We start from the raw sequence: 253,527 nt of genomic DNA on the forward strand, positions 1-253,527 counted from the left end.
GCTTGCTTCCTGCTCCCCAAAAGCAGTTTTCAAAACTACACGCCTTTTCACACAGGACTAGCTACATAAACTGGAGTACCTAGAACAAAATGAGAATGTGGGCCCCTTGCTTAAACATTATTAGGAATTTCAAAGGACTTCCCTGGTGGTCTAGTGGTTACTTACAACTCTGTGCTTCCACTGCAGGGAGCCCAGGATCCATCCCTGATCAGAGAACTGAGATCCCACATGCCCTGCAATGTGGCTGGGGGCGGGGAGGGGGGGATAGGAAGCAATTCAAGAAGTGATGGCAGACTGCTAAGCCAAGCTCAGAGTCCTTCTGAATTAGCGGTCTTGAGTGACTGTGCAGGTTACACCTCCAAGAAGCTGGCTCTGCTCTCAAACATTCTTAAGTTAGTGTATAAATACATATATATAACTTTAAGCAGTGGCAAAAGATGTGATTTTAGTATCCTGCATACTTGCTTTAAAAATATTTTCTTCCTGGGACTTCCCTGGTGGTTCAGTGGTTAAGACTCTGTCTCGCCAATCCTGCCGACTATGCCAATTGTCTTGCTGTATCTCACTGTGTACACGGTTCGTTGAACCCATGGTAGGTAAAGCATGAGTGGGGAAGCTGGAAGAAAACTCAAGGAGCCATAGGAACTGCAGACATGTTTATTCTCTCCAGATTGGCACAGCAGCCGTAGCAGCATCAGACATGCTGCAATCTGCATTCTCATGCTTGACGCAGTGGACACAACCATAACACGACCCTACCACCATAACACAGCCATAAGGTAGCTGCAAGGGCTTTTTCAGGTGGAATTTATGTGTGCTTACAGAACAAAAGTAGCTTGTGGCCAAGGGAGTATCTTGTGAGGCACATGCGCAGTGCTATAAGTGATCTTAGCTGTTACATAATCATTATTTACAAAACAGGGGCGAGAGCGAGAAGGCGTGGGGTGAGAGAGCCTGACCACCACCATCTGGGCTGATTTGCTGTTTCCCTACAGACTCTGTGCTCCCAATGCAAAGGATGCAGGTTTGATACCCGGCTGGGGAAGACTCCCATATGCCATATGGGGCAGTCAAAAAATAAAAAAAGGAAGAAAAAATTTTTTCTTTCAGTTCTCAGAGCAGTATAATAAGTTAATTCAATGTATGAGAAAGATCTGTCATGACTATTCATCGATGTTGAATGAATAAACAAACTGTGGTACTTCTATACAAGGGAGTACTACTTAGTATTAAGAAGGAATGAGCTATGGGTACATGCTACAACATGGATAATTTGCAAAATAATTATGCTGAGGGAAAGAGGTCAAACAAAACAAAGTGTATGCTATATGAAAATGCAAAACACGCATTAGAGACACATCGTGGTTGCCTGGGGAGAGGGAAGGAGTGGGAGGGAAAGATTACAGTTAGGTGGAGCCATGTGGCTGAAATCTCCCCAACAGAATAAGGGAAAGTGATATATAGTCATTAATGGGTATTGCTCATAAAAACAGCCCATGCAACCGTTGTTCTACCTTCTTTCCCATCCTCTCATTGAATGGAGAGAACCTAGATGAGGGCAGAGCCACAAGACAGAGAGAGTAGACCCCTAAACGACAGTGTGAAGCAAAGTCCCCTTCATCCAGCATTGGACTGTGACATGAACAAGAACCAAGTTATTAGTTCTTGACATGTTGGAGTCGGTTGTTACAGCAGTTAGCCAACACTCACTAATACAGAGTCTAATGTAAGCTCCCTGCCAGGAGATAGCAAGCTGGTTCCCTCAAAGTAAGGTTCTGCCTGGGGGCTCAGACTGGTTCCCCAAGGCTTGCAAATTGGGCTCAGCACTGAGAGTAGGTCAGCTGAGGGAGGGAGCATTTCGTAATACTCGGCCAGTTTGCTCATAAACCCATTGAGCCAGTCCTGATATGGCTAGGGAAGGAGCCAAACTGCCCACCAACCTGCTAAGAAGTTCTTCTGTAGTAAGACCCTTTGGTGACTATTCATCTGGCATACAAATAACCCTAAGCTCTGAAGCCATTCTGGGCAGTTTATCCACATTTATCTTCCTCAAAACTTCTCATCACTAAGCCTTTAGTCTGGTTCCTTTCAAGTCCCTGACCAACAGACCATACCATTAACCAATGGCCAGGAATCAGTGCATCTTCACTTTGGGGCCTCTGGGCACACTTCCCTTTTCTAGGTCCCTCAGGCCTTCTCGGAGGAAGACTAGAAGACCCTAGCAATCCACTTTAGCAGGAGCCAAAATAATGTACAAAGCCATTTATAAACAAGGCTTTAGGTTTTTCTTCCTTAATCAACCCATCACAAACAACTCTTTAGGAGCAGAATATCAGTTGCAGAAGAGGAAACAACTTGCTCAGGCAACTTACTTGTGCCTTTAAAGGCTGCGGGATCTCAGCCATATATGTCATGTCCTCTTCATGAAGGAGTGAGGCCTGGTCATCCCTAGTTCTATATCTAGGTAGATCAGATACCACAGTAGCTCAGGTCATGTGGTCACCTGCTGTGCCATGATCAGGCATCCAATTTCTACAGACTCCTGGAGCAAGGCAGAAGATGTTTCTCAAAAGGAAAATAACTGTTGCAGGAGGTCATAACTTTGCTCCAAAATCCAATGCCCAAACATAATAGGTCAAAGGCAGAACCATCTCCCCTACAGCCTGATCCAGTAAGAAAACCATCTCTACTTGTATGGCCCCCCTTAAAGTTGATAGTTTTCAAGTGATCCAGTAATAGGTAAAAATAATATACCTAAATTTGGTATATTTTATACTGAAGTCTAAAGCTAAAGAAATCCACAAAGTAGTATACCTCTTTTTAATGGTCAGGAGTGTGGTGTTCAGCAACTTGTCCTTTATTTGGCGCAGAATATTACAATACACCCCAGAACCCGAGATAGTTCACTGAGTAGACAGACCCTATGTATTTATGGGATTTGTTATCTGCCCTCCGGCACACATTTGTGTGCTTACCAAATTATCTAGGGTATCCGCCACTTCCTGTTCTCAAGCTCCATCTGGATACTGTCATCAATATCGCAGTACATTAGCCTGATATCCCCTGGAATGGTGATCTGGTCAAAAATTCCTGTAAACTGAGTATATCCAGACAGTGACACACCCCTGAAGCGAGACAGTAAAGGTCTATTGCTGTCCCTGCTGCTGCTACTGCTGCTGCTGAGTCACCTCAGTAGTATCCAACTCTGTGCGACCCCATAGACATCAGCCCATCATGCTGCCCCTGAGAGAGGAATACAAACTATTCCCGAGCTTTGGTATGGAGTAAAAAGCATTGACCTGACCTATCACTGTGGGCCAACAACTGTGCTGGTTTGCTCCAAGAATGACTACTCTGAAAAAGTCCCTCAGTCGGGTTCCCTACCAAAATGAGTTTATCATAATGCTCAATCATTTTTTTTTTAAGTCCTACCACTTTATTGCTACCAACCCATCTCCCTCCACCCTCGTGTACACATGCTCAGTCATGTAACCCCATGGACTGCAGCCCGCCAGGCTCCTCTGTCCATGGACTTTTCCAGGCAAGAATACTGGAGTGGGCTGCCATTTCCTTCTCCATCGATCAGTTTTTAAGACCATCTATCTTCTCTGTTGAAGTATGAATGGATAAAGAAAATGTGATATAGACAGACAGATGTCTGTATATATATAAAGAAATATATAAGTATATGCTATATATATATGAGTATATATATAAGGAATATACAAAAAGTATATATAATAAATATAAAAGAATATTATTTGGCCTTAAAAAAAGAATAGAATTCTGCCATTTGCACATGTATGAAACTTGAAAGACATTTTAAATGAAACAAGCCAGTCACAAAAAGACAAACACTGCATGATCTCACTTACATGTGGAATACTTTTTTTAAAAAAAGCTAAACTCATAGGGCTTCCCTGGTGGCTCAGTGGTAAAGAATCTGCCTGCTAATGCAAGAGTCAGGGGTTAAATCCCTGGTCTTCGAAGATCGCACATGCCTCGGAGCAACTAAGCCCTTGTGCTACAACCATTGAGCCTGTGCTCTAGAGTCCAGGAGCTGCAACTACTGAAGCCTGCACGCTGGAGAGCCGGTGCTCTGGAACAAGAGAAGCCACTGCAATGAGACGCTCACACAGCAGCGAAGACCCAGCACAGCCAAATAAATAAACAAATATTTTTTTAAAAAGCTAAACTCATTAAAAAGAGAGTAGAACAATGGTTACCAGACGCAGCAGTGTAGGGAAAAGGGAAAGGTTTTTTGTGTTTTTTTTAAAGCAGAATGCTGGTTGCCAAGGGCTGTAAGGATAGGAGAATGGGACCTTATTTAATGAGTATAGAGTTTCAGTTTAGCAAGAAAAGAGTTTTGGCGATGGAGGGTGGTGATGGCTGCACAATCATTTGAGTGTATTTAATACAAATGAACTGTACACTTAAAAATGGTTAACACAGTTAAGTTTTATGTAACACATATTTTACCACAATGAAAATAAATGGAGAAAAAATGCCATCTATCTTCCGTTCTGGCCAAACTGAAGAGTTAATGTTGATATAGTGGGAATCACCCTGAATCTTTCAAATCTTTGACGGTGGTGCTAATCCCTATAACGGACATGAAGTATTATTTTTTCATTCCGTAGTTAGGGAGAGCTCCAGGGCCTTCCATTTAGCCCTTCTCAAAATAGCCCTTACTCCCTGAGTCAGGCCAATGTCAAAATTGTGCCCTTGATGGAACAACAGCAGCTCTACATATAACCACCATAAGGTTTCAGGATACCAAATAACCACCATAAGGTTTCAGGATACCACTGACCCTTGCATGAGAAAAGTTGCACTCAAAGCTATTTTTTAAAAATTTGTTCTACGTGCATGTCACATATTCAAAAAAGAGTAAATATTCCATTTTTAACAATTAAATACATAATCATTACACTTTTTAAATGTTCTTTTGTGTATCACTCAGAATCCTCTCACATACACATATACTTTTTTGAAAACACTGACCCAGTATGTGCCCCAGTCATCTCATCTTCATCTTGGCCAGTGTGAATAAATATTGTAGGACTTGTAATTGTGTATTTCAGAGTCCACTCTTCCCACCAGGCTGAGGAGCTGAGCCTCCCTGCCCCAAGCACCAAACGCTGGACTCCCCGTGGACCATACACTGAAAATAAGCATCTAGACAATCCCTTCGCCCCATTCAGCACAGGCTGTCCACAAGCCCATGAGTTCTGGCTGGCTGATGCTGAGCAACCGTTTCACCTTTTGTAGCCCCCGTTTTCTCCGCTGCAAAATAGAAGCTCTCGCACCTGTCAGGTCGTGCAGGTACGAGAAGTCAAGTCACGGCTGTGAAAGTAGCGGAGCACTACAGAAATTATTAACATTACTAACATTCACTCATCCATTTAACAGCCAGTTTTGAAGCGCCCAGGGCCGTGCAGCACGGTTACAACAGCGCACACCCACTCCTTGCGCACGTCTCATCCCCGGAATCCCGAAATGAGGAGGGCGTTTCCTCACCAGGTTTACTCTCCGGCGGAACTCCGGGTAGTGACCTTATGCAAAATGGCGCAGGCGGCCTCGGGGGCTAGTGCGGCGGCGCGGACTCCGCGTGCCCTCTGACCTGCTGGCAGCGGCGGAGGGGGAGCCGGGCGCCGCCATATTGGCTGTTGTCCTGTGTGGGGAGCGGCGGTGGCGGTGCGAGTGGAGCAAGGGAGCGGCGCGAGAAGCAGCATGACTCGGAGGCGGAGCAGGCCGAGCGGCGGCGCGGGCCGGCGCGAGCGGGCGCGGGCCACGGGGCCGCAGAAGCCCCAGGCGCCGGAGCCCCCACCGCCGCCGAGCCTGGAAGCGGGAGCGGGTGCAGGGCCCCCGGAGGCGCCGGCGGAGCCCTACCGCGACGGCCCCAGGGAGGAGGACGAGCCCAAGCTGGCGCCCGGCCCCCAGGTAGGAGCGAGCGAGGCGAGTCTGGCTGCTCGGGTGCTTTTATCTCCCCGGAATGGCGCTGGGACGGGCTTGGGGATGGACCATCCCCGGCTGGGACCAGAACCTTAACCCTCAGGGCCAGGGCTGAGGCTTTCTCCCCCAAGGCGGGAGTGAGCCTGGACCCTTTGGTCCAAAGCCGAGGCACGGCCCGTCCGGTTCTGAGTGAGACCAGCCTCCCTGCCCTCTCCCGCCGGCTCTGGGATACATTCTGGTCGCACACCCACTAGAACCGCTCTCCACTCTTAAGGCCACAGCTTAGCTCTGTGCCCTTCACCTTCCCTGGGCCCACCTGCTCCCCTCCCACCCACCCACAGGCCACGTCGGGGCTCTGGGGCCTGGAAAGCTGCAGCCTGTTCCCTCTCCACCCCCTCGGGAGCAGCTCCACCTCTTCCCTTCGCTGCTCCCTCAGCAGCTGTGCCCCCAGCATCTGTCTCCCGGGCGCCCTCCCCCTCACCCCCCGCCTTGCCCAGCTGAGCAGTGGAAGCAGACAGCCAGGCTGCCTAGAAGACTTATTTGGTGGGGCTTCTGACTGAGTTGGAAACCCAGCAAAGCCTGCTCTTTCTCCCCGCTACACCCTCGACCTACGGGGCAGCCCACCCAGATCCTCAGATCCCTGGGTTTGGCAAATCCTGCTGAAAGTGAGCAGTAGGAGGACTCTCCAAGGCTTCCAGCTTGCCACCTGGAAGAAGGTCACTTTCTTTTGAGCAAAGGAGATAATAGGAGGTACCCTGCCAGTGTTCACTGTGACGCTGGGGTGGCATGAGCCACAGTTGCTCTGGGAGGGTTGTGGCACCTGGGGCTGGGTGGCTCGCCCTAAGCTTGCTCTGACAAAAGAGTTTTGAGTTGGTTTTTTGGATGAGTCTGCCGAGGAAGGCAGGCTCCTGCAGGAGTCTTGGAGGGTCGGATGCAGCGCCGGATGAGGATGAGGCGTGGCGGAAGATGCGTTTGGCTCTGCAGACACTGCATCGGGCAGCAGGGGACTCTGGGAGGCTGGTGCAGCCAGAAGGCATGGCTCTTGACAGCCTTCTAGTAGAATCTCTGGAATTGTGCATGTGAGTGGGGATGCTGTTTGGGGTACCATTCCCAGAAAGCCTTTCCTGACCTCCCCAGCTGTGTGAGGTGCCCCCTCTGTCCCACAGCCCCCATGCTCTCCTCTGGTAGCACTCCCTGTTCTACAGTGACATAGTCTGTTGATGTGTCTGTTCCCCCCACTGAACTGTGAACTCCGCAGGGCCGCAAATCATGCCGTCTGGCTCCAGCCCTCCACACCTAGCCCTGGGCCTTGCTGACACAGAGTAGGAATAATTAGGTGAATGAGAGAGAATGAATCCTTTGAGAACCTGAAATTACTGTAACCCAGTTTTTATACTGTCTCCTTTGTATCTTAGATCATAGTAAGATATTTAATTAATGAAGATGTCACCACTTAGTGTGAGAAGCGCCCCCTTCATCCCTATCCCCTACCCTGGGCTGAGACTGTTTCCAAAGGACTCCTCAAGTTGAGAACACAAGTTGGACCCCACCCTTGCCTAGTCTAACTTCCCACCCTGAAGCTGTTTCCCCCTCTAGCCTCCTCTGGACCCCTGGGAGTGCTGTTCTCCCGAAGAGGAAGGTAGGGGAAGGGAGGGTCAGGGAGCTGTTGTCTTCTCTGGTTTACCATTCGGGTTCCCCTGCCACTTAACCAGCCTGTAGTATTCATGGCGAGAAAGTTTGGTTGATGGCATAACCATTCAGCTTTTATTTAGGTCGCAGTTTTAACATGATAGATTCCTACCTACTCCACTGCTTGACCTTTCAGTTCATTCATTCATTCATGCTAGGCATTTTACATACCTTCCCACCACCCCGTGTTCTCCTCAGCATTTAGCGTGAATGTGATGAGTTAACCATTGATATAATTATTCGTCTGCTTTTGTTTTGTAAACTCCTGAGAGTGTAGGAACCAAGTCAGTCACTATTGTACCACTAAGCCTGGTGATTGATAAATTCTAATGAATGAAGATATAAATACTATTAATCCCATTTTTCAGATGAAGAAACGGAAACTCAGAGAAACTAAACATTTGCCCAAATAACTCCTACTATAGGTACACCTACCACCACCCCATAAAGTACCTTCTTGTGTACTGTGGGGTATTTAGCAAGACTTTTTTTTTAAACTCTAGCTGTAATAGGTGAAACAAATGGACAAACTTCTGATTGAGCCCCATTTTTGCTGGGGAAGGGGGTTCTGGATGCCAGAAGCAGGCCTTTGTGCCTTGGTGAAAAGCACCTGCTGAAAGAATTGGGATCAGTCCTTGCTCTGCCCGCAGGCATACCTTTGGCGAGGACCTCTGGCTCCCACCACCACTTAGTCCCCTGTCTTAAGTACTTAGAGTGGGTAAGTAAGGTGAAAGTCAATGTCGAATGCCACACTGAAGCCAAAGCTGGAGAATGGGATCACTTTCAGTCCACACACAGGGTTTAATGCCCCAAGTCACATGTTTTATTTCTTTTTTTGTTTTCATTTGAGTCAGTATTTTTAAAAATCAATTTCCCACAAAACTGGATTTGTGCCATCTGCTGCTAAAAATCTGGTGCTGCTAGGCCCACATTTCCAGAAGGTAGTCATCTGCAGTCTCTGGGAAGTGTCTGCCCTCTTCATCATATGAAAGACACCTGATCTGTGCCAGTCCCTGGGCTAGCTGGAATACAGAAGTGAATCAACTGTGGACCCTCTTCACAAGGGGCTCATTTGGTCTAGAAAACATGTACATAGTAGTCATGGTAAGGCTAGAAGAGCATTGCTTTCTCTGAGTTAAGGCTCATAGGCCTCTCTGGTTCCATCCAATCTCCTTTGCTTGACCTTGAACTTAATTGGAATCCCAAAAGCCCTTTCTTCTAATTGTTTAGGCCCCTAAACAACATTGATATATTCACTAAAAACCCAAATCCTTGTTTGTTTGGGTTTTTCCCCCCACGAGAAGACTAAAACAGTTGTAGCCGCCTTAGTGAAGGGTGGGGGGTCGGCGGGGGGGGGGCGACGAATTACAAAGCAGTTGAAGGAGGCAGAGAGACATAGTATTTAATCTTACAGACTTGGGGTGAACTTCCTGCTCAGTCCCCTAGCTCTAGGCATGTCTATTCCCATCTTTAAGACTCTATACAGCTTCACAAGAGAATGTGGAGCAACCCACAAGGCATCTAGTGCTCCTCATGCCAGAGCTAGAATTGGATGTGGCATGTGGCAGGAGCCATTTGGCCACCCAAAGCCTGAGTGTTCTCACCTGCCAACTCCGCTGGCTATTCCTAGTTCTCTTGGACCACTCAGCTGGTAGTCCAGGTGCACACACACTCAGTAAACCCCCAGGAGACTCGCTAGACTGTAGACTGGCATTGGTAGGGGTTGAGTGCATCCTGTCCTTCCCGTCTCTCCTCTGCAGCTTCCCTTCCCGTCTCTCCTCTGCAGCTTCCCATGGGACTTTGCCCAGCCTAGTTTAAAGGAACTCTAGAGACCTGGCTCTACCACTGCTCAGAGTTAAACCTACTCCCTCATGGGACAGGAGCAGATGACAGTCAGTATCTTTATTAAAATCATCTCATTATATTTAATCCACTCAGCAAGTATTAATAACCTCTGTGCCAAGGCCTTTATTCAGAGCACACAGATGAATGAGATAATCCCTGTACCCTGACACTTCCCCCTTAAAATCACTGCCCACCTAGCCATTTTAAATGCAGGTAGGAGGAGATAATGCTGAGTAGAGATCCCTGTCACCTCTGGTCCTTTGTAAACCAGTAGGGCTTCACCATGTAGAAATGCCGAAAGACCTTTGAAGATTAAAACTTAATTCCTAAAATTGTAAATTTCCTTAAAATTTCCCAGAACTAAGTTTAATATATGTTAGATGTACTATTAATATCCTAACACCTTCACTTACTAAGCCTAGAATCTTGTGAGCTTGGGCTATGTTTTTAATTCATTTCTGGAGTATTTATTGCACATTGTCCTTATGTGCTCAATGAGTGGCTCTTAAACTATAATAAAAGAAAAGTTAGGTTTCTGGCACCTTATTCTTACTGCCTGCACTGCTAGGCCAGGCTGGCAGTCACTCATTCATTTAGGCCCATTACACACGCACTATGCCCAGCCTTCCTTTCACCTAACCTGGTGTTCACTTATTCTACCAACACTAATAGACTCCTGATCTATGCTGGGTCCTGGGCTAGCTGGTAATATAGAAGTGAATCAGACATGGTCTCTGCCCACAGGGGCTCATGGTCTAAAGAACATGCATGTAATAATTACAGTTAAGCTAGAGGAGCATCACTTCCTCTAAGCTGAGTCAAATTCTAGTTCCTGGTACACACCTTGAGAAGTGTTTCAGCCTTTTGTTTGGCTTTCTGTGTATAAAATGACAGTGATACTGGACTCAGACTAGGGTTCAACAGGCACTGCGTGTCAAGCACTGAACACATGTAGTAGCTATGATTAGTATAGATGCTTTGTTTTGAGGATGCACAGATTTAATAGCCTAGAAAAGGCTTCTTGGAGCTGAGGCTTCAAGGTCAAGTAGAAAGTCCTCCAGAGAAGGTCAGGCAAAGCATCTGGGCAAAGCAAGCAGCGTAGACAAAGATCCAGAGTCCAGAACTGCCCAACTCTTGGAGAGTGGTGAGAAGTCTGATAGGAGAGTTTAGTAGGTTTGGGCTTTATCCTGTAGGCTATGAGGTGTCAACAAAAGATGTGGAAAAGTGAATGAGAGTGTGGGAGGAAGTAATTTTCAGTAGAAGAAGCAACTGTGATTGCTTGATTCTACCTCTCTCTCACCCCAGCCTAACTAATGATCAGATCCCCTGTGCCTTGCTAGACCCTATCCCAGACCTAGAGTCTCTAGATCTGGAGACCAGGAACCTGTTCTTAAATTGCCCTAGATGATTTCTGATGTGTGGCTGGGTCTGGGAACTATTTAACTGAGGGTGCCATGGGGATCTCTGTAGAGGCCTAGAGTATTCTTTAAAGAATGGAGCTTCCTGGGGAAGGAGAGAGCTTTTCCCTAAGCAGAAGAAGAAGCAGCCTTAGTTTTTAAAGAAAAAAAAAAAAAGCAAACTTTTTCAGGTTCGCCATTTGTCCATATTCTCCAACTGCTAATCTTTCTTTGTGTATCAAAACACGTGCTGCCATCTCTGCTGAACAACTGGGATGCAGTGACTCATGGGAGACAGGCCCTGCCCTTGAAAAGCTCACAGTGCTATGGAGAAGACAGATTTTGACAATCGGGGTACACGTGATAACCTCTGTTCAGGAGACATGTAAAAAAAGTGTTAGGGCATCCCCTAACACAGAGCAAAGCACAGTTTATTTAGCCTGTAGACTTAGGAGAATGTAATACCCAAACTGAGCCTCAATAGGGAGAGGCAGAGAGGACAGTGTGAGTGGAGATACGCTTTATGAATTGGGGAAAGGGAATGAATATTGTGGAAAGGAGTGGTTCATGGTTCTTCGTGGCAGAATATGCAGAGCAGAAAAGAACTGAGGAGAAGAATGCTTGTGTCCTCGGGAGGACCCTGTGTTTGCACCTTTCAGTTCTGTGCCCATGTTCCCACCCTCATCCTTCCAAGTGCAAGATGGATGAACATGGTGCTGTCCTATAGGCCACCTCTCCTTTATTCCCTCCCCAAGACTCTTAGCTACCCAGCTCCCTTCATGGTTTCTCCCGCCATTCTGAAGTGAGTAGATATAGAGTAATTAAGGCAGAAAGAAGGGCCTGGAAAATATTGAAGGTTCTTATTGTGAAGTTGCAGCCAGAGAACATGGGCTGGGGGGTTAGAGGCCTTGAAGGTCATCTGTCTAGTCTTCTGTCCAGTGCTTCAAGTCATAACTTTGGATTGGGCAAGTCTCACTTAGTAAGTTTCCCTGTCATTTCTTCCAGGACAGAAGAGGAAAGAAACTAACGGGTATTGAGCACCTACTGTGTGCCAGGCCCAGGCCAGGTACTTTACATAATTTATTTCCTTCTGTCCTCACGACTCTGTGAAGTATGGTTTTATTCTCATTTCATAAATGAGGAAATTGAGGCTCAAAGAAATTCAGTAATCATCCAAGATCATACTGAAAATGGCAAAACTTGGATTTGAACTCAACAGTCTGTCTTCAAAGGTCATTCTCTTCCACCCGTGAGAACTCCGTTGCCATTACAGAGTCATAAGGTTTGCCTGAGGTTCCAGGTAAATAAGCAGGAGCTTAGGCCTTCCCATGACTGATTGCACCCAGGAAACAGGTTCAACAGGTGAACTAGCTTTCGCAGGTAGAGGGCCACTGGGGTCAGAGAGACTCACTGCTCTATCCCTGACTCAGCCTGTACAGCCAGAGAGAATTCTCCACAGACTGACTTTATGTTGTGAAACTACCGTCCTATCTCCTGGAGGGACCTGAGCCAACAGCCTGAGTGGGAGTTTGGGTGAAAATTCAGGGCGCAGAGGTGTGGTTGTATTGGCTCCCTAAGAATTAACTACACCTCTGATGGCCAGCATTAGAATGGTCTGAAATTCTTAGCACTGATGCCTTTCCATTGGTGACCTGGAGTGACGCAGCCATTTCTTTTCAGCATAGTATGTTGGGCTAGTTGGGCTATGTTTTAGTTCCTATCCTTTGTGTAGAGCATCTGAGACATAAGCCAGATGGCTTAAACATTCCTTCATTTATTCAGTGAATGCCTGCTATGTGCCAGGCCCAAGCCCAGCCTAGTTCCTGGACTCATTTAAATGGCCAGGGTCCACTCCCTGCCCCCAAAGAGCTCCCATTCTACAGGGGTTTGGGAGTGGGCAGAGGATATGTGTCTATGGTACAATACGATAGACGCTATACTAAAGGAATTCTGCTTAGCCTGGTCCAGCAAAAGCTTCATCAACCTTTGACCAAGATCTTAGGGGATGAGTAGGAATTTCCTGAGGAGCAAAGCTGAGGTTTGATGGGGCATGGTGTATCTGAGGGATAATACAAATAGAACCTATGGCTCAGGGTGTTAAGTGTGGAAATGGAATATGGAGAGATCAGCTGGGGCCATGTTATGAATGCCGCACGCCAAAGAGTGTCATAGTGAGAGTAGTGAGCTCCACCCAGAAGGAGCCTAGAGATGAAAAGAGACCAAGGTAGGAAAGAGGAGGTAAACAAAAGAAATCCTCAGACTGGATAGATCAGTGAGAAGGCACGTTATCAGCTTAACCTTAAGGAGAGAATCCCACGGTCCTAATTGGTTGTTTTAAATTTATATTTATTATTTTGTTTATGGATTGTAATTGTATATTATTTTAATACGTGTTCCTGCCTGATTCTCCAAAATGAATATGAGGCATCCTGGTAGTTTGGGAGCATTGACAGCCCGAGCATGAACCTGCCTGCTTTTACGCGTGTGTTAAGGCAGGAACTCTTGTTTCCCAGCACCTAGCACAATGGTTGGCACCAGGTAGAGGCTCTGAGAATGTTTGTTGAATGAGGGAATGAATGGGTGAACGGAAGAGTGAGTGGTCATGACTGGGCTGACTAAGTTTTTCTAGGCTGGGGAACTAATCACTTTCTCTGCTTTTGGAAGGGAATTTTAACTGTTGCCCTCTGCCTGCCTCGGTGACAAGGAGGCTTTTGGAGTTGGGCCATTTCTGAATAGAATTTAGAAACTGTCCCAGGGCTCCTGGGTAGATACAGCACTGTGTCTTGGGGGAATCCTCTATAAACATACACTAACTCTTGGGAATAAAAGGATCCCATGAAAGAAATGAGAGCAGGTTTGGTTTTGGAAATTAGATCCAGCTTCAAGAGCAGTCCTTGATAGCCATCTGGCCTAGTGACACGTAATTCCCAAACTGTGGCCAGAAAGGCTGTGGTGCAGCTTTTTCTCATGACCCCAAATGGCTCTTGAGGTACACCGTGAACTGCTCTGTGATTGCGAATGGTCACTGTTGCTGACAGCACACCCACTGGCTGACAGGCACTCTTAGATACTGTACATCAGCTGTTCTCAAAGGGTTTGGTCTTGGGACCCTTTTACATTTCCAAAAATTTTTGAGGACCCAGAAGGGCTTTGTTGGTTAAACTATTGAAATTTACCAAATTAAGTATTAAATTTGAGAAAGTTTAAAAATAATTTGGTCACTCATTTCAGAATAACAGTATTAGATTTATCTATCATATTAACATAAATAACAATTTTTAAATTAGAGATAACAGTTTTCCCAAAAAGTGAGAAAAATGGTCTTGTTTTCACTTTTGCAAATTTATGTCTATCTTAATAGAAAAAGTTTAGATTCTCTTACATGCTTCTGGGGCTTCCCAGGTGGTGCCCATGTAAAGAATCCACTTGCTAATGCAGGAGATATAAGGGACGTGGGTTCAATCCCTGGATCAGGCAGATCCCCTGGAGAAGGAAACAGCAACCCACTCCAGTATTTCTTGCCTGGAAAATTCCATGGCTAGAAAAGCCTGGTGGGCTACAGTCCATGGGATCGCAAAGAGTCGGACACAGCTGAGTATGTACACACACATGTGCTTCTGTATTCAGTCTGTTGGCAGTACATTATTTTGATGGAATTATGTTTTTTAAAAAAAATCAACTTCACACAGATACATAGTTGGAAAAGAGAAAGGTATTTTGATAGCTTTTCAGATGATTTGTTGGTATTATTCTTTGCAATATGGAATCTGAGAACATACCAATAAAGTCTTTATACTCATTTACGTTAAAATCTGTTGGTTCATCTAACACTTTGGGTGGACTTTATACCAGTGCATGACTCTGTGGCATCATGCTTTGATCATTTGGAAAAATAGGTTCACTGAGTTACATAGATCTTCCAGATGTTTTCCTGTTTCATTTTATAATATCAAAAAATAACATTTGTTAATATCACCATCAATTTCATCATAAAGTCTTTTAAGTATTGGGAAGCTGTCAAGCTCATGGTTGTGGATGCAACTTTTTCAAAATTCTAATTTTCGTCTAAAACTTGAATTTTTATCATTGACCACAAATACAGAATAGTTTTCCTTGGGGGTGATAGGCTTGTTTTGTTCATTTTCTGAGAAATGTCTGCCAATACCCAAGTTTGAATAACCATAGTTTGTCAGTTAGTCATTCTTTGAAGTAAAAATGCTCCGTGAAAAATTGGCTTTCCCTTTCTTTGACTTTATCTCTTTTTTCCCAGGAAAAACTAGAAAGTCCTAGCATAATGCTCTCAGACAAAAACAGAAAAGTCTTGGGCCTGGTCAGATGAGGGCTCAGGTACTAGTTTTAATGGGTGTGCATGGCAGCCCCCTGGGCTGGGAGTGGCCACAGTCTAGGGTCTTGGCTCCTTGAGAACTCTAGGGATGTGCCTATAGTACAAATACCCTGTGTGAGTAACTCCACACGTCCAGAGATTTGGGGTTTGCCCAGAGAATGAAGCAGAACTATCTTGGAGCTTTTTTAGCAGATCCCAAATCTAGAGAACCGCTAGAACCTTTCCATTCACTCCTCCATCTTTTACCTAAGGCTAAACTGGAATCTGGAGAGGCTCTGAATTTAACCTGAGGTAAGAAGGAATAATTAGCTGCTGCCCAGGGTCGCTGGGTTGAAGTATCAGTTCCAACAGCCTTTCTGATGAAGAAACGTGGTTGGAATTTTCATTCATTCGGTAAACATGTATTGATCATGTTCTTCATGTGAGATTACTGTAAAATTGTGCTAGCTGCTAAAAAGTACAGCTTGAGAGCAGCTAGTTGAAAGCCTGAATTGACTACAGGGCATACAAGGTCACGATTTCCAATAATTTGGAAAGTGGCAGGAGATTGCAGTCAAAGGGAACTATAAACCAAGAGCTTTTCTGCCAAAGCAAAAATTTGATAGTATTAACTGTATATAATATCTCCAGGGCTTGGGATTCTCAACACCCTCTGGCAATTAAAGTAGAGATGAAAATGTCAGAGAGAACAGTCCACAGGCTCCACTGGGAATTTTACCCAGAGGTAGGCACCAAGGCTTAGAGTTAGCGTTGAGGATGGCCCCCTAAAACTTCCTGGGCCTAGAAATAAAGAATCCAATATACCAAACTCAAGACAGCTAGTTTCCAGTGTAGACTTACTTAAGAACAGACCAAAAAAAATAAAGACCAGCCCAGGAGCCTAGATAATAGATTGAGCACATCCTGTATGGATCCTTTGAGCTAAGTGCTTTGCGTCTCTAATGTCACTTAATCCTCTGGGCAACCTTATGCAACATAGGTGGTATCATCCCTGCTTCAGTTTGTACTTAATTAGCTTCCCAGGCCTTGTGTTTCTTCCTTTAACTAGAAAGACAGCCTGCCCTGTAAATTCACTTCCTTTGATGGCTAATCTTATTTATCATGTGTACTATTTCAGCTCTAGGGAAAGTCATGTTATTTCCATTAATAAGCAGTCTCATAATCCCTGAGGAATACAGTCTTCCAGCCATCTTCCACTGTTCCACACTTGCGATTGGAACCATTTGGTTGGAGGTCCAGGGTGGGAAGACGACCTTTTTCTATGGGAAACAACAATTTCAAGCCATGTCTCACCAAACTGCCTGCCAGGTGTATTACCATGGGGATACTTAACAAGTCTGACTTGGCCACTGGATGCCCAGCTGAGCCCATGCCCTGTGCTGTACCATGAGGGGTCCAGACAAGAATCAGACCTGGTACTTGCCCTCTAGGAGCACGACCTAGTAGAAGGGACAGAAGATACAGGTAAATAAGTTAAGTAGAAGGCACAAATCTTGTCACCAAGGCCCAATGTGCTGTGGGGGTATGGAAATGGGAAAGAGAGGTGAATTGTAAGAGGGAATCTCTAGGAAAGCTTTGGTGAGATTGGATCTAGGCTGGGCTTTAAGCCCTGCTCATCTACCTATTGGTAAAGGTGGGGAGGTAGAGGGGTTTAGGCAGAGGATCCCCTTTAGCAAAGGTGTGACTTAGGAGAGCACAAGAAGTATTTGGGGAACTTAAGGAGTTCCTTAGTGGAGTGAGGACAGGGATTAAGACGCCTGAATGTCACCTTCACTTCATTATATATGAGAGACTCTCATTCTCATAAAACACAGTGACTGTATATTCTATGTTTTCAACCCTAGTCCCGATTTTAAATATTTTTCCTATTGCTCCCATCATGTTCATAGTTAGTGCCATCTGTTGAGTAGCATATATGCCTGGCACTGGGCTAGGTGCTTTATCACAGTGCTCACAGCCAACTCTACAGGTCAGAACTTAACCCCATTTTATAGATGAGGAGGCACAGAATAAATAGAACTTGCCCAACATTATACAGTTGGTAAGTGATGGAGGCCCAGGATTAATGCCAAAGCCAGTATTGTTTCTTCTACACCCCAGCACCTCCCACAAGTATTTTAGCATCAAGTACAGTCACACAGGTCATATATTTACCTTATAAGAATTGTTTCACTTTTAAAAGAAAACAGCAAATAACACTACACATTGTCATTTACATTGTACATTTGCGTTCTTGGTTGTTCCTATAAAACCATATATACTGTACTTTACAGGCCACACATTAAAAATTTCAAGAATTATTTTACTCACCCAAGATTTTTGTCTTCTGTAATAACTCTAGAACCTAACACTGGAAAATGAAGCTCCCTTGTAGTAAAATTGCACATCCTGGTGTTTGCCTAAAAAATACAGTCACTTTACTCTTTCTCACAGGGAAAAGGACTTGGGCATTGGTCTCACCTCCTCCTCCTGGAGTTATTAATACTATGGCATCTTGTAGCTATGGAAAGTTTCCTGGGTGCATGTCTCCTTTTCCTTAACTTCTCTATCAGCCTTTCACCCTTACCATGAGATACTCACCACAAATGGGTTCTAGAATGCAATTTTCTTGTGTAGCTGCCACTAAGCAGCTGACTTGCTCACTGAACTGTCCTCTTGGCACAGACTTTAGGCAGCATCTCACGTGAGTTCCATATGTAAGATTTCTCTCTCTTTCTCTCTGATATTCTTTCCCAAGGTCCTTGTAATTCCCCACATGTTTCAGTATGCTACTGGTGGCGCTAGTGATAACGAATCTCCCTGCCAGTACGGGAGATGCAGGAGACCCAAGAGATGTGGTTCAATCCCTGGGTCAGGAAGATCTCCTAGAGGAGGAAATGGCAACCCACTCCAGTATTCTTGCCTGGAAAATTCCATGGACAGAGGAGCCTGGTGGGCTACAGTCCATGGGGTCGCACAGAGTCGGACACGACTGAGTGGCTGAGCACCCATGCACAGGCTCAAACACGCATGCTTCTGATGCTGCTGTGTGTTTTCTTTCTTTTTCTAGAAACCAGGGACCCAGGTCAGTGTAATTGTAACATTACAAATTTAAGGATACCCTGATGCCAACTTATTGTGAGAAGGTGATTTTATTTGAAAAAGATGACCCATTTATTTTATTGGTAGGATGAAAGTGATACTTGTATTATTCCTTTGCTTAGGTCTCTGCAAATATGTCTTGCCTAGTGGTGGGTAAGTTTGGAAGTTATATCAGTTAACTATTATGTGCAACAAACCACCCCAAAACTTAGTGGCTTAAAACAATACCATTTATTATTTGTCATGAGTCTCTCGGTTGACTGGGTGTTTCTGCTGATTGGGGCCTACTTGGCTGATCTCAGGAATCCTCATGTATCTGATCTACTGGCCAGTCAGCTGGGAAGACTCAGATTTACCCACAGGCCTCTCACATCCCTCCAGCAGCTAGCCTGGTCATGCTTATGTGGCATGGCAGAGGTGCAGGAGCGAGCAAGTCCAGCCATGCAAGGGAGCAAGTAGAAATGCATACACACTTTTCAAGCTCATGCTGGTAGCATGTTTGCTGACATTCCGTTGGCCAAAGAAAGTGATCTGACTGTCAGAGTGAGAACGGACTGCAGTGCAAAGTTGCAGGATATAGGAAAGCCATTGATGGGGTCATTAGACACAATCAGTCTCTCAAGTCACTACCCCTCAGTGTGACAGAAAACCTATAGACTTATATTTCTAGGTCAGGTTTGTCCTAGAAGGAAAAGGAAAAAAATAATAGCAATAATGGCTGTATGCTGGGACTGTACTATGGACATGCACAGGGCTAGGCACTTGCCTTGTTTATGCACCCCCTCATAACAGCTCTGCGCAGTAGGTAGGAAAGCAGAAGTTTAATAACTTGCTCAAGGTCACCCAGCTCATGTGTGGTCAAGGAGGGATTAGAACTCATGTCAGTCTGACACCTGAAACCCAGTGGTTTTTCACCACACCTCCCTGCCTCTCAGAAGCCCCTGGGTCTGCCTTACCCTCCAGCTGGAGACGTTGGGGCGCTAGGGCATTTGAGCATGAGCTTTGGAGTCAGCCTCACTGGGGTTCAAATCCTATAGGGTTCAACCACTCACTAACTCTGTAACCTTGGGCAACTTATTTGACTTCTTGAAATGTTTCTTCTTTAAAAAAATAAATAAATAAATAAAAAGATGAGAATAATAACACATTTTGCAGAGCTGTTTACAAGGACTAAAATTGGGTAAATAAAGTGCCTAACCCAGTGCCTGGCACATAATAAGTGATGTCATCAGTATTGTTAATATTGTTTCTAAGCAGAGCCTTTCCCCTTCTGGGAAACCCTGTTTCTGTCTGTTGGACAGGTTCCCCCTACCACCAGCCAGTCTGTGCAGACTTGCTGCCTGCTGTGTCACCGGGAACGCAAAGGCTGGGAAGAAGGCCCTTCCCAGAACGGACTGGTGTTGCAGGGTGAGAAGCTGCCCCCTGACTTCATGCCAAAGCTCGTCAAGAATCTCCTAGGCGAGATGCCTCTGTGGGTCTGCCAGAGTTGCCGAAAGAGCATGGAGGAAGATGAAAGGCAGACAGGTCGAGAACATGCAGTGGCGGTAGGTAACCGCTGAGAAGGGGTCCCCGAATGCAGGAGCGCTGCCTGCCCAGAGAAGTCAGGCTGTTGAGCTGTGGCTGCCTTGTGCTCAAGTGGCTGTCCTCAGGTAGCACCTCCGCCCAGGTGCCAAAGAGGCTGCACCTATGCAGCATTAGCAGCTTGTGGCCCACATTTGGGGGAAGAAAAGAGAGGTTTCAGGCAGCCCACCAGCCCCCAAGGACAGTGCACCGTGTGATGGCCGGCTTGGAGGCACTGGTAGATCGAGATCCTGACCCTCCCTGTGACTGTGCTGCCTTCAGCTCTGTGGCAGCTCAAAAACCAACCAGTGTGACATGGAAGGCAAAGGTCAGTTTGAGGGTCTGCAATGCCTCTGTTAGAAGGCTTCCAAGATGCCCGGGAGCCATCTAACTGCCATCTCCTGAATCACAGAGGTCAGACTCCTCATTTCTCATTCCCCTCAGTCCCTCTCTGTAACCCAGAATCAGTTCAGCTTCGGGATTCCTGACTTAAAGACCTTTTTCCTCTCCTTGGCAGCTCTCAGGACTCCCCAAAGGCCACAGTTGACAGACAGTCTCTGCCACTACCAGAATCTTTCATCACATCCACATATTTCACTTCATGGGGAGCATCACAGCCCCTCTTGGCAAAGGCCTGGCCCATGTTTGCCCTTGCACCTGGAGTTGTGGGAACTGTGCCATGGCATGGGGACCTGGAGGAGGAGGTGCCCCTGGGGAAGCCAAGGCAGCAGCGGGTCAGCCCTGATGTTTACTGTTTTACCATGAGCCTTTTTCTCCCCCAGATCTCCTTGTCACACACATCCTGCAAATCACAGTCTTGTGGGGGTGATTCTCATTCCTCTTCGTCCTCCTCTTCGTCGTCCTCTTCCTCATCCTCCTCCTGCCACGGGAACTCAGGGGACTGGGATCCTAGTTCGTTCCTGTCAGCACATAAGCTCTCGGGCCTCTGGAACTCCCCGCACTCCAGCGGGGCCCTGCCAGGTGGCTCGCTCGGGAGCCCTCCTACAATCCCTGGTGAGTCTCCAAGCTCAGAAGAGAGCGCTCTCCATAAATGGAGAGAGTTGTGTTTTCCTAACCATTTTGTTCAAACAAATCAGATCGGTTATTAAATAAAAGTGGAGCTGTTCTGGTGGAAGCCAAGTAGGGAATCTAGCCCTTGACTATCTTGGTAGAAATCCTTTCCCCAAAACTCTGAACTTGAAAAATACTGCTGGCATTGGCTCTGATAACTGTTCCCATTGGATCCAAGAGGGGACCTGGTAAGCATTGGCTGAAGAGAAAGTAAAGTCTGCAAGGGCCTTGAAGGAATTAGGACTCAGATCACCTGACTGCTGCAGCAGCACAGAGGGCCTGGGTGTCTCCTCTTCTCTATCCAAGGGATGGGCGCTTTTATAAAAGCACTGCCGTTCCATCTGCAGTTGGCAGTGTGAGCTGCATTGATTATTAGCCAGTTATGCAGCTGTGTAAGCCTTTTTTAGACCTTGGGATAATGCTTAGCAACCTAAAGAAAAAATCTTGAGTTATTGCTGTACTTTGTAAATATGAATTACTGTCTACTTTTAAATGGAGGACCTGAGTTCTTCAAAGGGGTGCTACCCCCAGAACTGTGAGTGGAGCGATACATAATTCCAGTTACTTTGGTGCATGAATCAGAGAGAGTCATCAAAGTGCTTTCCCACTTGTCCTCTGAAATTTGGGGCCACCCGAAAGTCTGGCATATCCTGGCTGCCTTGATGCACGTGGCCCAGAAGCAGAGCCTTGTCAGACAGGTTCTACAAAAGCACTCAGAGATAGAACATACAACCCCTGTTTATGCCCAGCAGAGGTTTTATGACCTTGCATGGGGCTGGCCTTCCTGGTGCCTTCTCCCTCAGGCCTGGCCATCTTCAGCCTGTCCAGCTGCTGCCTGCAGAGAAATCTCTCCAGCCCAAGGTACTGCTAGGCTTTTCCAAAAGCTCATGGGTCCACCATGCTGAGAGACTGTGCCCAGGCATGTTGCCTCTGGTCACAGTAAGCAGGCTGCTGCAGCAGTGAGCCCTTGGGCCTCCTTCCCAGGATCTGGGCTCCCACTCTGACACCTCTCTCCCCCATCCACCCACAGGTGAGGTTTTCCCCATCTCGGAGCACCACCGGCACTCAGACCTCACTGCTCCACCTAACAGCCCCACCGGCCACCACCCCCAGCCAGCGCCGCTGATCCCATCTCACCCCGGATCCTTTGGCTCACCACCCCACCCGCACCTGCTGCCCACCACCCCAGCAGTGCATTTCCCTGCCCAGGTTTCAGAATGCCCTGTTGCTGTGGCTGCTGCCCCCCACACCCCAGGGCCATGTCAGAGCCCCCACCTTCCCTCCACCAGCATGCCGCTCCTGAAGATGCCTCCTCCATTCTCGGGTTGCAGCCACCCCTGTAGTGGTCACTGCAGCGGGCACTGCAGCGGGCCCCTCCTCCCACCACCCAGCTCTCAGCAGCTCCCTAGCACGCACAGGTGAGTGGCACAAAGAGCAAACTCCCTGACAACTTGAACTTAAGAGTTTGGGGGAAACTTTGGGGTGAAAATTAAAGGGTATACTCTGTTTATGTTTTTTCTATAGTTTTTCCAGATATGAAAGAAATATGTTTGTTTTTTTAAAAACTTGGGAAAATTTATAAATGTATAAAAATTTTAAATACATAAAAAAAGAAAAAAATTCCTGGCAACCTAAAGATAAACTTTAGCACAACAGCATATTTTCTTTTTTTGATGTTTCTCTATATCCATAACAAAATGAGGTCCACATCCTGTATCATTTTCGTTTGGTTACTTTTTAACATTATACCATCATCATTTCCCTAGTTAAAATTCTTCAAAAACTTTGTCAGTGGCCACATGTTTTATTATACAGCTGTGGCATAATTTATTTTATCATTACCTATTCCTGGATATTCAGGCATTTGTAGATTTTTTTGTAGACTGTAATAAGCATCCTTGCACCTAAATGTCAGGAGTTCTGTCCTTAAAGTAGATTCCTAGAATTAACTCTTAAGTACTGAGAAAGTTTGTTTTAATATATATTTGAAAGATACAGTTTTTTGGAGAAGATCTGTCTTTTTATAAGTCAGTTGTGTGTTGATGATGTGTTTCTATTTGCCCACTCTAAAATCCCACCACCCCGATACAGCACTCCTAGCAGTGTTCTCTTGAGTAGCTTTCCCGTGTGGTAGTGGTGGTGTCCGTGTGGTTTTTCGTCGTCCAGTTTCACTTAGCGCTGTTAGGTTCCCACATGGCTTCTGAACCTCAGCTTTCGGCTGGGAAATGCTTCGCTCTTCTCCAGTTGCTGAACATTTAGGTCATCCCAACATTTAACATTATAAATAATGTCTCTTAACGGTGTCTTTGCCTAAAGCTTTTCACTCTTTTGGATTTTTCTCCTTGGAATAGATCTCTCAGGGTGAAAAGTTCTCAGTTTAAAAGATATGAGGGATTTTTTGCTTTTATTTTATTGAGAAGGACTCTTAATACATATTGATAAATTGCTTTCCAAAGGGGTCTCCAAATTGATGTAACCACCAGTATTAAAGCACTAGGAATTTTTAACTGTGCTAATATAGTAGATGAATAATGGTCAGTTGGGGTTAAGCTTCTCTAAGCACTTTCTTATTTTGCACCACCCAATATGCAGGATCTTAGTTCCCAACCTGGGACTGAATCCATGCCCCTTGTAGTGGAAGTGTGAAGTCTTAACCACTGGGCCACCAGGAAAAGTCCTCTAAGCATTTTGATAATGATTCCTGCCCCAGGGAACCTCCTTAGCTGCTCCTTGCCCCGCCCTTCCTCCTGGCTCTCTCTGGCTTCAGCCCTGGAGCACTCCCACTGCTGATGGCCAACCCAGGACTCTGACTCCTCTAGCGTGAATTCTGGGACCTTTCAGACCTGTCTCTTCCTTACCCTGGGAAATTAGTCCATATTACAGGATGCTTCCTGAAATCCAGAGGCAGAGCAGTGCAGTGGGAGGGTGAGTCCTAGCTGCTCCTTGGGCAAGACAGTGAAGCACCCTGAGCCTCAGTCTCTTCTGTTGCAGCGTGGGGATGGCAAAACATGTTTTGCAGGATTTGGGGGATTGTTAGAAATAATTTGCTGTATACAATACCTGGCACAAACAGTAGCTCAAAATATGGCCCACAAGGCACATTTGCTTTCCTAACCTCAAGACACCATGGCTAAGGCAGCTCTGTGCAGTGGTGCGATCTCAATCAGAAGGACCTTTGAGCATGATCCACTGTCACTTCCACTGTCAGGGGCCCAGATTCAATCCTGGTCAGGGAACTAAGATCCCAGAAGCCACACGGTGTGGCCAAAAACAAAACCATAGTGTCAGGGTGAGGGGAACCAATAGAGAATGAAAGGACATTGACCTCCTTTAGATGTTCCAAGGAACCATCAGCCCACTAATCTGTTCAGACACCTACTTCCTGAGCACTTACTGTGTATAGGCTTGTGATGGTACACACTGGGACCCAAAAATAGAAGTGGCATAGTCCGTATCTTCAGGGAATGCACACTCTGGTCTGGAAGACAGATGGTAAACAGACCGTCACTGTAGTGTGTGATAGAGGAATACTTGGTGTCCTCAGAGTCCAGAAGGCTCACATGGTAGACGTGGGGAGGGGAGGCACGGGGAACTTTCCAGAACAGTGCCATTGAGGGGGGCCCTGAGGAACAGCGAGGTTTGCCTTGTTCTTACAAGGGGCTCATTCTGTCTGTCTGCCTTGGTCTTTGTGGGATGAGGCAGATGAAGGCGATGGTGCGGCTGCTCCCCAGGCTCCTCACAGCATGCTCCTGCCCTGCCTTTCCTCACCTTTGGGCCTGTCTTTTCTCCCAATTCAGCAGGGACCCTGGGTGCAAGGGGCACAAGTTTACCCACAGTGGCCTGACGTGCCAGCTTCCCCAGCCATGCGAGGCAGACGAGGGGCTGGGCGAGGAAGAGGACAGCAGCTCGGAGCGTAGCTCCTGCACCTCATCCTCCACCCACCAGCGAGATGGGAAGTTCTGTGACTGCTGCTACTGTGAGTTCTTCGGCCACAATGCGGTGAGTGAGCCTTCCCAGGCCAGAGCAGGCTGGGGGCCAGCCGAGGGGAGCCAGGGGAACACCTTGCTCTTCCCAGGGCCCCCCTTGCTCATGGAGCTAATAATTGTGCTTGGACCCTGTGAGTCCTCACCAGCGTCTGCTTGCTAGATCCTCACGGCATATGGGTGAGATAGAGATTTTTCAACAATTTGCTACCTTTGCTCTTCTCATGGTTTCTCTTAAGATTGACTTTTTTTCCTTAGGCAAAAAGAAAGGAAGTGGCAGAGGAAAGCTATGACTCTGATGAGTATGTATACGTAACGTGCGTAATCACAGAGAAGTGAAGGCTTGTGCGTGAGGAAGGCAGTGGAGGCCAAGGCTCTCAGTCCTCAGTGTGGGAGCCAGCCACGGGACAGGCAGTGAGCACAGATGGCACCAGGAAGGAGGCTCAGAGCAGAGTTCAGGCTGTCTCTGGACAGGGGGAGAAAGCAGTTCAGAAGTCTCATAGGGTGAAGAGGAAAGGGCTTCTGGCTAGGGGAAAGCAGTTGAGGACAGAAGAAATTCAAGCAGTTATGTTGCTGGTCACCTTTGAGCTAGAAGTTGTTATCCTCATTTTAGAGATGACAAAATCGAGGCTCACAAAGACTCAGTGAACCTGCCCAAGGTCATACAGCTTCCGAGTGACGAAGCCTGGGCTCAGACCTGCGCTCCTGGCTCCCAAGTCAGCGTGCTCGCAGCACTGCTGCATACCTCCCACTCCTCCGCCCCCTGCTGCCTTGGCTCCGAGCCTGCCTGAGGGTGAAGCCATTTGGCCTCTGTGGCTGTGGTAGAAAGAACAGTTGTCTTGCTTCTCACCACATGCTTGGTGCCCGCGGGTGGGAGTGCTCCGGGCTTCCCAGGCCCAGGGTGTAACGTCAGCACCTCCCCTCCCCCAGCCACCCGCTGCCCCGACGAGTCGGAATTATACCGAGATCCGAGAGAAGCTTCGCTCAAGGCTGACCAGGCGCAAAGAGGAGCTGCCCATGAAGGGGGGCGCCCTGGGCGGGATCCCTGGGGAGCCCGCCGTGGACCATCGAGATGTGGATGAGCTGCTGGAATTCATCAACAGCACGGAGCCCAAAGTCCCCAACAGCGCCAGGGCTGCCAAGCGGGCCCGGCACAAGCTGAAAAAGAAGGTGGGTGTGGGGGGAGCACAGCTCTACCACCTCTTTTCCCCCGAGGAATCCCTCACCCCCAACCCCCAGGACTTCTCGGGCGTGAATAGTACTGGCTGCCAAAGGCCTTGGCAGGGCTCTCTTCCCTGAGAAGGTCTGAATGAGTTTGGGAGGCATCGGGGTAAGGGAGCCAGGGGACCAGTGATTGGAGGAAAACAAGTCCTGGCGTCAGAAGCCGCTTGCTGGATTCCTCAAATCTTAGGACTTGCTTCAGTCAGTCAGTCATATGTTCATTCAGCAAACACTTCTGCAAATACTTGGAGCCAAATATGATGCAGTTAGGTTCTTACCCTAGAAAAGCTTTGTCCAGTGGAGAAACAACACTGGACAAGCACATTAGTGTGCAACAAGTGCTGGGGTGAGGGAAGCCCCCATCCTGCCTGAGGCACTGGAAATGGCTGGACCCCCAGGCTGCCCAGGGAGCCGTGTTGTAGAGAGTGAGTACAGATTCATCAGGAGGACCCTCCTGGCAACGGGCATAGCACATCCACAGCAGTTTTTTAAGTCAGAGCTCACACCCAGGAGAAGGCAGACAAATAGAAGTGAGAGAATGTACTGCTCAAGAGCTCTGACTTGATCCTACAGCTGAGGGGGGCTCACCCAAGGGCTTTAATCACACAATGCACTCACCAGATGTGCTTCCCAAGATGACTGTGTAGCAATATGGAAGGTAGCCTGAAGGAGTGATACTCCGGGCCAGAGAACCAAGAGCCAGGGGAGAGGTGATTGATAATGGGCCTGGAGCAGTTTTCAGAGGAGGCAGGTGATCTCTTGATTACAGGACAAGGAGATGATAGAGTCAGGGATACCTCCTAGGAGTTTGCCAGGGTGGCTGGCAGGATGGGATACCTTAGTGAGCACAGGTGGAATTGGCAGAAGACAGGGAATTCAGTTGGGTCACAGTGACTCGGAGATTCTCATGAGAGGTCTGAGTGGAGATGGCGATGTGGGGCTGGGAGTTGCTGGCATGGAGATGTAATTGAAGCCATGGGAATGACCCATCCTGAGGACTGAGTGAACTCCTCCCAGAAGGCCGAGGACAGAACCAGGGGAACTGTTCCTGGCAGCCCTGCCACCAGGCAAGCAGCAGAGCTTGATGGCTCGTCCCCTGCCACCTCATTACCTCTTAGCCTGCCTGCCCCCAACTGTGTCTGCACAGTTCCACACTCGGGAGCTCAGCAGCTGAAGAGAATGGGTTTGACAGCCAGCTAGCTCCAGGTCCTGGGTGGTCAAACAGCCCTGGTGCTCTGGAAAACAGCAGTGCTTCTCCATCTTTTTCCAGCCCAAAGGACAAATCAGGACCCCTTCCCTGCACCTGAAGTAGTAAACCAAAGGGTCTCAACCACTGCCTTCAGAAAATGGTCGGCATTTGCTGTCTCCCTGCCAGCTTTGCCTGGCCAGGAGTGTGCAGTGGGCAGAAGTGGTCTCTCTGGCCTTTCCTGGCCTCCCAAGGCTGTGGTTCCCAGTTAGGTCCCAGGGAACACACTCACCGTTCCCAGGCCTGGTATGTTTTTCATAAATTTCTGCCTGGATATCCTTTCTCCTCAACCTCTGCCCCCTCCTTTTCCTTCTAAAAACCTCCTCCCAAGCCCAGTTCAGATGTTTCCTCCTCCGCAGTCTTCCTCGGTGACATCCAGTGTGCTGTGGCTGCACCTCGCATGTCTCTCTGGTCTGCCATTTATCACTCTCTGCTCGCAGTTCAGAAACTGCCTGCACACTCCCACCTGCTCCACCCAGGACAGAGGCCAGGATACAACACAGAGTAGGCAGTTCTGATGTCCTGTAACTATCGATCATGTCATTATCTGTTTATACATCAGCCTCCTCCACAGTACCCCTCCGTCACCTCCCAGGCTTAACTACAACCCCCAAAAACACAGCTTCCACCACGAGAGCCATCTACCTACTGCCCACCTGGGGAGACAGATAAAGCTGGGTATTTTTCTGTTCCCTCATACCATTTCTGGACCCTGACTCTTTAATGTCCTAACCCTTGCTCCGTTGAAACCGACCCTGGGTCTGTCATCTGTAACCTCCCATCACTACTTCTCTTCATCCACTGAAGACTGTCACCTGTCTTCCTTCTTTTCTCAGACCAGTTGAGATCCCTTGAGTATCATTCATTCACTCTCCTACCAATCCTCTCAGTTCCTCATTGTCCTTCCATTATACCCACTTAGAAAAACCACAGTCCTGGCTTCAGCCCGAGCCTGCCTCTCTCCTACACCTTGAGGAAGGTGCTAGATTGAATCTGCCTTTGGCACCCCGGCCAAATGGTCTCCCACCTGCCTGAGCCCCCACTTTGCTGTTCTCTAGTCTTCTGACTCCTCATCATTTCCATTCACCCCAGCCCCTTTGTTAGACCTCCATTCTGCTCCAGCTGCCAGACTCTCCCCACTCCCACCTTACTTTTTGGCAGATAACTCACTTCCTGTTTCAACAAGGATTAAAAACCAGTGGAGAGGCACTGTCCTGCAGAGTTCCTTCTTGCATGAAGGAGGAGTTAGTCCTTTTCCTACCTAAAGCCTGTGCTGTCCTTCCTGCCTCCTCTGTCTAATACCACTTCCTGCTGGGTGGCTCCAGCCTCTCACTGTGCCCAGTACTCTGTTTTTTGAAAGCAAACTGTCATTTGAGTGTACAGCCTCTTTTAACCACCCTGGTCTCGTTCCTGACCACACAAAAATGTCATCTGCATTTACTCCTGTCAGCTCACTGCAGATTGTCTTCTACCTCCACTCCTCCATAGAGCCACTAGTGACTTCTTTGTTGCCAAATCATTTTCTCCTGTTCCATCTTCTTTTCCACTAGGCAGCATCTCACCCTTTGTTCTCTTTTTCAAACACTGTTTTCTTTGGCCCCTCCAACCTTATTCAGGTGGGGGCAGGGAAGGGGAAAGGGGAGGCCACATTCTCTACATTTCTCACTTCCTCTCTGCCCTCTGTCCTGTCTCCTTTGTGAGCACCTCTTCCTCTGCCTGGCCCTCCCCCTTCAAGACAGCTGCCTGGGAGAGAGCCATCTAGATAGTGTTTCCTCCCAGGTCATTATGTCTCCGTTTCCCCCTGCGCTTCACAGTAACATATCCTACCACTGGTGGGTACCTCCTCACAGACATTCTACAGGTACCCAAACTCAGCGTATCCCAAACTGAGCTTGTCACCTTTCTCCGAAAGAGCCCACTCTTGCTTCTCCGTTGTCTGTCTAGTTAATAGCACCACCATTCACCCAGTTGCCTCAACCAGAACCCCAGATGCCATCTGGGGAGGACCGCATCATGGTGATGGAGAGCAGCAGGCCTTGCAATTGGACCAGTTTGAACCCGGCTCTGCTGTACTTGCTGTATGACCTTGGGCAAATCACTTAACCTCTAAGCCTCAGTTTCTTCCTCCATAAAATGAGAATAACGTAGAACCTAATTCATGGCTTTCGCAAGAATGAAATGGAGTGATGCACAGAAAGTTTGGGCAGAGTGAACAGAGTAGTTGCTGCAGAAACAGTAGTGATGGTTTGATGAGTTTTCCTGACTCATCTTGTTCTCTCCACCACCCGTCACCGAACAGTCCTGGTCATGTGACACCCTCCAGTAGCTCACACCATCCACTTCTTTCCACCCTACTGACACTGTTTAAAAAGCCTTCAGTGACTGAACATTGCCTATAGGCGCAAATCTAGGATCAGATATGGCCTGTGGGGCTCTTGAGGATCTAGCCCCTGCTTAGGTTGCCAACTTCATCTCTCAGTCTGCCCCTGTGGCTTTCCTGCCCACTCTACTCCACCCAAAAGAGATCTGTGCTCTAGCTGTCCTTCTAAGTATTTGCATTCCCTAAATATTCTACATTTTCCCATTTCCCAGCCTTTCTTCTACTTTTTGTCTAGAATATGTTTGTCTCACACTTCCCAGGATAATCCCACTTACCCTTCAGTGCTCAGTGAGATACTGCCTCCTCTGGGAAGCACCTCCTGATGGCCCAGTCTGGGTCCCCAGAGCACCCCGTGCTTTTTCCCCTGTTGCTTTTCACACTGTCACTCAGAATTAAACAGCCTGTTTGCACATCCATCTCCCTCAGCAGACTCAAGTCAGTGAACAGAGACTGTCTATGCACAGCTGAGTTCCCAGAGCCCAGCCCAGTGCCTCATATAAGAGTCACAGGTCAAGAAGTGATTGTCAAATGATACTTAAAAACATGAAGATCACCCCTGGGTATGCTGTCCTGACTCACCACTTAACTAGCATGTAATCTTGGGTCAGTTCCTTAACTCTTTCCAGTCAAGTTTCCTCATCTATAAACTGAGGATAATGACACAGCAAGGGCAGTTGTGGGGATTAAATGAGGCAACGTGGGAAGGTACCAGGCTTATGGTACATAGCAAAAATGTGTGGTTCCATGCTTTTTCCTTCTCTCATTACAAAACTATACACGATTCCACATCATTCCCTCTACACCAGTTGTTTCACACTTGTATAGCAGAAGTCCTTTCTGCAATTGAAACTGTCCTCAGGCCCTCAATTCCTAACAAATGAAAGCAGAGCTGTTCTGACACAGAGGAAGAGCAGAGTGAAGGGCCTTCCGGTTCTTTGTCCATCACCATGGCCTCAGCTCTGCCTGTAGCCTTGAACTCCACGGCTTACAGCTGCTCCAGACCTGAGTTCCTTTCTCACCTGAGCACCACTGTGCCAGGGCACAGCCTGATTATTGCCCAGGGAAGGGGACACACACCCACTGAGGTGTCCTCATGGTGATCTGTGACATATATAGGTTGGTTGGTTTTCTCCCAAATTTATAAATGGAGATCGTAAGGTTCAGGGAGAGTAAGTGATTTGTCCAAGGTCCCACAGTTGTGGTCCTAGTCAGCTATAGAACCAGCCTGTTAAAAAGATGAGAGAATAAATGTATGCCCCCTGGGGCAGAGGGTCACCCTCTTAAGTTGACATTGTGGTGGCAAGCCCTCTTCTCACATAACTTTTCCTGTTCCTCCCCCTCCATTCCCAAATCAGCTGTAAACAGGTGAGATAGTGAAGTCATCTGGCCCCTAGCACATCACTACCACCTCATTCCCATTGGCTTTTGAAAACTGTCTCCTGTCTCCCTCTAAAGACCTCCTCAACCTGCTGGTGCCTTGAGGCTGGGGCAGAGCTGGTGCCAGAGGTTAGGGGTGGGGTGACTCAGAGCCCACAGACTTGCTTTCACTCTCCCGATCTGACTGTCAATGCTGAGTGGCAGAGTCCAGCCTTCCTCAGCCTCCTGGTCCTCACCTGGGCAAAGGGGCTGCTTTTATCTCTTGCTGTGGGGCCTCTTGTCTGCCACTGGGCATGCTTTAGGTGTGCCTTTGATTCCTTGAGGCCAACTAAGCAGTGAGTGGCCTTCCTGTGGGAACTTGGCCCTCTCCAATAGCACCCATAGGCAGCCTCAGGAGGGCACACACATTTCCCAGCCACCCAGAACAGTCTGATCTACCATGGTATCTCACAGCCCCACATCTTCCTTCTTGGAAGACCTACATGTTGTCATGGCTTTTTTTCTCCTGCCACCTGCAGAATTGAAGAGAATGCCTCCATAATACTAATCTTCCTTACACATATCCCCACTTTGGTCTTCACTCCAGAATTACTGTCCTCATTTTGCAGATGAGTCCACTGCTACTCAGCAAGTGAGTAAATTGCTTAAGCTTATGCCTGGGAGGGAGATCCTATAACCCTTTTAGGCCCTAGGACTGATTCTAGGGCCCTGGACAAACAAGATGTAAAAACCCTACCCTCTGTTGGTGTAAATGCCTCCATCCCCACACATGTACCTGTTGGATTGCATTTCATCCTTGTTATTGTAGGGTGAGCAGGCCAGGATTGCCAGGCCCTGCTTCTAGCCAGTTAGTGGCAAAGCTGGGCTGGAAGCAGACGTGTTGGGTATCATACTGTGCCTGGCAGCTGCCAAGCCCCTGCTGAAACTGCCTCTTGTCTTGGCAGGAGAAGGAGAAGGCCCAGTTGGCAGCGGAAGCTCTGAAGCAAGCAAATCGTAGTGTTTCTGGAAGCCGGGAGCTGAGGCCTGCCAGGGAGAGTCTTTTGGGGTGGCCCGACCGGGAGCTGGATCGGGTCAACAGCTTTCTGAACAGCCGTCTACAGGAGATCAAGAACACTGTCAAGGACTCCATCTGTGCCAGCTTCAGTATGTGTGAGCTCAGCGTGGACAGCAATGGCTTCTCTAAGGAAGGGGCCACTGAGCCAAAACCTCAGAGTCTAGCCCCCTCAAACCCCAGTGGCTCCTCAGAACAAAGGCCTGACATTAACCTTGACCTGTCCCCTTTGACTTTGGGCTCTCCTCAGAACCACATGTTGCAAGCTCCAGGAGAGCCAGCCCCACCATGGGCAGAAATGAGAAGTCCCCACCCACCATGGACAGAAGTGAAGGGCCCCCCTCCTGGTATCCCTGAGAATGGGCTAGTGAGGAGGCTCAACACTGTGCCCAACCTGTCCCGGATGATCTGGGTCAAGACACCCAAGCCAGGTAACCCTGGCTCTGAGGAGCCAAGCATAAAGGAGGCCCCTGGTTGCAAGCAGGAGCTGTCTGAGCCTGTGGCCTCAGGTGGGAAGCCACGGAAGGGCAGGAGACAGGGTAGTCAGGCCAAGAAGAACGAGGTGAGCCCAGCTTCCCAGCCCCCAGCCTGCCTTGAGACTCCCAGTGCCAAGGGCCAGGCCCCTAGCCCCAAGCAGCCAAGCAAGGCCCCAGAGCCTCCCAGAGTGGACAGCGGTGCTGAAGCTGGAGAAGGGAGCCAGGGGGCCCGACCAGGACCAGGCTGGGCTGACAGCCCCAAAGCTGACAAGGAGAAGGGCAGCTCCTGGCGAAACTGGCCAGGTGAAGCCAAGGCACGGCCTCTGGAGCAGGAGTCTGGACACCCCCCAGGCCCAGCAAGGCCGCAGAGCTTGCAACAGGGCAAGGGCCGCAGCCGCCGGAGCCGCAACAAGCAGGAGAAGTCCGCCGCCTCCTTGGGTGAGTGCACCAGGAACTGACTGACTGATCGGCCCCCACCCAGCCAGGCCACGGGGTGGAGGGCAGCCCTTACCTGTGAGCAGCAGTGCCCCAGGAGCATGACCCAGAGGCTGCTGTGAGCACTGAGCCCTCCTGGCTATGTCTTCCTAGACGATGTGTTCCTGCCCAAGGACATGGATGGGGTGGAGATGGATGAGACTGACCGGGAGGTGGAGTACTTCAAGAGGTAGGTGTGAGGCTGCCTGCTCTCCCACTCATCTCCCCCGCCCCAGGTAGGGACACAGGTAGCCAGGATGGATCATCTGGGAAGGTGCAAGGGACTGGGAGCAGGAGGGATGTCAGGCCCCAAGAACAAGGGCTTTCTCCAGTTTTATTCACCTGCATTTCTCTGCTCTTGCCTGGGTTGAGTTTTGGGGGCAGTCTTATCTAGGTTGGAGGAGAAAGCCATATACATACAATCCAGTGATAAGAGCTATTAGAGGAGTAAAGACATGGGGCTAGAGCCTAGGAATGGCGAAGCTGAAGGATGGGGTGGCCAGGGCAGCCCTCCCCAAAGAGGTGGTAACCAGACTGAAACCTGAGGAATAGGAATCAGTGGGCCAGGCAAAATGAAAAGGGTTTGAGGGCAGGAGAAATACATCATCCTGGGAGAAACAGAAGGCATCCCAGTTTAGCTAGAGTAAAATCCAGGGTGAGGAGGCTGGCTGTATGCTAAGGCAGGTCACTCTGTTCACACACTGCCCCTTAGGCGTGTGGGTACCTCACCCGGACAGCCCCTTACTGTTAGACCGAAACACCTGGGTCCGAGGGGTTGTACAGAGCTGACCTGGTTTCCCTAGTGGCCAGGGCTCACAGGTCTGGAAGCAGGTCCAGTGGGGAGAAGAGAGAACTTCTGGATTGTGCCCCCACCCCACCCCCTGCCTGGGCATCTCCCAAACCCAACAGGTTCTGTCTGGATTCTGCAAAGCAGACGCGTCAGAAAGTTGCTGTGAATTGGACCAACTTCAGCCTCAAGAAAACCACTCCCAGCACAGCTCAGTGAGGTATCGAGACCCCTCAAGTGTTTTGTGCACCCCTTCCTCCCATGCTCTGCCACCTTTTGTGCCACTGCCAGGCCATTTCATGCTCTGGAGCACAGGGAGTTGGACTAGGTGCTTTGGCGGCCCCATCTCCTCTCCTGAGGGCCCTCCTGTCAGGCCCTTCCAACACTGCCATCCCCTGGGGTGTCGCTGCCAGGCCTCTAGCTTCCCTCACCAGCTGCCTGCCAAAGTGCCCAGGGGGCCATGGGCCTTAGAGGGCGGCCCCCACCCTGACATTATTGGCCTCTGGGTTGAATCTCATTGGCCTGGCCTGGCTCCTCCATGCAGGCTACCAAGGTGCTTCCCAGCTGAAGCCACGCAAAATGGACCCAGCCCCAAGAGAACAGTGAAAGGGCAGTCCCGCTAGACCAAGGCCTTGGAGGTCATTTAGGCGTAGAGGCTAGGTCGGCCCTCTTCCTCAAACAGGATGGGTTCCATGAGGAAACCGGTACTGAAGCTCCCTCCTGGAAGAAGAGCCTGGCCCCCAGCTGGGCTCTGGTCTCCCCTCCCAGCCACCTGCATAGGTCTTTTTATCTGAAATATTGACATATCAGATGTTGTTCCAGGCTAAAAACAGAAAACTGAGAAGGCAGTGGGCTGGGAACCCCCAGGGCATAAGAGAAGACTGACTGGCAGGCCTTTGTCCTGGGCTTGGGGCTTAATAGCTGTAGAGTGCCATAGTTCACCCTCAGATGTGTGCCCGTGGCCGGGCCTCTTCAGGCTGGCAAGCATACAGCTGCCTTTGAGGCAGTAGGGAGCTGGGGCAGGTGGGCTGAGCTCACCCCTCAGGAGAATGTCCTCTCTTGTCTCTTCCTCCTTTTCCCAGTGCCAGGGCAGCAGACTTCTTGGACCCTTGACTGAGTCCCTGAGTCCCCTTTTGAGTCAGGATCCTTGACACTAGTCTCTGCTTCCCGGGGGCAGCCTTCAGGGCTGGGCTCCCTGTAGGCTGGTCACGTTGGCACTAACCCAGGGTCAGGGCAGTCATCGGGCTCGCCTCAGCTCTGCTGCTCTGTGGGCCTGGGCTCCCTGGTCCTTTGGCATGGTATGTCCGCACCCCCCAGGAGCTGCTGCCAGGGTCAGGGTGCCATCCTGCCTTTCTTCACCACCTCCACAGGAGCCAGGGGCTACCAGAACCCCAGGCACCTTCATCTGTTGCCCCTTTTGAGAGAAAACAAGTCACACTGCCTCCCCCAGCCCAGTGCCTCTGTTACGTAGGAAACCTCATCCATCTAAACCCCATCCATCCACCAGCCATCTTCTCTCCCTCCCTCTTGACTGGTCTCTTTCTCAAGACGGGGGTGCTCCCCACCAATAAATGCCCTCCAACTCTGACCTTCTCCACCCTTCTCGTAGCCTTGCTTGTGAGCCCGAGTGTTGAGGGAGCACTGCTGGTGCAGGCTGGGGGCCAGGCACCTGGAGCCTGAGGCAGGAGTCAGCACAGCTGACCTCTCCACGGTCAGCGGGAGAGGCCGGGCTCCTCCTCCACCCTCGCCTACAGCGGGGGGCTCTGCGTTCCTCTAGTGTTGTCCTCAAGTCCTTGAGATTGAGGATGATGTTCAATGGGGTGGGGGTTCTGTCTTAACCTTCGTCCTCTGCTGGAGGTGATGGGGAAAGTCTGTTCACTGCTTTCAGCCCAGCGGACAGAAATAGCAGGCAACTGTTCCTGCCTCCATGGGGACCTGTGGAGACTCGGAGCCAGCACAGGGAGGCTGCCTTGGGGCTATTTCTCACCATGTGGCTGTACTCTTCTGTTTTCTCAGCCCCTGCCAGAACCAGCTTCTTAAGGGTGTCCTGAGACCCCAACTGCCAGCCGAAGGTCTACAGTTTTCTCCATCACATCCCCACCTACCTGCCCAAGACCCCACTCCCCGGGGCTCCACCATCCTGGACCAACCAAAAGCTGAATAGATGCTGTTCATGCTGGGGCCCCTCAGGACCTCTGCAGAGCCGCTTCCTGGTGCTACGCAGCCCCCACACTCAGAGCCCGGGGGCTGGGCTGGCCTGTGGGCTTGGGGGCTGATGGTACTGCTGGCCCAACACTGCTCTTTTTGTGTTTGGTTGTTTTGTTTTTGTTTTACTTGTTTTTCAATTCTTTACTTTTGATACTGTGAAAATCTTTCCTGCCGAAAGATAAAGCAACATTTGGACACAGAGTCGGTGTGTTGATTGATGGTTTACTCATCTGGGTGGGGCGTGAGGGTGAAGGATGTACTCCGCCGAGGCATTGCAGTCTGCCTTAGTCATTAACCTTCCTAAGCACATGCTACCACAAGAGGTTGGCATCGATTCCACTTAATTCTGTCAGCAATGCTAAGTGGAACTATTAGCCCATTTTATGGATGACGAATTAAAGCCAAGACAGCAAAGAGACTCCACTGAGCTCAGTTTGGCCAACTAGGATCCCAGGTGGTGCAGTGGTAAAGACTCTGCCTGCCGATGCAGGAGACGCAAGAGACTCAGGTTCGATCCCTGGGTCAGGAAGATCCATGGAGTAGGAAGTGGCAACCTGTTCCAGTATTCTTTTTTTTAATCGAAGGATAATTGCTTTACAGACTTTTGTTGTTTTCTGTCAAACAGCGACATGATCCAGCATTCTATAACTGGAAAATTCCATGGATAGAGCAGCCTGGTGGGTTACAGTCCATTGGGTCTCAAAGAGTCAGACATGACGGCACACACACACAGGATTAAAGCGTAGGTCTGTATGACAGTAGCATCTGTGCCATGCCCTCCTGTTAACAGGACGCCAGTGTGGAAACCCGGAGCAACCCCTTCCCCACACTGTGTCTCAGTTTCCCTGCCTCCAAGATGGGTGAGTTGGAGGGGTAGAACTTGGTCTCTGTGCAGCTGATGCGAGAAGCTATCAGGAAGTCTTGAGGCCTTTGTGGATTGTGTGTGTACCTATAGCCTGGATGACAGAAGTTGTCAGGGAAAGTGGGTAAAAGTAAAGGTGGAGTTTTATCAGTTGGATCTGAGTTTACAGTGGGCATGGATGTGTTGCCAAAGTACTTGAGTGTTAAGAATGAACTCTTGTGTAAAGCAAACTACCTCATCCCCTGCTCCCCACCACAGATCTTGTTTGTGAATTCAGATTTTAATGTAACAGTTTTGCCAGAAATGCCTCACACACACTTTTGCCCCAAATCCTCACCTCCAATGCCATTTTCTCTGCTAGAACAGCTCTTAGCTTGTGCTCATGTGGGGAGTGACAATGGCAGCAGCTACACCTTGACTAACAGGTGTCTGTGGAGTGTTGGGACCAGGATCCAAAACCACTCCCTCCTTCCCCACCAGGTTGAACCCTTCCCCACCCTGCAACACACACACACACACACTGGGCTGGCAGGACCACTTCTTCCAAAGAGGTGAAACAGCATTGACCACAGGCTCACAATTCTTGATCCCTTGGCCAGTCCTCAAGGAAGTGTGGCCACTTTTCTCTGAAACCTTTCTCTGTATATTTATTAACCTGTGCTTCTCGCCTTCAACTCTTACACTGGGATCCTGCTCAGCAATTGAATTGTCACAGCTATGAAGAATTCTGCTTCATCTGCAGAGTTGCAGATCTGATCAAGCAGCTGCTTTACCCACAGAAAGTGAAAGTCACTCAGTCATTTCCGACTCTTTCCGACCCCATGGACTATACAGTCCATGGAATTCTCCAGGCCAGAATACTGGAGTGGGTAGCCTTTCCTTTCTCCAGGGGATCTTCCCAACCCAGGTCTCCCACATTGCAGGCAGATTCTTTACCAGCTGAGCCACAAGGGAAGTCCAAGAATACCGGAGTGGGTAGCCTATCCTCCACTGGATCTTCCCGACTCAGGAATTGAACCGGGGTCTCCTGCATTGCAGGTAGACTCTTTACCAACTGAGCTATCAGAGAAGCCCTTTCCCACAGAAAAAGAGCTCTATGAATGGTGTTCAGGGTCGTTCAAGTCTGGCTCCTGCCTCTGGCACACTCCAGCCACACCTGATGACCTGTCTCCAGCTAGGTCTGGCACCCTCAGGGCTTCTGACTTTTGTTCACTTGTTTCCCTCTTCTGAAATAACACTTTCTTACGAATACCACCTAATCCTTCACATTCCAGCTGAGAAGCCACTTTTTTACAGTTTACCCTGTGTGTGTTAGTTGCTCAGTCGTGTCCAACTCTGCGACCCCATGGACTGTAGCCTGACAGGTTCTTCTGTTTACGAAATTCTCCAGGCAAGAATACTGGAGTGGGTTGCCATTTCCTTGCCTTTATGCTAATTCCAAAAGGGATACTTTGTGTGTCTTAGGAGAGTTCTTAAGATCAGTTTATCTCCACCTAATCTCTTTGGGCTTAGATGGTAAAGAATCTGCCTGTAATACAGGAGACCTGGGTTCAATCCCTGGGTCGGGAAGTTCCCCGAAGAAAATGGCAACCCACTCCATATTCTTGCCTGGAGAATTGCACGGACAGAGGAGCGTGGAGGGTTACAGCCCGCGATATTGCAAAGAGGCGGATATGACTGAGCGACTAACACGTTCTCACTGTGCACAATGTCCAGTACACACTCTATCATACAAAGGAAGAAAAAAACAGCACTAACCTATCCTCTTTAAAAGTTGAAATTATCCTGACAGTCAGCCCTGCACATTCATTCTGGGTCTACCTTTCCAGCCTTAACTCTGCATTATCCTATCCTACACAGGCCACATCTCTTTGTTCACTAAGAAACTTGGGCATGGCCAGAACTTAACTCCTGCTAGACCCTCTATCTAGTTGAATGGTTATCAGGCCTGAGTGGTCTGGCTGTCCAGACAGGGCACCTTTCTTTTTGTTTTTAAACTCATGTATGCAGAGTACATCATGAGAAAGCCTGGGCTGGAAGAAGCACAAGCTGGAATCAACATTGCCGGGAGAAATACTAATAACCTCAGATATGCAGATGACACCACCCTTATGGCAGAGAGTGAAGAGGAACTAAAAAGCCTCTTGATGAAAGTGAAAGAGGAGAGTGAAAAAGTTGGTTTAAAGCTTAACATTCAGAAAACTAAGATCATGGCATCTGGTCCCATCACCTCATGGGAAATAGATGGGGAGACAGTGGAAACAGTGTCAGACTTTATTTTTGGGGGCTCCAAAATCACTGCGGATGGTGACTGCAGCCATGAAATTAAAATACGCTTACTCCTTGGAAGGAAAGTTATGACCAACCTAGATAGCATATTAAAAAGCAGAGACATTACTTTGCCAACAAAGGTCCATCTGGTCTAGGCTATGGTTTTTCCAGTGGTCATGTATGGATGTGAGAGTTGGACTGTGAAGAAAGCTGAGTGCCGAAAAATTGATGCTTTGGAACTATGGTGTTGGAGAAGACTCTTGAGAGTCCCTTGGACTGCAAGAAGATCCAACCAGTCCATCCTAAAGGAGATCAGTCCTGGGTGTTCGTTGGAAGGACTGATGCTGAAGCTGAAACTCCAATACTTTGACCACCTGATGCAAAGCGTTGACTCATTGGAAAAGATCCTGATGCTGGGAGGGATTGGGGGCAGGAGGAGAAGGGGAAGACAGAGGATGAGATGGCTGGATGGCATCACCGACTCGGTGGGCATGAGTTTGAGTAAACTCCGGGAGTTGGTGATGGACAGGGAGGCCTGGCGTGCTGCGATTTCATGGAGTCGCAAAGAGTCGGACACGACTGAGTGACTGAACTGAACTGACTGAGACCCTCTATCAGGAAGCCTCTCCCTCTTCTGCTCTCCCAGCAGCTCTGAGATTCCTCACTTCCCTATAACTTCAGATCCAGGTCTCCTCAAAGTCTTCTTTGGTTCCCCAGTTACTCTCGCAGCTCTATTATGGCATTTAGAATGAAAACCGTTTGCGTACATATACAGGCCCTCAGTTTAAAACCACAGTCATCATTTTGTTTATCCCTCGCCACTCTGAACATAGGTGTTTCACACAGATAACACCACCAGTATTCTCACCAGTCAGCGGCAGCGTGTGTGTTGAGTCACTTACTCTGCAAGCCCCATCCTGCCCTGCCTGCCTTGGCCGGTGCGGGTTAATAGGAGCCGGATAGAGTCCAGGCCGGCATCCCAGCTAGCCTGGTCTCTGAGCTCCCCGGCCACGAGAGGACGCAGTGTCCACTAGCGAGGGCGTGCCGAGTGACGTCACGCCCTGGGCGAGGCTGGGCCGCCGGCAGGCCGCCCTCTTTGGGAACGGCGGTTTTCACGCTTCTACCCGGCTCGGTTTGAGCTTTTAGCGCGTGCTCGAAATCCTACAGAGTCACACAATGCCTTGCCTGACGCTTTCGCCCTCAGCCCCGGCAACAGCTGCGTAGCCGCCTACAGTGGGCGGGGACACCGCACCGCACGACCGACGCTTAGGAGAAAATTTGTCCTTCTGCGCGATCCGGCACTCAGAGGTCGTTGCTAGGTGCCGACGTCCGCTTCCTTATATCTGATTGGGTCTCATCATAGGTGGGGCGGAGCTTTACTGTGGTGCGCATGCGTGCAGCAAAGGATGGCGGAATCCGAACCTGAGCGGAAGGTGGGAGAGAGGTTGGGGTCCGCGCGGGTGGAGAGCGAAGGTAAAGGCTGGGGGTCCGGGTCTGACTCGTGTGTGTTTGCAGCGGGCTCGCACCGACGAGGCGACTGCCACAGGAAGCCGCTCCGAGGCAGAGGATGAGGACGACGAGGACTATGTGCCGTACGTGCCGTTGCGACAGCGCCGGCAACTACTGGTGAGGGCCCTGGGTCGCGGGAGGAGTGAGGGCAGGAGATGGTGGTTTAGCGATGCGATGGAGGGTGGCCCTGGGTCCGCGGAGTGAGGTGTCAGTACGCGGGAGCGTGGTCCCCAGGCAGACGAGGAACTGGCAATCTCGTCTGAGGAGTGGGGCAGCTCTGCGCCTCCGAGCACAGGACACTCTCCCAAAAGCCAGGATCCTGACGCAGGTCCCCGGGCCCGATGCCCCACTTTGCGTTGGGCTTGGCTCTGAGGGGCACTGGTGGAACCTCAGCTCCAGAAGCTGCTGCAGCGAAGGCGCAAGGGAGCTGCGGAAGAGGAGCAGCAGGACAGCGGCAGTGAGCCCCGAGGAGATGAGGACGACATCCCGTTGGGTCCTCAATCCAAAGTCAGCCTCTTGGATCAGCACCAGCATCTCAAAGAGAAGGCTGAAGGTGGGCTGGGCAGCAGGCCGGAGGCTCAGCATGGCGCCCGGCTTTGGTGTCTCTCCGACACCTCCTGCTTCTTTTGTCAGCCCGCAAGGAGTCTGCCAAAGAGAAGCAGCTGAAGGAAGAGGAGAAGATCCTAGAGAGTGTGGCCGAAGGTCGAGGTATGACTGTAGCCAGGGCAGAGAGGAGGTGAACTGAGCCTCCTCCCTCAACCCCAGGCATGTTCCATTTCAAGGGGCCTGGCCTCTGGGAAGCAGGAGCCAACCTTGAGCCACATCTGTTTCCTCAGCTTTGATGTCAGTAAAGGAGATGGCTAAGGGAATCACATATGACGATCCAATCAAAACTAGGTACGTCTTTCCTGTCTGCAGTTGGTTCCTCTTACTTGGGATGGTAGGTGGCTGAGACTGGAAGGGACACCCCAAAGCCAGGTGTGCCCAGGGGCTGTCTTGACCCTTGTCACCCACCCACAGTTGGACACCACCCCGTTACGTCCTGAGTATGTCTGAAGAGCGGCATGAACGTGTCCGGAAGAAGTACCACATCTTGGTGGAAGGCGATAGCATCCCACCGCCCATTAAGAGCTTCAAGGAAATGAAATTTCCTGCAGGTACCTGGGAGCCGGAAGCACCAGCACATTATATGCAACAGGCTGTGCTGGGTCTTTTGTTCTGTGCACAGGCTTTCTCTGGTTGGAGCTCGCAGGGGCTACTCTTTGTTGCAATGCACAGGCTTCTCATTGTGGAGCTTCTCTTGTTGTGGAGCATAGGCTCTAGGCACTCAGGCTTCAGTAGTTGCAGCACACAGGCTCAGAAGTTGCGGCGTGCGGGCTTCACTGGTTGTGGCACGCAGGCTCAGTAGTTGTGGCACACAGGCTTTAGTTGTTCCACAGCATGTGGAATCTTCCCACACCAGGGGTCGAACCCGAGTCCCCTGCATCAGCAGGCAGATTTTTATCCACTGTACCCCAGGGAAGTCTGCAGTACCACATTGTGATCATGAAACATGCACCACATTTTGATAGTGAAGCATCTGTGAGGTTGCATCCTAGGCCCCCACCGAAATCCAGAAGCTGCTGCATCAGGTCTAGTCAGTGGAGAAGGAGGAATTCATCTTTATGCTTCTTTTTCAGTCATTCAGCTGTTCATATTTCATAACTTCTGCCATTAGGGAGCTTTGGTGGGCAAGTGATGATGGCCTTAAACAGAACTGGGTGTGAATCCTGCCTCCACTTAGCCTAGAAGCCTTGGACAAGTTTGTGTGTCTGTCTTTCTGTCTGTCTTAGTTTCATCGTTTGTAACGTGAGGGGCATAGTATCAATTTTATAGGCATTAGGGGCCTGTGTCGCTTATCCTGTGAAACACAAAAATGAAGCCAGGTTGTTTTCTGTAGCCATCCTGAGAGGCCTGAAGAAGAAGGGCATCCACCACCCAACACCCATTCAGATCCAGGGAATTCCCACCATGTGAGTGTGAACCTGACAGTCCTGGGGAGGAGCAGTCAGTGGATGAGAAGCAGTCTTTGTTTTCCACCAAGACTGACCCTCCGGCCTCTCTTCTCTCACCAGTCTGTCTGGCCGTGACATGATAGGCATAGCCTTTACCGGTTCAGGCAAGACACTGGTGTTCACTTTGCCTGTCATCATGTTCTGCCTGGAACAAGAGAAAAGGTTACCTTTCTCTAAGCGTGAAGGGCCCTATGGACTCATTATCTGCCCTTCGGTAAGAGAGGCTGGCCTGGAGGGCAGGGTGCAAGAGGGAGGGAGCCACCTTCTGGTGCCAGCCACGGCCCCTGTACCTGCAGCGGGAGCTGGCCCGACAGACCCACGGCATCCTGGAGTACTACTGCCGCCTGCTGCAGGAAGACAGCTCACCGCTCCTGCGCTGCGCCCTCTGCATCGGGGGCATGTCCGTCAAAGAGCAGATGGAGACCATCCGACAGTGAGTCTAAGTAATCCTGCCCCAAGGGTTTCCTCAGAACCCCTTGACACGCCAAAAGACCCTTTGCTTTAGCTACTCAGCAGAGCCTTGCAGAGGCCGCCCATGGGCTCAGCCCTCAAGGAGCCCCCAGTCTAATGGGGAGGTGGGTTGGGACAGAGGAAGGTGCTAAAGTACTCTGGGACCACAGCAGATGGAACAGGGGCATCTGGGAGGTAAGGGAGTCAGGGCATTCCAGGCAGAAGGCAGAGAGGTGGAGGGCCTGGGGTGTCCAGGACGATCAGGTTGTCCAGTGTGATCTATGAAGGAGGCTGAGGCTCTGGGGTGTGGCTGGGCCTGTGCCCTTTACACACAGTGCAGTTCCCGACAGACAGCACATCACTACCTGTCCAGGGTTGCAGACAGGCCAAACCCAGTCCCTGTTTCATAGGCATTGCTAGTCAGGGAAGATGCAACCATGGAAAAGATGAGTTCAGTGTACCAGGAAGGTGATCCCGCTGAGGCCTACAGAGGGAGCTGTGGATGCACAACTGAAACTATCTGAAGATTCAGCCCTCCTAGGGACAGAGGGGTGATCAGGGGACGGGCGTGCGAGGCAGAGGTGACCACATGGCTGGGGTCTAGCAAAGAAGGCTGTAGTGCTCTCCAGGAGAGCCTTGTTCTGTTCAGAGAGCAAGGTGGTGGCAGTGACAAGGAGGGACAAGCAAGGAGAAACAGGAAGGAAACTGGAAGGCAGAACAAGGCGAGCTGCCGGCCTCTAGGTAAGGTCGAGCAGGTGGCTCTGCCTTAGTGTCTCTCCTTGGTCCCCAGTGGTGTGCACATGATGGTGGCCACCCCTGGGCGCCTCATGGATCTGCTGCAGAAGAAGATGGTCAGCCTGGACATCTGTCGTTATCTGGCCCTGGATGAGGCTGACCGCATGATCGACATGGGCTTCGAGGGCGACATCCGCACCATCTTCTCCTACTTCAAGGTGCCCTTCCCCACCTGGCCAGGACGTTCCCCCACCGTTCCCCCCACCACACACACCACATTCAACTCCGAAGGGCCCTGAGGCCCACCCACTGTCCCAGCTGCTCAGCCTCCCTCCCCACCCCGACATGTCCTCTTCTTTCTCAGGGCCAGCGACAGACCCTCCTCTTCAGCGCCACCATGCCCAAGAAGATTCAGAACTTTGCCAAAAGCGCCCTGGTAAAGCCTGTCACGATCAACGTGGGGCGTGCTGGGGCCGCCAGCTTGGATGTCATCCAGGTACCTGCTAGGCAGTCTCGCCTGGGAGGGCGGGGTCTTCCAAGACTCCTGGGAACTGATCAGAGCCGGTGGGTACCAGGGGTTTCATTCACAGCCTTGGCCCTTAGCAGGAAGCCTTCTTATAGTGACCCGCCCTTGGCAAGAGGCTTCTGGTCACCTCCCAGCCAGGACTGGGGACCCATTCTCTGTGGCAGGGCCAGGGCTGGTGAGCCTGTTCTCAGGACCACCTGACCTGATCCCGGTGGTGACAGGAAGTGGAATACGTGAAGGAGGAAGCCAAGATGGTGTACCTGCTTGAGTGCCTGCAGAAGACTCCGCCGCCCGTGAGTGCTGCCAGCCAGGCTGGCCGGGGGCAGCATGCAGGGGGAAGGTCACAGGGGGCACCCAGGAGTCAGCCCCTGTGACCAGAGTTGGCTTTTTCCGGACAGGTGCTCATCTTTGCAGAGAAGAAAGCGGATGTGGACGCCATCCATGAGTACTTGCTGCTCAAGGGAGTGGAGGCTGTTGCCATCCATGGGGGCAAAGGTCAGGGTGGGATGTCCTAGGCAGGGACCCCACTGCCATAGCAGCCCCTCATCTTATCCCTTCCCCACCTGGACAGCCTGCCACTCCTCCCCAGACCACTGCTCTCGCCCTAACAGTTCCTGCCTGACCCTTTCCAGACCAGGAGGAACGGACCAAGGCTATCGAGGCATTCCGGGAGGGCAAGAAGGATGTCCTTGTGGCCACGGATGTAGCCTCCAAGGGCTTGGACTTCCCTGCCATCCAGCACGTCATCAATTATGACATGCCTGAGGAGATCGAGAACTATGGTGGGGTATTTGGGAGGCTGGGGTTGAGGGCTCAGCCCTAGCCCCTGGAGAGGGGGCCACATGCTCTGTTCCCTCTCTCTGCAGTGCACCGTATTGGCCGAACTGGGCGCTCAGGAAACACGGGCATCGCCACCACCTTCATCAACAAGGCCTGTGGTGAGTCTGCCACCGAGGCCACCAAGGCTGTTCCTGGGTCCTCCACCTGTGACCTCTCAGGTTCTGGCTGCAGGGCCCAGGGTTGGACCTGAAGGCTCCCCACTATCCCCACAGATGAGTCAGTGCTGATGGATCTCAAAGCCCTGCTGCTGGAGGCCAAGCAGAAGGTTCCACCCGTCCTGCAAGTCCTGCACTGTGGGGACGAGTCCATGCTGGTCATCGGAGGTGACGCGGGGTGGAAGGACCCTAGTCCAGTGGGGACAGTCGAGAGCCCCATGGAACAAGTGCATGCTGCCCCTTGGTGGACTGGGGGTCTGATGGGGGCGCCCACGGTCTGGGGTATGGAGGCTGGCCCCATCAGCGTGCTGACCATCCCTCCCCTGGTCCCCTATTCCCACAGAAGAGCGTGGCTGCGCCTTCTGTGGGGGCCTGGGCCATCGGATCACGGACTGCCCCAAGCTCGAAGCCATGCAGACGAAGCAGGTTAGCAACATCGGCCGCAAGGACTACCTGGCCCACAGCTCCATGGACTTCTGAGCTGGCTGCCACCCCTCCTTCTTGCAAGGGGCCTCTGTCCCTGGAGCTCCAGCCATCACCACCACCCCCTCCCCCCCGCCAACACACACACACACACACACACACACACACACCTGCCCCGTGGACAAGAAGACAGCAACCTCGGCTCAGCTGGTCTGGGTTGGGCCAGGCTGGACCTGGCTGCCTGCTCGCTGTGCCCCCCAGAATTACTATTTTTGCTCCCCTTTATCCTAGCTGCCATTAAAGCACAAGCCTTTCTGGTCTCAGCCTCTGTGTTTCACCTTGTCTGCCCCGTGCTCCCGGGGCAGGCCTCACCCTCTGACCTCCAGCGCCCCCTCTGAGGTGGGACCTTGGTATCTCCCACCACCACTGCCAAAACCTGCTGGTACTGAGCTGTGGAAGGAGCTGATTGCCTAGGGCCTCCTTTGGAGGCTTAGGGTAAATTTCCTCTATTGTGACTCAGAGAAGGACCACCCCAATAGACCAGAGGGAAATGTTTGGTTGGGGTTTCCGGTCTTTCTGGTTGGCTGTTAGAACCTCCAGCCCTGCCCCAGCCTCCCTCTTCCTGTCAGTGGGTCAAGTTCCCCGGGGCTTCTCCTAAGGCCCTTTGGAGACATCCTGCCTCAGGCCCCTGCCCACACAGGCTCCCAGTAGGGAGGCCTCTGCTGTTTGCCAAGCGGGCAGCAAATGCCATAGGACTGCCACATGCATCCAGGCCACATGCACCCACTGACCCAGCTATGTGCTGGGCTCAGGGCCTAGGTGAGCCAGACAGATGCCCTCTGGGAAGTTCACAAGTGAGTGGGACAGAAGATTCGCCGTGAATAAATGCAGGCCGCAGTCACAGGACTGCTAGCAAATGGGCCAGGATTTCAGCATCTTGCTACGGGTAGAAAGAAAAAAAAGCCCAGGTGGCAGCTCCTCTGTGCCAGGCACTGCCTGTACAAGGCCACATGCTTATCCCAGCAGGACAGCAGTTGTTTGCGTCATGCTTGTCACTTGGTGTGTGGCCTTGGGCAAGTTACTTAATGTTTCTGAGTCTTGATTTCCTCATCGGTGAAATGGCAATGAGAATGCAAAGGACATGGTGTCAGGCTGCTGGGGCCATAACGGGGCCAAAGCCGGGTGAACGAGGCCCTGGATTTCCTGCCTGAGAAGCTGCACAGCCCACATGTGGCCCCCAAACAGTATTTGGCCTGTTGACACATTCCTTCGTAGAAGTGGCACAGGATAAGTGACACGAGGCTGTCTCCAGAATTCAGATTCATAAGCAGAGCTCAGATAACTGGCCTCCAGCAAGGAAAGGCTTAGAAAGAGCCCCAGCAAGAAGCAAAGCTTAAAAAAAAAAAAGCATGTGAGCTCTCCAGGGAACTCGGCAGGGGCGTGCCACCCTCACTCACGTGGCTGGGGCTGTGCTGTGAGGGCTGGGGCCTTTGTGCTCTCAAGATAGTGTGGGGTGGTCCAGGGAGACCTGAAGGAAGAAGGCCAGAGGAAGGAGGCCCAGTGCCCTGAGGAGCACGGTGAGAGGCGCCCTGAAGGCGCCAGGCGTGGCGAGGTGGAGGAGAGAATACTCTTCGAGTGCTGGGCCCAGGAGTCCAAGCTAGACCTGAGGGCACTGGGAGCCAGGCAGCGTTTAGGAAGGGGAGGGATGGGTTGGTTTGGGGATGGCAGAAAGGGCCGGATGGGCCCAGGTGGGGGCCATGGTTCAATGGGAAGATGCCAAGGCTGGCAATAGACAGGAGCTGTGAAATGGAGAGGATCAAGTGATTGTTAGAACTGTTTTCCAGCATAAAGACAGGCCGACCAACTAGGACTCTTGAATGGGAAAGCAAGGAGTTTGCCCATCTGGCTAAAGGTCCTGGGATGGGACCAGGCTGTGGGCATGCCAGGCCCCAGGGTACACAACTGCCCCAGGATGGGGGAGGAGTCAGAGCTCATGACTCGGGAGCCAGCCTGCGGTCAGAGGCTCACACCCAGCTGGCCGGGACAGGCAGGGATCATCTGCCCTCAGGTGGCCTGAGGCCCCTGCCTGGCTCTAGTGGGGTACCTGGAACCCCAGGGGAGAAATGTGGGATGCCCTCCCCAAACCATTCTATCTCTTTTACGGTAGGCAGGGCTCCCCTCCCCCAGGCCTTGCAGCTGCCTCTCTGGACAGAGGGAGGGGGAAGTGGCCAGAAGGGGAAGTGTGAGGAGTTCCCCTCCTGCCCGTCATCAGTCTCCTCAGGTCCTCGGAGTGGCGGCCCTGGGGCCCGGCCGCGGCCATGGAGCCTCTGGAGACCCCCGTCAAGGACGGCATCCTCTACCAGCAGCACATCAAGTTCGGCAAGGTGGGGACCCTGGCTGCCAGGCGGCCGCCTAGGACAGGTGGTGGGCCTCTGCCCCAGACTCGGACAGGTCACTAGGACTGGGAGAAAGCGGGTAGGCATCAGGGTGGGGAATCCAACCTGGGTGTGGAGAAGTTCAGCCTCAGCGAGACCCTGCCTCATTTACAGGTGGGAAGCCAAGAGCAGGGAGCCAGTAATGCCACCCTTGGGGCAGAGCAGAGGTGAGGGACCGGCTAATCCAACAGCCTTCCATCCCATCTCCTAGTGGCACTGTGGCCCCTGAGAGAGCTGGGGGCTGAGCTGGAGGAGCCCCTAAAAGTGGAGCTCCATCCTGCCAAAGAAGGCTCGACTCTTCCCAGGCCTGTCCTGAGATCCCTGGCCCTGCACACCCATAGCTCAGCTGCAGCTGCTGCCCAGGCAGATAAACCGTCTGTTTCCTTTGCTCGGAATTATTTGCATGTTTCCTTCCTTGCCATCATGAGACCGAGGCCTCCCTCCCACCCCAGCCCTTGCCCTAGCCTAACTGACCTTTTCTTTGCAGGTGGTGGGGGCACCGACAAAGCAGGGGTGTCGGGTGGTCTGCTCCAGCCACTAGATATCCAGTAGAAGCCCCAACCTCATGCGGTCTCACAACCTTTTGTTTCTTAAGTATTTTATTGTATTATTTATCTGGCCATGCTGGGTCTCAGTGGTGGCGTGCAGGATGTTTTGCTTGCCACATGTGGGATCCAGTTCCCCGACCAGGGATCAGACCCAGGCCCCTGCATTGGGAGCATGGAGTCCTAGCCGCTGGACCACCAGGGAAGTCCCCCCTCATGACCTTTGAGAGACAAAGCTACTAGTGCTTATGGGGGTCACAGTTGGGAAAGCGTGGGGGTAGATGTGAACCTAGGGCTGACTGACTCCAAATACAGACTATCCCCCTTGCCAGGCCAGCTCTGGCAATGTGTCCTGGGCTTCCCTGGTGGCTCAGACGGTAAAGAATCTGCCTGCAGTGCAGGAGACCCGGGTTCAATCCCTAGGCCAGGAAGATCCCCTGGAGAAGGAAAGGGCAACCCACTCCAGTATTCTTGCCTAGAAAATCCCATGGCCAGAGGAGGCTGGTGGGCTACAGTCCATAGGGTCACAGAGTCAGACACAACTGGGCGACACTTCACTTTCACATGGCCTGAAGAGTAGGGAGGTGGAGTGGCCAGGAGCACTGGCTGACTGGCTTGTGTGGGGTTGAGCTGCAGGTTGAGAACTGCCAGTTGAGGGCCATCTCCCCCATTTTTATCATCTGCAGAAGTGCTGGCGGAAGGTATGGGGTCTACTCTATGCAGGAGGCCCCTCGGGCGTGGCCCGGCTAGAGAGCTGGGAGGTCCGGGATGGTGGCCTGGGGCCAGCAGGTGACAGGTCGGCGGGGCCTGGCCGGCGGGGAGAACGGCGGATCATCCGCCTGGCTGACTGCGTGTCCGTGCTACCGGCTGATGGCGAGAGCTGCCCCCGGGACACTGGTGCCTTCCTGCTCACCACCACGGAGCGAAGCCACCTGCTGGCTGCAGAGCACCGCCAGGCATGGATGGGCCCCATCTGTCAGCTGGCCTTCCCGGTGAGCACAGGGCAGGTGGGTAAGGCATCTAGGGGCGGGCCGGGGAGACCATTTCACCACACCTTGTTCATCCCCATGCTCATCCACGTCCCATCACTCAGCAAGCACCTAGAAGCCTGGGATACAGCCCAGAAGCCCACAGAACAAATCTCAGATGGCCATGCATGCTATGGAGAATATGAGAGGCTGAGTGGGACCATGAATGAGTAGAGGGATGTTAGACAGGATAGTCCAGGAAGGCTTCTCAGGAGAGGACAAATAACCCACCAGGCAAAGATCTGAGAAAAGAGTGTCCTAAACACCAGTCTGAGAAGGCTCCTGAAAAGAGGGAGCAGCGTGGGCAAGGGACCTGAGGCAGGGAAAAGCTTGATGTTCAAGGAGCAGAAAGGCCAGTGTGGCCACAGGGTAAGGAGGGAGAGGGGACCCAGGAGGAGGCAACAGTGGAGAACTTAGTGGGAGCCAACTAAAACTGCCCAGGGCCACTCGTGGAGTCTGGGCTTTTATTCTGAGCAAGAGGGGAAGCCTCTGGGGAGTTGGACCCAGAAACTGAGTGTTTTAAAGCTTTGCAGGGTCTCTGATGGACCAAAAGGAAATGAGTGGCAGTTCCTCAAAAATTAAACAAAGTTAACATATGACCTAGCAATTCTCCTCCTAGGCGTAGACCCAAGAGAACTGAAACAGGTGTTCAAACAAAACTTGCATGAGAATCTTTAGTGCAGCATTGTTCACAGTAGCCCAAAGATGCAAACCACCCACATGTCCATCAACGGATGAATGGATAAACTGAACGTAGTCTATCCATACAACAGAACATTACTTAAAAAAGAATGAAGCACTGGTACACGCTACAACATGGGTGGACACTGGAAACATGCTAAGTCAGAACAGCTAGACACGAAAGGCCACACACTGTGTGATTCCATTTACATGAAATACCCAGAATAGACAAATCCAGAGTTACAGAAAGCAGCTTACGGGTTGCCAGGGCTGAGGAGAGAAGGGAATAGAAAGCAAAGACTTAATGGGTACAGGATTTCCATTTGGAGTAATGAAAAAGTTCTGAATTACATCTCCATCCACTTTAAAATGGTTAAAATGGTCAGTTTTATGTTGTGTATTTTACCACAATTCTTTTGATTTTAAAAAAAAAAAAAGGTAAAAAGGAGCAAAGAGACCAGTGGGAAGCCATTGCATTTGACCCTGGCTATGGTATCTTGGGGCTTCCCTGGTGGCTCTGATGGTAAAGAAGGCAGAAGACCCGGGTTCAATCCCTGGGTTGGGAAGATCCCCAAAGGAGGGCATGGCAACCCTTCTCCAGTATTCTTGCCTGGAGAATCCCACAAACCGAGGAGCCTGGTGGGCTATGGTCCATAGAGTCACAGTCAGACACTGAAGTGACTTAGCGTGGCATGGCACGTGGTATCATGGGCCAAGGTGGTCATGATGGAGATGCTAAGGGTCAGAGCCTGAAGAATGTCGGGGAAGATGGGGAGAGGTCAAAGATGGGAGGAACAGCGGCCATTCACTCGTGGGGCCCACCCTTGAAGCTTCCACCCCTTTACTGCTCCAAGGTGTCAGGCACACAGACAGACTGGCCCAGTCCCTGGCCAACCTCAGGGGCGATGGAGGACATCTTCATGTGTGCCCTTCGCTTTACAGCTCTCAGCACCCTAAAGGGGCAGCCGGTGGGGAAATAGGCTCAGAGTGGGGCCCAGGGCCATGCACTGTGTCACGGGCAGAACGGGGACTGACACTCAGGTCGCTGGGTGCCCCTGCTTGTCACAGACCCCAGGGAAAGGATATGGGAATGGGGAGGAGGGGCGCTAACCTCTGACCTTGTCCCATTCCCTAGGGCACAGGGGAGAGTTCCTCGGGATCTGGGGAGGTGGAGGCTCGGCAGAGGAGCCTAGTCCCCATGGAGGAGAACTCCATCTACTCTTCCTGGCAGGAAGGTGAGTCGCGGAGATTACAGGGGCAGCCTTAGCCCCAGCACAGCCGGGGCGGGAAGCTTTCTGGGACCCCAACCCGGGAGTCTGTGCTTGTGGCCCTCACGGCCGGTGCTTGCAGTGGGCGAGTTCCCGGTGGTGGTGCAGAGGACGGAGGCAGCCACCCGCTGCCAGCTGAAGGGGCCCTACCTCCTGCGGCTGGGACAGGACGCTCTCCAGCTGAGCGAACCGGCCAGCCCGCAGGCGCTCTACACCTGGCCCTACTGCTTCCTGCGAAAGTTCGGCGCCGACAAGGTGAGATGCTGGGCCGCCGTCCCGCTGGTCCCGCAGGGAAGGGTGGCGGGTGGCGCCCGGCCCCTCAAACCGCTGACTCCTCGTGCCGCCCCCTGCCCAGGGCGTGTTCTCCTTTGAAGCCGGCCGCCGCTGCGACTCGGGCGAGGGCCTCTTCGCCTTCAGCAGCGCCCGCGCCCGCGACCTGTGCGGAGCCTTGGCCGCAGCCATCGCCCGCCAGCGGGAGCGGCTCCCGGGGCCCCGGCCCTGCCCTCTGCCGCGGGCCACCTCGCTGCCCTCGCTGGAGCCTCCAGGCGAGCTGCGGGAGGGGCCCCCGCGGCCCGAAGCGCCCGGCTCGCGGAAGATGCGCGCGGCCGAGCCCGGGCCACAGAGTCTGCCGCCGCTGCTGGGCCCCGCGGTCTCCGAGGAGCCGCCGGCATTGCTCTACGCGTCCGTGTGCAAGCGGGCCAGCGGGCCCCCGAGCGCCGCCGCGGAACACCTGTACGAGAACTTGTTCGCGCCCGACGCCAGCTGCCGGGAGCTGGTGCGCGAGGGCCCGGGCGGCGGCAGCCCCCCGGCCAGCCCCATCTACCACAACAGCCAGGACCTGGGCTGGCCCGGCGCGGCCCACGACAGCAGCCTGGAGGCCCAGTACCGGCGGTTGCTGGAGCTGGAGCTGGCGGATAACGGCGACGAGGCGGCGGGGTCTGGCCGCCCCGGCGCGCACTCAGGCTTCAAGGCCAAGCTGGTGACGTTGCTGAGCCGAGAGCGGAAGAAGGGCCCGGCCCCCTGCGACCGGCCCTGAACCACTTGGCGTGGCCGCCCTAGGAGAGGAGGGCGCTCTCCCTGGGACAAGAAGGCAGGGAGGACCACGGACATCTGGGGACGCAACCCTCACACGCACTCCAGCCTGGAGGGACAAGGCGGGAGGCCCCCCCGGTGTATAGTGTACAGATTTGCTGGTAATAAAACCTTTGTAGTTCTCCTCTCTGTCCAGCCTCCTGGCCCACAGCGCTATCTCCTCCCTAAGGGTTTCCCTGGTGGCTCAGATGGTAAAGAATCCACCTGCAATGCCGGATTCCTGGGTTTGATCCCTGGGTCGGGAAGATCCCCTGGAGGAGGGCATGGCCACCCACTCCAGTATCCTTGCGTGGAGAATCCCATGGACAGAGGAGCCTAGCGGGCTACAGTCCATGGGGTGGAAAAGAGTCACACGACTGAGCGACTAAACACAGCAAGGCTCCCGGCAGCGGTATGCCCAGGTCCACACAGATCCTCAAACACAGGTGTTGCAGCAAACGCCAGTGCCCGGTGCTGGGTTCCAGGGACATACGTGACCTAGCGCCAACCTCTGCCACCAGTAGGTTCTGGTCCACTGGAGCAGGCAAGTGGAATGCAGATAATTATGGCTCCATGTGGTCCTTGCAGTGGAAGTGACTCAGACAGTAGTAGGGCAGAGGGAGAAATAAGGCTTGCTGATGGGCGATGTACCCTCTGAATTGAGCGTAAAGGGGAGGCAGGGCTTCCCCAGGCTGGCACTGAGCCCTGGAGCTTTCCACGCTGAAGGTAGGCATGGTGGTTGCAGAGAGCAAGGGAAGAGCATGCACCAGAGGACTCCTAGGGGCTTGAGGTTGAGTTGGCCGCTCATGAGAGAGGCCTGATCATCCTACAAGGAGCTGGGTCTCATCCTCAGTGGAGGGACACAGTCAGACCAGGGAAAGTTGTGTGGAGGCTGATTTTGAGGGACCGGAAAGCCTGAGCTGGGGAGGAGTGGGAGTGGGGGAGAGGCAGGGGGCAGGGACTTCAAAGATGTGCACACCTAACAGTCTCCCCTGAGACTCAAAAATGCACAGACTAAAAAAAAAAAAAAATGCGCAGACACTCCTGGGAAGTCTCTGGCCTCAGTCTCTTCCCTAGCTGTCAAGGATAAAGATCAGATTATACACCAGACATGCATTCATTCGAGTCTCACCAGTGCCTACTTTGTGCCAGGCACTGAGGACCCATGGCCATGTTCATGACAGCCGCAGTACTGTTTTCAAGGAGGCCACATTCCAGAAGGAGATAAGGAGTCTCTTGAAGACTTCATTGCCTGCCTTACTGTCCTCCCCTTACCGCTGCTCCTGTCACCATCCCTGGGTCTCCATGCATACAAGCATCAATGCCCCCGAAGATCCAGCCTCCTGGCCCCTTGAGCTCAGCACCACCTCAGCTGCTCACCCCTTTGACACATCCCGAACTTCATCTTTATGATGGTGACGCTCCATCGTCACTTCACAGTGATGCTGTCTCATTTCAAGTGTCTGCCTCTGGCTACCTGCTCTCCTTCCGGCCCACTTCCTCTAGTGTTGCCTATGTGGCTGCTCGCCCTTCTCACTGACCTGCACTGACCCTTTTCTCATTATCTGCACTACTCCAGTCCGTAATCCCATCCTTGCACTACTTGGATTCTGCCTTCTGCTCCCCTCTCCTTCCATCCTATTTTTGGGGCACAGTCCCCAGCCTCAGGTGAACCCAATTCTCTATGCCACCATATGAGAAATTCCCATAACCAGGCTGACTGCATTCTCTTTAACAATGTGATCTCAAACCTCAAAGAGATAGGCTCTCCTTGCTGCCCAGAGATCCTGCGCCCCACAGTGGCTGCTTTTCTCCTCCCCAAGGCTCTCATAGCTTCTGCTCTCCATCCCCGACCATTCTCACATTTCTACTTAGGAAATGGCAGCCAACAGAAGCGAGCATCCTTGACCTCCCATTGCTTCATCTACAAGAGCAGCTGTATCTGCACCAGTCTCCCTCCTGCCCTACAACGAAGAGTGTCTGCTCCCGTCTCCTCTCACTTCCCCATGGCTTGGCAAATGGAGCCCTACCCTCTCTCCTTGACCTGTTAATTCCATCATCATCATCATCATTTCCAGCCACACACAAATATGCTCTATAATTTCTTTAAAACAAACCTCCCCTCGACCTCTTATTCTCCTTCAGCCACCTCCCCATTTCTCTCTTCCTCTTCACAGAGAAATTCCTCAAAAGAGTTGTTGATTACTCTCATTTCCACTTTCTCACCTCCCCTTCTCCCTTCAACCAAATCCAATCTCCTGGTGGTCTCCACAACTCCATTCCATCGCTCTTATTAGGATCACCAACCTCCTTTTTCCCCAAACAAAAGCAACTTGGACTCTCTTTGTGATCTAGACTCTCCTTACTTCTCAGCAGCATTCCACACCCCTTCTTGGAATGCGGTCTTCACTTGGTTTTCCTCCTCCTTACAGGTCTCTCCTTCCCAGACTCTTCTGTCACCTTCCCTGCCTGAGTTCTGTGCGGAACTTTGGCATCAGACACAGTGTAGTTCAACCCTAGCTGCATACGTAATCACCTATTGTTGTTCAGTTGCTCAGTCATGTCTGATTTTTTTCAACCCCCTGGACTACAACACACCAGGCTTCCCTGTCCTTCACCACCTCCCAAAGTTTGCTCAAACTCATGTCCATTGAGTCGGTGATGCCATCCAACCATCTCATCCTCTATCGACCCCTTCTCCTCCTGCCTTCAATCTTTCCCAGCATCAGGGTCTTTTGCAGTCAAGTTGGCTCTTCGCATCAGGTGGCCAAAAGATTGGAGCTTCAGCTTCAGCATCAATCTTTTCAATGCAAATTCAGGATTTATTTCCTTTAGGATTGACTGGTTTGATCTCCTTGCTGTCCAAAGGACTCTCAAGAGTCTTCAACACCACGGTTTGAAGGCATCAATTCTTTGGCACTCAGCCTTCTGTATGGTCCAGCTTCCACACCTGTACATAACTACTGGAAAAACCATAGCTTTGACTACACAGATCTTTCTTGGCAAAGTAATGTCTCTGCTTTAAAGTAAATGTCTCTGCTGTTTAGGTTGGTCATAGCTTTTCTTCCAAGGAACAAGCATCTTTTAATTTCATGGCTGCAGTCACCATCTGCAGTGATTTTGGAGCCCAAGAAAATAAAGTCTATCACTGTTTCCATTGTTTCCCCATCTATTTGCTATGAAATGATGGGACCAGATGCCATGATCTTAGTTTTCTGAATGTTGAGTTTTAAGCCAACTTTTTCACTCTCCTCTTTCACTTTCATCAAGAGGCTCTTTAGTTCCTCTTCGCTTTCTGCCATAAGGGTGATGTCATCTTCATATCTGAGGTTATTTCTCAGATTTCTCCTGGCAATCTTGATTCCAGCTTGTGTTTCATCCAGCCTGGCATTTTGCATGATGTACCTGCATATAAGTTAAATAAGCAGGGCGACAATATACAGCATTGACGTACTGCTTTCATAATTTGGAACCAGTCCATTGTTCCATGTCTGGCTCTACTGTTGCTTCTTGACCTGCATACAGGTTTCTCGGAGGCAGGTAAGGTGGTCTGGTATTCCCATCTCTTTAGGAATTTTCCACCGTTTGTTGTGATCCACACAGTCAAAGGGTTTAGCATAGTCAATGAAACAGAAGTAGATCTTTTTCTGGAATTCTCTAGCTTTTTCTATGATCCAACAGATGTTGGCAATTTGATCTCTGATTCCTCTGCCTTTTCTAAATCCAGCTTGTACATCTGGAAGTTCTTGGTTCACTTACTGTTGAAGCTTGAAGTAGAGCCTTTTTAAAATGCTGATGCCTCGGCCCATACATATGGTCTCAAATTTCATCTGTCAAGGCAGGCCTTGGGCACCACTTTTTCAGCTCCCCAGATAATTGTAGTATGCACCCAAGGCTGAGAACCACAGTCCTAAGTGAGTCAAGGTGGTCTCCAGATCTCACAGGCCATCTAAATATTGATGACTCCTAATGTATATCTTCAGCATAGATCTCGCCCCTGAGACCCAGATTTAAGATTCCAACTGCACACAAGAGTTCTAGGTGTCTAAAAGGCATCTCCAAATGTAGTGTATGAAGGGAGGTTGTAGGGAGGTGCATTCTGTGCTATCCCATGGTGTTTGTGCCCACACAGGACAAAACCCAGAAAAATGTTGGAAACACTGAGAGGCAGATTTCAGCCCTACTTACAGACAGTCCTCCTGACAGGCAAAGTCTTCCCATGATTGATCAGGCTGCTTGCAACAGAGCAAGCTGAGGCTAGGAGGTGTCAGTGTACCTTCAGCAAGGACCTCTTGGCCCCACAGTGGCAGGTCAGCTCCTGCCACCTCACAGAATGCCAGGACACACTGGAGGTTATCTAGAGAGTCAATATCTTGGCCAGAACTGGAATCCAGGATTCTGGGTCCTTGGTCTGGCATGCTTCTTTTTAAAACTGTCTTCTAATACTTTTATAATTTTACTTGTAAAAGTAGATTTTACTTTATTTTCCCAAATATTTATTTTTACTTATCTATTTGATGGCACTGGTCTTTAGTTGTAGCATGTGGAATCTAGTTCCCTGACCAGGAATCGAACCCAGGCCCCCTGCACTGGGAGCGAGGAGTTTTAGCTACTGGACCACTAGTGAAGTACCATAAAAGTCGATTTTAATCTATATGTGATATATTTTTATATATGGTATGAGGTGGAGCCTTGTTTTTTTAAGACAATAACCAATTGTTCCAACACAATGTACAGAATGGTTTTTCTTTCTATTTTAAGCAATTGAATGTTCTTTTAAAATTTATTTTCAGTGTATATTCATTTTTAAATTGAAGTGTAAAAAAATAAAATAAGTTGAAGTGTAGTTGATTTGATTTATAATGTTTCAACTATACAGCAAAATGATTCAGTTATACATATATACATATGTATGCATACATAAATGTGTTCTTTTTCAAATTCTTTTCCATTATGGGTTATTACAAGATATTGAATATAAATTTCTGTGTTATATGGTAGGTTCTTGTTGCTTTGGCATGCTTTCTTATTACAAATCTAAACCTTTTTGTTTCATGGCAATTTTTCTGGGGTTCCAATCAGGCAGTAGAAGAGAAAGTCTTTGGAAGCATCTAGGGACCTGGCCCTGCAGCTACAGGTATCCTGACCACCAGGGGGCACTGTGACCTAGCCCACGGCCTGTTCCTCCCTACCCAGGGGCTGCCTGTGCAGGGAGTTGGTGGCTCCACCTAGGTCTGAGCCCTGCAGGAACCCAAGGAATGGGATCTCTGGCCCTCCCTGTTGGAGGACTGCCTGGAGCCCCAGGCTGCCACTTCGCCCTTTTCTCATTTACTGTTTCACTTTCTCAATCCTTCCTTCATCTGTTTATTCATATCCGCTGTGTGCAGTCACTGGGGAGACGGTGAACAAGACAGACAAGCCCCTGTTCTCATAGGACTGACTTTCTGATGCAGACAAAGGGCAATGAAGAAACAAACACTTAATATAATGTCAAACGGTGGTAAGTGCTATAGGGAAAAAATAAGGCAGGATAAGGAACTAGTGCAGTATGCAGGTGAGGTGTCAGGGGCTGCTGTTTTAGATAGGATGATCAAGAAAGGAGGAGGCAACATCTGAGCAGAAACCTGAACACAGTGAGAGAGCCTGTTTTGATATCTGGAAGAAAGTGTTTGAAGCAGAAGGAGTCGCAAATACAAAGGCCCTGAGGCAGGAATACCTTTTCTGTGTTGGAGGAACACTGAGGAGGCCAAGTGACTGGAGTGGATGGAGTGAACGAGGAGGGGAGTGACCCAGTTTATTGTGTCATGGTGGATGAAGTTTATTAGTGTCATGTACATCTGAAACACTTTACTTTCAAGTGTGATACCAGCCCACTGGAATGCTAAAAGCTGAGGGTGATTTGATGTGATCTCTGCTTTAGGGGGACTTTGGCTGCTGCATTGAGAGAACTCTGGACTGGGTAAGAGTAGTAGCAGAGAGCTCTATTAGGAGACCGTTAAAATGTCCAGACATGAGAGAAGTTGCAGGGACATACATGGAAGCCAAATGTGGAACAAATTCTGAAGGTGGAATTTGCAGAATCTGAAGTATGAGACAGAAAATAAAGGAAGGAAAACATAACTTTTACTGGACCAGGCAGATGAATAATGCTGCTCTTTAAAAAAATTTTTTTTTTCTTTTTTTACTTTACCAAAGTGAGGAAGGAGTTAGGGAGGTGGAGAAATAGCAAGTTTAAATTGACTGATGCTGAAGCTCCAATACTTTGGCCACCTGATGCGAAGAGCTGACTCATTGCAAAAACACCCTGATACTAGGAGAGATTGAAGGCAGGAGGAGAAGGGGACGACAGAGGATGAGATGGTTGGATGGCATCACCGACTCAATGGACATGAGTTTGAGCAAACTTTGGGAGGTGGTGAAGGACAGGGAAGCCTGATGTGTTGTAGTCCATAGGGTCACAAAGAGTTGGACATGATTGAGCGATTGAACAACAACAGTGATAATCTGAGATACACATCCTAGGTTTGACAGACTGTTGGATATTGGAGTCTGGGTTTGTTGGAGAAGGCCAGATCCGGACATATAAGTTGGGAGTCCTTGGCATATAGGTGTTATTGATAATCACAGAACAGAATGTGGTCCCAGAGAGTGAAAGTAGAGAGGGAAGTGCTGATGGCCATGTTGGAAAGCAAATGAGGAGCTGCGAAAAGAGGTGGAGAAGGAGAATTCAGTAGGGCAGGAGAAAGGATGGTGGAGAAGAAGCAGTCAGTGGGACAGCATGAAGTCACGGAGAAAAGGGAGTGTACCCTGACCAGAGCTGTTTCTAGGTAGGGAAAGAGGAAAGCTGAGAAATCACCATTGGTTGAATAACCTGGAAATCATTAGAGACCTTTTGAAGAGGGAATTAATTCAAAGGACTGGTGGGGACAAGAGCTTGACTGAGTGGGTTCAGGCGAGAATGGGAGGAACAACGGGGAGGAAGGGTGATAGACAACTCCAAGAAATTTTACCCTCAAGGAGAGTAGAATAAAAGAATAAAAGAGAGATTGCTGAAAAGTGATGTGAGATCAAGAGAAAATTTCTTTAAAGATGAGAACTCTTACATCAGTTGATATAGTGAGGGGAATGATGCAGAAGAGGATGAAATATGATAATAGTGGAATGGGGAGAATAGTATCGGCCATGCCCTGAGGCGTGGACATCTATCTGTTCACTCGCAAACTTGGGTCCCTGCTCAGTTTCCCCTGCTGCCTGAGCTAGCCGCCTGGGCTGAGCACTGGGTCAAAGTGGGGACTCTGACACCCTCATTGGGGTCGCTGCCGGCTCTGGAGCGGGTAGCAGGACATAGTCCATCAGGACAGTCAGCACTTAGGTGGGGTCGCTGGGCTGCTGGCCGCTGACTGCAGGGGGTCGGCGGTAGGAATTGGTCAGGATTGAGAAACGATTGGGGCCAGAGCCAAGGGTCCCTCCACCTGTGTCGGTTGTCATTATTTTCTGCCTTCAGTGGAATGTTCTGCAAACTTAGCTTCATGCTCCCCTGTGTCCTCCTCAACTAAGCCCACCTCGAGCCCCCCCCCCCCCTCAAACTCTCTACCAAATCCGTCCGATTTAGAAATTCTGGAGCCACCGATGGCTGTGCCTTACGGCAAACTGTGCCTATCTTCACGACGGCCCTGTGAAGCGAGTATTATTGTCCCATTTTTCCGAGTTGGAAACTAAGGTTCACAAGCCGACTCAGATCCAGATCTGTCTGGTTCCCAAGTAGACTTTCTTTTCGCTCCGCCAGCTGGAGGCGCAAAGAGCCAGGAACGCGGAGGGTTAGGCTCCCAAACTAGGTGTCCAGCAGCCGAGACCCGGCCCAGACTCCGCCCAGGCCCCGCCCCACCAACGCGACGAAGGAGGGCTGTGTCTTAGAGCTCAAAGCGAGATGGGACCTGATGATTGGGTGGGGCGGAAGGATTGGGTGGGGCTTCCCACTGCCCGGGCGACCGCGACTTTGAAGGGGGCGGGGCATCTGGCTCCGCCCCCCTACGCGGGCTCAAAGCGGATGGCAGCGGCGGGGGCGGGGTCAGAACTCGGGCGGCGGATCCCAGCCCGGCTCTTTGGAGCCCGCCGCGGAGCAGCGCCCCGGCGGGGCCCAGGAGGTACTTGCGACAGCGCGGGGCGTCTCGGGCCGGATCAGGTTGGGGGCAGAGGCCTAATGGGGACCACAGAGGGGGCTGGGGGTCGTAGCCAGCTCTGCACGTCCTCCGGTGGGCCGTCGCCCCTACCCCCGCCCCCGCCTTCCTGCGGCGAAGCCGGCTGCGGCGGGGCTGATTGGCGCCTGCGCCGCTTCCTGCGCCTGGGACTCGGCCAGTGCTTGGGGCCCAGACTAGGGCCCGGGGGAAACTGAGTCACGTTGGGACGGTAGCAGTCGTGTGTGGGAGGCAACACCCCCGCAGGGGTGCAGGATAAATCCGCTTCCTGGCCATGCTTTGGAATCCCAGCCCCCACCATTCCCCCCGGGGGCCGCGCCCCCGCCCAGAACCCAGAGCTCCCAGGGGTCCTGCCCTGGCTCTCGGTAGCTCCGACTGGGCTTGGAATGGCTAGGATTCGCTCCAGCCGCCTCCCTCCACCCCTCTCCACCCCTCCCCCTCGCGGCCCAAGCCCCCGTGTTCTCTCCACACAGTGTCAGTTTACACGCCTTATATAGTCCGAGCAGGCTCCAGCCGAGGCCTGCCTGTCGGGACCTGGGGGCGGGGGAGAGGAGCGCCGGCCCTGGACTGGCATTGCTGTCCAGACCAAGGCTCAAGACTGGCTGGGAAGGAGGTCATGCCAGAGTAGTCCTGTGGTCCACTCCTGGATGAGAGGAACCTGAAGACTGGATGCGGGCTCCCTTCACCGCCCCCCTCCCCCACCCCAGTCCTTTAGGGAAGGGGGGTTGCCCCTGTCTTTCCAAAGTGAGTCTGCCAGCTAGCAGTCCAGCCCGACCTAACAGGGTGCCCGCCTACCCTCCCCCTGGGTGTGCTCAGCGTCTGCCAGTGCTTGCCTGGCGCTAGTCCAAGGCTGGTGTCCAGAGTCGGGCCTTCCTGTGCACCCACCATGCATCACTCACCTTTTCTCTCCTCTCAGGAGCAGCACTATGGATTCCTTCAAGGTGGTGCTGGAGGGGCCAGCACCTTGGGGCTTCCGGCTACAGGGGGGCAAGGACTTCAATGTACCTCTCTCCATCTCCCGGGTGAGCCTAGATTGAGGGAAGGGTTCCCCTAGGGGTCTCTGGGTGCGCAGATCTCCAGTGGGTGGCAGGAGGAGTCTGAGCAGGAATGAGACCAGGAGGTGTCCAGGTCCAGAGCTGTGGGCACCTGCCACAAGGACTCCCAACTCGGTAGATACTGGGAAAGGAGCCCTCAGACTTCCACAGCACTGCGCCGCACCTTCTAGGCTCAGGAGTGTGCCCATTCTTCAGGAGGTGAGCCTGAGGTCTCCAAGAAGTGTCTGTAAACTGCTTGAGGAGCAATGCTTGGTGCTCGGCCTCTGGGAGGGCACTCTGACTGCAGGAGCTCACTTCATCCTCATTGCCACCTAAGGGATAGCAACTATCATCCTGTTTATTCAGATGAGATAACTCAAGACTCATTGAAGGGACTCTTTCATCAGTTCCATGGCAAAGCAGGCATGGGGCTTCAAACACAGGGTTGGCCTGCAGTTTTTGTGGGTGGATAAGCTTCTCCCCAGCCCAGGTGAGGACTTTTATCCCATTCACTGGTCCCATTCAGGATGCAGTGCTCTTTGGGTCTCTAGGGCTCTGACTTCCAACTCCTGAGAGCCTGTCCTGGTGGGGGTGGAGCTGGAGGCTGGCTCCTCCCTTGTGGCAGGGGGATTGCCTTATAAGCCCAAGAATGCAGCCCCATGCTGGGATAGCCAACTGGTGGCTGGAGTCTGCAGAGCTAAAGAAGGCTGGCCTAGGCCTGGAACTCTGAACCCCATCAGTGGGCCCCTCAGCCCATCACCAGGCTGTGGCTCTGACTGTGGGATCAGTTGTGGGACACAGGGAACAAAGTATCTGCCCTGAGAGAGTGAGGCCAGCCCTTGGGTTGGTGTCTCTTGACTGTAGTCTGGGGGTCAGGAGAGGGCGGGGACTTCCTGTCCCCATATCCGCTTGTCCAGAGAGGCCCACCCAGGCTCCTGGTCGGCAGGCAGCTATTGGCATGAAGCCCAGGGCAGGCACAGCCTGGAGGGGTCTAGAGAGCCCAGCTCGAGAGGGGCCCAAGGTAGAGTCTGTTGTAGTTGGGCTTGGTGGCCAGGACCTGCAGGCAGTCGCTGTTCCCAGGGACCCTTCCGCGGGGTTTCCTGGAAGCTGCTTTGCCAGCAAGGTAGCTAAGGGCACTGGTCTCCCTACTACATACCCCCAGCCCGTACATAATACTCAAGCCTTGCCAGCCCTGGGAACCCATCCTATACTCCCCTTCCTGGGAAAGTGCTGGTCAGTGTGGCTGGGAGCTTGGCTGACCTCTGAGCCTCAGTTTCTTCATTGGTGGGGATGGGCAACAAAGCAGCCTAAGGGATGGACTTTCAGATGTGGCCTGTTGGGGGCAGTCTGAGCTCGGGCTCTGTTAGCAGCCCCAGCATGTGGGTGGGGCCACCAGCTGAGCCCAGCCCTGGAGTTGGACCTAGGCCCTGGTGGGTGGGAGCGAGGGTGGTCTTTTCTGAGCTGGGCTGGGTCCCCTCCCTCTCTCCTGACCCTAGCATGGAGGAGGAGAGGGAGGGGCTAGGGCTGGCTGTAGGCCCAGGCCTGGGAGATGAGGTAACGTCTGGGACTTGGGGGTTGGGCTGCTCAGTGGAGCCCTCAGGCTGACTCACCCCCTACTCCGTGTAGTGTCCAGCCCCCTGGCTTTTTCTCTCCTTGGTCCCTTGGGCCTGCTTGCTTTTCTCTCCAGACACACCCCACCCCCCATCCCCAGGTCTCTTCTGTTCCTGTCTCCACCTCTGACCACTCCTCTGTCCCTCCTGTGTCCTCCTGTCCTCCCCATCCCAGAGAAGGAAGTAGTTGCCAGTTCCCCATCCCCTTTCTGGGAGCCAACAGCTCCAGCTCAACCGGAGACCCCCACCTCCGTGGGCTTAGCCCACACATCCTGGGAGCCAGCCTGTGTGGGTAGGGAGTGGCCAGACCAGGTTTCCCTTCTACTGACTCACTGTGACCTTGAATAAGTCACTTCCCCTCAAGGGCATCACTTCCCCATGCCTATTATAAGGGGTTGGATTGAACTAGAAGTAAGATAGGGGATCCAAGCCCCAAACCCAGCTTGAGGATCAGATAATCTTTCCATTCAGAGGGCTGTCCTCTGAGCCCCAGCTCTCAACAATTCCCTGGTGGCTCAGATGGTAAAGAATCTGCCTGCAATGCAGGATACCTGGGTTTGATCCCTGGGTTGGGAAGACCCCCCTGGAGAAGGAAATGGCAACCCACTCCAGTATTCTTGCCTGCAGAATTTCATGGACAGAGGAGCTACAGTCCATGAGTTAACAAAGAGTCAGACACAACTGAGGGACTAACACTTTCACTTTACTTTTCTCAACAGAGGTGGCCTAATAGGGTGGAGCCTTAGAGTCAGGGTCCTGGCCGTGCTTCTTGAGTTGCTAGCTAGGCAACTAGAGGCAAGTTACTTAACCTCTCTGTTTTCCCATGTATAACATAGGTATATTCCCAGACTCTCCTCCACAGGATTTTTGGAGGATTCAGTATGTGGTAATACTAGGTACTTGATAAATGTAAACTGCTGTTAGTACTTAGCAAGTAAAGAAGGGGCCACCCAGCTGTCTTACCCTTCTGACTTCCTGAAGCGTGAGGTCGAGCCATCAAACTGAGCTCTCCCTTCTTACCCTAGTTCGATCAGTCTCGGTCTAATCCCTCTGCCACCTCTCTGGAACCTCTTACCTCCTCTCCCTGCCTGAGCTCCTGAGTATCGGCCCACCTGAGGAGCCTTATGGGGTCACAGGCAGCCTGTACTCTGCAAACCTCCCCGACTTGTGAAGTGTGATTCTGCTTCCCAGTACTTCCCCACAAGCCAGCTCAAGGCCAAGCCCGTTGCCAGATGGCCAGGCAGCCCTGTGGGCTTAGACTTATGAACCGCAGTGCTACTTCTGCCTGTGTTGTTGCCACTAGACTAGAGGACTAGGAGGGCCCAGTTGGATTCTTCAGGGTCACCTATATCAAGACCCTGGGAAATACCCACCCTGGGCCTTAAAACTGGTGCTACCTAACCTTGAGAACAATTCTTTCAGCACTTGAGGTCTTCATCAGTATTGGATTCTCTCACACCCTACACAGCCCATTCCACTCTGTTTTCGCCAAAGCCCACCACTTCCCAGAAGTCATCTTCATGGTCTCAGCTCATGCTGCTGGCCGTTCCTTCCAGCCTATTACTCAGTTGCCACGGGAACCAGGGATTCCCAACGTGGAGCGCAAAGGATTGTGGGGAGAGGCTGATGTGGCAGTCGAGGGCTTGGGGTTGACACCCATATTTACAGCCCGTGAAGCCCCCAGCTGACACTCGGCCCTGTTTGGGCACTGATCACTGGGAACCTAGAGGTGATGGGGGGTATTTCTAGTGCTCCAAGGGTCCTGGTGGATCCCTGCAAATGGCACCAAGGCTGGGTGCTAGGAGTGTAAGAGGTGAGTGAGGGCTCGGGAGGAACTTGCCACATGCACAAGCCAGAGGGCAGGTCTGGTGGGTGGAATGACGTGGGCAAGAGGCCAGCAGAGACCTCAGAAGCTTCAGTTAGAGCGGAAACACTTGTGTTTTAGCCTGAAGGTGGCTGCATATTGATGTCAGCAGCTTCTGAACCGTGAGGAGGGTCCTTGGAGGTGAATGAATGTGTAAGCGGAGTGCTTGAGGTGATGGTGAAGCTCAAGCGAGCTCCACCCCCTCTCAGATGGCTTTAGTATCCAACAGTAGTCCAGAAACACGTTGAATGAAGAAACCCCTGGGTTCTGTGAGTGGGGCAGCTGAGGAAAGGCAGGGTTGGCTGCTATTTGCCTGAGTTTGGTCAGCAGAGTCTTGGTCCTCCATGACCCTCCATCTCTCCATAGCTCACCCCTGGGGGTAAAGCTGCACAGGCCGGCGTGGCCGTGGGTGACTGGGTGCTGAGTATTGATGGCGAGAACGCGGGGGGCCTCACACACATCGAAGCCCAGAACAAGATCCGTGCCTGCGGGGAGCGCCTTAGCCTCAGCCTCAGCAGGTAAGCCTGAGCTGAGCAGCCCTGACAGGTGGGCGTGCCCTTGGGCGTGGCCCATCATCAACGCTTCCCCTTCTCTTCTAGAGCTCAGCCGGCTCAGAGCAAACAGCAGAAGGTAGGGGATGGGCTTGGGATATGTGGGCAGCAGGAGGGGTGGGACTGGACATCCAGGCTCACCTGCCCTCCCTGGTGCAACCTTGGACTCCCCCCATCCCTGGCCGGGAGTAGAGGGTGGAGGCCAGAGCTGGGGAGTCTGGGAACTGGGAGTTGGGCCAGGGACTGCCGCACGGTCAGAGCACCATGCATGTCTGCCTGTCGGTCCATCCGTCTGCCTGCCTGCCTCCTTCCCTCTCTCCCGCCGGCCTGTGCTGCAAGCTGCACTAGCCCACCCGCCCTCGGACTGCGTGGGCTGAGATCATTGCTCCCAAATGGGTTCCTTGAAACCTGAGTCTCCCCCTCCCCGGAGCCTCAGGCCAGATGTGTGGGGGTAGGGCTGGAGTACCGCTGGCCTCTTCTTGCCAGGGGACGCCCCACTCTGGCCAGATCCCCGCCTCCTCCCGCCCTGCCCGCCCTCCCCGCTCTGTCTCTGCCCAGGCCCTGGCCCCCGCCGCGGACCCCCCGCGGTACACCTTTGCACCCAGCGCCTCCCTCAACAAGACGGCCCGGCCTTTCGGGGCGAACCCGTCCGCAGACAGCACCCCGCAGCAGAATGGGTACGTCTGTCCTGCCCGTCCACGCTTTGTCTCCACCTCCGCACGCCCGCCGGCTGCCCGCTGCTGCTCTGTCTGTGCTGCGCCCCAGCCTGGCCCGAACCGTGCGACAGCGACCCCTGGTGGCTGGGGCGGGTACTGCAGGCACAGGGATGTGGCTCCTGCCTTGGGCCGGCCCCCCTGGGGGCTGTGAGCAAGGCAGCGCCGCCCCCTACGCGGTGGTCGCCTGGGGTTGGGATTTGATGTTGGCCGACTGAGCCCAGATACTCAGTGCAGCCTTGCCCCTGGCTATTCTGACCCCTTGCCATCTTTCTTCCTCCCCTTGTCTATCTCTTTGTACCTTTATCTGTCCATCTGTCTTATTTCCTTCACAGGTGCAGACCCCTGACAAGTCAGTGAGCCCCCTCTGCCTGTCCCTCTCTTCCTTCCTTTTGGCACTCTGGGTGGTGGCCCCTCCCCACTCTGGCTGCCGTCCTTTAACCTTGATTGCCCTCCTGCCCTCTCACTTCCCTACCCCACCCCTCACCCAGCAGGGCCCTGGCCTTGCCCACCCCTCTTCCCGTCACTCGCCCACCTGTATCAAGTCCGGGGAGGGGCCGCCCCTGCTGCCCGTCCAGGCATGAGGTTCTGAGCCCCACCCTCCCCACAGACAGCCGCTCCGACCGCTGGTCCCAGATGCCAGCAAGCAGCGGCTGATGGAGGACACAGAGGACTGGCGGCCGAGGCCTGGGACAGGCCAGTCCCGTTCCTTCCGCATCCTCGCCCACCTCACGGGCACCGAGTTCAGTAAGTGCCAGCCCAGGGAAGGGCGGACTCCCCTCCTGGTCCCCCAGCCCGGGCCCGGGCTTCCGGCACCCTGTGACCCTCTACCAGGGCTCAGGGCTGGGGTGGCCTTCTGTCTGCTCTTGGTCAATGCCTGCCTCTGCCCTGTCAGTGCAAGACCCGGATGAGGAGCACATGAAGAAATCAAGGTAACAGGACCAGCTCCAGCCCCTCTTTCTCATTTCCGGCCTCTCCCATTCCAGCCCTGTCTGCTCCTGGCCATCCCTAGCCAGGGTTAGCCATTCTCCTTCCTTCCTTCCTTCGGGCCTCCCTCCCTGCCTCCCTTCCATCTCTCCTTCCTTCCACTTCCTCCTCCTTCTCTCTCTACCCCTCAGGGAAAAGTATGTCCTGGAGCTGCAGAGCCCACGCTACACCCGCCTCCGGGACTGGCATCACCAGCGCTCTGCCCATGTGCTCAACGTGCAGTCGTAGCCTGGTCCTCACCGGCCGGCTGCCCTCTCTGCCTCTTTCTTGCTGTTCCTCCGCCCCAGGGCACCTCCCCTTGGCGCCTCCAGCTTCTGCCTACCTCACCCATCCCTTTTCTGCCCCTGGACTGAGCCTCCTGCTGGCCTGGCCCCAGCTGCCCTCCTGGCACAGGGCCCGGCTCCATCTGACACTGCTGCCTTCACTCTTTGCCCCTTCCTGCCAGGTCTGTGCTGGCTTTTTGGGCACGGAAATAAACATTCTCAGCCCTGCTTTCTCTGCCTCTCTTCTCTATCTTCGTGGACTTGGTTTGCATTTGGGGTCGGGGGTGTTAGATGGTTCAGATCCAGTGTGGGCCCTGCCAGTCTGGGTCTCAGTGGGTGGGGGTACCCAGCAAAAGGGGGCTCTGCCAGCAGAGAGACCCTCGTGAACGGCTCCAGAAGCGAGAGCCCTGCTTCACCTCCCAGCCCTGTGCGACAGACCAGCCAGCTGGAACCTGGCCAGGAGAAGTTGCCCTACCCATCCCTGCCCTGGGGGGACCTGGAGTCCTCTGCTCTCCTGCACCCAGGCATCTCTCATGGGGCCAGCAGGACCAAGCTTGGGGGGGTGGGGCCATGCCAGGAGCCTCGGCCGTGCAGGGCCTTGAATGACAGATCTTACAGCCAGGTGCCCAGGATGGAAGCCCCAACCCCAGCCTCAGCTACACCCCAGGAACCCTGGCCTGGTGAGAGAGCGTGGGCTTGGGCTTGGGGAAGGGTGGGTAACTACCAGAGGCATGGGGGGCGGGCCCCTCCAAGCTGCCCCGGGCTCTCCCCGCTGTTCTGCGGTGTCCCCGGGCACCCCCATGGAGCCACTTTTCCTGGCCTTGGCAGGCCCTGCCACCCCCAGTCCCACGAGCCGCCCACCCTGGGCTGTGGACCCTGCATTTGCTGAGCGCTATGCCCCGGACAAGACCAGCACGGTGCTGACCCGACACACGCAGCCAGCCACACCCACGCCTATGCAGAACCGCACCTCCATCGTGCAGGCCGCCGCTGGAGGGGGCCATGGCGGGGGCGGTGGCGGCGACGGCAAGACTCCCGTGTGCCACCAGTGCCACAGGGTCATCCGGTGGGTGGCCCCGTCCCTTCCCACCCCGGTCTTTTCCTGAACTGGAACTCCAGCCCTGGTGTCTTTCCGACCGCTGCTCCTCCCATCTGTCTCCCTACTCATCTCAGCTGCCCCCTGCTCAGCTTTTCTCCAACATTTGCCCTGGTGAAATGGAGGGGGTGCCAACGACACAGCCAAGCTGCAGCCCTAGACTCACTGTTCTCTGGCCAGGAAGGGCCTCCCTGCTCCCAGCCCCCTCTGCCTTTCTCCTTCCTGCTCACTTGGTCTCTCTCTGCTAAGCCTCTTAAGTCCCTCCCTCTCTGCACTGCTCCCCAGGGACCAGCAGTCCCACAGCCCCCAGAATCAGATCTGTGTCAGGCCCCAGAGCCTTCCTAGTTCTCATCCCAGGCTCTGCCCTGCTCTCAACTCCTCTCAGCTCTTAACCTCTGGAAGGCACCCCCTCGTTCAGACATCCCCATTTATCTGGGACGGCCAGGTCCCTCTCCAGGCCAACGGGACGCAGTGGGCACCAGGCTCAGCTCAAGTGCCCACTGGCTTTCAGGGCTCACAGGTACTCCAGGCCTGCTGTCTCCCAGGACACCAACCCCTTGGGTTCAACTTATTAGGCTCAAGTCAGCAGTCCTCACCCAGTGTCACCTTCCTCCCTTTTCTGATGCTTCCCTTCTCCCACACCTCCTGTCATCAAAACAGTGCAGCTTTTTAAAATATTTATTTGGCTGCATCTGATCTTAGTTGCAGCACATGGAATCTTAGTCGCAGTGCATGGGCTCAGTTGCCCTGAGGCATGGGGGGATGTTAGTTCCCCAACTAGGGATTGAACCCGTGTCCCCTGCCTTGGGAGGCAAATTGTTAACCATTGCACCACCAGGGAAGTCCCATAACAGTCAGCTTTGTCTTGCTGTGTGATCTTAGGCAAGTCACCTTTCAAGCCTGTCTCTTCCCTATTTGGAGATGAAGAGAATGAACATTCCCTCCAAGGTTTCATAATAGGTGTGGGGTAAACCCTGTGGGGTGCTGGCCAGGAACCCCGACTTCATTTGCACCCACTCCTGCTCATTGCCCTCGCTTTCCCCTGCAGGGGCCGCTACCTGGTGGCGCTGGGCCACGCATACCACCCTGAGGAGTTTGTGTGCAGCCAGTGTGGGAAGGTTCTGGAAGAGGGTGGCTTCTTCGAGGAGAAGGGGGCCATCTTCTGCCCACCCTGCTACGATGTGCGCTATGCACCCAGTTGTGCCAAGTGCAAGAAGAAGATCACCGGCGTGAGTGGGGCTGGCGGCTGGCGGGGGACTGGGAAGGCAAGCCTGACTCTTCAGCATTGAGGAGTGTTGAGCAGCAACTGGGCTGGGGGGCTGTCCCTGCAGGACCCCGTTGGAACCTTACTAGCCTCACAATCAGGCTACTGTATCGATCTCACTTTACATTAGCCAGGACTGTCTTAACAGGTGACCTAAATCCTAACTTTTAGGGGCTCAAGCAGGAGAGAATTGGCGCCAATAATCAGAAAGGCTGAGGGATGCTAACTTCTGGCCAAGTTGAATGCAGATCCTGAGGTTGTCAGGAGTCTTTTCTGCCACTTGCCTCTGGTTTCATCTGTGTTGGCTTTGATCCCAGCATGCTTTTCCCTAGAAAGCGGCAAAGGTGCTGCTACATCAATGGCTCCAGGGTTAAATCTCCCCAGGTTAGCACCACAGAGAGAAAGAGAGCAGCTCTGTGCCATCGAGTCCCAGTGCTGATGCTCATTGGCCTGGCTGGCTTCACATGCCCATCTCTGAACCAAGCCCTGTGACTCTAGTTGGCCAGGCCCAGGTGACACTCACCCCTGGAACAGGGTCTGGTGACCTTGCCTGAACCATAGGACTGGTTCCTTGAACATAAAACCAGGGTGACATTACCCCAAGGTGAGTGCTAGTCAGGCCAAAACAAGAGATGGCTACTGTGTTAGGATTGCATTCAGCTTCAGTAATAGAAAAAACTCCAGTATAGAGATTGAAACAGAAGGGGTAATGTTTACTTCAGTTGCAAGAATTCCAGGGGTGGAAGAGCAGCTCATGGATGGCTTTAGGCTTTTCCTGTGTTTTAGTTCTGAAATCCTTAGCCTCTAGGCCTTTGTCCTCAAGTTTATGGATGCCAGATGACTGCTCAAGCCCCAGGTTCACATTCTTGTTGCAGGTGGGAATCCGAGGGAAGGAGCAGGAGTCTTCTTTTAATGAGGTTTTGCCTCTTGGCTCTGGAAGAAAAACCAGGAACTTGCATCTTTATCTCAGTTGTTGGAATTGTTATTGTATGGGCACCTGGGCCAGTGAGGGAAGCTGGCAAATCCAGTATTTTAGCTACTGTCCTCTATAAGAGAGGAAGGCAAAAGAGGGGGTTGCGACTGGCTTTTGAGAGGCTAATGCAATCTGCTGCCCTGAATGCGAATGCGTATGAAAAACGGAGTCTCTGAAGATAGGCTTGAAGGACACAGAACTATTGATTTGCAAAGGCAGAAATTTAGGTTCAAAAACTTGTGATTCAAAATCCTATTCTTGGTGATTTCCTGATGGTCCAGTGGCTAAGACTCTGTGCTCCCAATGCAGGGGGCCTGGGTTCGATTCCTGGTCAGGGAACTATATCCCCTGTGCCACAACTAAGACCCCATGCAGCCAAATAAATAAATACATATGTTAAAAACCTATTCTTTAAAAAAAGTCCTGTTCTTCCTACTGAGTCTAAATATGTAGCAGAGCCTGGCCTGGTCTCCTGGAGGGCAACCTAGCTGCCACCTGGAGCTGGGCCTGGGACTTGGGTCAGCACATGTTATGGGCTGAGAGTGATGCCCTGTCTACCATCTCCCATTCATTGTGGACAGTGCCCCACATTGGGAATGCCCTGTGAAAAGACAGGCATGGTCCTGCCCCCAGGAACTCACACAGAGGAAGGGGACTCCAAGAGTGTCGAGGGTGAGCAGCCTAAGGAAGGAGGAGCGTAACAGGCAGGGTGACAAGTTGAGGGGGGTTCAGCTGTGCCTGTGTGGAAGCTGAAGTGCAGAGAGAGGCAGAAACTGCCCAAGGCTACAGAGCATGAGGGCCAAACCGGAGCAGCACCAGGCACTGCGGACTTCCAGCACTCATGCGTCTCCCTATTTTTGGATCCATGGGCAGAGCTTCCGGATGTGGCCAGAGAGCTCTGTGCATGTGTGTGTGCTAAGTCGCTTCAGTCGGGTCTGACTCTGTGACCCTATGGGCTGTAGCCCGCCAGGCTCCTCTGTCCATGGAGACTCTCCAGGCAAGAATACTGAAGTGGGTTGCCATGCCTTCCTCCAGGGGATTTTCCCAACCCAGGGATCGAACCTGCGTCTCTTACATCTCCTGCATTGGCAGGAGGGTTCTTTACCACTAGCACTACCTGGGAAGCCCAGAGAGCTCCGTAGTAATGGTCATATTAGTGATAACTGCCTTGACCACAAGTGACAGAAAAAATAATGACAGCTGTTTCTCACCTAAGGAAGTGGAGAGGTGGGCAGTCTGGGACATGTAGGCAGATCCAGGCTCCTGTCTCTTGTTTCTCCAACATCTTAGCATTGACTTACTTACCACTCATAGTCCAAGATACGTCTTGAGCTTCAGGCAAAATTTCCATGCTCCAGTCGGCTTGCTGTTCAGTTGCTTAGTGGTGTCAAACTCTTTACAACCCCATGGACTGCAGCACGCCAGGTTTTCCTGTCCTTCACTATCTCCCAGAGTTTGCTCAAACTCAGGTCCATTGAGTTGGTGATGCCGTCCAACCATCTCGTCCTCTGTCGTCCGCTTCTCCTCCTGCCTTCAATCTTTCTGAGCATCAGGGTCTTTTCCAATGAGTCAGCTCTTCATATCAGGTGGCCAGAGTACTGGAGCTTCAGCTTTAGCATCAATCCTTCCAATGAATATTCAAGGTTGATTTCCTTTAGGATTGACCGGTTTGATCCCCTTGCAGTCCAAGGGACTCTCAAGAGTCTTCTCCAGCACCACAGCTCAAAAGCATCTATTCTTTAGCGTTCAGCCTTCTTTATGGTCTAATTCTTACACCTGTACATGACTGTTGGAAAACTATAGCTTTGGTTATACAGACCTTTGTCAGGAAAGTGATGTCTCTGCTTTTTATTTTATTTTATTTTTTTACTTTTATTTGCATTTATTTCCTGCGGCATTTATTCCCGGGCCATAAGTTTTTGTCTTTTTCAGTTTCTTCTGGGATATCTTTTTCTTCTGTGCAGCCTCCTCTTCTGGTTTAGGAACAATCTGTTTTTCAGTAAGGATCATCTCGATGTGGCAGGGAGAGCTCGTGTAGGGGTTGATCCGACCGTGAGCTCTGTAAGTCCTGCGCCGCCGTATCCTGGGGGCTTTGTTCACTTGGATGTGCTCAATGACCAGAGAATCTACATCTAAGCCCTTAAGCTCAGCATTACTCTCTGCATTTTTGAGCATGTGTAGTAAAAATTCAGCACTCTTTTTGGGCCACCGACCCTGCGTCCAGCCCCACTGTTTGGCCTGTGCACACCTACCAACTCCACCATTGTAACGACGGAATGGCACACATTGCTTCTTTAAAGTGACGTCTTTCAGATACTTGGTGGCTTTTCGAATATGCATACCCTTTATGGCCTGGGCAGTTTCACGAGTATTCTTAAAGTGAACACGAAGATTTGAACCTCTTGATTTGCATGATTTTGTGGGGTTTTCTGGGTCGAGTGAATAGTGCACCATTTTTAGGGGTCAGCCGCTTACCGGAAAAGCGATGTCTCTGCTTTTTAATATGCTGTCTAAGTTCATCATAGCTTTTCTACCAAGGAACAAGCACCTACCTGTCTTCTAACAAGCACCTGGCTGCCATCACTGTCCACAGTGATTCTGGAGCCCAAGAAATAAAGTCTGTCACTGTTTCCATTTTTTCCCAGTCTATTTGCCATGAGATGGTGGGACTGCATGCCATGATCTTAGTTTTTTGAATGTTGAGTTTTAAGCCAGCTTTTTCATTTTCCTCTTTCTCTTTCATCAAGAGGCTCTTTAATTCCTTCTTGCCTTCTGCCATTAGGGTGGTATCATCTGTATATCTGAGGTTGTTGATATTTCTCTCAGCAAGCTTGATTTCAGCTTGTGATTTATCCAGCCTGGTATTTTGCATCATGTACTCTGCATTTAAGTTAAATAAGCAGGGTGACAATATGCAACCTTGACGTACTTCTTTCCCAATTTTGAGCCAGTCCATTGTTCCATGTATGGTTCTAACTGTCGCTTCTTGACCTGCATACAGATTTCTCAGGAGGCAGGTCAGGTGGTCTGGTATTCCCATCTCTTTAAGAATTTTCCACAGTTTGTTGTGATTCACACAGTCAAAGGCTTTAGCATAGTCAATGAAGCAGAAGCTTTTCTGGAATTTTCTTGCTTTTTCTATGCTCCAACGGATGTTGGCAATTTGATCACTGGTTCCTCTACTTTTCTAATCCACCTTGTACATCTGGAAGTTCTTGGTTCACATACTGTTGAAGCCTAGCTTGAGGGATTTTGAGCATTACCTTGCTAGCGTGTGAAATGAGCACAATTATGTGGTAGTTTGAACATTCTTTGGCATTGCCCTTTGGAATTAGAATGAAAACTGACCTTTTCCAGTCCTCTGGTCACTGCTGCATTTTCCAAATTTGTTGACATATTGAGTGCAGCACGTTAATAGCATCATCTTTTAGGATTTGAAATAGCTCAGCTGGAATTCCATTACCTCCATTAGCTTTGTTCATAGAAATGCTTCCTAAGGCCTACTTGACTATACTCCAGGATGTCTAGCTCTAGGTAAGTGACCACACCGTCATGGTTATCCGAGTCATTAAAACCTTTTTTGTACAGTTTGTATATTCTTGCCACCTCTTCTTAATCTCTTCTGCTTCTGTTAGGTCCTTGCCGTTTCTGTCCTTTATTGTGCCCATCTTCACATGAAATATTCCCTTGCTATCTCTTAATTTTCTTGAAGAGATTTCTAGTCCCATTCTATTGTTTTCCTCTATTTCTTTGCACTGTTCACTTAAGAAGGCTTTCTTATCTCTTCCTGCTAGTCTTTGGAACTCTGCATTCAGTTGGGTGTATTTTTCTCCTTTGCCTTTCATTTCTCTTCTTTTCTCAGCAGGAAATTGGAAAAGGAAGAAGGAGTGGAAGGTTCTTAGGAGCCATCTTTAGAAGATGAGTTCACTTCAGTCGCTCAGTCGTGTCCATCTCTTTGCGACCCCATAGACTACAGCACGCCAGGGAAGGACAGGGAACTGTCCTTCAGCTCCTGGAGCTTGCTCAAACCCATGTCCATCGAGTCGGTGATGCCATCCAACCATCTCATTCTCTGCTGTCCCCTTCTCTTCCTGCCCTCAATCTTTTCCAGCATCAGGGTCTTTTCCAATGAGTCAGTTCTTCGCATCAGGTCACCAAAGTACTGGAGTTTCAGCTTTGGCATCAGTCCTTCCAATGAATATTCAGAACTGATTTCCTTTTGGATTGGGCTGTGGGTGCCATCCAACCCTTCTGCTTCCATCCCATAGCCCAGAACTCAGTCACATGACATTACTGAGCTGCAAGGGAGGCTGGGAAATGTAGTCTGTTTGGTACAGCTGTGTGCCCAGCAAAAAGTGAGGATTCCATCAGTAGACTGGAAGGGGAGAAAGGATGTCATCACAGTTTTGTGTTGTGGGTCATTTTCTATGTGTGGGCATCCAGCTTGACAATTATAGTATGAAGTCAGTTTGATTATTCTCATCTTACAGATGAGGAAATTTTGCCCAAGATTACAGTCATTTCCCCACCAGCCTAATTGATAGCGTGTTGGACTGTTCTATCAGAATGGGCTGGCACCCAGGACCTTTCATTTTTAAATTTTATTTATTTTTGGCTGCACTAAGTCTTCCATTGCTGTGCAGGGTTTTCTCTATTTGCAGCAAGCAGGGGCTACTCTCTAGTTGTGGTGTATGAGCTTCTCATCGAGGTGGCTTCTCTTGTTGCGGAGCACAGGCTCACTAGTAATGGCACACAGGCTTAGGTGGCCCATGGCATGCGGGATCTTCCCTGACCGGGGATTGAACCAGTGTCCCCTGCATTGGCAGGCAGACACTCAACCACTGGACCACCAGGGAAGTCCCCCCAGGACCTTTCTTAAGCTGGCATCTGGATTTGCTTCCCACAGATCAAGGCCCTTATGTTCTGTTCACTGACAGCCCCGCCTGCATTACATCGCACTCTCGTCCTGCCCTGCCCCAGTTCTAGGTGGACAAAGTTATTGCCCAGGCTGCAGCTACAGAGGCAAGGCTGACGGAGCCTGACTAGCTCCTGGGTCCTAGAGTATGCCCAGAGTGAGGTGGTGAGCCCTGCTCCTGCCCCAGCCCAGTGGTTCCACATGTGGCCCAGGGGCACTCAGCTTCCCCTCTTGCAGGGGCTGACAGACCACACCCTCCAGCGGGGTCGGTGGTGGGGTGTGTGCGGGGGGATGGGCAGGAACCTACCTGTCCCAGTTTACCAAGGGCTTCAGGCTCTTAGAGCTCAGAGCATGGGGAAGCACAGGACCATCTGGTTGATTCAGCAGACTTGGAGGGGAGCTCTGGGGGATGGGATGGACACTTTAGAGGGGACGTGTCCTAGTCTGGGGACCCTCTGGAAGACTGTTGTCAAGCCTTACCACTCACCACCAGCCCCCGTCACTCCGGTGCTTCACCGACACAGGCAGCTCCATCTTGCCAGTGCAATGTTACCTTCACCGCAGGGCCTTTGCACGGGCTGTACTCTGCTAGAAATACCCTTTAGCACTCTCTTTACCTCATTCCTTCTCATCTGCGATTCAAATAACACTTCCTCGGGGGCACTTCCCCTGATACCCACCCTTCCCACCTGGCCAGGCTCCGCACTGTTTGCTTACTACCCTCCAATCCTTTTGTCCCATCCCTTCTCCAGTGTGAAATTCATGGGCCGGGACCAGGGCTCTTTTGCTTATGTGTAATGCTGTACCTCATGTATAGGAAGGGCTTCCCTGATGGCTCAGATGGTAAAGAGTCTGCCTGCAATGCATGAGACCTGGGTTTGATCCCTGGGTCAGGAAGATTCCCTGGAGGAGGGCATGACAACCCACTCCAGTATTCTTGCCTGGAGAATTCTATGGACAGAGGAGCCTGGCGGGCTACAGTCCATGGGGTCGCAAAGAGTAGGACGTGACTGAGCGACTAACACACTAACACATGTATAGAAAGTGGTCACTTAATACTCGAAGGAGTGGATGCAAGTGGCCTCTAAGCTGAACTTAATCATCAGTAAGCATTAGCTTGGACAAGGGTCAGGAGAGAATGCTCCAAGCAGAGGGAACAGCTTGTGTCACAAGGCAACACCCGGGGAGGGTGTGAGACGAGGTGGAATTCAGGGCAGGGCCATGTTAGGGGTTCCGGAGATGGGGACTGCTGAGGTCAGATGTGCCTCAGTGTGCTTCCCCTGGGGCAGGGGGAGACAACTGGAGGAGGGGGACGGAACCGCTAGGCCTGGGTTAGGGTGATGGGACGGCAGGGGCAGACAGATGTAGGAAGCTTTGGGCATAAGGTAGACATGGAGAACTGGCTCAGAGACCTGCCTCCCTGCCCACACGCCCACTGGGCCCAGCTCTGGGCTCCCCATGCTCCTGCCGAGACTCTGTCCTGTTGACCCACAGCTAAGTTCCTTCCCCCAGCCCTTGTCTTCTCCTTGCAAAGAGGCAACACCAGGCAATGGGAAGAGCCAACTTTGGAGTGAGCCAGACTTGGGCTTGAAACACATTTCCGTCATCTATTGACTGTGTGATCTGGGACAGATCACTTTCTCTGGACCTTGCTAAAATGGGAGTGGCAGTAACTTCCTGGCCAGGCTGGTTGTGAGGTATATGTGAGAAATGACAGGTTTTTTTTTGGACTGTGCCACACGCCTTGTGGCATTTTAGTTGCCCAACCACGGATTGAACCTGCACCTTCAGCAGTGAGAGTGGTGAATCCGAACAACTGGACCACCGGGGAATTCCCGAGACAGTCTCTGTAGTGGGCGCAGACAGGCCAGCTGAGAGCTAGGTGCTCCCCATACTTAGGTCTTGCTTTGTCCACACTGTCTCTTTCCTTATTATTTTTTTTTAATAGTTTCTACTTAAAACTTATTAATTTTTGGCTGTGCTGGGTCTTCATTGCTGCTCGAGAGCCTCCTCTAGTTGCTATAAGCAGGGGCTACTCTTCGTTGTGGTGCATGGGCCTCTTCCTGTGTCGGTTTCTCTTGCTGCAGAGCAAGGGCTCTGGGGCACAGTCTCAGTAGTTGGAGGTGTATGGGTCTGGCTACCTCTGCAGCAGGTGGAATTTTCCCTGACCAGGGATTGAACCTGTGTCTCCTGCATTGGCAGGTGGATTCTTAACCACTGGACCACCAGGGAAGTCTTTTTTCCAAGACTGGTTTATTTATTTATTTTTGGCTGCTCTGGGTCTTCGCTGCTGCGCACAGGCTTTCTCTAGTTGCGGTGAGTGGGGGCTGCTCTCTGGCTGTGGTGCGCAGGCTTCTTGTTGCGGTTCTTCTCCTGTGGTGGCACGTGGGCTCTAGGGCACACAGGCTTCAGTGGTGGCAGTTTGAGGGCTCAGTAGTTGTGGCGCACAGTCTTGGTTGTCCCTCGGCATATGGGATCTTCCTGGTCCAGGGATCCAACTTGTGTCCTCTGCATTGGCAGGCAGACTCCTAACCAGACCATGAGAGAAGCCTCTGTTTCATTTTTAAGGTAATAGCCAATATTGAAAAATTGGATTTGACTTTAACACCTGGATTTCAACCTGAGCCTTGTAGGCATTCCTGAATGAAAGCGGTCAGCACCACCCCTGCACATGGAACACGTGCTCTCCCATGACACAGTCCCCACCTTGTCCCACTGTGTATGCCACCTGGCCTTGGCAGGCATTGGGTCTGGTACCCCTGGCCTCAGATGTGGGACCATCCTTACGGCAACCCGGCAAAGCTGGGATCAGGCTCCCAGTTCAGCAGTGAAGGAGCCAAGTGTCATGAGGAGGTAAAGCTGTTGGGCAAGCCACCCAGCTAAGATCTGGCTGAACCCACGATCTGACATCCCCTGGGGCTCCACACTGCCTTCTGCCTGCCCCAGGAGTGAGTGCTGCTCACCCGGTTGGCCCCAGGGAGAGCTCAGCCCACCTGTGGCCTCTGCTCTGTCAGGCCTCCAGTAGAGCAGGTTAACTTAGCTCACAAGCACTCATGATGCCTACCCATGGGCCAGGCACTGTTGGGATACACCAGCTAACAGAAACGTTAATAGTTCAAGCCCTCCGGGACCTCATACTAGATCGGGAAGAAGGCGGTGGGGAGCAGACAATAAGCAAGAGACATAAGAGGTAAATTACCTGGTGGTATGCTAGTGTGGGGGGCTTCCCTAATGGCTCAGATGGTAAAGAATCCGCCTGCAATGCAGAGACCCAGGTTCGCATGGGTCAGGAAGATCACCTGGAGAAGGGAATGGCAACCCACTCCAGTATCCTTGCCTGGAGAATTCCATGGACAGAGGAGCCTGGCGGGCTATAGTCCACAGGGTCGCAAAGAGTCAGACATGACTGAGTGGCTAACACACACACACACGTTAGTATGGGAAGAAAGTGCAGGGTTCAAGCTATTGGAAGCATGACTTTGGGAAGCGGGGTTGGCATATGAGCTAATCGTGTCAGCGTGGGCCTCAAGGAGAAGGTGATCTTTGGGCAGAATCTTGAAGGGGGTGAGGGCTGAGCCTAGCACATATCTGGGCCAAGCAGTCCAGGTAGAGGGGGCAGCTGGTAGGAAGCCCTAAGATGGTGTGCCCAGTGCATCAGCCGTGGACAAGAGGTCACATGGGGAGAGCAGAGGGACGGAAGCCAGTCTTGCTGGCCTCTGGGCCTTTCCCCGGGCTTTGCCCTTTGCTCAGAGCAATGCAGACCAGGCAGGGATTCAAGCAGAGGAGAAGCTGGCCGAGCACAGGTTGATATCAGGCTGTCGGGCAGAGGAAGGAGCACAGAAGCCAGTTTTGTGCACTTATCCAGGTCAGAGGTGCCCAAGGCTCACATTCCACATCAGGGAGGCTGTGAGAAGTGGCCAGTATCTGGATGCATCTTGAAGGAGAGCCCGGCCGGATTTCGGAGTGGATCCGAAATAAGGGACAAAGCAAGGAATTTGTCCCATGCAGATGGAGTCACCATCCATTGAGACAGAGACGCTGTGGGAATGTGCAAGGCCTAGCGTGTGGAGATTGGGAGCAGAACTTCAGATGCAGCATAGTGAACAACCACCAGGCTTCCCTCGTAACTCAACTGGCAAAGAATCCTCCTGCAATGCAGGAGATCCCCAGTTCGATTCCTGGGTTGGGAAGATCACCTGGAGAAGAGATAGGCTGCCCACTCCAGTATTCATGGGCTTCCCGGGTGGCTCAGATGGTAAAGAATCCTCCTGCAATGAGGGAGACCTAGGTTCGATCCCTGGGTTGGGACAATCCCCTGGAGGAGGGCGTGGCAACCCACTTCAGTGTTCTTGCCTGGAGAATCCCCATGGACGGAGGAGCCTGGCAGGCTACAGTCCATGGGGTTGCAAAGAGTCAGACATGACTAAGCACAGCACAGCACAGTGGATGCCTCGGGGTTGGAGAGAGAAAGTGGGAGCAGTGGATGTGCAGATAAATCATTTATCTGGAAAGAAAGAGGGTCCCAGCCAGCCTGCCTATGTCCTGGACTCTGGAGAGGAGGGTGCCAAGTGACTGTTGCTTCCTCATAGGAAATCATGCACGCCCTGAAGATGACCTGGCACGTGCATTGCTTCACCTGTGCGGCCTGCAAGACACCCATTCGGAACAGGGCCTTCTATATGGAGGAAGGGGCTCCCTACTGCGAGCGAGGTATGGGCTGGGACAGGTGAGAAGGTGGTGCTGGGTGAGGGGGTGGGGTGTGGGCAGGGGAGAACCCAAGTTCCCCCCCCGCCCGCCCCACTTTTCTTCTCTCTGTGTCTCCAGACTATGAGAAGATGTTTGGCACAAAATGCCGAGGCTGTGACTTCAAGATTGATGCTGGGGACCGCTTCCTGGAGGCGCTGGGCTTCAGCTGGCATGATACGTGCTTCGTGTGCGCAGTAAGTACCCCTCTTCGGACTCAGGCCCTGTCCCCAGAGCCTCGTGTTCTTCACCTGCCTCCCTCCCACCCCTGCCTCTGGGATTCCTAAGAGGATGGGAAGGGCCCTCTCCTGCTTCCCCCACCCCTTGTAACTGCACCTTGGCCGTTCCCAGATATGTCAGATCAACCTGGAAGGAAAGACTTTCTACTCCAAGAAGGACAAGCCCCTTTGCAAGAGCCACGCCTTCTCCCATGTGTGAGCCCCTCCCACTCTTTGCTGCCCACCCCAGCCTAGCCAACCCGAGGGGTTTGCTGATTCTGGAACCATTGCCCCAGATTTCTGGGTAGGGCTAGCAAAAGTTGCCCCGACCCCAACTCCTGGCCTGAGCCTGGGGTCCCCTGGGCCCCACCCCCATCACCTCCCCCCACTCCCTCCACCACCTCCGCACACTGGTGCTGGCCACACCGGCCCCCGCTCACGTCCAGTGCTACAATAAATCTGTCTCCAGCTGCGTCTGGTGTGTGCCTCCCCCTGTGCATCAAGAAAGGTGGGATCTGAGGCCTGTAGCAGGGGTGGAGATTAAATTCTCCAGGGCTGACCATCCTGGTGGTCCCATGATGGGGACAGGGAGGACTCATGGTCAGCAGGAGAAGGCAAAGGGGAATCTCACGTGCTGGGCCCAGGACCCACAGAAGTTGGGGGTGCCTGGTCTGGCTTGGCTTGGCAGTCAGAGAAGAGGAGTTGGAGGGGCATCCTCAGGGGTGTAACGTGGAAAGTGGTACACCCAAGTGAGGGTCCACAGGGGCTGCTGCCATCGTATGCTGCAGGCAAAGAAAGGGGGCTGGAGAAGGCAGCCTCCCAGTTCTGGAAATGCCAGGATGCCTGGAAGTGCCAGGATGAGGAGCTGGGACTGCTTCCTGAGGGCATGGTGGGGAGAGCCAGGCAAGAATGTTCAGATCTGTGTTGTAGAAAGAGCCCCTGGAAGCCATGAGCAGAGCAGAAGGAGGGAGCCTGGGAGGAGGGGCAGGGCTCAGGGGAAGGAAGGCGCAACAAGCCACATGGCAGCGACTGGTCCAGGCCTGGAGCAGAGACGTGGGGGATGAGAGGTGAGAAGAGGAAGGACGGCACCGGAGTATACCAGTCATTCCTCCCGTTGTCTCACGCAGCAACCCTGTGGGGTGTCTGCACGTAGTCTCACCTTATAGATGAAAGCTTAGGAGACCTGACCAGAGCTGCACTGCCCCTGAGCACACGAGCCAGGCCTGAAGCTGGGCACACCGTCCTGAGACTGGCTGGCGCTGAGCGCCACACTCCTGGGATGCCTCTGCAGAGCTCGCCTCTGCTTGCTGCCTCCAACGCTGGAGGCTCTGGCGGTGGCCCCATCTTTCCCTGGGGCCTCCTGCATCCCACTGGTGCCCTCCACTACCCCAAGGGGACTGTCATCAATCCTACTCCAGGCCTGAACTGGAGGGGGACTGAGGAGAGGCCCCAGACTAGACCAGGAGAACATGGTGCGCCCATAGCCACCTGTCCTCCAGGGCTCGCTGGCATGAGGAACTTTATAGCACATCTGAAGTTGTTGGCGTTCTTAGCAGGTACCCAGGCCTGTTCCCTTTAAGAGAAGAGCAGGGCCTCTGTGCCGTGTCTTCTCAAGGACCCCTGGAGCAGGAGTGCGGGACTTTGCGTGTCACTTTCCTGATATCTTACCAGCGTCTAAAACTGCCTAGAACACAGTGGATGCCCAATGAATGTTTGTTGAATGACTGAATGAGGTGCCTACAAGACATTTAGGAGACAAATCCAGGAAGCAACTGAAGATTCGAGTCTAGATACACCTTGGATTAAATTTGGGAGTGAGTTCAGGGCAGTTATCGCAGATATTCATCCTTTATCACAGATGTTCAGAGAGGGGCCCCGGCAGGTCACATGAGTAAAGCAGGTAGGATGTGGTTTTCTTTCAACATAGACATTCCTAGCATATTCAGTGAAGAGTATCTCACTTCCACAAGGAAGTGTACTCTCTCCCTTTTCTCTTGAACCGTGAAGACCTCCCAGTCCATCCTTGGTTTCCATGGATACAAGCCAGCAAGAGCACAAGGGCGGATGGTTAAGTGCTGGTCTGTGGGGAGCCTTCTGGGGGCAGCCGTGTGGGAATGCTGAACTGTGGCCAGACCTGCCAGCTTACCAACAACATCCAGAGATCGACACTTTTATGTGAAATTTGGTTTGTCAATGTTGGCAACTAAGAGATTTTTTAAAATCTTATTTAAAAAAATATATAACGTGGACCAAACCCAGTGTGATGATAGGCCCCAGCCTGGAGAAGATAGGCGAGATGGGGAAGCAGCAGCATCACAGGGCAGGGCAGAGAAAGCAAAAGGAGCCGCCAGAAGTGGAGGACCACAGCCTCTGGAGGGAGGGAGTTTGGGGCAGGGAAGCCCGGGTGGGCAGGAGTGTTTTTAGAAGTGTCAGCCAGGCAGATAAGGCCAAGGAGTCCCCATGGCATTTTGCAACAAGGTGATGTTTGCCATCATATCACTTTTGCTGAGAGCTGGGGCCAGTGCCAGGATTGGAGGAAGAAGGGGAGGGTGTAGAGAGTGAGTCGACGAGAGAGTGTGGACAGCTGTCTTAAAAGGCTTCACTGTGGTGGGCCCTGAGGACCTCTAGCAGCTGTGGTCAGCTGAACTGCCAGGAGGGGTGGAGGAGGCAGCTGGAAGGCCCCTGCCAAGGGGAGGTGGTTGAAGAAGCTGGAGGGCAGATGTAAGGGGAGAGTAAAGGGGAGAGCAGAGAGCTGGGGACTGAAGCTCTGGAAAGCGGAGCTTTTTAGGTGGAAGTCAAGCATGGGGCACTTGCTCTGAACAGCTACCTCTCTGCTGGAAGCACAGAGCAATCGCTTAGATGTCATTTAATCATTAAAACATGCTTAAAAGAGATGTCATTAAAGGCACGTTTCAGAGGAGGGACCTGAAGCTCAGAAAGGGGAAGTGACCTCTCCGGAGCCAGCCAGCGGCCCAGGTCCAGTCCATGCTTCCCAGATTAAAGGCGGAGCTGCTTCCCACTGCACCTCCCAGCTCCCCACCCCTCTCCAGCACTGAGCTGCAGGGATCACTGTGTTCTCAAGTTTCAGGTGCAAGGCTATACAGGTGGAGGCCAAGGGTACTGGGAAATGTCTTTGTACCAGGCACGGGAGGCCATTAGCTCCCCGGGAGTGTGCAGTCCCCCCAGCCGAGGGGGCAGAGCCCTTGGCAGGGGGCTGAGTGGGCAACTGGAGAGACAGCAGGCCAGGGAGGGGCTTTTTCCAGTTCTGAGCGGCTTGCACTCATTTGAAATCAGCAGGGAGACAGGCGGTGGAGAACAGGGTACACAGGCAAGGACTGATGATTCTCGATTCCGGTGCAGCTTTTCTGTGCTGGGCCCCACGTGGGCCTTGGAACACTCACACGGTACACAGGGTCCTGCTACGGGAAGGGAGCTGAGGCCAGGGACTACGGGGCCTAGCCCCATGGCACACACATGGAGCAGCCACGAGGTTGGGATTTGAGCCTGAGTTGGCCTGAATCCAAAGCCAAACCTGAAACTGGAGGAAGAGTTCCTCCCCAGCTAGGACCTAAAGTGGGGCAAGGAAGGGGGTTCTGGGGGCTACTGGTGGGGCAAGAGGCAGCTTTCTGGGAACCTGCAGAGAACTCAGGAGGCTGGGGCCAGCCCTGAATAGCCAAGGAAGGTCCCAGGACCAGCCTAAGTTCTCCCACTCAGGACCTGGGGGCACTAGAAAGTCAACTTTGTTTTCATCCTTGTCTCTTGCCACTAACAAAAATGACTATTACTTGGAGACTGGTCAACTAGGAAGGACTCTCAGCTGCAATTCAAACTAGTCTAAGCAAAAAAGAAGGGTAATTTGTCTCATTTAACTGAAACGGTCAGTGGCTTCAGACACAGCAGGATCCAGTACCCATGGATGTCAGGATGTTTTCAGGAGTCTGAGTCCCCGCCTTCCGCCTTTTCTCAGTTCTGGCTTTAGTCTCAGGCAACTCATCCCATTATCAGCCAAAATGCCCCTCAACCAGCTCTAGGCCCACATCCTGCCAGCTCAGCAGCCCATCAGAGACTATTGATGGTTCCAGCAAAAAGTCCCAGGGCTGATACCCATTGGACTTAATGGGATCATGTGTCCACTTCTGAAGCAGCCACTGGTTCTGACCCACTGGCCTGAATCACATGCTGTTCTCTAGAGCCTGCATTGGAAAATCAACTGGAAGACAGGCAGGGATGGCTGACCATGGATGTCCACTGCACTGGGCAGACATCTCACTCTCCACACTCAGGATCCCTGCCCCCCAGACTCCTTCCCTTGGCCCCACAACTGTAGCCTCAGGAACTACTTCTGACCAAATTCCAGGCCAGGCTAGCCCCTGGATGTAGAAATAGGGGTGCTAGAAGGAGAAGCAGGGAGAGTGTGTGCTATGCTGAAAGGATGCAGGACAGACAGGTTTCTATACGGACTTTCCCACTCTGTGCCTTACAGGGCGAGTCACTGCCCCTCTTTGAGCCTTGGTTCTCCCATTTGTGAAACAGAAATGATAGCCAGCATGTCAATAGCACCTACTATGTGCAGCTGCTGTTTTAAATGCTTTCTAGATACTTACTTCTTAAATCCTCAGCAGACCCTATGATGTGGATACCATCAGTATCATCCCCATTTTACAGCAAGACAAGAAAGGTCAAGCAGAAGAGTCTAAAGTCCCACTGTAGCAAGGTCTGTGCGGCTCAGGAGCAGAGCTAAGTGGTGAAAGTGGCTGGGCCCATGCCAGGGGCAAGATCTGAAAAGTGATGGGAGCATTGTAATGATTAGCGCGAAACTTCTGAAGGTATGCTTGATAGGAACCTGCAAGAGACAGGGTGAGGGCAGAGAAGGCTCCAGGCGCTGAAAAAGTCCTGAAACCTACCTGTCAGCCTTGAAGCCTTATCTGAGAGGTGTGGGGGAGCAACGAGCAGGAAGGTGGGCGTGGGAGGGTGGGGCTGCAAGGAGGAAGGGGAAGGGGTTTTTGCTTTCTAAGCCTTCACCCTGTCACATTTTATCCTCACAACACGTTATCAAAGAGGAAACTTAGGGAAAGCATTTTACTCAAGGTCAGACAGCAAGTGACCAGCCTAGGGACGTGAATCCTTCTTTCTTAGCTTTTCCACTCTGGGGACTGAGAAGCCATTGGACAAGCGTCCCAATGCTGGAGGGGGCAGGGGGCGCAGCTGGGAGAGGGGACAAGCTCAGGATCTTGGGGAGGGAGAGACTTGGAGGGTGATCAGTGCTGGGAGTGGTAGACATAAAAGCCTGGTGGGAGAGCCTCCAAGGAGGCACCCAGCATCCACCCACCATGGCTGAGCATGTGGGTTTCAGGGCTTTGCAGAGGAGGGAGTGATCATTAGTCACCCTGTTCCCACTGGTTGAGGAAACTGAGGACTACAACGGGGCCACTGAATTTGGCAATTTAGGGGTCCCTGGTGACCTCAGCCAGAGAAGTGCCAGAGACCATGTGGGAAGGAGGCAGAGTACAGATAAATTATAGGATGATGATGATGTGAAGGGTGGGCTCCAGGGAATATGAGCAGGGAACCTCCCTGCTCCTCTGAAAATAGAGAAAACTGGGCATGGGGCATATGGGGACTCTCTGCACTATCTTTGTAATTTTTCTGTGAATTTCAAGCTGTTCTAAAATTAAAAGTTTATTTAAAAATATAGATGGCAAAGAGGTAAGAGTGGGTGTGGCTAGAATTTGTAGGTGGCTGGGGGAGGCAGGAATTTGAGAAAGAGAGCCCGCAGGTGCAGGTAGGGCTTCTGTGTTTTGGATGTGAAACTGAGCAGGAGGCTGGGGAGGGGGCTTTGGGATGGGGAAATGAAAGCTGGGAAAAGTCAAAGGAAGCAGGAAGGGACTGAGGCCTGAGATCCCTCGACCTACCTTTCCCAGGCACCCTTCAGCCCCGCTATAGGGTCTTCCTCTCCCCCTAGAATCCCACGGACTCTGCTTGGGCCTTGCCCCAAGTGGGGGCCCTGGAGAAACTGACAGGGCCAGGGGTCCAGGGGTATAGTGCTGAGAATTCCCCAGGTGGGGGCCTGTGGAATCTTTTGAATTTTAAGGGGTTCTTCATACTCTAAAATGCTGGGGTCCACTGCTGGAGATCAATGTGCATACTTCTTTCCTCTTCTTGGTCCAGTTAGTTGGTTACCCAGCTCAGAATTTGGAGGCCCAGCCCCACCACCTCCCAGATTGGACCAGAAAAAGTTTGCTCAGGTTCTGCCACCTCCTCTGGGAAGACAGGGGTGGGAGGCTTTGCAGGTGGTGGTCAAGGCTTCTGAGAGCTGCAGAGGGTTTCAGGAGCCCAGCTTAGGAGCAGAGTTGCTCCAGGAGGCCCTGGCAGTGGTGCACACTTCTCTGCAAGAGACTCCTCTGAGGAGTTTTCTGTGTTCAGAGCTTTGGGAAGTAAAGGTGCCAGGGGACTGGCCCTAGAGAGTCCTTGGAGAAGCCCTGCCCTGGGAGTCTGGGGTTAAATGCTGCTTCCGGAACTCTACTTGGGATTCCTCTAGGAGACCCGAGGCTTGGGAGAGAAGGCAAAGGATTTCCTAGGCTGGCCTCACTGGAGAGGGCTCAGGGGGCAGCTGGTGGGGGAGGGGTGCTCAGGATAGAGCGGGGCGGAGATGAGTTAGAGGTTGGGAATGTCGGAGTAGGAAGCCGAGAATGGTCTAGGAGGCAGGGGTGGAGGAGTGTGGTTGGAACAAAGATCAGAATAAGAACAGCATAGGCTGGAATAAGGGAGGTGCAGCTAGGGATGGGGTCTGACGAATGGGTAGGGGTTTGCGCCAAGCATACGGTTGGGAGTGGGGCTGGTACTAGGAGGGGAAAGAAATGAGGATGGGCTACAGATGGGCCAGGGGTTGGGAATGGAGGGTGGTTTGGACCAGGGATGGGGGTGAGGCTGGGGTGGAGGGAGACAAGTGAAGGACAGAGTGGGCCTGGGCCGGATTGGAATGGAATGGATTTGCGATTGGGACGGAGTTGGGAAGAAGAGGGCTGAAGTTGGGCCTGGATAGGGCTTGGTGAGGTGGGGATGGGGAGAGGGGGATCAAGGCGGGGGGCGGGAACGGAGGCCCTAAGGTTTGTGGCTGGGGACGCCACAGGGGAGAACTGGGACGTGGAAAGAACGAACGGCCCCTGGGTGCGGGTGCGGAGAGGTAGAGCCGCCTGGGCGCGGCGCGCAGGGGCTGGGGGCGAGGGGCGTGAGGGCGCCCCGGGGCAGGCCGGGAAGGGGGGGCGGGCCTCCCCCTGGGCCGGGCCGGGGCGGCGCTAGGACCGAGCGCGCGGAGGGAGCGAGCCGGGCGGAGCCAGCGCCCCCCGCCCCCCGCCGGCCGGCTCCCCTCCCCCGGCCGCTGGCTCGCTCGGCTCGCAACGCTGCAGAGGCTCTGAGGCGGCGGCGCGGCGACTCCGTCTTTCCCTCCCTCCTTCTCCGTCCGTCCGTCCGTGCGTCTGTCCGTTCGGCCTCGGTCCGGCCCGCAGCATGGCCGGCGTGAGCTTCAGTGGCCACCGCCTGGAGCTGCTGGCGGCGTACGAAGAGGTGATTCGGGAGGAGAGCACGGCCGACTGGTGAGCCCCCCGCCCCCGCCCCTCAGCCCCTTTGTCCCCGCGCCGCCGCCGCCGCCGCGCCTTTGTTTCCACCCGGCCCCGCCGCCCCGTAGCCGGGAGGGAGGAGGAGACCCCGAAATGCTGCAGCGGCCCGGGAGGGCCAGGGAGGAGCTGCCTTTGTGCGCGCCGGGGGAGGGGCCGGGCCGGGCCAGGCGGGGCACCCGCGGTCCCCGAGCACCCGGAGGCGGCCCCAGCTGCGCGGTGGGAACGCTGGTGGCTGGACGCAGGCTGGAGAGACGCAGGGTCCAGATGTGTGGCCTGGGGCTTCCTGGCCTTGCAGAACTCCTCCACCCCCTCCTCTTCGCCTTGGGCCCCGGTGGGGGGGACAGGTGTGCACCGGGAGGCCAAGGGCACCTTCTACACCTTTGGGCGGGCGGAGACCGAACCGGCAGAGCCAGAGCTGTCTACCCGGCCCAGCCCAGCCGGCCACCGCACAAAGGAAAAGCTAGGGCGGGGGAGGAGCGGCGCGGAGCGGGCTGGGGGCCGGGGCGCCCCGCCCACCGGGGGGCCTCTCGGAGTTGGGGTGTGATGAAAAGACGTTCGCTGCCATACGGCCACCGCCGCCGAGTGCCTCCTGTTCCCCTCAGGGGTCGAGGAGGCAGGGCTAAGTCTCCTCCCCGAGGCGAAGAGGGTTGCAGGGACTGGGCACCCAGGCTGGGACGTGCCAAAGAAACTGAACTGCCTGCCTAGGGTGCCAAGTGGGGTCCCCGGGAGGGAGCCCCCAGGCGGACCATTGTGGAGAGAGTGGAGGGAGTTTTCTGAGAAGAATGAGGGGTGAGGAGATCCACGGAGCCCCTGGCCTGCTGGCCCAGTGGCGAGGGGCTCTCAGCTACTGCGGGGATGGGGAGGAGCTGGGCTGCCCTCTCTCCCTCTCCAGCTGTTGTCTCCCCCTAGGTGGTGGGTGGCGACGGACCACCTGCTCTGAGGCTGGAGTCCCCAGAGTGGCAGAAAAGCCAAGGGGTTCCACACTGCCCCATCAGGAACCATCATCTCCCCGAAATATTCTTCTCTTGGGGCAAGTGCCCATTCTCTTCCCTAGGCCTTTTCTCCCCTTGGCAAGCAGGAAACACAAAATTGATGTAAGATCTGAGGGGCCACACTTGGGCTGGCCTCACCCTCATGCTGGGAAGATACTGACCTGGGGGCTGGAGGAGGGGACAAGATGGCCAGGCATCCATGCCACAGTACTGCAGCACTGGCGGGCGGCCAGGCCTGGAGGGATGGACGAGGCAGACAAGCAAGCTCTCGTGTCCTGCGGGTCAGTCACAGGAGAGGCCAAGACGGGCTAAGCAGGCAGGCAGCCCACCCTCTGTCCCAGCCCTGTCCCAGGGGGGGGCTGAGATCATGGGAGGAGTTGAGGGCAAGTGGCCGGCTTGGCCTGGTGGAGGAGCTGGCCATGGGATATGGGCCGTGCCTGGAGAGAGGCACAGCCCACCTCAGAATGCTCTTCAGTCTGGGGGTGCTGCCTATCACCACCCCATTTCCCCCCACCTTCCAAAAAGTGGAGCTCCCACAACCACTGCTGGCCCACATCCTGCTCAGCGGAGGCCTGGGCTCCCACCACCCAGCAGCATCCATGTGGCTCAAGCGAGTTATTATTCATCACTGGCGTGCGTCAGCCCCCCCCACCCCACCCCGATCTGGGTTGTGTGTGGGACACTCACAGATGTACACATGCACCCTCGCACATACACACATTTGCTCACTCCCAAGGGCCCAGATAAACATTTGGTATAAAGGATGTGAGAATCATCAGGGACATGAGGGCCCCTAGCACCCAGCATAGAGCCAGGGTACAGTGGGGTCTTCAGACTCAGGAGCAGACTCTGCACTGAGGCTCGAGGAGGGTCTTGGATAAAATCACCGTCTGGGCAAAGGGGGCTTGGCACTGCCCTCCTCTGAATAGGGAGTAAGGGCAGGGGGAGATCACACCCAGGTGGCTTATTCTGGAATAAACTGCTACCTGATGCTGGGAGCAGGGGACCATGGAACTCAGATTGTGCAGTGAGAAGAACTGGTGTTACCCTGGACGTGACCTGACTCACTGTATGACCACACAAGTCCCTGCTCCTGTTGACAAGCAGGAGAGGGATTTGGGCTCAACCATACCCAGGATGCTCAAGGCCCTTTCAGTTCTAATATCCTGAGAGTGTAGTTGTCCTGAGGAATCCACCTGCCCTGCAGCCCCCATCCTCAGCTCAACCCAGAATCTCCCTGGAGCTGCTACATTCCATCTCCCACTCATCCCAGTCCACTTTTTCTGGCTGAGATGGTTGCTAGATGGCAGATACCAACTAGAACTGTTCTGTGCTGTCTTGAAAGTCTGAGTTAAGTGTGCCACCTTCACGAAGCTTACGATTTGGAACGGTGTCTATCTCCAGGGGTTGGAGGTGTAGATTCCTGCCCCTCTCCCCCGCCAAAGATTCCTTTCGGTTTCACCAGCTCCAGCCCACCCGAAGCTCAGGTCACCTCTTAATGAGTTTGAGAAGCACAGGTCTAGTGAGATCCCAGGCAGCTTCAGGTGCCTCTTCCCATCCTTGCTGGGGTGTGGTCAGCACCCCAGGGAGGGAGGTGCAGTGCAGGGCAGGGCTTCCTGGGGAGCTGGCATTGGGTCCCTGAGGGGTTTCAGTCAGGGGTGGGCCTGGGATGGAGAAGCAGATCTGGCCTTCCTGTGAAGGCATGCACACCATGCAAAGGCTCTAGGGTGAGAAATGCCCAGAACTGTGCTGGACATCAGGGAGCCATCCAGTGTGATCCAAGTGTATGGTACGGATTCGGAGGTCTGGCTGGAAAGGCAGGTGGGGTGGAGCTCAGGGATGAAGGCCTGCTGAAATCTTTGAACTTAGCTGTGGTTTTCACCAGGTAAGGGCCAGGGCCGCAGCACAGAAAGGTGACTGAAGGTGGGTAGACAAGGAGCAAAGAGTGGAAGGGGCAGGACACGTGTTCTTGGGAAGAGCCACAGAGAGCCTGGGAGAGTCTGACAAGTCACGCTGGGGAACTGTGACTTTATGGCTAGCGCAGTGTCTGGGAACCAGAGTTGTGGAGTCCTGCCTCAGTTTCCCAGCTGCGGGGTGCAAAGGGGCAGATCCTTCTTCTCTGAGGGCCTTTTGTTTCCCGTGGCAGCTTAGGGCAGCCAGACAGGTGGTGGGACAGCTGTGTGGAGAAGGCAGCTGCCAGGGTTGGGGCCCAGGCAACAGTTGGACGGGGAGTTTCTGGCCCCACAGCCCACCTGTGTCCCTTTTAGGAGGGAGGAGATCCTGAGACGCGGGGAAGGGCTGGGGGCCCATTTGGCAGTGACTTGTGCTGACCTCATGGGGCTGGGCCTAGACCAGGCACTCCTTCCGCCCTCCCTCCCTCCTTTCTCCCTCTTCTCTCCTCCCTCTTTCCTTCCCACCCCTTTCCCTCCCCGCCTCCTTCGTTTTCTCTTCATCCCTTCACGCCCCTCCCTTCCCTTGTCTTCTGTTTCTGCCTCCTCTCCTCGCTCGCTTTCTGTTCTGCATCTCGCTGGTCTCCTCCCTCCTCTCCTCCTAGCACCCTGCCTTGGCAGTCGGGAAAAGGGAGCTTGAGGGAGGGGCTGAGCCTCCTTGCCCCTCCAGCCTTTCTTCCCAGCCCCAAGCCTGTCTTCCTCCAAGTGGGTCCTGGGAAAGAGACATTTCTCTCTTCCCTTGTGTAAAATGGATGTTGAGCCACTCCTACCTGTGGAGAAAAAGCTAGGGAGGAGGAAGGCTGCTGGGTCAGCTCTCTGCCAGAGCTGAGAGGGAAGGAAAGGCCAGCAGTCCCCGGAGACCAGAACCTCAGCTAGGGCAGAGGCAGCCTAGGGCTGGAAGGCCAAAAAAGCGCCGCCGCCCAGAGGCCAGAGTCCAGGCAAGAGTGGCCATGGTGACCTCATCCCCATTTCAGAGAGTCTGAGATTGAGGATGAGGGTGTGTCCCCGGGGTCCTTTGTGTTCAGGAGAATGCAGCTGGGTGGGCTAGTCGTGTGCCAATTGCTGGGTTGCCATGGTTACCAGGGGGATGCCCAGAGCTGAACAGCACCAGGTTCTCTCTCCCTGCCCCCCCTTGTGGTGGGGGGAGGGGCAGTGGGTACCGAGGCACGCGCCAGGTAGGTTCCTGGCAACCACCAATGGGGGATGAGGAGCTGTAGCCAGGGAACGGTAACCAAGGAACCCGTCGCCTTGGAATCTCCATCTCACACCACTGGCTGGGTTGCAGGCTGCTAGGGCCAGGGCTCCGAGGACACAACACATTGGCTTACTGGAAGCGAGCCACTGGCCAGCAATTCCTTCCCCCTTGCCTGCTTTCCACCTGATCCAGGCCTCCCTCCATCAAATCCCAAACTGTCCCCCACTGAGTTCCAGCCTGAAATGGTGCTTAGCTCTGTTGTCATGGTGATAAGGCTTAAGTGCTAGGCTGGAATCCCCCCTCCTGTCCTGCCCCCTCTGTGTCCCTCCTACCCTCCCAGAGCCATCTCCACCCAAAATTGGCTGCCTGGGCCCTGACAGTTCTCCGAGCCACCCCTCCCTCTCCCCAGGGCTCTGTACACATATGAGGATGGCTCAGATGACCTCAAGCTTGCAGCATCAGGAGGTAAGAATTCCAGCCATTCCTTTGTCTTCCTCCCCACCCCCTCCTCCGGTTGTTTTCTTCCCCACCCGTCTGGCTCCAGGCCACTTCAATGCTTGCTTGCCTGCGTCCAGCAGACCATTATTTGTCTGGCAAGTGTCCTTCCTCCAATCATCCCTAAGATCCCCAGGGTGGGGAGGGAGGGAGACTGGTTTCCTGTTTGATTATGAAAAGACAGAGCCAGAGAAGGAGTGTGACTTGCCCAAAGTCACACAGCTAGGCGGGAAGGGGCCTGACAGGGATGGCCTGGATCACCCCACTTTCTCCAGAGCCCAAAAAGGTTTTAATTTACCTCAGTGGGTGCTAGCACCACGTGAGACTTGATGTGTGAAGAACACATCCTCAGTTCTCTAAGGTCCTGGGGGATTAAAAGGCAAAACTCACACCTGCCTGCTGCCTCTTTCACACCAGCACAGAACTCTGGGACTTGTAGATCTCTGGGGGTGTCTGCAGAGCCCACAAGAGGAGTCTTTGCTTTGGATTCCAGACCCTTTGTTGGGGAGGGGTTCAGGAGATTGGGCCTGACAACCGTCCTGATTCCCCCAGATGGGGGCTTGCAGGAGCTCTCCGGCCACTTTGAGAACCAGAGGGTGATGTATGGCTTCTGCAGCGTCAAGGACTCCCAGGCTGCTCTGCCAAAATACGTGCTCATCAACTGGGTATGCACCAGTGGACTGGGGAGGGGAGCTGAGGGCCCCAGAACAGTTCTCCTCCATCCCACTCTACTCACTGATGCTGTGGGAAGAGAGCTCCAGGCTTCAGCCTGCCTCCAACTCTTGTCTTTTCCCTATCCCCCTTTGCTGTGACTTTGCAGGTTGGTGAGGATGTACCTGATGCCCGCAAATGTGCTTGTGCCAGCCATGTGGCTAAGGTGGCCGAGTTCTTCCAGGTGCGCGTGGGGTCAGGGCTCTCGGGGGTTGGCGAGGGCACGAGGACTGGCTGCCTGAACCTGCCGTCTTCCTGCGGCAGGGTGTCGACGTGATCGTGAATGCCAGTAGCGTGGAAGACATCGATGCGGGGGCCATCGGGCAGCGGCTCTCCAATGGGCTGGCTCGGCTCTCCAGCCCTGTGCTGCACCGACTGCGGCTCCGAGAAGACGAGAATGCCGAGCCGGTGGTCAGTGTGCGGGCCCTGCCGAGCGCTCCGCTGGCCAGTCCCCTCTCGGTCCTCCCTGTTTCCTGGGAGGGCAGAGGGGTGCTCCTGAGCACTTGGCCTGTGGGCTACCCTCACACCAGGCCCCTTGACTCTGCAGGGCACCACCTATCAGAAGACTGATGCGGCTGTGGAGATGAAGCGGATTAACCGCGAGCAGTTCTGGGAGCAGGCCAAGGTGCAGACCCCTGCTGTCTGGGTGGCTCCTCTCCTAAAGTCCCTCCTTTCAACAGCAGGGCCCATCCCATGTGCTCCCCACACTGAAAGCCCCTGAATTCACAACCCTGGGTCAGGGATGGGGGTCTGCTGTCTGGGTGGCTCCTCTCCTAAAGTCCCTCCTTTCAACAGCAGGGCCCATCCCATGTGCTCCCCACACTGAAAGCCCCTGAATTCACAACCCTGGGTCAGGGATGGGGGTGGGGTGGGGTAGGGTAGGGTGGGCCACAAGCTCAGGGCCTGCACTGCCTTGGCATGGGGGTACTGCAGAAGGAAGAAGAACTGAGGAAGGAGGAGGAGAGGAAGAAGGCCCTGGATGAGAGACTCAGATTTGAGCAAGAGCGGATGGAGCAGGAGCGGCAGGAGCAAGAGGAGCGGGAGCGCCGATATCGGGAGCGAGAGCAGCAGATTGAGGAACACAGGTGTGCCCGCGGCTCCACCCCCACCTTGGGCCGCGGCCGCACGTCGGCCAGTCCTAAGGGCTCGCCTGCACCTTTCATTCCAGGAGGAAACAACAGACTTTAGAGGCTGAGGAGGCCAAGAGGCGGTTGAAGGAGCAATCTATCTTTGTAAGTTCTTAGCCCACGGTTTCTCTCTACTGGTCAGGGAAGTGGGGATGGTTCCTGAATTACTGGGCCCCTTGGGGGATAGAGTCTTGGGGACAGTGCTGAGCATTCAGGGTACCCCTGCATCAGCATGGCATGTCCTGCCATGTCAGGCCTGACCCCTGATCATGTGGGGTTCTGTCCCCTGGCTGTGGGTAGAGACCTCTTTGGAGAAGTTTATACTCTAGACTGAAAGAGAAAATCTACATTGACCCAAACCCTCACTGACCAGGCTCCTCCTGCCCCCTTCCAGCAGGACTTGAGGGGCTCAAGGTAGATGAGCCGTGCTTCCTGTACTTACTGGGACCTGAAGCCTGGTCCCCATTGTAGTAATGCTCTAGAGCCTCTGAGAGAATCTGGGCTGGTGCTCTGAACATCTGTATACAAGTATGTGGAGTGTCTCCTTTAGGGCAGGCACTTATTCCAGGGGTACTTGGCTGAACCTCCAAACATTGGGATGGCCCTAGGATCATCATGGATTGACCCTTTCACAACCACAGTGGAGACAGATCTTCATGCTTTGAATTGAATTTTACTTTTGGGAAATATCGAAGATCATTCAGTGCTGAGCATGGTACAGTTTGAGACAGGAGGTAGGCAATAGTTGTCTGGACTGAGACTATGGTGGGTAGCTGTTGAGCCATGGGGACTCAAGCAGACTTCAAGGTCACACCCACAGGAGGCTGGGAGGGAGGTGAGGACAGTCCTGCAGGCACTGGCATTAATGGCTATCATAGATCATTCCACTCACATTAGCCCCTAGAGGGTGGAAAGAATGTGTGGGTAGTAAGCTCCAAAGTCATTCATTCAACAAACCTTTGCCACCTCCCATGTGCTGGTGTTGGAAATATGGTGGAGAGCAAGATGAGCAAGGCTCTTTTACAATTAGCTGATGAAATTAACTGCAGCAAAAGCTGCATAACATAAAAGGTACCATCTTTACCGCTTTTAAGTGTGTTGTTCCATGGCGTTAAGTGTATTTATTTTATACAGCTTTAAGTGTATTTATTTTATACAGCTGTCACCACTGTTTATCTCGAGTTTTCTTCATCTTCCCATACTGAACGTTGTATCCATTAAACACTAACTCCCCATTGTCGCCTTTCTCAGCCCCTGGCAACTGCTCTCTGTGTCTGTGATGTGACTAAGTACCTCATATGAGGGGAATCACGCAGTTATTTTACCATTTATGACTGGCTTATTTCACTTAGCATAGCATAGCATAGCATTTCACTTAGCATATGTATACCAGATATTGTTTATCCATTCAGAGCAAGGTCTTTTGGGGGAAAAAAATTTATTTTTATGGAAAATTTCACATACACGCGCACACAAAAAGTAGAAAGAATAGTGAACCTTTGACTTGATCGCTTATCTTCACCAATTACCAATGTTTCAGGCAAAGATTTACAGTGTGATACCATTATTTTACAGTCTCATCTGGCCCTTCAAGTATGGTTCATATGACAGTGACAGTAGGTATTTTAACAGGTCACTGTGGTGACCCTGCAACTTCAGGTCCCCTGAGGAAGGTCCCACACAAGAAACTTTGGAATTTACAACCGTAAAATGCTTTCTTTTGACTTAAGGAGGTACTCTGCTTTCTCCCTTCTGATAAGAATTGCCTTCCTTATGTGAGTTCCCTTTTTGCCTGGGATACTAGGAGTTTTCCTTTATCTGAAGATTCTGAAGCACAGCAGCACCATTGTCCTTTCCAGTTACTGTGTTGATGTCTCTCCTACCCCCAGCTCTTGATTTGTTCTCATGCTTCTCACAGTATTGGTAGTTAAGGCTTTTGTGGTAAGCTGCCTCTGGTCCTTTTTTTGAATGAGGCAGAGGAACCTAGTCCTGTGACACTAGACAGGGGTGGCATAGCAGCAGAGGCTGGTGGGATGTATGTTTTGAGGGAAGGCAAAGAGCTTGACTGGAGTCCCTTGGAAAGTTGGAGGAGACAGCGAGGTCAGAGGAGGAGTTCAGACTTCCTTCTGGGAGACAAGAAGTGGTGGTGAGGGTGACAGCCCTTGAGGCTGTTGGTGCAGTGAGGTCAATTGAGGAAACAGGTGCCATTGAACATCAGGCAGAGCGCTCACACACATACATAAGTTCTCATCCTGTGTCACCCACAGAGGGTGGGGAGATAATCCAGAAACAGGAAATTATGACACAGTGTAATCGGTGTGTGGCTGGAACACCTCATGGGGGCCCAGGGAAGGAAATGACCTGAATAGGCCAAGGGCCCCTTCCCCAGGAGGCTGTGCTGAAGCTGAGGCCGGAAGCAAGAAGAGCTGGACCCAGGGTGGGGGTCAGGCACATGGGCAGAGAGGTTCATTTCCTCTGCCAAGGCCCAGAGTTGGGAAGTTGTATGCATGTTACAGGACCTACAACTCCATTGTGCTGAGGACTTGCTGCCTCTCACAGGGTGTGGGCGAGTCAGGGCAGGAGGGGAGTGTTGGGAGAGATGATGGGCTGGATCAGACAGGGAGAGGGGAGGCCCAACCAAGGACCCCCACCTATCTTTACTCCTGGGGCTGCAGTCCCAAAAGAACGTGGGCATGTGAAGGGCAGTAGGGAGTGGTGGGGACTGGCAAACAGGCCGCTGCACTGCAGTTCTAGTTGAAAGCTGCTTTGGGGCACACAGGCCTGTGTTGCCAGGGCTGCTGGCATTTTCAAGAGAAACTGAAGACCCTGATTTCAGTAAGAAACTTGATTTTTGAGTGAGTGAGTGATAGTTGCTCAGTCTTGTCCGACTGTTTGCTTCCCCGCGGACTGAAGCCCGCCAGGTTCCTTTGTTCATGAAATTCTCCAGGCAAGACTACTGGAGTGGGTTGCTATTTCCTTCTCCAGGGGGTCTTCCGGATCTGGGGATTGAACAGAGGTCTCCTGCATTGCAGGTAGATTCATGATTTTTAAGTGATGGCAATTAATTAAGGTTTTGGAAAGATCCTTTCAGGGTCTATAGAGAAAGAAATAGGGGGAAAGAGCAAGGAGGCAGGGGACTAGTGAAGCCTCAGTCATGATACCAAGATTCAGGCTGCACAGATGGCCAGGTCCTGGGGTAAGAGGTTTGAGAAAAGTTAGCTACAAAGCTGGGAGTGTTCCTGGATGGCCCTGGGTGCCCAGGGGCCTGTCTGGACTGGAGATGAGGCAGCTGAGGACCTTGCAGATGAAAGGTGCTATGGGAATGGTTCATAAAAGTGATTTCTGGTAGTGAAAGAAGTGGGCTGTAAGAAAGCCCAGAGTTCCTGTGGGGGTAGAGTGCTGAGAACACCATCCCTTTGGTTTCCAGGGTGACCAGCGGGATGAGGAGGAAGAGACTCGGATGAAGAAGTCAGAATCAGAGGTAGAGGTGAGCACTGTGGGGGGGACCAGGCATCTGAGTTTGGCCCGGCAGCCTCAATCCGGCCCCGCCTGGCCTGACTCCCCGTGTGCCCCCAGGAGGCAGCAGCCATCATTGCCCAGCGACCTGATAATCCACGGGAGTTCTTTAAGCAGCAGGAAAGAGTCGCATCGGCCTCCGCAGGCAGCTGCGATGTGCCCTCACCCTTCAACCACCGACCAGGTAGTCCCAGCTCCCGCACCCTTACCCAACCCCCACTCCTCAGGTTTTGGTCTTGAGCCTCTTTGGGACCTTCCTCGGAAGGGAAACCTTGCCCAAGGACCCCCTGGAGAAGCCAAGGCCGAGCATCACGTGTGCTTCCACCCACCGCCTCCAGGTGGCAGGGCTGAGAAGGGCTCGAGCAGGGCCTGGTCTGAGCAATGGGTGGTGCTAGAGGCCATGGGGGGCTGAGGGATCCCCCTGGCTGCTGTGAGTGGCCCTGCTGGGATTGAACTTGTCTTATCTGAAGAACTGTAGGTGCATGGGGAGTGGGGCCTCGTCCTGTCCTGAGATTGAGCAGCCTGGAGCTGTACTCCGGGTTCCCTGTTTGGATTCTCCCTGGATGGCTTCCAGCTCTCCTTGAAGCACCTTTCTGCTCCCTGTCTGCTGGCCTGCTTGCCCCTTCTGTGTGCTTGGCTCAAGTGCTAGGGCTCTAGGGGTGGGGCAGGCTGTTCCTGGGTGCGGGCGGCCCAGAGGCTGGGGGGCTGGCTGCATCGTGATGTGTCAGGCTCTCTACTGTGTGTGGCTGTTGCTGGTGGCAGTGGTCTGATGGCTTGAGGCTCTGGTCCAGCTTGGCTGAATGTGCGCCCTGGCTGAAGGCAGCGTGGACATCCAGGGCCGGCCTGGGGGTGGGTGAGGCCTCAGGATGGGGGTGGGGGAGACTGACCCTCTCTTGTCCTCTGTCTCTCTCTCTCTGTCTGTCTCTCTTGGCAGGTCGTCCGTACTGCCCTTTCATAAAGGCATCGGACAGTGGGCCTTCCTCCTCCTCCTCTTCCTCTTCCTCCCCTCCACGGACTCCCTTTCCCTATATCACCTGTCACCGCACCCCAAACCTCTCTTCCTCCCTCCCATGTAGGTAGCAGTCCCAGGCCTCTGCGGGAGGGGGTAAGGAGGGCCCCGCTTCCCAGCAGCCCCCCTGCCCTCCCCAAGCCTGATCGCTGATCTCTGGTGTTTATCCCCAGAGCAGGTACTGCCTGCTTCTTTCCCCTGGCCCTGAAGGGGCACTGGCCCTCCGGGGGCCTGGCTTACAAGGTCTGGAGCTGTGGTCTGGCCCCTGGGGGGCCTGGGGAGCTCCCAGCCCCCACCCAGACTCCAGAGAGGAGGGGCTGGCCAGGCCCCAAGTTGGACAGTCCTGTTTCTATCTGGCTCCTTGGCCCTCACTGATCAGCCTGGGGTTTTCTGTCCCACAGGCAGCCACCTGGACAGCCACCGGAGGATGATACCTACCCCGCTCCCTGCCCGGAGCCCCTCTGACTCTAGCACGGCCTCCACCCCTGTTGCTGAGCAGATCGAGCGGGCCCTGGATGAGGTCACGTCCTCGCAGCCTCCACCACTGCCGCCACCACCCCCAGCAGCCCAAGGTATGTGAGGGGGCCCTAGCCCCTGGACTGGGAACTCCAAGTGGCCACTCTACGGCCCTGAAAGTGGCTGGGGCAGGGACGAGCCCTGGTCAGACCTGCCTTCTCTGGACCTCGGTGTCTCCCTGGAGTGGGGACTGGGCCTTCCTCCCAGGGCTGCTGAGCAGTTTAAAGACTACGGGTACAGGGGCAGCAGGGGCCAGTGGGTGTTAAAAGGCACTCTGCATGGAAGTCTTAGTGGAGGCCTTCTTTCCTGAACTCTTCAGTGGGTAAGCAGGGTACTCTCAGGTGGCTGCCCAGGGCCCGCCTCCTTTCCTGGGAGCTGATCACATGTCTCCTCTGTCTTTTTTTCGACAGAGACCCAGGAGCCCAGCCTCAGCCTGGATAGTGAAGAGACCAGCAAGGAAGCCAGAGCAGCAGCCCCTCAGGCCAGGGCTGGCCCCCTGGAGGAGTCCCCTCAGGCCTCGGAACCTCCCGAGGGCCAAGGCAGCCCCATGGAGGAGAACTTGATGTTCATGGCATCTACAGAGCAGGCAGACCTGGCTGCCGCTCTAGAGCCTGCCGTGGCTGGAGCCTCTGCAGCCGACAGCCCAGCAGCTGATGCCATTGAAACCGACACTGCCGCTGCTGACACTGCTGTTGCTAACACCGTCGCCCCTGCCGCTGCCAGCCTCATTGACCTATGGCCAGGCAATGGGGAAGGGGCCTCTGCACCCCAGGCTGAGCCTCGGGCCCCCACACCACCTTCAGGTGCCGAAGTCTTGCTGGCGGAGGTGCCCCTGCTGGATGAGGTGGCTCAGGAGCCACTGCTGCCAGCAGGAGAAGGCAGTGCCAATCTTCTCAGTTTTGATGAGCTGCCTGAGCCGCCAGCCACCTTCTGTGACCCAGGGGAGGAAGTAGAAGGGGAGCCCCTGGCTGCCCCCCAGGCTCCAACTCTGCCCTCAGCTCTAGAAGAGCTGGATCAGAAGCTGGAGCCAGAGCTGGAACCAGAGCCCCACCTGCTGACCAATGGCGAGACCACCCAGAAGGAGGGGACCCAGGTGGGGCTGGGGCTACCTGATGGGAGGGGAAGTAGTAAGGGCTGGAGCAGGGGGCTGACCCTTGATTCCTCAGGCTTGCAACAGTACCCTGCCACCTTTTTCTGTGACCCACATTGTTGGGGGGAAGCTATTTCATTTCCCCTCCATGGGCCAGCTCTGCTTTTATTCCCAGGGTAGGCATCTGTGTTTCCCTGGCAACCACTGATGGACTCACTGGTTGCTGGGGAAACGAGCTCAGGCCTGGTAGGTCAGCCCTAGTCCTGCTGGGTGGGGCCCAGTGACTTGGAGCTTTTCTCCTGCAGGCCAGTGAGGGGTACTTCAGCCAATCACAGGAGGAGGAGTTTGTCCAATCAGAAGAGCTATGTGCAAAGGCTCCGCCTCCTGTGTTCTACAACAAGCCTCCAGGTAGTGCTGGGATGGATGATGGAGAGGAATTTGGGTGGGGGTGCTGCGTTCAAGTGTGGCCAGGCAGCCCTTCCCCCATACACAGCTGGGACAGCTCGCTGGGGTTGGGATGGACACAGGCATGGATCTGCTGAGCCATCCTAACTCCCTTCCCTTCCCCACATCATAGAAATCGACATCACCTGCTGGGATGCAGACCCAGTACCGGAAGAGGAGGAGGGCTTCGAGGGTGGTGACTAGTCGTGGTGCCTGCCCTTAGGCTGCCCTCGCCAAGGCCGCCCACCTGCCCCGTCTCTGGCCAGATGGTCCACAGTGCCTGCACTCGCAGCAGCTCCGCCTGGCACCCACTCTGGATTCTGGCCCTGGCTGGGAACTTGGCCGCATCCCTACCCACAGGGCCCTACTTTTACAGCTTTTCTCTTTTTTTTTTTTTAAAGTTGATAGGAGACTTGTACAGTTGACTGGTTTTCCTCCCGTTGGTAGTTAAGACGCTGTTGCAAATTCCACCCCCTTCCCACCCGGTCCAGATTGTAGCTCTTAGTCCTTCCTGCTCACTCACCTGGCCGGGGTGGAGGCCTCACCTGGCGTGGGGGGGAAGTTCTGGTGGGAAAATGTTCCCCCCACCTCTTTTCCTAGTTTTCTGTTTCTTGGAAAAAATATCACTTTGTATTCTCTGTCCAGGGCTTCAGATATTTTGCACGAATTTTAAAACATGGCAATAAATGGCTCGTGGGCTCTGGCTCCCTGGGACACCCCTCCCCGCCCTTCTCTTGACCCCTCCCCACCTGGCCCAAAGGAAGAGAAGCAGGCCTAGCTGGGGCCTCTCAGCTTCCCGGCCCTTTCCTGCCCCCTCCTGCTGGGCAGGTCCCAGGCTGGAGGCCCTAGGCGTGATTCAGGTCAGGGCTATGGGTGGCCCCTCTCCACCTCCTCCCTCTTTGCTTGGGTTCCTTTTTCACGTTCAGTAACTGTTTTTTGGAAAGCACAAACTTCTGTAACAGGTCGTGCTCATGTCTGTTAATAAAGAAATCCAGATCCCTTCAGGCCTGCTGCTCCGGGCCTCCAGGGGCTGATCTGTGGTGGGCCGCCTGCCCCGACCCCATTCCCAACTCTTATTACCTCTAAAGCTGTGAGGGCATCCTCACCAAGGCCCCCAAGGAAAGTGGGGTATGAGACTCTCAGGGGAACCAACCAAAGGTTTGGAGCAGGCTGACCTCAGCTTTAGCTCTACAGCTTGTTTTGGGCCGATGAGACCGGCCACACCTGGCCACCAGAACCTTGGCCGCAAGCAGTGGGCGCCCCCTCCGCTTGTACCAAACCAGATCACACACCTTTATTATCCTCAAAATGTAACAAACGGGGTAAGAAATCCCTCCCTCCCGCCCCACCCTCCCACCCCCCCGCAGTCCAAGGGAAGCATTTAAAAAGCCCCGCAATCAGGCCAGGAGTCCGCGGGTGGGGCTCGGGACGCCGGGCGCCCTCTATACGGCTGTAGTCCTCCCGAACAAGGGGATGGAGACCGGCAGGCGCCAAGCTCCGTGCTCCAGTGGCTCTCGGCTGCTTAGCTCTGAGTCGGTCCAGCTGGGGAAGACCCGGCGGCCGCGGTCCGCCTGCAGACAGAGCGCAGGGCAGGGCGGCGCGGGCCGCGGGGCGCTGGGCAGGTGCAGAGCCGACGTGTAGCCCCGATCCAAGAAGAGCGGCTTGTAGCTGGGTGGCGGCTGCTCCTGTTTCTCCGCGCTGTCGCGGCGGCTCAGAAATGGCGTAACGATCTTGCGGTAGAGGCCGCGCGTGTCCGTGAGCACCTCGCTGTAGGGCGGCGGCGGCTCGGCCATCATCACCGCCTCTTCGTAGCACGGTGGCTTGGACATGTCCGATTCCGCTGTGAAGTGGGAAAGCAGTCCGCGGGTGTGAGGCCGACTCAGCCTCCCGCAGAGGCCTCGGCCAGCCCCAGCCCACTCCCTCTAACTAGGTTCGCTGGAGAGGCTTTCCCGTGGAAGCCCCGCAGGAGAGCAGCGAGCCCTCCTCTCTCCGCCTGCCGAGGCCTCGCCCACCCTAATGAGCCCGGCCACCCCCTGGCGCACGCGGTACTTACCTTGGCGGGGGTAGCTCCAGGGCCGGGGCGGCACGGAGAGGTGCGGCGGCGGCGGGTGCGGAAGCGCGTGGTGGTGTGCGTGCGGGTGCGCGTGTGGCTGCGCGGGCCCGTGGTGCAGCAGCGGGTGCACGTGCACGTGCTGGTGGGCGTGCGCCGGCGCCTCAAGACGGCCGCGGTGAGGGGGTGGCGGGGGCGCCAGGCCCGGGGGACTCCCTGCCAGGCTGCCCTCAAGCTCAAGGGGCTCCAGCTCAAGGGCGCGCAGGTTCTGCTCACGCAGCCGCTCCTCCTGGCGCCGTTTGAGGCGGCGGCGCAGGAAGCTGCAAAAGCAGCAGAGTAGGACGATGAGACCCCAGATGAGCCAGAAACCGGCAAAGCACGTGAGGAACGTGTAGGTGCCCTGGGACATAACCATGGCGGCGGCGCGGGCGGCGGGTCCTCGGCTGCTTCACTGGACAATGGGTTCCTCGACGTGGCCCCGGGCCCGCGCCAAGCTCCCAGACGCCGCCAGCGTCACTCGAGGACCCGCGGCCGGGGGCTGCCCGCAGCTGGGCTCAAGTCGTGCGCGCGCCGGCGGGGAGCAGCAGCAGCAGCGGCGCCCGTTCCTTCCCATGGCGCCGGCAGGCGCGCTGGAGGGCCTCACCCGGGACCGCGTGGAACCTGTGGGACAGACAGGGCGCGGTGAAGGCGCGCTGCAGCCCCCAACGACTTCCTTGCCCACGCAGGTGCCCTGCGCATTCCCGGGGAAGCCTCCTCTGCGGAACCCCCGCACTCCGCGGGGGCCCGGTGACGTCACCAGGGATGACGTCACGCCCGAGGTTTCCCCGGTAGGGCTTTCCCGTATCTGAGACCGGGCTGCCGCCACCGCCGCCTCCCATCCGAGGTGATTCCAGGCCGGCCAGCAGGGGGCGGGCGAAGGCCAGGTTCAGCTTCAGTGTTCCTGAGAGATTCTCCATCCGCATCTCGCGGGTGCAGGGTACCCCAGCTCCGAAAGGGCTTCAGTCTGCCCATAGGCAGACACCCAGGGCGCTGAAGGGGAGCCACTGCGCGGTTGCTTTGCGGCGGGGAAAAGGTGGTTCACCTCCTAGGCCCCACGAGCAACCCGCTGGGGCCCAGCTTCAGCCTGTGCATACGCACCTGGTAACGTCTGGCGTCTTAGACCTTGTTCCCGCTCCCAAACCTGGCTGCCCAGAGCTTGGAACATTCCGGCCCGCACCGCGGCCTCCTGGTTGTCTCAGCTCTTGTAGGGGGGATCAGGCGGACGGTTCTTAGTGGCTACTGCGTGCTACCAGCTTGTCTTTGTCTGAGCCGAACATGCCGCCGAGCGTGGGCCGTTCCCTCTTTTCCTTTCCTCTAGGCGCCTCCGCTCGCTGAATCCCATCTCCGTCTCCGCTTCCCGAGCCTCCTACCCATGCGCAGCCCGACTTGGCCCTGCCCTTCTAGCTCCAGGCCGCCATGTCCCTTCCCCCAACTCCTTTCCCTCTCTGCAGAGGGTAGGAAAACTAGCTCAAGTAATTGGTACCGCCTGGGCCCACATCACTTCAGATGGGCACTTCCAGTTCCACTTCCTCTCCACAGTCAGGGTTGAGAGGGGAAGCTTGCATCGTAAGAGGTATGTAGGAGGGGAGCCCTGACTTTGGAGGGACAGTGGCAGGCAACTGTTCACCACCCCCTCAGAACAGGAATGAGCTCTTCTTGAATGCCTCACATCCAAGGCGTTTCACATACAGTAACCTTTTGGGGTAACGAATTATTCCTGTTTTACAGATTTTACACAGTTAGCAGCTGTGTGGATGGCAGGTGATGGTTCTATAATTTGAATCCAAGCCTGGCCACAAAACCCTAGCCTGGGGTGTTAGTGCTGCCTCCTGAGCTATTTTGTGGGTCTCTTTGGACTCCCCGTCCCCCATCCTCAGCATGCCCAGCCAAGGCACACATATATTCAGCTCTGGGCATCACAGTGGGCTTGAGCCCCAAGCTGAGGACCCCACATTAAACTTAGACTGGTCTGAGAGCAAGCTGGGGGGAAGCCAGGCCGCCCAGTATACCCCACACTTCTCCCCAGATGGCTCCTGTCTGACTCCGCGGCTGCTCTGTGCCATGTGCCACTTGGTGCCCATGCCAGTCCCTTTCTCCTGGGCCTCCATTCCAGAACAGACAATGGCAGGAACAATAGCTCCACCCGCCCCCTTCACAACCCCACCATGAGGCTGCCATGGCGACGCAGCCCAGATAAAAACACGATGCTGCCAGTCATTGGGGGTTAATTAAATCTGTTCTCCTTTTCCTGAGCCCACAGGAATTTTCAGGAATGCTCTGAGGAAGCTGGCACTAACTAGGTGCCTCCTTGGCTTGCAGGGCCGGAACAGCTCTGGGTCACAGAAGCACTTCTGGGGCTGGAGGTGATGCAGTTTAGCTGACTCCAACGCCAAGGACTGTCTGCTGTGTGAAGCCTTGTTTTAGAATCCTTCCATGCAGAATAATCTTATGTAATCAATACCACCTTCCTACTGTGGGGGTCATGCCCATCTGATGGACGAGACAGGCTTAGAAAAGGAAATGACTTGCCCAAGGTCACACAGCTAATAAGGCGAAGAGCTAGGATTTAGCCTGACTCTGAATCCAAAGTCTGTGTTGAAACACTTTCCCCTAAATGATGAGTGTGATATTTAAATAAGTATGTGTGAACACTCAGCACAGGAGATTTGGTACCTGTGGGGGCACTGGCCAGGTTGGCCAGCCTGTAGTCAAAATGCACCTTCCTGCACCTTTTCACCAAAACTTGGTGCTTCTGCCGACCAGCCCTCAGTTCAAGAGTGGGAAAAGGCTACAGGGTGAAGGAGAGGTGGAATGGCAGCTCTAGGGTTAATAAGGAACAAAGGACAGGGACTCTGCCCTGAGGGGTCTAGCTCAGCTCGTTGGGCGTTAGGGGGACAGACAGGCCAAACCCAAGACCCGCTGGGTGCCACTGTCGACTCTCTAGTCTACCAAATGGATGTGATCCCCAGCGAGAAGGTGGTGTTGAAGATCATGTTAAGACGTGATCATCAACGTATGATCATGTAAGATCATAGAAGAGGCATAGAACAAGGCCTGACACACAGTAGACAGGCCTTGGTGGGTATTTTTATTTCTATTTAGCTAAATACCAGCCAAGTGACAGAACTATTGCTGAATTGTACAGACTTGGCCACCGTGGTTCTGAGAGAGAAAGTCTGCATACAGTCTCAGCTGAGTTGGCCCTCTGGCCTCACACTGACTCCAGTGCCTAATGTGGAGGGGAGCAATGACAAATGCCTCTGGGGCTGCTGCTTCATCCTGGTGGTCCAGCAGGCCCAGATGGCAGGAATCCTGCCTGAGCCTCCCTCCTGATCTGGAGGGAGTTGCTCAGTAACATCTCATCTAATTCACAGTAGATGCCCACTATATAAATGTCAAGGGATTCATTCAGACTTTTCCAAGGGCTTTTCCTAAGCCAAGTTTCTCAAAGCCTTTCCAAAGTATTATTCCTTTACCCCTTCACGCCTCGTGCATGCTCCTGGCAGGTCTGGAAAGCCCTTCAGATGCAGACCCTCTGCCTGTTGCTTACAGCAGCTCATCTTCTCCATCCCCTGCAGACACATGCCTGGTCCTTAGTAAATACCAACTCCAGCTGTGTGCTGGGAGCAGAGCCTTCAGCCAGGCTTATCCTTAAGACTGCTGTTTTATGCTTTGTTTTCTGTTTGTTTCCTCCTCATTCTCTTTACTTACCTTCTTGTGGGTTATTTAGACATTTTTCAGGGTTCCATCTTGATTTCTTTGTGGAGTTTCCGAGTATATCGCTTTGTAGGGTTTTCTTAGGCCATGCCCTCACTGGGAGCACAGCGGGGGGTGGGACTGAGACCTGGGAAGGGTTATGTTGTCTCAGTTTCCTCATCAGTGGAGAAGAGTGAGCTAATCCATGCAAAGGGCTTAGAGACACCCCAAAACATGAGCACTGCTGCCCACAGTTTCAGAGCTGGGGGTGCAGACGTGTGTGCCCCAGGGCTGGATGCCGCAGAGTTTTCTCTCAGTCACCTTATAAACTAGGTGAGCATTCTGCCCATCTGACAGATAAGAACACTGCTCAGACAGATTAATGGTCTCTGGGGCCTGGTACATTGCTGTGTGTACCTCCCACACTGTTCCTCTGCATAAAGCATTCCAGCACCCTAACCTTAGACCCCAAAGATCTGCTGCTGGGTCTTTTATCTCCGCAAAGAGCCCACCATTTACACCATCTGCCAAGTCCTGTTGTTTTTAGCCCTCAGAGTTATGTGTCTTCATCTGTCCACTTTCTTTTGTCCACCTGTCACTGCTGGCTTGGCCAAGCCACTGTCCTCTCTCACCTGGGCTTCCATGACCATTGCCACCACTTTCTCTGCTTCCACACGGTGCTCCTGCTTGGCCTGCCATTCTCCACACTGCCTGTTTCCCCCAGGCCTTCTATGAACCCAGCTGCAACACGGCCTCACTGCTCTGGCCCCAGCACTTGCTCCTCAGCCTCTCGGTCTCACCTGTCACCTCCCTGGACGTGTCAGTTTCCAGCTCCCTCACTGCCCCCCAGGGCTGGCTGAGAAGTCCAGCAATATTGATCACAGTGTTCTGTAGTCACTTGTGTCCAACACGAGGGCTACGTCTGTCTTCATCATCTGGCATATAGTAGCTCAAAAACCACTTGTTGAAGGAGTAACTGGAGGTGTTCAGTTACCTGTTTGGTCTTTTACCTGTCTGACAAGGAACGTCTCAAAAGCTAGGTCTGCATCTAGTTCATTCCTGGGACATGTTGCCCATTCACCAAAACATCACTGATAACCAAGCTATCACCAGCTCTCAGCCCTCACAGGGAGGTTTATAAACAAGCTGAGGATACATACATCTACGTGAATAAAAGGAAAAGTCTATGTGGAGATTAAGATGTGTACCAGGGGCTCTGAGGTGGAAAGAGGAAAGGGGTTCTGGGTCACAAGAGGAAGCCCTGGACATGAGCCCAGAGCTGCTAGTCCTGTGAAGGAAGAGGAATTCAGGCCAGGGGACAGAGGAGAGAGGGGGGAGAGTGGTGTATAGAATGAGGGTGGGGTAGGAAAGGTGACCACTCACCTGTCCTGCGTGCCCTCCCTGCATATGCCAAGTCCCTTGCTAACCTCTTTACATTCATTGCCTCAGGCAGGAGGGTGCTCAGTCACTCAGTCCAACTCTTTGCAACCCCATGGACTACAGCCTCTGTCCATTGAAATTTCCTCTGTCTATAGGATGTTCCTCTGTCCATAGAATTTTCCAGGCAAGAATACTAAAGTGGGTTGTCATTTCCTACTCCAGGGGATCTTTCCTGGCCCAGGGATCAAATCCGAGTCTCCTGCACTGGCATGCAGATTCTTTACCACTGCATCACCTTGGGAGGTAAAGTTTGCATGCGTGCATGCTAAGTCGCTTCAGTCCAACTCTTTGTGACCCCATGGACTGTAGCCCGTCAGGCTCCTCTGTCTATGGGATTTTCCAGGCAAGAATACTGGAGTCGGTTGCCATTTCCTTCTCCAAGGCAGGAGGGAGATGCTGTCATCCCCACTCTACAGGCAGGGAGCTGGGGCCACTTCAGGCCCACGTGGCCTGTGGGCTTATGAAATCCAGGGAACTGTAGAATCTGGCAGGAAGGTCATTTCAGGGAAGCACTGGTGACATTTTTACACTCCTCTCACACCAAGACAAATGAACTGAAACCAGAGAAAAGTGACAGGAACCGTCCCAGCTGCCACCATCAGGCAGGCATGGAGCTGGCCAGAACCTTATTCCCAGCGAGGCCAAGGTACTGGCTTGACACACTTCACCTGCTGGCATCTCTGTGATCCAACCTCAGCACCAGGCCAGGAACCCAGGGCTTGGGAAACTGCAAATGGGACAAAAGATGGGGGCCCTAAGGCGTTGGTGTCTACTCAGATCTGCCCCTCCAAGGGAGGTGGCCACAGCTTGGGGTGGGGGGGGGTAGGGGGAAAGCAGAGGGGATTATACCCTCCTTTGAGGGGCTGCCTGGTGAACACACAGAGCACTGAGCAGGGAGACCTGGGTTCAAATCCTCCTTCTGCCCAGCTGTGTAAACCCATCCCAGCTATTCCCATGCCTGAACTGAATTTTCTTCACCTATAAGACAGAAATGATGAGACCAGCCTGGCAGTGCCAAGGGAGGAGCAGAATTGATGCGGGATGTGAAAATACTTCAAGACCAGCATACACAGCTGCACTTGACAAACGAAACTGCCAGCACCTTGCAGCCTTAATAGTTCAAATGTGTTAACTGGCCATGGTGCCACATCTACACAAGCCTGGAGGTAGTCCAGCAAAAACTGCCTTCACTTTCTCATGGGTCAGAGGTCTCAGCCTTGTGACTCAGGCTGGACACTGTTTGTGGACATGGTTTGTTGACCCATAATCATTTTTTAAAAAAATATTATGATTAGTTGTCAACATTTAAAAATTAGGAGATTTTTACATAAACGTCTGGATTTTTGGTTCACCTTGAAAATTGGACAACTTGGTCATACCAAGTCCACATTCTGACATGGTGACCTAGACTGCAGCTGATTAGTGCTCTAGTCCACCTGGGTCCTGAAGCCATTTGGGTTTCCAACCCCTGAGCTAGACTGAGCACCCAGGGGCCAGCAGTGCATGGGCCTATTATTGCTAAATTCCTTCTGCTACCGCCAAGGTTACAAGCTGACCAGGCCACAGAGCCCACAAACCAAGGAATGAAGCCTCAGGGATTTCCAGGGGACTGAGGTAGCCCTCACTGCTCAACTTCTACTAGAGAGAGGGAGGGAAGGAGGCAGCCCGGCAGTAGCTGGTCCTATAGAGCATCTGGAGGAGCAAGAATCTGGCTGCTATTGCCAGAAAAAGGAAAGGGGTACCAAGACCTAAAACACAGGGAATATCCTCACTGGAGGAATGTGGAAGAAGGTTAAGAAAGCTCCTCTAGAAGACTCTACAGTTCTTTTCTGCCTGGGTCACAAGAGATGTATGAAGCAATACCACAGCAGAGAGGGGCCATGCCAGTAGAGAAACTAACCTAGCTCCACCACTTACTGATTGCGCAGCCTTGGACAAGTCACTTCACTTCCCTGAGCCTTGGAGTCATCATCTCTAAAGTGGGGATCATAAACTTACCTTGCACAATGTTGTAAGGACTAAGGAGATCATGGATGCAGAGCGCTCAACACAGGTCTCCGACAAAGCAGGAACAGAATGAAAGGAGCCTGTGAGTAATTCCAAAGGCACTCCTGCCTGTGGGAGATTCAGGCCTGACTTAGGACACCACCCATCTAAGGGCATCTTTGCCTCAAATGCCTAGCTAATGGTCACCTGTGATACCCAGGACACCTCCCTGGATGGGAAAGGAGACCCCAGGATGGTTGTGATCACTGGGATATTGGGTCCAAGGCCTGCAGTCGGGGCTGGCATCTGCTGAGTCAGGCCTAGGAGAGCTGGCAGGAGGGCCCTTTCTCTCCCCCAGCAAGCTGCCCACTGAGGGGAGGTTGGGAGGGGAGCCAGAGGTCATTTCCTCTGACTCAGCAGCCATTCTGCCCTCAGAGGAGCTCCCCTGGAGGACAGGGCATCTCCATGTGGCGCTGGCCTGCCTGCTGGCCAACCTGCATGCCACCCAGCACAGTCTGGGCTTTGTGCTCAGACAAGAAAGGGACACTTGTGATCCAGACAATGGGCTGGGTGCTCCCATTTGGCCTGGGCTTCAGCTTCCCTGGATCAGCTGTGTCCTTCGCTCCTGCCTACGCTGCTCCTACCCCTCCCTGGAGAATGTGGCTTGAGAAGAGGAGCAGAGAGACCCACCGTGGGCCCAAGCTACCATTTGGCACATGCTCTGGCCATGAGGAGGAGGGAGGTGAGCATCTTTCCTCTTCCCTGGTAGGGACCGTCGCCTCTCAAGCGCCCAACTCATGGCAGGCCATTTCGCTGGCGGTGGGTGCGGTAGGGTAGGGGGATCGGGGAGGGGGTGGGAGGTTGGTGTGGCGGGGTACGGACCCCGGACCCTTGCCTCCTCCTCCCATGGCAGGCCCAGTGGCTGGGCCGCCCCCACGTTTGCTGCCACCCCAGGAGCCCTGCTGCGACGACTGTAGCCACGTGGGAGCCAGCTCGTGCCCACGGGGCCGATCGCCCCCCACCCCCACCCTCGACGGCTGTGGAGGCAGGCACATCCTGACAGGGCCAGAGGGGCGAAGTTCCCCCCACCGCGAGAGGGAGAGTCCCCCCTCTCCCTGCGCCCCTGGGATGCGGCCCCTCGTGAGGTGGGGGAGGGGGCGTCGCCGCCCTGCAGCCGCGTTGCCGGGGAGCGCAACCCCGTTGCTGTGGCAACCGTTTCCAAGCGAACTGGCGGCGGCTCGCGCCCCGCTCCTCGGCTCACTGGCGCCCTCCCTCCCTCCGCTGTGGGCTGGGGGAGGGGCTGGCCGAGGCGGGGGTCCGAGGCGGCGACCCGGGGCCAGGGAGCGGAGGCGCCCGCGGGGAGGGGCTCAGCCCCGGGACCATCTTTTGCCTGCGCTCCGGACCCGATCGGCCCGCCGCCGCTGTACTCACGGGCCCAGGCATCCTCCTTGAGCTCTTCCTCCTGGCTCAGGGCGAGCGGCGCCGGCCCCGCGGATACAGCCCCAGACCCGGGGGAGGCGGCGGCCCCAGGGAGCTGACTGTGGCAGCGAAGGCGGCTCCGAGCGCTGGGCTGGAGCCGCGGGGCGCGCGCACGGGCGCGTACACGGCGCGTACCGAGTCCGGCGTGCGCGCGCGCGGCAGCCAGCAGAGTGCCCCCCACCCCCGTCCCTCGCTGCCGAGGAGGCTGTCCCGGGAGCGAAAGGCGGAGGACCCGAAACCCACCTGCCGCATCCGAGACTCAGCAGGAAGGGCGCCAGGCTCACCCTGCACAGGGAATGCTCACCCCACGCCACACAACTGGCAACAGGCTGTCTGGACCTGGCACACGCTGGCAGACCCCGTGCAGGCCCTCGTCCGCCGAACACACAGTATGCTGAGACAAGCAGCTGAGATGGAATACCCTGACACACACACAGTCACACACACACAGCTGAGATGGAGAACCCTCTCTCTCTCACACACACACACACACACACACAGCTCAACGCGGAGAGCACACACGTGTCCTGGCCCCGGTCACGTCCTGACAGGCACCGCACACACCACACGCATTGGGCAGGAGTTGGAGCAGGCGGGCACCCCACTGAATCTCCAACTTATAAATACATGGTCCACTCCCAACTCACATCAGTCCTTCCAGTGAATCAAGCCTGAATTTGCATTGAAAGGACTGATGCTGAAGCTGAAGCTCCAATCCTTTGGCCACCTGATGGGAAAAGCCGACTCATTGGAAAAGACCTTGATGCTGGGAAAGATTGAAGGCAGGGGAAGGGGACAACAGATGAGAGCTTGGATGGCATCACTGACTCAATGGACATGAGTGAGCAAACTCAGGGAGATGATGAAGGACAAGGAAGCCTGGTGTGCTGCAGTCCACAGGGTCGCAGAGTCAGACTCTACTGAGCAACTGAACAACAGCCCAACTCACAGCCCTCCCCACTGTGTTCCCCGCACACACTAGGACATGTCTAGTAAGAAGTAGCACATGGAGTACTAGTGCTAGATCTGTACATCTGGCCTCCAAGGGCTCTGTTCATCTTCAGGGAACAGAGGTGAGCTCTAGTCAGGGCCGCCACTGCCTAGGCTGAGTCTGATCCTGACTGTCCACCAGCCTCTTAATTGGGTTCTTTGTTTCCAGTCCAAATTCTCCTCCACACTTAGGGTGGTCTTCCAAAAAACATCCTGTACTCTCATGTTGGCCAGAACATTTTGGGTTGCAAGTGACAAAACCTCAAAATAAATAGGCTTGAGGCCTATTTGTGTAATGTAACTTTCCCGGTAACTAGACTGTCCAGGGGATTTTAAGCTATGGTTACAATTGGTTCCAGGTGTTCTAGCAATGCAATGAGGCATTTATCTGTTCTCTCCACTCAGCTTTCTTCTGTTTGCATCATTTTCAGGTAAATCTGCCTCCATGTGGTGGTGATGTTGACCCCACAGCTCTAGACATAAGCCATCCATCCCTAGAGATGGATGAGAACACTGTCCATCAGTAGTTCAGGCAACCCCCCAGGCTCCTTTTGGATTTGTTTTGGCCAAGTGTACATAGGTGAACCAATCCAGGTATGGGTGAAGGGATATGTGTTCAGTCACCCAGTATCCATTCCCTTTTCTTTGAGCACCCTTATTTCACTATGGGACTCACCACACCCCCATCACTGGGGTACAGTACATCACACTGTACCCCTGATGTACAGTGGGTAGGTTCCCAGCCTGATCAATTGGACTCCTTCGATTTGAAGCTCGGTAGTGCAGACATAAACATGGCTGTAGCATCTTGCTTCTGGGGGTTGTGCTACCTGATGAACTGCCTAAGTCCTGGTTCTCTCAGCTCCTCTGTATCATTTTAACACGTTCTAAGTTAGCTATAGGACAGCTGTCACTTGCAACCAAAGACCCCTGACAGTGCCCCCGGGTCACATGCTCTAAGTGTATCTGTATAGAGCAAGTGCCAGCCCAGTCCCATCTGAACCATGACGACTAAGGGGAGTTTGCCCAAAGGAAACATGGGGTGCTTTTGTACATGTTAGGCAGACACCCTAACACAACCACCTAAAACCCTTCAGGACTGCCCCCACCTTCCAGATGAGACCCCACATCCTAACACAGCTTTCAAAACCCAGCATGGCAGTCTCCTTGATCTTGGCTCCAGCCACTGACCCACTAGAGGCTCTAGATCATTCATCTGACTCCTTTTCTGGGAACATCTGATTTTGTATCCTGGAGGGTCCCAACTGGACAAGTTTGTGACAAGGGGCCTCCTCCCTTGCTTTGTGTTGGCCCTCAGTCTCAGCCCTGTGGCAGCCCCAGCAGTTCTAGAATCATCTCTGCTATAGTGCTGATCACACTGGGTCCTACTGTTCCCACGTCTGCTTGCCTACCAGACTGAGTTCCAAGCTGGCAGGGGGGCCTCATCTCCATCTGGGTTCCCAGCTCTGATCACAATGCTGGATGGGGAGGAGATGAACTTGGGGAAGACTTGTTAGTAAGTAAATTCTGGAAGTTTCCTCTGCCAAGGATCCACTGTGGTAAGAACTTTAAAGTGGGTTGAACCCTTGCCAAGAAGTTCCCTGTGTGCCTACCTAGCCTAAGGGGAGTCTGGTGGAAGGTTTGCATGCATGCATGCTCAGTTGTGTCTTTGCGACCCTTTGGACTGTAGCGCTCCAGGCTCCTCTGTCCATGGGATTTCCCAGGCAAGAATACTGGAGTGGGTAGCCATTCTCCTCCCCAGGGGATCGTCCTGACCCAGGGATCGAACCAGCATGTCCTGCATTGGCAGGCAGATTCTTTCCCACTAGCACCATCAGGAGGTATGGACCTACCCGTCTACCTGGCATTCATTCACCCTCACACACCTGCCCAGAGCTGGGCTGCAGCCTCTGTACACTAATGCCTACCTACCCCGTCCTCAACCACCACAACAGAATTTGCTGTGCCTCAGGCCCCTACCTCTCACCTCCAGTTTCTTCACCTTCAGTTGGCTTCCTCTCAACCCTGCAATGGCCACTCACCAGCTGGAAGACCTAGGCAAAGCCCTCTCCCTACCCCACTGCCCTCAAATCAACAGAAGCAGTGGTGCATACTGCACATGCTGTCAAGAGCTGGGCTGCCGGTGACCCAAGGGCTCAGGAGGGTGACTGGCTACTTAAGTGAATTCGCATAGATGCTCTGTGAGGCAATGGGAAATCACACCCATCTTTCCAGACAAGGGTAGGGTCTATGCAAATACAGCTTGACAAGTGGCCAGGCTGGGACTTGAACCCAGAGCTGTCCAACTGCAAAGCTCAAGTGGCCTCTGTGGCTCTGGGTACCTGGCCCAAAGGCCAGGAACAAACCATTATAGGTGGTTGTAGCAGGGGCTGGAGTCATTGGGAGGCTACAGGAACAGGTCTGTGTAGTCTGGGACAGACTTGTGGTCAACAGGCTGTCAGTCCCGTCTCTGCGCAGGTCTCCTTCTAGGCCCAGTTCAACTGCTACCTTCAGAGAATTCTCCCTGATGCCCACATGGCTGGTCCACACCTGCCTCTGCCATGACCTAACTTGCAGCATCACCGGTGTGCATTTCTGCCCAGCCACATTTCCTGCTTCAGAAGCAGAGCAGAGGAATGGCTCTAATGCATGTGTACCGGCCCTGGGCAAATCATGGAGGTGTCCAGACAAGACAGACTGAGCAGGTGTTCCCCACAGGAGCTCCCACCCTACTCCACAGGTGGCTCCAAACCCACAGCTGGTGGCCAGGCCGCCTTGGTCTTGGAGGATACTGCCAGCTAAGCCTGCCTCTTCAGCACAGGCGGGGTCAGACCCATACCCTAGCGGGGACCCAAAGGCCACCAGAGCTTGGAGAGGTTACCCCAAGATCAGTCCTGAGGCCTTTAGGCCTTGGTGGAAGGGCAGCCTCCACCAGCCCCACTTCCAACCCCTTCCCCCTTCCAGCAGGGCCAGGGAAGCGAGGAGATCCCTGGACCACCAGGGCCAAGAAAGAGGCAGGCAGGGGCAGCTAGCCAGGTTTGTGCTCGGACTGTATTCACAGAGACACGTGGCAGCTTACATTGGACAAAATGAGTAATAAAAATCGGCCTTAAATATGGAAAAACTGGGGCCCTGTATCCCACATTACCATTAACACTGGGACCAAGAGGGCCATCAGTCTGGGAAGGGCTGGGGCTGGGATGCAGGCACACAGCCTCAGCCTGCCCCCTTCTTTCTCTCTCTCTCTCTCACACACACACACAGGGAGGGGCGGATTATTGCTGGGCACATGTGTCTGTTTCGAGGGGAGTCTGGAATGTTTGAGGGTTGGTCAGTGTCACCCCCACCCCTTCCCTTCCTGTGGCCTGGGCTGTTCTGCAAGAGGTGACTCCAGGACAGGGCCCAGCACAAGGGACGAGGTGTCCCGGGAGCTGGAAGGCAGAGGCAGACCCGTCTGGGACAGCCTGGGCAGTGGACTGAGGGGTCCCAGGGGCAGCCCAGTCTCTGGTCACACTTTGGCACAGGCCTAGGGGACCCAGTGGTCCCAGATCCAGCTCTGACAGGCGCTGAGAAGGGACGGTATTGGGCCCCAGAGGTGGCGGCCTAAACCCAGGGTGGCAGCGGCAGGCACGAGTCTCACTCGGAGGTCGGCGGTGGCAAGCACAGTGCTGAGGGCCCAGGGGCCGGGCCTGGCCTGGCCTGGCCCAACTTTGCCCATCCAAGCTGGGCCTGAGGTGCCTGGAGTGTGCGGCAGCAGCCCTTCTGCCGGCTCCAGGGTGAGTCTTAAGAATGCTCTGGTTGCTATATACATTCATACAAAGACATAAATACAGAAAGCCCCGAGCTCCACAGACAAGAGCTGAAGGGACGCACCTTTGTCCCAGGGGACAGCCCAGGCCTTGACCACTCAGCCAGACCAGGGGCTCCGGGGCAGAGGGCACTGGGGACAGCTCCGACTTTGTCTCCCAGGCCATGACTTGAGTGGACAATGGGGAAGACCACTGTGCAAAACTGTAAACAGCGTTCGCAGTAGCTGCTACCGCCAACCGCCCGGGGGGGCCTCAGGCTGGGGGCTAGAGGCGGGTGGGGAGCTCGAGGCGGGCGGGAAGCTCTTCCTCACTGTCGCTGCAGTTTCCACAGCAGTCCTGCAGGGCAGGGGAGACACGGAGGGAGAGAGGCAGAGCGCGCGCAGTTAGCCACCAGGGCCTTTACCTGGCCCGGCCCTGCCAGGGCCAACCAGGAGCTGACCAGGGCTGTGCTCCATGGAGGGGGTTCCCCACGAGGGGCCCAGAGCAGCAGCTCAGGCTGGACACGTGTGGACACCAGTGCAGAGGCTGCTGGCAATAGGCTGAAGTTAAGAGGGACCAGGTGGATCCCAGGCTCTGCCAGGGCCCTCTATCTGGGGCTGGTGGATGCAGGGCACGGGGAGACAACACGGCTAAGCAAGGCTTGCTGCTTGCAGGTGCCAGGTGCAGGGCATGGCAGGGGAGGGGGAAGTGGGAGGGGAAGGGTGGGTAGGGAGCGGGCACCAGACTTCTTTCGCCCACATGTCGCCTCTGCCATGGAAGGGCTGTCTGTGGCTCCCCGGGGCCGGGCAGCAAGGCCAACCCACGGGAAGCCCACACTGCTCACCTCTGGAAAGAGAAAAGAGGCCATGAGCCCAGCCAGGGGTGGGGGACAGGCGGGAATGAGGCCAGAGACCCTGGGCACCGCTGACACGACCGGAGGTTGCCCACTCCCCCACATACGGGCACCAGCTCTGCCTCCCACCCGCCGTCCCCAGGAGCTGGGCTGGGGGCCAAGGTAGGACACTGCTGGGGATTACCTGGCGACTGAAGAGTCTCTGCAGCAGTCCCTTTTTGGGGGGTGCTGGCGGCTGGCCCTTCCAGTCTAGGTCTGGGGGAACCGAGCCATCCAGCCCGAAGACGTTCAGCTCCTGGAAGCACTCGGTCTCCACCATCTGCCACAGAACAGGCAGCTGTGAGCGCTGACCCAGAGGTCACCCCCCACCCGAGACCACCCCCCACCAGCCGGGCAGGTCCCCACCTCATTCTGCCAGGGGATGGGCACACTGCCCGTGGCAAATTTCTGGTAGAAGTCCTGGTCAGTGGGCTCTAGCTCCACACCCTTAACTGTGGAGAACTGTTCAATGTCCAGAACATCTTTGCAGTAAATGGCCTGGGGCTGGGGGAACAGAGGCAGTGGTCAGACAGGAAGACCCCACAGGAGACCAATTCAGCCCTGAGCTGGGGCTGGGTGTGCCCTGACCCTTGCAGCTTCCTGGTGCCCCAGTGTTCACAGCAGCACTGTTCACAATAGATAACATATGGACACAGTCTAAATGTCTGTCTGATAGATGTCTGTCTGATAAATGTCTGATAAAGAAGATGTGGTATGTTTGGGTATGTGTATATATATAATGGAATATTACTCAGCTATAAAAAAGAATGAAATAATGCCATTTGCAGCAACATTGATGGACCTACAGATCATCATACTAAGTGAAGTAAGTCATACAAAGATAAATATAGTGACATCACATGTGGAATCTAGAAAAATAGATTCAAATGAACTTATTTACAAAACAGACATCGAAAACAAACTTACAGTTACCAAAGAGGAAGGGGAGAGGACAAATAAGGAGTTTGGGATTAGCAGATACACATGACTATATATTACATAAATAAACAACACAGTCACACTATATAGTGTGAGGAGCTATATTCAATACCTTGTAATAAACTACAATGGAAAGAATCTGAAAGAAGTGTGTATACACATGGACATAAACACGTACATATATCTTATCTGAATCACCTTGCTGTCTAGCAGAAACTAACACACAATACTGTAAATCAACTTTACTTCAAAAACAAAAGTGCCCCATGCACTTCCTGAGCATGACAGTCCCTCCTGAGGCCCAAGTTTCCCTCTAAACTGGGGATGATTACCCCTCTCTGCTCACGGACTGATGAGGCTGCATAGCTGACCCGTGACAGTCCATCAGTCCCCACAGTGCCATATGGAATCAATAATAGGGAGCCCCCCCCGCCCCCTGCCTGTACACAGCTGTCTGGGGGTAACTGGTAAGGGGACAGCAGGCTGAATCTCAGCTGGCCCCTTCAGCTGGATACCCCATGCAGGGCTTGGAGCTGATGGGTCCCTCTGTCCTGGGATGTCCAATGGCATACTCCATCTCCTTCTGCTTCACAGCCAACAGTCCCTGTGCCCCCAGCCCCCCACCAGGAGCCCACCTCATTCCAGAAAGCCACTTCTTTTTTCATCTTTACGTTGTTGTTTTCTAAATCCTACTGTTAAGGATGTCAAAACATCATCATGTAAAATCATACAGCTGCTTTTCAGAAAAGTCAGCAGTTCTCCCAAGGTTAAACATGTTACCATATGAGCCAGCATTCAACTCTTAGGTATATGTCCCAGAGAAATGAAAACATATGTCCCCACAAAAACTTGTATGTGAATGTTCAAAACAGCATTATTCATCATAGCCCCATAATGAAAAACAACCCTAATGTCCATCGATGGATGAATAAACAGAAGGTGCAATATTCATAGAATGGAATATTATTCAGTCATAAAAAAGGAATGCAGGACCAGGAAGAACTACAACACGGGTGAACCTGGAAAACATTATGCAAACTGCAAGAAGCCAGTCACAAAGCACCACATATTATATAATCCCGTCAACATGAAATGTCCAGAACAGGCAAATATAGAGAGACATAAAGTAGATTAGTGGCTGCTAAGGGGAAGGGGAATGAGGAGTGACTGCTAATGAGTAGGGTGTATTTGGAGGGGAGGGGTGATGAAAATGTTCTAAGATTGATTTTGGTGATGGTTGCATCTTTATGCTAAAAGTCATTTAATTATATGCTTAAAAGAAGTGAGTTGTATGGTATATGAACTCAATAAAGCTGTTAAAAACTGTATCACCATCAAGAACACTTTGCTTCTAAAAAAGTTAAACTCCAGGGCACTGATTTTCAAGATTAACTGAGATGATGTGCAGGGAACCTGGAGTAAAGTTGAGTGGGACAGCCAGCTCTAAGGCAGGCTGCAGAAGTCAGGCTTGCAGTTCAACTGCCCATGGCAAGGCCAACACCTCGGGGCGCTGGTGAGCCCCACCTATAAGATGCAGTCCTCTGGAGGCAGGGGCCTCCCACTCCCACTTCCCAGCTCTATGGCCCCACCACCCGTCCCCACCCCTCAACACTCCTGCTCCACATTCCCTCTTTCCCTGTCCACACCCACTCCAGCCACACTGGCCTCCACTGCTGCTCCACCTCTCAAGGTTGGTCCCTGGACTAGGACCTCAATGCCTGGCTGCTCCTTCCTGGAATGCTCATGCCCCAAATCCTGGCACAGTTCTCTCCTACACATATTTTAGGTTTCTACTGATACTTATCCATCAGCTACTCAGAGGCCATCCTGTCCAAAAATACTCCCACCCCTCCACCACTTCTTTTTCACTTACTGGTTTATTTTTCTGTCTTTCCACTAGACCATGAAGGTAGGACTGTGTCCTACTGACCCTATGAATTCTGAGATCTGGCACATACTGGCACTCAGATATTTTGTTGAATGTGTAAACAATCACATGCATGATTGACAGCCACCAATCTGGCCTGCCCATCATCACCCTCCTTCTTCCCCTGTGTTCCTGGTGAACTGTCAATCACAGGACTCAGTCCTCTTACACATGACGTGAGGGCAAGCACATGACTTAATCTTGGCCAATCAGAACCTTCCCTATGACTTTATACTGAGAAGCTTGAATTCAGTGGGAGAACAGTCAACAGGTGACAAGCAGTGGCAAGAGGTGGAGTCCTGGCAACACAGTGTGAAACACTGATGCTGGTCCTACTCTGGGACTTCCTGGCCAAATGAACCAAAAAGCTCCATGTTGGGCCTAAGTTTGAGTTGGACTTTTCCCACTGAGAATCTGATGACTCCAGGATGTTTCTGCCAGCAGATGCTTGATCCACTGAGAAGCTCAGTAAATGAATGACACTATGCAGAGGGCAGTGTTCTGCTCACAGATGGGAGGTCAGCATTGCCAGGTGTAGGGGGAAGTGGATGTTTTGCCAGTCCAGTGGCCTTTCTCCCTGCTGGCAAGGAATCTTGGTTTCCCTTTGGGAGACCAATCTTCCCCACTTGAGTGGCTCGGGTGGGCACGTGGTCCTGATGTGGCTGCTGAGGGGCCTCTGAATAATCAGGCAATGAGCAAAGAGGCACTCTTTGTCTACCAGGGTGGCTGAGTTATTAGGATGAAGGCCTGATACCCAGGGGACAGCTGCCCAAGTGAGAAGCCTGCACACAGCCAGTAGTGGGGAAGAGCAGGAATACAGAATCCCTGCAGCACTGCTGGAGCCCCGGATCCAGTGTGCCAAAAGCCAGGCCTATTCTGGGGCCTTTCATTTTTAGGAGCCTGGTGAATTATTTGGTTGGTTAACCCACTTGAGTTTTCTAATGCTTGCACCGAGAAGGTCCCAATCAATGCTCCAAGAGCCCCCAGCTCTGCTTGGGCTTGGCCCTGCCTTCAGCAGGAGTGGGTGGCACTCACATCAGGCTTGAAGGGTGGTTCCAGCATGCCAGCTCCCAGCCGCTTGAAGTTCAGCTTCTTGAAGAGGGGGTGCTCCTTCACTTCTTGGGCGCCGCCCCCACCACACCCCAGGCGTTCAGAGGGGTCCTTGCAGAGGAGCTGCAGCAGGGCAGGAGCGGTTAGGGCATCCTTGGGAGAGGTACACCCAGCCCCAGCCCCGGCTGGTTGGGCCTCCTTCTGGCGGCCATACCTGGGAGCAGAGTGAGCGGGCCTGTGGGGAGAAGTGCTCAGAGTACTCCTCGGGCACCTCCCTTACCAGCCGCTCCACTTCCTCCCGCTTGATCTTCTTTTTCCTCTGCTGGAAGGGCGACTGGCCTGCGATCATCTCATACAGGAGGCAGCCGAGTGCCCACCAGTCCGGGCTAAAGGTGTACCGTTCGTTCTTTACCACCTCTGGGGCTGGGAGGGACAGCAGGAATTAAGGCTGGGCGGGAGGCAGAATTAAGCCCTGGGGCCCTGGGAATGCCCAGCTCGCACGTCAAGCCCAGGGATCAGTTCAAACACCCACTGGCACCAACCAGCCAGGCAGGAACCATCAGCAGCCTGGTGGGGACTGCGGGGAGTAGGGCAGCGCACAGCCACCAGGGGCAGCTGGTATGGTCTTGCAGGGTGGGGTGGGGGTGGGGGGTCAGGTCTTCTGAGCTTTCAAGAGAAGTCAGAAATCATGTTTTTAACGTGAAGCCATCTGGGTTACCAAATGCTGGTGACCACGTCAGTTGTTTGAAAAACAATTTGATTTAAACACAGATGGAGGCCAAATGAGACCCAGTGTGGCTACCAGTTTGCAACCTCTAGCTTCAATGTCAAAGAGAGGAAAGGAGATGGCAACTCATTTGCTGGGTGTCTACTGCCTGCTAGAGCGGGCAGGTGGGGGGTACCTCTACTGCCTCTTCATCTTCAGGGCAGCCCTGGGAGCAGGCTGCAGTCAGGGAAAGTGAGGCCGAGAGAAGCAGAGTGTGGCCCTTGGACACATAAGGAGACGGTGGAGTGCGTAGCTGGAGCTCTGTCTACTGTGTCAAGTGCTCTCAAGGGGAATTCGGGGCCTCATCATGGCCCCTACCATAGATGGGCACTCCCTCTCCTATCACGGGCAGGTTGGGGCAGTGGAGGACCAGGGCTATGGAAAACCGGTGTGAGGCCCTTGTCTTTCCCTGGTAGCCACCTTCAGGCCCAGTCGGTAGGAGGGGCTCAATGACTATGCAAGTGCGTGAACGCTGTGGATTCACAGTGTTTGGGGCCCTGGCTGAGTCTTGGTCTCCTCATCTATAAAAGAGGAACATCAGCTCTTTCTGTTCCGTGAGGTACAGGAGATTTCCCAACAGAAGTGGTGGGACAGGACACATGACAACAAGAGGACCCAGGAGGCTGGCGGGTCAGGGGGAAGGCAGACTCACCCATGTAGCCCACGGTGCCCACACGGCCTTTGATCGTCTGGCCTTCGGGTACGTGCACAGCCAGCCCCAGGTCAGAGATGCGGATGTGACCTGAATGTGGGTGGAGAAGCAGGGAGGCCCATTAGGCAGATGGGCACACCTCTCCCATTCTTCCCCCGCCCCTAGGGGCCCCTCACCCACCATGGTCATCTAGGAGGATGTTCTCTGGCTTTAGGTCCCTGTAAGGAGAGAACGGCAGGGTCAGACGCTGCTCAGCGGGCCGGCCAGCCAACGGGGCCACCCCCTGCTGCTGTGCTTAGTCGCCTGGTCATGTCTGACTCTTTGCGACCCCATGGACTGTAGCCCGCCAGGCTCCTCTGTCCATGGGATTCTCTAGGCAGGAATACTGGAGTGGGTTGCCATGCCCTCCTCCAGGGGATCTTCTCAACCCAGGGATCGAACCCAGGTCTCCCACATTGCAGGAGGATTCTTTACCAGATGAGCTATCTGGGAAGCCTGAAATCATTACTAGTAATAGTACTAGGCAGAGCTCCCCACTACCATGTTGTGTGTACTTTCCAGCATTATCTCATTCATTCTCTACAAGCTGCGGGGCTTGTAGGAATTAGGATCTTTGCCTCCCAGAAAAAAAAAATGTTGTGAGCAGGGAGTTGACTGGCCAAGGCCACATAGGGATTCACACATGGGTTAACCAGACCCCAGAGCCTGGGTTCTGAGCCATGCTGAGCCTAGTAGCCTAGTGAGCGTGGGTGAGTGCAGAGCCCAAGCTAAGGTCCGACAGACTTGTGCCCGCAATAGCGGTGCCAGCACCCCAACATCCCTCTGTAGCCTCTACCCCAGCCTAGCTGCGGCCCCTGGCCGGGAGGGCCATGCCCCTGCACCTGTACACAATACGTTCCCGGTGCAGGTCCTCCAGGCCACAGCAGATCTCTGCCGCATAGAAGACAGCCCGAGCCTCAGGGAAGCCAGCCTGGCCCATGTGGTAGATGTGGAACTTGAGGTCACCTCCATTCATCAGCGTCAGCACCAGGCAGAGTGCGTCCTTGGTCTCATAGGCATAGGCCAAGCTCACCTGTGACCAAGGGGACACGACCCCTGAAGCAGAGGTTGTGGGATGCCTGGTGGCGGGGCTAGCGCCAGCCACCCAAAAACTATTCTTAGTGCCACTCCCTGGGGCCATCCTGCTTCCCAGGCTGGGTGTCAACATCCCAAACCCGCCCCTCCCAGGCATCTCTGAGGGCAGGAGAGGTAGCGGTGCCTGGAGGGGACGGGTCAGGGAGGGAAGAGGTCTTAGTCCAGTGAGTGGGGAGGGCCAGTGTGGCCGCGGGGGAAAGGAGGGATCTCCTGTCTGTACTTACTACAAACCTACTGTTCACTTTCTCCAGGATCTGCTTCTCATTGAGTGCCATGGCTTCCCCTTTCCGCTTCTTGATCCGCTTCTTCTCCAGCTTCTTGCAGGCGTACATCTTGCCTGTGGCCCGCACCTGGCAGGCGCATACCTGTAGCCAGGATAGATGGGGCAAATGGGGACCAGCTGTGGCCTTCCTGGGGGTTACAGGCTCAGAGAGGGTAAAGGGATGGTCAGGGTCCCCTCTACCCCACCCCTGCACTCTGCTGGGCTCTGGCCTGGCCACTCACCTCCCCAAAGCCGCCTTTGCCCAGGACTCGGTACTGCCTGAAGGTGTTTTTGGTCACTGGCTGCCTGTGGACAAGGGGTTGGGAAGCAAACACTAGCTGAGCAGGGGCCTGAGACCCATGAGAACCCCTTCAACCCGGCCCACCTGGGGCCAGCCTTCAAGGAGCTCACCTTTCCAGCCACTTCCACTGCAGAAAACGGTTGAAGTAGATGCTGTCGAGGTAGTCGGCAAAAGGGGCCACGCTCAGGTACTCGTGGGTCAACCTGTCGAGAAGGCCCAGCCTCTGGTCAGCACCTGACACCCCCCCATCCTCCCCTCGATGGCCCAGGCCCCCTGTTATGTGTATGCTCAGCCTAAAAGGCAGAATCCTTGGCCAACCCTCCTGCTAGCCCACCTGTGGGGGAGACGGATATCCGATGCTAAAGCCCAGGATGCCACAGAGAGGGGAGGCAACCTGATCAGGGTCACAGAGCAGGGGCAAGGCTGGGATGAGACACTGAGTTTGCTCGCCACCTGCTGCACTGTTTATAGCCCTCTGGGTCTGCAGAAACCCCCTCCTCAGGACACAGTTCTCAGCCTGAGGGCAGGGAGAGTCTTACCGAGTCAGCTCCTGGAAGAGGTCTTTGCAGGGTCCCTCCTCCAGCCGCTGGGCACAGTTTGTCACCAGTTGCCGGGGGACCTCAGGGATGAGGTCGGGACCCTGGGGACAGGCCACAGACAGGTCAATGCAGGGACCTGCCCACTGCCAGGGCAGAGATCTCGGGCTTGTGCTGGGTGGCCAGGGGTGCACAGCCTGCTTAGTGGCTGAATTCTGCAGCTCTCCTTGAGGCATGGTGAAGCAGAGCTGCTGGGCTCCCTGCCCACGGTGCCGCCTGGTGAGCCTGGAGTAGCTCCAGGGGCACTCTCTGCACAGGCAGTGGTCATTCCTCTCACCATCACTGAGCTCTGTCCACGACCCTCATCCCTGCACCAGTGCTAACTCACCGTGTGGCTCAGAAAATTCTGCATGAGCCGCAGCCCACACGCCTTCCTCTTCTCATCAGGGGTCACTTCATACTCGGCCTGCGGGGGTGGTGGGGGGAGGCAGAGAAGGCTTGGGGTTTGGATGGAGTAACAGGTGTGAGGAGACGGGACACACATGTGGCCCGGGACCTCTGCCCACCCTCGGTGTGGGGCTGGGCCGCACTCACCACCCCGTCCAGGAAGGCAGTGCAGCGAGTCAGCTCAGGCCTCGTGGCGCAGAACTCTCGGAACAGAAGGCGCCCAATGGGCTGCCGCTCACACAGGCTGTGGTAGTCACGCTCTGCAGGCAGAGGTGGGAGCTGCTGGATTCCTGGATTTGGAGCCTGCCGGCCAGGCACTCCTGTCCGCACCGCCAGGCCCGGAGCCCCCGCCAACAGCTTCCAGCCCTGCAGTATGGCAGCCACTGTCTCCTTTAGAACCCTCGCCACAGCACTGACGCAACACCACTGTTACTGCCATCGGGAGGCTGAGTAATTAGCCCAAGGTCACACAAGCAGGAGTGTGGCTCCAGAGCTGGGGTCCTCACTTCCGGCTGCTGACTTCCGGTTCACACTACTTGTACATACGTCATGGTTGGGGCTGGGTGTGGTCTGTGTGGTTCCGGCCCGGCTCTGGCCCAGCCCACACCTGCTGCCTGCCTGGCGAAAGTGTGGGAGGAAGCTGTGGCTTCCGGCAAGTTCGAGGCTAGGCCTCCTTCCCAGCAGTGGAAGCAGCCATGGTGTACTCCTGGCTCACGTGCAGGCCGTCAGAGGGGGCTTGGGCCCTGCTGGTCAAAGCTCTGTTGGGCACCCCCAGGGCCAGGCTGGGTAGGGCTGCGCACAGGCCTGGGTTCCGCCACCCCACCGCCCCAGACGGTCAGTGTGTGAGCTGACTCCAGCCCCCTCTGCACATTCTGCTCTGTCCTCCGAGCCCTGCTCAGCCGAGGCCTGGTCCTCCCTTCTGCAGCTTCCCTCAGACCGCCCCCAAATCTGACTTGGGGCTTCTCCCCCCACCTACCCCCACCGCCCACTGCTGTCCTGTGTGCTGTCTGCCCTCCACCCAGCCTGGACCCAGGAACTGAAACTCAGCTGGGTGGTGCAGCCTCCATCTCTCTGCTCCCCGAAACCCCAACAACCTTCTGCCCAGAGGCAAGGTCTCAGGGGAGGCTCCCCTGGCACACCAGGACTCTCTTGCCTCTGTACCCCACCCCACCCCACGGTCTCAACCAAGGCCTCACCGAGGCTGAGCCGCAGCTCTTCGCACTGGCTGATATGGGGAAACTGTAGCATCTGCCGCCATTTCTTGCTTTTGCCTTTACGATTCCCGCCACCACCTGTGGAAGCAAACAGGCACTAGTTCTTGAGTCCTGCCATTGCTGGCCTCCCTGCAACCCTCAGCGTGGTACAGAGGCTTTCAGGGTCCAGCCTAGGCCCAGTCCACTCTGAGAGGCCCCGTGGGCCTTCCTTCTGCCTGCAGCATGCTCTTGCTGGGTTTCAGGACACACATGGGCCCCAGGCCCTCCTGCTAGGGGCTCCTAGGCTGGAAGAGCCAAGAAGGGTGGAACAACCAAGAAGGGCATGAGGCCAGGCCACGGCGGGGGTGCGGGTGGGAGGTGGGGTTTCCAGTTAGCTTCAGCAAGCCTCAGCTGCTTCCAAGCAGGTAGGAGTTTCCCTCCCAAATGAAGAGAAGGACACAATAGTGGGGGGAACTGTGTTAAGTCCAGGCCCAGAAGCGAGACGTCCTGGGACATGCCTGAGAGATGGCAGAGGGCAGCTGAGCCACAAGGGAGGCTCCAGGCCCCTATGATGGGACCCTGCATCAGAGGCAAAAGAGGTGGTGGCAGGAGGCCTGGCACTCAGAATTCTTACTCCTACTTTCCTGGTCCTGACACCCACCTCATTCTACCTAGCTGATCCCTCATCTGCAGCCGCTGGGCAGCAGCTCAAATGCCTACAGAATCAGACAGGTGCGGTAAATAGGGACCAGATCGGAGACAACAGTGAGTGGTGGGGAGTGTGGGAACCGGACCCCTCAAACGGAGACAGCTGCAGCACAACTGCAGCTGACTGCTTGATCCTGACTAGGCAGGAATGCCAGCTCAGTGCGGCCAACTCTTCAGACTTTTCAAAGTCAGCCGAGAATCTGGACTGTTACACGAAATACCGGTTCCTGTATTATTAAAAAAAAAAAAAAAAAAAAAACCACTGCAGCCAAATACATAAAACATGTTAGAAAGCTAGACAGGTGTGGCCTGTGGGTCCTGAGGTTGAACATGGTGGAAGGGGCCTGAGTCTTGGCATCTTACAGATTTGGGTTTGAATCGGCCCTTTACACTTCAGACTGTAACTTGCTCTCTTGTGTTAGTCGCTCAGTCGTGTCCAACTCTTTGTGACCCCTTGATCTGTCCATGGAATTCTCTAGGCAAGAATACTGGAGTGGGTTGCTATTCCCTTCTCCAGGAGATCTTCCCAACCCAGGAATCAAACCTAGGTCTCCTGCATTGCAGGCAGATTCTTTACCAGCTGAGCTGCCAGGGAAGCCCCTAACTTGCTCTCTAGGAACCTCAGTTTCTCCATGTGGACTTCAGGTCCTCCAGAAGTATTGTGAGGATGACTAACAGAGTCTGTGTCCAGTACTCAGTAGAGGTGTGGCAAGGGGTGGGTCCCAGCTCCAACAAGTCAGTGGCAATCTCCGGCCATCACTTTCCCTCACCTGGCCTCAGTTTCCCCCATGGCTTATGCAGCTTTGTTTCTGTCTAGCCTGGTTGAAGGCAGGTAGAAGGGGCCGCCTTCCAGGGAGGGGGCAAGGCTGGGTCCTCTAGTGGGCTGCCTGACCTAAGCTGCCTAGAGGAGGAAGTGTTGCAGGGTACCCCATTGGGAAACCTGGTAGCAGCCCTCCCGCAGCCTGAACCCAGCACACCCCATAGTCATTGCTCCACTGTGAGTGAGCAACAGACCCCCACCATCAACCTAGGGCAAGGCCTCCCCAGAAGGGGAACTCCTCCCCCACCCCCGCAAGTCCCTCACCCAACCCTCCATCCGCCTGCTACCCCCACCAGTTACTTCCTCCTCCCCCTCCTCTCAGCCACATCAAGGCAGCGGCAAAGAGTCACATGCAAATATCCTGTCCTGGAACTGCCACCAGAGTCAGCGGGGCTCCTCCCACCCCCACCCCAGCCTGGACCCTTTCCCATGTCTCTGGGGGTCTGGGGAAGGGAGGAGGATTAAGTGAGGGTTCACACCCCCCAATGCTGTCCCACTTCATTCTCACAGCAACTCTGACAGACCTGGCTCAATTTTATGAGAAAGCTGAAGCCCTGAAATGGGGAATCAATTTGTCCAAGATTACAAAGCCTGGAGGTCCCAGAGGCAGGATTCGAACCCAGCTCTCTAGGACCCCAGGTCAAGCTCTTTTCCAAACCCAAACAAGCCCGGCATCTATCAGGTGTCAACTGAATACATGCAATTCCAAATCACTCAGGGCCTCAGATCACTTGGGAAACTGGCAAAAACCTAGGGCCAAACTGTCAATCAGTTCATGAAGGGATTCCAATGCACTCAGTCTATAGACCAGGGTTCAGAACTCAGTGACAACTGGGATTTCCTTTAGTTTTCAATGTCCCATCCTCAACCATGCCACAAAAAGAGTTACTGAAGTTCAGAGAGAGAAGACTTGTCTAGAGTCATCAAGGTGGGAGGGACAGGGCCAGGTTGGAGTAAGGATTCTCCAGTGAAGGAACTGGTCCTAGTCTGGTCATAACCTCCTATGCCTCGCCAATGGCCTAAGGAAGCCTGTCAGAAGGTGCCTATATCCTCTGGCCAGGCAAGGCAGTGTTCTCAGCAGGCCTGAGGCCTGAACTGGCTACAGCCCTATGGAGGGAGGCCTGGCCAGGCTCTCCCCTCCCCTCCTCCCTGGCTGGCTGGATGACGAGGCAGAACAGAATCGGCAGATGCCCCCAGAGGCTGGGAGGAAGGCCTAGCCCCAGGACTCAATAAGGGACAGGAGATAAAGAAGGCTCTGGGCACCGAGGACCCAGCCTGCCATGCCTATTTCCAGGCAGCACCTCCCCGGGGTCAACATGCATAGGGCAGGCAGGGGGCACCAGATGCTGAGCCAGAAAGCATCTGTTTCCTACAGGCTGCACCGGGGACATGCTGTGTCCTAGGCCTGAGTCAACCCATCTTGCTGGGTCCTGGGGGCCAGTTCCTGATCTGAGCCTCAGTTTCCCACTTGTAAAAGAGGTCAGGGAGGCAGTGCAGATGGCTCTACCTGCCTGAAAGCCCAGCAAAGAGTCCTGACCTCCCTGCCCTAGCGTTTCAAAGAGAAATGTCTTCTTCTTTACTGGTCCCCAGCACCCTGGACAGGACAGGGTACAGAGTAGGTGTTTGGTGATTATGTTACTGAGGTGAACAATGGCAGGTGAGGGGCAGACAGGGTCTGGTCCTTATGCATCCCCAGGGCCCTCATAGAGCAGGTGTCTGGTAACATAGGCACTCAGTAACACCAGGTTCACTAGACAGGCTCCCTCTGCCAGGCCTTGCACTTAACAGTCCTACCAGCCTGGCATGCTCCCTTCCTTCAAAACTCAGCCTCCAGTTATTTCTGTGCCATCTGCCCCACTAGTCCTGACAGCAGAAACTGTTACCCATTCCCCTCTGTCCCCAGTGTCCTGAAGTTCCAAGCAAGTGGCAGTCATGCAGGTAGCATAAATGACCAGCAGTTTCCCAGCCTCAGGTGGGCTCTGCTACGGCAGAGCCTCGGTTAATTCATTCTCCAAACCTTTTACCCTGCACCAACTTTGCGCCGGCCAAGGCTGGGCGCAACCCAGGCTGAATCTGGGCCCGGGCACGTGGGGTAGGCTGGCTGCCCCTTCCCCTTCCCGAGGCATCTTCTTAACCTCTCACCTGGGAGAGGCCTCAGAGAGGCTCTCCCCGGGCTGAGGTCCCACCCTTCCCTCTTCCTTCCTGTCTCCTTCTCATACCCTCTCACCACCACCACCACCCTACTCGCCGCGAGGGCGGCGGCCTGACCCCCGCCCCTTCCTGGGCTCCGGCTCCCGGAGGGCAGGTGCGGAGGAAAAGGACCACAAGCCGGAAGCGCTCGTGTCCGCGAGAGGTGCGGGGCATGGAGCTAGCTGCCCTAGGGGATCAGGCGGCTGAGACACCCCGCCGAGCTCGGAGGCCGCGCGCCCGCTTTCTCTGCACCCGACAGCCTCACCTTCCCGGGCCTTGAGTAGCACCGTGTTCGCTACGATGTTCTCGAGCTCCATGGGCTGCGGCGCCGCCGGGCCCGCCGGGCCGCGCCGCCGGCTAGGACTGCGCGAGGGGGCCGGGGCCGGATGGCGATCGGCGCGGCTCGGATCGGCTCGCAGTGACCGCACCGCGGCCTCCGGGGCCTCCCGGGCCGCCGCCGCCGCCCGCCGCTCACTCTCCGCCCCCTCCCGGGGGCCACCCGGGCTCCGGCACGCCCCGCCCCGGCCCGCCTTCTGTTTACTTTACTTGGCCAATAACTAGGCGAGCGCTCCCCGCGCCGTCTTCCCATTAGACAACCCCTTAATCATCCCCCGCCCCCGGAGCTAGGGATTCGTTCAAAGGAACAGGCCGGGCAGGACCTAAAACGTCACCTCTTCCTGGTTGGTCTGCGGTGGGGTTCAGCCCCTACGTTCGAATTTCAGCACCTTCGTAGGATACCGAACTGCCAATTAGGGTCGAGCCCTCCTCGGGGACAGCAGAGGTGGGATCTCTGGATCACGCCCCAGACACCTGGCATTTGATTGGATGAACGAAGGTCAGTCATTCTCAGCAGTGCACTCTGATTGGGCCACTCGGTGTGGGTGTGGTCCCGTTGGTTCACCCTGGCTTTTCCAGGGTTTAAAGGGGATGCGTTTGGCATTCTAGGCCTTCTGCGGGCCGGCCTCAAACGAGTTCGGTCAGTATGTCCGTCAGTATGCTTTTGGGTTGGCCCATCCTGGAGGGCGCACATCGGAGTCAAGGAGAGGCCTAGAGGAGGCTGGCGGCCTCCCTAGTTGCGACCCGACCTCCGGCCTGCCCACTGCGGGCGCCCCCGCCCTGCCCCCACAGCCGGATGTTGTGATTTCTCTCCACCCACACGGCTTCGCCCGCCCTCGGCCTCTGCTGCCTTATAAGGCAGCGCTACCACCCCAAGCCGCAGGCATGAGCTCACACCCATTATACAGGTGGGGAGCTGAGGTCCAGTGGCTGGCTTCAGGCCTAAGACTAGGAAGAAAACAAGGTTGAAATTTTACAGCTAATCAACACCTTCTAGTTCAACATCCTACTCCCTCCACCCTCACTTCACACACCAGGAAACGGAGGCTTGCCCAAACTTGCAAGTAAAGCAAAGCCAGATTCAACTAGGCTTCTCTGGTTCCTATCCATTCATTCATCCAAAAATGCAGAGCACATATTTCGTGCCAGGCACCGAGCCAGGAGCTGGGGAATACAGTAGTGCTAGCAAGATAGTCAGTCTCTCTGCCTACCTGCAAGGAGGATCAAGATGGTAATCCTATGAGTAAACAAATAATTGGGGTGGTCTGAGAGAATGATAAATGCTATTAAGACAGTAAGACAAAATAGTGAAGGGAATTGGTCTCAGGGTGTGACATTTGAGCAGATCCAACCACCCAAAGATCTAGAACAGAGTTTCAAGCAGAGGCAATAGCAAGTGCAAAGCTCTGAGCCTAGAGTAAGTTTGCTATGTTCAGGGAACAGGAAGAAGGCCTGTGTAGCTTCTGAGCCCAAAAGTCTGATATGAAATGAAAGAGCAGGGATTTAAGTAGAACCTGGAAGGCTTTGCAAACCATGGAGAAGAGTTTGTTTTTCTTAAGTGAAATGTGAAGCCTTTGAAAGATTTCAAAGCCTTTTAGAAGATTACTCTAGCTAGTAGACTTTCAAGGGGACAAGAATGGAGACAGAACAAGCAGTTGGGAGGCTCTAGAATTCCAGGAGACAGGGGATGATGACTTGGACTGAGAAGGTGGCAGTGGAGATGTGGGGAAATGCATGGATCTAGGATACTTTGGGGACTAAAGATAAGTACCTTGAAAGAAGGAAAACCAGTGGTCAGTAGGACAAAGGACAGGTACCTCACCCACTGAAGGCTGTCATGTCCAAGTGAGACCGGAGAGTTAAGTGAGAATGTGCAGTTTTCAGAGGTAACTGGTGTGGGAAGGAAAGAGCTCTGGCAAGAGGCAGTACATGTTCAGAGTTCTATCAAGGAAGGTGGTGAGAGCTCATACATTTGGCCCCTGAGGGCAGAGCACTGAACTAGAGTTTCAGGTGCACATTGGGGTATGCATGATGAGGGGTGGGGGCAAGAAATGAGGCTCAGGCCTTCAAAAGAGGCCTGAATTAGGGAGCTTCTTGGAAGCTCAGCAAGTTTAGACTTCATTTTGAGGGTAGTGGGGAACTGTCCAGAGTGTGTTAAACCAGGAAGTAGTTTGATCTTATTTGCTTACTGTGTGCCATGCTAGGGGTGGGGTGAAGGGTCAGGAGAGAGAGGCTTAGGCTGTCTTGTAAACACCTATTATTTTGGTGCCCAGCATCTGAATACCCCTCCACTTTAGGAGGAAACCTATAAAATGCAGAGGCAGACCCTGTTCTCCACTAGGGAAATCAGAGAAGAGGCAAAATTTCCTCTCCAAGGTCCCTAGTACCTGGAGCATGTTTCCAATGTTTGCAAGCAGGTCTTGGAAATCCAAAGCAAGTGATTCATATCAGACATTAGAGGACCACTGAGGGTTCATTGTGGTGACAGTAGAAGAAGAAGGGGAGGAGGTCGAGGCAGGCCTTAGGAGGGTAGGTGGATTCAACAAAGCACCCAGTCAGTTCCTTGTCTGCCTCAGTTACCCAGAATTGGCTTCATTGTTGAGAATCACGTATCCTGAGTAAGGGCTTTCCTCATAGCTCAGTCGGAGAAGGCAATGGCAACCCACTGTAGTACTCTTGCCTGGGAAATCCCATGGACAGAGGAGCCCAGTAGGCTACAGTCCATGGGGTTGCTAAGAGTCGGACACGACTGAGTGACTTCACTTTCATGCACTGGAGAAGGAAATGGCAACCCACTCCAGTATTCGTGCCTGGAGAATCCCAGGGACGGGATTGGCCATCCCAGGGTGGGCTGGCGTCTATGGGGTCGCAGAGTCGGACACAACTGAAGCGATTTAGCAGCAGCAGCAACATAACTCAGTCAGTAAAGAATCTGCCTGCAATGCAAGAGACCTGGGTTCAATTCCTAGGTTGGGAAGATCCCCAGGAGAAGGAAATGGCAATCCATTCCAGTATTCTTGCCTGGAAAATCCCATGGACGGAGGAGCCTGGTGGGCTGCAGTACATGGGGTCACAAGAGTTGGACATGACTTAGCGACTAAACCATCACCACCATCCTAAGTAAGACAGGCAGGAGGTCCTTTTAAGAGGAACTATTAGAGAGAGGAATGATACCCTGTGCTGGGGAGGTGGCCAGGGGGTGCAGAGAAGTGATCATATTGAGAGCTATCATGGAGATGGGATGAATAAGACCTGGCGACTGATAAGAGATAAGGACAGGAAGGTATCTCACACAACTCCCAGAATCTGACTCTTCAACCCATTCTCTGCTGCTGCTGCTGCTAAGTCGCTTCAGTCATGTCCGACTCTGCGCGACCCCATAGATGGCAGCCCACCAGGGTCCACCATCCCTGGGATTCTCCAGGCACAACCCATTCTCTATCTATGGCCAAAATGATCTTTTTATTTATTTATTTTTTCAAAATGATTTTTAAAAAGGGAGATCAGGGGACTTCCGTAGTGATCCAGTGGTTAAGAATTTGCCTTACAGTACAGGGGAGTCAGGTTCAGTCCCTGGTCAGGGAACTAAGATCCCACATGCCACGAAGCAACTAAGCCCTAAAAGCAGCTATTGAGCCCAAGTGCCACAACCACTGAAGCCTGTGTGCCTTGGTCCGTGCTCCACAAGAGAAACCACCACAATGAGAAGCACACAGACTGCAACAAAGAGTAGCCCTTGCTTGTGGCAACTAGAGAAAGCCTGCATGTAACAACAAAGACCCAGCACAACCCAAAACAGGAAAAGACAAATGCAGTGAAAGTGACGAAAGATAATGAAATGTCATCCTCAAGTCACTGACCTGTGTCAAGGCCTACATGATTGGGAACTGAAGTCTCTGGCCAACCATCAAGAAGAACCTGAAGTCAGTGGCTTTATGAATGAACTTGGAAATGGACCCTCCCCCAGTTGCACGATCTTTGAAGTGCCATAAAGTGAGGTATGCCTGTAAATGTTTGTAATTTAAGTTGCTAAATTTGGGAGCAATTTGCATCTCTTATTAGCTTCAGTAGATAACTAATTCACTTCCCATTACACTTATAAATAAAACCCAAACTGTTCCCCATGACATATTAGGGCCCAACTTGATCTGGGCCCATGTAGCTTTCCAACAATATTTCATACACCTTTCTCTCCTGTCACACTGTGGAGCTGTGTTGTCCAATACAGTAGCCACTGGCCACGTGTGCTATTTAAACTTAAATTAATTAATGAAAATCCAGTTCCTCAGTCACACTAGCCAGTTTTCAAATGTTCAATAGCCACATTTGACTAATGGCTATAGAATGTTTCCATCATCACAGAAGTTCTGATAGGCAGCACTCGTCTGGAGGAAGGAGAGGCTTCCATTTGTACAAAGGTTCCATGGTGACAGCCTGAACAACTGGGAGAAAAATGATGCCACTAAGTAAGGAGGAATGAAGGATGGTGGGCTGGGTACCTTCTGACCCCCTAAACTTGTCTTTGAATAGGTAGGTCTGCCACTTCTTGAAATCTTCCTTCCAAGTCCCTGCTATGAAGAAGGGCTGTCTATGTGTGTCTGTGTGGATCCAAGCCCTTGTGAGCAGGAACTTGATAGTTTCTCCCTTCTGATCCCGTAGATGCTCCAGCTGTGGGAAGACAGAAACCTGAGTACCTTTCTGCTCTGATCCAAAGCAGATGATAAGGGACCCAGATGTTCAGGAGGAGCTGGGCATGTGTGTAGAAACTGCTAAAGTGGGGGTAGAGATGTCCACATGGAAAAGTTTCTTTCTTTTTTTTTTCTTTAAAAATTTTTCTTTCTTTTTTTTTTTTCTTGTTTCTCTTTTATATTCTTTCTAGGGAAAGTTTCTTTGTAAACTCCTATAGACTGAGCCCCAATCATATGCCAGCTTGGCCCTTTCACATGAATTCCCATTCAAGCATCTCAACAAGCCATGCTTGTTGGTCTGAGTGCCATTCCCTCCCTAAAGAGGTATGGTAATCAAGGTTCAGGAAAGCTGAGCACCTGACCCAGTGATCACACTGGGGGTCAGTGGCCAAGATGGGATTTGAAGTTTTCCTGATTCAAGTTCACTGCTATTTTTTCCCTCCAGTCCCTACTTCTAAGATCATTGTCCTATTCTTTAGGGTACTGACTTACAGAGCTGATCACTAGGGGTTTTGTTTTCTTTTGTTTTAGGAACTTGATGGTAACAACGGATAAATTCCTGCTTGCATCAGTTAGGAGTTTTTAATTGCAACTAAAACTGGCCAAGGTAAAAAAAAAAAAAGAAATTTATTGATTTAAGTAATTTAAAAGTATAAGTCGTGGTTCTGATTACAAGTGTCATTGCATCTCAGGTCTCAAATTGCGTCACTCAAAATTTGTCTTTCCCATACCCTGACTCAGCTTTTAAAGTGTTATCTTTATCTCAGCCCGTTCCTGAGATGTTAATGGCTGCCAGCAGCTTCAAGCTCACTTCCTACCAACAGGGCTACTTTTATAGAAAGAGAAAGACTCTATCTTGATTCTAGCAAAAAATCCTGGGGTTGCCTCTCATTGGTTTGATTTGGGTCAGGTGTTCCCTTTGAACCAATCACTGAGGACAGAAAGAGGCAGTGTTCTTTTTTTTAATTGTGATAAAGTCTTTATTTTAAGAAAAAAATTAAGTTAAGAAAAAATTTAATGTTTCATTTTACAAAATACACCTGAAAGAAAATCACAGTATAAAGAAAGTTTTAAATCAAGGTGTCGCCAATTCCTGCAGTATTAGTAATGTGTCTCAATTTCCAAAAGTAACTTCTAAAGAGCTTAAATTTAACCAAAAAAAAATTTTAAATGAAAATAAACTAGAATGAATAAACATGAGAAACATTCTTCTCTGAATTAAGGATCTAAGCATCTTGAGTTTTCCAAAAGAGGCACTGTTCTAGTTGGCCAGGCCTGGATCACATGTCCACTCCACCCTCAGCTGAGGGAAAGGGTAAGCTTTCTCCAGTCCACTTGATGGAAGGGGGAATGGGCCCCTCCCCAAAGGAACATTGAGGGCTCTTGCTAGATAAAGGGAGAATGGATGCTAAAGAAGGGAAATGACAGATGTCCACCAGAGGTTCTCAAATTATGTTCCAGCACTGTTGATACCTTGATTTTTCTGGAAGTCAAAGAAAGAGGCAGTAGGAACGGAGAGAAGTGGAGGATTTTGAGAAATATGTGGGTAGTGTAATGAACAGAACTTGAAGCCTGGTTAGACTTGAGGGATAAGGGAGAGTGAAAGCTTTTGTCTAGAAGCACTGGAATATGACTCTAGCTACTTATACAAAAGGGAATTTATATCATGGGAATGCCCTCAACGGTTCATAGCATCAGCTAGAAGGAATACACTTGGAAATAAGTAGGAATAAAGGACCACTAGAGGACCAGAATGTAGGAATTACAACTGTGGTTGTCTACCTAATGTCTATTTCTTCCTCTTTTGCAGAGTCCTAATTCTGTTCCTGTGGCCACATGACCTGCATGTCTCTGACTTGGCTCCAGGGTTGATTGGCCTAAGAGAGTTATAGAGAACCCCTTACCCTTGCTAGAGATTGGTTAGGAGTAGCAGATAACCCAGTTGTGGCCACTGAGCCACGAGAGGAGGTCTGCTTTGGAATTTTGGGGAGGGAACTTTCCTCATTTATAAGAATGATCTAATGGAAGGGAAGGTCCTTCTTCACTGGAGTTTAGACATGATTCTTGGAGCTGTGGTAGTCATTTGGTGGCCATGAGGGAATCAGCTTGAAGTATGCACACTGAGGACCATAGTAAACAAAAGAAAAAAGAACTTGGGTTCTTTCTTTCTTTTTTTTTTTTTTTGAGTATAATTGCTTTACAATGTTAGGTTAGTTTCTGCTGCACAAGAGTGTGAATCAGCCAAGAACATGGACTCTTGATGACATTGTTAAACCACTGAAAGCTCTGTTCCTGGAGCCCTTCCACTCTAGAGCTCTTATGATATGAAATGATAAATTTAAATTTCCTTGCTACTTAAGCTTGGGTTTTGGAAGGCATCCTGACTTATACCATGGAGCAGGGACAGTCTGGCCAGGGTACAGTTGGTGAAATGGCAGACCTCCAACCCTGGCACTTTTCACCACCCTTGCTTGTGTGGCCTGTTCAGGATTCAGAATCCTGGGAGTGAGAGCCTGTTGGCCCAGTTTAGGTCTCTCTGATTACCTTAATGTAGGGAGAGGGTGATCTAGCCCGTTAGGCTTCCATAGTGGGAAGTGGTCACTGGAAATTACCCTTCCCCCACACAATAGGGAAGTTGTTGTTGTTCAGTTGCTAAGCTGTGAAGAACAACTCCCTTATTGTGTAAGGGAAGGGTAATTTCCAGTGACCACCTCCCACTATGGAAGCCTAATGGACTAGATCACTCTCTCCCTACACTAACATAGTCAGAGAGACCTAAACTCAATCAATGGGTGCTCTCTCCCAGGATTCTGACTCTTTGCAACTCCATGGGCTCCTCTTTCCTCCACTGTCTCCTGGAGTTTGCTCAAACTAATGTCCATTGAGTTGGTGATGCTATCTAGCCATCTCATCCTCTGCCGCCCCCATCTCCTTTTGCCTTCAATCTTACCTAGAAGCAGGGTCTTTTCCAATGAGTTGGCTCCTTGCATCAGGTGGCCAAAGTATTAGAGCTTCAGCAACGGTTCTTCCAATGAATATTCAGGGTTGATTTCCTTTAGGATTGACTGGTTTGATCTTGCAATCCAAGAGACTCTCAAGAGTCTTCTCCAACACCACAATTTGAAAGTATCCATTCTTTAGTGATCAGCCTTCTTTATGGTTCAACTCACATGTTCATACATGACTACTAGAAAAAACATAGCTTTCACTATATGGACCTTTGTTGGCAAATGATTTCTTTGCTTTTTAATATGCTGTCTATGTTTGTTGTAGCTTTCCTTTCAAGGAGCAAGCACCTTTTAATTTCATGGCTGTAGTTACTGCCTGCAATGATTTTGGAGCCCAAGAAAATCAAATCTGTCACTGTTTCCACTGTTTCCCCATCTATTTGCCATGAAGTGATGGGACCAGATGCCATAATCTTCGATTTTTGAGTGCTGAGTGAAAGACAGCCAGCCTTTTTGCTCTCTTCTCTCACCCTCATCAACAGGCTCTTTAGTTCCTCTTCATCTTCTGCCATTAGAGTAGTATTGTCTGCATATTTGAGGATGTTGATATTTCTTCCAGCAGTCTTGATTCCAGCTTGTGATTCATCCAGCCTGGCATTTCCCATGATGTCTTCTGCACAGAAGTGAAATAAACAGAATAACAATATACAGCCTTGTTGTATTCCTTTCCCAACTTTGATACATGTCCTGTTCTAACTATTACTTCTTGACCCAAGTATAGGTTTCTCGGGAGACAGGTAAGGAAGTCGATACTCTCATCTCTAAGCATTTTCCACAGTTTGTTGTCATCCACACAGTCAAAGGCTTTAGCATGGTCAATGAAACAGAAGTAGATGTTTTTTGGAATTCCCTTGCTTTCTCCATGATTCAGTGAATGTTGGCAATTTGATCTCTGGTTTCTCTGCCTCTTCAAAACCCAGCTTGTACATCTAGAAGTTCTTGGTTCACATACTAGGCTAAAACCTAGCTTGAAGGATTTTGAGCATAATGTTGCTATCATGTAAAATGAGTGCAGTTGTACAGTAGTTTGAATGTTCTTTGGCATTGCCCTTCTTTGGGACTGGAATGAAAACTGACCTTTTCAGTCCTGTCACCACTGCTGGGTTTTCCAAATTTGCTGGCATATTGAGTGCAGCACTTCAACAGCATCATCTTTTACAATTTGAAATAGCTCAGCTGGAATTCCATCACCTTCACTAGCTTTGTTTGTGGTAATGCTTCCTAAGGCCCACTTGACTTCACATTCCAGGATATCTGACTTTAAGTGAGTAACCACACCCTCATGGTTATCCAGGTCACTAAGACCTTTCTTGTATAGTTCTTCTGTGTATTTTTGCCACCCCATCTTAATCTCTCCTGCTTCTGTTAGGTCCTTGTGGTTTCTGTCCTTTACTGTGCCCATCTTTGCATGAAATTTTCCCTTGATATCTCTCATTTTGTTGAAGAAATCTGTCTTTCACATTCTAATGTTTTCCTATATTTCTTTACATTGTTCATTTAAGAAGGCCTTCTTATCTCTTCTTGCTGTTCTCTGGAACTCTGCATTCAGTTGGGTATATCTTTCCCTCTCTCCCTTGCATTTTGCTTCTCTTCTTTCCTCAGCTATTTGTAAAGACTTCTCAGACAACCACTTAGCCTTCTTGCCTTTCTATTTCTTTGGGATGGTTTTGGTCACTGCTTCTTGTACAGCATTATGAACTTCCATCCATAGTTCTTCAGGCACTCTGTCTAGCAGATCTAATCCCTTGAATATATTCATCACCTCCACTGTATAATCATAAGAGATTTTATTTAGGTCATACCTGAATGGCCTAGTGGTTTTCCCTACTTTCTTTAAGGTAAGCCTTAATTTTGCAATAAGGCACTCATGATCTAAGCCACAGTCAGCTCCAGGCCTTGTTTTTCCTGACTGTATAGTACTTCTCCATCTTTGGCTGCAAAGAGCATAATCAATCTGATTTTGGTATCACTCTCTGGTGGTGTCCATGTCCATGTGTAGAGTTGTCTCTTGCATTGTTGGAAGAGGGTGTTTGCTATGACCAGTGTGCCCTGCTTCATTTTGTACTCCAAGGCCAAACTTGCCTTTTTTTCCCAGGTATCTCTTGACTTCCTACTTTTGCATTCCAATCCTCTATGATGAAAAGAACATTTTGTATGTGTGTGTGTGTGTGTGTGTGTGTGTTAGATCTACAAGGTGTTGTAGGTCTGCATAGAACCAGTCAACTTCAGCTTCTTTAGCATCAGTAGTTGGGGCATAGACTTGGATTACTGTTATGTTGAATGGTTTGCCTTGGAAAAGAACTGAGATTATTCTGTTGTTTTTGAGACTGCACCCAAGTATGGCATTTCAGACTCTTTTGTTGACTATGAGGGCTATTCCCTTTCTTCTGAGGGACTCTTGTCTACAGTAGTAGATATAATGATCATCTGAATTCAATTTGACCATTCCTGTCCATTTTAGTTCACTGATTCCTAAGATGTCAATGTTCAGTCTTGCCATCTCCTGCCTGACCACATCCAATTTACCTCGATTCATGGACCTAACATTCCAGGTTCATATGCAATATTGTTCTTTACAGAATCAGACTGTACTCTCACCACCAGACACATCCACAACTGAGCATCGTCTCTACTTTAGCCCAGCTGCTTCATTCTTTCTAGAGCTATTGTTAATTGCCCTCTGCTCTTCCCCAGTAGCATATTGGATCACAGGCTTGTCACGGCAAAGGGACTTGTGTAACTCAGTGAAGCTATGAGCCATGCTGCGCAGGGCCACTCAAGATGGATGTATCATAGTGAAGAGTTCTGAAAAAATGTGGTCCACTGGAGGAGGGAATGGCAAACCACTCCAGTATTCTTGCCTGGGTAACCCTGTGGACAGTATGAAAAGGCAAAAAAGACATCATGCTGGAAGATAAACCTCCCCAGTTGGAATGTGTCCTATATATCCTGGGGGAAGAGTAGATGGCAATAGGGGTGGGTTGACCCCAAATATGAGCTTCCCAGGTGGCACTAGTGGTAAAGAACCTGCCTGCCAGTGCAGGAAATTTAAGAGACATGGGTTCAGCCCTTGGGTCGGGAAGATCCCCTGGAGGAGCACATGGCAACCCACTCTGGTATTCTTGTCTGGAGAATCCCATGGACAGAGGAGCCTGGTGAGCTACAGTCCGTGGGGTTGCAAAGAGTCAGACACAACTGAAACAACTTAGCATGCACACACAACCCCAAATAGAAACTAGCAGACTAGAAGAGGAGGGGGGAACAGATGTCGAACATCCAAATACTCATGAATATCCACCTCTGGTCCCAGCAGACTGGTTGTCTCATCTCACATTCCATATAAAGCAACCAGTGCTTACCGTATTCTCCATCTGCCATGCCACATTCAGGCTTCTGTGAAGCTGTAGTACTTGCCTGCCTGGAAGCCCTTCTCTTCCTTTCCCACCTGCAACTTCCTATTCTTTGTGACGATGTGTTTAAAAGGCCCCTTCCATTTGGAGGGAGAGCTGGTACATCAGATGGAAGGAGCCAGTATGGGACCAGTTCTGGGCCACAGACTGTATTCAGGAACTGAAATCAAGACCTGATGAAGGTGCTTTCACCTTAATGAGTCGTCTATACATCTCACGGTTTCACTTTCATCATGGTCTTATTAGCCATTACTTCCACTTTTGAAAACAAATTGTTGAAGTGGTGCCTCTACTCCCGCCTTCCTGTTGCTGTGTTTCTGTCCCAGGAAATCTTCCATGACCTGCCTCTCTTCCATCAGAATCAAGAATTTGCTATATTCTGTCTTCACTTCATTTCCCACAAATTACTTTGGACCAGTCAGGACTTCTTTGATTGAAAATGATGGAAGTCCATTCAAATTGATTTTAATTGGTACATGTAACTGAGAGTTCTTGAGGCTATCTCTAGTTTTAGGATCCAGATTCTCAAACAAAATAATCAATAATCACTCTACCTGTGTTATCAAATGCTGGGTAGCAAATAATCCTAAAATTTATGGCTTAAAACAACAAAAGTCAATGAGGATTTTCACAACTTCAGAGGTTCAAGAATTTAGGAGCTGTCTAGCTGGATGGTCTGGCTTGAGGTCTCTAATGAGGTTGCAGGCCAGATGCTCGTTGGGGCTGCAATATCCATGTCAAAAGTGTTCATTCACATGACTGTCCAATTGGTGTTGATTGTTGGCTGAAGACTTTACTTTCTTCCCTCATGGGCCTCCCTGAAGGGCTACTTGAGTGTCCTCGCAGCATGGCAGCTGGCCTCCCCCAGAGTGAGTGATCCATGAGACCAAGACTGAAACTGCAATCCCTTTTATGACCTGGGCTCACAAGTCAAACATTATCATTTCTGCCATATTCTGCTGGATACAGAAGAGCTCTGACCCAGTGTAGGAAGAGACTATTCAAGGTCATGAATTCCAGGAGGTGAGGGTCTATGGGTACCATCTAGGAGCTTGCTTCCTATAGCATTCTTCCATCCTCCCTTCCCTGTTTGCTCTGCTATTCCTATATGCTTCATTCTCAGGCAGGCATATGTATGCCTCCCCAGGCAGTGATAGAGATGGCCATCAGCATCTCCAGGATTGCATTCTTAGGGACTCCAAGAGGAAGAAAGTACTTGTATCCTAAAAGTTCTGGTGAAAAGTCCCAAGGCTGACTCCAATTGGCCAAACTTGTGTATGGCTTATCCCTGAACCAATCCCTGTGGTCTAGAAATACCATACTCTGATTGGCCAGACCTAGGCCACACCCCCAGCCCTAGAACTGAAGGTAGAGTGGGCAGCACTAGAGACTCATGGAGGGGATGAAGGAGGAATGATTTTCAAAGGAAAAATCAGGGTATCCTTACTGAACCAAGATAAATGGCTGTTAGGAAGGAAAAATAATACATGCTGAACACATCTCCCTTCCTTGTGCTCCAATTGCATATTTTAGCACTTCTTGGTTTAGTAATTTTGGTATTTTTTCCATGGGATCATTTACTTACTTTGTAGGTAGAACTCTAAGATGGCCCCCAAGACCCTGGTGTAAGCATACCTTCTCCCAGTTATTTAATCAAATTCTAATCTAGAGGCTTCTGTACAAGAATGCTATGAATATAAGTAAGGTCCTAAATCACTTGACCTTAAGAGAGGGAGATTTTCCTTAGTGGGTCTGACCTAATCAGATGAATCCTTAAAAGGGACAGGGTTCTTCCTAACAGAGGAAATTCAAAGGGTGAGAAAGAGTCAACATGGCAGAGATTCTCTGTTGTTGGCTTGGAAAATTGAAGGGACTCTATGGCAAGAAATGCAGGAAGCTTCTAGCAGTTGAGGGCAGCCCCTAGCTGATGGCTTGCAAGGAAACAGGGACCTCACTTTTTATAAATGCGAAAAACTGAATTCTGCCAATGACCTGAATGACCTTGGAAGGGAATTTTTCCCCAGAGCCTCCAGAGAACTCAGCCTTGAACTCAGTTTTGTGAAACTGAGCAGAAAACTGAGTCACGCAGTGTAGGACTTTAGACCCAGAGATTTGTGAACTAACTATGGGTATTATTTTAATCTGCAAAGTTTGTAGTTAATTTTAGACAGCAATAGAAAATGAATACATTTCCCCATTGGAGAAGGAAATGGCAACCCACTCCAGTGTTCTTGCCTGGGATATCCCATGGACAGAGGAGCCTGGTGGACTACAGTCCATGGGGTCGCAAAAGAGTTGAACGTGACTTGGCAACAAAACAACAAGATACTTCCCCATGGACTCTCAGATTCCCAAAGTAGGGAGCTTCTTTTGGATTTCCTTACCCTCCTCATCCCCAGTAGGCCTGGAAATGAGGCAACCTCTCTTCCTGCTTCCAGTTCTACTATCTGAGAAAGATGGGGGGAGCCCCACTCCTTATTATTCTACTGCCATCCACTAGCTCCCGGCTTTACCATCCTTAGGGGTTCATCAGGGAAACTCTTTGCTTGACTTCCCATAAACAGCCTAGAAGGGCAGCTCAGCCAATCTCTGCTCCCCAGGCCTCAGGGACCTTTGACCAGTTCTATTGATCTGGACTCCTGGTCAAGTGGTTGGACCAACAGAGAGACGCCATGAGGGCTCTGCTGCTCCTGGGGGCCCTGCTGGTGAGCCTGGAGTCAACGGTTTCGGTGAGGACTGTGGGAACCAGGAGGGTTATACTGGGATGGCCCTGGTGGGTTCCTGTCACAGCTTTGGCCTCTGACCATGACCTTTTGGCCCAGGAGACTGGAAGTCCTGTTTGGAAAGACGAGGCAAACCCATAAGGCCCAAGTAGAGGAGAGAGAGAATAGACAGACTGGTGGCTATCAGAATGTGGCCTGCATTTCTGGGGGAGAGGGAAATTGAGGAGACAACAGGAGGAGTGAAGAGGGGTCCAGGCCTTTGGAGGAAATCTCTGCAATTCGGGGCTGTAAGAGGAAGCTGGGGACTAGCATGGGACGGGAGCAGGCAATGACTTTCTGGCAAAATTCCCTCTCTTCTTCTCTCCCTTGTAGACTCCACCTTGGAAAGGCCCCAAGAAGCATAAACTCACAGAGAGTGAGCACACAGTGGGTAAGTAGCCTGGGACCACCTCCAGAGAGAGCCTCGGACAGGGATGAGTCATGGTAGGGGTGTGCAGATTGTTAGTCTCTGGCCCTTGGAGTAGGAGGGAGGATCCTGGGCACTCTTCACTCTTACCCCCGGAGTTGTCTGGCTGGCATTCAGACCTGGGTGCATGCTATGTGTCGAGTCTTGTGCAAGTGGGTGTTGCAGACCCAGAGTGATAGTGAGCTGTGTGCTCCTTGAGGGCAGGTCGGGGCTGTATCTGAGTGCCTGGCCCAGCCCCTGCTCTTCTTCCTCAGCTTCCCAGGCCTGTCTCATCCTTTCCTCTTCTAGATGTATCTCACAGGCATCAGGCAGGCCACACAAAGGCCAGGGCCCTTGACAGACAAGAAAGGACTGAGAGCAGGGCCTTAGAGCCCAAATGCTTCTGAATCCCAGCTTCATCACTCATGGGCTGGGTGGCTCTGGGTCAGTGACTTGACTTCTCCAAGCTTAAATTTCCCCACCTGTAAAACCAGGCTGGTAATGGTAAAACTCTTAAGGTTGCTGAGAAGAAGAAATGAGTCATTTATCCTAGTGAGACATTCAGCCCACATTTTGGTGCATGGTAAATGCTTAAAATATATTGACTTTTATTATCAAGTTTCCTTTTAGATGGGGGATATCTGCCATCTCCCCCTAGCTCCCTATTGTCTTTATTCTTCTAGACACTAAATATTTACCTAGAGTTGCAAACTAGAGCTTGCTCTGGTAAGCCTGGCCTGGTGGGATGAGACACAGTCCCTCAGCATGGCCCTGAGGCCCAGCCCAGCCAACCCTGACTACCTCATCTCCTCTCTTCAGCACTTCGCACCCAGCCAAATGGCTCTCCTCCCTCTAGCCTGACCCAACCTAGCTGCTCTGTCCTTGCCTAACCACCAACTTAAGGTTCTCCATTCCATCTGGGCTTCCCTTGTGGCTCAGCTGGTAAAGAATCTGCCTGCAATGCAGGAGACCTGGGTTCAATCCCTGGGTTGGGAAGATCCCCTGGAGAAGGGAAAGGCTACCCACTCCAGTATTCTGGCCTGGAGAATTCCATGGACTATACAGTCAAAAAGAGTTGGACACAACTGAGCAATTTTCACTTGCTGTTTTTTCATTCCATTTGCATCTTAAAGATCTATCTCAAATGCTTCTCCCTCTTTCTTTATTATCCTGTCCGTGATTTGGCCCTCAGCACAAGTACCACTATACCTTTAAGGACAAAATATGAGCTGATGTATATCAAACACAGACTCTCAATGTTTTACAGACACAATCTCATTTAAGTTTCACAACACTCATTTGAAGTATATACAGTCAATTCTCATTATTCCTAGCAGTCGTGTTCTATAAAGTCACCATGAATACTGAATTAGCAAAAACCAAACCATTACTCCTAGAGAAAATATAGGGTTAGGTTCCTGTGAGCTCTGGTTACATTTTCATCAACCATCAATACATAACCTTGCCTTATATGTGATTTTGTTTAAAGACACTTTACTTAATAGATGTTGTTGATTCATTGATATTGAGCTCATGGCCAGCGGCACTATTAGCTCACACCTGGATGAAGCTTATCTAGTCCGAAAATGTCCTCTGTGATATACATCACAGCCCTCTTGTGCTGTAGGAACACTGGACCACACTCCAGCACTCTACTTGGCAGCCATTTTCAAGCAAAATCATTTACCAAAAGCACAAAATTTGAAAATGTGGCACTAAATAGAGTGTGAAAAGGACCCTTATTTTCAGTAGGAGCTGAATAAGAAGCAGAACATCACTTCGTTTGACCTTAGCTGGGAATGTGCACTTCGGGTGACTCAAATTGGTCACCACTCTGTACATGTCTACAAATGATTGTGAAAGCACCTTGAGTATTGGTTTGAGGTTACAGATAAGTTTTAGTGAGACATGTAGATAAGCAAACACAGAAGCTGAATAATGAAGCTCAACTGTACTATTTTTTAAAAATTATGATAGCAATATTTTTATTGTAAAAACTACAGAAGTTACAGAAATAGAAGAGAAGGAAAAGTTACCCACAATCCACTATCTTCCAAAAACCACTTTTACAAATTTTGGAGATATCCTTCTAGATTTATTTTTTTATGCATATGTAAAAATACTTGTAAAAAATAGGACATGCTGTTTTTTACTTACTTTATTTAAAATTATGAATATCTTTCTGTACAAATAGACCTATATTGTTTTTTTTTTATTGTGGTAAAATACACATAACATAAAATGCTCTACCTCAGCTATTTATTTCTTTGGCTGCACTGGGTCTTTGTTGAGGCACATTGGGACCTCCCTAGTTGCAAAACCTATGACTTAGAGCACAGGTTCAGTAGTTGCAGCACTCAGGACTTAATTGCCCCACAGCTTGTGGGATCTTAGTTCCCTGATCGGGGATCGAACCCACATCCCCTGCATTGACAGGTGGACTCCTAACCACTGGATCACTAGGGAAGTCCCTATCTCAACCATTTTTAAGTCGAGTTCAGTGGTATTAAGTATGATAGTATTGTTGTGCAATCCTTACCACCATCCATCTCTACAATTCTTTTCATCTTGCAAAACCTAAACCCTTCATCTTAACTATGTATTATTTTTGCCATTTTAGACATGAGGCAAGTAAGGCTCAGAATGGTCAAGTAACTTCAACATTCAGCAAGTATTTATTAAGTGCCTGCTTTGTGGCAAGCAGTCTTCTAGGCCTGGGGGCTGCAGATTTGTCCGAAGTCACCCAGTTAGTAGTTGGTGGAGTCAGGAGTCCACTCCAGCTGTCAGACTCCAGACCCCAACTCTTAAGCAGGATGTGGTCTTGAAGGTAGGGCTTCCCAGGTGGTACTAGTGGTAAAGAACTTGCTCGCCAATACAGGAGACATAAGAGACACAGGTTCAATCCCTGGATCCTCTGGAGAAGGGCATGGCATCCCATTCCAGTATTCCTGCCTGGATAATCCCCATAGCGTGCACGCATGGTCTTGAAGGTCTTTTCAAAGGTCTATCCTTCTTCCAACCAGACTCTGAGGGTGGTCCTTGGTCAATGGGGGCACAGGGAAAGGCATTAAGGAGTGTGTTATCCTTACAGTTCTCACTGTCACCGGGGAACCCTGCCACTTCCCCTTCCAGTACCACCGGCAGCTGTATCATAAATGCATCCACAGAGGCCGGCCAGGCCCCCGACCTTGGTAAGACTACCCACAAAGGGCTGGAGCAGGGGCCTTCTGTGGACTCTGCCCAGCCTTCTGTCCAGGGAACCCTGCTTGAAGAGAGGGGGTTGTGATAGGGGAGGTGAGCTTAGCCTCTTGGGCAGAGCAAGGAAGCCTCATCTCTTTCTTTTATTTATTGAAGTATAGTTGATTGACAATGTTGTGTTGGTTCCAGGTATGCTGCAAAAGGATTCAGTTATATATATATATATACGTATACATGGGCTTCCCTAGTGGCTTAGCTGGTAAAGAATCCGCCTGCAATGCAGGAGCCTGGGTTCAGTCCTTGGGTTGGGAAGATCCCCTAGAGAAGGGAAAGGCTACCCACTCCAGCATTCTGGCCTGGAGAATACATGTGTGTGTGTGTGTGTGTGTATGTTATTATAAGACGTTGAAAATAATTACTTGTGGATGGGGAACACATGTAAATCCATGGCTGATTCATGTCAATGTATGGCAAAAACCACTACAATATTGTAAAGTAATTAGCCTCCAACTAATAAAAATAATTGGGAAAAATAAAAAATAAAAAAATAAAATAATTACTTGTGTTATACAGTAAATCCTTGTTGCTTATCTATTTCATGTATAGTAGTTTCTCTCCATTAATCTCATATTCCTAATTTATCCCCTCCCTTTCCACTTTGGGAACTGTAAGTTTGTTTTCTATGTCTGGGAGTCTGTTTCTATTTTGTACATAGATTCACATGTATTATTGTTTAGATTCCACATGTAAGTGATAGCATATAATATTTATCTTTATCTGACTTGCTTCACTTAGTATACTAATTCCCTAGGTCCATCCATGTTGCTGCAAATGGCAATATTTTATTCTTTTGTTATGGCTGAGTAATATTCCATTGTGTATGTACCACCTCTTCTTAAACCAATCATCTGTTGATAGGCACTTGGGTCACTTCCACATCTTAAGTTTCCTCTCTTTCTACAGGTGTGCTACCACCCCCAACTTTGAGAAGGACCAACGATGGGCATACTGCCTGGAACCCAAGAAAGTGAAAGGTGCCATACAACCTCTGGAGTGACCCAGGGCCCTCTCCCCACCCCTAGCTCCTCTCCTGGGTATCATCAGACCCAAAATACATGGGATTCTGGGCCCACCTATCTCCTTCTCCCCCAGAGGGAGAAGTTCTAAGAGTGGGTAGCCTCATTTTGCAGGTGGGTAAACTAAGGCTTGGAAACTTGGAGGGCCAAGGTCAAAAGACAAGCACGTTTGGGTAGGGACTTGGCCCCCATCTGTCCGACTCCGGCTCCCTGCTCTTTCTCCCTCTGTGTCCATCTCTCAGACCACTGCAGCAAACACAATCCCTGCCAGAAGGGAGGGACCTGTATGAACATGCCCGATGGCCCACACTGCATCTGTGCAGATCACCTCACTGGGAAGCACTGCCAGAAAGGTGAGGAGATGCTGAGGCCAGGGATGGGGGCACTGGGCAACAGGGGCAGCCTCAGACCCACTGGAGAAGTCCTGTGGATTCCCGGAGACTTGGCATGGTTCCTCTTCTCCTTTTGTCCCCAGAGAAGTGCTTTGAGCCCCAGTTTTTCCAGTTCTTCCACGAGAATGAAATATGGCATAGGCTTGAGCCAGCAGGTGTGGTCAAGTGCCAATGCAAGGGTCCGAATGCCCAATGCAAGCCACTGGCCAGCCAGGGTGAGTAGACTGGCTGGGAGCTGGGCAGGGACCAGAGTGCACGGTGAGGAAGAAAGGCTGGCAGGAGGCCAGGTGGTGTGCCACTGTAAGAGGGAGCTCTCTGAGCCCTCTTTGGGCCTAGGGATGACTCAGAGTGCTCCTTCTCCCAGTCTGCCGCACCAACCCGTGTCTCAACGGGGGCAGCTGCCTACAGGCGGAGGGCCACCGCCTGTGCCGTTGCCCTGCTAGCTTCGCGGGACGTTTGTGCGACGTAGGTGAGTTAAGGTCTCTAGGAAGCGGAAGCCCCACCCCACGTGGGAAGGACTTGCAGAGAGGGAGGAGGGGGAGTGGCGCCGTGGGTGCGAGGGCGGCTGGGGGCAGGGGGGAGGGGCCAAATCATCACCTAGCGGCGGCGGGGAGCCTCCTCTCTCCCCAGATCTCAAGGCGAGTTGCTACGACGACCGCGACCGCGGACTCAGCTACCGCGGCACGGCCAGGACCACGCTGTCCGGAGTACCCTGTCAGTCGTGGGCCTCCGAGGCCACCTACTGGAATGTGACCGCAGAGCAAGTGCTGAACTGGGGACTGGGCGACCACGCCTTCTGCCGGTGCGCGCGTGGGACGCGGCTGGAAGTCCCCTTCCGCCCCAGGGCCCTTCTAGGGCTTCTCACGTTCAAAACAGCGCCTCCACCTCACCTCGTGGTTACAGGAACCCCGACAACGACACCCGCCCGTGGTGCTTCATTTGGAAAGGCGACCAACTGAGCTGGAATTACTGCCGCCTGGCACCTTGCCAGGCCACAGCTGGGCACGAGGTCTTCCCCTTGCCCTCGCCGTCGGCTTTGCAGAAACCTGAGTCCACGACCCAGACCCCGCTTCCATCCCTGACTTCAGGTAGTCGGAAGGGGTCGAGCGGAGAGGGCGCGGGACGAGCTATATTCCAACCGATCGACCGTGGGTCTCCAGGTCCTCAGCCTGGGCTCTTCCCACAGGCTGGCACTCGCCGCCCGAACAGCCGACTCTTCTGGCCGGCGCAGGCCCCGGGGGCTGTGGACAGCGGCTCCGCAAATGGCTGTCCTCGCTGAACCGCGTCGTCGGAGGACTGGTGGCGCTCCCCGGGGCGCATCCCTACATCGCCGCGCTGTACTGGGGCCAACATTTCTGCGCCGGCAGCCTCATCGCTCCCTGTTGGGTGCTGACTGCGGCTCACTGCCTGCAGAACCGGCGAGTGTCCTCGAGCTCAGCTCCCCGCCCGGGACCCCCCTAGCGTCTCTCTCCTCTGCGCCCAGCTTCCGCGCGACACCTGAACTCGTGCCCTACCTCTCTGCGTCCCCGCCCACCTTTGCCCCCTTCTCCCTTTCAGAGCTTCCCAGGAGGAAGCCAAACCCTATTTGGGGGTTCGGAAGAAGGGGGCTCCCGCAGGATGCCTGTGGCCCGCTCTGAACGCGCTTTCTTTTTCCGACGCTGTCCCCAGACCTGCGCCGGAGGAGCTGACCGTGGTGCTCGGCCAGGACCGCCACAACCAGAGCTGTGAGCAGTGCCAGACGCTGGCAGTGCGGGACTACCGCCTGCATGAGGCCTTCTCGCCCATCACCTACCAGCACGACCTGGGTGCGTGGAGGAACGCCCGCGGGGATCAGGGGAAAGGGTGTGCAGAGCTCGAAGTCCGGGCGTCCCGGTCTTACGCTTCTCCCCGCGCGGGTTAGCTCTGGTGCGCTTGCAGGAGAACGCGGACGGCTGCTGCGCGCATCCGTCGCCTTTCGTTCAGCCAGTGTGCCTGCCGAGTAGCGCCGCCCGCCCCGCCGAATCCGAAGCCGCAGTCTGCGAGGTGGCCGGCTGGGGTCACCAGTTCGAGGGTAGGCAGAACGGCTGGAAGCAGGAGGGAGGCTTCTGGCCACCGGGGTAGGCAAGAGAAGCCTGCAGGTAGACAGGTGGGGCCTACCTGGTGGATTGTGGGGACGTGCAGGGCCCCTGTCTCTGCAGTCTGCTTCTCCAAGGGCTTGAAATTCACTGTTGGGGGAGTGGGGGAGTCCCCAGAACTCCTGTGGCGAAGCGGGAGAGCCGCACGTTCTCTGGGTTCCCTCTGGGCACTGGGCTGCAAGGGCTACTAGAACGCTGACCCTCGTTGGAGCCTCAGGTGGGTTGGATGGGGAGCAAGGTTTTGAGCCACTGGATGGGAAGTGGGGGTGGGGTTCAGAAGCAGTCCTGTTTCCTCCTGGTCGGTTCTCATCACAGCTCCTCTCTGGCTTCCTGTCTATGAAATAGGTGTTAAAGGCAATTCATTCCCTCCCGGGCTTGCTGCGAGGAAGACAGGAGATTATAGCGGGTTTGAAAGAGCCTGGTAAAGCCAGGTCCATGGTCTGGGCGTCAAGCGGACTCTGGAGGGGTGTGAGGAGGGTGCTCTCGGTTCGCAGGTGGGGAATATTCCAGCTTCCTGCAGGAGGCTCAGGTGCCGCTCATCGACCCGGAGCGCTGCTCCGCCCCCGACGTGCACGGAGCAGCCTTCACCCGCGGCATGCTCTGCGCTGGCTTCCTCGAGGGCGGCACTGATGCGTGCCAGGTGAGCCTGGGGCCCGCTTGGCGCCCTTCCCCAACCCAGTCAAGGGCGGACACCAGCCAAGGACGCTGAGCCGCGTGTTCCCAACCCAGGGTGACTCCGGAGGCCCTCTGGTGTGTGAGGATGAGACCCCTGAGCGCCAGCTCATCCTGCGAGGCATAGTCAGCTGGGGCTCAGGTTGCGGCAACCGCTTGAAGCCGGGTGTGTACACTGACGTGGCCAACTACCTAGCCTGGATTCGGGAGCACACGGCTTCCTGACAGCCCGGCGACTGTCTTTCCCTTCTGAGCAGTTCTGGAATGGAAGCGTGGCTGACGCGGGGGATTATGGATAGCCAAGATTGTTTTCCATTCTCCCCAGCGCTTCCAGCCCAGGGCCGGGCATGGCATAGGCACTCAATAAAGTGCTTTTGAAGATGCTTGAAAGGTTCAGGTCTTCAAGGTCCTCCTGGGAAACGCCAAGACAGTTTGTGCCCTATGCTTAGTTGCTCAGTCTTGTCCGACTCTTTTGCAACCCCATGGACTGTAACCTGTCAGGCTCCTCTGTCCTTGGAGATTCTCCAGGCAAGAATATTGGAGTGGGTTGCCATGCCCTCCTCCAGGAGATTTTCCCAACCCAGGGATCGAACCCAGGTCTCCCGCATTGCAGGCGGATTCTTTACCCAAAACAGTATACCGGTACTCAACTTCTTCAGACCCAGAGTACAGAATCTATTGAGATCTGATGCAAGATTTAAATCCATGTCCAGCTGATATTTACTAAGTCACACTGTGTACCAAACCAGTGCGAGGTGATTCCATGAATATGAAACTAATATTTTAAGTTTACAGGAGTTCTCAACCTTGACTGTACATCAAATCACCTTGGGGAGCTTTTTGAACCTATGCCCAACATCCACCTCAGGTCAACTAAATCAATATTTCTAGGGATGGGGGTGGGTGGCCGGATGTTTTTTAAAACTCCCCAGGTGATTCTATCTGCAGTGGAGGTTGAGAACCATGGTTAGAGGTACTTAATATTAGGGAGTTCCCTGGCAGTTCAGTGGTTGAGACTCCATGCTTCCAATACAGGGGGTGCAATCCCTGGTAGGGAAACTAAGATCCTACATGCTGCTACCAAAAGATATATATATATATATATTTTTTTTCACACACATATATATAAAGTACTCAACATTAAAACAGTGGTGTGAGCTCTTAAGGCTGCTGGCGTGGAAGCCCCTTCTGCTGCTTCTGCTGCTAAGTCGCTTCAGTCGTGTCAGACTCTGTGCGACCCCATAGATGGCAGCCCACCAGGCTCCGCCGTCCCTGGGATTCTACAGGCAAGAACACTGGAGTGGGTTGCCGTTTCCTTCTCCAATGTAGGAAAGTGAAAAGTGAAAGAAGTCACTCAGTTGTATCCGACTCTTAGCGACCCCATGGATTGCAGCCTACCAGGCTCCTCCATCCATGAGATTTTCCAGGCAAGAGTACTGGAGTGGGTTGTCATTGCAAGGAAGCCCCTTACCCCTGCCCCAGTTCTCACTAGGGCAGTGGATCTCGAAGTGTGGTTCCTGGACCGTCAGCAGGGAACTTGTTAGACACACATTTTCTCTGGCTACATCCCACAGTACAGGATGAGAGAAAATCTGAGTTGGGACCCAGCAATCTATTTAACAGCTTTCCAGGAGATTCTGATACTCCTCATGTCTGAGAACCACATTCTTTAGGATTGAATGGTTATCAGGCCTGAGCGGTCTGGCTGTCCAGACAGGGCACCTTTCTTTTTGTTTTTAAAGTCATGTATGCAGAGTACATCATGAGAAATGCTGGGCTGGAAGAAGCACAAGCTGGAATCAAAATTGCTGGGAGAAATATCAATAACCTCAGATATGCAGATGACACCACCCTTATGGCAGAAAGTGAAGATGAACTAAAAAGCCTCTTGATGAAAGTGAAAGAGGAGAGTGAAAAAGTTGGCTTAAAGCTTAACATTCAGAAAACTAAGATCATGGCATCTGGTCCCATCACTTCATGGCAAGTAGATGGAGAGAGACAGTGGAAACAGTGTCAGACTTTATTTTTTGGGGCTCCAAAATCACTGCAGATGGTGATTGCAGCCATGGAATTAAAAGATGCTTACTCCTTGGAAGGAAAGTTATGACCAACCTAGATAGCATATTAAAAAGCAGAGACATTACTTTGCCAACAAAGGTCCATCTGGTCAAGGCTATGGTTTTTCCAGTGGTCATGTATGGATGTGAGAGTTGGACTGTGAAGAAAGCTGAGTGCCGAAAAATTGATGCTTTAGAACTGTGGTGTTGGAGAAGACTCTTGAGAGTCCCTTGGACTGCAAGGAGATCCAACCAGTCCATCCTAAAGGAGATCAGTCCTGGGTGTTCATTGGAAGGACTGATGCTGAAGCTGAAACTCCAGTACTTTGGCCACCTCATGTGAAGAGTTGACTCATTGGAAAAGACCCTGATGCTGGGAGGGATTGGGGGCAGGAGAAGGGGACAACAGAGGATGAGATGGTTGGACAGCATCACTGACTCAATGGACATGAATTTGAGTAAACTCTGGGAGTCGGTGATGGATAGGGAGGCCTGGTGTGCTGCGATTCATGGGGTCGCAAAGAGTCAGACATGACTGAGCGACTGAACTGAACTGATGCTGTTCTTGAGGAGAAGGCAGTGGCAACCCACTCCAGTACTCTTGCCTGGAAAATCCCATGGCCGGAGGGGCCTGGTAGGCTGCAGTCCACGGGGTCGCTAACAGTTGGACACTACTCAGCGACTTCACTTTCACTTTTCACTTTCCTGCATTGGAGAAGGAAATGGCAACCCACTCCAGTGTTCTTGCCTGGAGAATCCCAGGGACGGGGGAGCCCGGTGGGCTGCCGTCTATGGGGTCGCACAGAGTCTGACACGACTGAAGCGACTTAGCAGCAGCAGCAGCAGCATGCTGTTCTTGATGGATCATTTAAGCACTTTGTTGTTGTTTGATAGCTAGACTGCTGTGCAGTTCCCTCCTTCAGGCCAACTTTAAAACTTCATCAGGCAATAGGTACGAACGCGGCCCCACCCCCACCCTCACCCTATTCTCCAGCGTAGGCAGCCCCTGTGTGATGTCACGGTTGCCTCAACGTCGTAGCCACGCCCCTGAATACGTCATAGTGTCCTGGGCATTCGAGGCACGTGGTGCCGCTGGACAACCCTGGAAAGTGCGAAGCGAGGGGCGCGCTCTGAGCCGGAATGGGCGACTGGAAAGGTTACATCAGTGCAGTGCTTCGGGACCAGCGCATCGACGACGTGGCCATCGTGGGCCACTCGGACAATCGCTGCGTGTGGGCCTCGCGGCCTGGGGGCCTGCTGGCGGCCATCTCACCGCAGGAGGTGGGTGTGCTCACTGGGCCAGACCGGAGCACTTTCCTGCAGGCGGGGCTGTGCGTGGCGGGCCGCCGTTGCTGCGTCATCCGAGACCACTTGCTGGCCGAGGGCGACGGAGTGCTGGACGCGCGCACCAAGGGTCTGGACGGGCGCGCCATCTGCGTGGGCCACACGCCTCGGGCGCTTCTCGTGCTCATGGGCCGGCGGGGCGTGCACGGGGGCATTCTCAACAAGACGATGCACGAGCTGATCCATGGGCTGCGCTCGCAGGGCACCTAGCAGGTCAGCCGGCCAATCCAGAATAAAGTCTGACCTGGGCGTGTTAGATCACACTCCAGTTGTGAGGGGGAGTAGGGGGAATTGCCGATGAGGAAGGTACTTTACTAGATCCTTGCAGAAGGTGTCTGATGAGGTTGGTATTATGAGTCCAGAGGCTTCCCAGCCTTCCAGGCTCTATCTCAGGACCTCCCATGGGTGCCCTGCCTCTGGACAACTCCCTAGGCCAGAGTCTGAAGGCCTTGGTGCCTCCCCAGGGTCCCTAGGGACACCCAAGCTAAGGAGGGGGTAGCCTCAAATGCTCCAACTCGGACCTGAGTATCCTTTCCCATAAAACTTCCACAAGTCTGTGTGGGACAGACTCTAAAGGAAGTCCCCTCCCCACCCTCCCACACCACTCCCTAAGCTGGGGCCAGTGCAATTCTCACCTTCACCTAGCAAGAAGAAGCACTAGCAAGGGCTGTGGGTGGGTAACATGATGGGGTTGGTAGCTTGGAGAACAGCTCTGGGGCTTCCAGTCCCTTGCATCCCCCCACAATTCTTCAAAGGGGGTGGATGTAGGGGTGGGGAGGCAAGTGTTGTAGACCATCACAACTAGATACTGGGCCCCACAGTCTTCCTGCCACTTTGAGGTCCAAAGGCCCCAGAGATGTCCCTGGACTAGAGGGAGGAGCTTTGGCATTGCCCAGCCTTTGTCTCTCCTTCTGCAGACCTCTGCTCAGGGGGTCCCATGGGGGAGGAGGAATTGAAAAACTTGGGTGGGCTTAAATGAAGCCTGGTTTACTGCCCAAAGGCAGAGTATAAAGATGGGAGGGAAAGTGACTGGTCTCTGCCCGCTGCGCACTGGGGCCCAGGGCATGGCTTCTCTTGCCCATCTCCACCCTCCCTCTCCTTCCTCCAGGAGCCCTGACGGGGCCCCACCTGTCACTGGGTTTCTGGAGAACTGATTTTATCCCAGAGTAGGGGAGGGAGACAGGTAGAGAGCAGAGGTCAGCCTGCTGGGGTTGGGGGATAGAGGTGCACGGAGCCCTCCTTCCACTTGCCTTAAGGTAGCCCTCACGGGGGCTTCCAGGGAGTTTGAATTGTGGATTGGACTCATTAGGCAGGGTCAAGAAGATTGTTGGGGAGAGCTTGTTGGCTGGCTTTTCCAGGGCACAGCAGGCTCTCTTTGGGAGGGGAGACAGTACTGCTGAGCCCCAAACCATGATCTGTTCCTCCCCTCCAGATGGACAGCAAGCAGATTTCCAAGTGCACAATGAGAGTTTCATTTCTTTCTTTTCTTTTTAATCAGACAGTGTTAGGAAGGGGCTTGTAGTGGAGATGCAGGAACCCTGGGTGAGAATGAGGAGAATGGTATCATGGAGGAAGGAAAGTGGCAGGGAGGGGGTGAGAATTCAGGCAGTGACTCAGGCACCCACATCTTTGCCCCAGCAAACAGCTGTAGGTCACATACATGGACTCACCCTCACTCCCACCCAGCCCAGTCAGAGTTGCGTATACACAGGGACACAAGTTCAGGCTTCCAGATACATATGCAAAGGACTCACAATCATACCCAGATACCTTGCAGTTGGCATGCGGTGTCCCCACATGTGCACATACACTGACTCTCAGCTGCGTCAGCCGAGACCTCCCAGGACCTGTAGAAGCACTGGCGCATGCCCAGATGCACCCCTCTGCCCTTGCACCCTGGGCATCTCAGACACAGGCCCCTTCTGGCTCCAGGCAGCTGTCTGGGCTGGAGCCTAGAGACGGGTGGCGTTGTGGTGATGGGGCATGGCAAGGCGGGGGGAGGGTGTGGCAGGGGGCAGTTCCTCCAGGAAGACCCTGGCGGGCAGTGGGGGTGAGCGGGGCTCGGGCCTGGCGCAGCACAGGGTGGCGCGGGTGATGAGGCGGTCCAGGGGCTTCAGGGAGTGCATCCATGGGGGCAGGAAGTCCCACGTCTGCAGCCACTTGGGCAGGCACCCGGGGCTGCGACTCTGCAGCGCGCTGACAAGCACTACGAAGGCCAGCAGGGCCCCAAAGGGTGCGCCCACACCTACCATCGCCTGCCAGCCTGCCATGGAGAGCCCAAACACCATCGAGGGCAGCAGCAGGAAGCACAGGAGGAGGTAGAGGACGGCGAACCAGCGATACTTGGCCGTGCGTTTGCCCAACGCCTTGGCCATGCGGATAGGCAGGCGCGTGCAGGGCACGGGGTACCACAGCAGGATGCCAGAGATGTTGAAGAAGAAGTGGCAGAGGGCAATCTGCAGGGGAGAGGGCAGAGGGGTGGAGGCGGGCACGGGCCCTAGCTCCCGAGTCAGGATTAGATCACAGGGGACCACCAGCTCTGGGCAGCAGGAAAGTCAGCACTCAGGGCTAGCATGCCCCCAGTGAAACACTGGTACACTTCTGGACCAGTGGGTACATAACTGCTGCCCTAAACCCTCCACATTTCCCCTCACTAACCCCTCTCTCAGGAGTTCCCCAGCAGATCCCATTCGGATCCAGGAGCTGAAAGATTCATACTGATTTCTGGTTCAGAAGCTCTGGCCTCCTGAGTGAGCAACATCCTGGCTTATCCGTTACTCCTTTGCTCCTAGAAGAGCAGCCTCTTTGCTGTCTGCCCCTCAGTCCTTGATCCCCCAGATGGAGCCAGGCCCCCTCTTAACAGCACCCCTTCCTTAGAAGGTGAATCCCGCTGACTCTTGTTCATTGATTGGCATGTGTGCATGCGCACACGTCAGTCGCGTCTGACCCTGTGTTCTCAGTAATGTCTCCCTTGTTAGACTCTAAGGTCTTGACGGTGGCATGAGGTATACTTTACCCATATGATTTCCATAGAGTCTGGCATAGCAGGTGCCCCCTACTAGGCAATCAAAAACTGTTTGGTACATACTGTCTACATTGGGTCAGGCTTCCGGTGCCTGTCTTAGCCCTGTCCTTGGGAGAGGTCCCAAGCTCACCTGGAAAGCGCTGGACAGCTTCTCCCGGGGGCTGGCCAGGGCAGCCAGTATGGCCGTGGTGGTGGTACCGATGTTGGAGCCCAGTGTGAGCGGGTAGGCGCGCTCAATGCTGATCACACCGAGGCCTGGGGGCAGAGGAGAGGACACGGGCTCCCCAGCTCCCTCCTTTAGCCTTTCCCTGCCGGCCCCACCCCACCTGACCCTGCCTCCGTGTGAGGACTCACCAATGAGTGGGGTGATGGCTGAGGTGAACACAGAACTGCTCTGGACGACAAAGGTCATGCTGGCCCCTACCACCATGGCAAAGTAGCCTGTGGCCCAGGTGAAGGGGCTGGGAAAGTCTGCGAGGAAACCATCAGACATCAGAGTAGGATCAGGGGGAGGGGATTGAGAGGGGCGGGGACGTTTCTTGGGGAGGAGGTCTCCGATGCCAGCTTCCAAGTGGCACCTTGTCAGTCTCCTGCTCAACTGCGGCAGCTTCTCCTGGTCCTCCTTGATCTTGGATTAAAGACCCTTCTTAGCCTGCTTCCATCATACTTTTGCTCCCTTGTTCCTGCTGCCTGGGATAGCTTCCTCACTCCTAAATATTCATGCTTAGGACTCAGCGTGGATATCACTGCCGCTGGAGAGCCCTCCCTGACCCCAGCTCCCAGGCAGACTTTGCTTCTCCTTCCTCTGAACTCCCACAGATCCACAAATGCCCCTATTCCAGCATTTGTCATATGGCCTCTGCCCATGCCAGGTGGGGTCCCCAAAGCTCAACATGAGTCCTAAGTGAAAGTCAGATAGTGTCACTGCCCAAAGCCCCAAGTGCCCCCATCGCCCTGGATCAAGTCCAGGCTCTAAGTGCAGCCTGCAGGGCCCTGTTACCTCGCTGACCTCTTCCTGCCTCTGTCCACCTCACTCACCGAGCTCCCACTGCAGGGCTGGCCACCTATCTGTGCCACAAGCCTGCCCAGCCAAGTCCTGCCTCAGAGCCTTTGCATGTACTGTTCCCTCCACTCAAAAAGCTCTTCGGCCACGTCTGACTGCTTCATATTTAGGTCCCTGCTCAAATGTCACCTCTGCGCAGAAACCACTGACTCCCTATCAAAAGCAACTCTTCCATACTCTATTTGCTGTTTTTGCTTTCTGTTTGGCAGTTCCTGTTCCCTTTCATCTGAATTTATCCCTCCTCGATCTTTTTTTTTTTTTTGCTGTCTTCCCGTGTGTGCTGTGAGCCCCCTGAGGACAAGAGGCATCTCTGTGAGGCTCACCTCTGTATCCCTCACACCACTCTCTGCTTGGCACACAGAGGGGACTTGATGACTATTTGTTAATTGAATCAAACAATGGCCTCTGGGAATCCCTTTGGAGCCACCTGCTAAAACGGAAGCAGCCACAGATTCCCAGCTTGTCAGCATCTCAGGGACCTCATATATCACCCAGTCCAACCTCTTCTTTGTTCACATGGGGAAACTGAGGCTCAAAGGTGGTACCCAGATCACACAGGACGGCAGTGGAAGGATTAACAAGATCCAGAAGGCCCATCCTGGGGCCTGCCCACCCACTGCTCGGGGCTCACCAGTGTTGATAACCTTCTGAATGACCTTGGCCACCTGGCCCTTGAGCAGAGAGTTCAGCATCTTGACAAGGAGGATGAGACAGGTGCACAGGAGGGCCAGGGAGCCAGCCAGCAGGATGAGCCCCACAGCCAGGTCAGGCAGCCCCGTGTCCACGAAGATGTGGTTGCCTGTGGGGTGGGGGAGTGGTATCAAGCTGCTGCCCCCGCAGTCCAGCTCCCAGCCCCCAACCTTTGCCACCCTCTTGGACTCAGAGCCTTGTGTTCCTTCAACCTCTACATGAGAGCCTGACCCCAGCCCAGGAGCTAGGCTGGCCAACAGCTGTCCTTCTGGGCTGGAAGCAGCAGTGGCCAGGTGGAAGATGGCCCTGCCTCTGCCAGGCTCTTCCCTGCTGGGCTGGATATCTCGCATACTGGGGGTACTCACACTTCTCCAGGGTGGCATTTCTGACCATCCGGCTGGTGTTGGCCTCTGCCCTGGGCATAGGAGTGGGAACCTAGATTAAGAGAAGAGGTCAGTTCAGTTCGGTTGCACAGTCGTATCTGACTCTTTGCGACCCCATGGACTGCAGCACGCCAGGCTTCCCTGTCCATCACCGACTCCCAGAGCTTGCTCAAATTCATGTCCATCGAGTCGGGGATGCCATCCAATCATCTCATTCTCTGTCGTCCCCTTCTCCTCCTGCCTTCAATCTTTCCCAGCATCAGAGTCTTTTCTAAGGAATCAGTTCTTCGAATCAGGTGGCTAAAATATTGGAGCTGCAGCTTCTGCATCAGTCCTTCCAATGAACACTCAGGACTGGTTTCCTTTGGGATTGAATAGTTTGATCTCCTTGCAGCCCAAGGGACTCTAAAGAATCTTCTCCAGCACCTCAGTTCTATAGCATCAGTTCTTCGGCACTCAGTTTTCTTTATGGCCCAACTCTCGATCCATACATGACTACTGGAAAAACTGTAACTTTGACTAGATGGACCTTTGTCAGCAAACTAATGTCCCTGCTTTTTGATACGCTGTCAAGGTTGGTCATAGCTTTTCTTCCAAGGAGCAAGCATCTTAATTTCATGGCTGAGATTGACATAGCAAGTTTAGGAACATGTGTTCTGTGACTGGGGCTAAAATGGGGGTTAGGGAGAGATGGGGGATGGAGAGGATACAGGTGGTCCCTGTGACTACCTGCCCCTGGATGCTTTGCCTGCCCTGTGCTTCCTCTGATGATGAAATGGGGGTGAAACATCTGCCACAGGAGAGTCTGGCTGCAGTTGGCCCTCAGAATACTCTACTCCATCAGCTCACTGATCTGGCTCTCACCGGGGCCTGCAGGGGCCTCCTGATCAGAGGGTGTCTTGTCCATGTTTCTCCCACCTCTCCTGGGCCCTGGATGCTGCTGGCCATAGCCCACTTCTGAAAACTCTCCCTTTCCCATCATTTATTATCAATCCCTGCCTCAGTGTACCCCTCTTCCCTGGTACCCTTGCCTCATCCTCTCCCCTCAGGCATCTTGCCCAAGTTCTGGAGTTTTCCTCAAATCCTTGTCCAGAGAGGATGGAGCAGAGGGCCCAGGCCCCATATTTCTTCCCTCCCCCACTAATGTCAGTGAAGAGGAGCGGGTTCCTGGGGAGGTTTCTTTACTCAGAGGGCCCAAGGCCAGGCAGGTAGCCTAGACGAGGGGCTCAGGCTGTGTGTGGAGGTGTTGGGAAGCATGTTGACCCTAAAGGGGCCTCAGCTGCTGAGCTCCAGACCACTGTCACTGTCTAGAGATGTAGCCCAGCTCAGCCAAAGGGCCTGCTTTTACAAGAGAAACCACAACTCTAAACATGTAGATAAAATCTCCCAATCTGTAAATGTTGGCAACCGCTTCAAGATGTACTTTACAATTCTGTGAAGGCCAGTCTGGCCTGGGGACCACTCCTTTGTAGCCTTCTTGAGTTAGGAATTTTTTTTTTTTCCTGGCACAGCTTGTGGGATCTTAGTTCCCTGACCAGGGATCAAACACAGGCCCTTGACAGTGAAAGTGTGGAGTCCTAGTCCCTGGACTGCCAGGGAATTCCCTAAGGAGTTCTTTTTTAAAAATGCAACCTAAGGCTCCTTACCTTTCCCCCAGGATCCTGTCAGTGAAAGGGGAAAGTGGGCCAGGCTTGGCTTCAGAAAAGCCATGTCACAAAGGACAACTTGGGTCCTGGAAAGGGGTAGTGACTCCTTGGGCCCCCAGCAAAATGCAAGAACCACAGCGTCCGTCACCACATTCTGCCACCTGTGGGAGCTGATATAGACCCTGGTCCCATTCTCCCTAGGGGGTCAGCAGCTCACACCCCTCTGACCTCCCTGGGTGCTGGGGGGAGGGGCTCAAGTGGGGTATGGCACTTGGGTTTACAGCTCTTTTATGTTTTATTTTAAATTGTGTCATGTAAAGATGTTAGAGATGGGCTTCCCTGGTGGCTCAGAAGATAAAGAATCTGCCTGCAACGTGGGAGACCAGGGTTTAATCCCTGGGTTGGAAAGATCCCCTAGAGAAGGAATTGGCAACCCACTCCGGTATTCTTATCTGGAGAATTCCATGAACAGAAGAGCCTGGTGGGCTAGAGTCCATGCTGTTTGCAAAGAGTCAGAGTGAGTGACTGAGTGACTAACACACACTTCTTAGAGATAAGAACTATTTCTGGCACATGACTTTGAGTCGGGGCTTATTTTAGCGGCATGTACTCCCCTGAGTGGGGCAGCACACTCATTTGTGCACCCATACCAGAGCCCTGGAACACCTTCAAGCCTCGGCCATAATCACAGGCTGAGAAATCAGAGAAAATGGTCTCTGATGGGCTTGATTGCAAAAGCCTGCTGGGAAAGCAATGGTAACTGGGAGGGAGCCAGGTGTTTGCTATCAGGCAGATCTGAGTTCAGTCCTGCTTTTTATCCCAACTACCTTGCGCAGGTCATGCCACCTCACTGAGCCTGTTTTCTCTAAAGCGGGATAAGAAAAGAGCTGTGCTCAAACTCCAGCTGAGCACTCCCTGCTGTGTGACACTGGACCAAACTTGAAACCTCTCTGAGCCTCTGTTTCCTTGTCTGCAGCGTGCAGTCCATAATGTAGCCCACTTCTCCCCAGGGGCTAGTTGTGAGAAATCTGGAAAAAGAAAGTGTGGAATTTATGTGCCTGAAGAGACAACCCAAACTAAGGAGACCTCTGGCAACTGAAAATGTGAAAGCGTTAGCTGTCAGTCATGTCTAACTCTTTGTGAGCTCATGGACTGTGGCCCTCCAGGCTCCTCTGTCCACGGGATTCTCCAGGCAAGAATACTGGAATGGGTTGCCATTTCCTTCTCCAGAGGATCTTCCCAACCCAGGGATTGAACCCAGGTCTCCTGCATTGCAGGCAGACTCTTGGCCATCTGAGCCACCAGATTAAGCTCACAGAGGGATGTGAGCTCCAAGAATCCCCCCCCCCCCCACCCCCCGGTCCCGGCAGGAGGTGGGGCGGGGAAATAGCGCAGTGTTCAGGCCTGTACTGCAGCCTCTCCTCCAGGAGAAGGGGTGTTCTAGGGTCTTTGCTTTTCTGGAAGCAGAGCGTGAGTGCTGTGCTAGTGGCGCCATCTGGTGGCGAAGAGGAGAATTCACTTTTACAGCCCTACCTATCACCCCGGAGGGTCTCCAAGTGGCTGTGGTCACCTCGTGGCATTCATGCCTGATAGGCAGAGTGGGCAATGGACACATAGGGTGGGATATACATCTGGAAGAGAAGTCGAAATGGAGAGTCAGGAGTGTGGGGTGTAGTTTCTGCCAGGACTTTGGCCCCCCCTCAGTTGCATAGACTTGGACAAACCTGTCTGAGCCTATTTAAAATGGGGTTGTGAGGGACTTCCTGTTGGTCCAGTGGTTAGGAATCTGCCTGCCAAGGCACGGGACACAGATTGGGTCCCTGGTCCTGGAACTAAGATCCCATGTGCTGCAGAGCAACTAAGCTTCTGCATCACAACTACTGAGCCATCGAGCTACAACTACTGAGGCCCGGCGCACCCAGAGCCCGTGCCCTGCAACAAGAGAAGCCACCACAGTAAGAAGCCCACACACCACAATTAGAGCGTAGCCCCCGCTCACCGCAACTAGAAAGAGCCCACGTGCAGCAGCGAAGACCCACCGCAGCCAAAAAGTAAATAAACTTTTTAAAATGGGGTTGTGATAATCCCTGCCTCCCAGGTTGCAAGTCTTTGGAAGAAGCTTCTTTCATCCATGCATGTAGGGCTGACAATCCACAGGGTGACCACACAAGAAGGTAATTCCCAGGACAGCGTCAGGACCCCCTGAGCATCAAGAGTTGTTGGAATACTAATACCACCTCTGGCTTTTTCTTTCACCATCTGGAGAATCCCAGACTGCCAATCAGATAGGTGCCCTGGAGGCTGGCTCAGGCGAGGTTGGGCCTGGCTTGGTGAAAGCTGGAGGCAGTGAGAACAGGTCAGAAGGGAACAGGGAGACTCAGCGGCCAAAGGAAAAATGTGCAGGAGGAGCCGCCAGGGTACATGATTGTGAGCCACTTTCCTGAGGGGACTCAGAGAGAGGGCCAGAACCGGGAGCTTACCTCCCACCCCCTGCTACTCTCCAGGCCAAGGAAATTGTATCTGGACCCTGCTGTCAAGGAAAGGTTTCCCCAGGAGGGCTGGGGTGAGAAACCAGTGAGCGGGCGAGTGGTAGCAGGAGCCATAGAAGAACGTGTGAAGACAAGGAACAGGGCAGCTTGCTTCTGGTCGCTGGACCTCAGGTTCCAGGTGGATCATGTCCGCCTCACCAGCATCACTGAGGGTTCCATCAGGTGAGGGCCCCGTTTGCATCCTGCAAAGGGAGGCTGGCCGAATGCAGCTGCAGGCAGGCGGTGGGGATTTCAGTAGGCGAGGATCACCACGGCTGAGGAACTCCTTTCCACAGCTCGCTTTTTGATCAAAGTGTGTGACTCTGGTCTTTCAGGGTTTGCAGTGAAGCAGAGGGGATTTTAGTGATTCAGAGCTCTCGGAGAGTGCCCAGGGTGCTTGTGAGAAGGAGAGACGTGTTAGTGGGGTCATAAAGCCACTGTAAAAGCTGTCCGCATGCGCTTTTTGATCTCAAACTGCCTCAACACTCAGCACTGAGTTGGAGCTGTGTGCCACTCAGATGCAAAGGAAGCTTGCAGGGCCGGTTGAAAGAATGTTCTCTGTTCACGCTGGGATAAAGTCCGGGAACATCAAGTAGGGAGGGAAGAAGCTGTGCTGTTTCCTCGTCTTTCGTTTTCAATGGTGTTACTTCTTGTATGTCACAATCAAGGGGAAGTAGATACTGTGGATTATGGTTTTGATGAAGCATTTTCCTTGTTTGATGGCTGAATGAGAAAGTGCGGTAATTGCCTGCTTCCTTGTTAGCCTGGTATGATGGCTGGTCAATGAGTGTCCAACTGATCCAAACGGAGCCTCATCCCAGGCGTAAGAAGCCAGGAAACAGCAGGAAGAACACACAGGACAAGGGGACACAGGCCTGCGGCAGTCTCCGGCAGAAGGAACCCAGTATCAGTACCAGTGTCTCCAGTGAGGTCTCCATAGCCTGCTTGTCCTGCTCCTGGGCTGGTTCCCTGTTGGTCTTGGTTTTCTCAGGCATCCTTGTAGCACTCTCTCCCTACCCTTCTCTGCACATTACCTGGGCCCCCAAACACGACAGAGCTGTCACTAAGCAACTCCCTAGATCCCAATGGGGAGAGACAGCCCTAGACTGCAAGACCCACGCTCGGGGCCTTGAAGCAGTAAAATAAGCTCTAAAGGGTTTTCTAGCCTCTTGGAGCCTATTTCTTTACCTGTGAAACCGCAGAGTTGAGCCAGATCAGTGGTTCTCCAACTAGTGGGCTTGTTGAAATGTAGACTCCTGGGCGCCACCAGATCTTTTTTTTGTTCTAATTTAGTGGGTCTAGGAAAGGGCCAGATACTTTGTGTCTCTAGTGGGTTCCCAGGTGATAGGTGTGCCATTGGCCCACATTTTGAGAACTGATATCTGGGCTAATTCAATGATATGCTAACTCTAATTGATTAGCAATGGCTGCCTAAAGCTGGTGTGAGGCTGGGAGGGTGTAGCAATATCCGCCACAGGTGCAGTATCCCAGCAAAAGTGCCCCCTGCCTGTCCTCCCAAGCTAAAGAATTGCCAAGGTCTCTACGGAGCTTTTAAACAGACCATGACTCTAGCAGTCAGCTGTCTGAAGAGGGAGTCTTCTCACCGAGGCTGGACCCGGTACTCACCTCTGTGGGGTCTGGGTAACACCAGACCCGGATGAGGCTATGATTTCTCAGGGACTCGTCCCCCGAGGCAAGGCTGGTAATCACAGACTTGTCCAGCTGTGGGCAGTGTGGGCGATGGGTGTGAGGGTGAGGTCCTACGATCCCCCAGGGCCCCACCCCACGCCCGCCCTGCCTCTACCTGGATGATGAGCTTAGTGAAGGGCTCCGTGATGATCTTGAGCAGGTCAGGGGCATCACGGCCACCGCGGATGTTGAAGGAGGCCACCACAAGTCGAGTGATGTGGTGCAGGTACCCCGTGGCAGCCTCCAGGGGCAGCAGCACCAGAACTGACAACCAGTTAAAGCAGTCGTGTATGGTGGCCCCCGCGAAAGCCCTGGGCAGGGAGACCACATTGAAGGGCAGGCTGGAGCCAGGAGACGCTCCAACTAGGGGCTCCTGGCATGGGGGACCACCCTCCCCCAACAAGGACAGGCCCCTCACCACTCCCCCCTCACCGCCGGAAGTCAGTTCTGTCCCCCGCCTGCATCAGGGCCACGATGGTGTTGGTGACGGAGGTGCCGATGTTGGAGCCCATGATGATGGGGATGGCAGAGCTCACCTCCAGCACTGGTAGAAGAAGGCAGAAACTGGGAGGGGCTGCCACCCAACTCCTGCCCCCACAGTTCCTCCTGTCAGACCCGTGGCCCACAGTCCCACCCCAGCAGGCATTCCTGCCACGCCGCTGACTCTGCTCAGCTTTGGCATCACAGGTACGAGGGGCATGTGCTGTGTGCATGCATGTAAACTGACGTTCACATATGCGTACTGCCCCTGCGAATATGTGAATGTGTGTGTGGGTACGTGTCCATGAGGACACGGGTCCTATATGCAATTGTGCCTCTGTGCTTGTGTGTGCACATATGTACCTGAGTGTGATGTCAGTTTCATGTATCAGCTTGGCTAGTACCCAGTTACTCAATGCAACTCTGATCTAGATGTTGCTGTGATTTCCCTCAACCATCAGTTGACCTTAAGGAAAAGAGATTAACCTCAGTAATCTGGGTGGGCCTCATCCAGTGAGATGAAAGGCCCCAAGAGCAAAACTGAGGCTTCCCCGAGAGGAAATTCCACCTGTGCCCTGCAGTATCGGCTTTTGCCTATGAGTTCTGGCCTGCCCTTCCCCGTGGCCTGCCCAGCCTGCCTCGCAATCACAATAGTCAGCTCCTGGAGATAAATCGTAGATGTCTCTATACCTCCTGCAGGTTCTGTTTCTCTGATTCCTCTGGTTCTGTCCCCCCAACTGATGGAATGAGTGACTGTGTGGCGATATGAAGGTGAGCCTTCCTGGGCCTGTACTCCCCATTTGCCATCCTTCCTGGCTCCTGGGCACCCCGCCTGGCTGAGACTCGAGGCCACGCTTTGGAGAATAGAGTGGGAGATGCCAGAGCTGCCCATTGTCCTCTGCCCCTGTCTCCTGCTATTCCCACCCAGAGCCCCAGGTCCAGGATCGAACCACCCTCACCCCCTGCACTCTCCCTGACCCTGGTGGGCCAACTCACAGCCAGAGGAAACCATGCTGACCACGATGGACGTGGAGGTGCTGGAGCTCTGTACCAGCACAGTCACCAGGATCCCCACCACCAGGCCTGCCACCGGGTTGGACAGGATGGCGTTGTCCTTGAAGATGTCACCAGCCACCTTCCCTGGGGAACATAAGCCAGCATTGTCCGAGACGCTTCGGGCCCCTTCCCTGGCCCCCTTCCCTCCGCCCTACCTCCAGCCAGCTGGAAGGCCGAGCTGAGCACGTCCAGGGAGCAGACGAAGAGATAGAGGAAGCAAAGCATCAGCGGAACCTTGAGGAGCGTCACGCCAGCCCGGCGCAGTTTCTGGACCAGTCCAGGTTCTGGAGATGGGCGGTCGTGAGCACAGGGGCTACAGCGTTCTGCCAATGACCGTCAACACCCCCGCCACCCCAACCCAGGCCCACCTGGCTTCCGCTCATCCTCCAGGGCCAGCTTGGCAGGCAGTGGGTCGTGGCACTCCACAACCTCCCCGTAGGGGCAGCCATGCTCTGGGAGGGCCACGGGGCCCATGCTGGGGAAGCCATAGGCTGAGGTCCCTGGAATCCTGTGCAAGACTGGGGAACGAGGCTGATCAGGATTTCCCTGAGGCCCCATTTCCCAGAGAGGGTTGGAGGGGTTGGGCGGAGGGCTAGAGTCCTCCCTCCGGGGTGGGGACGTATGCAACAGAGGGCAAACAGGGTCCAGGGGTGGGAGTAGCACTCACCCTGTGGGCTGGGCACGTAGGCAAAGGCCGCTCCATGCATCATGTGCCCCCCACGAACGGGGAGTGGGGAGACAGCCCGGCCCCCCAGCTTCTCTCTGTAAGACATCATCTCAGGTGCACGCTGTGGGCCTGTGTGTCAGAGGCATGGCAACACTGAGTGATGACTGCTGTGTCCTGGAAACTGACACACACTCACACACTCATCCCCCTACATCCACACCCATGCACTCGCACAAACGCCCGTGGTGTGTGATCCCGAACACACCCCCAGCGAAGCATACCCTCCACCACCACACACACCCAGAGAGGCACACAGGTGCTCAGCACAGATTTGGGGATTCATTCATTCAGCAAGTATTTATTGAGCACCTACTCTTTCTAGGGCACTGGGCTCGATGCTGGAGTACAGCTAGCTAAACAGGTACAGCTTCTGCCCCCAGGAAGCTCCAAGTCTAGCAGAGAAACAGATGTCAATGAAATAATCCCTCAGATGGATGGAACGTGGCAACAGGAGCAAGCATTCTCATGACAGAGGAAGGTACCACCAGAGGTGTCCCAGAGGTACAGGGGTTCACCCTCACAAGTGCACCTCTTTCCCTATCCATCCCTACCCTCCCCCGCCCCAGCAATAAACAAACACTGACGGGACTTTCTGCCATGTATGAGGCTCAAACCAGGACTGGTTTAGTTAGGGAGGGTCCCCACCCTGACCCCAAGTCTGGGAAGTCTCCAATTTGCTTTAGGACCCCTGGAACTGCCCCAGGAGTTCTAGGTGGCTGTTGGGGTGGGAGTACCCCCGTCTACTTCAGCACCCCCACCCTCCACCCCCAACCTTATTCCAAGGGTCCTGACTGTTGGGGCTGGGGACCATGCAGAGCTGAACTCCAAGCCCTGGAAGAGCATGAGTCCATTCTACAGACTCTGAGGCAGTGAGCCAGGCTGGGCTGGGACCGAGATGTTACAGGGAACGGGAATGGGAGCACAGTAAGGACAGAGGTGAGGGGCCCATTTTCTGCTGAGATGGGGATGGGATTGGGATGGGGGACTCTGGACTCACCTTGGTGTTCTGTGTTTCAGCTCCTGCCCAGCAGCTCAGGGAAGCCCTAGGAGCCTGAGGAGAAGCTGGGACCTTCTCTTTATACCTTTGGGTCAAGGGCAAAGTCCCTAGAATCCTAGCTTCCCTCCCTCTGTTCCCCAATTAACTTCATCCCGGAGATTCCTCCTGGTTAATTGCTAATCGTCAGCTCTGCAGGGGGAGTCTGTGAATAGGCTCTTTCCTCTCCCACAGATACCCAGCCTGAACTGTGACTTAACCAGCAAGGAGGGCACAGATGATCCCGTGTCCCTAGGCAGAGATCCTGATGCCACTCAGGCACCTCACTCCCAGAGTCCCCAGAGATGCCATGGCTCTGGCCTCTTTCCCTCATTCTTGGCCTGACAGTACTCCCCAGGAGGTAACCCAAACATACTTTATACTTGCTTTGCCTCTGGGTGTCCTTAGGGACGTTTAAAGGAGAGAGACTGTGTGATGGAGGAAACAACAGAAGACAAACTCCAAGGGGCTGTGTAGTGCTCAATCGTGGGGGGTCCACGACCCCAGATCTGAGATATGACCCAAGAGAATGTGAAGCCGCTACCTGGATGGGGCTTTTAGAACGGTCCTGGGTGTGGGAGGGTTGGCATGAGGCAAGGGGAGTGAGTCTGGAAGCAGAGAGACCAGGTAAGAGGGTGATAAGATGGTCCAGGTGAGAGAGGATGAGGTCTGAATCTAACTGGGAAGAAAAGGAACAGAGAGGAGAATGTGCGCTCCTGGGATGCTTTTTATTGAAATTTGAAATTGTTAGGCCCTAGTTGTATTCTTTGTGACCCCATGGAATATACAGTCCATGGAATTCTCCAGGCAAGAATACTGAAGTGGGTAGCCATTCCATTCTCCAGGGGATCATTCCCGACCCAGGGATCGAACTCAGGTCTCCCGCTTTGCAGAGGATTCTTTATTGTCTGCCCAAGCAGTTGTTATGTTTGGGCAGAACAACTGGTGTTGGGGAGGTGGGTGGGAGGGGAGGTATATCACAGCTGGGTTTCTGGATCAAGAAGCTGATGATGACCTGAGGTCTCTTGAGGAGTCCCTGAAATGCAGGGAGTCTTTGAAAGTTTCTTTCCCTTTTATAGGACCTTGAAGCCTGAGTTGGGGGCCCATATTCACATAGGGACATGTGATTCTCTTCTAAGGGATTTAGATTTTATCAGATCCAGGACTGGTGAATTTCATTCAAGATCTAGCTTGGGCAACTGTCTGAGCAACCTAACTTCCACCCAGTCAGCTACGTGTCTATCCATTCATTTCTAAGAACAGTATTTGAGTTCTTATCCCATGCTGAGCCAAGAGCTAGCTTCTCTCTTGATCCAAGAAACAGTCCATTCCCTGAGTGGTCCTGGGATCCTAAGTCCTCACCTCTCTGAGTCCTAGTTCCTTCACTTATAAAATGGCCATGAGTATGGATTTGTCTGGGAGCTGTAGGACTCAATGAGCTAAATGACCCATCTCAGTGCCTAGAACAAAGAACCTCAGCATGTGTGTTCTCTTCATGCTCTCATGCCCTTTTCACTGTTTCTAGGATGGTTGAAGTGTCCCTGCCAAAAAAATGGTCCCAACTTCTCTAGATTCTCAGCCCTGTTTCAGGTCAACAGCTCTTGGCTCAACAGCCCTCTGATTGCTCAACATCTTACACATCTTAGGTGACACAGACCCAGTGTTTTCCTTCAAGGAGGATGGACATTTTTGTCCACTTCCCTCTTTAATATTAGTGCTTTATTTGCAGAGCTCTGTGGAATTATCCACTGCATAGAGTTCACAATAGGCTATTGAAGTGCCTAAGAACAAGGAAACAGGCCAACCTGCGTTTGGATCCTAGCACAGCCACACTGCGGCCATGGTAGTTCAGGCCACGAAACCCACGAGGGTGAGGGGGATGGAGGCGTGGCTGGGACTGCTTTTGAGTAGAGTGATCATGAATCCCGGTTTGCCCAGCCACGTCTGATTTATGACTGTTGGCCCAGAGTCCCCTTTCATTTTACAAAGTGCCCTGGTTTGGAGGATAAGCCATATGGCTTGTTCTGAAAGATTCAGAGGAACTAAGGCAGGGAATCAGCCACCAGGTGCTTACTAGAAGGGTCTCCATTCAGAGTAAAAGGAAAATAAAAGCAATCCTGTTACCCAGAAACATCCCTGTGGTGTCTAAGACATTGCCTTTCATCTTTTTCCCTGTGCCTATTTTGGATTATCTCTAGAAGACTGCATCTTGCTTTCTTTCATCTAACATTCTAACACAAGCCTTTTCCTCTGTCTTTACACTCAGCACACATACTGTTTTTAGTGATTGCATCACATTCAGTCATGAACCCTAATTTACATGTTGAACCTATGGGTGTTCTAGAACCTCTCTTACTTGGAGGAAGTGATTTGGGTAAGATTGGGGTTCATGCACAGGTGGAAGGGGTGTTGCTTATCCAGGGAAACGCAGTTAGAGTCATCCTTAAGCTCAGAGGCCCTGATGGGTTTGGAGGTTGTCTGGGTACAAATATCCCCACCCACAGTGGTTCCAGGGAACCCCACCCACAGGCGTGGTCCTCTCTCCTTCCTGGTCCAGTCAGGCTCCGGGCAGGAGCAGCGGTATCCAGGGTGCTCCTTATGAACTGGAGGCGCGTCTCCTTTTTAAGAAGGTTTGGATTGTTGACAGTTTTGAAGCCTACCTCCCCTGCCCTCAGGGAGCTCAGGGTTTAGCAGGGGGAGGCAGTTATTAATGAAATGACTCACAGGAGATACAATTACAAAATGCTGTGGACATCCATCAATTCCAAAAATATTTTGGGGGGGAATGGGGCTCCTTGGGTCTTCCCCGGTGGCTCAGAGCTAAAGAATCCGCCTGCCAGTGCAGGAGATGCAGGAGACGCAGCTTCAATCCCTGGGTCGGGAAGATCTTCTGGAGGATGGCATGGCAACCCACTGCAGGATTCTTACCTGGAGAATCCCATGGACAGAGGAGCCTGGTGGGCTACAGTCCATGGGCTCACAAAGAGTCAGACATGACTGAAGTGACTGAGCCCACACGCATGGGGCTGCCACAGCCCTAGCAAAAGCATAGAGGTGATCAGAACTGCCTTTGGGACTTTTGAGAACAGTGGAGAAGGTGGCCACACCCCAGCCCCTAAGCCTCTCAGCCCCTCTGCTCATCTCAGCTTCTGCTCACAGCCTGCCTCCTCCCTGTCTGTGACAGACTCTGTGTGTTCCCTGAATGGTGAGTCACGCCCTGTCTGCTCACCTCTACTCCAGCCACGGCCTCCCCCAGACCTCTGGACCTGTTGCCTGGGTGGTTAGCGGTGTCTCACTGAGAAAAGGCACCCAGGAGGAGCAGTTTTAGAGGGAAGATGCCAAGATCTGTCTGTTCTGAACTGTACTGCTGTGTCTGAGATGTCTCTGGTGCAAGCAGTTGGAGTTGCCGGTCTGAAGCACATGGCGTGCTCCAACCCCCACATGGGGCCTCCTGCATGTTCTGACCGCAGTGAGCAGCACATGGGCCAGACACAGACCCAGACCTGGAGCAGGCATCTTTTTTTTTTTTTTAATATGTATTTATTTATTTGGCTGCACCAGCTCTTAGTTGCAAGCATGTGGGATTAGTTCCCTGACCGGGGCTTGAACCCAGGCCCTCTGCATTGGGAGTGTGGAGGCTTAGCCACCGTACCACCAGGGAAATCCCCAGGAGCAGGCATCTTTGACACATGTTCTCCGCCACCTCCTGGTCTCAGATCCATCCCCCTATTTTCCCAATTTTCCTTTTCCAGGAGTTCCCTAATCCTTCTGCCACCTCCCTGTCCTAGCCACCATTTCTTAGCTGGCTTACTGCAATAGGCTTTCTGTCCGATGGCTCCCCACAGTCCAATCTCCAGAAAAACTGCCAGCCACCTTTCAAAAGACAAATCTCACCATGTCACCCCTGTTGCTCTGAAATCCTGTCCCTGCTAGCCTTTAGACCAGCATCCGGTCACAGCTCGGGGGCCCAGTGTGACTTGACTTACTGCCTGCATGGTCTCAGGTGAAGCTGCCCCCAGGGAGAGTGGGCACAGTGAGGAGACCCCCAGCTGAGCACCCGCATTTGAGGGAGGACACAGGACGAGGTACAGGAGGAACCGGGAGGAAGAGCAGAAAAGCAGGTGCCCCAGAAGCCAGGATGGCCCACGTTTTGAAAGAGACACCCTGGTCAGCATGATCAAATACTGCTGAGATGTCAGGAGAGGTGAGAACAGGGCAGACTGAGTGACCTGGGAGAGCTGAGCCGGGGCAGTGCTGGGCAGGGGCAGGAGCAGCAGGTAGGAGCAGAGACAGTGTAGCTAACGTGAATGGGGCAGGTGACAGACTTGGAATTTCATCCCGTGGATGACAAGGGCCTCTCGAGGAGGCACATAATTGCTGAATGGAGTGGAGAATGGTACCAAGAGCCAGTGTGTGGATCAGAAAGAGTGCGAGCCTTGGGATCCGGCACAGCCAGCTCTATTTCTGCAGTTCTCTGTTGAGATTCATTTTCTCATTAAATACGCACTGTTTGCTTCACATGAGTTTTCTGTGGGACCTAAAGTTTGACAATAATCAAAGGAGGAACAACTAACATTCCAGTCCATGGGGTCGCAAAGAGTCGGACACGACTGAGGGACCAAACGCTGCACCACACTGGGTCTTCATTGCAGCTCGGGCTTTTCTCTACTTGCGGCAAGCCGGGGTTACTTGCTCATTGCTGTGGCCTGGCTTCTTACTGTGGTGGCTTCTCTTGTTGTGGAGCACGGGCTCTGGGGCACACGGGATTCAGTAGTTGCGGCTCCCAGACTCAAGAGCACAGGCTCAGTAGTTGTGGCGCATTGGCTTAGTTGCTCCACGGCATATGGGATCTTCCCAGATCAAGGATCGAAACGTGTCTCGATCATCGGCAGGAGGATTCTTTACCACTGAGCCACCAGGGAAGCCCTGAACCGGACTTTTTGAGGGGATCTGGTTAATGACCACAACAGGGTTTCCCATCAGCACAGTTTGGGGAACTTGTGCCTCTTCTCATCCACATTGATTCATTCAACCAACATATAAGCCCCACAGAGGCAGCGCAGAGCTGGACACTGGGAATACGGGCGTCAACATTCCGACCCAGCATGTGGCCAGCCAGACTGCACACTGACCCAGCATGAGTGTGCATTGCACACATGGATGCCTTATTTCTGTATCTGTGGTCAAGGCAGCCACTCTTACCAGCAGGCTGAGTGACACAGTAGAGGTCACCTGTCACCTCCCTCTGGGAACAGAGTGGTCCCTCCCTCCCCGGTCCTCTTGACGGTCCTCTCGTAGAGAGCTGGATTTTGATCTGAGTTGACCGGCACAGAGCAGGCAGAGCCCAGAGATGTTGTTCCATCTGAGCCCCACTTTCCAGAGTGGGGCCAAGACTGTGTTAGATCCTCTGTGTCTAGGGCAGGGGTGTCTGGCCTGAGGATGCTGTGTCCTTGTTTGGGGGATTTGTGCTCCGTATAATGATTAATCCTGGTGGCGCAGTCACCAGTCACTCATTGACTGACGAGGCCAAAGTCTGTGGCCGAAAGAGCTGAGGCCGCTTTGGGCTTTTCTCAGAAATCACCTCTTCCCCTGCAGCTCTGTTCCTTATGTGTCCCCAGCTCAATGCCCTTCCTGCTGGCCTCAGGAGTAGGCCTGAATGGGAGGCTGTGAACTCACAGCTGGTGGTCCCAGCCTCTGGCTTCTGGATTCCAGACCTGAAGCTCGGGGGTTGGCTTCAGACTTCGGGTCCTGGCCTCCATGGTCTGGATGTGGAGCTTGTCTCCAATTTCTGGGGTCGCCACTCTGGTTCTGGCCTCCAAGTGGGCTCTGGGATCTGAGTTCTGGTCTCCGGCTCCAGTTTTAGGTATCAGATGTCAAGCTCCGGGCTCTGGTTCTTGGCTCTGGACTCCAGGTTCTGAGTCCTCATCTCCAATTTCAGATCCAGATGCCAGGTTCAGCTTTCCGCTCTTGGCTCCCTGTTCTGGGTCGGAGCTTCAGTTCCCAGATCCAGGCTTTGTGCTCCAGATCCCAAGTTCTAGTTCCACCGTCCAAGCTTCAGGTTTGGGGTCTAGGTTCTGTGTTCCTTCGGCGCCTCGGCAACGGGGCAGGAAGATGGTGGCCTCCTCCTCCGCTGGTGGGGTTACCTCGACACATCCACCTTAGTTGGCTGCTTCCTCCTGGCAACTGGCACTTCGGGTCAGCCTGGAGGTCGGACGCTCAGTGGGGCTTTTCCTTGGCTTTCTGTCCCTCTCTACACACAAGCCAGTTCTTCGGAGATAGGAGCTGAGACGGTCACAGAGCACGCCTCGCTCAGCCCCTGCAGGAGTCACTGGACACACACACATGTCCATGTCCCTTCTTCTCGGACCCTCAGGACCATGGTGGACATGAACGGCATCCCCTGCAGTTGTGCAGGGCTAGGGTCCTGTGCCCAGATCTGGTTGCATTTGATTCAGTGTAACCAACCATGTATGTTCTTCCCTATCTGGACCTTCGTTTCCCTGTGGAAGCTGAATTCCAGCCTTTAATCCCCCAGAAGTCCCAGTCACCTGACCACCAGGCCAGGCCCCCTGCCGGGTGTACCCTGCACTGCCCTTGGGGGTGGGGTGGCTGTCCCCGGAGCACCAGACCGCGGCCACGTCAGCACTTGCAGCCCAGCTCCAGGTGAGCAGCCAGGGCCTCTACCCTGCCCCCACCCTGGCTCAGAACCAAGGTCCCTGTGTCCATCCCGTACTCCAAGGCTGTTAAGGCGAGTAGGGGGACAAGAGACAGATTCTCTCTTAGAGGCTTGGAGCCCCATGGGCCAGGGCCCCTGCGTATCCCTGAGGAAGTCACACCTGCCCTCTCAGCCTATGAAGGCTGTAGGATGGGGGTGGTGGAGGCTGCAGAGGGGTCAGACGTGTACTCTCTCGCTGCCTTCACCCTGGGCACTGGGTGAACAGGCCGACTGCCCCCAGGGCTGCCCCGCTGGTAGCATGAGGACAAGCAGCTCTGTGACTTCTGTCACCCACCCAGCAGTCTGTGCAGTGGTTTTGAAGCATGGTCCCAGGGCTTGACCAGCAGTTGCTCCTTGCACGCATCTATCTGTAGATGGGGCTTGGCCAGGCTGAGATGGACGATGAGGGCTCAGGACTGCCTCTAGGGGTGTGATGGGGAGGGGAGCATGAGGGGACTGTGGCAGAGGGACACACCCAGCTGGTTAAAATGGGCTGAGGGGGCAGAAGACCCCTGGGCTGAAGACCCTAAAGGAAGAGTTTGGTACCACTCTTTGAGAAAGAGATGGCAGGCCAGCAGTGACAAAGAAGTGGTCTTGAGTGCTTTGTGATAGTATAATTATTTTTAATTGTGTTCTTTAAAAGCAAATTAAAGGCAAAAGTCTCCTTTGACTACTATTCCATCATGGTATTCTTCCCAGCTCCTTGTCAGTTTGATATGCATCCTTCTAGAACATTCCTCTCCTGTCTGTACACTTATAAGTGCCTAGTGTGTTTGTGGTTTATATAAAGGTATTGTGCCATGTTCATTGCTCTGCTTTTTTCCTTTTTTTTTTCAACCAAACAATAATGTGTCTTGGAGAGCTTTCTGTAGCAGGCTGTACCCAATTCTTTATCTGCTGTGTGGTATTGAGAGCACGTGTTGTGTAACCCCCACCCCCGCACCCCATCCACTTTTCCCAGTTTTCAGGCAATAGACCACCCTGCAGGGATGGGCCTCTTTGTGTCCATAAGTGAGGGATTCTCTAGGGGCATTGCTAGAACCACACACTGCGTGTTTTTAAGTTTTAACAGAAATTCTCAAAATGCCCCCCAGAGTAGCCATATCAATACATCCTCTTCTGAGAGGGCCAAGGCTCCCCAACGGGGGTCCTACAGTATCCAGGCCCTCCTTGGTGTGTGTCCCTGAATCAGACAGAGTGCGTGCTGGTGACACCCCAGCAACAATTCCCTGTGTGATCCTTGGACTAGTCACTTGGCCTCCTGCAGCCCGGATGTCATCCACACCAGTCTGTTTTGTTGTGAGAACAAAATGAGATTAAAGGATGAAGTATTTCTAGCTCGGGGACCTTGGTAGATGTGAAGTCTTCCTCCTGCAGGGCTGACCTTTACGGAGGCTTTTCTGCCTGGCCCACGATCCCCTTTCTAATGGGATAATCTTGTTGGTCCCTAAGAGTAAGAGGCATCATCTCTGGGAGTGGGGATGGAAGTCTGTAGGAGAGTGGGCTTGGCTTGCAGGATATTCCAACTTTGGGAAGATACCCCATCTCTCACCTGGTGTCCCCACCTCTCTATCCCGGGGCATGTGGAAGAATGCCACAAGGGAGAAGCTCCAGGTCCTGGGACGTATGAGCAAGGTTCTGCAGCTGATCAGGGAAGGGATAAAGCTTGCCTCCCTGCCTCCATGTCTGGCCCCAGACTGACCCTGGTGTATGTGGTCCCCTGCCCGGCGCCCCCACTGCCCTGCTGTCCTGAATTCTTCACTGGGACTAGATCTGTGGGCTGTGGCATTATCTGTCAGCCCACTAGGCCAAGCAGACACAGCAGTGACTAAGATGGACAAGGTTCCTGCTGACATATATCATTCTGTCAGCAAAGTATAAATAAGTAAACAAGGTCATTACAGACTGGGCTGAGTGCCGTGAGGGAAGAAAAATGGATAAAATGGTAGAGAACAGAGTTAGGAAGCACTTGGGACTTTTCTGGTGGTCCAGTGGTTAAGACTCTGTGCTCCCAATGTATGGGGCCCAGGTTCAACCCCTGATCCGGGAACTAGATCCCACATGCCACAACTAAGACCTGGTACAGCCGACACACGCACACACACACACACACAAAGTTGGGAAGCACTTCATATAGACTATCATAGTCTGTTTGGACAGCTCTAACAAAAAAAAAAACCCAGCAACTGGGGGGCTTGTAAACCACAAAAATTTATTTCTCACAGTTCTAGAGGTCGGAAGTCTAAGATCAGGGTGCAAATACGGTGGAGTTCCGGTGAGGACCTCTTTCAGGTCGTAGACAGTCAATTTCTGTGTCCTCTTATGATGGAAGGGGTCAGGGAGCTCTCTGGGGTCACATTGTAAGGGCACTAGGGCACTAATCTCACTCATGAGGACTCCATTCTCATGACCTAATCACCTCCCAAAACCCCACCTCCACATACCATCACCTTGGGGATTGGGATTTCAACACATGAATTCAAGGAGACATAAATGTTTAGACCATAGCACAATGTGGTCAGAAAGGCTCTTCTGAGGTGTGGAAGCTGAGACCCTCAGTGAAGCGGGACTCTATGGTTGTAAGTCTTAGAAACTCACTCAGAGTCACGAACACACACGACCAGTCACAACCATTGGCTTGCCTAATGAGGAAGTCTAGAAGTGGCTGGGTGAATTTAGGAGTTTAGATCCTTTTCATCAAGAATCGCCATCCATCAGACCTGCTTTCTTGTGCTGGTTTCATTTGCACCCATGTTCTCTCCCTGAATGTCTTTTCTGCAAATCCCCCAAAGGACAGTAGAAAATGACCAGGATCGGGATTCTGATTGGGGTCAGAGGATCATTCCTGAACCACACTCAGTAGCCAAGCCTGGCTCATGAGACGACCCCAACAGCCAAACAAAATGGGCTGAGAGGGGCAGAGGGCTGAAGGCCCCAAGAGGAAGGCCTGTACTCAACTTCTAGAGTTGCTGTTCAGTCACTCAGTCATATCCAACTCATGCACTGCAGCATGCCAGGCTTCCCTATCCTCACCATCTCCCAGAGTTTGCTCAAACTCATGTCCATTGAGTCTTTATGCCATCCAACCATGTTGTCCTCTGTCGTCCTCTCCTCCTGCCTTCAATCTTTCCCAGCATCAGGGTCTTTTTCAGTGAGTCAGCCTTCGCATCAGTGGCCAAAATATTGGAGCTTCAGCTTCAGCATCAGTCCTTCCAATGAATATTCAAGATTGATTTCCTTTAGGATTGACTGGTTTGATTTCCTTGCATCCAAGGGACTCTCAAGAGTCTTATCCAACAGTTCAAAAGCATCAATTCTTCAGCACTCAGACTTCTTTATGGTCCAACTTTCACATCCATATATGACTACCGGAAAGTGAAGAGGAACTAAAGAGCCTCTTGATGAAGGTGAAAGAGGAGAGTGAAAATACTGTCTTAAAACTCAACATGCAAAAAACTAAGATCATGGCATTCAACTTCTAGAGAAAGGCCAGCAAACCGCACTCATCTCTTCCAGGAATTTCAAGGGTAAAAAGTCAGTTACAAGATAGGGGGCAGGTATGGGGAGCCCCTGGCAGAGGGTGGACAACTGGAGTTGGGAGGAGAGCTCAGCCTGTTAGCGGTAGTCACGAGCGCCCCTCACTCCTCCCAGTGCCTTTTCAGGCCTCCTGTGTCTCCTTGTTTCTCTATCACAGAACACTGGGATTGAATCTGGCTTCTCTGCCTGAAGGCTGGGGCTCTCCTTCCTGGGTTCTCCCTGATTCCAGATTACAGGAGGCTAAACAGACATGATGATTAAATGTGATACCTGGCCCTAGACTGAATCCTATATTAGAGGGGGAAAATGCTATAAGAGACTATTAGGTCATTTTGTAAACTGGAATATAGATTGCAGAGTAGATAAAAGTATCTGTCAATTTCATGTTGATAACTACTGTGGTTATGTAAGAGAATATCCTTATTCTTCAGAAGTACACACTAGAGTTTTGCACATAACTTACCCTCAAAAGCTCTAAAAAAAACAGGCACTCACACTCACATGGATACACACTCAGAGTAAATGCTAGAACAAACAGGTATATGGATGCTCCTTGTACTATTTTTATTTTTGCAACTTTTTACAAATTTGAAATTGCTTTAATAAAAAGTAAAATTAAAGTGTGCCAGTGGAAAAAAGAGACATGATTCTCCTCATTTGCAGATGATATTGAATATCTATAAAACCCTAAGAGGATCTAGTTAAAAACGAAAACGAATAAAAACAACCCCACCCAGAATTAATAAGAGAACTTGGCTGTATACAAGATAAATATATAACAATCAATCTCAGATTATTCTCCATCATATATTATTATAAGATTTGAATATAGTTCTCTGTGTTATATAGTAAATCTTTGTTGCTTATCTATCTTAAGCAGCTTGTACCTGTTAATCCCATTCTCATAATTTATCTCATAAGCTGAAAACAAAACAAAACAAAACAAAACGGAATCACTTCTGGTTTGTGTTCTCTTCATGATAATTCAAGTTATATAGTTGTGACTTCTCTTCTGTATGTTTGCCATACCTCAGTTAAACTTAAAACGGAATCACTTTGCTGTAGACCTGAAACTAATATAATGTTATCAATCAACCATACTTCAATTAAACAAGAGTGTGTCTCTCCCCAAAAGAATCACAGAATGTTAAAAGAGATCGTTGCTTCTCCTCCTGGGTGGGCTCTGGGCTTCCCTGGCTGCCTGGAGAGAGGGAAAACCAAACAGCCAAAGCAGGTAGGGCCAGAACCTGCCCTTGCCACAACAGCCAGTGTCCTCCCTGAGGCCTTCAAGGAATCCAAAGGAGCCCAGTGCCATGTCTACAGAGACATGTTCAGTTTCCACTAGAAAAGGAGTTGAGTGACCAGACACTGTACTCAGATTCAGAGACCTAGGAACAGCACAAGGACACCAGCAGAGGCACAGCTCCCCAGAGGGGTCTAGCCTCCCTTCCCTTCCCCCTCTTCTCCCCTTCCTCCCTCCCCCACTTCCTCTGTCCCTTCCTCCCTCTCTCTGGCTGTCTCTGTCTCTCTCTCACACTCATACCCTATACTCCCATGCAATCAGGAAGAGAGGCTCTGACAACAGGAAGTCAGAGGGTACATCCTGAGGCCCCCAAGAACTTCCTGGCACTGACCTTAGTGACAAAGGCAATGCAATTTTTGGGTGGGGGCGGCGCACAGTGTAGACTGGCACACAAGGAAGACACCTCATGGCAGAATAATAATTATTATAATAACAATATCATACATCCAGGACAAACCCAGCCGCCCCAAGCCAACCGCACAGTCCAAGTCTCTGGGTAGAGGGAGGGGCTGCCTGCCTGCACCCCCAGGCCTTACTCAGACCATCTACTGGAAGAGGGGCCAGCCCCTCCTCCTGCTCCCTGCTGAGGCCTGGCACACGGTGGGGAGGCTGGCACTGCCAATGCCTCCCCTCCGCGCTGGGCACACCTGCACTGGGGGCTAGGCCCACCTCCCCCTGGTGGCCTGGCAGCGAGGGCTGGATGAGCAAGCCCGTTAAGGGACCAAGAGGTACCAGCTGTGGGGTGTCACTCCTCTGAGTCTCCTCTCTGCCCCTCCCACCTCTTCCTGCGGGCCTGCCCGTGGCAGGAAGGGGCCAGGGACACTCACGGCACAGACAGGGCATGCAGAGCGGGCCCATGGCATGCTTGGCCCGCCAGGTGCCATGCAGCCAGCCTGGACTGTTGGGTAGCTGTCAGAGGGCAGAGTGGACAGTGGAGTCCGAGGCGCTCCCCTTGGGCTGGGCTGCTGATTCCACTTGGGGTGGAGGCTGCTGGGAGTTGGGTCCTTGGGCAGGCAGCTGCAGAAATTCTGGAAGCACTAGGTCCTCTTTGCGCAGAAGGCCCCTCTGGTCATGGGCTCCACAGCTCTGCACTCGGTTCAGCAGCTCCACCAGGCCTGGGGGTGGTGGCAGAGTCAAGGGGCCCGTGGATGCAGACCTACCTATGCTGGCCCACCACAGACCCACTGCCCTTACTATGGCCACAGTCTCCCTAAACCCAGCACTAACGCTCCCTCCCTGCCCCCATCCTGGCCTTTCTGATTCCTCAATTCCAGGGGACCCTGTTCCAACCTCAGTGACATCCAGGCCCCTGCCTCAGCTCAAGGCTCTCTGAGGCTACCAACCCTCAATAGTCCTCAACCATTCTGGTCCCTAGCCGCCACTGCTCCCAACGTACCTTCAATGTCACAGGTCTGCCGCTTTCCAGTGATACTACTGGGCACTTGGGCCAGTGAGTTCAGGGACGGTGGAGGGAGGTTGGTGGCCTTGTCCTGGATTCTAGGCGGTCCACCCTGCAAGAACGTGGGGTTGAAGCCATAACCAGGAGGGGAGACTGATGGGCAAAGGAGGGCACCCTGACCCTGGCTCACCTGGCTGTGGCAGGGGGGTATGTCGCCAGCCTCAGGGATCTTCACACCTGCAGCAGAGAGCGCCACCATTCCTGTTTGTCTCCTGCCTGGACCTCTTGGGCCAGAGGTATTCTGGGGGATCAAGCCATGGGGCCAACATCCCTTACCTGGGAGAGTGTCCAAAACCAATCTCTGGGAGGCCACCGAACTCACTAGCTTCTCCAGATCCAGCGGCTGCTTCTCGCCTGGCTGAAGGGACAGGTCAGTAGCCCGCGGGACCAGCAGCCCGCCCCGCTCCGCCCGGGTCCCTCGGCCCGGCGGCTTACCAGGCGCAGCGCCACCTGATGCGGGCTCAGGCCGTGCTTTGTCAGGATGGGCTGCAGCGCCTCCTGCAGCCGCTTGGTGGGCTTGGCCGAGATCCGCACCAGGCGCTCCAGCGCCGACACCTCGAGCCTGCGCGGGACCCTAGAGCTGCGGAAGGGTGGAGAGCCCGCCGCGCCTCTCCCCCAACCCCCCACGGACTGGCCCGAGAGGGGGCGGAGCCTGAACTGGGGTGGGACCGATGGGAGGTGGGGCCTCAGCCTAGGGGGCGGGTTAGTACAGGGGCCGGACTTAGAAGGACAACAGCAGCCCGAACTAAACTGGGACCCCAGTGAGTGCTGGGACCTGGGCTGCGGTGACAGACACTTACTCGAGGGTGATTCTGTTCTCCAGCCGCACTTCCTGGTCTGCCAGCACGGTGCAGTCCTGATCCAGGACTAGGGCCTTCTGCAGACGCAGAGGGGCAGAGTCTCAGAATTCCTTCTCCTTCCCCCTCCCTCCACCCCAGGTCATCTTCACGTCCTTCCATGACCACTCTGGAGGCTTCCTAAGGGTCAGAGGGAAGAGCTGATGGTCGGGTGAGCCACAGAGATGCGGACAGAGTAAGAGACCAGGCTGGCTCAGAGCCTAGAATGGCCCAGACCAAGGAGAAGGGTGGCAAGAATGCTGGAAAGACTTGGAAAAGGAGCAGAGTTATGGGGAAAATGGAGGTGAGGTAAGCAGGAACTAGTAATGGGGCTGCTTGGTAAAAAGGGTCGGCTTAAGGGCTGGAAAAAACTACCTTTTCCTGAGCCAGGTTAGGATCTGCCCCCTGGACAGCTGCCCTTTGTCCCTCAGGCATGTGAAACTCAACCAGGCCAGCTGGACACATTTCCTCCCTCACCACCCACCTTTGGTCAGCCACCCAGGCCTTGTCCTTATTTTTTTACACTTGTCCATTTCTCTCCATTCCCACCTACTAAGGACACTTCTTGTTTCCTCACTGCAAAAAAAGAGCTTGTCCCTCCAAGACACCTGTGAGGCCAGAAGGGTGTGAAGTATCTTACACAGTGCCTGACACACAGTAGGTACATAAAAGTAGTGGTAGTGATCACCACCTGGCGACCTGCACCAACCCAGGGCTGGGAGGCAGCCTCTCCCAGGGAATAGGCCTGTGCTGTCTGCAGGGACAGGTGGAGTGTGGGTGGGGAAGTTATATTTAGCAGATATGAGAACACATCTGGGTTGTGGAGGCTGCCTGGGTGGCCAAGAGATGGGCAGAGTTTCTCCCACTGTGGCCCTCACACTCCTGTGCCCCAGGCCTCTTAATGTACCCAGCACTTCTTAGATCCCCCTATGCCCTAATGTCCTCCCCCCACAGCTCTGCCAGGAGAACTCATCCTCATCAACCACCACCTCTTCCCTGAAGCCTCCTGGGACCACCCAGAAATGCCTACCTTGCCCCAGAAACACTCTGGAGGGTCAACTCCTCCTCCCTGATCACATTCTGCCTGGCTCACCTCCAGCCTTTGGACCTGGAAGACCCTGGGTCCCTCTGCTCACTCACCTGGCAGGGCCTTAGGACTGTCTACTGGGTGAATGATATTCTGACAGTTCTCCCTGGGATATAGCATCCTTCCTAGATTCCCCCTTACTGGATGGTTTAGTTTAAGTTTAAAGCTATGCTAGTTTGTACCAAAAGGAAAATTTTTCATAGGTTGGATGAAGTTGGACTTTCCTGGAGGGAGTGAGGGGTCTCCAAATGGCCATTTCAGGAATGGGCAATCTGAAGTCTGGGGGTGACAAGGAAAAACCCAGCTCCAGCAGTGGTTTTCCCCCACTCTTGCTCCCAGAGACTATCATAGTCTCTGGATATGGACGAAGCTAGAAACCAGGATGGGAATGGGATGGGGCCAGGATTTTTGTGGGGTAAGAGTAGATACCTGAATTTGAGTGAGGAGTTGGTGCTGGATTGATTTGAAGTTGGGCATGGGGCTGAAAGTTGTAGCGAGGGCTGGAGTCAGGAAGGGGATAGGGATGGGAGATGGGGTTAAAGTTAAAAATGGAACTGGTGTTGGGTCACGGCTGAGCAGAGACAGGAATGGGGGCGGGGGGGCAGTTCAGGATCAGGAAGGGATTTAGAGTTGGAGACCAGGCCAGATTCACACCTGCTCATTGCCCACCAGGTAGACCTTGATGTCAGGTAGAGAGAGGCCTCGTTTTTCACAGATGCCTGCCAGCATGTCACGGATGGTGAGGCCGGGTCGGGCCAGGGCCAAGGAGGCTGTGCCATCAGGCAGGTATACGCAGCAGTACTTCCCTGGTCGGCTTTCATTCTCACCTTCTGAGCTCCCAAGGCTCTTTCGGTGGCTCTGATCCAGAGCAGATGTCAAGGGAAGTGATGTGTACACATGCAAGGACACAAAGACAGGTACACAGGTGAGCTCACTGGGGCACACACGTGCCCAAGGGCACACTTGCAGGCAGGCAGGATGCATCCTCCTATGGGAATACATGTATGCTCACCCAAGCCTATGGGCACCCGAGGGACTGGTCTACCCACCGACTGCTACACACACGCTGTATACACCTGGTCACCCACACATGCACACACAGGCTGAAGAGTTCACCCCTAATATGCATGGGGCCCAATGCAGTGAGGACAGGAAGAAAGTAAGGAGGCTGAGATGTTGGCCACATGGATCAAGTAGGGGATGAAGTGGGGCTGGTGACGGAGAATGATGGTGGCCACTCAAAGGGGTAAGAGTCAGTGACCTGGGTCCACACCTAGTTTCCCCTAGCAGTTGGCTTACCTCAGATTTGCTGCTGGCAAAGGCAAGGTAGCCCAGGTCCAGACTGGCGGAGGAATTGAGCGATCCCTGGGACTCACGGCGCAAGGCTGAGTTGGCCGTCCCGCCGGCTAGTTCTAGAGGAGAGAAAGACTGAGAGGAGGACAGGCCCCCTCTCCTCAACCCTCTGCTGAGCCTTCTCCGCACCCGAGCAGACCCTGTTGGAGCCCTTTTGCAGGGGTCTAACGGAGTTTGGGTTCTGGGAGGCTTCGCTACTGACAGGGGCTCCCCAAACTTCTGGGCTCTAGCGTGGGAACCGAACCACCAGGGGAACGTAGCGGGGTGGGGGTGGGGGGTCCAGAGGGCCCTGCATTTCGATTTTCACTGACTTAAACTGCGGGACCAGTAGGAGGAAGGGAGTGTTTGTTCTCCAGACTTGCCCAGATTCCTGCCCTCGCTATTTCTGCGGCCCGCTCCTGCCCTCACCCCTGCGGAAGGACTTGCGGAGCTGGCGGCCCTCAGCAGGTGGCAGCTGCCCCAGCTCCTCAACGCCCAGCGGCAGCGACTTCCCGGGCTTCAGCTTCGGCTTCTGCAAGACACACGCAAGGCACTGGCACTGCGCGGGGCGCCAGCCCGCAGGCCGACCGTGGGCGCCCCCCGCAGATCTGCACCGAGACACCGCCCCCCACAACCCCGCGTGCTCACCTTTCTCGTGGTGTCTGGGCTGCCGGGGCGCCAGGAGCCAGGTTCCCGCAGAGGACGACCCTCGGCCTCCGCCAGGAGGCACTCGCGGTACAGAGGGGATTTGACGAAGCGCGCATAGCTGTCGAACTTCATCAAGTTGAAGATCTGCGGAGGCGGCGCCGGGCGGTGAGCTGCGGGGAGCACTCAGCGAGCCGCCAGGGTTCCAGACCCGGCCCTCGGGCTTGGTTGAATCGCCAACTTCGGGGGCAAGCCGCGAGCCCCTCCTTGCCCCAGGCGCCGCCCCTCAGCCCTTCCTTTACAGTAGATTCTCGTCTTCCCTCTGACCCACGCCCTGCCCCTACCTTTAGCCGAATGCCAGCATCCAGATCTGCTCTCTTCCCCACCCCACCCCCACCATCTCTGCCGCTCAGGCTCCGCCCCTGGATCTGCCCCCGCCTCTGCTCCGCCCAGCCCTCTGCAGAGGCGACGCCCCTTACCCAGGCCCCGCCCCCTGGGACCAATCACCTGAAGCTGCTGGGCGCGGAACATGTCCGGTCGCGGCTCTGCCAGCACCTCCTCGCCGAGCCAGGCCTGCCGGTCGATGTTCACGGGGCTCAGCGCCTGGCTGGACAGGAACTCCTGGTAGATGTTGCGGGCCTCCTGAGCTAACTGGGGCAGGGATGGACAGGAGAAGGTCAGGGGCGTGGCTCAGGGCTTGGTCCCATCTCTCGCAGCCTCAGCTCCCCCTTCTCCGCACCTGCTGGGTGTCGCTGGCCGGGATCTGCTGGAAGCGCTCGCAGGCCTTCCAGAAAGTCACATTCTCAGCACTAAACTCCTTCTTCAGGAACTCCTGGGGGTGGGGAGAAGGAGAGGCAGGTGGAGACCCAGAGACCTAGTCAGGAGATGTGGTCAAAGAGATTGGGATAGAAAGAGGGCCCAGAGGCCAAGCCAGACAGACAGATGGGATCAGATCCAGAGGCACAGAGAGGAAAAAGAGGCAGAGAGAAGGAAACTTCCCAGTTGGGAGAAGAGCAATGAGTGCCAAAAAAAGGCTGGATGAGGAAGCCGACAGAGGAGTCCAAATCTGGCCAGCCTGAAACTCCAGCCATGCCCTCTCCCATGCCCCACCCACCGCCCTTCCCCCCATGGTGGCCACTGCCATCCGCCCTCCCTATCCCACCCCAGGGCTTACAGTGAAGTAAGCCAGGCCCAGTGGGTCCTGTAGCAGCCGCTCGAAGGACAGGCCCCAGCTGGCCACAGGCTGCTCCTCGGTGGGGAAGGGGCTGCTGGGGCCACTGGGGAGGCTGTGGATGCTGAGGGAGCTGCCTCGGCCCTCGCCCTGGCCCTGGGGCCCAGTCGTGCTGCTCAGCTCTGCAGGGGGATGGACAAGTGCAGGTGAGCCTTGCGGCCTTCCCCAGCCCCTGGCCCAATCCCATCTCAGGTACTTTCCCTGGAAAGACAGCAAATGGCAGGGGTATCCCCACCCTTTCTCCAAATACACCCCCCTTAACCCCTACCCCCAACTCCAGCCAGGCTTTCTCTATACACTTTCTCACTTACCTCCATCGGAGACAGCCAGAACCTACAAGAAACCCAAGGCAGAAAGTCAGAGGAGAGCCCCAGGTGGATTCTCAAGGGACAGTTTGAGGCCCAGCCCCTGGGACTGAAAAGCTGTGTTCTCATCTGCCTGGAGGGCCACGCTGGGCATCCTCAGCCAGGTCACTGCTTGCTCAGGGTTTTGCTCAGGCTGCCCTGGGCTCCCCTTCCATCATGTGCCAACCACTTTGTGTGCTAGGACTTATGCCAGGTACCCTCCAGTCACTCATGGTTGACCCCTAGCTCCCACTGGTTGAGCCTGGGTGTTGAGCATGGTGGGTAGGAGCATAAAGTTTGAATCTTGCTTCTGTTACTTCCTAGCTGTGTGACTTTGGGCAAGCTACTTGTTTGTCTCCATCTGTAAGTGAGGGGGGATGAAAATAATAGTGACTTACTTCCTGTCCCTGCCATTGAGGGTCAAATCAGCTTAATATATTCCCAGCATCTACAACAGTGGCCAGCATGTGGCAAGTGATATATGGATGTTTGCTGTTTTCTTTGAGAAAGGAGAGATTACCTGTGTAACTGATGATCTCCTTATTGTAACTGTTTCTTCTTGGAAATACCCTACCTTGGGCAGGGCATGGGGTTCTATTTTATAGTAGAGAGCAGTGGTTCTCAAATTTTAGTGTGCATTAGAATGATGGAGGGGCACCTCTGGAGCTTCAGGCTCTCCATTTCTACCATCTGAGCCACCAGGGAATCCCCCAAGGCTCTCCATTTCTAACAAATCCCAGGCAATGTTGATGTGGCTAGTTATGAACCTCACCGTGAGTAGCTACAGAGGTCAATCCCATCCTCTGTGCCCCCTCCCTCACTCTCCACCCCGGGTGCACAATTCTGACTTCTCTGGGAATCCCAGCCATTAGTGAAACAGAAAAACCCTCCTTTCAAAATGACTCTTGCAGTGGTTTCCCTTGGTCTTCCTACCTTCCTAGCAGCTCCTCCAGCTTCCTCATTATCTATACATGCAAGGTGGCCTTTACCCTTCTCTGACTCTGTTCTGGGCCCTTTCTCCCTCCCACATCTCCCCAGCTTCAAATACACATATAGCCAACTTCCTGCTGACATCTCCACCCGAATGCCCCATAAGCCCCTCCAGCTCAGCCAGTCCCAAATGGAAGCCACTTCCTGCCACCACCAATGCAGGGCAGGGAACCAGCTTCTCTGCGTCTGGTTTTCTTCCCGTCACCGGGGTTTGACTAATCCCTGGTTCCTTCCTCCATTGGCCCTGCTGCATTTTCACCAGGTCCTGTCACAGGAGCTTCCACCACCTGCCCCTTCACTCCCTCCCTACTGGAAACACCTCTGCAGATGTCTCCTCCCCAGGAAGCCTCCCCCTGCCCTCCTGGCTGGAATCTCCCTCTTTGTCCCCCACTTCTACCTGGGAGCACCCGGGTCACACATCTGTGGGCCAGAGCTGGCCTGCAAACAGGTAGGATGTTATTAATATCAGAATGTTCTTTTTTTAACTTTAAAGGGGTTTCCCACATTTAAAAGTCAGGCATTTTACATGAAACCCCAGTTTCTGCCCTAGCTACCCTGAGCTTCTTCCCAGCATGGCAACCCTGGCTGTTCCTCAGCAACAACTGGTTCCTCTAGAAGGAGTTCACACTCTCCTCAGAGGACTCTGGGGCCAGTCTGATGCATTTCTGTTACTTACAGAAGCAGGTCCCAGACAACCTGAGTTCGAGTTTGTGCTCTGTGACCTTGGACAGGATACTTCATCTCTCTGTGCCTCACATTCTCCCTCTGTACGTGCTAAGTCGCTTCAGTCAACGTCCGACTCTGTGCGACCCTATGGACTGTAGCCCGCCAGGCTCCTCTGTCCACGGGACTCTCCAGGCAAGAATACTGGAGTGGGTTGTCATGCCCTCCTCCAGAGGATCTTCCCGACCCAGGGATTGAATCCTCCTGTCTTATATCTCCTCTGGGACAGGCAGGTTCTTTACCACTGGTGCCACCAGACTGGGCAAATAATGGTCCTGACTTCAAAGGCTTGCTGTAATTAAAGAAATTAAATATACACAGAGAGAACTCAGAGTACCACCTGGCATGTGGTAAATGTTCAAGGAACATAACTATCATTGTTGTTGCACTAGTATTGGTGTCTGACCCTGCTTCAACTTTCAGCTTTGCCAAGCCCTGCTGCAGAGGGAAAAGCCCGGTACTGGGTCTATTGGACCCGGATTCAAATCCTAGCCCTGTCCTTTTCTAGCTTTACCACTTTGGCCCCTCCCTGAGCCTGTCTCCAAGCTGGAGTATGGGGATAAGACGTTGCTGAGGAGGAAGGAAAGTTTGTGTAGAGGGAAGCTGGGCGTAGAACCAAGCCAGGTGCCCTCGCCTGGCCACCCTAGCCTTCACCCAGCTGCCTCTGCGCTCTCCCATCTGACAGCTTCATCAGATTTCTCCCCTGGGGCTGCGGGACAAACTCCTGGGGTGTGTGAAATGGACAAGCTGAAGCTCAAGATTCCTTCCAGCTGTTCTTTCCCTTTCCTGGCAGCTGCCCTCATGGGCAGGGCTTCCCAGGTGGCACTAGTGGTAAAGAAATCGCCTACCAGTGCAGGAGACCTAAGAGACACGGGTTCGATCCCTGGGTGGGGAAGATCCCCTAGAGGAGGGCATGGCAACCCACTCCAATGTTCTTGCCTGGAGAATCCCATAGACAGAGGAGCCTGGTGGGCTACAGTCCATAGGACAGCAAAGAGTCAGACCCAACTGAAACGACTTAGCACAGACTCGCACCCTCGTGGACACCTGCCTGCCCCGAGTTCTTCCTCCCCAAGCTGCTCTGTGGCTGTTTCCAGCCTTGGCCACCAAGTCAGGTCTCCAGGAACCATCCTGACTTTCCCCTCCTCGTCCACAGTGGCCATCTGGCCCTCCCTCCTCCCACACCCAACATCCACCAGCCTCTCTCTGGCCCGCCCTCCAACCTGGACTCAGCCTCTCCCTTGCTCAGCGCTCTCCACTGCACTCTCCCCTGGTTTGGGGGTGGAGTAGCAGGATGCTCATGGGCAAGCCAGGACCCTAGGACCCCAGCCTAGAGGGGCCTGGGCTGGCTTACACATCCAAGCTGAAAGTTGGATGGACTGTGTCTTTATTTATTTATTTTTCTAAATATGGAACGCTTCACGAATTTGCGTGTCATCTTTGTGCAGGGGCCATGCTAATCTTCTCTGTATCGTTCCAATTTTAGTATATGTGCTGCCGAAGCGAGCACTGGACTGTGTCTTTAGCTGGGGCTGGCTCCCAGGTCCTCTTCTGGTCCCACTCCATCTGGGAGGCAGAGCAGTTGCTGGGTTACAGCTGAAGCTCTGCCCCGGGCCTGACTAGTGAACCTCTTCAGCCTCCCCCATGGCCTCCCCCTCACCTCCACCCTCTGCTTTATCAGACTTTTATTTTCCCCACACCCCTTCACACTCCTGCTTCCTGCTTTGCTGTTTCCTCTGCCTGGTATCTGCTCCTGCTCCCGCTGCCCTACCGCCCTCCAGTCTCTGCCTGTTGACATCGGTTATCCCTAAACACCAGCTGCCCTGATCCCCTGTCCAATGCACGCTGCCTGTTTATGTCTGGACTGCTCCTCTTCCATCCTGTAGCTCCTGGAAGGCAGGCCTGTGCTACAGGAGAGAATTGGCCTGACCTCCCTCCATAAGGAGCACTAGCCCAAGTGCTCCCGAGCAGCCATGGGGGCCCACGTAGCCCTCCTCTGCCATTGCAGGAGGCACTGGCACCCCTCCATCAGGGATGCTGTGGCTCCGGACCCCCCATCTCTGTGGCCTGCAGTTCTTCCTGGCCCTCTCTTGCCCCACTAGATGTTAATCCCATAGAGCTGGGGCTGAGACAGGAGGTGGCAGGGAGTGGGGACGGAGTCCAATTCCAGATCCACCATTCCAGGGCAAGGCACTTCCCTTCTCTGGGCCTCAGTTTCCCCCAGGGTAGTCTGAGGCTCAGCACTCGCATCCTCCGGGGTTTCCAGGAAGGGATGTGGTGGGCGTGCAGCGAGGAGAGTGGCTGCTGCTGCTACTCAGGGCTCTGACCTGTCCAGGCTCCTGGGCCTGGGGAAGTTGTGCTGAGCCAGGCTGGCCTTGCCCCACCCTGGCCTGCCTGAGGAGAAGTGGTGAGTGAATGGGAGAAAAGGGGAAGAAGGGATGAGGAAGGGTGTGGTGGCCAGTGGCGCCCCTGACCCATGATGTGGCTTCAGTTTGCCATAGCTTTTTCCTTGGAAATGGGCGCTGGGGGAGTCACTGGTGTCTGAGAATACCCAGGTGAGAGTGGCCCGATGTTTCCTATGCCCTCTCCGACAGCAACAGCACACAGCCACGTTCTCCCTCCATCCTCACCTGGGGTGGTAGGTGTTATGGCTTCCGTTTTACAGATGAAACCCAAAGAAACTACACAGCCAGGGAGCACCCGAGTTGAAATTAGGGCCCCAGTGTGCCTGCCTCGGGAGCCTGAGGTCTCACCTCCATAGAGTTTCCTCCCTGCGTGCACAGGAGACGTACCAGGGAGATGAGATCAGCCCCTGGGGTGTAGTTGGGCAAGGTTGATTGGGGTAAACAGCTCAGGGGCTCCTGGATGAACTCTGCCCTCTGGAGGCGGTCAGACTTCAAAAGGAAGGCTGATTTACTGAGCAACTTCTGAACCAGGCCCTCTATACCAGCATCTCATTTCATCCTGGCTTGGGGTGACTAGGCCCCAAGGTCCTCTCTGGGAAGACCCACGGCTGCCCAGCTCTGCAGCCTGAGTCAGCCCAGTGGAGCTGACCCCTAGCCCTGAGCTGGATTCCAAGGTGCAGTGGGCTCTGCCTTGCAGGTCTTCCCCAGCAGGAAGACTAACTGGGTGCCCTGAGAGTGACAAGACTCAGCAACTCCAGGCTTTAGGCTCACCAGCCCCTAGGCCTGGTCCGTGTGCCCACATCCTGTTTCCCCGAGTCTAGGCATTTCCCCAAGCTACTCCCCGCTCTGGCTGGCACATCCTTTCAGGACACCTTCCTCACCAACAATGCATGAGGCGACTAGAAAAGTTGGTTCTCCCTCCCAGGTCCTCCTCAAGCTTTCTCTCTTCCTGACCCACGCTCTTACCCAAGCCTGCATTTTATCCCAGCATTTCTGCTCGTGCCTTCTGTGCTTTGCCAGACCAGGAGCTGTTTGAAGGCAGGGGCTCGGGCAGTGGGCCTGGGTCCTGATGCCTGGGACAGGGCCAGCACTGAGCAGGCCCGAAGGAGGGGTTGTTGAATGAATGTGTGAGTGAACAAATGAAGCAGCAGCTGGGACTGTGTGAAGGCCTCTCTGGGAGGGGGCTGGGAGCCATCTCTAAGTGACAGGTTGCATTGCAAGCGCCTGACAAGCTGAGTGGCAGAAAGATGAGGCTGACAATTGAAGCTGCCTCAGCAGGGAATGACAGGTGGGGGTGGCGGCAGGGGGAGGTAGGGGAGGACGAACCAGGCAATTCTGGGAGGCGGAGGAGTCCTGGCATCGAGTCAGATCGGCCAGGTTCACAGGCAGGTCCCTCTACCTGCCAGCTGCCTTTAGCACATCATGTCCTCCTCTGAGCCTCCCTCAGGAGATAACTCATGGAAGGAGGCTGACAGCTGGACCACATCTGTGGATATCTGAATCTGATGCCTGCCTGTCCCTCTCCATTTCAGCTGAGCATGGCTGCAGAAGCCTGCCTGAGGGCCAGTGAATGGCTGATCTGTGACCCTCAGGATGCCAAGAGGTAGCACAGAGATTCAGGATGGAGTTGGGGAAGGGCAAAGATAAACCTGAGTGTGAAAGTTTCTGAGAGGAGCTGGGGTGTCCATGGACTTAAAGAAGCTCTGGGTTGACATGCGATGGGCAGAAGCTGGGTGTCTCAGCCCCCCAGCTGCCCTGCAATTCTGGGCTCAGAAGCATCAAGTCAGCTACCTCTGGGGTGGGCGTGGGAGTGGGCATGTTCCTCCTTGGCGTGGATGCCCTAGGAGGCATGACCCAAGCCCCATGCCTCCAGGGAGTGCGAGGCCCCTGCATGCTCAAACTTTCAAAGTTAGGTTGATGGTGGATAGTGAGGTGGGGGACTGGGCCAGCCTGGAGGGGTTTGCCTCTCTCCTGCCCAACAAAGAGATCCTGGAGGAAGAGGTGTGGAGATGGGTCTTGGGAATTAGTAGGAGTAGGGGTGGGGAGTGGCTCAGCTTCTTGGTGAGGCAGGAGATCCTTGAAGAGGGGCTGAAAATGAGGGGGGCATTGTGCTGACATTTAATGGAGACTCCCCAGTGGGTCAAGGACCTCAGATTCATTATTCCACTTAATCATCTCAAGTGGAGGGAACTGAGGGTCAGTCCCTAGTCAGGGACAACAGAGCTGAGATGAGAGCCCAGGTCTCTGTGGACAGTACTAGGCTGGGGCTGGGTCAGAGACTAGGGCACTGTCTGGACTTTTTGGAGTTTTTAGGAGGAGCAGGGTCTCTGCCAAGTGGGCTGGTGTCCAGGGGAAGAGACGAGAAGAGAGCCTGTCCCATCTGCTGAATGAATAAAGAAGCTGTCTCTCCAAGGGCATCTCTAACCTGGACGCCAAGCCACCAGAGGATTTAAGGGGTGGGGCAGTGGCAACAGCCAGGGCCATCCCAGGGCTCAGCTCCCCCCCCAGCCTTCCTAGCAGCCCAGGAGTAGAACAGACAGGAGTTGCAGGGACCTAGCATGATCCTGCTGACCCACCCCAGGCTGCCCAAGGACTGCTAGCTGTGGCAGGAAGCCTCTGGAGCAGGTCTCGGTGAGGGTGGTGACCCCGTAGGAGCTGCCCCTCACCTGATCGTGGGCATCAGGATACCAGGTGAGGGAGGGGGCTGAGGCTAAGTGAGGTACGGGGGTTCAGGTCCCCATGGGGGTCTACAGGGGGCAAAGGGCATGCCAAGTCTGCCTGCTCCCCTTCGAAGCCGGCAGCCCCAGATGGTGCCTAAGTAGCAGGTGAGAGAGCAGCGGGGACTGGGCCAGAAGCCTCCGGCTGTTCTCCTGCACTCCCATCCCCAAGGTGGCCCCAGGTCCCCATCAGAGCCATCTGGAAGGTCCTGGAGTGAGGGCAGCAGGTTCCACCACCTGCTGCTGTCTGTCCACAACTTCTCTAGCCCAGCCTTGCCGGGTGTGCCTGTTGGGCTCCACCCTGGGTGTGCCTACCCCCTCCCCGTGGGCCTGGCCCAGAGCCCGCACTCACCATGCGTCCGTTGGGGACACCCAGGTGCTTGGGCTTCCCTGGCATGCCGCTGCTCTTCACGGGTCCCCGCCGCGGGGGGCGCCCACCATGGGGACTGCGGGCAGCTCCGGCCAGAGCTTGCACGATGACGGGCAGATGACAGAGAGAACCCAGGTCTGCTCCTGCGGGCCCTCACATCCTGAAACACCAGCTCACTACCTCTTTTCTCTGCCACAGGAAGTGTCTCTATAGAAACCGAACCACAGAAAGAAGCAAGGTCTAAGAGAGCGAATGTTTCTTCCTACACACACACACACACACACACACACATACACACGCAGGCGCGCGCACACATTCACGCGCACACACACATGCCGCCAACGCACCCTTGGCAGTGCCCCACGCAGGCACCAACACACAGCAGAGGCCTCTGTGTGCCCAGTGAGGAGCCCAGCCCAGTCTGGCCCATCTGTGGAGTTCCACGGGCACGTCTGGGCACTCAGAAGTACATGTTCACACACCTGGGCGCCTTTGTACAAGCTGCAGGGGCTCCCGTGGACACGAGGACGTATGTACTGTGATCTGAGTGTCCACGTGTGTTCCTCACTTGGCACACACCTATCCCACACCTGCCGTGTGCTGGACGTGTGCACACTCAGCGTCTTTCCCCCTGGCAGTTGTATACATACAGTTACCACCTCTGTCCTGAGACAGCTCCAGGCTGTCCTTCCCGGGCCTGTTACTGTGTGTGCAGAGAAATGTCCGCATTGCAGGTGTGGTCACGCACACACACCTTTAGGTATGTGGGGCAGAGACTCGCAGGTTCTTCTTCATCAGGAATATCTGGGCGTTCAGTCATGTGAATGCACAGTCCCTTGGACATGTGCGTGTGACAGTCACACATGTGCACAGGCACCTGTGAATTCAGGCACCCCAGTGACAGACACATACAATCAGGTATGCACACACTCACCCACCTGGGCAGGGAACAGGTCAGGTTCCCAAAGACACCCGTGCATTCAAGTCACATGAGAGTCTCACCTTCATGGAGTATTGTCGACTGAAGAAGGGCACCCTGCCTCCACGGCCTGGCCCAGGCCCAGATGAACTCAGGAACTTCAGAGTCTTCGGTTGGCCTCTTTTTATATGTGCGTGTATCCAGCATGGGACTTGTATTTTACCTCAGTGTGGGCTTACTTGGGACTTCCCTGGTGGCTTATCAGTAAAGAATCTGCCTGCAATGCAGGAGATGCGGGTTCTATCCTTGGCTTGGGAAGATCCCCTGGAGGAGAGCATGGCAACTCACTCCAGTATTTTTGCCTAGAGAATCCCATGGACAGAGGAGCCTGGTGGGCTGCAGACCACGGGGTTGCAGAGTCGGACACGACTGAAGTGACGGAGCATGTACACACACATGGGCTTATTAGAGCTCTCAAGTCGCTTGCCACTCCAGTTTGGGCCCCTCTTTCTACAAGGATAAGGTGACACCCCCTCTTTCATACTATACCCTCTACTCTATTGCCCGCTTCTAGGGCCATGACCTGAAAACTTCAAAGGCAGAAACCAAGTGACTCTTCATGACAGATTTATGTCCTCTTCTTCGGCACATGGCTAAGCTTTAGTTTCCCAGGCTCCCTCACAGTCAGGTGTGGCCCTGCACCAACTAGTTCCCATCAGCTGAATGTGGGTGCAGTGGAGGGTACCAAGGCTTTTACGTCCCGTGTGTCTTCCACATTCTTTCCTTTCTCTTTAGCTGACTGTATACAGAGATGATGAAGCCCTAGGGGCTTGTGGAACCACAAGAAGGAAGGAGCCTAGGTCTCCACGTTAATGTAAGAAAGTAAGCCACCAGTCAACCAGGAACACCAGCTTTGGACTGTTCAGAGAGAGAGAGAGATCAACTTCCTCGAGCTGCTATACACATGGGGTGTATTTGCTATAGTAGCTAGCATTATCCTAGTTAATACACCTCTTTGCCCAGTTCTAACTCACTTTTTTCCAGACGGCTTGCTCCAGGCCACCAGATTGTCGTTGCTCAGTCACTCAGTTGTGTCCAACTCTTTGCAACCCCATTGGACTGCAGCATGCCAGGTTTCCATGTTCTTCACTATCTCCTGGAGTTTGTTCAATGCTCAATCTCATGTCTATTGAGTCGATGATGCTATCCAACCATCTCATCCTCTGTTGCCCCCTTCTCCTCCTGCCTTCAGTAAGTCATACTTGGTGTGTGTATTGGACGTTGCATCTGGAGCATTGTCAATGGTGGTCTTAAGTTCTGTGACAATGTCAGTATATCTGTGACAGGGGGTGGTAGGGTGTGTGATGTGAGTGGCAGCTGCCTGCCTGTCCGCTGTGCCATGGATCTGGGCCCAGATTCATAAGGCTTTAAAGTTTACAAAGTCTTCCCCCAACATGACCTCCTTTGATCCTCACAACCTGCTTGTGAATGATGCTCATTGAATAATCCTACAGTCAGGAAACTGAGATTCAGAAGTGAGTTGCTGGGCTTCCCTGGTGGCCTAGTGATTAAGAATCCACCTGCCAATGTAGGGGATGTGAGTTTGACCCATGGTCCAGGAAGATCCCACATGTTAAGCAACCAAGCCCATGCTCCACAATTATTGAGCCCACATACAGCAGCTGCTGAAGCCCGAGTGCCCTAGAGCCTGAGTAACAAGAGAAGCCACTGAAGTGAGAAGCCAATGGTTTGCAACAAAGAGTAGCGCCTGCTCAACACAACTAGAGGAAGCCCGCCCGCAGCAAGGTTACATATCAAGGTAGAACTCTGCTGAGCTGTGGGTGTGTGTGCTTGAGGCACTAGGAGCTGGCCCTGGGCCACTGCTGGTCCAGGTTCCAACAGCTCATCTTCTTCCCGCAAAGACTAATCACCCAGGTCCTGCCTGGAACCCCCACCTCCCCGCAAGCACATCCCCCCTTGCTGCTGCAGAGATATGTCTTCCTACCACTACCACAATGGATGCCAGTTTTGGCACAGACTGAATCTTCACCCCAGGGACCTCTAACCAACCCTGGGACTTCCCACCTCTCAGCCCTTGTTTAGTTTTCTCCCTTCCATAATTATGGTGATACTTTGACGTCACAAAACACACTTCTCAACTTTTCTTGCCCTGTCTTCCCATAGGGGATTTGTTACTGACATCTAGTTTCCCTGTGGACTTCTGTTCCCCCTTCCCTGTGGAAACCTTCCTGGCTCAGGCCCACCCTCTCTCATCTGGTCATAACACCTTACTTCACCTGTAACCTCCCTCCAGTCTCTCTTGCTGTAGCCAAAGAAACTCATGATTGGTCACCCCCATGCTTAAAACCATCCCATTGCCTTCTACTCCATAGCTGGAATTGAAGGCTCTTTGAGTTCTGGCCTCAGCCATACTCTTTCCCCTACCAGTCCTCAGCCATTCCAAACTGTAATTCCTTTTGCCTTCAGGGATCTTTCCTGGTCTTTACATTTCCTGTTCCCTTTGCTAAGGATGCCTTTCTGGTAAACTCCGACTCATTCGTCAGGGTCTCTTTCCAGATTCTAGACCAAATATCCATTCTTTTACCAATTACTTATTAATCACCTTCTGTGTGCCAAGCACTTTTCTAGATGCTGGGGATTCAGTAGTGACAACAGCTGATAAAAACCCCAACCCTCATCGAGGTCCAAGTGTATGCATATGTCCTTGTTTGCATGTGTTTGCTGTGCATAGTCGCTCAGTTGTGTCCGACTGTTTAAATATGGATATTTCTTTGGGAGCGTATACCTCTTGGAAGAGGACTTTTGTTGTATATACGTCTGATGCTGTTGTTTAGTCGCTAAGTCATGTCTGACTTTTGTGCCACCACATGGACTATTGCCCACCAGGCTCCTCTGTCCATGGGATTTCCCAGTCAAGGATACTGGAGTGGGTTGGCACTTCCTTCTCCAAGGGATCTTCCCAACCCAGGGATTGAGCCCACATCTCCTGCATTGGCAGGTGGATTCTTTACCACTGAGCCACCAGAGAAGCCCCATATAATTTTAAAAAGATGTCTTACTACTTAATCCTGAAGAAGTTCATTCATTCAAAAAGGCAACTTCTTGAGACTTCCCTGGTGGTCCTGATCTCAGGGAGGCAGCCGTGAGTGGTGGCATGAAGTGAGATCTAAATTCCCTACCCAGTAATCGAACCTGGGTAGCCTGGGTACCAGGAATCTTAATTGCCAGACCAGCAAGGGCTAGAGGCTAGAAGCTATTTTTCCCTGGATCTTTGCCCCCAGTGAAAAATGCACGTATCACAGAGGCAAAAACTGTAAATGCAGGTACAGAGTTTATTATTGGAGACATAGCACAACAACAAGTGGGAGAGCAAACAGAGAAATGCTTTGTTAAGATAGAAGCAAGGCAGAGATACACACTGGAGAGAAAGGGTGTGGGTGTCCCCATTAGTGAAGAGGAACACAACAAACAGGCAGTTAAGTCATTTATATAGGGCAGTTCTTCCAGGTCTTTGTCTTCCTTCAGGCCAATTATCTGGTTTCTTTTTTCACACCTGGCCTACCCTGGGATACTCCCCTGGGTGTGTTTGCACCCTTCAGCCAAAATGGATCTCTAAGTGAAGACTTCTGACAGGAGCAAGACTCACTATGGCCTGGCGTTATCCCCTGGTTTTTGACCCACAAGCAGCCTTTCTGCACAGGTGTAACATCTCCCTTGTCCCAAAAGAGGGGGGAATGGAGATCCTTTAATCCTTTACTCAAACAGGGTTTTGTTCCTCTTTGTCCTTGCCACGACTGTTACCTTAAGGTGTTTACAAGAGGAAAACACTGGTTATTTACCCTGTTTCTGCTGTTACTTCCGTTTTGGAGGGCAAACAGGAAGCTGGTTGTAAATGCCTTAACTGGAGTCCACCTATCTCTTGTCTCAAGAAGTGCTAACAGTTGTTAGTATCCAGCCTGAAGCCCACTTCTTCATGCCCTATGAAATGCAATTGTATTGTAATGCAGTTGTAAATGTCTAACCTGGAGCCCATCTATCTCCTACATTGGTCCAGTGGCTAAGACTCTGTTCTCCTAATACAGGGGGCCTGGGATCCATCCCTGGTCAGAGAACTAGGTCCTGCCAACTAAGAGTTCACATGCTGCAACTAAAAAAAATTCCCACATGCTACCACTAAAGATTGAAGATCCTGTGTGCTGCAATTAAGACCTGGAGCAGGCAAACAGTTTTTTTTTTTTTTTTTTTAAAAGATGTGTTGTTGAGGCAGAGAACAGCAATTTAAAAGAGAGGGGGGCCAACTTTTTAAAGGAGCAAGCAACCAAGGATTCCACCCTGTGATCTATAACAGGGGTTATTAATTCAAGTGTCTAGGGGGCCAGGCAGGTGCTGTAAATTAGTGGCCAGAGTGGACAGGAGCTTTGAAAAATAAGGCATTTTTAGCAGGGCATCCCCATGACCCAAATGTGGTTGGGTCTTCTGATTTTTCCTGAGAAGCTGGAAATTTGGATTTTTAATAATGATTTATCTCATGATTTAAAATATTAGTAGTTGAGCCATTTACTGAAATAGCATCAGTAACAGCTCTGTTTAGCTGTGGGCCACCTGTTTCCCACCTTTGGTCCAGTCAGCATCTCTGGATCTTTCACGGAGGGGACCCGCTACAATCATTTGGATATGAATGGGCCCCAGCCATCACAGGGATGGGACTTCCGGCCTCCTCCTTCTGCTGAAATCCAATTGGGCCTGACGAGCTGGGAATAGTGGATGCCAACAAATAACAGAATTCTAAGTTTGCAAAGGCTTGGAGCCACAGACGAAAAAGCCCCGCCTGAGACCTAGACGGCGCAGAAGTTGGAATTCAGGCCTCCACCTTCAATTTACAACTCCTTTCTCCTCTGACTGGGAAAGATTACCCCACAAAGCTGACCAGTGGCCAGAGGTCAAGTGTTCTAGGGGCCCATAAAAACTACAAGTTCCAGCATGCCCCGCTTCACAGACGACCCCGCGCAGCCGGCCTACACAAATCATCCTTCCGCTCCCCGTTGGCCCGCAAACCGAACGTGCTGTTCCATGATTGGTTGCTGCTCTTGTCGCTCCTAAGAACCCATTGCTGAGGCTGGTTGACAGGTGTCTCGCAGTCGCCAAGGCACTCGACCAGGATAGGGGGCTGCTTAGCAAATAAAGCCGTCGTCCACTCGGCAGCGAGCCTTTGCTTTTGCTGGGAGTTCCCAGGTGACACTAGGGTTGGTGGGTTTCGGGCCGGAGGCTATTAGATGGAACACCCGGAAGGCGGAAGTCCTAGGACGGAAGTGGCCGAGAGGGACAGAGAATGGCGGCGGCGGCGGCAGCAGGCTGGATTTGGCTCTGGGGCTGGGGCCGGCGGTGCCCAGGGAGGTCTGGGCTTCGCGGCCCCGGCCCAGGCCCCACTATACTTCTGCTTTTCCTCTTGTTGCTGGGGCCGGTGGCTGCGGATATAACTGACGGCAACAGTGAACATCTCAAGCGGGAGCATTCGCTTATCAAGCCCTACCATGGTGAGGCCTGTTGCGGGAATGAGTTTAGGGTAAGGTCGAGGCTGGACGGGGTTGGGGAAGGGATGCTCTTTCTTCTGATCAGGGCAGCCCTGTGGGTTCCCTGCCTCGGCAAAGCTAGTCCTGGCCCGGCCTCTTAGGCAGCTGTCTGTCCTTGTCTCTGTCCGCAGGGATCGGTTCCAGCTCCACGCTCCTCTGGGACTTCCAAGGAAGCACGATGCTCACGAGCCAGTATGTGCGTCTGACCCCTGACGAGCGCAGCAAAGAGGGCTCTATCTGGAACCACCTGGTGAGTGGTTCCTAAGAGGGGAGGCAGACCATGAAGTAAGCCACTGCAGTTAGTCTTCAGCAGGCCTGAGCTTGATTTGAAGGCCCCCCTGCTCCCCCGCCCCCTTGGTCCCTTGCCTTAGTACTTGCCAGTAGTAACAGGTGATGGCTGTTGAAGTTACCACATGTCAGGAGCTGTTCTTGACACTTTGTGCACCTGTCTTTTTATTCCTTCAAAAGCCATGTAAAGTAACTGATGTTATCTCCTTTTCGCTGGCTGAAGAAGCTAAGACTCAGAGTTGAAAGTGCCTTGCTCAAAGTCACATAGCCAGCAAATAGTGGAGCTGCTTCAACTGAACCCTCTCATTCGTGGGATAAAGGGAAGGAGTGGGGTCTTTATTGGGTATTTTGTGTGTGTTAGGCACTGACTTTAACGTGCCTTATTGCACTTAGTTCTCAGACTGGTATAGATGGCTTTCATGACTCCGCATAAGCAGAGCAAACACAGACAATGAATGGCTATAAACAACATTTAAATTCTGTCTCATCTCCAAATCCAGCCATTCACTTGCTACACTTGACCGCAGCCTGGATGGTGGAGGAACCCCTTAAAAATCCTTGCAGACATTAGTCCTCCTTTTCAGTGCTTGATTGAGGGTCTGGCCATCAGTGGACTCATGGGCAGTTTTAGTTTCTGTGACCTTTGCTGCAGAGGTTACGGACTTTCAGGGGTTGCAGGCATGTCATACATAAGCAGTGGCCAAGATCTGCTGCTGCACAGACGCCACACCAAGGAAGGTCAGGAAGGGGTGCAAGGGGAATAACTGGGGGCAGAACCTACTCCTCCCTTCGACCTGTCTGATCCCAACCGTTTCCATGGCCTAAGCAGTTGGCCAGTGTCCTAGTTTTCTCCATCACCCCACTCTTTGGTCTCTCTGAATGACTTCCCCATGTAGTTCTGAGAGCCCACACCGTCCTTGTGTTGCCTCGTCTGTGTGTGACTTCTCTTCCTCCTCTCTTTCCTGTTTGGGGGATCTGGAGATACTTTGCTTAGCTTTCACTCTGATCCTCAGAGCCTGGGGTCTCCTGTGAACGGATAAACATGCACTGTGTCTGCACGATCTGGCCCCTAGTGCCTCGCATCTCCAGTCATCCTCTCGGTTAATATTCTTCCAACTTCTCTGGCTGCCATTTTGCCTCATGACCTTTGCACTTGTAGCTTCTGTCTGGAACACCATCTCCTGGCTCTTCCTGCTTGCTTGGTTTCTCCTCATTTGTTAAGTTTTAGTTCGAGTGCCACCCACTCAGAGAGTACTTCAGTAACTACCCTGTTTCCCCTGGAGTCACATTCTCTCACTTTATTCTGTCATATAACTTTAAAAATTTTCATTTTATGTTTGTTTGGCTGTGCCAGGTCTTCCGTTTAGGTACAGAGGTCTTTGATCTTGCGATATGCAGCATCTTCCCTGACCAAGGATCGATTGATCCTGAACCCCCTGACTTGGGAGCGTAGAGTCTTAGCCACTAGACCCCCAGGGAAGCCCCTAATTTCATTTTATGTTATGGCTGATTTACAGTATTGTGTTAGTTTCAAGTATACAGCAAAGTGATTCGTTTATACATATATCCATTTTGTTTTCAGATTCTTTTCCCATATAGGTTATTACAGAATATTGAGTAAAGTTCCCTGTGCTGTATTGTAGGTCCTTGTTGATTGTCTATTTTATATATAGTAGTGTGTATTTATTAAGCCCCAACTCCCAATGTTTCCCTCCCCCTACTACTTATCCCCTTTGGTAACCAAAAGTTTGTTTTCCAAGTCTGTGAGTCTGTTTGTTTTGTAAATAAGTTCATTTGTATCTTTTTTTTTTCCCTTAGATTTCATATAGAAGTGGTATCATATGATATTTGACTTTTGATGTCTGGCTTACTTCACTTAGTATGATCTCTAGGTTCATTTATGTTGCTGCAAATGGCATTATTTCAATTCTTTTTATGGTTGAGTAATATTCCACTGTATATATGTACATTTTCTTTATCCATTTCTCTGCTGATGGACATTTAGGATGCTTCCATGTCTTGGCTATCGTAAATATCACTGTGATGAACATTGGGGTGCATGTGTCTTTTTGAACTATGATTTTCTCCAAATATTTCCAGGAGTGGGATTATTGGATCATATTGTAGTTCTATTTTTAGTTTTTTAAGGAATCTCCATGCTGTTCTCCATAGTGGCTATTCCAGTTTACATTCCCACCAGCAGCATAGGAGGGTTCCCTTTTCTCCGCACCCTCTGCAGCATTTATTATTTTTAGATTTTTTTTGGTGATGTCCATTCTAACTGGTGTGAGGTGATGATACCTCATTGTAGTTTTTTTTTTAATCCTTAGGTAGCTTTTTATTATATCCTCCAAAAGATCATATGATAAGAGTCAGAGCAGTGGTATAAAGTGGTAAAGAAGTTCAGGAGAGACTTGACTTATTGTCTTCAGGCTGGGGTGGATGTGGCTTCACGAAAGAGGTAGCAGTTAAACAGAAGGAGGTTCCTTCTTTCCCAAGAAACCAAAACCCCTTTTGCTTTCTCCCATACGTACATCCATTAAGAGTACTCTTCTTTGCCAAAAGAAAAGTTTGAAGTCATCTGAGGCCATCAAGGAATTACAGGGCAAAAATCATGATAGGCTTCCAGTTTTCTTCAGCATGCAGGGTTATCTGCTCCTTCACGGAAGCTTCACTAGTGGTGGCTGTGCTCTCAGGCTCCACACCTGGGCCAGTGGAGGCAGTTTCCTGGCAGGTCAGTGGTCGTCCCTCCTCCCCCAAGGGGGCCTGCTCAGGAACTGGCGTTCCTCTCCCCAGGTAGGCAGCAGCCAGCGTCGCTCTGGGGACCTGGAACATCACTGCCACTGCACCCAGAAAAGCTAGAAAAATGATACCTACCCCTCCCTCCCCAACCTGCCCCCTGCCCCGAAGCGGCTCTTTGACTGCCCTTGGTGGTGATGGCAGTGGCGGTGGCTAACTTGCCCCTCTGCCCCTTGCCCATGGCGCCATCTCCACACTGGCATTAGCGAGGACTCAGCCCCAAGCCCCCTCTACTGCTCAGGCTGCGCTGCCCGCAGGGCCCTCGTTGTAGTTCTGATTTGTATGTCTCTAATAATGAGCGATGCCGAGCATCTTTTCATGTGCTTTTTGGCCATCTGTCTGTCTTCTTTGGAGAAATGTCTATTTAGATCTTCTGCCCTTTTTTTTTGATTGGGTGGTTTTTTTGATACTGAGCTGAATGAGCTGTTTGTATATTTTGGAGATTAATCCTTTGTGGGTTGCTTCATTTGCAAATGTTTTCTCCCCTTCTGTGGATTGTCTTTTTGTTTATGGTTTCCTTTGCTGTGCAAAAGCATTTAAGTTTCACTAGGTCTCAATTTGTTTTTGGATAACTTTTTTTTCTTTTTTTTTGCTGCACGGCATGTGGAATCTTAGTTGCCCAACCCGGGCCCCCTGTGGTGGAAGCACGGTGTCCCAATGGCTGGACTGCCAGGGGGCTCCCATGCTTTCGGATAACTTTTATTTTATTTTTTTTTAAAAAGTTTATTTATTTTTAATTGATTGATGATTCCTTTACAACATTGCTTTGATTTCTGTCATACATCAGCATGAATTAACCATAGGTGTACATGTGTCTCCTCCGTCTTGAATCTCCCTCCTCCCTCCAGCCCATTCCCACCCCTCTAGGTTATTGTGCAGTGCTTAGTTGATTAGTTGTGTCCAGCTCTTTTCGAACCCCATGGACTGTAGCGCCCCAGGCTCCTCTATCCCTGGGGATTCTCCAGGCAAGAATACTGGGGTGGGTTGCTGTGTCCTCCAGGGGAGTCTCCCCGACCCGGGGGTGAACCCCGGTGACTACAGAGCCCCAGTTTGAGTTCTCCGAGTCATATAGCGAATCCCACTGGCCGTCTACTTGTATATGTGGTGTACCTGCTTCCGCGCTGCTCTCTCCTCGGATGGCTTCTAGTAACGAACTATAGAAATGATCCCTGCAAGTATAGTCTTTGGATAACTTCTAAGAATGATATTTTTCAAGGAAGTGAGTTCAGCATAGTGTACTTTTTTTTTTTAAGTGAGGTGCAAATTGTGCTGAAACTGCTAGAAATTGGTTCACTCACAAGTAACTTAATTACGATTGGAGGTCACTGGTGGTTGGTAGTGTCACAGGGATGAGAGAATTCTGCACTTGCCATCGTCAGATTTTCAATCTGGAATATAATTGTCTTATCTTCCTGTCGAGTGGAATCTAAATATTGCAATTTGAGATCCACTCTTTTAAACACTGTGTGCGTGTGCTAAGTCACTTCAGTTGTGTCCCATCTCTTTGCAACTCTATGGTCTGTAGCCTGCCAGGCTCCTCTATCCATGGGATTCTCCAGGCAAGAATACTGGAGTGGGTTGCCACGCCCTCCTCCAGGGGATCTTCCTGATCCAACCCATGGCTCCTGGATTGCAGGCAGGAGCTGAGCCACCGGGGAAGCCCTTTAAACATGATTAATAAGCCCAAATTGTATGTCATTTTTTAAAATTGAACTTATATTTTCATTTCATATCCCACACAGAATTTTATCCTAATGCAGTGTATATAATGCTTGAAAATCTTATTGATTAGCCTATCATGTTCTTCTGTGACTAAGTGTAATAATTTAAGCCTTTTAACTTTGTTGGGACCTTGAAATTAAGTTTTAATATTTTCTTTGGGATTATTATAGTTACCACTGGTATACAATTGATCGAAAGAAATGCCTTTCACATTACACAATTTTTGAGTAATTATTACACCAAGTAAACACTTTTTGAAATGCATCTCATTGAGCTGTCATCTCCCCATTCCCATTTGATTGAATGTCATTGTCAGAATGAGAAGCTTAAGCATGACTTCTGCTTTTTGTTCACGTGAATGCTGAAAATTTATGTTCGCTTAAGTAGTAGATGGAGATTCAAGGAGTTTTGTTATAGCAGGGGTCATTCAATATTTTGAACTCCTTTGATTTATAAACCCCAAATGTAGTGATCTTTCGTCTTTGATTTATAAACCCCAAATGTAGTGGGGTTTATCACTTTCATCAGAAATTTTAATGGAAAAAAATGTTAATGATGTATCAGCTGACTCTTAGATTAGGTCTGCCTTTCACTTTGTTGCAAGCCAAGACATAGAAACCACCTAGCTGTAAAATGGTTCCTGACTGCCAAGTGATTGATTCTGATTTAGTTGGCCTGGGGGAGGACCAGGGCATTAAGATTTCTCAGCTCCCCACATGGCTTAGCTGGGATGGAGGGCCATGACCATGTCATGTTCTGCCCCCCAAAGCAGCTTTACATTAGTTCCAGCCCATACCTAATCTGCTTAAAAACCTTCTTTGTACTGTCTTTATCACAGTATTCTATCTGATGATCTGCAGTCTTACCTGTAGTATGGGGAGACTTTCCAATGCTTGGATAGTCTTGGAGGTATCAGTTTCTAGGTCCTCAAATTCTGTGTGTGTGTGCTTTTTCCTAGAACTGATCCCCCTGCAGGCATGCTGGGGACGGGAGGGGAGGTCTTCCTTTCCCGTCCTCCGGTGCACAGTGGCCCTTCTCAGAGGCACACCTCCTGCTCGCTCGGGGTCTTACCTCAGTGCCTTGTTCCCGGGCACAGAAACTCCTGGGCACCAAAGAGGCCATTTGAAATACTGGCTTCTGGGCTGACTTTTGTGTATGTAAGTTACATTTTTACATTTTTTTTCAAATATATAAGTGCTTTTCTAGTTGTCTTTATTTTTTAAGTTGTTATTATTGATATCTAGTTTAATTTCTTCATGGTCAAGAAACGGATTCTGTGATTTCAATCCTTGGACATCTGTTGAGACTTGCAGATGGTCCTTCAAGTGATCAGGGTTTGGGGGACACATTCATGTGTGCTTGCTAAAGATGTAGATTCTCTGCTGGTTGAGTGAAGTGTGCCATTTAGATCTTTAGGTCTGTTTGCTGACTGGGCTCAAATTTCTATATCTTTCTGACATTTTGCTTGTTTTTATCAGTTATTAGAAGAGGTATATTAAAATGTCTATGTGTGTATTTGCCTTCATCTTTATAGTCTGTCAGTTTCTACTTCCTGTATTTTGAGACCAACATTTTCCTGGTAAATGGAGTCCTTTGTCATGGAGAAGAGTCCTCTTCTAAACTTGGTTATCGGCACAGCTGCACAAGCTTGCTTTTGCTTAGCATTTGCATGTGCTGTCTTTTTTTGTCCTTTTCTTTTCCCAGCCTCTTTTAGAGTTGTCTCTTGTAAACAGCATATAACCAGGCTTTTGGGTGGTTATCCATTTATTTTTATTATGATAAAACACAGTAACATAACAATTTGCCATTTAACCTTTCTTAAAAAGTAGTTTATTTATTGGTCTTTGCCTAGACTTAGCTGCAACATGAGGGATCTTTGGTCCTTAGTTGCAGCATGTGGATCTTTAGTTGTGGCATGCGAATCTTAGTTGAGGCAGATGCTGTCTAGTTGCCTGACCAGGGATTGAACCCAGGCCCCTGCATTGGGAGCCTGGAGCCTTAGCCACTGGACTACCAGGGAAGTCCCCCATTTAACCTTTTATTGTTTTTTATTTTTAAACAGTTTAATTTTTCAAACCATTCTCTTCTGCATTATACTTAATGGCATTGAGACAGTTTTTAAAAGTGCAAATGGTTACCACACAGGAGGTAAGAGTATGCAGTGGGAAAAAGACAATCTCTTCAGCAAGTGGTGTTGGAGAGTTGGACAGACTCATGTAAATCAGTGAAGTTAAAACACGTGCTCACACCACACACAAAAATAAACTCAAGATGGCTTAAAGACTTATATGAGAAGCCAGTTATTAGAGAAATGCAAATCAAAACTTGAGTGAGGTTCCACCTCACACTGGTCAGAATGGCCATCATTAAAAAATCTACCGACTATAAGTGGTGGAAAGGGTGTGGAAAAAAGGAGCCCTGTTACACTGTTGATGGGAATGTTAATTGGTACAGCCAGTGGGGAGAGCCCTCAGAAAACTAAAAATAGAGTTGTCATATGATCCAGCAGTCCCACTCTTGGACATATACTTAGAACTCTTAATTTGAAAAGATACATGCATCCCTATGTTCATTAAAGCACTATTTACAATAACCAAGACATCGAAACAGCCTAAATGTCTGTCAGCAGATGAATGGATCAAGATGTATGTGTGTGTGTGTGTGTGTGTGTAAACACATATACACACAAATGGAATAGTACTCAGCCACAAAAAAGAACAATGCCACTTGCAGCAACATGGATGGACTGAGGGGGTTTCTCAGGTGGCACTAGTGGTAAAGAACCTACCTGCTGGTGCAGGTAAACATAAGAGATGCGGGTTTGATCCCTGGGTCAGGAAGATCCCCTGGAGGAGGGCATGGCAACCTACTCCAGTATTCTTGTCTGTAGAATCCCATGGACAGAGAAGCCATAGGGTTGCAGAGTCAGACACGACTGAAGTGACTTAGCATGCATGCATGGATGGACCTAGAGATTACCATGCTAGGTGAAGTTAGAGAAAGACAGGTATCTTATGATATCACTTACGTGGAATCTAAAACATGACACAAATGAACATATATACAAAACAGACTCACAGACATGGAGAACAGACTTGTGGTTGCCAAGTTGTCAGGGAGTTGGGGAGGGAAGGATTGGAAGTTTGGGATTAGCAGACACAAACTATTCATATAGGATGAATAAACAACAAAACCCCCCTACTGTATAGCACAGGGAACTACATTCAGTATCCTGTGATAATCCGTAATGGAAAATATGAAAAAGACTATGTATGTATAACTGAGTTGCTTTCCTGTATAGCAGAAATTAACACAATATTGTAAATCAGTCTACAGTAAAATTTTTTAAAGTGTACTGTCTACCAACAAAAAATTAGTTTCAGTTACTATAAATATGTATCTACATGAAAAAGAAAATATAAAAATTTCTCAAATTTTTTTATTGTAAAGTATACATGACATAAAATTGACCATTTTAACCATTTTTAAGTGTACAGTTTAGTGGCATTAAGTACATTCATTTTGTTGTGCAGCTATCACCACCATCCATCTCCAGAACTTTTTAATCATTGGAAGCTGAAACTGTACTCCTTAAACACTAACTCCCTGTTTTCTGCCTCTCTGCAGCCCCTGGTAGCCACTATTCTACTTTCTGGTTTTGAATTTGACTCTTCTAGGTACCTCACATAAATGGAATCATAGAATATTTGTCTGTATCTGACTTATTTCACTTAGCATAATACAGGCAAAGTGCATCCATGTTGTAGCATGTATTAGTATTTCATTCTTTTCATGGCTAAATAGTACCCCTGTGTGTCTGTGTGTGTGTGCACCACGCTTTGTCCGTCCATTCATTCACCTGTGGGCGGGCAATGGGTCGTTTGCGCCTTTTGGCTCTTGTGCTGCTGTGTACGTGGGTGTACAAAGGTGGCTACTGGAGTGCCTGCTTTTGCTGTTCTTGGTAAAGACCTAGGAAGTGGAATTGCTGGGTTATATGGTAAATCTTTGTTAAACTTTTTGAGGACCACCAAACTGTTTTCCACAGCAACCACACCATTTTACAGTCCCACCAGCAATGCACCAGGGTTCCAGTTTCTCCATATCTTTATAATACTGTATTTTCCATTTTTTTTAATAATAGTCATCCAAACGAGTGTGAAGTGGTATCTGGTTTTGATTTACATTTCTCTAATGATTAATGATGTTGAGCATCTTTTATATGCTTTTCATATACAAATTATTATCTTTGAAAAACATGTCTATCTAAATCCTTTGTCTAGTTTTGGGTTGTTTTTTGTTGTTGAGTTTTAGGATTCTTTATGTATTCTGGACACTAAGAGTTTTATACTTTTAGCTCTTTAGTTTAAATCTTTGATCTATTATTTATTTTTAAAATTAAACTTTTTTTTGAGATAATTGTAGATTCACATGTAGTTGTAAGAAAAAATAAAGAGATTAAGAAGTACGGAATTCCAGTTGTAAAATTAAATCATGGGAATGTAATGTATAGCGTAGGAAATGTGGTCAATAATATTGCAATAATAATAGTCTTACAGTAACTTTCTTTGGTGATGGATATTACTAGACTTGTGGTGATGAATTTGTAATGTATGTAACCATCAAATCTCTATGTGGTCCACCTGAAACTGATATTGTATGTCAACTATGTTTCATTTAAAAAAAAAAAAAAAAAGAAAAGAATACAGGGAGATCCTGGGTACCCTCACCAGCATTTAGTCTATCTATATTTTGTAAAGTCATTGATACATTTGGATTTAATCTACCATCTTACTCTTTACTTTCTGTTTGTATTGGCTGTCCTCTGTTCACTTTTCTCTCTGGTCTTGGCTTCTTTTGAGTTGGTTAATTTTTATTCCACTTTTATTCTTCTGTTAGCTTGAAAGTTCTGTGCTTATTTTCCAAGATTTTGGTGATTACTCTGGAGTTTAAACACAGATCATGTTTTACCAAAGAGTACTGATAAGGTGTACTTCTAACTCCTTCCAGGATGATGATGGGCTTTTAGGACGCTTTAACTTCTTTTACCTTGTTGTTATTAATCTTTCTGTTTTAAATCACACAAAACATTGTTTTATACAGCTAAATATTTATTTGTATTTTTAGTCTCATACTTAATCTAGTTATTGGTCTTCATTCCTTCTTGAATCTTTGACTTCATGTCTGGATCTGGATCACATTTCTCCCTGAAGAATGAAAGATAGTTTTAGTGTTTTTGTCAGAAGATGTCTTAATTTCACTTTTTTTTGTTTTTAAAGGGGATTACATAAGTTGATCTATTTATTACAGGCTAGCAGTGGTGGTGCTTCTGCTGGTCCTGCAGTTCCTTCGTCTGAGGCCTGCCCTTCCTGTGACGGCAGAAGTGGCGATGTTGGTTCAGGCCCCACCAGCTACTGCTCTCATGCAGGAACCGCAGTGGCAGGTCCCCACAGCTTGTCTCTTCATCTTGGTTTTGTCACAGGAGCAAGTGTACTTGGGCTGGCTGCTTTCCATTCTCTTCACCATTTTCCTGAGGGAAATAGCAGATCCCACATTTACTGAATATTCTTAGTGTGTTTAGCTCTATTGCCAAAAATTAGGTCCAAGGCCAAAGAGCACCTTCATTCTTGAAGGATACATGTGCTAAGTATAGAATCCTATGTTGATTGTTATTTTCCTTCAACTCCAAATATATCAGTTTGTTGTCTTATTACTCCTAGTGTTTCTGTTGAAAATTCTAGTATCAGGCTAATTATAGCTCCTTTGAAGTTAATCTTTTTTTTCCTTCTGGTTACTTTTAAGGGTCCCTGGGATGGTGATGGCGGTCGTTGTTCTCTCTCCCTCCTTGCCTTTCTCTGTGTTTTGTTCTTATCTTGTCCCTTCGTGTGCCTGGTATTTTTGGTTGTGTCCCAGATACTGTGTTTGTACAATGTCTTGTTAAAAGTTTGAGGCCTGAGTGAGTCTGTTTAGTCTAATTTCAGGGACTGTGAGAACGCATAGCTGAGCTGCAGCCCCTGGGAGCTCTTTCTCATTTGTTCTTACTTTTCAGTTGTGATTTTTGTCACCTCTAGCCAAAGCAAGACTGATTTACCAGTCCTTCCAACCTCCTCAGCAGGTCTTGGACTCAGATTCCTTGCACATCTGTCATGGAGACCTGCTTTTTATCACCTCACAGTTGCCCAAATCCAGAATCTGCAGGGTCTCCCACAGCCAGTGAACTGTCAGAAACTGGGAGGGCTGACTTCACACTGTGTCAGACTGTCGTGCAGGTGCCTGCTAACCCTGTATTCTCAAGGGCCGAGTCTTCTCACCTGAGCTCCTGGTGCCCAGGCCCAGAACAGTGCCTGGTGAATCAGTGATGCACAAGCCACGATGGGACATAGGGTTTTTTATTTTTTATTTGAGTTTTTTATGATTACAGAAGTAATATGTTCAGTATAGAAGATTGAAATGTAGAAAGTAAACATTCCCCTCCCAGAGTTAGCTTTCATTAATGTTGGTCATATTTCTTTCATTTCCTTCTTTCTCTGCACAGAGACTAATATATATATATTTTTTAAGTGGGCACATAGCGCTGATACTATTTTCAGCTTATCTTTCCTCTTACTATCTTTGACATCTTGATCTTGACTTGTAAGAGCTTATGGATCTCCCTCATTTTGTTAAAAAGCTGCAACAGCCAGATTGCTCCCAAGAAAATGGGAGCATCTGCTGTCCTCTGGATTTAGGCCGTTTCTCTTCATTCTTGTCTGCATTGCTGCTCATGATCTCTTTAAACCTTGCCAATCTGATAAGTCAGCAATATCTTGTCTTTGCCTTTCAGCTGGGCCTTTGTTTAATTACTTGCTCACACACCCATCTGCAGACTTTCTCTAAGCAGATTCTTGTTAGAGTGTCAATACCATAGTTTTCATATGCAGCTTCCTGGTAGGCAAAGCCAGGCTGGTGTCCTTGCTGTGGGCCCAGCTTTGCACCTTCCTGACTGCTGGGAAGTACTTCCTTCCCTCACATCACAGTAGCCCAGAGGCCCCAGAGCTGCCCTTCCAGCCCCCAGGCCCGATACCAGCATAACCACCCTCAGGCTGGGCTGAGACCGCAAGAGGCAGGTGGTGTGCCGGCTGAGAGTCCAGGGCTTCGAGTCTGCCAGATCTGGGTGTGGGTCCCTCCGTTTGAAGGAACACAGTGGGGATGAAAGCCAGAAAGGAGTTGGTGCAGCTTGTGTTACAGGCCTGAAGGCCATGGCAGCTGTAGGCAACAGCAGAAGTTTCCGAGTCAGACAGTCCTGGGCGTGAGTCAGGACATCCACTTACCTACTGTGGAGAAGTTATTTCGACTCTGAATGTGTTTTCCTTTTATAAAATATGTGACTCAAATAGGGATAGTAATCCTTCCACAAGATCCCAGGGGACAGGAACAGTGGGGATGGAGAAGAAACAGGGCTAACAGGTTTGGCTGGTATCAAGAAAAGTGAGTCAAGGTGTGAGAACCAACCCAGGAGAAGACTGGGGCCAGGGTGGATGGAGTCTGGGCCTCAGCAGCCTTGGGACAGTCTGTGGCCTCCTTCTCCCTCCCTCCTGAGACGCTTGGGGATCTGTTCACCAGTGATACTTGGGATCCTGCTGCCTGGCCCTGTTCTGAGTGTCCCGACTTGCTCTAGGGTCTGTGCTGGGTCACTCCCAGTGAGTAGGCAAGCCTGGGGAGCTCTGACAGCCCTCTCTGCTCTCCCTCTAGCCTTGCTTCCTCAAGGACTGGGAGATGCATGTTCACTTCAAAGTTCATGGCGCAGGAAAGAAAAATCTCCATGGAGACGGCATTGCCTTGTGGTACACCCGGGACCGCCTGGTGCCAGGTAGGGTGGTGCTAGCACAGGTGGGCTGTCTGTGGCCAGGAATCCTCCACTCTGCACTCCTGTTAGGGTGCTGCTGCTCCCCTTTGAGGAAACATGGGGCCTGGGGAGTAGCTGGAGGGAGCGTCCTGTAGAAGATGACCCCATGGTTAACTCTGTGCCCAGTGTGGCCTGGTCTTCTCCACCAGCTAAGAGGGTTTTACCATCCTATCATTTTAAGAAGGAAAAAACAAGGAAGACTGTGACAGAGACCATCTGTGGCCCACAAAGCCTAAAATCTTTGCTCTCTGGCCTTGGACAGAAAGTTGGTGACCCCTGGATTCAGGGATGGTCCTTACTGCATGACCACCTGGTTTTTTACAGACTAGGTATCCTCTTGCCCCCGACACCTCAGAGCACATAGACAGGTGCTGTTCCTTCACAGTTCAGACTTCAAACTAGAGTCCTTTCTGCCACATGCCTGAGACTATCCTTCCACCCCCCGCCCCACCCCACTTAGAGCGCCCTTCTTTTTCCTGGGAGCATGACCGTGGGCTAACCTCTTTTGACCCCATCCACACTGGCATTGCTCTGTCCTTCAGGTACCCATCGGGCAGTTCCCAATTTCTCCCATCACAGGAGCATCTCCTTCTAATTCTAGGGCCTGTGTTTGGAAGCAAAGACAACTTCCATGGCTTAGCCATCTTCCTGGACACGTACCCCAATGATGAGACCACAGAGGTAGGCCCTTGCTCTCCTGCAGAGCAGGACGGGACTTGTCCCTGGGCCCTGCGTGGGAGCAGCCTCCAGGGATCAGGGTGGTGGGTTCCCTGCGGCCTCCCACTGGCTGGGCTGCCCTCGGAGTGACCGGTGTCTTGTCTCAGCGCGTGTTCCCGTACATCTCCGTGATGGTGAACAATGGCTCCCTGTCCTACGACCACAGCAAGGACGGCCGCTGGACCGAGCTGGCAGGCTGCACGGCTGACTTCCGCAACCGCGATCACGACACCTTCCTGGCAGTGCGCTACTCCCGGGGTCGCCTGACGGTGAGCAGGCAGGAGGGGTGGCTCTGCGGGGCTTGGGAAGGCAGGCAGGCCGGCCCTGGGCCGCCCTTGACCTGCTGGCTGGCTGCAGGTGATGACTGACCTGGAGGACAAGAATGAGTGGAAGAACTGCATTGACATCACGGGAGTGCGCCTGCCCACCGGCTACTACTTTGGAGCCTCTGCTGGTACCGGCGACCTGTCCGGTGAGTGTGCGGGCAGCGCAGGGCATCCAGTCTCAGTCTGACCTTCCCTGCTTTCGGGAGCTTGTGACATGGCAGGTCCCTTTCCTCCTCGACCTGCCTTCACTTGGTTCCACACGTGCCTGGTTTTCTTCCCCCTCTTCCCATGTGTGTGCAGTCCTTCAGCCATCTTCCCTCTCTGTCACCTGTGAGCGGGGGCGGGGGGGCTGAATCTGGTGAACCCAGCGATGGACCCCCACGTGTCCCTCTCCAGACCTGAGTCACCAGCCACGTGCCCAGCAGGCCTCTCAGCCTTCACACGCCCACAGCCAGAGACAAACGAACCTCTGTTCTAGTGGTTACCTGGGTCAGAGCACCTTGGTGATATTCCGGCCTCTGCTTTTTCTCTCACCTGCCACCTCCCACTTGTTGGCGTGTCCTGCTGGCTGTGTCTTCTTTTCACCCTGCAGCAGGCCACTCTTCTCCCTTCCTTTACTGCAGGCAGGTCTGGGCCACCGTCCTCTCTTGCTTGGACAATTGCAGGAGCCTCCCGAGTGTCCCCTCATCCCAGCACCACAGCCGAGCTACTACTTCCACCTCACTCAGAGCTGAGGATGCTGCCCTCCCAGCAGTGGTCCTATTGCCTTCCACCACATTCCCTCTGCCCCGTCCTCTCTGCTGACACTGCCCCTAGCCACTCTTCAGACCCACCCCTGCCCTCCTGCCTGGGGCCTTTGTGCCTGCGTCTCTCCAGGTCTTGCTCAGATATCTCTTTCCCAGTGAGGCCATCCCTGATTCCCTCATTTAAAGTCACACACACACAGACCCCAGTCGCCTGCACACTTCCTGTCGCCTTTTCTAGCTTTATTTTTCTTCATAGCATTTAACCTGGTTTCCACTGTGTCATTCATTTCATTGTCATGTCCCCCTCACTGAATTGTGAGCTCCATGGAGTCAGGGCTCTGTCTTGTTTGCCCACGGTGAGTGCTGTAAGCTTTGGGGTGCTCCCTGCCTGTACAGGCCTCTTGGGACCACCAGGCCTGGGTGGCGCTTGTTGGTGGCCCCTGGCGCTGGTCCCTTCTCAGGGCCCTTGGGAGGCACCATACCTGGGGTCAGCTCTTGTTGACCAGAGCTGAGAACAATGTGGCAGACCAGACAAAGGCTTGTTTGTTGTCAGGATAGATGTTTCCAGGGCCTATGAGCCAGCCACTGTCCAGGAGCGTCCCGGTCACCATGGAAGTGTCTGGGTCCATTTGCTTCCCGGAGTGTCTATTGTTTTAAGGTTTCTAATATGGAAATTCCAATTGTATACCCACAAGAGGGAAGATGGTGTGATAAGCCCCTTACTGCTGTTACCCAGCTGCAGTAATTACCAGCTCACGGCCTGTCTTGTGTCTTTTGTGGACCCAGTACAACCCTTCCCTGGGTTACCTGGAATTCCATCTGACAGTGTTTCAGCAGGTGTCATGAGAAAGTTCTGGAAACAGAGCCGGGTCTCTGACAGGGGTTATTCTCTGAGTCTGTCTGGAGAGGCCCTGGGAAGGGCGATGGAGGGGCCTTGCCTGTGGTAGTGTGTGACCCTTAGGCAGAGGGGCGTGCATGCCAGCCTCCCGCCAGGTGTCTCATGGCTGTTCTTAGGTAGGTCACTGTCTCTTTCCCCTTTTGTACAGCTGAGACCATTGGGCATTTGGGAGTTGGAGGGAGGTGAATGTCAAGTTCAGGCACCCAGGAAGTGACAGAGCTCAAATGGGACCTGCTGTCTGACTCCAGGGTCTCTGCGTGTCCCTGGGCTTCCAGGGCTGCACACACTGGGTGTCTGGTACACTGGTCTCTGCCTGACCTGGCCGCAGGGTCCTTGCTCTTTACGCTTTCCCCCTTTTCCTGGCCTTTATTCAGATTCCAGTCAGTTAGCTGAGCTGATAGCTGGTGGCAGGCTGCCTGGGACCCTCGTCTCAGTTCTGAGCCTCAACCTCTCCATCTCAAAACGGGATTGTCAGTTACTGTCAGTGTCAGGCAGAGGTCCTCCCCTGCCCACACTAGTGGACCGGGGCCTGCCTCACGTCTCCCCAGGTGCAGTCAGTGACTGTCACAGCCGAGCTGTCAGCACTTGGGTCTCTGTGACAGAGCGTCTGGCGGCTGCCCGCCCCCGGGAGGGTCAGGCTTCTCAGCCAGCCATGCAGCAGTGTGTGGGTCTTTATCCGGTTCTGTTTTCAAGGACATACTACCTCTAGGCAGTATACCTTTGGCCCTGTGTGTGCTTTCTCGTTTACATGCCTCAGTAACCGCAAGATGGAGATTACCACCCCCATTTACAAATGAGACAGCCTCAGAGAGGGTAGCAGAGCCAGGATCAGACCCAGCGATGCTGATTGTAAAACCTGTGCTTTTTCCTCTCTGCTCTGCTGCTTCCCAGGTTTCTTATTGCTGAGTTTGGAGTATTCCAGTCCCTGGAATACTGCTTGCTGGAGGCTGCTGGGTTCTCTGCAGGGGACCTGGCCACTCTGTGTGGTGGGGGGCGGGAGAGGGTTGAGCCACATGTGCCAGAGTGGCTCCATGCCCCTTAGAAGCTAACTCTCATCATGATTGCAGACAATCATGACATCATCTCCATGAAGCTGTTCCAGCTGATGGTGGAGCACACACCAGACGAGGAGAGCATCGACTGGACCAAGATCGAGCCCAGCGTCAACTTCCTCAAGTCGCCCAAAGGTATGCTCGCACAGCCCCTCCCGGTGGGGCCCGGGCTGGCTTAGGAGCTGCTCGGGGTCCATCTGCCCTTCCCTGGACCAGCTCAGCCCTTGAGTCAGCAGCTAGTGCTCGTGAACAGGTGTGTGAGCCCCTGGCATCTGCATCGTCCTGCACTCAGTGCTGGGATAACGGCCAGTGAAGCCAGAGGGGCTGTTTGCTGGTGCAGGCGCGCTGATACCCCAGTGTGGGGCCCCAGCGAACAGCCTGCAGTAGGTCCTACAACTGCTAGGGGAGCTGATCCTTAGGCTTCCTCAGCTAGAAAGAGGTAAAATGGCGGGATGCAAACTTGAGTTTTGGCAAACCTCCAGGTCTGAGCCCTTTGCAGGGTAGCCGTCAGCCACCACTCCATCCTCACAGAGAGAGGGTTTTCAGGATGGATGGGGAGTGAGGTCCCTGTGTGTGTGTGTGTGTGTGTGTTGTGAGCTCTACTTCAGGAGCCCCAGAGTCGTGCGTGTGGGCCCAGCGGGGGATGGAGTACCACTGGAACCCAAAATTTTATGTAACATTTCACTTTTTAAAGATGGAAGTTGCTTTTAAATGTTTGGGGGCCAAACAACCCCTGCCGTAGACCACTGATTCGCAACCTTCCGTTGAAGGCTTCCTGCTGCCAAGGCTTTTGGACACATCTGCTGCAGCCCACCCAGCAACCTATGCAGCTGGCCTGGCAGGGGTTGATTCCTTGTCAGACAAGTGGGCCCACTGGGCTAGAAGGTCAAAGCAAAAGGACGGAGGTTGGGGGTCAGGGCCCTGGGAGCATACCCAGGAGGCACCGAATGCGTCCACATGTGAGGGAGGGCAGCCTGTGGCCAGGGCCATGTTTCTTCAGCTGGGGACCTCAGACCACTGCACTGGACTGGGGGCGGTCTTGGGAAAACAGGTCCTGGGCCCGCCTAGGCAGACTCAGGCTGTCAGGGAGATCCCAGGTGTTCAGTGTTCACCAGCTTCTTGCAGCAGAAGGCACCTCAGCCTGGATCCCAGGGAACCTTGGTCCCAGTGAGACTGTCGCTCTGTGCATACTCCTGCCTCTCGCTGGAGCCGTGCGAGCAGGCCACAGCTGCTGCCTCGAGGGTGGGGTGATAAGGAGACAGCCTTATCACGCTGTCTCCAGGGAGCCCGTTCGGCCTCTCATTTCCCCCTCTCTCCTCCCTCAGACAACGTGGACGACCCAACGGGGAACTTCCGCAGCGGCCCCCTGACGGGGTGGCGGGTGTTTCTGCTGCTGCTGTGCGCGCTCCTGGGCATCATCGTGTGTGCCGTGGTGGGGGCCGTGGTGTTTCAGAAGCGGCAGGAACGGAACAAGCGTTTCTACTGAGCAGCCAGCCCGTGGCTTGGGGAAGGGCCCTGGCGCTAATGTGAACTTTTTTTTTACTAGGATTGTAAAAGGAAAATAAGATGACCTTATTTCTTAACCATTTCAAAGAAATAATTAAAGTATTTTCATATATTTTGCTTCTTGCCCAATGGGGAGTAAGGCTGCAGGGCTGGGGAATAAGGGTTTTCCATGCCCACAGCTGGGGGCAGAGGCCCCGGCCCTGTGCAGGCCTCTCAGGAGCAGGGGGTCTGTGCCTGCTGCTGGGCCAAGAGCCTGGCAGGTGGCTGTGAACACTGGAGGGCCCCCCAGGCCACACTGGGGTGGGCGCCTGAGGACACAAGCAGTGATCTTGTTCTGTGCTGTGTGGTATGTGTGGCAGAAGAGGAGGCCAACTGGGGAGCCTGGGTCTTCACGCTCCGAGCTTCTTCCCAAGGCAGACCCTCGGGTGAGGCTGGAGGAGCAGTTTGGTGGTTTGCTAAATAAAGTGAAATAACCAACCTCAGTTGTGTGGCTGCCCTAAGAGGTCTGCTTTTCCTTTCTTCGAATGACTTCCGGTGCTTTCCAGCTTCAAGCCTCATCCCCTCAGGCGTGGCATGGCCCCAGGAGGCAGGTGCTGTGTTCTCCATTTCCCAGTTGGGGAATCAGTTGTTGGAGGTAAGCAAAACTTGCCGGGTGATACACAGCCGCTGGCAACATGGGGTGGGGCCTGCACTCTCTCCACGCACCCTGGGCCTCTGTGAAAGCACCCACTGAGGGGAGGATGTGGTTCCCACACGGAGGATGTGACTTCCCACCCAAGGGCTTGTGGGTCAGCAGTGGTGTTCCCATTGGTGTCATGGTTGGTCAAAGGTGGTTTATGACGTGAAGAAAGCCCACAGTGGTAAGTGCCACATGTGGCAGCCTCTGAGGCTCACTCCCAGTGCAGCTGGCTGCTGCATCCGGTCTCGCCTGACCCCCGCCTGCCACGGGATGGGTCCCCTTCCAGCCCAGCGCCTTCCCACTCACAGTTAAACATTTCAGCCACCACTGACTTCCTCATAATGTTCGTTTTCCACAAAGAGAGTCATGGGACCTCCGATAAATTGAGAGTGTTTCTTCACAATCTCCTTTACTCTTTCCTCCAAGGACTTGGTTAGGTCTTTCAGACATGGAATAGCCTTTGTTCTTCAGCCTGTAGGTTTGCCTCTGTTAGTCCTAACTGGACGATCCTCCTACAGAAGGCTATAGTGGTGATAATGGCCACTTTCAGTAGCCAAATAGGTAGAATAAAACCCAGCACCAAACTGTTCTGTCACAGAGAGCTCTGTAGCAGCCTGCAAAGCCTCCATGAGTGCCTTGGTCCCAGACTTGGGAAAGCACCAGGGTTATCAATCAGCACATCCTTGGTTGTCCCCATTTTGGTGTCCATAGCCTTGAGGATTTGATTTTACTCATCTGGAATGAGATTAATGTGCAGCTCTTACCCACATTTTAGTTTACTGGTGTCTCAATCTTTCACATCATAATTTTGTCCAGAGCATCTGATGATTTAGAAAAAAGCTCCCTCGGAGCTCTCTATTCGAGTGGTAATTATTGCTGCTCAGTAACGTCAACTGGGTAATTGCTTCCTGAAAGGCAGACATCTCAACCTCCTCCTCTGTCGGCTGGTCTGGGGTCTGGGTTTTCTCAAACATCTTGGCTAAAGAACCACACGGATTTTTTTAGCATCAGTGCGGCATCAGGACACAGAAGCAATTGAACCTCCATCTTAAAGCAAGCGCAACCCTTGCTTCTAGGTGTGGGCAGGCTTTTTGTAATTGATGTTATCAGACTTTCATTGTAGAATAGGTAATGTAAAAGTAGATGAGGTGAAGAGTGAGAACTTATTTTCTCAGTCTTTCAGGCTCACTCCCACAGCTCTTTGTTGGTCTACTCTTAACCATCTCCTGTCCCTCTCGATGTTTCCTGCGTGTATGGCTTAGGTGTCGAGAGATTGTTCACACGCTTGACTTTGAGAGGTCTGAGCTGTGTTTCTGTCATATGGGTTTGGGAGCTTGTTCATGAAGCCATAAGAGTAAACATGCTCCTCCTTACTGAAACATTTTATTAAGCACTTACCTCAAAATGGTTTCTTTACTCGAAAAGTCGCTAACATGGAGTGCTCACTGTGTGCCCAAGGGTTTGGTTCTAAGCAGTTGACATGAGTTAACTCCCTGCACTCCATGCCCTTATGGATGCAGGAAATCTGTAGGGAGAGCTCACTGAGGCAGAGCCTCATTGAGCATTTCCCTCGTGGAGGGGAGCGCCATGACCACACTGACATGCACAGCCGAGGCCTGGAGTCTGGACGCCCCTCCATGCCCGCAGCAGCCATGTCATCTGCAGCCCACTCGCCATACTCGGTGTCCCCTGAATTCCTGATAGGCAAGTTGGCACCTGGTACCCTATAATTCTCACCCTTGACCGCATGTTAAAGTCACCTAGAAAAGGAAAGTGAGCCTGCCTTCTTCTCCAGCTCTGGTGTAAGAAGGTGGGGCCTGGGCAAGGGCAGGCTTTTTTGGTTTTGTTCTTTAAATATATATGTACGTTTTAGTAATTTTATGTATTTAATTTTGGTGGTGCTGGGTCTTCATTGCTGCAGGCTCTTCTCTAGTTACAGAGTGGGGGCTGCTCTCCAGTTGCGGTGCTCAGGCTTCTCTTGTTGCGGAGCACGGGCTTCAGGAGTTGCAGCTCCTGGGCTCTAGAGCACAGGTAAGTAGTTGTGCATGGGCTCAGCCACTCTGTGGCGTGTGGGATCCTTCTGGACCAGGGATTGAACCCATGAATCCTGCATTGGCAGGTGGATTCTTTGCCACCGAGCCAGCAGGGAAGCCCAAGGGCAGTTTTAAAAGCACTCCCTCCCCGCCCAGGCGGTTCTGATGAGAATCCAGGCTTGAGAAGCAGCAGGTGTCAGGTCACTGATTTGAAGGCAGAGCGTAAAGGGATGGTGTTGGTTTTTGCTTGACTGTCAGGATCTTGTTTATATTCCTCTCAAAAGTCACACTCAGGGGTGCTTCCTCAGAAAATTAGATGGTTAGATGTATGTTCTTAATCTGTCTTTTCATACCCGTGGGATCATGATACTGTAATCATCATGATGTTTTTGCCAAGTGTGTTTAAAAATTGAGTTATTTGGTCATCTCAAAGTTATATATAAATGCATATCCCTGGACCTGCTATGCAGTGTGAGAAAAACATTTCAAAATGTTTGCATACCTCTTCATCCTCTGCCCTAAATCTGTGCCCTCCCCTCAGATGTGACCACTGCTGGTTCTGACTTTTTATGTGTTTCTAAAAAATTTTACCATGGAAGTGTGTATCCTTTAGTACATAGTATTATTTTGCATTTTAAAAAATATAAATGGTACACAGATGTATTCCTCAATGTCTATTTGTTTATTTCTGGCCTCACCACTTGGTTTGCAGGATCCCCATTCCCTGACCAGGGGTTAAACCCTGGCCTGTGGCAGTGAAAGCGTGGAGTCCTGACCCCTGGACCACCAGGGAATTCCCTTCCTCAGTGTTTAAAATTCAGCGTTGTTTGTGAGCCTTTGGACTACATGTAGCTCAAGACGTGGCCGAGCAGGCTCCAGTCCCATTCTGCACTGCTGGACATGTAGGCAGTTTCCAGGTTTTGCCCTTAGAGCTCTGCTCTGCACAATTCATGAGCAGTCTTCACGCACAAGTGTACAGGAGCTACTGTTGTAACCCACATGAGTTTCAGTTTTATTACAGGTCAGAGTGCTCTCCAAAAGGGGTTGCATCCATTCCACACCCATGTTGGCTGCCAGCCCACTGCGACTTCTCAGCACTTGATGTTGTTAAAGTGCTTAATTTTTGGTAGTCTGATGAGTATACAGAAGTCTTCATTTGTGTTTCTCTTCTTGTCAGTGGAAGACCTTTATATCCTCAAAGAGGCATTAAGAATTTGGGGTGCCCTTTGGTTGGGGCTCAGGTCTTCTCTTCCAGTCTCCATCCAGGACTTCCCAAGAGCAGAACCCAGCAGGAGGCTGACTGGCTAAGGAACGTGACAAGCATAGTTTACAGAGTTCCAGACACAGCACCACAAAACAGTATAAAAATGTGGGCTTGTGGCTTAGAGACGATGACTAACCCACAGACAGCAGGCTGCTGGGCACGCGGCTGCTTGGAGGGTGGCCCACCAGTGTCCCTGGACCCGCCACTGCTTCAGGGGGCATTCACAGGGAGAGAAGTCAAACTTGCATGCATATGTAGTTTCCTTGTACTCATGGTTGAAATTAATTCTAACTCATGCAAGTGTGATCAGAAGGAGAATCTAATATGTAGAAGGAGGAATGATGTTAAATGGCTAAGTTGCTAAATTTAGTAGAAACTTCACTTGTCACTGAGAATGTGGGAGGGAGTGGATCTTGTGGTGAGGGGATGTTAGGAGGGGAGTGGGCAAACCCTGCTCTGCCTTGCTTGAAGCCTTGTGGAGGAGACAGCGATTCATAATAAACTGGGTGGCTTGAGGCAGACGCTCCCAGTCTCAGCTGATACACTCAGACAGCACTGCTTGGCTGAGCACTCCAGAAATCTCAGTGCCTGAACCGGGGTCCCCTCAGTATCCTGTGGTACTAATCTTAACTAGTCAGCATTAAACCGGCATTCTGGGCAAGGGGCAGAACAGGAAACCAACAGAAATTGTTTGGGATTTTGGTTATAAATGGCTATTTTAAAAATATGCACTGACTTGCCTTCCTGGTGTCTCTGCTCTCCAATTCTTGTGTTCCAGGTCCTTTTGCATTTTGTTTTGTGGCATATGCCTATTAGATACTCTGTTAGAGTCGGTTCATGGGAAGTTATCATTCTGAATTCTCTGTCTGAAAACAGGTTTATTTTGATCTTATACTTGTGTTTAGTGTGGTCAACTATTAAGTCTGATGTCATCTTCTGATTCTTGCTCTTCTCTGATTCTTTTTTCCAGAAGTTTTTAGGAGTAGTTCTGTTTGATGGTTTGAAACATGGCCAGGATGTGTCTGGGTCTGAATCTTTTTGCTTTTTTTCTCCTCCTTGGCACTAGGGATCTCCTTTCAGTTTGACACTTGTGTCTTTATTTCGCTCTGGGAAGTTTCCTTCTGTTACTATCGTTTATCATGGACTCTTCTGATGACTTGCTGTGTTTGTTTTATAGCACTGCCCGAAAGTTCTTTCATGTTTCTCCACTCAAGAGGCAGGGTCCACGCTCTGTCTCCCTGCTCCTTGCATCTGGTGGGTTTCTGTTTGCTTCTGTAAGCAGAATGTGGCAGAGGTGAGGTGCTGTGACTTCTGAGGCCAGCCTTAAAGGCCAGGCAGCTTCACCTGCTTGCCTGGGACACTGGCCCTGGGAACCCTGAGCCACTATGGAAGCAGGCCTCCGGTCCCAGCCCGTCCCGTTCCTCAGCCTCCGGGTGCTGACATGTGAGGGAAGAAGCCATCCGGGCTCCTGCATCAGCTGGTCAGGTCCTCCAGCAGAAGCCCCAGATGTTGTGGCCTGGATGTGGAGCAATTCCTTTTGTTCCTTCCATATCCCTGGACAACAGAGTCCTAAAGGGATTGCTGGGACTTACCTGGTGGTCCAGTGGTTGGAACTCTATACTTCTACTGCAGGGAGCATGGGTTCAATCCTTGGTAGGGGAATTAAGATCCTGTGCATGCCATGTGGTACAGCCAAAAGAAAAAGAAATATTCTGGACGTCCATCAGTAAGTGAATGAATAAACAAATTGTTAACAACAACAAAAAGAGATTGCTATTTTACATCACCAAGTTTCAGGGTGGCTTTTCATGCAGCAGTGGATAATTGGACCATGCACACACCCCCACCACCGCTCCTCACCATCTCCTGGTTCTCTCCTTCTGAGCTCCGGTTGAGAGGAAAGGGCGCTGAAGTGCCTTGGCCTTGATCACCCTGCTGTCCTGGGCTCTCGGTCATCCAGTTGTTGGAAGACAGTCATTTCCCCCAGCAGATGTGAACCTCTTGCCAATGCCTTATGTTGACTCTGCAGTCCAGATGGGCGATGTTTGGCCTGACATGTGCCAACCCTTAGGGACATCACTCCCGGCCTCCTCCCACTTCTGGCGGTGGGCAAGGGCAGTCCCTGCACATACAGGGCCACAGGGTGACTGTCGGGTTAAGTGGCTGCTGACCTCCTCCACCTGCTTTAACATACCGTAGGCATGCTTGCAGCTAGTAAAGGAGAAGTTCATCAGAGCACTGGGTGCCAAAGCCCAGGTCTTTGAGGACCCTAAGTGTTCCCCTTTCCCGTCTTGGGAGGGCTGGGTGCAGACATCCAAGTATCAGCATAAGGTAGACCATGGCTCTCAGAGTGGGGTCCGGGGGGCCCCAGGCCAACTGACCCAAACTGCTGAGGGGCAGAGCCTGGGAATATGCATTTTTTAAAAAAGACGAGGCCTGTGCACACCATAGGTGCGGGGTCACCTGTCCATGTTAGCATTCTCTGGTGACTTCCACAAACTCACTACAAAGCAGTCTGAAAACCTAAGATAACAGTAAAACAGTCCAATAGAAATATTGCTTTATCTAGAACTGGGGAAACTTCAATATTCATCATCTTGAACACAAAATCCATTTGGTAATAGTACTTCCTACTCTCCCCCAGCAAGCAGACAAGCACAGCATTGTAACTCTAGAGCCCAAGCATCCATCTCCTTAACCAGTCTCCATTTAAGGGTGAGTGCAAGGAACAGGGTCAGGACAAGCCCCAGAAAGCACCCCTTGGCAGCTCATTCCTGCTAACACTCCAGTCAAATATTACCTAGTAAGAAAATTCCCAAACTTAGGATGGAATCATTAGAATTTTACTCTCATATTCTCTCTCTTGGAGAGAGTTCCCTCAGTTTCAAAGAGCATGGCCTCCCTTGAAGGGAACTTCATTTGAGGGAAAGCCTCCACTTTTTCTGGGGCTGGTGTTTGAAGTCCCATGTTTGTGGTCTGGAGCGATGTTTTGCGGCAGCTCTGCAGCCTTGAGCGTTCTGATTCAGAATTTTGATAAGGAGACTCTAAAATCTACTTACAGAAATTTAAACCTGGAATGCAAAAATAAACGCTTTTAGGATGCAGCCTAATTATTAACATTGCTTGAATTGCTTATGTTTCTGTTCATCCATGCACATCATCTGAGAACAAAGTTAATGTCATGCAGAGTGTGCACCGCAATACAAGTTCCCTTAAATAAGCCAGCTCACCGTCTAAGTAAGAAGGTGTCACCTCCCTGACAGACTCTAGAGAATCACGCCCCAGAAACATCTATGACTAAGAAAGGAAGAGACCCCCTCAAAGCAGAAACTTTATCAATCACATCAGGAACTGAAGTTTTTACCAAGGAGAGAAAAGACTTTGCTAAAAACAAACAATTACATGCGTTAATTGAAATAACAGGTAGTATCAATTCTGTTGTGTGTTTATTTTAAAACACATCAAATAGGGACTTCCTTGGTGGTCCAGTGAAGACTTTCCCTTCTAGTGCCGGGGATACAGGTTCGTTCCCTGGTTGGGGAGCAAAGATCCCAAATGCCTGTCAGCCCAAAACCCAAAAACAAAGCAGAAGCAATTATTGTAACAAATTCAATAAAGATTAAAAATGGTCTACATCAAAAACAAAAATAAAACCCACATCTAATAATACATGCAATGATTTAAAAATCAAATATATCAAAGGCTATATAGCAGCGGCAACAAAAATGACCACTCCATGATCCCCACTTCTGCTCTCCAGGGGCAGTGGTTTTCAACTCTTTTAGCTCTTTTTCCTGGCAGTTACTTTTGTGTTTCTAAGTGATATGCCTGTTTTGTCTGAATATCTAAGTGTTCAGCATTATGTATTCACTTCCTTGTATGATACTTGAGGTTCAGCTCTTTTACATCCGCCTTCTCCCCAGCCTCCAAATGTGATTATGTCCCTATTTTTAGCTAAATAAGTGATCATTATCACGATGCAAATGTATTCTACTTTCAAGCCAGGTAGAGCCACCCCAGTTACAGTGCCTGACTGTGCAGCTTTGAGCTTTTCCTTGCATTGTCACTTGCCTCGTTTTTAACTTGCAGTGTTTCCCATGTACAAATCCTCAGGTCTTCCTACAGCTCCTCCACATTGTCTCCGCCTCCTTTCCCAGTTGTTCCCCCTCCAGCCCGGGTGCCCCATGCCTAGGTTCTTTGCCCTCCTGAGTTGGAGCTCCTTCTGGGCTTCATTCTCTTTCTTCCTAGGCACAAGTTGCCTACGTTTGCTAAAATCTAAACTCTGACCCCTGGTGTGACCTTGGGTTGTCTTTCTCCTCCGGGCTCTAGAGAAACCACAGACAGAATTTCAATCAAGTGTCCACCTCAGCCTGTTACATGCATCCAGCAGCTCCAGACCCCTCCTTCCGAACATACCATAAAGACAGTACCTTGACCCACATGTTACATGTCAATTGTACCTCAGCAAAGCTGGGGGGAATTATGTGAAGTTTTAGATTGAAATAGTGACAGGTGCAGTGGTTGTAGATTTCTGGCTGTTTGAATCCTTCCTTCACCCTTGCACCTTGAGAGGAACAAGTTCAACCCCTGTGTCTCTGTGTCAGCTTCATAGGGGGTCAGGTCCGTCTGCCTCAGGACTGCCGAGAGCAACACATGCGTGAACCCGTTACGTGGAGTAATGTCTATCTGCCAAGACAGAGCCCCCGGTAACTGCTACTATTAATACAAATTATGCTGCTCTTTCCTTCCATTTTGTAACATGCACTCTCTGGCTGTGGAAATTAGTTTTATGTCCCTCAGTGAAGCGGGTAGCTTTCTGTCTAAAAATTCCTATTTCTCATGACTTTTATTCTAATTATTTTATTGTATGTTAAACTCAATCTGGTTTATTTATCAAATTTTTTCTAATATATTTCCTGATCCCTCTTTTAAAAAATAAGCAATTTTAATTTTGAGCTAATTGGAATCCAATAGCTTTTTTTTTTAAAACTTTCTAAGCATATCACCCTCAAACCATAAAAGATTTTCTAGATCTTAAAAATGAAAAATACCCAGAGGCTTCACACACTCAGCTGGGTGATGATGTCTTGCGGATGTGTGATGTCTCCTTCACGCCTGTCAAAACCTAGATTTAATCCAGGGTGACCTTTTCCAGCTCTGTTGCTGGTGGTGGTTGGAAGTTAGTGGGAGTCATCAAGTGGTGCTTCCAGAATGTTCTTTGAAGGGGCTGGCTCAGCCTGAAGCTCACCCTTCTGCCCCTGCCCCTGCTCCTTCCTGGGATGTCCACCTAATGTTTGTAAGTGCAGTGGCCATCCAGGAGGTGAACCCCAGGACAGTATCCCGTGTCACAGCAGAAAGGCAGAAGGAGTTGCTGGCTGCAGCAGTCCTGCCCACCCTGCATACCTGATGCTGAACACTTTGTTTTCTGAGAGAAAAGCGAAATATAACAGAAACAGACTGGGACTTTTCTGGCAGTCCAGTGGTTAAGACTCCACACCTCCACTGCAGTGGGGCTTGGGATCCCAGGTCAGAGAACCAAGACCCCGCAAACTGCTCATTGTGCACCCCCAAAACCAAACAGAATCAGACTCACAGACACAGAAAACAAACTACTGGTCACCACAGGGTGGGGGTGGGGGCAGGGGTAGCATCAATGAAGGGGATGAAGAGGTACAAAGTACTATGTATAAAATGAATAAGATGCAAGGATATAATGTACAGCACAGGGAATATAATCAATGTTATCATAACTTTGTACAGTATGCAATTTATAAAAATATCGAATCACTATATTGTACACCTGAAACTAATATAGTTTAAGTCAGCCATACATCACTTAAAGACAATTAAAAGCTCTATGGGATTAAGCCACAGGTTGGCCTCTCACTGGCAGCCTAATCCAGTTTCTAATGGCATCACTGACTCGATGGACATGAGTTTGAGTAAGCTCCTGGAGTTGGTGATGGACAGGGAAGCCTGACGTGCTGCAGTCCCTGGGGTCGCAAAGAGTTGGACTGAACTGAATGGATTCATGAGAGACTCCAACTATTTACTGAAAAGACTGCTTTCCCTAAAGGATGATTCTGAAGAGTCGCAGTTAACTGTGAAGTGACGTACGTTTACACAAGAATGTGTCTGGGACCTAATTCTTCACTCGGGTTCACTCCCTGTTTGTTGTTTATTTATTTTTATTGAAGTATGTTGATCTACATGCTGTGTTAGTGTCTGCTCTACAGCTAAGTGATTCAGTTATATATATATATATATTACCTATTTATATGTAATATATAAATATATATAAATTCTTTATGTGTGTGTGTGTGTGCATGCTAAGTCACTTCAGTCATGTCTGACTCTTTGCAACCCTATGGACTGTAGCTTGCCAGGCTCCTCTGTCCCTGGGATTCTCCAGGCAAGAATATTGGAGTGGGTTACATATATATATATGTAAATTCTTTATTCTTTTTTTAAATCTTTTCCATTATGGCCTATCATAGGATATTAAATATAGTTCTCTGTGCTATATACAATAGGATCAAGCCGTATTTGAAAGTAGAAAAGGAAGAGCTGCATTTTCATGAAAAAATGTTTATGATTCTGCTGTCATCTCTCGTGTGCTGTGAGTCTCACCTAAAGGCTCACGTTTACTCAGCTGTTTCTGCTTCTGTTTCCTGTTCCCTGAAGTTTTTCGGTTCTTTCTAAAGCTCTCTACTCCCCCAAATGTTTATACTCAACCTACTCTGGTCTGCTCCAGGATCTGCTCACTATTTGTAGAGGAAATTACATGCCCACCTCCCCAGACCAGACAGATGGAAACCAGTGTCTTACTTTAGTCCTCCTTCCTTGAGTGCTGTCCACCCGAGTCGCTTCCTACTTGTTCTCCTTGGCGTTGTGCTTAACCTCTGAATAGTCTCATCCTGTGGGTTTGGGGCTTTTTTTGGTGCTTTCATTTTTCTGTGAGTCTGTACTGAACTTCTAGAAATTTCTCTCGAAGTTATGGGATGTGTGTTTTCTAATGACGTTAATGGGGTTTTTGGAGAGGAGAGAAGTAGACGCATGTGCCTTCGCTTGGGATCTGGTCTGTATTCTTCTGGCAATGAGTTGAGCTTTTCTTTGTGGTGTAAAATGTAGATTAGCTTTTGCATTGTGATCCTACAGTTAGTTTTCAGAGGTGAAGTTTGATCTGTGTTAGATCAGCCTTATTCTATTCCTCAGATGCTCTGTATTTTTCCTTTTTGGTTTGTGTGATGAAAAATGAGAAAAATCAACTGAGGTCATTTGTTTTAGAATACTGTTGGTATTTCTGATAACTTTTTATTCATGCATGAACATAGGGGTATTTTTTTTAATGTTCTTTTTTCTGAGCAGCATATGAGGAAGAACTTGACCTTTTTTCTTGTCTATCTTTAGTCTTTAGCTTACCAGGCTGTGCTTGTACAAACTAGAATGAAGCAGTCTGTGAGTGATATATTGTTCCTACTGAATGAGAACAGTCAGTACTAAGGAAAAATATCCACTGGGAGAGCATGTTGATTATAGGCTAATAATCAGAGATCTTAATAAGATATTGATGCTTTGAAAATAGGACATATTGACTTGGCTTTATCTCTAAAACTACCCAAGTTTGTGGTCAGTACTAAGTCACTTTACTTTTATAAAAATTTTTAATAAAATGTACATAACAGTAACCATTTTAACCATTTTTCAGTATACAGCTCGGTGGCATGAAGTTGTTCGTTCACAGTATTATGCAACCATCACCATCGTCCATCTCCAGAACTTTTCCTTCATCCCAAACGGAAACTCTACCCGTTAAATAGTAGCTCCTCTTTCCCCCACCTCTGCCCCTGGGAACCTCTGTTCTACCTTCCGTCTCTGAATTTGCCTATTGTAGATTCCACATTTAGTCAATCATGTAATATTTATCCTTTCGGTTCTGGCTTATTTCATTTCACATGTTTTCAAGGTTTGGATTAGGGCTTCAAAGTTGACAAGTATCAGGGGGACTTCCCTGGCGATTCAGTGGCTAAGATTCTGAGCTCCCAATGCAGGGAGCCTGGGTTGAATCCCTGGTCAGGGAACTAGATCACACATGCTGCAATGAAGATCAAAGATTGAATGTGCCATGACCAAGAACTGGCACAGCCAAATAAATATTTTTTTTAAGGTTAATAAGTATCAGAAATGATGACCAAATAATGTTCCATTATATGGATATACCACATTTTATTTATTTTTTCATCTGCTGATGGACATTCGGGTGGCTTGCAGCTTCTGACTATCGTGAGTAAGACTGCTGTGAGGCGTCCCCGGTGACTCATTGGTAAAGAATCCGCCTGCCAATGCAAGAGAGGTGACTCAGGCCCTGGTCTAGGAGGTCCCACATGCCACAGGGCAACTGAGCCCTTGCTGCTGAAGGGCCAGGGAGCCACAACCCCTGAGCCCACGGGCCTCACGCTCTCGAGCCCGTGCTCACAAGAGAAGCCACCGCAGTGAGGAACCTGAGCACCGCAGCTGGAGCAGCCCCCACTCACCGCAACTAGAGAAAGCCCAGGCAGCAGCGAAGACCCAGCACAGCCAAATAAATTAAAACCAAAAAGACTACTGTGAATGTGGGTGGACCAGTGTTTCTGTTTGAGCCTCTGCTTTCAGTTCTTTTGCGTATAAACCTAGGGGTAGCATTGCTGGGTTTTATAGTAATTCTGTGTTAACTTTGATTTAGCCTGACTTCGCATGGTGCTGTAATCTTTGGCAGAGGCCCAGCCAAGCTGCCTTCCTACTGCTGGATAGACTGGACTTGCGACTGTGACTCACTCAGCCGTGTCCCACTCACTCAGGGCTGGCTGCCCTCCAGGGAGCACATGTGGAAAAGATACCTGCAGAGTATTTCAGGAAACTGACCTGCTGCTGGTTTAATGGCCTGCGCAGTCCCAGTCTACAGGCAGTAAGGAGGTCACTTCCTGGCAGGTCAGACGTGTTGGCGAACTTGGGATCTCAAGAAAGATGATACCCCTCTAGTTAAAGGTTATGCCCGTGAAACATGGTAGAGGCTAGTTGTGACAGCCCTTGGTTCCTGAACTCAAAGTGGAGGAACTGATGAGAACCTTAGATAATACTTCTGGCTTTATGGAAATTGTAGAAACTATGGCTGTGGGGGCTTTAGCAAGCCCCGTACTCAGTGCCAGGGTGGAGTTTTGGCAGCTTCCTAAGGAGGCTCTAAGTATTAAAGCACAGCTCTTACCCTGTAGGAAAGGATGCCAAATAGCCCTGCACATCCAGGTTATTATACACATTCAAAACATGGTGAAGGTTCCCACCTCACTGGTGGAATTCTTGGTTCCCTGGTGTGGTGTCAGGATGAACAGGTTGGCTTTTCCAAGGAACAGTGGTGTTGGTGATCAAGTTGTAATAGTCTGAGGTACTTGCATGTGTATTGTGATTTTGTATCACAATATCTTATTGAGCAAATACTACTCAGTCTGAGCCTTTGCCTCGACAAGCACACGGTCGGTCCGAGGACAGACGGAAACCAAGCAACCCTCCATGCCAGATGCCCAGGGGTACCCCATCCTCTTGACCACTTTGAACCTCAGTGACCTACCGAGGTTACCAGGTCCCTGAAACCCCCTTGTATTTGTTGACTTCCTTGCCTCTCGCTATCGTTTCCTTGGTCCATTTCTGTTTATTTGGATTGTTTATCAAAATAACCTAAGTCGCACACAAGCCCTGGTGGCAACCACAGCTTTCTTTTTTTTTTCATTTATTTTTATTAGTTGGAGGCTAATTAGTTTACAATATTGTAGTGGGTTTTGTCATACATTGACATGAATCAGCCATTGAACCACAGCTTTCAAGGAGAGGAATTACGAGCCTAGAAACCCATCTAGTCCAACCTAAACACTGACACCTAATACTTGTTCCCATACCTGCCAAGTGCAGAATATGGCCAAAAGGAAACCCGAGGAAGGCCCTGACCACAGTAAATGTTGGACTCTGTCTTTGTTTGGTTCCTTGCTCTGGGTTGGCTTTGCCACCATCAGCAGAGGACAGGCAACAAATGGGCACAGCTCCCAGAAAAAACAAAATGTCGTAAACTGGATAAACCAACACAGTCTTTTGGAAAACCGCAAGTTCACAGATTAGTAACCAGCCCAACCCAACCAGTCCTGAATGGACCACCCACAGGCTTCACTAAATGGACCATCCAGTCTTGTGCAGATTGTGGTTTTTGATCTTTGGGGCTTTGTAAGCTTTGCCCTTGTGCTTTGTTCAGGAGAAAGTCTTAAAGAGAGGCTGTTCCCTCTGGCATGAAAAACACTAGTTCTATGGTCCCCACCCTCCCAGGGAACAACTTTTTAAACTCTTCTAGTTGTTTCTTCCAACCCAGGAGAATAGCAGTGGGCGGACACAGGCCCACAGAGAGGCAGAGGCTTAAGAAGCACCTGCCCCGGATGAGAGCAGAATGACACAGGACTCGGGGTGGGAGTAGATCTTGGGGGTGGCAGCATCATATCCTGGGGACAGAATATCTGAGAAGAGAAATGTATTAGGTTAAGAAAAGTGCACATGAAATATATTGGGCTTTAGGGTTTATTAAGGTGTATGTATGTGATAAGATGGGCTTGGAAATAGTCTATGATATGCCAGGAGAAACAGAATTAATGGATTCATGAGCACCTAGCTTGGTTCCTGTGCTAGTTTTCTATTGCTGCTCTAACAAATGCCTGCAAATGTAGTGACTTAAACAACACAGGTTTATTTCTTACAGTTCTGTTGGTCAGAAGCTCAAGGTGAACCTCAACCAATTGAAATCGAGGTGTCATCAAGGCCCTGATTCTTTTTGGAGGTTCTAAAAGAGAATGGTGTGCTTGCTTATTCAGGTTGTTGCCGGGATTCACTTCCTTGCAGACATAGGGCTGAGTCCCTGCTTTCTTGCTGGCTGTCAGCTTAGGGTCATCCCCTGCTTCTGCTTCTGGAGGCCAGCCACATTCCTTGGGTCATGACCTGCTTTCTCCATCTTCAAAGTCCTCGACAGTGGACCAGTCCCTCTACACTTTGAATCTCTTCCATCATTGCATCTCTCCATCTTCTGCTGCTGCCTTTGAGAGCCCATGTCATTACATTGGGCCAACATGGAAAATCCAGGATAATCATCCTGTTTTAAAGTCAGCTGATCTGCCACTCTTAATTCCCCTTTTGCGATGTAGCATTAAGATATTCACATGTGTGATGCCAAGGGTTAGGATATGGGCATCCTTGGGGGCCATCGTTCTTTCTACCATGGTCCCTAAGCTGAGAACAGGGTAAAGCAGACAGAATGGACTGCTGAGGATTTCTATTCAACATCTGCTGGGAGGGCAGAAGCCTGAAACTCAGAGCAGCTACCCTAAGCAGAGGGTCCCCCCGGTCTGAGCTGCACAAATATCAGGGCTTTTCCTACTGTCTGGATTTTTCTTCCACCATAGACTAGTCTTGCCTCCTTTAGAACTTCTTCTCAATGGAGTCATCCAGTATAATTTTTTGTGTTTTCACTCAGAATAATGTTCTTGAGATCCGTCTCAGTTATGGTGTGTCTTAGCAGCAACATGTCACAGATTGGGAGATGGTATTCACACATACCTGTCAAAGAACTTGATCTAGGATTTCCCTGGTCGTCCAGTGGTTAAGAATCTGCCTGCCAGTGCAGGGGACGTGAGTGATCCCTGGTTCGGGAAGATTCCACATGCTGCAGGACAACTAGGCCGTGCACCACAACTACTGAAGCTTGCATGCTCTAGGGCCTGAGTGCTGCAACTACTGAGGCCTGAGTGCCTACGACCAGTGCTCTGCAACAAGAGAAGCCACCACAACAAGAAGTCCCTGTTCACCCCCACTAGAGAAAGCCCATGCACAGCAACGAAGACCCAGAGCAGCCAAAAATAATAAATAAATTAAATAAAAAAAGAACTTGATCTAGAGCATATAAAGAACTCGTAACACTCAGTGATAATAGTGTTTTTTCTTAGGTAAATGAATCTATGTGCATTGTTTATTGCTAGCTTTGTATACTTAATGTTAGATTATGGGAGTTGTAGGCTGATTAATGGCTTCCCCAAAGATGTCCACATCCTAATACCTAAAACCTGTGGATATGTTACTTTAGAGGAATTTGGCAGTTGTGATTAAATAAAGGATCTTTGGATGGGAAGGCTGTACTGGTTACTTAGTTGGGCCCAAGGTAATCACAGTGACCTTAGAAGAGGGAGACAAGAAGGTCAGAGTCAGAGGAAAACAGATTTTTGAGGATGTTACATTCTTGGCTTTGAAGATGGAGGAACAGGTTACAAGTCAAAGAACACGGGTGGGTTTGGAAGGTGGAAACGGCATGGAAATAATGATCCTCTAGTCTTTAGGGGGATCCCAGCCCTGCTGTCCCCTTGATGTTAGCCCAATGAGATTTCTGATCTACCTGACTATAAGATAATAAGTTTATGTTAAGTCAATAAAACTTCACACAAAAGGCAGTAATAAGACAATTGATCCAGTATTACAAGTGCAAAAGATTTGAAAATACACTTCACAAAAGAAGACATACATATTGCCAGTAAGCACATGAAAAATACTTAGTATCATTGGCCCTGCCTGCTTCTCTGGACCTTTCTCTCCTAGGAAAAATACTTAATCTTCTGGGTTTCCTTTCACTTTATTTAGGGTGTCCTTCACAAGTTTTACATTTTTAAAAAATAAAAGTTTAATTTTAGAAGAGTTTTACAGGAAAATTACAAAGATAGTACAAAGAATTCCCATGTACTACACCCAGGTTCCCATGTTATTAACATCTTACATTGATATGGCACAGTTGTTACAATTAATGAACCAATACAGATACTTTATTCAGACTTCTTCAGTTTTTACCTGATGCTCTGCTTCTGAGCCAGGACCCCATCCAGGGCAAAACGTCACGTTTAGTCATCATGTCTCCTTAGGCTCCTCTGGGTGGACAATTTCTCAGACTTTCCTTATTCTTGATGACCTTGACAGTTTTGAGGAGTACAGGTTAGGAGTTTCTTTTTAGGGTGTTCTTTAGTTTGAGTTTATCTGGTGTATTTTTCTGTTTTATTTTTAATTGATATGTCTCTCTTAATTAAACTGGAGTTATGTCCACACTATGTGCAGCCTCCGTTTAAGGACTGTGGAGTTATGCCGACTCCTTGAGGGCAGAGAAGCCATATACATTATTTAGAATTCTTTTGCATGGGTGACTTGTCTCTTCTCATTTATTTAGTCAGTCATTTATCTATGTCAGTATAGGCTCGGTGGCATTTTTTTTTTACATTTATTTTTATACACCGTGACAACTTTATTTTGTTGCTCAAATTGTTCCAACCCTGCTTTGAGTTGGTCCTGGGTTCCTCTGACATTTTCCCATCACTATGCGTGTGTGTGTGTGTGTGTGTGTGTGTGTAACAGTTCTTTACTTTCTGGCACTATAAGATGTTTCAGTCTCATCTTATATAATTCCTGCCTGGTCCTAGAATCAGCCATTTCTCCAAGGAGCCCTGGTTCCTTTCATTGGAGAATGGTATTTGAAATCAAGATCTCTAGTTCATCAAGTACTGACGTATTCAAAGTTTTTAATTTTTATGAAGTTCAGTTTATCTGTGTGTGTGTGTGTGTGTGTGTCTCTTTGATGTCTTTGAAGCCTCTAAAGAGGCTTCGCCTGACCCAGGGTCACAAAGGTTTACTTTTACAGTTTAAGAGTTTTATAGTGTTAGCTCATTCATCTAGGCCCACAATCCATTTTGAGTTCATTTTTGTGCATGGTATATGAAAGAGGTCCAGCTTCATTGTTTTCTACATAGGTATCCAGTCGTCCTGGCACCATTTGTTGAAAAGACTTTTTTCCCATTGAATTGTCTTGGCACCCCTGTCAAAAATCAATGGATATTTCTTTTAAAAAAGTTTATTTATTTTTGATCGCACTGGGTCCTCATTGCTATGCATGGGCTTTCTCTAGTTGCAGAGAGCAGGGGCTCTTCTCTAGTTGCAGTGCGTGGGCCTCTCGTTGCAGTGGCTTCTCTTGTTGCAGAGCGCAGGCTCTCGGGCCCGAGGCCTTCAGTAGTTGCGGCTCTCGAGCACAGGCTCAATAGTTGTGGCTCATGGGCTTAGTTGCTCCATGATATGTGGGATCTTCCCGAACCAGGGATTGAATCCATGCCCCTTGCATTGGCCAGTGGTCTCTTAACTGCTGGATGGGAAGTCCCTTAATTGATATTTCTTCAATTATTGAATGTATAATTGGAAAAGACATACCTGGCAACTGGAGGAATGCTGACGTTGGTTCCCTACCCCTTGGAGTGAAAGCTCCAGAAGCTGCTCCTCTGTACCAAAATAGGAACCTGGAAACAAGACTGCCTCCCAAGGGGAGTTGCAGAGCTTAATGCCACACCCCCACTTCACTCAGCTGTTGGCTGCTGGTGACTCAGATTGCAGCAGCTGTCCCAGCCGTCACTGGAGCCTGTCACTGGAGCAGTTCAGCACACCTCCTGACAGTTGGTAGCTGTTGATCTAGCTAATGCCTTTTTCTCTATACCGATTTGTAAGGCTCTCCAAAGACGGTGTTTTTTGTTTTTCCCACCTACTGGGGTCAGCAACTTGCCTTCGGTCTTACCTCAGGGATGTGTCAGCTCTCCTGCTCGGCTATAATATAATCCATAGACCACTCGACCACCTTGCCGTTCCAGAAAACCTGGTGCTGATCCTCTGCGTTGATGTGATGTTGACTGGCCTGATGAACAAGAAAGAGCAGATACTTTTGATGTCTTAATAAGATGCACACAAGTCATATGGTGAGCAGTATGAACCTCATAAAACCTCATAAAATTTCAGAGGTCCACCATTTCCTCATTTGGCTAGTCTGATGGTCTGGAATGTACCTCTTCTCTGATAAAAGACAAATGCACCTTCCACAACCTACCACCAAAAAAGAGAGGCACAGTTCTTGGTGAGTCCTTTCAGAGCAGAGACAACACGCACCATGTCTGTGTCTGATCCTTTTCCCAATGAGAGCTACCTGGAAAGCCACCTGTTTTTATTATTATTATTTATTTATTTGGCTGTATCAGGTCTCAGTTACAACACTCTTTAGTTGCAGAATGCAGAATCTTTTAGCTGAGGCATGTGGGGTCTGTTTCCCTGACCAGGGATCAAACCTGGACCCTTTGTGTTAGGAGCTTGGAGTCTTAGCTACTGGACCACCAGGGAAGTCCCAGCCACCTGGGTTTGAGAGGAGACCAGAACAAGGGCAGTCTGTGCCACAGTAAGAGCTTCCCCAACACTTGGGCCTCATGATCCAGCAGAACCAATGACACTCGCTGTGTCTGTGACAAATAGGAGCGCTGTGCAGAGCTTCTGGAAAGCACCAAGAGAATACAGCATAATCCTCAGGATTTTAGAGCAAATTCATCCCCTCCTTTGCATATAGAACCATTCTCCCTTTGAGAAATATTTTCTGGCTTTGGGTTGGAAAGGCCTAACCATGGGACATCAGGTGAAGATGCAGCCTGAGTTGCCCACAACAAAGTTGGCATTGCTGTCCTTATACTGCCCTTTGGTGCCCGCAGCAGCAGCAGAGCACCAGTGGCAGACTAGAGACCGAGCCTGGGCATGTCCAAAGGTGCATATAGGCTACACCAGCGGCTGGCTTGGACTCCTTTGCTGCCAACTCCTGTGTTTGCCTCTTGCCATCAGTCCAGGCCTGTGACCTCATGGGGAGCCTTCTTGGCCAGCTGACGGAGAGAGAAAGAACTTGAGCCTGGTTTCCAGATGGTCTGCATGAGAAGCTTTTGACATTCAGAAGTGGACAGCTCCAGTGGGCAGCCCTACTGTAGGTCAGAAATCTCACTGGCTAAATTGAGGGGACAGAAGGGCTGGGTTCCTTCTAGACACTCTAGGGGGCATCTATTTCCTTGCCTTGTCCAGCTTCTAGAAGCCATCAGCATTATTTGACTTAGAACCTCTCTCTCCATCTTCCAAGCCAATTGTATAACATCTTTAAATCTGTTTTCCCCTGACTCTGACCCTCCTGAATTGGGGTCAGAGGTGAAGAGAAATCCTCTGGGCAGCACATCTGGCTGTGCACTTTGTCTGGAGTGAGAAATGCCTGGAAGAATGAGTGTACCATGATTTATGGGCAGTGGCTGATTATTTGGCTGGATTGCCAAGGTCTTAAGAGGATCAAAATTGGAAAATTAATAATGAGAACGTCTGGAGAAGAATATGTTTGGACCTCTTGGAAGGGAGCAGACTGTGAAGTTTTTTGTGTTCTGTGTGGATGCCCACCAAAGAGCATCTATGCAGAGGAGGCTCTTCATAACTAGGTGGACAAAATAACACCTGTAGGTGTCCATCAGCCTTTTCCCAGGCACAGCAGGCTCAGTGGACCCATGAGCAAAGTGGCCTTGGTGACGGCAGTGGAGCCTGTGCACGGTTCAGTACCATGGACTTCTCCCGACCACATCTGACCAGGGCCATGCCGCCGCTGAGTGAGCCGTATGACAGCTCCAGAGACCAGCCCTGAGCCCCTCGTGAAGGAAGAGTAGCCACTTTCCTGGTTTCTGGTTGATTATATTCTCTTTTCCATCATGGAGGGGTAAGAAATTCACTCTTACAGAAATAGACACAGACCCTTGAGCTAGATCTGAATATAGATTTGTCTTCCTTGGCATATCTTTGGGCTTCCCTGGTGGCTCAGACGGTAAAGAGTCTGCCTGCAATGCAGGAGACCCGGGTTTGATCCCTGGGTCAGGAAGATCCCCTGGAGAAGGGAATGGCTACCCACCCCAGTATTCTTGCCTGGAGAACTCCATGGACAGAGGAGCCTGGTGGGCTACAGTCCATGGGGTCGCAAAGAGTCGGACACAAGTGAAGTGACTGCCACTTTCACTTCACTTGATCTAGATCTGAGACTAGATTTGGCTTCCTTGCCTCTGATGCTTCTCTTAGCTCCACCATTCTGGACTCACACAGTGATCTACCTGCTGTCATGGTACTCTGCACAGTGTTCCTTCTGACCAAGAAATTAATTCCACTGCAAAGAAGCAGCATTGGGCACATGTTAATGGCATTAACTGGTCTTGTTACTGAGTCCAAGCTCCTACTCCTCCCTGCATATTATTGTTTAGTTACAAATTTGTGTCCGACTCTTTTTGGCAACCCCAGGGACTATAGCCTGCCAGGCTCATCTGTCCATGGGATTTCCCAGGTAAGAATACTGGAGTGGGTTACCATTTCCTTCTCCAGAGGATCTTCCCCACCCAGGTATTGAACCCGCGTCTCCTGCATTGCAATCTCCTGGATTCTTTACCTCGAGCCACAAGGGAAGCCCCAGGTCCCAGCATGACAGGCCAATAAACCAAGAGACAAGGTGTTGATACAAGGAATAACGACTTTGTTCAGGAAGCCAGCAGACCAAGAAGATGATGGACTAGTGTTCCAAAGAACCATTTTACCTGAGTTAGAATTCAGGCTTTTTTTGTACTAAAAGGGGAGGAGGTGTAACTGGCTGTTGCAGACTTCTTGCTTCTTTAATCCTTTGTTCTCGCAGCTCTCTGCATAGATCTGCTCACATATAATCTTCCAACAAGACAGTTGTTACTTTCTGTTCTACAACGTTTATCTCTATTTGAATGGAAAAGTGTTATACTTTTAAAGCCTGTGAGGCAGAGCATTGAGAAGGAGTTGTATGTATATTTCAGGCTGCAAGGAATATTCTTTTACAGATGTTCAGAACCAGCATAACCAGGCACAGGCAACAGAGCGCAGAGGTTACAGCTAAAGGAATAGATCCAATGTGCAGTCAGGTTTATTCTTCTCTGTCATAGTCTTACCACATAGTCTGTCATCCAGAAGTGGCTGACTCAATGGAAATGTGGAATGGCTCTCTGAAGACTCAGCTATGGTACCTTCTTGGAGACGGCACCTCGAAAGAATGGGATTCTGTCTTGCCAAATTCTGAGCACTGCAATGAAGAGGAGGCCCCCTTGCTGCAACTAGAGAAAAGCCTGAGCAGCAACAAAGACCCAGCATAGCCAAAAATAAAATAAGCATAAATAAATAAATAAAATTAAGAAATAGTATTTTTAAAAAGAAACAGTGTATGAGAGGGTAAACCAATGGCTTTTATATGCAGACAAGTAATCCTTTAAGTATTAAGATGCTAGAAAAAAAACAGCTTTAAAAATATAGAAACAGGGAATACCCATTCACAGGTCGTTTGAGGATGAAATTTATCCAAAAAGGAGATGATTTGAGAAACTGGCAAAAAGCTCTTGATGCCTGGAATATGTTATCTGTGGGTCAAACTATAAAACAAAGATAGGAAAAAGGGTGGAGAAAATGTACGTAAACCTTGTATGTGCTAAGAGTGGCTGAACAGTGGGGGATGGGGAGAGCGCGGGGAAAACACTGGGAGCTCACTGACTCTCACAGAGAGAACAGGTCAGCATCCAAGGACGGCACTCAGAGCTGGCAAATAAAATAGCAGAAACCTGAATAAGGACAAAGGCCTGAGGACCTCATAGAAGTAATTAACCGAAAAATAACCACCAACCGGAAATACAAAGCTCCTCAGTTCCAAAAGAAATACAAAAGCAAAAGCAAACAAATCAGACAGAGAATTTGTTGCTGTTTTAGTCACTTCAGTACTGTCCGACTCTTTGCAACTCCATGGACTATACTTTGCCGGGTTCTGCTGTCCATGGGATTCTCCAGGCAAGAATACTGGAGTGGGTTGCCATTTCCTTCTCCAGGCGATCTTCCCGACCCAGGAATCAGACTTGGGTCTCCTGCATTGCAGGCTGATTTTTTACCACTGAGCCACCTGGGAAGCCCTGAAAATAAAACAATACAGAGTGAATATGACATGGTACAAGAGAGATGACACCAAAGTATCAGTTATATCAGTAAACGTAGATGAATTGAACTTACGTAACAGAAGATTATATATAATAGGGAAAATGAAGTTAAGCATTTCAGTTGCAGTCATTTGACCTTGAGTGATCTCAGGGCTTGCAGACAGAATAGATGAGTCACAGGAGTGAGAGCAGAGAGGAAGCTAGGAGTGAATCACACAGTACGTCTCATAGAAAACGACTTTTGTGGGGCATCCCAGGTGGCGCTAGCAGTAAAGACATCCGCCTGCCAATGTACTTAAGAGACCTGGGTTAGATCCCTGGGTCAGGAGGATCCCCTGAAGGAGGACATGGCAACCCATTCCAGGATTCTTGCCTGGAGAATCCCATGGACAGAGGAGCTTGGCGGGCTATGGTCCATGGGTTGCAAAGAGTCAGACAGGACTGAAGCGATTTAGCACACACACAGGCACACACACACACACACACACCTGGCGGGGGTGCGTGGAGAGGGGGTGAGAAAATGCAAAATGATGGGGCCAAAACGTACCTGAGAGGCCCTCAGCCCTGAGGTGTAGTCTCCCCCACAGTAGGTTCACCATCAGGGCAGATGGGACTATGGGTCCTCCGGGGATCTGAGACTTGCAGGAACTGCAAAGAAGAAATGGAACAACTTGTACTAGTGAAGCCGACTGCGTAGACCTGCCAGCAAGGATTTCCTCAGACCCAGGACGCTCCTGAACATGAAGAAAGAACAAGCAGTTAGAAAGAACCCACTGGAGATGTGGGGCCTGAAACGTGTCATTGTTGACATAAGGAACTCAGGAGATGGGTTGAGCAACAAAGATCCAGTCAAAGAAGTGTGGATGGAAAAAAAAAAAAAGAAGTGTGGATGAAAACAATAAGCAATCTATAATAGGAATAGAAACGAGTTTTATTTGAGCCAAACTGAGGGCTATAGCCCAGAAGACAGCCTCTCAGATTACTCTGAGGGACTGCTCCAGAGAAACATGGTTTACAGCACAGTTTTATGTCTGGTCAGAGCAAAGAACATAAAAAAGTCAGGGATACATTCCTTCAGGATTTTGTTTTTTTTTTTTTAAAAATCAGATCAGCACATATACATTGAATCAGTATGACCTTGGCGTGTGAAACATAGTCTTATCATCTAAGGGTACAGCATTGGTGTCCCAGGAAGGGAGAGACACTTCAGTTCAGTCACTCAGTCGTATCCGACTATTTGCTGCCCCACGGATTGCAGCACGCCAGGCTTCCCTGTCCATCACCAACTCCCAGAACTTGCTCAATCTCATGTCCATAGTCTGTGATGCCATTCAACCATCTCATCCTCTGTTATCCCCTTCTCCTCCTCCCTTTAATCTTTCCCAGTATCAGGGTCTTTTCAAATGAGTCAGTTCTTCACATCAGGTGGCCAAAGTATTGGAGTTTCAGCTTCAGCCTCAGTCCTTCCAGTGAATATTCAGGATTGATTTCCTTTAGGGTTGACTGGTTGTATCTCCTTGCAGTCCAAGGGACTCTCAAGAGTCTTCTCCAACACCACAGTTCAAAAGCATCAATTCTTCGGCTCTCAGCTTTCTTTATGGTCCAACTCTCACATCCATACATGACTGGAAAAACCATAGCTTTGACTAGATGGACCTGTGTTGGCAACGTAATGTCTCTGCTTTCTAATATGCTGTTTAGGTTGGTCAAAGCTTTTCTTCCAAGGAGCAAGTGTCTTTTAATTTCATGGCTGCCGTCACCACCTGCAGTGATTTTGGAGCCCAAGAAAAGAAAGTCTGTCACTTTCCATTGTTTCCCCATCTATTTGCCATGAAGTGATGGGACCAGATGCCATGATCTTAGTTTTTTGAATGTTGAGTTTTAAGCCAGTGTTGAGTTTTTCACTCCACTCTTTCACTTTCATCAAGAGTTTCTTTAGTTGCTCTTTCTACCATAAGGGTGGTCATCTGCATATCTGAGCTTATTGATGTTTCTCCTGGCAATCTTGATTCCAGCTTGTGCTTCATCCAGCCCGGCATTTTGCATGATGTACTCTGCATATAAGTTAAATAAGCAGGGTGACAATATACAGCCTTGACATACTCCTTTCCCAATTTGGAATCAGTCCATTGTTCCATGTCCGGTTCTAACTGTTGCTTCTTGACATGCATACAGATTTCTGGGGAGGCAGATAAGGTGATCTGGTATTCATATGCCTTGGGGCAGCTCAGCCTGTGCTCCACAACAACTGAGCCAGCTGTTTAGAGCCCATGTGCCCTAACTACTGAGCCTGCAAGTCCTGGAGCCTGTGCTCCACAACAAGAGAAGCCACTGCGAGAAGTCCACACACCGCAACAAAGTATAGCCCCTGCTCACACAGCAACTAGAGAAAGCCCAGGCACAGCAACAAAGACCCAGTGCAGCCAAAAATAAATAGGTAAAAAATTTAAATATATATAAAAAAAACCAGAAATAGAATTTAGAAATGATAGAATCTATTCCCACAGAGTTGGTTCACTGGATGCATAATGAAATCAAAAGTAACAAGAAATAAGCAAAAAAATACACTCTGCCTTGGTTATTATCTGTAATTGCTAAAATGAAAGCAAAAGAGTATTGCAGATTCTGAGACTGGACCAAGCTTGTATTACAGCTGGTCTGAGCTACAGGCAGTAGTATCAGGGCCACTATTGAAGGGAGAAATGATACTGGAACCACAGTGAAGATATGTATATATTATATATGTTACATTATGGGCTTCCCAGGTGGCGCTAGTAGTAAAGAGCCCACCTGCCAATGCAGGAGACATAAGAAATGTGGGTTCAATCCCTGGGTTGGGAAGATCCCCTGGAGGGATGGCATGGCAGCCCACTCCAGTATTCTTGCCTGGAGAATCCTATGGATAGAGGAGCCTGATTGGCTACAGTCCATAGGGTCACAAAGAGTTGGACACAACTGAAGTGACTTCACACACACACACACACACACACACACAGGCACACACACACATGTTATATAAGTTATATATATATATATTTAAACTTGGAACACTTTACAAATTTGCATGTCATTCTTGCACAGGGGCCATGTTAATCTTCTCTGTATCATTCCAATTTTAGTGTATGTGCTGCTGAAGTGAACACAAGCTCTGATAGTGAAGGGCCCTAAATAAGTCTGCTTTATTTATTCTTTGTGGAGGAATTTTTAAAGCTGGAAGACAAAGATGGCTAGAGGCCTCCAATTATCTGGGGCAATGGCCCTGCAATATAATCAAGATAAGAACTGACCCCTGCTGGAGACTCAAGGCCATATGAACTTGAGTGAGTAAAATGGTCAGAGGATGGAGAAGAGACTTTTTCTGGGACTCCTTGATATGGGAGCCCCGTGCACTGTGATTCCAAAATCACAGTGAAGTCCTAACGGAGCTATAGCTAAATTGGGAGGGTAGAAGGGATAAAGGTGAAAGTTTGGATGAAAATCGAAGGTATGAACAGACTATATGAAGTGGTTGCATCCACTTTGTTTTTGTTTAGTCACTCAATCGTACCCGGCTCTGTGACCCCATGGACTGTAGCCCACCAGGCTCCTCTGTCCATGGGATTTCCCCAGGCAAGAATACTGGAGTGGGTTGCCATTTCCTACTCTGGGGAATCTTCCTGACCCAGGGATTGAACCCACATCAAGACTGTATGAAGTGGTTGCATCTTCTTTACCTGAATGTATTATGAGGATAGATACTGTGTCTGACTGGGGAAGGCTTCCCCTACCAGCATTGTAAAACAGAAGGCATGGAAATCTACCCTTCCTCCAATATTGATTGGAAACAGTAAATGGGAACCTGTGAGGGTGTCTGAGCCCACACAGGTTGTTGCTTTGCAATTCCAAAGCCCAATGTGCAGTGTAGACTGGAGTTTATAGCAAAAGCCTGTGAGTGCCACCTAGTGGCAATTTCTGGGATTTGGGACCAGAACATTCACATTTGAGAGAAAATTATTACTAAAAGACTTGGACACGACTGAGCCTCTAAGCACACACACACAGCTTGCTATTGGGCTTTGAGATTTCCCCTATGACTGAGAGACATAAAATAACCTTGAACCTGAAACACTCATTATGCCTTGGGTGATGATGGAGAAATACTCTAGTGGGGAGGGCAATGCCCAGGAGTGTTCCATCATACAATGGAAGTGTTTCATACAGGAACATGCCACAGAATGCCAGGTGATACTTACTCTTTTCCTCTAGGGCTGACTCGGAACCACCTAAAGAGCTGCTGAATTATCAAAAAATCCACAAACAACAAATGCTGGTGAGGGTAGGGAGAGAAGGGAACCTTCCTACACAGTTGGCAGGAATGTAAATTGGTACAGCCATTGTGTACCAGGTGGTGCTAATGGTAAAGAGCCTGCCTGCTAATGCAGGAGACACAAGAGATGTGGATTTAATCCTCAGGTCGGGAAGATTCCCTAGAGGAGGGCATGACAACCTACTCTAGTATTCTTGCCTGGAGAATCCCATGGATAGATGAGCCTGGTGGGTTACAGTCCACGGGGTCACAAAGAGTTGGACACAACTGACCAACTTTGTGCACAGCCGCTGTGGAGAACAGTATGGAGGTTCCTTAAAAAACTAAAAATAGAGCTACCATATGACCCAGCAATCCCACTCCTGGATATATATCTGGAGAAAACTATGATCAGAAAGGATACACGCACCCCAGTGTTCATTGAAGCACTTTTTTTTTTTTTTTACAATACCCAAGACATGGAAGCAACCTAAATGTCCATCAACAGACAGATGGATAAAGAAGATGTGGTAAATATATACAATGGACTATTACTCGGCCATTAACAAGAAGGAAAGCATGCCATTTGCAGCAAAATGGATGGACCTAGAGAGTCATACTGAATGAAGTAAGTCAGACAGAGAAGGAGAAATATTGTAGACATCTCTTATATGTGGAATCTAAAAATAAATGATGCAAATGAACTTAGAAAACAGAAAAAGACTCATAGGCTTAGAAAACAAACATGATTGCCTGGGGGAAGGGGTGGTTAGGAAGTTTGGGAAGGTTGTGTCACGCTGCTATATTCAAAATGGATAACCAACAAGGGCCTAGTATATAGCACATGGAACTCTGCTCAGTGTTATGTGCCAGCCTGGATAGGAGGGGGCTTTGGGGGAGAATGGATACATGTACGCATGTGTGCTAAGTTGCAAGTCATTTCAGTCGTGTCTACATCTGTCTATTTATGGACTGTAGCCCGCCAGACTCCTCTGTCCATGGGATTTTTCAGGCAAGAATATTGGAGCAGTTTGCCATTTCCTCCTCCAGGGGGATCTTCCCTACCCAGGGATTGAACCTGCGTCTCCAGTGACTTCTGCATTGCAATGGATTCTCTACTGAGCCACCAGGGAAGCCTGGATCCATGTATATGTATGGTGGAGTCCCTTCACTATTGACCTGAAACTACAACATTGTTAATCGGCTATACCCCAATACAAAATAAAAAGTTTGAAATTTGAAAAAAAAGAAAAGAGCTGCTGGATCCTATGGCTACAGGCTACCTGGGCAGTGCCCTGGGGGCTGCCGTCCACTGGCCAACAAAGAGCTGTGTGGTTTGTGGGCAGAAGCTCCACAGTGAGTGGACACCTTCCTGTTTGGCAGGCTACCACTCTGATAGAAGAAAATCAAAGCAACTCAACTCAGGGGGCCGGTTTGCATTTTTCCTAGCAGTGGTGGAAGGACTGAACTGTAGTAAAAAGACCCTATATTTGAGTTTTTACTGACTCACAGGCAGGGGCCAATGGCCTGGCCATATGGTCAGGCAGAGGGCGATGGAAAACTGGCCCGTTAACCGGATGACCATATGGGGTGCATAGGACATGTGATGCCCAACAGAAGAACACCTTCCAGATTTGGAAGATGATTTGATTTAACAAATAGGTTTCCTAGGGTGCTCATTTGAAGTGGCCACCTGGGTCCATGAAGTAGATGGACAGAGAGATGTCATCCTGAGTAAGTTTGATGGAGAAATGAACAATGGAAACTTCTTGTAAATTGAAGTATAGTTGATTTACAATGTTGTGTTAGTTTCAGCTGTACAGAAAAGTCTTCCAATTATATGTATAATTGTATATAACTATATAATTATATATCATATATACATTATTTTTTAGATTATTTTCCATTAGAGGTTATTACAAAATATTGAATGCAGTTCCCTGTGCCATACAGTAAGACCTTGTTGCTTATCTATTTTATATAACATGCTGTGGTTAGTCGCTCGGTCGTGTCCGACCCTTGTGACCCCACAGACAGTAGCCCGTCAGGCTCCTCTGTCCATGGGATTCTCCAGGCAAGAGTATTGGAGTGGGTTGCCATTTTCTTCTCCAATATAACATGGTGTGTATCTCTTAATCCCAAACTCCTTATTTAACCCCACACCACCCCCTTTTCTCCTTTGATAACTGTAAGTTTATTTTCTATGTCTGTGAGTCTGCTTCTATTTTGTAAACAGGATCATTTGTAAAATTTTAAAAAATAACTTTATTGACTTATTATGGGCCTTCATTGCTGCGTGCGCACTTTCTCTAGCTGCGGCTAGCGGGGTCGTCGTGGCGCTTCTCTTGTGGAGCGCAGGCTCTAGGCCAGCGGCCTTCCGTTGTTGCAGCACACAGGCTCAACAGTTGTGGCTCCAGGGCCCTAGAGCGCACAGGTTCAGTAGTTGGGCGCATGGGCTTCGTTGCTCAGTGGCATGTGGGATCCTCCCAGACCAGGGAGCGAATCTGCGTCCCCTCCACTGGCAGGCAGATTCCCATTCACTGTACCACCAGGGAAGTCCCATTTGTATCATTTTTCAAGATGCCACATATAAGTGATACCATATGCTATTTGTCTTTCTCTGACTTACTTCACTTAGTATGATAATCTCCAAGTCTATCCTTGTTGCTGTAAATGATGTTATTTCATTCTTTTTATGGCTGAGTAATATCCTATCATATGTCTTCTTTATCCATTCATCTGTCAATGGGCACTTAGGTTGCTCCCATGTCTTGGCTATTGTAAATAGTGCTGCGGGCATATGCGCAGAAAGGGGCTTTCTGGATCATATGGCAACTCTATTTTTAGTTTTTTAAGGAACTTCCATACTGTTTTCCATAGTGGCTGCACCAATTTACATTCCCGCCAAGAGTGTAAGAACGTTCCCTTTTCTCCAACATTTATAGACTTTTTGGGATGGCCATTCTGACTGGTGTGAGGTGATACCTCATTGTAGCTTTGACTTCCATTTCACTAATCATTAGCAATGTAGAACTATTTCAGAGGTCTAAAACATGGGGAAATAAAGGCATAAACGGCTGGCTTACACACCATTATGAGTGTGCACTTACACACAACAAGTGGCTGGGGCAAGGGATAGTCCCCCCTAGTTAGATTCCTCTGCTCTTGGGGGGATGGTATTTGGGAAAGAGGAGGTGGGAAAGATGGCGGTGTAATTATTTTTCTTTTTTCCTCGCGTCACTTCCACCTCTTTTGTCCTACCTGATGCAGTGGTCCAGGACCAGGGCTGCAACCGCAGGTGCTGAACCCAGGGATGACCCCTAAGAAACTGTAACTATGCCTTTACATTTTTATGTCAGATTCTTAAGGGTCTGATGGGGTGGGTTGTGCCTTCACCCAACTTGGCAAAATTGGGGCTGAGGGTGAATACCGTTGTATTGCTTAGCGGTTGGGATAGCCCACCAGTTCTGCTCTGTTTTAACCCTACCCACAGGAATGAGAGTGGCTTTGGGGAGGGTAGGTGCTAGACCAGATTTGTATTGCTGCTGGCAGTCTGGACCAGCACAGTGGCCACCGCTAACAACCCTCTCCCAAAGTGGGAACCTTCGGGTTTGAATGGAGAGGAGGAAGAGGAATGGAGTGTGTGTGTGTTTTGGTCTCTCGGTAGTGTCTGATTATTTGTGACCTCATAGACCCACCAGGCTCCTCTGGCCATAGAATTCTCCAGGCAAGAATACTGGAGTGGGGAACCATTCTCTTCTCCAGGGGATCCTCCTGACCCAGGGATTGAACCTGGACCTCCCGCATTGCAGGAAGTTTCTTTACCATCTGAGCCACCAGGAAAGCCCATAAGGAATGGTAGCTGAACATAAAGTTTAATGATTTATGCAGTTAACTTTGGTACCTCGAGAGAGGCTCAGAGAAAGATGCTATTGTCTCTTAGCTCAGTTACACCAGATGCCTGAAAGGATGATGACATGTTGCTGAGACCACTCCTGCTTTTACAGCCTGAAACGACTGAATGGAAGTCGCAAACCTGAGTGACATCCATCACTCTGGGAGACATTTCCATCACTGAACTCATTCTTACTGGCTGAGGGGGACTCTGGTCATGTGCCAGAGGCTTTTCGGGGCATGTCTGCTGCCACACTGTGCTAGTCCGCAACACTGGCCTTGTTATAATACTTATATTCATAGTCACATGTATTGGGGAAATTCAGTTAAAGCCCCTTGAGGAAGTCAAATAGGTGGAAATTGACCGGTCTCAGGAAGAAATGGATTTACCTAACTATTAGCTAATTTCTAAGGTAAATAGTTCTGTACCACTTTGTCATAAGATACAAAGGGGACAATGAATAATTGAATTAGTACAAAAATATGAAAATGCTTGTAGGACAGATGAGTTGTTTGTTTATCCCCTCTCTGACAGGGACACTTGACCCTGTATTCAGGTCAAGAAGCAACAGTTAGAGCCAGACATGGAATAACTGACTGGTTCCAAATTGGGAAAGGAGTACAACAAGGCTGTATATTGTCACCCTGCTATGCAGAGTACATCATGCAAAATGCCAGGCTAGATGAATCACAAGCTGGAATCAAAACTGCTGGGAGAAATATCGAGAAACTCAGATATACAGATGAATACCACTCTGATGGCAGAAAATGAAGAGGAACTAAGGAACCTCTTGATAAGGGTGAAAGAAGAGGGTGAAAAAACTTTTTTGAAACTCAACATTCAGAAAACTAAGATCATGGCATCAGATCCCATTGCTTCATGGCAAATAGAAAGGGGGAAAATGGAAGCAGTGACAGATTTTATTTTCTTGGGCTCCAAAATCACTGCAGATGGTGACTGCAGCTGTGAAATTAAACTGTGCTTGCTTCCTTGGAAGGAAAGCTATGATAAAACTAGATGGCATATTAAGAAGCAAAGACATCACTTTGCCAACAAGAAGGGTCCGTCTAGTCAAAGCTATGGTTTTTCCAGTAGTCACGTATGGATGTGAAAGTTGAGCCATAAAGAAGGCTGAGCACCGAAGAATTGATGCTTTCGAATTGTGGTGCTAGAAACTCTTAAGAG

The 253,527-nt window shown here is 51.6% G+C and overlaps 12 protein-coding genes, 2 non-coding genes and 1 pseudogene across 36 annotated transcripts; 8 read left to right on the plus strand and 7 right to left on the minus strand.

The window, feature by feature from the left end:
• Window positions 1-5,641: 5,641 nt before the first annotated feature.
• Window positions 5,642-36,347, plus strand: FAM193B (family with sequence similarity 193 member B). Of its 10 annotated transcripts, none has more exons than XM_043465754.1 (11): window positions 5,806-5,943; window positions 11,892-11,952; window positions 19,614-20,200; window positions 20,655-20,886; window positions 21,974-22,361; window positions 24,741-24,942; window positions 25,857-26,096; window positions 32,095-33,115; window positions 33,266-33,341; window positions 34,061-34,158; window positions 35,955-36,347. In XM_043465754.1, exons 3-10 carry the CDS (start codon window positions 19,886-19,888, stop codon window positions 34,155-34,157), a joined length of 2,571 nt encoding a protein of 856 aa, XP_043321689.1. In that variant the 5' UTR covers window positions 5,806-5,943; window positions 11,892-11,952; window positions 19,614-19,885; the 3' UTR covers window position 34,158; window positions 35,955-36,347. The 10 variants fall into 10 exon arrangements, with proteins under 10 accessions (XP_043321686.1, XP_043321687.1, XP_043321692.1 ...); XM_043465756.1 differs by lacking the exon at window positions 11,892-11,952 and adding an exon at window positions 6,843-7,034 and having other exon boundaries at window positions 5,819-5,943; window positions 19,614-19,719; XM_043465753.1 differs by lacking the exon at window positions 5,806-5,943 and adding an exon at window positions 6,297-7,034.
• Window positions 36,348-40,564: 4,217 nt separating this feature from the next.
• Window positions 40,565-46,294, plus strand: DDX41 (DEAD-box helicase 41). The gene is made up of 17 exons (XM_043465762.1): window positions 40,565-40,712; window positions 40,795-40,905; window positions 41,182-41,341; window positions 41,422-41,496; window positions 41,625-41,685; window positions 41,809-41,945; window positions 42,728-42,800; window positions 42,903-43,056; window positions 43,139-43,275; window positions 44,083-44,245; window positions 44,392-44,523; window positions 44,775-44,846; window positions 44,952-45,048; window positions 45,186-45,335; window positions 45,420-45,491; window positions 45,606-45,716; window positions 45,892-46,294. Exons 1-17 carry the CDS (start codon window positions 40,686-40,688, stop codon window positions 46,026-46,028), a joined length of 1,869 nt encoding a protein of 622 aa, XP_043321697.1. The 5' UTR covers window positions 40,565-40,685; the 3' UTR covers window positions 46,029-46,294.
• A 1,125-nt stretch (window positions 46,295-47,419) lies between these two features.
• On the plus strand, window positions 47,420-53,149 carry DOK3 (docking protein 3). Of its 2 annotated transcripts, none has more exons than XM_043465763.1 (6): window positions 47,420-47,548; window positions 48,244-48,355; window positions 49,638-49,958; window positions 51,796-51,895; window positions 52,011-52,183; window positions 52,284-53,149. In XM_043465763.1, the coding sequence occupies exons 2-6, from the start codon at window positions 48,290-48,292 to the stop codon at window positions 52,962-52,964; spliced, it is 1,341 nt and encodes a 446-aa protein (XP_043321698.1). In that variant the 5' UTR covers window positions 47,420-47,548; window positions 48,244-48,289; the 3' UTR covers window positions 52,965-53,149. The 2 variants fall into 2 exon arrangements, with proteins under 2 accessions (XP_043321698.1, XP_043321699.1); XM_043465764.1 differs by having other exon boundaries at window positions 49,638-49,943.
• Window positions 53,150-61,034: 7,885 nt separating this feature from the next.
• Window positions 61,035-81,899, plus strand: PDLIM7 (PDZ and LIM domain 7). Of its 3 annotated transcripts, none has more exons than XM_043465765.1 (13): window positions 61,035-61,143; window positions 62,111-62,216; window positions 66,069-66,220; window positions 66,302-66,332; window positions 66,812-66,930; window positions 67,577-67,713; window positions 67,862-67,898; window positions 68,835-68,896; window positions 69,045-69,282; window positions 70,361-70,541; window positions 81,054-81,174; window positions 81,289-81,404; window positions 81,559-81,899. In XM_043465765.1, the coding sequence occupies exons 2-13, from the start codon at window positions 62,121-62,123 to the stop codon at window positions 81,643-81,645; spliced, it is 1,377 nt and encodes a 458-aa protein (XP_043321700.1). In that variant the 5' UTR covers window positions 61,035-61,143; window positions 62,111-62,120; the 3' UTR covers window positions 81,646-81,899. The 3 variants fall into 3 exon arrangements, with proteins under 3 accessions (XP_043321700.1, XP_043321701.1, XP_043321702.1); XM_043465766.1 differs by lacking the exon at window positions 66,812-66,930 and adding an exon at window positions 67,302-67,318 and having other exon boundaries at window positions 61,066-61,143; XM_043465767.1 differs by lacking the exons at window positions 68,835-68,896; window positions 69,045-69,282; window positions 70,361-70,541; ... (1 more) ...; window positions 81,289-81,404; window positions 81,559-81,899 and adding an exon at window positions 68,085-68,444 and having other exon boundaries at window positions 61,066-61,143.
• On the minus strand, window positions 73,448-74,003 carry LOC122440030 (annotated as a pseudogene).
• A 6,863-nt stretch (window positions 81,900-88,762) lies between the features above and the next one.
• DBN1 (drebrin 1) lies at window positions 88,763-103,098 on the plus strand. The gene is made up of 14 exons (XM_043465768.1): window positions 88,763-89,017; window positions 93,587-93,642; window positions 94,225-94,337; window positions 94,493-94,567; window positions 94,648-94,794; window positions 94,931-95,008; window positions 95,317-95,468; window positions 95,552-95,615; window positions 98,938-98,997; window positions 99,087-99,210; window positions 100,437-100,607; window positions 100,962-101,644; window positions 101,947-102,049; window positions 102,219-103,098. The coding sequence occupies exons 1-14, from the start codon at window positions 88,932-88,934 to the stop codon at window positions 102,287-102,289; spliced, it is 1,983 nt and encodes a 660-aa protein (XP_043321703.1). The 5' UTR covers window positions 88,763-88,931; the 3' UTR covers window positions 102,290-103,098.
• A 256-nt stretch (window positions 103,099-103,354) lies between these two features.
• Window positions 103,355-113,467, minus strand: PRR7 (proline rich 7, synaptic). 4 transcript variants are annotated; one of them, XM_043465770.1, is made up of 4 exons: window positions 112,728-112,940; window positions 111,309-111,425; window positions 104,139-104,795; window positions 103,355-103,925 (listed from the first exon to the last, which is right to left on the minus strand). In XM_043465770.1, exons 3-4 carry the CDS (start codon window positions 104,548-104,550, stop codon window positions 103,528-103,530), a joined length of 810 nt encoding a protein of 269 aa, XP_043321705.1. In that variant the 5' UTR covers window positions 104,551-104,795; window positions 111,309-111,425; window positions 112,728-112,940; the 3' UTR covers window positions 103,355-103,527. The 4 variants fall into 4 exon arrangements, with proteins under 4 accessions (XP_043321705.1, XP_043321708.1, XP_043321706.1 ...); XM_043465773.1 differs by lacking the exons at window positions 111,309-111,425; window positions 112,728-112,940 and adding an exon at window positions 113,019-113,467; XM_043465771.1 differs by lacking the exon at window positions 111,309-111,425.
• Window positions 113,468-116,798: 3,331 nt separating this feature from the next.
• GRK6 (G protein-coupled receptor kinase 6) lies at window positions 116,799-131,868 on the minus strand. Of its 3 annotated transcripts, none has more exons than XM_043465774.1 (16): window positions 131,636-131,868; window positions 127,656-127,751; window positions 126,607-126,719; window positions 126,401-126,478; window positions 126,016-126,116; window positions 125,587-125,679; window positions 125,418-125,481; window positions 125,138-125,278; window positions 124,661-124,851; window positions 123,960-123,997; window positions 123,780-123,869; window positions 122,576-122,784; window positions 122,347-122,484; window positions 118,812-118,949; window positions 118,591-118,725; window positions 116,799-117,910 (listed from the first exon to the last, which is right to left on the minus strand). In XM_043465774.1, exons 1-16 carry the CDS (start codon window positions 131,685-131,687, stop codon window positions 117,839-117,841), a joined length of 1,749 nt encoding a protein of 582 aa, XP_043321709.1. In that variant the 5' UTR covers window positions 131,688-131,868; the 3' UTR covers window positions 116,799-117,838. The 3 variants fall into 3 exon arrangements, with proteins under 3 accessions (XP_043321709.1, XP_043321711.1, XP_043321710.1); XM_043465775.1 differs by lacking the exon at window positions 116,799-117,910 and adding an exon at window positions 117,919-118,399; XM_043465776.1 differs by lacking the exon at window positions 131,636-131,868 and having other exon boundaries at window positions 116,799-117,912; window positions 126,607-126,825.
• Window positions 131,869-132,068: 200 nt separating this feature from the next.
• Window positions 132,069-153,815, plus strand: F12 (coagulation factor XII). 4 transcript variants are annotated; one of them, XM_043465777.1, is made up of 16 exons: window positions 135,559-135,704; window positions 143,637-143,835; window positions 145,413-145,541; window positions 145,908-145,965; window positions 149,072-149,171; window positions 150,142-150,212; window positions 150,497-150,607; window positions 150,730-150,861; window positions 151,011-151,115; window positions 151,277-151,448; window positions 151,550-151,734; window positions 151,833-152,064; window positions 152,315-152,451; window positions 152,547-152,696; window positions 153,255-153,400; window positions 153,490-153,815. In XM_043465777.1, exons 3-16 carry the CDS (start codon window positions 145,485-145,487, stop codon window positions 153,655-153,657), a joined length of 1,824 nt encoding a protein of 607 aa, XP_043321712.1. In that variant the 5' UTR covers window positions 135,559-135,704; window positions 143,637-143,835; window positions 145,413-145,484; the 3' UTR covers window positions 153,658-153,815. The 4 variants fall into 4 exon arrangements, with proteins under 4 accessions (XP_043321714.1, XP_043321712.1, XP_043321716.1 ...); XM_043465779.1 differs by lacking the exons at window positions 135,559-135,704; window positions 143,637-143,835 and adding an exon at window positions 132,069-132,205; XM_043465781.1 differs by lacking the exons at window positions 135,559-135,704; window positions 153,255-153,400; window positions 153,490-153,815 and adding an exon at window positions 153,106-153,244.
• A 2,460-nt stretch (window positions 153,816-156,275) lies between these two features.
• PFN3 (profilin 3) lies at window positions 156,276-157,086 on the plus strand. Its single transcript, XM_043465782.1, has one exon. It carries the CDS (start codon window positions 156,630-156,632, stop codon window positions 157,041-157,043), a length of 414 nt encoding a protein of 137 aa, XP_043321717.1. The 5' UTR covers window positions 156,276-156,629; the 3' UTR covers window positions 157,044-157,086.
• Window positions 157,087-158,302: 1,216 nt separating this feature from the next.
• Window positions 158,303-171,187, minus strand: SLC34A1 (solute carrier family 34 member 1). 2 transcript variants are annotated; one of them, XM_043465783.1, is made up of 14 exons: window positions 171,118-171,187; window positions 170,434-170,512; window positions 170,061-170,189; window positions 169,762-169,911; window positions 169,549-169,677; window positions 169,334-169,477; window positions 168,290-168,401; window positions 167,973-168,168; window positions 167,795-167,890; window positions 161,977-162,046; window positions 161,553-161,720; window positions 160,213-160,329; window positions 159,989-160,113; window positions 158,303-159,289 (listed from the first exon to the last, which is right to left on the minus strand). In XM_043465783.1, exons 3-14 carry the CDS (start codon window positions 170,167-170,169, stop codon window positions 158,786-158,788), a joined length of 1,920 nt encoding a protein of 639 aa, XP_043321718.1. In that variant the 5' UTR covers window positions 170,170-170,189; window positions 170,434-170,512; window positions 171,118-171,187; the 3' UTR covers window positions 158,303-158,785. The 2 variants fall into 2 exon arrangements, with proteins under 2 accessions (XP_043321718.1, XP_043321719.1); XM_043465784.1 differs by lacking the exon at window positions 167,795-167,890.
• An 11,930-nt stretch (window positions 171,188-183,117) lies between these two features.
• Window positions 183,118-197,021, minus strand: RGS14 (regulator of G protein signaling 14). 2 transcript variants are annotated; one of them, XM_043465785.1, is made up of 15 exons: window positions 196,830-197,021; window positions 189,610-189,631; window positions 189,242-189,420; window positions 188,807-188,899; window positions 188,575-188,718; window positions 188,071-188,214; window positions 187,852-187,954; window positions 187,390-187,502; window positions 186,745-186,948; window positions 184,968-185,044; window positions 184,603-184,729; window positions 184,444-184,525; window positions 184,298-184,344; window positions 184,105-184,219; window positions 183,118-183,823 (listed from the first exon to the last, which is right to left on the minus strand). In XM_043465785.1, the coding sequence occupies exons 1-15, from the start codon at window positions 196,872-196,874 to the stop codon at window positions 183,621-183,623; spliced, it is 1,698 nt and encodes a 565-aa protein (XP_043321720.1). In that variant the 5' UTR covers window positions 196,875-197,021; the 3' UTR covers window positions 183,118-183,620. The 2 variants fall into 2 exon arrangements, with proteins under 2 accessions (XP_043321720.1, XP_043321721.1); XM_043465786.1 differs by lacking the exon at window positions 189,242-189,420 and having other exon boundaries at window positions 196,830-197,014.
• On the minus strand, window positions 192,759-192,865 carry LOC122441067. Its single transcript, XR_006269211.1, has one exon. It is a non-coding gene; the product is annotated as a U6 spliceosomal RNA (small nuclear RNA).
• Window positions 197,022-202,919: 5,898 nt separating the features above from the next.
• LMAN2 (lectin, mannose binding 2) lies at window positions 202,920-221,775 on the plus strand. The gene is made up of 8 exons (XM_043465787.1): window positions 202,920-203,321; window positions 203,489-203,607; window positions 215,895-216,012; window positions 216,650-216,729; window positions 216,873-217,034; window positions 217,123-217,237; window positions 219,803-219,922; window positions 221,113-221,775. Exons 1-8 carry the CDS (start codon window positions 203,117-203,119, stop codon window positions 221,271-221,273), a joined length of 1,080 nt encoding a protein of 359 aa, XP_043321722.1. The 5' UTR covers window positions 202,920-203,116; the 3' UTR covers window positions 221,274-221,775.
• A 25,423-nt stretch (window positions 221,776-247,198) lies between these two features.
• LOC122441091 lies at window positions 247,199-247,305 on the minus strand. The gene has a single exon (XR_006269234.1). It is a non-coding gene; the product is annotated as a U6 spliceosomal RNA (small nuclear RNA).
• Between the last annotated feature and the right edge of the window lie 6,222 nt (window positions 247,306-253,527).

Source organism: Cervus canadensis, chromosome 4 (assembly GCF_019320065.1).
Source record: "Cervus canadensis isolate Bull #8, Minnesota chromosome 4, ASM1932006v1, whole genome shotgun sequence".
NCBI lineage: Eukaryota > Metazoa > Chordata > Mammalia > Artiodactyla > Cervidae > Cervus > Cervus canadensis.

Coding starts and splice junctions, on each gene's coding strand:
- PRR7 (XM_043465773.1), bottom strand. CDS start 104,550: ATGGTTATGTCCCAGGGCACCTACACGTTCCTCACGTGCTTTGCCGGT. Junction 103,926..104,138: donor CTGGAGCTACCCCCGCCAAG/GTAAGTACCGCG, acceptor CCCACTTCACAG/CGGAATCGGACATGTCCAAG.
- PFN3 (XM_043465782.1), top strand. CDS start 156,630: ATGGGCGACTGGAAAGGTTACATCAGTGCAGTGCTTCGGGACCAGCGC.
- LMAN2 (XM_043465787.1), top strand. CDS start 203,117: ATGGCGGCGGCGGCGGCAGCAGGCTGGATTTGGCTCTGGGGCTGGGGC. Junction 217,035..217,122: donor ACTCCCGGGGTCGCCTGACG/GTGAGCAGGCAG, acceptor GGCTGGCTGCAG/GTGATGACTGACCTGGAGGA. Junction 219,923..221,112: donor CTTCCTCAAGTCGCCCAAAG/GTATGCTCGCAC, acceptor CTCCTCCCTCAG/ACAACGTGGACGACCCAACG.
- DOK3 (XM_043465763.1), top strand. CDS start 48,290: ATGGAGCCTCTGGAGACCCCCGTCAAGGACGGCATCCTCTACCAGCAG. Junction 48,356..49,637: donor AGCACATCAAGTTCGGCAAG/GTGGGGACCCTG, acceptor TATCATCTGCAG/AAGTGCTGGCGGAAGGTATG. Junction 51,896..52,010: donor CTACTCTTCCTGGCAGGAAG/GTGAGTCGCGGA, acceptor CGGTGCTTGCAG/TGGGCGAGTTCCCGGTGGTG.
- PDLIM7 (XM_043465765.1), top strand. CDS start 62,121: ATGGATTCCTTCAAGGTGGTGCTGGAGGGGCCAGCACCTTGGGGCTTC. Junction 69,283..70,360: donor CAGTGCCACAGGGTCATCCG/GTGGGTGGCCCC, acceptor TTTCCCCTGCAG/GGGCCGCTACCTGGTGGCGC. Junction 81,405..81,558: donor ATACGTGCTTCGTGTGCGCA/GTAAGTACCCCT, acceptor GGCCGTTCCCAG/ATATGTCAGATCAACCTGGA.
- RGS14 (XM_043465785.1), bottom strand. CDS start 196,874: ATGCCAGGGAAGCCCAAGCACCTGGGTGTCCCCAACGGACGCATG. Junction 184,730..184,967: donor GAGAACAGAATCACCCTCGA/GTAAGTGTCTGT, acceptor GGTCCCGCGCAG/GCTCGAGGTGTCGGCGCTGG. Junction 183,824..184,104: donor GCAGACCTGTGACATTGAAG/GTACGTTGGGAG, acceptor CACCACCCCCAG/GCCTGGTGGAGCTGCTGAAC.
- DBN1 (XM_043465768.1), top strand. CDS start 88,932: ATGGCCGGCGTGAGCTTCAGTGGCCACCGCCTGGAGCTGCTGGCGGCG. Junction 98,998..99,086: donor AGTCAGAATCAGAGGTAGAG/GTGAGCACTGTG, acceptor GTGTGCCCCCAG/GAGGCAGCAGCCATCATTGC. Junction 102,050..102,218: donor GTTCTACAACAAGCCTCCAG/GTAGTGCTGGGA, acceptor CCCACATCATAG/AAATCGACATCACCTGCTGG.
- F12 (XM_043465779.1), top strand. CDS start 145,485: ATGAGGGCTCTGCTGCTCCTGGGGGCCCTGCTGGTGAGCCTGGAGTCA. Junction 149,172..150,141: donor CGGCCAGGCCCCCGACCTTG/GTAAGACTACCC, acceptor CTCTTTCTACAG/GTGTGCTACCACCCCCAACT. Junction 151,449..151,549: donor GGCGACCACGCCTTCTGCCG/GTGCGCGCGTGG, acceptor TCGTGGTTACAG/GAACCCCGACAACGACACCC.
- SLC34A1 (XM_043465783.1), bottom strand. CDS start 170,169: ATGATGTCTTACAGAGAGAAGCTGGGGGGCCGGGCTGTCTCCCCACTC. Junction 160,330..161,552: donor TCAGAAGGTTATCAACACTG/GTGAGCCCCGAG, acceptor GTTTCCTCGCAG/ACTTTCCCAGCCCCTTCACC. Junction 159,290..159,988: donor AGCTGTCCAGCGCTTTCCAG/GTGAGCTTGGGA, acceptor TCTCCCCTGCAG/ATTGCCCTCTGCCACTTCTT.
- DDX41 (XM_043465762.1), top strand. CDS start 40,686: ATGGCGGAATCCGAACCTGAGCGGAAG. Junction 44,847..44,951: donor TGCAGAAGACTCCGCCGCCC/GTGAGTGCTGCC, acceptor TTTTCCGGACAG/GTGCTCATCTTTGCAGAGAA. Junction 45,049..45,185: donor TGCCATCCATGGGGGCAAAG/GTCAGGGTGGGA, acceptor GACCCTTTCCAG/ACCAGGAGGAACGGACCAAG.
- FAM193B (XM_043465751.1), top strand. CDS start 5,734: ATGACTCGGAGGCGGAGCAGGCCGAGCGGCGGCGCGGGCCGGCGCGAG. Junction 26,097..32,094: donor GGCACAAGCTGAAAAAGAAG/GTGGGTGTGGGG, acceptor TTGTCTTGGCAG/GAGAAGGAGAAGGCCCAGTT. Junction 33,342..34,060: donor GAGGTGGAGTACTTCAAGAG/GTAGGTGTGAGG, acceptor CAAACCCAACAG/GTTCTGTCTGGATTCTGCAA.
- GRK6 (XM_043465774.1), bottom strand. CDS start 131,687: ATGGAGCTCGAGAACATCGTAGCGAACACGGTGCTACTCAAGGCCCGG. Junction 123,870..123,959: donor CATCCTCCTAGATGACCATG/GTGGGTGAGGGG, acceptor ACCCACATTCAG/GTCACATCCGCATCTCTGAC. Junction 122,785..123,779: donor GGGCACCGTGGGCTACATGG/GTGAGTCTGCCT, acceptor TGTCCCTCCCAG/CCCCAGAGGTGGTAAAGAAC.